Raw genomic sequence first — 243,793 nt, 5'->3', positions numbered from 1 at the left:
ATGATGAGTTTAGCCACAAAAGGGAGGAGAACTAGAGGATGATAGCCAGCCACAATAGGTATTTCAACTGAGGGCTGATTGAAGATTAGTGGATTGAGTGGGAATGATAATAGAGGGGGTTTGTGTATGTAGATGAGTTTGCATAGCAAGAAGGAGGTTGGACCCGAAGGAAGAGATTTCTGAGGGAAGATACATAAATGATAGGAGGAGGAGGGGGAGAAGAGAAAGGCCTTATCAATGAAGTATAAAACAAGGTTCTCAGTTGAGATGGGAAGAAGGTGGTGAGTAGAAAGCTATGGAAATTTTGAGGAGATGTGAAAAGAGTTGGAAAAGCTTCAGTGATGAGTGGGATAATGAGTCTCAGGGAGTTGTAAAAGAATTGCCTTGTTTCAGTGAAGCCCAATTAAGATTCTGTAACTTGACTAAATTTTTTGTTGACTTTGGTGTGAATTTATGCACTGCAGGGGCAGCTAGGTGGCACAATAGATAATAGAGCACAGGCCCTAGAATCAGGAAAACCTGAGTTCAAATTTGACCTCAGACAACTTAATACTTACTTAGCTGTGTAATCTTGGACATGTCACTTCACCTCATTGCCTTGCAAAAAAAAAATTTCTCTACAAGAGCTGGGACTTCAAGGTTTGAGAGATTAAGCCAACACTATCAAGTATTTTGCATTTATTCTAAATAATGCAATTTTAGTTTCATTAGAAAGCTATAAAACATTTGAACCAAATTAGTAACCCCTCAAGACTTTCATAATTTGAGCTATAACTCCATTAAGTTCTTAAAGGAATGATTTTCATTCTGAATGTTTAAATAATACTTGTTTAAAAGGACAATGGAAACCCACCATAAGATTGCATCTTAATCCAACTTTATACTTTGAAGTGACCCTGAAAAGCAATCTTGGTAGCAAAATTTTATGTGAGAATGTGAGGAAGGTTTCTTAACCTCATGTGTCATGTACACCTTTGATAACCTAAAGATTCCTCAGTGTGTTTTTAAATGCATAAAATACATAGGATTTCAAAAGAAACCAATTCTATTGAAATAGTTATCTACATTTTTTTTAAAAAGTTCATCCCCAACTGCAAACCTGATAAGGAAACCTGGCTTAAAGGAAAGCTCCATAACCAGAGTACCAACTAGTGTAAGTATACAGCTCATCATGGAATCTTAAGAGTGAGTCAGAAGTTTAAAACTATGGTTTCTAGACTGGAAACAAAAGCCACCCTGGAGGCATCTAGTTGTGCTCGATCTAGAGTAAGGAAGGTCTGAGTTCCAATGTGACCTCAGACATTTACTAGCAGGATGATTCTGGGCAGATCATCAGTCTCATCTGAAAATGGGGAGAGTGGCATCTCAAGATTTATTATATAAAATAGCATAGTACTTGCTTCACAAGCTTAATAAAGACTATCAGGACTACTAACCTCCAAGCCTAGGAACCTCAAAGTGATCTCTGGGAATTATGATTGATCTAACAGATTCCTCAATCTTCTAGGCAAGTCCTAAGATTACTCTTGTCCCAACCACCCAGAATACTCAGTCTGCAGTTATCCTTGTCCTATTTGGCTGTTATAGGCCCAGTGCTACAGAGGTAAATAAGATGCTAAATGGTTAGCAGTATTAGTACTGTATTTACACAACCTTGTCATTTGGGCCTGGCCTCATGACTTAGAAAGACTTAATAACAGAGAGCCTTATCAGTTGCACAAGTTTAATGCTAAGTAAAAACGGCTACCACTGTGATTTGTGTTCTCTTGTTTCACAGTTTTCAGAAAACATTTTCCTAGCACTTGCATTTTGGGGTAGGTATAGAAAAAGACTGACAGCTGTAGAAGAGGAGGTATGCAGCAGGGGTTTGAACTGCAGAATCTGGAATCTCGCAGACTCGGGTGTCATCAAAGCTGTACCAGGTCTGGTTGACTGTATTCTTGCAGAATGCCGTGTAATGACCACCATCTAGATCACCAAAGTGATTCTGAAGGAGAGAGAGGTTTAACTGGTTTGCTTTGTTTGGTTTTTCATGTGAAAATTCTAAAATACAAAGAAATCTAGGGGAAGACTTTTTTTTTCCCCAATAAGAAATTATTGTACTGTTTAGGAAACACTAAATTTTCCAAATTTTGAATCATTTATAAAGGATTAGTTGAGTGGAAGTTTAAAGGACTTGATATGGTTATTGTGTTTTTAAATCCACTGGAACAATCTACAAACTATGTCCATTGAATCTATCAAATATTAAAAGTTTTGCAAATAGGTTGACTATATTTGGAAGCATATGGTCTATAGTTAATGAAAATACTATTAGAACAATGCTTGCTAACTTTGCTCCAAAGGAGCAAATTAGGGAGAGGAGCCAGTACACAAAAGGAAGAAATCATTTACAAAGAGACATACAAACAAATATAAGTTCCTGTAGTAGAACCTGAATTCTGGGGGAATTTAGAGTAATGATGTTTTTTTTTAAGTGATAAGGTCAGGAAGTCTTATTGAGAAAGCAAGATAGAATATAGAAAACAGAACATTCCTAATGAGGGAAATGGTAAAGATGTTAAGCCAGTTGCCAATGTATAGCTATATTTATGTAGCTTAGACATAGTTAAGAAGTGGATGATTGAAATGTTATTTTGCATCACACATTTGAGAATTTGAGGGTAAAATTGTTTTTCTTGATGGCCTAACAATCATTTCAGAGATGGTTTGTCTTGACTTCTGATTGATCTTCAGTGTTAAGATCAAGCCTCTTCTTTCTTAATAAGTTAATATCATTTAAACATAAGTGCAAGTAGGAATGGGTATTTAAGCAATCTTAGCTGGATCCCTTTATAAAACTTAAGTATTTTTTGGTAATGTTAATAATTAACTCCTAAAGGGGGGGGCTGGCACAGTGGATAGAGCACCAGCCCTGGAGTCAGAAGTAAAGTACTCGAGTTGAAATCCGGCTTCAGATACTTAATAATTACCTAACTGTGTGGCCTTGGGCAAGTCACTTAACCCCATTGCCTTGCAAAAAACACTAAAATAATAATAATAATAATTAACCCTTAAAGTCTTAAGTGTGCAACATTTTCCTATATTAGAATTTCTTTAAAAACTGCAATACTTAAAACAAGAAATTGGGGCATGGGGAGGGATAAATCAATTTGTGAAGTCTTAAAGAAATTGAGCATAATGGATAATGGATTTTATTTTGATGAACAAGGAAGGCACTATATAGTTTTTCCAAACAAGAAGTTAAGCACAGCAAAATACTTGTTAAAGATAATTTTTTAAAGTAGTTTTCAGGGGGCGGCTAGGTGGCACAGTGGATAAAGCACCGGCCCTGGAGTCAGGAGTACCTGGGTTCAAATCTGGTCTCAGACACCTAATAATTACCTAGCTGTGTGGCCTTGGGCAAGCCACCTAACCCCATATGCCTTGCATAAACCTTAAAAAAAAAAGTTTTCAGGAAGATATTAGCTGAAAAGAATCTTCCTTTTCCACAAAATCTCCCATTCCATTTCAACATGTTGCTATTATCTTTGCTTTTAGGTACAGTGGCATTGGAAAAAGCCCTGGATCATCCACCACCACCCCCACACACACACACTTAGCACTTCTATCTAGGACCTTCTCCAGTCTAATTCACTGAAGTGATTCCAAGACCAAGATAGAGTGTAAATTTGAAATTGGTGTATATTCTGAAAAACCTGATTTCAGAGCATGCTAGAGGTCTACTCCAGAGGAAAATCAGTTGTTCCTAGTTTTATACTTTGTAACAAGAAATCATAAAATAGTAGTAGTTTTCTTTAAAATTCTTGTGTTACTTAGAACAATTTTACCATATTACTCACCACCACTCCACAAAGGCTGTATTTAGGATGTTTCCGAAAAAGTGGATAAATATACGGAGAAAGATCCAAGTTGTTCAGTGGATAATGGATATCTGTTCTTAATTTCCTCTTCATTCTACCCTGACAGTCAAACCTAAGAAGTGGAAGTAATGTGAGATGCACGATAAATGCTTCATTTGATGACTTCACTTTTGGATTATGTCACACATATTTTTGTTTATCACTCAAATATAGTTAGTTCATAGAAATCAGACAAATTTCTTTAAATAATTTCCCAAATTAAGTAACTTAAAAAACACAAAGGAAAAGACATTGATTTTTGCTCTGTGAAAGTCCTTAAAAAAATAGGAAGTAAAACAATTTCTATAATTTTAGTCTAATGCAGTGGAAAACAGTGCCAGTTAGGCAATCTTTTTAGGCAACCTTTGTGCCAAAGTTTATTTTACCAGAATTCAATTACTCTTCTTACTCAGGAGTCTAGAAAGAACTAGGCTCTTTTGAACATTATTGAGATTTCCATGAAAGAAAGATTTAGAGAAGTGCTCCAAAAGTGCTTATAGCGGCCAAGTGATTTGCTCATGAACACACAACCAGTTATGTCAGAGGCCAATCTTTAACTTAGGTCTTCCTTTGAATCCAGCTCTCTCTTTATATCTTGCTCAGAAGTTTTCAGGAAAAAATTTCTCTGGAGAAAACATCCTTTAGAATATTGTTAGGATGAAAGTTCCTTGAGGGCAAGGACCTAATTTGAACCCAGTACCTACTACAATGCCCTGGCACCTATTAATTGCTTAATTAGTTCTTACTGACTTGGTGTCTATTAACAGGAAGACGGGGATCCAACTTTTTCCTATCTTGTCCATTTCAGTCACTAAACAATCCCATCCCTACCAGCCCTTCCTTTGACACATTCTCCAGTCCTCTCCACTCCCCATTCCCTAGCCCACTCCCTTCTTAACTCCTCATTAATGATCGACTCTCCAAACCATTTTCTGCATTCTCCAATTCCCAACTATTTCTGGATACTTTTATTAGTCTTTTTTCTTAACATCGTGACTCCAAATAGGATAGGCAGTTAGCCACACAATTGGCTGTAGGGAAGCTAGGAGTTCAGTGGATAAGTACCCAGTCTTGGAATCAAACCAGAGTTCAAGTCTAGCTTCAGAAATTTAATAGCTATATGACCCTGATCAAGTCACTTCACCTCTGTTAGCCTCAGTTTCCTCATTTTAAAAATGAGCAATATGGTAGCTCATGGTACCTATTTCCCAGGGTTGTGGGGATTAAATGAGATAATTGAAAAAAGACACCATAGTGAGAGGAATAGTGTATTGATTAGGGAGGTATAAAATAATTGTCTTGCTGCTGTGAATATCCAGTTGAGGGTGTGATTGTGTGTGTGTGTGTTTGATTAAGGAGTTTTGGTTTCACTCCTACAAAGTGACACATTCACACCAACAAAACTAAAAAGACTATATTTAATAAAATGATTATAAAGCAGGTAGAAATAAATCAGTTTTAAAGTAAAAGTAACCAATAAGTCCCAATATAATAAAAAAGAAGAGCAAAGCCTACATAAGCATAGATATTAAGAGAAAAAATCACCAATCAGAGGAGCTTCAACATCTGAATCAACAGCAGCTGGAGAGTCCCGGGGTACAGCATTTAGAGTCCGGATTGGGAAGTCCCCAGGGCAGTGTCTCCTCTCCATGGGTGAAACTCCAATTAAGCTGGGGTCTAATTAGATCTTAATTAACGAAAACAAAGAAGACTTCTTGCCAATTTTTTTGTGGAATAAAACCACATTTTTCCAGGTTGTCCAAGGAGGGAGCCACCCCTCCCCAACCCCAAGAATTATGGTGTTTACATTTAGGAATGGCTAGTTCCTGAAGAGATAGGCAATGTTAATCAAGTATGGCCTTGAGAGTCTGTCCAGGACTAGTCAAGGACTTTCAGCAGTTCTTTTAAATATTCAAGCTGTTTTAAATATGTGCATGAGATCAATTTTGCTCATCTCCCCTCACTATACATCAGGGGTGAATTGGGGATCAGTGATTCTCTGTATACCAGAGATAATATAAGGCCTTACCATGGAAAATCTTATATCCTCTGTATTAACCATACAGTGTGTGTGTAAGGTTACAAAGGAAGAAATAACAGGATTTGTCAACTGATTGGCCTACAGGGAGGAGGTGTGAGTGATGATGCCTAAGTTGTGAGTGTAGGTGATTGGGAAAATGTCAGAAGTGGGGAAATTGGGGAGGAAAGGTTTGGGGGTGGGGGAGTACAAGAGTAAATTTTGTGCTAAGTTTAAGATACCTATGAAATAATCCAATTTAAAATATCCAAATGACAGTTGGATATGTGAGACTGGACATCAAGAGAGAAAGTACAAGTAGGTATGAAAATCACTTTTCATAGAAATAATTGATTCCAAGGAAGCTGGTGAGACCACCAAATGAAATGGGAAAAGGGGAGAAGAGGGCCCAGGACAGAACCTTCAGATATACCACATTAATAGTTATGACCTGTAGAGAAGACATAGCAGAAAACAAAGGAGAGGATAATCAGTAGAACAGTATCATTAAAAACCTAGAAGAAGGGGCAGCTAGGTGGCGTAGTGGATAAAGCACCGGTCCTGGAGTCAGGAGTACCTGGGTTCAAATCTGGCCTCAGACACCTAATAATTACCTAGCTGTGTGGCCTTGAGCAAGCCACTTAACCCCATTTGCCTTGCAAAAACCTAAAAAAAACCCAAACAAACCTAGAAGAAAATATCAAGGTCACAGATTAAGAAAGAAAAGGACTGAGAAAAAGCCATTATATGTGACAATTAAATTATTGTTGGGGTGGCTAGGTGGTGCAGTGGGATAGAGCACCAGCCCTGAGTATCTGAGTTCAAATCCAGCCTCAGACACTTAATAATTACCTAGCTGTGTGGCCTTGGGCAAGCCACTTAACCCCGTTGCCTTGCAAAAAAAAAAGAAAAGAAAAAATTAGTGGGAGAGGAGTCAAGATGACAGAGTAAAGGCAGGGATTCACCCAAGCGCTGCTCCAAACTACTACAAATACCTTTAAATAATTAGCCAAATTCTAGAGTGGCAGAACTTACAAAAAGACTGAGTGAATTCCAGTCTAAGAAAACTTGGAAGACCCACAGGAAGTGTCTGTTGAACCAAGGTAAAAGAGGAACACAGTGTTGTGCAGGCCATATGGGAGCAAACTGGCCCCAGCCATCCCACAGGGTGCCAGAGTCAGTGGCAGTAGTGGTGGTTCCCAGACCTCTCAGCCCAGGGATTGCCACAGACAACTTGGAAGTCAGTGGAAAAAGTCTGCTGCACCAGGGTGAGATTGGAGCACAGTCTAGCACAGGTCTCAGCATCACAGACCCGACCCCAGACCTCAGGAGTTACTTCCAGAGCTCTCAACCCATCAACCCTACAGGATTTGGAGGAGATTGCAGGGGTCTCTTTGCTATCGCTGAGGCAGTACTCTTGCTTTGCCCATACTCAGATCTGACTCAGAGTCTAGGGCCCCAGTCCCAGGAAAAAGAGTATAGAGCTTAATGCCATAGCAGAAGAGAGACTCTCCTCAAAAGTTCCAGGGCAGAGGACAGTGCTTGTGGTCACTCACAAACCAGAGCACAGTCCAGGAGAGTAATCATAGCCTCCCATGAGATCTTGGAGGAATAGAAAATTTTCAGGTCCCTAAGATTATCTATGAAAACAGCTGCAAAAACCTTCAAAAGCAGAGCCCCTACCTTAACAAAGAATTAAAATAAAAATCAAGGGAAATGAGCAAATGACTTTGGTCAAATGGAAATCAAAATATATACTCAGAAGAAGATAAAGTCAAAGCTTCTACATCCAAAGTCTCCAAGAAAAATATGAATTGGACTCAAGAGAGCTCATAGAGGAAAAATTTGGAAGAGAAATGAGGGTGATGCAGGAAAATCATGAAAACTGAGTCAAGTAGCTTGGTGAAGAGGAATACCAAGAAAACCTGATTAAAATAATACCTTAAAAATCAGACTGGGCCAAATGGAAAAAGGTATTTAAAGTCAATAAGGTGAAGAATGCCTTAAAAGCAGAATGCCAAATGGAAAAGGAGATACAAAATCTTACTGAAGAAAATAATTCCTTAAAATATAGAGTTGAGCCTTAAAGGGAAGCTGATGACTTTGTGAGAAATCAAGAAACAAGAAACAAAACAGAACCAAAAGAATGGGAAAACTAGAAGAAATTGTGAAATATCTCACTGGAAAAACAACTGACCTGGAAAACGGATCCAGGAGAGATAATTTTAAAATTATGCCACAATTAAAAAAAAAAAGCCTAGACATCATTTATCAAGGAAAACTACCCTGATATTCTAGAAGCAGAGAATAAAATAGAAATTGAAAGAATTCACCAATCTCCTCCTGAAAGAGATTCCAAAATGAAAACTGCCAGGAATATTATAGCCAAATTTCAAAACTCCCAAGTTAAGGAGAAAATACCACAAGCAGTCAGAAACAATCAATTCAAATCATGCCACAGTTAGGATAAATATAAGCTATTTAACAGCTTCTACATTAAGGGATCATAGGGATTGGAATATGATATTCAGGATGATAAATGAGCTTGGATTACAACCAAGAATCAACTACCCAGCAAAACTGAATGTACGCTTTCAGGGGAAAAGATTCAATGAAATAGGGAACTTTCAAACTTCCCTGATGAAACAACCAGAGTTGAACAGAAAGTTTGAACTTTAAATACAAAACTCAAGTGAAGGCAAAAAAACAGGAAAATCTTCAAGGACTTAATAATGTTAAACTGCTTATATTCGTGTATGAGAAGATGATCCTGATAAGACATATGAATTTTCTCATTTATTAGGGCAGTTAGGAGAATATGTAGATAAGGCATAGGTGGGAGTTGAATTTGAATATATATATATATATATATATATATATATATATATATATATATAGTTAATTGTAAGAGAGGAATATATTGGGAGAAAGGGAAAGAAAAGGTAGAACAGGGTAAGTTTATAAAAGAAGCAAGAAAGCTTATGCAGTGGAGTGGAACAGGGGGAACCTGAGGGGGCTGAGTGAGCCTTCTTGTTGGAATTGGCCCAGAGAAGGAATAGTACACACAATTGAGTATAGAAATCTATCATCCCCTATTAGAAAGTAGGAGAAGAAAGGGAATGGGAGTGGGAGGGGATAGGTGGGTGAGCAGGTGATGGAAGGGAAGGAAGATTGTGGGAGGGGGCAGTCAGATGCAAAACACTTTTGAGAAGGGACAGGGTGAAAGGAAAGGATAGAATAAATGGGGATGGGAGAATAGGATGGAGGGAAATCGTTAGCTGTAGTAACTGTTAGAAAAAATATTCAAACAAGTTTCTCTGATAAAGACCTCATTTCTCAAACATAGACAACTAAGTCAAAGTTTTAAAAATAAGAGACATTCAGGGCAGAGCCAAGATGGTGGCATGAAGGCAGTTCCCACAAACTCCTTCCCCCCAAAACTCCAAAAACAAACAAATTATGACTCTAGCCAAAATTTAGAGGGGCAGAACCCACAGAAAGAATGAGTTATACCTAGACTTCATTCCTCAAGAAAGAATACAGCAAAATTGCTCTGAAATCCTAGAAGCAGAGGGTAAAGTAGAATTTGAGGGAATTCACTGGTCATCTCCTGAAAGAGATTCCAAAAGAAAAATCTTCCAGGAATATTATAGCCAAATTCCAAAACTCCCAAATCAAAGAGAAAATTCTAAAAGCTGCCAGAAACAAACAATTCAACTACTGAGGCTCCATAGTCAGGATTACACAGGATCTGGCAGCATCTACATTAAGGGCTCATAGGGATTGGAGTACGATATTCCCGAAGGCAAAATTTTACAACCTAGAATCAACTACCCAGCAAAATTTGAACATCCTCTTTCAGGGGGAAAGATGAACTTTCAAAGAAACAGGATTTTCAAACTTTCCTATTGAAACAACCAGAGCTTAACAGAAAGTTTGATCTCCAAGTACAGGACTCTGGTGAACCATAGAGGGAGTAGAAGAGAGGGACTAACTATGAGGAACTTGATGATGTTGAACTGTTTGTATTCCTGCATGGGAAGAAGATATTGATAACTCATATGAACTTTCTCATTTATAAAAGCTGTTAGCAGGAGCATATATAGACAGGACATAGGAAGGAGTGGAATATAATGGTATAATATAGTAAAAAGATGGAGTCAGTGGGTGACAAAGGAAAGTACTGGGAGGAAGAGAAAGGAGAGGAAGAAGAAGCTAAGAAATTTCACATAAGAGTCAAGAAAAAGCTTTTTCAATGGAGTGGAAAGGGGGAAGGCGAGGGGGAATGAGCGAGCCTTCATTCTCATCAGAAATGACTCAAAGAGGAAATAACATACACACTTAATAGGGTGAGGAAATCTATCTTACCCTAGAGAAAAATGAGAAGAAAGGGATGGGATAAGGGGGAATGGGGGGAGGGAAGGGGGGAATAGGTAGAAGAGAGCAAAGATTGAGGGAAAGGGTACTCAGATACAACACACTTTTGGACAGGGTCAAGATGAAAGGAGAGAGAGAGAATAGAATAAATGAGAGTGGAGAAGAATACAGTGGAGGTACAGCTAGTAATAGTAACTCTCTGGTGGACTTATGGTAAAGAAAGCAACTCATCCCAGAGACAGAGCCATTGCAATCTGAACACAGACTGAAGTACATTTTTTTCTCTCTCTCTCTCACTATTCTTAAGGTTTCTCATTTTCTTGGGGATGGGGAAGGGAGTTTATGTTTACTATTATAACAAAATAATTGTAATAATAGTAATAATAAATTAAAGTTCACTTGCAAAAAAAAAAGAAACCAAAAGGGATGGGAATTCAGGGAATCCTGGAAGGATTTGCATGAATTGGTGCTAAGCAAGATGAGCAGAACCAGAAAAACACTGTACACCCTAACAGCAACATGGGGGTGATGATCAACCTTGTTGGACTTCCTCATTCCATCAGTGCAACAATCAGGGACAATTTTGGGGTATCTGTGATGGAAAATGCCATCTGGATCCAGAGAAAGAATTGTGGAGTTTGAACAAAGACCAAGGACTATTACCTTCAATTTGGGGGGGGGGAACCCTCATTAGCTTACTATGTAATTCTGCTATCTTTTATACTTTATTTTTCTCCCTTAAGGATATGATTTCTCTCTCATCACATTCAACTTAGATCAGTGTATACCATGGAAACATTATGAAGACTAACAACTACCTTTTGTGGTGGGGGAAGGAAGATTAGGAGGAAAAATTGTAAAACTCAAAATAAAAAAAAAATTTAAAAGGAGCCATTTCCCTAAATGATCAAGAGATATGAAAAGTTTTCAGACAAGGTTATTAGTGCAATCTACTTAAATCAATTTTTTTTTATTTTTGCAAGGCAATGGGGTTAAGTGACTTGCTCAAGGTCACACAGCTAGGTAATTATTTTAGTTTCTGAGTCTGGATTTGAATTCAGGTACTCCTGACTCCAGGTCCAGTGCTCTATCCACAGCACCACCTAACTGCCCCTAAATCATTTTTTTTAAATGTGCTAAACTCACTCTTGATAGTGAGAAATGCAAGTTGGAACAATTCTGAGGTACTACTTTATACCTATTGAATTGACTAATCCTCAGGAGAAAATAAATGTTAGAGGGAATTATAGGAAAATTGAGACATTGATGCATTGTTGGAGAAGTTTTAAAATGATTCTACAATTCTTTTAGAGAAATTTAGAACTATGCCCAAGGGACTATAAAATCATGCCACCAATAGGTCTAAATTCCAGAAGAGATGAAATACAGGAAAAAAAGAACCTAAATGTATAGAAATACTTATTGCAGCTCTTTTCTGGAAGGAAGAGATTGAGGGAATGCCCATCAGTTAGGGAATGACTGAACAAAATGCAGTATGTGATTAAGTTGAAATTCTATTCTGTTATGGGAAATGATGAATAGATTGCGCTCAGAAAACACATGAACAGATGCAATGGGAAATGTATCTTATACTACCAATATTGCAAGATGATCAGCAGTGCTGTGACCCAAGAAAACTCTGAAGGACTTATGATAAAAAATACTCTCCATCCCAAAGATGTTTTTTTTTCACTTTTTTTTCCCTTGAGGTTTCTTGGGGGAGGGAGGGAGAGGGTATTTTACTTTTACAACCTGACTGTTATGATAATGTTTTTCATGACTACACATTTTTAATCTATATCAAGTGACTTGCTTTCTCAATAAGGGAGAATGGAGTGGGCAGAAGGGAGAAAATTTGTTGTAACTCAAGGTTTTAGAAGTGAATGTTGTAAGTTGTTTTGGCATATAACCAAAAAAATAAGAGAAAGATTAAAAAATAGAAGAAAGATTGAAGGGGAAGTTTTTTATACATGATGAGTTGGGATAGAATAATTTGTGTATATAGTTTACCTTAATGAAGAGTCATCTCTTCTTGTGAGATGGAAATGGAGAAGATAGTAGCAGATGGCATTAAGTAATGTGAAGAGAAAGGGGAGCTTAGTGAGTGGCTTCAGTTTTTTTTCCAGGAATGAGGAAAGTCTTCTCAGTTGATAAGAGTGGGGGGTGAAGGCTTGAGGCAAGATAAATAGGTTTTGGGCAAGTCACAGTAGTGAGATATGGAGTGATATAAAGTTGTCTTGCTGTTGTGAACACACAGTTGAGATTTATGTATTTGTGGGGGACACAGCATGCATTTGGGATGTTCTCCAGCTTGATTCAATAGTATGTGAGTATAGTAGGATGATGCAAAGCTAAAATTTGGCAGGGCAAGATTTTTCAATAGGGTAGGACAAGGGTCTCATGAACAGTTAAACTGATTCCATAAAGGGTTAAATGTAGAAGGAAAGAATAGCAATCCCAGTTGATGTCTTAGGAAAGAAGTGGGGTGAAAAGAGAGAATGAAGAACTTATAACTGTAAGACAGAAATGTTGAAAGATAGATTATGGTCAGAGAAAGTAGTTTTAAAGTTCATGAATATGGAATGTGTCAGAGTCAGGGTTTGAACTCAGGTGTATCCCAATTCTAAGCCCAGCATGTAGCCACTGAAACAATATTGAAATCATTGTTCCCATTTTCCAGTGAGAAAGATTAAGTGACTAACCTGCCAGGTCTTTAAGCATTTTGTTAGAAATATGTTGCCTATTCTGTTTCCCTTTAAGTTCCCACTAGACATTTTTCCTTCTCCAATGCAGCAGAACTTTCACTTTTCTCAGCTATCTTTTAGAGATCATTGACAATAGAGCAGTCGCACTTACTTTAGAATTCTTATATGTAATTCATATGGACTAGGTAATTTAACCTCATTCAAGACAATCTAAGTCCTCTTCTTACCACCACCTCACATCTTGAGTTTCAGTTCTTTGACTAATTTTTTCTATCTTTCTCAGTCTATCATTTTCTTTGGCAGAGAAAACAGTAAAATTAAGAGTTGAATAGTTCTTTTTTTCCATTTTCTGTTACCCTTTCCCTCCAAAATAATGGTCTTTTCCCTTCTTTGATCTTTTCCTGTTAACCTACATAACTACAAATACTTCTTTTTTTGACCTTCATCAATCTTAGCTCAGTTTCTTAATAATTAAGAATCATGTCACACATTGGTATTTATCATGGGTCATCCTTGTCTATCACCTTGTCCATCCATCCTCTTTTATTGATATGAGTTGGTCACTGAATTCTCTGTACATTCCCATTGATCTCTTTAGTCAGCTGCTTCTTCCTTTTTGGAATTGTTTCAGCTTTTGACTTCAAAATTTCATTCTTGAAGACAATGCCTACAGAGGAGGGCAACTTTCCCCATGGAATTTTAAGTCATGGGATTCTACCTCTCCTTGCCCTGAATATGTGGAAGGAAATCTGCTATGTGTTTCACTCTTGACTTTTACTCAAATGCTTCTCACCATGTTTTCCCCTCAAGTTCCTGAATTTCCTTATGTTTTCCTAATATGCAATGCTATCAGCACCTGTCCTTCATATATTGTTAGTGTTTCTCTTCCCTATAAATAATGTATATCCTCTTCCAAAGCCATATTCAGCTGAATTTTGCATCATCAAGTCTCAGTGATAACTATCATGTTGGTTATAAGAGTCCTTGTTAAATACACATACTTTGCACATTCATAAACTAAACTTCTGAGACACTGGTTTTAATGCCAGCATATTTCTTCCACTTTGTCTCCCACCAATTACCAGTTGTTTCTCCTGCTAATTTTCTTCCCATGTTACTAGTGTGTCATCTAACTTTGTAAACAAGAAATTTTCTTCCTCTCCTTTTGTGTTTAAGTCCTTCTTAATAAGATTTTCAAGAGTATAGGCAAATACAGATTTAACCCATTTTCATTTATGATAGGGCAATGTGATTTAAATGATAATTCAATTATATAACAAATCTTTTATCTTAAGGTAGAACTTCTCTAGATAAATATGCTCAATTCCAAGAATCAATGAATTTGCCCCAGGACCAACTATTCAGACTAACTATGATGCTAGTTTTCTGGTCCATTCTATTTTTTGAACTCTACCTTAGATGGTCAAGAATCCATACCTCTTTAAGTGAAAAATAACTGTCTTTGGTGCTTTGGCTATGCTAGCTCTGACAGCTGCATCTTGTTTAGATTCACAGAAAGCACAATGAATTTGGTTATTCCAGGTGAGTGTATCTTGTTGAAAGAAACATCCAAGACATTCCTGTTGAGAGAAAACCATTTGATGACCGAACTGGGTAAAGTGAACCTGTCCCCTCTTCAAATGATCACTTTGGTAACAGTCAAAGAAACAGTCACAGCAATGTGACTGAAGCCCAGGACAAACTTGAGCTGAGAGTTTAAGACAAGGAGTGAGGACCCCTTGAAGCATTTACTATATATGCTACCATCAATAGGAAGCTGCTTGCAGAATTACACTGAAGAGTGTGAATTCATGCAAATATATGGAATTCTGAGCTCCTTTCCTCTGATCTTTACTAATGAAAAAGATAAGTGAATAAGGAAATCAACTTCAAATTGATAAAAATCAGTTTTGGAATTAGCTCTTCCATTATCATCCAGGTGAGTGAAAACTTATGTCTACACTAGGTAGTAAAAAAAAACAAAAAAAAACAATCCTGATTTCATTTATTTTTCTAGATACATAATTACTATGCAGAAATCAGATTGACCACAAAGCTGCTGAATGGGATTAAAAAACAATGGGGAGGGGAAGGGAAGGGGGGGAGGAGGAGGGGAAGGGAAGAGGGAGTGGGAGGGGAGTTAGGGAGAATAGCAAATGTTTTAGAATCAGGATTCAAAAGGGACAAATGTAGAGTCTTAGTACCAAGTTTCAAAAACAAATATCAGTAATACAATTACAGAACAGAGATGTGGTTATATAAGGCTTAGAGGTATTAATGCTAAATATATTTTAGAAAATTATGTAATGTGGGCCCACCCCTCCAAAAGTAGAGAAAAATAGAAAGCTTATATGATATTAGGTTTTCTTACTAGAACTTGAGCCTTTACCAAGAGTCTGACCTCATCAACCCACATTTGAAATTTTGTGTTCAAGAGCCTATTATTCTAGTTATAATCCTGTCTCTGACACTTATTGGCTGTATGAACCTGAGTGTGACACAACCACTGCCTAGCTCAGTTTTCTCTTTTTCAAATGGGGATAATGATTAACATCTACTTTTTCCAGAGTTGGTGGGAGGATACAGTGAGATAATATTTAAAAAGCACCTTGAAAACCTTAAAACATTGGATAAATGCTGGCTGTTATGATTACTGCTACTCCCCACTCCTCCTATATACTATTATTACTGTCATTATTTCACTACTACATACTATTACTGTTAGCTGCTACTTACTATTGCTATAGATCTATTATTACAGATTCAGAATCAGAGGAGAAATTCTGATGGTTTTACTTCTAAAGCATTGTTAGGTTAAGTAAATGAATTTGTTACAGTTGTCTGAACTTAGATTCTGGAAACAAGGTGATTTGCCTTTTAAAAGTCCTATAATATCTTGAAGGAAGGAGAAAAAAAAATTGAAACCAGCTATCCTGCTGAAGTGGTCAACAGTTCACCTCGCCTTATCCCTGAGTCTTGAGGGAAACCTGGCTTTGGTGGCTAGGTCCATGAGGTGAAAGCAGGAAGAAGGAAGTGGAGGAGGGAATGCTAATATAGCACCTATTATAGCAGGTCACAATCCCATTAGCAATTAATACTAGGGTGTCTCCCTGGATATTCTCTGACTTGGGAGCTGAAACTAAGCCAAAAGTGCACATTTTACCAATAATCTATTTCAGATCTGGGCATCAGCAATTTGCATTTTCAGTTCATTGACAACTAATATTGACTATGCAGTTTCTACTCATCAGAAAACAGATATGGTTGATCATCTCATTACCAAAGTGAGTACATGAATGCATATAGCCATACTTCTCTATCATAGAATGATCTATCTAGAGTGAGAACAGATCTAAAGTGGGATCTGATTTTTTTTTCATTTGGGAAATTGCAGGGCACTTCTTTTTAATCTTAATAGTATTTTATTTTTTCCAATCATATGTAAAGATAGTTTTCAACTTTCATTTCTGTAAAATTTTGAAATTCAGATTTTTCTTCCTTCTTCCATTCCTTCCTGCTCCTGAAGACAGTAAGCAATCTGTTAGAGGTCATACATTACACAATCATGTTATATACATTTCCATATCAGTCAAGTTATGAAAGAAGAATCAGAACAAAAAACTGAGAGAATAAAATACAAAGCATAAAAAATAATTTAAAAAATTGAAAATAGCATGCTTTGGTCTGAATTTAGACTCTGTAGTTCTTTCTCTGGATGTGGATAGAAATTTCTTTCTTTTTTTCTTTTGAAGGGATGGCATTTTCATTCATCTTTTTTTGTAAGCTTTTGAGTTCCAAATTTTTCTCCTACCTTCCCCTCTTTTCTTGCGAGCAAGTAATCTGATATAGGTTATACATAATATGACTGTATTAAGTATATTTCCATACTGATGATGATGATGTTTGTCCTTCATTCTTGAAGAAGACCATGACATCAGGGAGGTGATACCCTAGCAAACACATGAATTGGATCTGAGTGAGGGAGTGCTAAGTCATCAGCCTCACTTTCTCCTCCAGAGTCCTTTGGCCAGATATTAATCAGGGAATGATTAATGGAGATGGCCCTGGATGCAAGGCAAGGGTTAAGTGACTTGCCGAAGGTTAACACAGCTAGTTAAGTGTCAAGCATCTGAAACTGAATCTGAACTCCTGTCCTCCTGACTCCAAGGTCAGTGCTTCTAATCCATTGTGCCACATGTTAATCATATTGTGAAAGAAAAATTAGAACAAAAGGGAAAAATAATAAGATAGAAAAAACAGAAAGAATTAAATTTCAAAAATTGAATTATGCTTTGGTCTGGATTCAGACTCTCAAACTTCTTTCTGTAGATGTGAATGGTATTTTCCATCACAAGCCTTTTAGAATTGTCTTTGATCATTGTACTACTGAGAAGAGCTGAATCTATCATAGTTGATCATCACATGTTGTTGTTGTTAATGTGTACAATGTTTTCCTAGTTCTGTTTACTTCACTCAGCTTCAATTCATGTAATCTTTCCAGATTTTTTTGAAATCCTGCTTACATTTCATATAGAATAGTATTCCATTATATTCATATGCCGCAGCCTATTCAGCCATTCATCAATTGATAAGCATCCCCTCAGTTTACAATTCTTTGCCACTATAAAAAGAGTTAACATGTGGGTCCTTTTCTTTTTTTATGATCTCTTTGGGATACAGAAATGGCAGTATTATTACTGTATCAAAGAGTATGCAGAGTTTTGCAGTCCTTTGGACATCATTCCAAATTGCTCCCCAGAATGGTTAGATCAATTCACAACTTCACCAACAAGGCATTAGTGATGGATTTAATTTAGAAAGGCTCCATCCCAGTATTGACCAATGGTCTGACTCTGCTAATAGTATAGCATAAAGGGAAGTAAACAGATGATCTCTTGACAGCATGCCCATTCCTTGTGAAGGCATAGTCTTGAGAATTCCCTCAAGAATTTATTAGCATGGGGGAAGCTAGGTGGCACAGTGAATAGAGCATCAGCCCTGGAGTCAGGAGGACCTGAGTTCAAATCTGGCCTCAGACACAATAATTACCTAACTGTGTGATCTTGGGCAAGTCACTTAACTCCATTGCCTTACAAAAAGAAAAAAAAAGAATTTATTAGCATATGGAATAAAAGCCTTCTTAAATGGGTGTTGGGGGGGGGGGGGAAGAACGTTACCCCATTTGTGATATTACAAAATGGCTTATTGAATGCCTTGGTGATTGGAAGAAAAATGTTTTACTATTTTAATGGAAAGAATATGAATCAATAAGGTTTCTTGTAATAACACTTCATCTGCTAACACTATTCCATCCTCATGCTGTAGTAGTGTACCTTAGTCCAGGTACATGAGCACTCAAAATCCTTTGAGCAAAGCATCATGCCTTGTAATGAGGCAGAAGTGCCAACCTAGTGGTACAAATTACCTACCTGAAGGGAACATTCACATTCTGATGGGATGGGGAGGGAGAGGACAGTGAAGGCTTCATTTTTATAGGTACAGTTCTCACACTTCAAGCACATGATGTCATAATTAAGCTGCCCCTCAAAAAGCCGAGTGATGATAGAGGACTCAATGTTCACCACCTTCCTGTAGCATTTATTAATTCCGTTCTCCTGTGTTTTTTTCCGGCGGTACTATAGGAATTGCCCCAGACCCCCCCCAAAGGAAAAAAGTTAGCAATTGTCAATAAAACAAAACTTTCATAAGTAGAATGAATGGTTTGCTGTCAACATAATAGGAACCCCTCTATTTTGATTTCTGGCAGTAATCAAGTGAGATTTTTTTCTTTTAAAAGATATCCCTCATGAACTTATACATGGTTTCTGAGTCATAATTTCCTCTTTTTGAAGTCATCATCTTTAGATTAAAGAGGGGAAAGACTTTCCAATCTTAGAATAAAAGAAAGATCATAAGAGCCGAATGGTACAGTGGATAGAACAGAAGCCTGGCGTCAGGAAGATATAAATTCAAATAGGACTTCAGATCCTTATGTGTGACCTTGGGAAAATCACTTAACCTCTATCTGCCTCAGTTTCCTCAACTATAAAATAGGATCAAAAAATAAAGTTCAGAGTCTGTGTCTCTCATCCCAAAAAATGTTTATCGTGGGTTGTATGTATTTTTCTGCTAATATTCTCCTGGTTCTGCTTACTCCACTCAGCATCAGTTCATGTAAGTCTTTCCAGGTGCTGTGAACCCAGCATACTCTCAAAATTTGGGAAAAACACAAAGCATGATTCCCTGGCACACTGATCTCATATGTATCAGTTCTAAACTGATCGGCACAACAGTCATAAAAAATATGGACTGGGTTCATTTATTATTGTACATCTCATATGTGTGAACAATTATATATATAATTCATTATGTAATATCTGTATATAGTACTGACTTGGATGGTGGAAAACTTCTGAAATCTTATGTTATGGATGTTAGATTAGTAAAACTAACATACCAACATTACATTAGTAAAAAATGTGAACAACATATATTTCCTGCTGGTATCTCCATCTGCAACTAGGCTCCATCCCTATTTCTGTTGAGGGAATGGCCATTGTTTTATTTACCCAGGTTCACAGCCTTAAAGTCATTCTTAGCTGGGTCTTCCCTCTCACTGACCACATCCAATCAGTTTTATCTCCCACTGTCCTTGCTGCTCTCCACTTGTGGAGTCACCTCTCAAGCTCAGGTCCTCTTCAGACCCTACCTAAACTACTGTCAAAACTCCTCTTGGTCTCCATTCTCTCCCCAGTCCAATCTCTCCCTTTCCCCATGCTGGTGGCAAATTCATCTTATGAAAACACAGGCCTGACAGCATCTCTTCCCTGCTCAAGAAGTTTTCAATGGAACCCTTTGCTTCAAATATGCAAATTCTGGTTTGGTACTAAGGATTTTTCTGCAACAATCGTGGTATCAACATTTTTTCCAAAATGATTCCATGTCTCTCTCTCTCTCTCTCTCTCTCTCTCTCTCTCTCTCTCTCTCTCTCTCTCTCACACACACACACACACACACACACACACACACACACACACTATGTTCTAAACAAACCGGCCCATTCCTTTTCCCATGCATGACAAGCGTGACTCCCATGCCAGGAATCCTCACTCATTTTTACCTCTTGGAATTCCTGGTTCCTTTTAAGCACTGCCTCCTCCATGAGGCCTTTCTTGATCCCTCCTCTTAATGAAAACTTGCTTTCTTTACTCAGAAATTACATATTCTTAATCTACTCATCTATTTACCTGTTGTTTCTGAACAAAAAAGCTTCTTGAGGCCAATTAGTCTTTATATCCTCAGGGAATAGTACATATACGTGGTAGACATTTAATAAATGCTTATTCAGTTGAACCTTATTACTTTATTGTCTACAGTCAAGAAGCAATTTCTTTTTTTATTTTTTATTTTTTAGGCTTTGCAAGGCAATGGAGTTAAGTGGCTTACCCAAGGCCTCATAGCTAGGTAACTATTAAGTGTCTGAGACCGGATTTGAACTCAGGTACTCCTGACTCCAGGGCCAGTGCTCTATGCACTGTGCCACCTAGCCGCCCCAAGAAGTAATTTCAATGAGTGAAGAACCTTTTCCAATGCTTTATTCAAGGAACAAGTTACCCAAGCCCTTGTTTTTGAGGCATAATCAGAATGGGAATGGAGAAGTGGATTATTTCTTCCACAAACAGACCCTTGTGAACTGTCTCCACATCTCTGGCTACCCAGCCACTAAAAATTCTTTTTTGTTAGTTCCCTAGGTTGCTAACCCCTATATGCCACACAAAATCTTTTCTCTAATTATATAATTTCTAGCACAGTGCCTAATAATATAAGCAACTATGCAGGCAGTTACTTGGTATGTGGGTTAGAATTTTATATTTGTAGTCTGGACAACCTGAGCTCATAATTCTGTCTCATAAAACTTCCTAGTTATGTGATCTTGGTTAAGTCATTACCACCTCTTTCATCTTCAGTTGTCTTATCTGTAACTGGTGATAGCACGTATGTCCTAGGGTTATTTAAAAAAAAATTTTTTTTTAGTTTTTTTTTGCAAGGCAATGGGGTTAAAGTGGCTTGCCCAAGGCCACACAACTAGGTAATTATTAAGTATCTGAGGTTGGATTTGAACCCAGGTACTCCTGACTCCAAGGCAGGTGCTTTATCCACTACGCCACCTAGCCACCCCCATTTCACCACCTAGCTGCCTTTATTTTTTTAATTTTTAAAAAAAATATTTAAGGCAATGGGGTTAAGTGACTTGCCCAAGGTCACACAGCTAGACAATTATTAAGTACTTGAGGCAGGACTTAAACTCAGGTCCTCCTGACTCCAGGGCCAGCACTCTCTCCACTGTGCCACCTCGCTGCTCCTGTTCTAGGGTTATTATGTGGATCAGGATCAAAGAACATGTAAAGTGCTTAGAAAAATTTTTTTTATTTAATTAAAAGGATTTTATTAAAACTATGTCAAGGTAGCAATATGTTGACATGCTGATCACTGAAAATCAGTCATGGCTTTTATAGGAACCTTTAAGACAATTCAGATAGAACCCTCTCAGCAGAAGAGATTGGGCTCTTGTATCCTCCCCAAGGTAACAAGAATTTGATACTTTGCAGATAGGGGTACATGACAAAGAGCAGGTAATACAAAAAGCTGCAGATTTGATGACTTCTCCACCAGAGCATCCCCCAAAACTGATTGATAAGCAGGACTGGGAACAATAGGGTACTGAGTCACTATAGCTTTCAACAACTCTCCCATTTGGTGTTAACCATATTTACAGAAATGACTGAGGAACGAAACAAAATGTATGTGCTTCAGCACCATATTCAATCTCATATTGCACCTTTATTCCCCAATTTAATCTTTCCAATTTCTGCTGCTTATTGTGCCAAATCAATGCCTATAATCTAGGGGATTTAAACTCACAATAGGAAACAAGTGTCACATCATAATCCCATGTTTCCATCAATGTCATAAAATTGAATAAATTTAGATTTAATCTCATGTATTACCCAAGGAGACAAGCCTTGATAAATAGGCTCTATTTGTAAACTAAGGTATGTTACAGATTAAACCACTTGGAACAAAAGACAAAAGCAATACAATGATTATCAGTATCAAATTAATAGCTATCCCTGTGATAATCCATTCCCTATATTCAGTTATTCTTCACATTTCATCTTGAGTCCCATCTTGTTTGGTCTCTGAAAATATCTCCTGGAATCCCAGAATAGGTCTCCTCCTTAGGCAGCTCTGTAGTGATCTCTTCAATGGATTTATTTCTCTGGCTCCAAGTCCCCTACAGTGCCCCAGGTGATTCTAAGAAAATCTTTTGTAAAATGGATCTTAATGCATTTAGTACACTCTCCTAAAATAAACTTTTTCCAATAGCTAAGTCATGTGGTGAAAAACCACTTTAAACCTCATGATTCTGATCACATTAAATAGAGCCAGAAAAACATCAAATTTAGGAATCAATAATTCACTTGAAACTTTAGAAAATTCCAGATATTATATACCACTTGCCATCTCTTTTCTTAGAGAGTATCAACACAACTTTATATGCAAAATCCTAGACCAATTTCTAGAACTTAATATTATTATATTTGCAAGGCCTTTTCAGAACATGCTAGAGACCCATATATTTCGTTTGACATATAAATTATATTGTTGCCTTCTTAAAACTTCCTACTCCTGCTGATTTTCCTTTTAGGAAAAAAGAAATACTTAAAGCATCTAATCCCATACATGAACACATAGTTATTAGTACTCATGGCAAGTAAATGCTTTTTTTATCCATAGGTTCGATATTACACAAATGAATTTGCATTAAAATGCTTAATAACAATAAAAGACATGACAAGATATATAAATATAACAATCCTATGTTTTGCAAATCTTAAAGCAAACTATATAAAGGCAAGTTTTTTGACTAGCAATAATAATAATAATAACAATAATAATAGATGCATGATGATTTGATAGTAATAACATGGTTGATCCAAATTAAATTAGATGTTGTGCAAGAAGAATTTAAGGCAATGAGCAGTATGCACCTTTGTGTTCTGGATCTTTTAAAAACAATATTTCTTTGGTTCAAAAGCAATATTACTCTTCTTGTGAAGGAAAGAAGTCTTATCTTGAAGTGCATGGACTCCCTCTTTTTCAGGAAATCTGGCTCACAGGGTTTTAATGGTGAAGATATTTTATCAATTTATTTATTTTCAAATTAAATTTTTTAAACCACAAACCCACCTTTTCTCCCCACTGTTTTAAGAGTAAACATAATTGGGCGGCTAGGTGGCGCAGTGGATAGAGTACCAGCCTTGGAGTCAGGAGTACCTGGGTTCAAATCCGACCTCAGACACTTAATAATTACCTAGCCGTGTGGCCTTAGGCAAGCCACTTAACCCCATTGCCTTGAAAAATCTAAAAAAAAACAAAACAAAAGAGTAAACATAATACCCCCTCTCCCCCCACCAAATATGAAACTTCATGAGAAATAAAAGTGAAGGAAAGAGAAAAAAATGTATTTTAGTCTGTATTCTGATACCATAAGCTCTGTCTCGGGTGAATCACATTCTTTATCATAAGGTCATCACAGAAGTTACTTCCATTTTTTCCACAGTTGCTGTTGCTGATTGTAATTCCCTCCATCCATTCCTCTCCACTACCATTTATTATATTTTCTCTCTCCTTTCACTCTGTCCCTCTTCAAAAATGTGCTGTGGGGCAGCTGAATGGTGGAGTGGATAGAGCTTCGACCCTGGGACCAAGAGGCCCCAAGCCCACATCCCACCTCAGAGACCCAGCAACCACCCGGCCCTATGGTCCCGGACAGGCCACACAATCCCACTACCTTACAAAAAGTAAAAAAAAGAAAATGTGTTCTGACTATCCTCTCCTATGATCTACCCCCTCCTCTATCACCCACATCCCCCCTCCCCCAACCCCCTTTCTCTTTTTCTTCAAGATGTCTATACCCTATTGAGTGTGTATGCTGTTTCCTCTCTGAGCCATTTCCAATGAGAATGAAGGGTCACTCATTCCACCTGACCTTCTCCCCTTCCACTCCATTGCAAAAGCTATTTCTTGACTCTTTTACATTAAAATATCTTAGTCTATTCTCCTTTCCTTTTTCCCAGTGCATTTCCTTTATCACCCATTGATTTCATTTTTACAATACATTATACCTTCAAATTCAGCTCTCTCCTGGGCCTTCTACCTGCTCTATTAAATGAGAAGGTTCATATGAGTATTATCAATGTCATTTTTCCATGCAGGAGTATATGAAGTTCATCATCATCATTAAGTCCCTCATAATTTACCCTTCTCATCCACCCTCTCTATGCTTCACCTGAGTCCTGTACTTGAAGATCAAACTTTCTGTTCAGCTCTGGCTGTTTCAACATGAACATTTGAAATTCCCATTTCATTGAAAGTCCATCTTTTCCCCTGGAAAAGGATGTTCACTTTTTCTGGATAGTTGATTCTCAGTTGCATTCCAAGCTCTTTTGCCTTCTGGAATATTATATTCCAAGCCCTATGAGCTCTTAATGTGGATGCTGCTAAGTCCTGTGTGATCCTGACTGCAGTTCCATGATATTTGAATTGTTTCCTTCTGGCTGCTTGTAATATTTTTGCTTTGACTTGGGAGTTCTCGAATTTGACTATAATATTCCTGGGTTTTTTTTTGGGGGGGGGGAATCTCTTTCAGTAGATTGGTGGATTCTTTCCATTTCTATTTTGCCCTCTGCTTCTAGGATATCAAGATAATTTTCCTGTAAAAATTATTTAAAAATTAAGTCAAGGCTCTTTTCCTGGTTATGACTTTCAGGTAGCCCAATAATTTTTAAATTATCTCTTTTGGATCTGTTTTCCAGCTCAATTGTTTTTTTCAATGAGATAATTTCACATTTTCTTCTAGTTTGTCATTCTTTTTGGTGTCAAATTATTTTCTCGATTTCTCACAAAGTCAGCAGCTTCCTTTAGCTCCATTCTACATTTGAAGGATGTTTTCCTCAGGGAGCTTTCTTATCTCCTTTTCATCTGACCAATTCTGCTTTTTAAAGCTTCTCAATAATTCTTGAACTGTTTTATCCATTTGATCTAAACTGGTTTTTAATATGTTATTTCCTTCAGCATTTGTTTGAATCTCCTTGACTAAGCTGCTGACTTGGTTTTCGTATTTTTCCTGTGTCTTTCTCATTTCTTCTCCCAATTTTTCTTCTAAATCCCTTACTTCATTTTCAAAATCTTTTTGAGCTCTGTAATAGCCTGAGTCCAACTCCTATATTTCTTGGAGTCTTTAGATGCAGAAGCTTGGACTTTCTCATCTTCTGAGTGTATATTTTGGCCCTCCATGGGACTAAAGTAATTGTCTATGGTCAGGTTTCTTTTTTTTCTGTTTACTCATCTCCCCAGTCTGCTCCTGGTTTGGGGGTGCTTCCTGAGCTTAGGGTATTATTGGGGTACCCTCACAAGGACCTCAGTAAGTGAAGCTCTGACTGCTCTCCTGGTCTGTGAATGACTGCAAGCTCACCCCTCTGGGGCCTCAGACTGAGACCAGGTCTGAATATGGTCAAAGCTCCAGAGTCCTGTCCCAGAGACAGAGGACAAACCTCGGCAGTCTCCCTCCACTCCCTTACCTTCTGTGGACTGAGCGCTCAGGGAGTAGCTGCCCGGTGGCTCCTTGCTGGGTGACTCCACAGGCCTGCTTCCTTTTCCTGGGATCTGAGCCATGCTGAGGAGGGCCACTCTGGCCTGGGCTTCACACTCCTTCTGGCAGAGGTCTCCCTGCTGATCTTCCAAGTTGTGCTTGGTGCTCCCTAGGGTGGCAGGTCAGGAAACTACTTCTGCTGCCAGGAGCAGGGGTTCCCAGGCACCCTGGAACACCTGGAAGGCTGAAGCTGCTGCCCCCTCCAACCCCAGAACAGAGCCTTCCCATTATTTTTCATGTTGCCTTGGGTTGGAGAATTGCCTCACTAGAGCTTTCTGTGGGTTCTGTCACTCAAAAATTTAGTTAGAGTCATAATTTTAAGATTTTTTGAAATATTTTGGAGAGGGGTGGCTAGGTGGCACAGTGGATAGAGCACCGGCCCTGGAGTCAGGAGTACCTGGGTTCAAATCTGGTCTCAGACACTTACTAATTACCTAGCTGTGTGGCCTTGGGCAAACCACTTAACCCCATTTGACTTGCAAAAAAAACCTTAAAAAAAAACGAAATATTTTGGAGAGAGCTCCTGGGAAAGTCTATCCTCATGCTGCCATCTTGGCCCCAACCCCAATGGTGAAGATACTGAATGTATTTTTTTTTCCAAGCCTGAATTGCCTACCCTATAGACCCCTAGCACTTAAATTTTTAAATGATTTCGGATCTGAAATCATAAATCATTGTATATGAATAGCAAAATTGAGCCACATCAAATGTTTGGATGCATCCATGATACAGGAACAATAATATTTATAAGATCAAGTATCCAGTGTATCTCACATCTTTGGATGCCAGTCAACAACAGCTTCACAGATGCTTCTCATCTCATTGTTTTGCTGCTACAATCTCCCATGTAGCACTAATCCTTTGTATAATCAGAAGGAGATAGTATCAAGATCTCAGGGTATGAATGGTCAAGTGATTTAAAAAAAAATGTAAAATGTGATGACAAATCAGAAGTGCTTTGCTTGGAACACCTTATTGCTAATATAAAATGGATTTGAGAATGAAAGAGAATTATTAAGTGTGGGTTGAGATGCTGTCAGCTGCATTTCCCCTATATCTTAGAATCTAAGTTTTGCGCAGTTTCATCAGGAGTCTGATGAATAAACTTCAGAATTTAAATTACACATCTTGTGTTTTTGTTCTAATTCAGTGCAAAGCTTGTGTTGGGGGTGTTTTGTTTGCAGATTAAATGAATAGGAACGCATTTTATATTTTACTTAAAAATAATCTGATGACCAAAATATTCCAATAAGCATTTAAATAATAAATTATATGCAAGCCATTTTAGACTCAGATTGTAAGAACTATAAGGGCAATTAGAAACAATCTATTCCAGTGTTGTCATTTTATAGATGAGGAAACTGAGGGCCAAAGAGGATATCTGACCTAGTGAAAAATGTATCTGATTAAACTGGGTATATGGAGTTTTCAATGCTTAGAAAAAAAGGAAAAGAAAATCAGTTGATGCAATGCTCTCTTACAAAGAGCCTTGGTTTGTACTTTTAGTTTCAATCCAAACTCTAGTAAAGTGGGAAGAAAGACTGACTGCTCTTTAGAAGTGACAGGAGTTAATCTCTTTCCTTCCTTGGCTAAGTCAAAGCTCTTGATGGCAGAAATGATATTCCCTTTCCTCCTTTCCCTACTCCCACTTTCCAGCTCCTTTTCCTGAGGATCAGGAGGAGGAGGAGGCTGGTAGGTATCAGTGAATACTAAAATTGAAGCAACATCAAGTAGGAAAAAAGATCAACTCATTATTCCGGACTGCCTTGGGCCAAAGATGAATGAAACAAAAGAAAACAGAGATCTAAGGATTTAGACTGTAAATTCCATGAGACCAGGGGCTGTTTCATTTTTTTTTCCTGGTATCCCTATACCACCTAGTAGAGTTCTTGGTCTATATGTCTTGATCTAATACAATCTTAATTGTTGGGGGAAAATGGAAGAAACATAAGATGTAGAAGGAAGTACTTTTAGGAAGATGGTAGAGAGAGGTAATGATCCTCCCCCCACCCCCACCCCAAGCAAATACCAAAGATTTCAGTAAGAAACAAAGGAATTGGAAGAGCTGCCACAAGCACTGATGCTTATAGGTCATGGAGCCATAGAAAGAGGAGGTGGGAGAAAGGCAGTGGTAATAGCAATAGTGAGGGAATTAATGGATTCCCAAGGAAGCAAGAAAGTGCTAAATAGAAACTCAGAGAGGGGGCTTGTTTATTGCCTCTGTTTTTATCCCTAGCATTTAGAGGCTATGCTAGGCATAATCCATAGTGTCTTGCACATAATAGGCCTTTGATAAATGTTTATTAACTGACTAACTCAGACCCATGACACAGTTGCCACCTGTTCATCAATGTATTCAAACTTTTCCTATGAATATTTTTGAGGAGTGCAGAGCTGCAGGAGGAAGGTTGGAGACCAAGACATCTTATGGGGAAAGGGGGATAAGAAACTGTCACTCATCAAGAAGGTGGTCTTTAAAATTTCTTCTTGCTTCACTAAAAGGGCCTAGGATATTCCATTGTTTGTCACTATCCTGAACTAATATTCTAGATTAAAATACTTATTGGAAGCTTTGGCATGTTTGGACTAGAGGGGAAGTTAATGCTTGTAGGTTAGGGCTAAAACAATCTGGATTCTGAGATCCTTGAGGCAAGCATCTGGGTAAGGCCAAAATTAACCTTTGAGGTTGATGAGCTTGGATTCAATGTCAATACACAGAATTCTGGTTCTGGGTGAAGAGTGTTCACTATGGTTATAAAGAGGGGGAAACTTTTTTTTAAAGTCAGGTATAATAGGTCTAGTCCAATGCCCATCATCTCATAGCCTAATGACCACTTTCCACTGACCTTCTTCAAAGCCTCATGGAGTTCATTCAGGACATAAATCAAGAACTCCTGAGCATCTTGCTGTGTCCTCTTCAGAAACGTTGGGTAGATTTTTCCAATGGCTGACCGAAACACTTCTGGTGAGACACAATCTGAGTCTCCAAGCCACATGTCTGTCATGAGGTATGCAAATGCAGTGGCAGCCTCTCCTGAGTCCCTTCCAAAGGAGAAAATAATGAGATGTTGGATGATTAAAGCCATGAGAATGTATTTCAAACCCTTGGGAACAGAGCGGGGAACTCAATGGACCGCACCCCCTTTTCACCTTCCAGGGACTGACTGTCCTAGTGAAATGGGGAGAGGATGATCTCCTGTGGCAAACCCTGGGTCTGGGCAGCAGTAGCTTCTACCAAGTGTCTTGACACTTTAAAGAAGGAAGAATCTTGTTTCAATTAAAATTTATCTTTTTATTTAATTAGTTGTTTCCCAGGAAAGAGCTACCCTTTCTCCCTCCTTCTTCCACCCTTAACCCCATTGAAAAGGCAAGAAAAACAAAACCCATTAGAAAATATGTAAAATCAAACAAAAAACAAATTCCTACATTAATCATATCCTATATATATATATACATACTTATACACATATACATTTACAAATTTGCATTTATACATATATACATATTTAAACACATACATGCATAGACATAAAAGTCTATCATCTACACTGAATCCATAATTCCTTTTACAGGAGGTGGGTAGTCCTGACAGGCAGACTTACGTTTGAAGAGCAGTGATGTACTTTCCAGAAAGGAAATACTCCACCAGTGGGCTGATGCTGCAGAGACATTGCAAGATGGCATTCATGTAGCATGTGTTGCCTAAATTTCGAAGACCTGTCACACCTTGGGAGTGTTGCTGGGCCATGCTAGACTCTTTGACAGAACTGGTGTCACTATAATCTGTACATTCTGTGCTGTTTGTGTGCCACAGGGAAAGAGAGAAATTATTTTGATGGGGCAGGATGGATACAATTCAATTCAATTGCCTATTCCTTATTAAGTCCCTATTAACAGGAAGACAAAAAAATGAAATAGTTCCTGTCCTCAAGGAGCTTACATTCTACCAAAGGAATAAAACAGATAAGAAAATATAAGGTAATTTGAAGAGAGATAAAGAGGGAGTCAACTAGAGAAAGTAACAATTGTGTCAATCATGATCCTGCTGCATCTAGATACTCCTTCTGTTGACTTCTACAGTCAATCTGCTATACCTGCACACTTATTTCTATGCTGCTTAGACCAAATGAGACATAGGTCTCTGTCCAAAGATACAGTGACAAACCAGAGCAAGATTTTTGTCTTCCTTAAATCAAGAGAAAACTGATTGGACAAGAGATATAAGCCCTTCCTTGCCCAAAAAGCAAAAAAAAAAAAAAAAAAAAAAAGGTTAGCTCAGGTCTTTGAGGGGCTGAAGTCTTTGTCAGGATTGCTGGGCTGCTTTTTCTTCATGTATTGTTCCCATTTAGGAAGAGGAACAATTTTAATAGACCAAAGTTAGAAGGAAAGATCTTTTTATCTTAGAATGGAGATAGATACTCTTAACCACAGGGCTATAGAGCTCAGAAACTGTCATTTCTGATTCTCCCTTCTACACAGAGAAGGGATGTTGAGACTCTCTCCTTTACCTCTTCCCCTTTGTAGTTTAGCATCAGTGTTTGAAAGTACTCATTTTTAGACAAATACTTTTAGGAGAGGAAGGGTGAGTATAGGGGGGGAAATCCTTGGTTCTAGAGTCAGAGAACTTTGGGTTCAGATCCCACCATAGACTCTTCCTATCTGAGTAACCTTAGGCAAGTCACTTCTCTGAATCTTAGTTTTCTCTTGGGTAAAATGAAGGAGTTGAATTTGATGATTTCGGAGGTTTCCTTCTGACTCTAGATCTCTGAACATGAAATAGGTCATCAGTGTATCTTTTCTGTTTCACGACAAGGGAAACCCACTTAAACCAGATAATTTTACAAATTGCACTGAGTATGTTGTTGTTCAGTTGTATCCAACTCTTCAGGACACTGTGGACCATACTGTTCATGAAGTTTTCTTGGTAAAGCTACTGGAATGGTTTGTCATTTCCTTCTCCAGTGGATTAAAGCAAAACAGAAATTAAGTGACTTGCTCAGGGTCACACCACTAATTAAGTGTCTTGAGACCAGATTTGAACTTAGGTCTTCTTTACTCCAGGTCCAGTGTTCCATCCACTGAACCGCCTAGCTTCCCCAATGAATATCTTTCTCTCCATATACATTATCTATATTGATTTAGATATAATATTAATTACATACAATATATTGATTTTATTTCTATTTACATATAAATATATTTATTACTTTTCTCCTAAGATTTTTAGATCATCATTATTCAATGATTCAAGACAGCAAGCACACACTCCCCTGAGAAAAGTCTTTCTAAATGCAGCCTTGAGCCCCTTTGGCTTAATTCCTTATCTAGAGCACTGTAGAAGAGACAGACTCACAGAACATAATAGATTTTGAAGTCATCAGGAGGACATCTGGAAGCCATGGGGAAGGAGTGTGTTGGGTTGTTACTGATATTGAGGCTTGTCTAACCTTTTAACTTCATTTCTTTCTCTTTCACACTCTGTTGACTTTGTTTTTAAAAAATAATTTCTATTCCCCCCCCCCCAACAGGTAGCTCCAAACTGGTTTTCATCTGTACTTCAGGTATCATTCCAGCTTGGATCTTCTGTGCATCATAATCCTTTCTATTTTCCCTCAGGATTCTAACATGTTGCTATGAGATGTATCTACCCTGGTTTGTGTTCATAGTATTTTTGACAAGAAGGTATTTCAATTGTAAGCATAACTTCTTTTCCTAAATGGTCCTATTTATTTTTAAATTGCATATAATTTTGATTTTTTGCAAGCAAGTTATTTAGTCACAATACACTGATCTGAATTGTTAATTTTTAAGGGCAGGAGTTATACCAGGATAACATGGAGGAAGTGAGGGGAAACTTCTAGGATCTCAGATTCTGGAAGTAGGGTGGGATAGATTTCAAATACTTACAATTAGAAAATATTTCTTAATTGTTTAAGTAGTATTTCTTAAATGTGTCAGTAAAAAATAAAAATTCTATGAGAATGAAGTGGGGTAAAAGAGAGGAGAGAGGAAGAGAAAGAGAACAAGACCTCTAAAAATGTTCAGAGACTTGTTCTAGGCCCTATAATATTAAAGGGAAGAATTTATATACCATGTTGAGGTTGGCCTAGTTAACCTCAAGCTCTTTTCCTAGGTAAAAGATGCCATGCATAAGTCAATAGAATTGGAATAGCTGAAATAGAAGCAAAACTGAGGGAAGGCATATTGGAAGTCATGAAAAAGTAACAGAGGTAAAGAAATCATTATGGGAAGTCATTATAGAGACAGTGGAGTCATGGATGTAGTGTCAGAAAATATTGTGACCTTGGGATAATCAGTTTTCTCAATGGCAAAATATAGATAATACACCAACTACCTCCCAGGGTGGTAAACCACAAAGCCTTCTCTGAAAGTGAATTCTTATTGGTTGATGAAAAAGGATTTACAACAAAGTTGGAAATGGACTTTTTGAGGCTGAGCGAATTTGTAAAAAACTGACAAAAAACCTGAGAAAGTAGTACTGTATGAATGATTTCTTGATCTCTGGGAATGAAATCACATTGTAATGCATTTGGCATTTGAAAGATTTCTTGTTTGTAAGGACATGGAGGTTAGAGAGCATTCTAGAGAAAACTGGGACTAGATGAGGCAGTCTTTCATAGAATAGTTTTCATGCATTTTTTTACCTGCACGGAGGGGGAAGGAATATTATATCTCACCATCACTTGCTACTTTCTGGTAGAGTGTACCTAGTAGTTATGACAAAAGTATAACTATCAGGAGTCTGTGTTTCTTTGTCCATTTGCTCCTTGGTCACTCATTATGACTCCCTACACAGTTTTCCTAACAATTTGTGATGTCTACTTGGCTCTAACTCAAATCATAAAGCTTGGACTGCAAACTCCTCCTAAACCTGAATTAGCAATTTATACCTCTCTTTACTTCTCTTTCTGGTAGCATCTTTATTCCAGGGTTGTTTTGAGAATAAAATGATATATTTGAAAAGTGATTTTCAAATTTTAAAATGCTACATTAGTTATTAGTATATTAGTTTCCATTCTATTTTGCCCTCAAATAGTTTACTAGCTAGTAGTTCAATCTTATATACAAGTCAACCTTATTAGAAGCAAAAGTTCAATATCTGAGTCCTCTGTGCTCCCCACCCAAATCAGGCTTCCAATATCCAATAAAAATATTCCTATCCTATAAAAATCAAGCATTCATTGTAGGCTAAATGTAATTACATTAAAGTAAGTGGCAGAGATGCAAAGCAAAAACAGTGACCCACAGCCGAGGAGGAGGTACATGGTATTAAGAGAGGGAGAGACAAATGGAGTAACAATGAAAATAATAGAGTAATAGAGTAACAATGAAGGTTTTTGGGCAGAAAAGCGTGACACGCTCAGTCTTGAGCTTTAGGAGGATGATTTTAAGCAGTAATGTAGGAGGACTGGAATGGGGAAAAGATAGGAAGGAAGCCAGAATTCAGTTAGAAAGTTGTTGAAATAAAACAAGTTAGAAATGGTGAGGGCCTGAACTGGAGTGGTGATGATAGATGTGAGGGAGAGATACTGTGAGATAGAACTGGTTAAGATTCAGAAACAGATTGGATAAAGGATTGTAAGGAGGAAGAGGGGAAGTCAAGGATGGATCCCAAGGTTCTGAACATGAATGAGAGAGAATATTGGAGAAGAAGTAGACATAGGAAGAGAAAATAATGATTTTGATTTTGTGCATGTAGAGTTTGAGATAAATATTCTAACATTTATAAAGCCTGTTTGCAAAGCACTTTTCATCAATTATCTCATTTGCTTACAGTTCTGCGAGGAAGTGCTCTTATCCCGTTTACAGAGGAGGGAACAAACAGAGGTTAAAGTACTTGTCCAGAGACACAGGGCTAGTAATCCTAGTTCAAGATTTGAACTTGAATCTTTATGATTTCAAGTCCAGACCTCTCCCTCATAAATAACCTAGTGGTCTTAGAGAAGGTTCACTTGGCAGTTGTTAATTCAGGACTGGGGCTGGAAGATAGAATAGGTTTGGATACATAGATCTGTGAGACAACTGCATAGATGATAATTGAACTCATGGGAGCTGTTATGAGATCACCAAGACAAGGAAAGATGAGGATCTAGGGAGAGGCCCCCTAAGATTGGGGGAGGGGTGTGGTGTATGTTAAGACCTAGATGCTGAATTCAGCAAAAAAGATGGAGAAGAAGAAGAGACAGATAGGAGAATCAAGAGTGTCAGTGTTGGGGAAACCCAGGGAGAAGAGAATATTCAAGGATTAGGGTTTGTCACAGCTTTGGCAAGGTGCAGAGAGATCATGAAAGATGACCTTTTCATTTGAAAAAAAACAAGTTTCAATTGAGTGGTGAGGATAGAAGCCAGATTTTAAGGGGTTGCAATGTAAAAGAGAAGAGAAGAAACATGTTTTGTTTTTAACTAGGAGAATGGCACTGAGAGGGAAAATATAAGAGCTTAAAAGCTTATGGAGATGGCCGAGTCAAGAGAAGGTTTTCCCAGGACAGGAGTATTTATAACAGCAGGGAAGGATCGAGTAGATAAGGCAATAATAAAGATCAGAGAAAGAAGAAATAATGGAAGGGGCAAATGGCTGGATCTGGGAGGGATCAGAATAAGAAGAACCAACTCTGAGTCAGAGTCTCTGAAGTCAAAGAAATGTTGGGGAGCGACTGAAGAGTTTGAGGGCTATGGAATAGGGAAGAGGAACTCAACAAATGATGACTACTTTCTTGGTAACATTGTTTAGTTGATCCCTCCTTCCTATCTGGATGGACTAGTCCTGTATGTTGAATCTGGGCCATGACCTTGCAGTTGTGATTGTCTCCAAAGTCAACAACATTATAAGCACAGTAAAGGAAGAGGGACAGTAGAAATACCTAGGCAGGTGAGAAAAGGGCAATTTATTTTGAGCAGTTCCTAGCTGCTAACACAATTGTCAATGAATAGATGTCTGTTGTCATTCACCTTTTGGTTCTCTGGACTTTCCAGACTTGGCTACTTCAACTTCTGCTACCTTCTCACCATGAACACCCTCTGCCAATGCTGACTCCCTTTTCTGCCAATGCTGACTCCCTTTTCTCAATTGTGAGTTCTTATCAGGGTCTTTCTTTTGGGAAGGGGCTCAGCTACCTAACTTCTATTCCCCTCTTGCCTCTCTTGAGTTTCCAGTCTTGGACACCATGCCCTCACGTTATTTCTTCCCCCACTTCCCAACCCTTTTTAGCCTCCTTGTGTGTTATTCCCCCAATAGTGTGTAAATTCCTTGAGAGCAGGGACTTTTTTCTTTCTTGTATTTGGATCCCCCAAACTTAGCATAATTCCTTGCACATAGTAAATATTTAATAAATGCTTGTTGTTTTGCCTTACCTTGCTTGTGAATGAATAATAAGGTCCTTGAAGAATTGTATTTTGTATCCCAATGCTTGCCAGTGTCTACTTCATAGACATAGCATCCAGTGGCTTAATATTAGTTGAATTTAGAAGACATATTCTGCTCTTCTCTGTATGTGCACTCTTATGCCTATCTCAACCAGAGTTGCTCTAGTAGGAAAAAAAAAGCAACCAAAAAACTCCCAAATTTTCCAGGCTTATTATTCATCTCTCAGATTAATTAGTAACCATTCCATTGCTGACCTGCTGGTCTGGGCTTACTGTTGAATGCTTGAGTCATCTTGAGCACACTCTTGTTTCATCTTTCACTCCTTTGAGAGCATGTTCCAGGAAGGAGGCAATTATCACATTTCTTCATTATTTTGCCAATTGCCAATATTATTTTCTTTGAGCTGTGAGCATATAGATAGTAGCAGTAACTCAGACATGGCCCAACAATATACATCTAGTCTTTGAAGATTTCTAGTGAGAGGAAACTTCTTAGGGAAACATATTCCTCTTCTGGAAAGCAATTTTTTTTTTTTTTTTAGATTTTGCAAGGCAATGGGGTTAAGTGGCTTGCCCAAGGCCACACAGCTAGGTCATTAAGTCCCAGGTATTCCTGACTCCAAGGCTGCTGCTCTATCCACTGCGCCACCTAGCCGCTCTGAAAGCAATAATTCTTAAGATTTTCTTGACATCAAGCCAATATCTATTACTCATTGCTCCTAGTTCTTCCTCTGGAATCAATAAGAGCAAGTTAATTGTTTCACTGACAATTCTTCAAGCAGATTTTGGATGATTTATTCTGTTCCCTTCTCCCCCTCTCCCCCTTTTGGGCTCAATTTCCCTAGTCTCATTAGAATGTAACCTCTTTGAAAAGGAGGAACTGTCTTACCTTTTTATTTGTATCCACAATATTTAATTCAATATTTTGCACATAGTGCTTAATAAGTGCTTCATTCCTTCATTCAAGGTTTTCCTCTTCAGTTTCCTTTCTCTGCCAACTTTCCACCTTATCCATGTCTTTTTTAAAATGTGGTGTTGAACAGATTACCCTTGATGAGGAATGGCTAAGGCATCATCTCCCTGTTTCTCTCTGTACAGCCAAAGAGCTCATTGGCTTTTTTGGTTGTCATATTGTTGACTCACAATTGACCATGTAATCTCTTCCTTATCAATTGTAGTCAAGGTATAATTTTCCCACTTTGTATTTGCTCAATTGGCTTTTTTGAACCAAAATTTAAAATTACATATGTAAACATTTTAAATGAGTTCCTCTTAAGTTTGGTTCTCTCCTATCAAGACCTTTTTGAATTTTAACTACTATCATTTATATCAGCTGTCCCAGCTTTGTCACCCACAGAATTAATATGTATGCTATGAATCATGGTTAGATGGGTTTAACACTCTAAGGGGGGCATTCTATATTGCTTTGGGCCTGGCTCTTTGACCAATTCTGAATCTACTTATTTGCTTAGCTCACATCTCTACCCATCAATCAACAAGTATTTATTAAAAAAATTGAAAATATCAGTTACTTTAAATTCTTTAAAAATATTTGTATTCAAAATTCCCTCTTGCCCCTTTACTATCCACTGAGAAGGCAATTATGTATGTGAAATCGTGCAAAAAAAAATTTCCAAATTAGGCATATCACAAATGGAAAAGGCAAGAAAAATAATGTAAGAAAATGATACTTTGCACTCAGAGTTCATCAGTTCTTTCTCTGGAGGTGTATAGCATTTTTCATCATGAGTCTTTTGCAGTTTTCTTGATTCATTATATTGATCAGAGTAGCTAAATCTCTCACAGTTGATCATTACAATGTTACTCTTCCTATGTGCAGGCATGGTTTCCAAAAAACAGGCTCACTTCACTGTTTTGATCATGTAGGCCTCCCATGTTTTTTGGAAGCCATGCCTCTTGTCATTTCTTATAACACAATAAGAAACATCATTTCTCACCTGATGGGCATCTCCTTAATAGGTCCTTTTCCTTTGATTTCTTTGGGATACGGACCTGGAATTGTAGTGAAATTCTCGATCAAAGGGTATGTGCAGTGTATCATTCAGTGTATTCGTGTTTCAAAATTGTTGTCTAGAATGGTTGGGCCAGTTCATTAGACTACTAGCAATTTGTGAAACTTTTCCTTCATCTCCTCCAGAATTTGTCATTTGATATGTAAAGTGATACTTCCAATGGTTTTAACTTGCATTTCTCCAATCAATACTGATTTGTTTTTATAAATCTTGACTCATTTTCCCATATATTTGAAATAGAAATTTTTGACATTTAATATCTAGTGGTACCTTTTATCAAAATTAATTTCCCTTATCTTTTAATTCAAGTCTTGTTTTTGCTTTGTCTGAGACCATGATTGCTACCCCTGCCTTTTTAACTTCAATTGAAATCTAATAGATTCTGCTCCCTCTACTTATTTTAACTGTGCAGTATGTTGGATACTGGTTTTTTAAGCCATTTTACTATCTGCTTCCATTTTAGGGGGTTGAGCTCATTTTTCATATTCACAGCTATGATTACTGTGTATTTTCCTCCATCCTATGGTTTCTTTTTACCCTGCCGCTCCCTCTAGTCTTTTGCTTCTGTTGTCTCTCATTTGGCACTTCTTTTTATTTATTTCTCCCACTCCTCTTCTATCTCTCTGATTCCCTGTATGATGATAGATTTTTCTATACCCATCTGAGGGTGTTTGTGTGCATGTCTGTCAGTTACTGATCAGAAGCACTCCTTTTCTCCTTGGAAGTGCCCCAAAGATTCCCTTTCCTCCTCACAGTGTCTAGGTTTTAAAGTCCTGAAGTCCCCCAGGTCCCTGCTTGTTGCTGTGTCCCTAGGGTCCACAGGTGTGATGTTGGTATGTGTCTTCTGGGCATGTCGCACCCATGTGTCATAGACCTCTTCCAGTTTACCTGATTTGTCTTAGGCTGGACAAATATCTCACCTTGCTCTTTTGGGGGGAGAATTCTATTTCAGGGATATTAAAGTTGTTCAGAGGGGAATGTTTGGACAGTTCACCTGAGGGACTGCCTCTCTTCCATCAACTTAACCCTGTCCTCTCAAGTATTTATCAAGCAAGTTACTAAATGCCAGACACTGTGAGGCTCTAAGGATATAAACACTAAGATGAGATGATCTCTACCCTCAAGGAACTTATATTCAAAGGAACAACAATCTTTTACAAAAGGAGAATAAAAGTACTGGTCAACCATTTCCCTAAAATCTAGGTATATACTTGTAGGTACTGAAGAGTTTACTATTCCCCACAATCTTTCAAAGAGCTCCAAAGACAGCTGAGCAAATGGGAAAGTTTTTCCAGTACTGAGATGTAGCTCAAATGACCCTTTTGGTTTCCATTCAACAAGGGATTTCAAGGTGCTCTATTACCCTTTCTCCCTACTTATCTCAGGTATCTGAACCTCCTTATTTATTTTTGTTTTGTGCTTTGCAGTCCAAAGACCCTTTGATAAAGAAAACGGAAGCAAAAGTTGAACCTGCAAAAAAAGGTAAACCACCTCTTCTATCTTCCCCACTCCATCCATAAATCTTAACTACTTTTGCATTTCTTCCTTCTTAGTTTTTTTAAAACCTGCAAAACCTTTCCCCCCTCCCCCTCTGCAGCCTTTCTTGTGAACCTCAGAATTAATTACATTATTTTGATAGACCATTCCCTTCTATGCTTCTGTCTTCATTCTATATTACTTGACCTGGCCTCCTCCTCCTTCAGTCAACATAGGGGAAATAGTTACTGCATGGGCATAAACTCTAGATAGGTAGATGGATGAACACATTGTGCCTTGTTTAGGAGACAAATGAACAAATTTAACATACAAATTGGGAACTGGGGAATGGTTTTACTACAGAAACTCAGTAAGTAGAAAATATATCTTTATAATTTATTGTTTTAATAAGTTTTATTGTTGATCTGACCAGGATGATGAAACTGAGATGGGAATTTGAATGAGATTTGTAGAAGAAATCCAATTAAGTCAGGAAGTAAAAAATGGCAGTTAGGGGTTTGAACTTCAACTGTCCATACACATACTCACAGAGTGAAGTTCCTTAGGAAGAAATCTATAAATGTTTTGGATTAAATTAGACAAATAACTGCTCTCTGGAATTCTAAGCAAAAAAAAGGCAATACTTTGAATCCTTCTGTGAAAAGTAACCAGAAAGTGCCAGTCACTGGTTCATAGTGATCAACAAATAATTGCACATTAGCCTTCTGGCTGGAGCCTGAATATTCTTCTCTTCCCTACCCTAGGAAAACTCCTTCCTCACTCAAATTACAAAGTTATCAAATTTTAGAAAAGAGAATTATAGTTCAATATAGGAATACTTACTATGAATAAATGAAACATTGGAAAAGCAAATAGGAAGTCACAATGTGTTTGAGGTAAGAAAAATGTATCCTAAGTTTAAAAAAAAAAGCAAGGCTAGCTAAAGAAATGATTCTTATTACAATAATCCAATACACTTAACATCTGTAAACAAGAATAAATTTATTTAGATTCTTTTAAAGATTTAATGATACAAAATGTATACAGTATGTCTTTAAGTAATACACTTTTCATTTCTCTCTTCTCCCCATTTCCCCCCCCCCAATCAACATAAAACACCATTTAAACAGCTATTGTGTTCTTGCCTTGCTTCTGTATCTATAAGATACACTACGAATACAAATGGAGCACTATACAGCCCCTTGGTTAAAATTACAATTAGTACCTAAGAAACAAACAAACAAAAAAAAAACAACAAAAAAATACAACTGAAGCATGAAACTTCAGTCAGAAAATAGATTTTTTCTTGTTGAATATTCAACAATATTTGGGGCAGTTAGTTAAATTACATTTTTTCTTGGCATAAAGTTGCATTGCAATCTCCCGACATTACACAATGATAATTCAACTCAATTCATTTCTTAAATAGGTACCAAAATAAAAGTAGTTCAAGATGTTCCTACACAATTTTAATTACAATTAGAAGTTCATGTATACATTCTAATTTGATATACTGGTCAATGAGATCTTTGGAAAGTATGTCACTTCTGAATAATAAAGATAAAAAGCACTTCTAGTTTTTCTTACAAGGCAACTTTTGAACAGCAAGTACTTTTCCCTTCCATGTGGGTGTATCATACCAGTCTATCATGGCTTTACCTGTTACTATGGAGCAGTGACTTGATAAAACAATGAATAAAACAATTTTTACACAATTAGGGCTCTATTGACAAAAATTGGCTCTATCTTTAAACATGGAGCCTAACCCTGATTTGGGAAATGATCTCATTTAGAAAAATGCTCATTGTGATCTTCCACTTAAACTCCTCAAATCCTCTGAATCTTAACATTTTTAGGCCTCTTCCCTATTCCAAATGAGTAATAAATATCTAGTTGAGAACTCATGACTTCATTATTTAGACATCAATGAAATACTCGGAGGCTGACCTTTGCTTTTAACTTATCAGGAGGCTGGGTGTGATCACTTCATTTCTCAGTTATTGGCAGGAAACCAGCTGCCAAACACATTCTGCTTTAACAAAACATGACTTTGGTTAACGGGATATTGCACCATGTGAGAAAGAGGGAATTATCCTCTTCACCAGAACAAAGTCAAATTAAATCTTCTTCTAAAAAGAGCCCTTTTAAAAGTTATAAATACTAATTCTTCTTTACTTTTAAAATGTATTAACTGCCAGCTGTGTCCGGTAGACAAGTATTCATTAAATCACTTCTTTAATTAGGCCTTGAAAACGTTGACCCATTACATGTCAAGTGTCACCAAATTCTCCCTGGATCTACCTTTCTGCACCACACAGCTTCCTCCTTAAGGAAAAGTGACACCTTAGTAACATTTTTGTGAAGTGTAAGTAAAATCAAAGATTAGAGCATCAGACGAATGGAATTAGCTGATTCTTTGGTGGAGCTTCCAGGCTCAATACTCAAATCTGGAGAATCATCCTGAGGAAATAGATTTTTGTCAGGTGTGTAGTCATTCCTCTTCAGATCTACATTAACCCCCAAAAAACAGAAGTTGAAGATCAGTATTTTTTTTTTAACAATTTAATTATTCATCAATTTTATTTTTTGCAATGTATCTAATCAGGTACATATAAAAGTTCAAGTACCAAATTGAAACATACAATGTCTTGTTTTTTTTTTTTGCAAGGCAAATGGGGTTAAGTGGCTTGCCCAAGGCCACACAGCTAAGTAAGTATTAAGTGTTTGAGACTGGATTTGAACCTAGGTACTCCTGACTCCAGGGCTGGTGCTTTATCCACTGCACCACCTAGCCGCCCCGAAACATACAATGTCAATAAATAGTTTAAGTAATCTTTTCACTTTTGGTGAGAATAAAGTTATCTCTTTAAAATAACCACATGAAAAAAAATAACCACATAAACATATTAAACCTACTGAAATCTGTGTGTATAATAAAGCAATGCATTAATCAAAAGGCCTGATGGATTTCAATCATGACTGCTGCCTCTCATTATGTGATCTTGAGAAAGCAGATTAAGTAACTTCAGTTTTCTGATTTACAAGAAGGATATGTAACACTCTATCCCTATGAAGATCACAGGACAATGTAGGCAAATTATTATGTGAATACTTAGGGTTGATGGAGCTGTTTGCTTTTCTCCACATGTTTTATAAAGCATGTGCTCATTTTTTAAAATAAAATGTGTTTGATTATGCTGTCAGGTTTGGTGAAGCAAAGAAAAGATTAAAATTTACTACATGGAAAAGTGAAGTCAAGATGAAAGGGACTCCCATGAGCTTTCTCCCAAACCACTCCGAATAGCTTCAAATAATGACTCTAACCAAATTCTAGTGTGGCAGACCCCACAAAAAGACTGAGTGAAACAATTTTCCAACCCAAGACAACTTGGAAGATTGGCAAGAATGGTCTGCTACCCTGGGGTGAGAGGAGGAGTGCAGAGTAGCAGGCATCCTCACTAGAGCAAACCGGCCCCAGCCACACAAGAATAGGAAGCAGGGCAACTGGTCAGTGGGTAGCAGTGGTGGTTTTCAGACCTTAACAGCATGTGCAGACCTCCCCAGCAGACCAGGAGCAGACCTCAGGAGCCACTGAATCAGCAGAGACAACTACTTTTGGAGCTCTCAGTCCACAGAAAGCAAGGGGATTGGAAGGAGATTTCAGGGGTTTCTGTTTTCACTGAGGCAGGATTCTGTTGCTTTGCCGATATTCAGCTCTGGGTCCCAGTCGGAGGAAGAGGAGCAGAAGAACAACAGAGCCTATGGCCACAGTGGAACAGGGACCTTCCTCACAGCTCCAGGGCATGGGGGGAGAGCTTGTGGTCACCCACAGACCAGGAGCGCAGCCCAAGCCTCTCCTTAGATCATAGGACCTTGGAGGAATTGGAAACTAGGAGGTTCCCCAGGGTTCTCTTTGAAAACAGCTGGAAAAAAACCTTCAAATACTTGGGACAGTATGCCCTTCACCCTGGTAGCAGACCCCCCACCTTAACAAAAGTTAAAAATCAAGTCATAGGCTGAGGAAATGAGCAATTGAAAGAAGATTAACAAAGTCAAAAGCTTCTCTATTCAAAGCCGCCAAGAAAAATATAAATGGGACTCAGGAAGAACTCAAAAAGGATTTTGAAAATCAAGTTAAGAAAACAGACGAAAAATTTTGAAGAGAAATGAGAGTGATGCAGGAAAATCATGAAAACTGAGTCAAATAGCTTGGTGAAGAAGATACAAAAACCTGATTAATAACATCTTAAAAATCAGACTGGGCCAAATGGAAAAGGAGGTCCAAAAAAGGAGAAGATATAAAAGGTATATTGTGCAAAAAAGTACAATAAGGAGAAGAATGCCTTAAAAGCACAATTGGCCAAATGGAAAAGGAGATACAAAGTCACACTTAAGAAAATAATTCCTTAAAATATTAAAATTGAGCCTTAAAGGGAAGCTGATGACTTTGTGAGAAATCAAGAAACAATAAAACAAAATCAAAAGAATGAAAAACTCAAAGAAAATGTAAAATATCTCAATGGAAAAATAATTAACCTCAAAAACAGATCTAGAAAAGATAATTTAAAAACTATTGGATTACCTGAAAGCCATGACCCAAAAAAGAGCCTAGACATGATTTATCAATAAATTATTAAGGAAAATTGCCCTGAAGCAGAGGATAAAAATAGAAATTGAAAAGATTCACAAATCATCTCCTGAAAGAGATTCCAAAATGAAAACTGCCAGGAATATTATAGCCAAATTTCAGAACTCTCAAGTCAAGGAGAAAATACCACAAGCAGCCAGAAACAATCAATTTAATATCATGCCACAGTCAGGATAAATATAGGCTATTTAAGCAGCTTCTACATTAAGGGATCATGGGGTGGCTAGGTGGCGTAGTGGATAAAGCACTGGCCTTGGAGTCAGGAGTACCTGGGTTCAAATCTGGTCTCAGACACTTAATAAATACCTAGCTGTGTGGCCTTGGGCAAGCCACTTAACCCCATTTGCCTTTGCAAAATCCTAAAAAAAAACAAAAAAAACCCCAATACATTAAGGGATCACAGGGATTGGAATATGATATTCAGGATGATAAAAGAGCTTGGATTACAACCAAGAATCAATTACCCAGCAAAATTGAACATATACCATCATGGGAAAAAATGGACATTCAATGAAATAGGGGACTTTCAAACTTCCCTGATGAAACAACAGCCAGAGCTGAAGAGAAAGTATGAACTTTAAATAAAGGACTCAAGTGAAGCATATAAGGTAAACAGGAAAGGCAAATCTAAAGGGACTTAATGATGTTGAATTGTTTACATTCTTGCAGGGGAATATGGTACTGATAATTCATATGAACTTTCTCATTTATTAGGGCAATTAGAAGGAATATATATTTATATATATATATATTTATATATATATAAATATATATATATATATATATATATATATATATATATATATATATATATATATATATATATAGAGAGAGAGAGAGAGAGAGAGAGAGAGACAGGTGGGAGTTGAATTTGAAGGGATAACATATCAAAGAGATGGGTAAGACTATTGTTCTATTAGAAACCAGGAGGGATGGGAAATCAGGGAAGCCTGGAGGGATTGGCATAAACTGATGCTGAGTGAGATGAGCAGAACCAGAAAAACACTGTACACCCTAACAGCAACATGGGGGGGTGATGATGAACCTTGATAGACTCGTTCATTCCATCAGTGCAACAATCAGGGACAATTTGGGGCTGTCTGTGATGGAGAATATCATCTGTATCCTGAGAAACAACTGTGGAGTTTGAACAAAGACCACGGACTATTACCTTAAATTTAGGGAAAAAACCTGATATCTTATTGTCTGATCTTGTTATCTCTTATACTTTGTTTTTTTCCTTAAGGATATGACTTCTTTGTCATCACACTCAATTTGGATCAATGTGTACCATGGAAACAATGTAAAGACTGACAGGTTGTCTTCTGTGGGGGGTGGGGGAAGGGAAGTAAGATTAGGGGGAAAATAGTAAAACTCAAAATAAATAAAATCTTTAATTAAAAAAAGATGGGTAAGAGAAGAATGTATTAGGAGAAAGGGGAAAGTAAAATGCGATAAGTTATTTCATATAAGAGACAAGAAAAGAGAGTGGAAGGGGGGAGAAAGTGAAGGAGAGTGAGTGAATCTTACTCTCATTGGAACTGGTTCAGAGAAGGAATAATATACACACTCAACTGGGAACAGAAATCTATCTTTCTCTAGATGAAAATTAGGAGAGGAAAGGGATGAGAGAAGGTGGCAAAGGGGATGGGTAGGTTGAATGACAGAAGGGAAGGAAGATTGTGGGAGAGGTTAGTCAGATGCAAAACACTTGAGGAAATGGAGAGAGAGAATAGAATAAATGGAGTTTGGTTAAATAGGATAGAGGGGGAAATATAGAAGCAATAGTCACTGTGGGAAAAAATATTGAAACAAGTTTTTCTGGTAAAGAGAACTGAGTCAAATTTATAAAAAATAAGAGACATTCCCCAATTGATAAAATGATCAAAAATATGAATACTTTTCAGATGAGGTTATCAATGCTATGTAAATCATTTAAAAAAAATGTCCTAACTCACTACTGACAGGAAAAATCCAAGTTGAAACAATTCTGAGGTACTACTTTTGTTATTAAAGATTTTATTTTGAGTTTTACAATTTTTCTCCCAATCTTACTTCTGCCCCCATAGAAAGCCATTTGTCAGTCTTTACAATGTTTCCATGTTGCACATTGATCCAAATTGAGTGTGATGAGAGAGAAATCATATCCTTAAGGAAGAAACAAAGTATAAGAGATAAGATCAGACAATAAGATATCATGATTTTTTTTTTCTAAATTAAAGGGAATAGTCCTTGGTCTTTGTTCAAACTCCATGGTTCTTTATCTGGATACAGATGGTATTCTCCATTGCAGACAGTCCCAAATTGTCCCTGACTGTTGCACTGATGGAATGAGCAAGTCCATCAAGGTTGATCATTGTCCCCATGTTGCTGTTAGAGTGTACAGTGTTTTTCTGGTTCTGCTCATCTCGCTCAACATCAGTTCATGCAAATCCCTCCAGGCATCCCTGAATTCCCACCCCTCCTGGTTTCTAATAGAACACAGTGTTCCATGACATACATATACCACGGTTTGCTAAGCCATTCCCCAATTGAAGGACATTTACTTGATTTCCAATTCTTTGCCACCACAAACAGGGCTTCTATGATGATGTTTTTACCCTTTTTCATCATCTCTTCAGGGTATAGGCCCAGTAGTGGTATTGCTGGATCAAAGGGCATGCACATTTTTGTTGCCCTTTGGGTGTAGTTCCAAATTTCTCTCCAGAAAGGTTGGATGAGTTCACAGCTCCACAGTGTAATAGTGTCCTAGATTTCCCACAACCCTTCCAACAATGATCATTATCCTTTCTGGTCATATTGGCCAGTCTGAGAGGTGTGAGGTACTACTTTGTAACTACAGGATTGGCTAATAGGACAGAAAGAGAAAATGACAAATGTTAGAGGGTATGTAGGAAAAATGAGACAGTGATACACTGTTGGAGGAGTTGTGAAAGGGTTCAACAATTCTGTAGAGCATTTTGCAACTATGCCCAAAGAGCCATAAAACCATGCCTATCCTTTGTCCTAACAATGCTACTGCCAGGTCTATATTCCAGAAGAGATGAAAAACAGAAAGGAAAAGGACCTATATGTATAAGTGTATTTATAGTTCCTCTTTTTTTTGGTGGCAAAGAACTGGAAATTGAGGGGATGTCCATCAGTTGAGGAATAGCTGAACAAAGTGTGTTAAGTGATTAAGATGAAATGCTATTCTTAAGAAATGATGGACATACCCTTTGACCTAGCAATATCACTACTGTTTGTGGTGGCAAAGAATTGGAAATCAAGTAAATATCCTTCAATTGGGGAATGGCTTGGCAAACCATGGTATATGGATGTCATAGAACACTATTGTTCTATTAGAAACCAGGAGGGGTGGGAATTCAGGGAAGCCTGGAGGGATTTTCATGAACTGATGCTGAGCGAGATGAGCAGAACCAGAAAAACACTGTATACCCTAACAGCAACATGGGGGTGATGCTCAACCTTGAAGGACTTGCTCATTCCACCTTGAAGGACTTGCTCATTCCATCAGTGCAACAATCAGGAACAATTTTGGGCTGTCTGCAATGGAGAATACTCTGTATCCAGATAAAGAGCCATGGAGTTTGAACAAAGTTCAAGGACTATTCCCTTTAATTTAGGGGAAAAAAAACACAACCAGATATTTTATTATATATCTCTTAGACTTCTTGTCTCTTCCTTAAGGATATGATTTCTCTCTCATCACACTCAATTTGGATCAATGTGCAACATGGAAACAAAGTAAAGACTGACAAATTGCTTTCTGTGGGGGTGGGTGGGTGGGGGGAAGTAAGATTGGGGGGGAAATTGTAAAACTCAAATATTATCTTTAATTAAAAAAACAACAAAAAAAAAGAAATGATGGATGCTCATAGTAAACAACCTACATCAGCAGATGAAATGGGAAACGAATGTACTGTATAAAAAGTAATAGTGGGGCAGCTAGGTGGTGCAGTGGATAGAGCACCGGCCCTGGAGTCAGGAGTACCTGGGTTCAAATCCAGCCTCAGACACAATAATTACCTACATGTGTGGCTGTGTGGCCTTGGGCAAGCCACTTAACCCCATTGCCTTGCAAAAACTAAAAAAGTAATAGCAATGTTGTAGGATGATCAGTTGTGAATGACTTTTCTTTGGTATTTTTTTGCAAGGCAAATGGGGTTAAGTGGCTTGCCCAAGGCCACACAGCTAGGTAATTATTAAGTGTCTGAGACCGGATTTGAACCCAGGTACTCCTGACTTCAGGGCTGGTGCTTCAGCCACCCCATGTGAATGACTTTCTCAGTAATGCTGTGACTCGAGAACTCTAAAGGACAGATATGATGGTGTTTGATTGATTGAAGCATACTATATTTTTATTTCTGAGATTTGCCCTTTTTGGGCCCAGGGGTGGGGGAAGGGGAGATTATATTTGCTTTTTACAACATGACAACTGTGGTTAATGTTTCCATGACTACATTTTTTTTTTAGGTTTTTGCAAGGCAATGGGGTTAAGTGGCTTGCCCAAGGCCACACAGCTGGGTAATTATTATGTCTGAGGCTGGATTTGAACTCAGGTCCTCCTGACTCCAGGGCTGGTGCTTTAGCCACTGCGCCACCTAGCCGCCCCTCATGACTACATATTTTTAACCTATATCAAATAACTTGCTTTCTCAATGAGCAGGTATGAGATAGAAGCGAAAGAATTTGGAACTCAAGGTTTTAAAAGTGAATGCTGAAGCTTATTTTTGCATGTAACCAGGGAAAAAAAAAGAAAAAAAAAAGAAAAAATTATGTGGGTCTGGCTAGGTTAAATTATAAAGGACTTAGCTGCAATTCTGTTGTTAGACATGTTTGTTACTATTAATAAAGTTGATTAACAACTCTTATCTATACGATTCATTAGTTTACCAGTGAGCTGTGTTTAGTATCTTCCTAGAATAAATGCAATCTTGTTTATTTCAAATAATCATTGAAACATTAAACTTTATTATATGACAGCAAATTTTCTTTTTTCATAACTATACTTAGGGAGCACAAACTAAATTTATTACTACCTGACCCAAATAATAATATTTTTAGAAAAATCCTACATTCATTATCACCAAATTAAATGCTTCACAAATCATATTGAATACCAATTTAATTAACATTTATTGCTGCTTGAGAACCACAGGGCAATACAGCTTCATTAAAATCTTGAATTTTTGATGTTAACCGACTTTTAACTTATCATTCCAGATTGCATATGCTCCCTTATCATGTGCCCTATGATTCAAACTAAATTCATTTACTTGCTGTAACCTAAAGAAAACAATATTTTTCATTCCCAAGCCTTTGATCCTGGAATGCTCTCCCTCTTCATCTCTACTACCTGGATTCCTTTAGAATTCAGTTCAAATGTTCTCTAATAGATCTCTAATAGGACCCACTTGTTATAATACTCCCCCTTTTCTTCTCCTACCTAGTCTTACCTCCATTATAATATAAGATCCTTAAAGGTAGGGAAAGATTACATTTTGTTTCTGTAACTGAAGCAACTAGATAACCAGATAACCAATAAAAAGTATACTGAATTGAAAAACTGAGTGGTACAGTGACTAAAGGTCTACTTAGTTCTGACTCCAATGCTACCTTGTTTATTTCACCAAATCTCATTTCCTAATGCTTTTATTTTCAGTGAAAAAGATCCAAAAAGCTAATGTTATGACTTTCCTCAGGAAGACATGGAAAGATATAGTTGACATTCACACCAAGCAAAGTATTCTTTAGATAGGTCTTTATTGGGCATTGTTTTGGCCAAAAAAATTCGTGGTTTGGCAGGTAGGAATAAACCTAAGGCTAGTCCAAACAGGTAACATGTTTTCATAAAAAAGAAAAAATTTTACCTGGAAGCTTAAGTTTCCTACAGCAAGAATTACAGTGATGCTTTGCTCGAAAGTTCTTTATTGCATCTTCTCCTAAGTTTGCTGGCCCAAAAACCATATCAGATGACCTTTGAAATAGTTATGCAAAACAGAAGTAAAGAATTATTAACAAGGCAAGTTTAAATCCTTCTTACCTCCCAGGGCCTTGTTAAATCATCTCCATTCTGTGCTCTTGCTTAAAGATAGCACATCTAGGCTTTTGCTCATGCAGTTTCTCTTTCTTGTAGTATCTTTACCTCCTGAATTTCTATCCATTTTTAAAACCCAACTCCCATGCCTCCTTTTCCATGAGTCTTCTCTGATCCTTCACCAGCCACACATATTTATTGTCAATATTTCTGATATACTTGAGTTACTTTTTGTCACAGTTACGCGTCTGCATCATATCCCACCACTAAATCCTGAGTTCCATTAAGGAACTTGTCTGAGATGACTTAGTTAAACTTTCCCTCTCAAGTGATGAGTTTTAATTTATGCATTAAAAAGCTATTAAATCCAATATTACCTCTTTTCTCCTGCTTTTATCACAGATGGATCTGTCAGATTCTCACCCACACCTTCATATACACAAAAGAAAGATTTTTATTATAGAAGAGATTTGTCATTGACACGACAACTGTACAATTCAATGATTTTTCTTCCCTGCTCAACTATGAAAGTATCCTCTTAAGATTACTTTTTAGGATCTGACTTCCTGGTGCTGTATTCCAGAATAACAAACATAATTTCTGGCATTACTGGCAATCAAATGTCAAGGCTAACAGGTGAGAGGACTCATCTCCTTTAGCAACCATTTTTTAGGTGCAACAACAGCCAAGGGAGGAACAACCCTGCCATAAGTTTATCCATCTTAATCATTTATCATTAAAAGGAAACTCAATGTTTTCAGGTGAGTCAACAGCCATAGAAAATATATATCCTCATCTTATAATATCCTTGAATGTAGAGAGCACTAACAACTAAAAATGATTATTTTCCTCATTTTACCAACTCAGGAAGAGACTGAGGCTTAGAGTTTAAGTGACTTGCTCATGGTTCCACAACTCAGTGGGCAGATTTTGAATCCAGGTCTTTCCTCAAAAGCTAAAGCTCTCTCTCTGCTACCTTAACTCCACTTCTAAAAAAATCAGAATATAATTTTTATTTAAGATAAAAAGGAAACAAAATTAATTATAAATTCATTAATGAAAAGTGTTTGTGTTTAACAAGACCTTGAAAGAAAAATTCTGTTTAGACATAAAACACAGCTAGCTAACTAGAATAGAGTAGTAACTCCTTGGAGATGAGACAGTATAAGGAGGAAAAAAAAACTACCTGTCATGCCCAATTTTGACAATAAACCTAAAGGAGAACAAGCAACCCAGATAAGCCTACTATGAATAAGGGGCTTGCTAAAGTTATATAAACAAGATTTTATATAAACAAGATGTTACATACTAAAATTTTTCAAGTTTTTATTTGTATTCAATTGGTATGCTCACTGGCTGCAATTCTTAAGATGGTTAGTAAAAGTCTGAAAATAACATTTCCTGTTCCAATTCTATAGTTCCCTCACTCAAAGTTCAAACTGAAGAGGACATCTAAAACCAAAAAGGGGGAGAAAGAAAGCTACATGACTACTTGAGAAGGCTGAGTAACGAACAATTTTAGACTTTACAATACTTATCATTTCTTCTCGGGCAAAATTTAATTGAATTTACCTTGTAAATCAAGTACCAACAACTCCCCTCTTGTATATTCATATGTCCAGTGGCTAAAGGCTAGCATGATTTCTTCCAGAGTATTGGTTGGGATTATTTCATCACCATTATTATTATTATATTTTCTAAACTCTCCAGTCATACATTCTTCTACTGCAAACCACTGTCCAGCAGAATGGCAATAAAGCAGGAAAACCTCTAGGAACCTTAAGAAAAATATTGATGAACATTAAATTATCAAATAAGGATAATTTATTTACTCAGAATTTCCAACAGTATTTACTAATATTTTAATCAAATCTTAATTATCTTGTCTATACTTTCAAATACTGGTACACTGACATTATTACTTTGGCATATTGAAAAGAAGCAACTCTCTCTCCAGACTAGTTCAGGCTTCAGAAATGAACTGATCAAAGATTTACCTTGGAGAATATGGAATAGATTTTGGCTTCATTTGGTTAAAAGCAAAGGTGAGCTTTTGTGCTGCTCTCTGTTGCTGGATTTCCTAGGGGAGAAAAATTTTATTCAACTAAGCTAATAAAAACAGGTTCTTATATTTATCATTATACTTCAGAAAAGAAAGACTATTTTCTGTTTTTATACAGTCACTGGCACTTACTCTGAGACACAGATGCAGCACTGTGTCTTCTTTGTAAACACTTGACCATGTATTGACTACTTCAGGAAGAAAGGACTTGATGATATAAAGATGTCCTGATTTGAGGATTTCATATTCTGACCAAGTACATAGTACTTTGACAGCTCTTCGTAAACCTCCTCCCATTTCTTCTTTACTTAAAAATTCTATTTTAGCACACAGTCCTAGTTGTGACCAAGATGACATGCTATTATTCAAAATGTTGGGAGAACTTTCTTCTAATCGATATACTGTGACTGTCTCACCTGCAATATCAAGGGAAACATATGTTAACTTTAAATAAATAGCCCTATAAAGAAAAACAAGTTAATAAAATATGACAAGAAATAACATTTCAAAAATGAATTGAAAACTATCAATGGGCCTGTCCAAATATTTATTTTTGGATTTGAAACTGAATTCTTTAGGTGTGAATTAAAAAATTACAAAAAAATATTTTTAGCTGGCCACCCCACTATATATCCAGGGAATTGGATTAGAAAACTTTAATGCTTCTAGATTTAACCTCCAAAGTACTGAATTAAATATGGAAGCAAGCCACAGCATCTCTCTCAGACTCTTCCTATCCCCCCCATCAATATTATGACAATAAACTGTTGTTTTTCCTTCACTCCAGAAGAAGACCACGACATCAGGGAGATGATGCCATGACCTGCATGTGAATTAGATTTGAATAAGAGACTCAGGTCCTGGGCTAAGCCACTAGCTTCATGTTCTCCTCTGGAGTCTTCTGGGTCCAATGACCAGATATGAATCAGGATGACTCAAGATGGTCATGGATACAGGGGCAATAAGGCTTAAGTGACTTGCTCAAGATCACACAGTAAGTTTCAAGTGTCTGGGGCCAGATTTGAATTCAGGTCCTCCTGTCACCAGGGCTAGTGCTGTATCCATTTATGCCACCTAGCTGCTCCAATGGAATAACTATAAATTAAAAATGAACATACAGAAGAAATGATATTTAGTTTTACCTCTTGGAGGCACAGGAGTAAATGGAATGCTCTGTGATAACCTCATCAGGTTATTTCTTTCCACAGCTGCACAAGGACATAAAAATAAAACTTTAAATATTCATTCATTTAGTAAATCTTTATGAAGTACAAACTACATGTAAGGGACCATGCTGGCTGCTAGGAATAAAAAAGACAACATGAAAACCTGTCCTTGCCTACAAGGAACTTGGATTCCATTTGGAAGAGTGGGTATTAAATACATTTAAACAGATAGAGGCAACAAAATTTGATGAGAGAAATCACTAAAAATATTTTGGGGATCTGTTAGATGTGGCACCTGAATTGAATCCTGAAGGAACTTAAAGATTATAAAAAACTACGGTGGGATGTAAACCCGGGTTTATTGTATGAAGATGGGTTTTTGGTTAGGGAAAAGTAAATAGGTCAATTTTGCTGGAACACAGTATGTGTGTAGGGAATAATAAATAAGTCTGGAAAGACAGGATGGAGTCAGAAATGGAGGGTTTTAAATACAAGTTTGTTTTTAATACTGTAAATTTTTACCAGATTTATTACCAGAACAAAGGAATGACACATCTTCATTTTCAGTTTTTGATATTACTGACCTGAATAGTAGTAATTTATATCCAAAACTGGCTTAAAAGGAGATGCAATACCTAAAATGGCAAATAGATAAATATGACTCTACAGAATTAACTGGCGGTCAATCAATAAGCATTTATTAGGCACTTGAAGTGTGCCTGGGTGTCTACCATGTGCAAAGAACTGGGGGTACAAAGAAAGGCAAAAACAGTCCTTACCTTCCAGGAATTCAAAATTCCAAGAAGGGAGACAATATGCAAAAATCTACTTATATACAAGAAGTGGGGAGAATAGATAGGAATGTAATGTTTAAAATTTTAAAATAAATTAGATTCCTATTACACATTCAAGAAAATGGAATTACATTTTTTTTTTGGGGGGGAAACAATTAAAAAGATGTCCAAAATTATAAAATAAATGAATTAAAAAAAACTTTAAAGAAAAAATTCAATCTGATTATGTGAAGCAGTAATAAAATGGTACTGGATTGCTTCAAAGGTAATTAAAGCCTCTCTAGGATCCTGTTTAATTGCATCATGGACTATGGGAAGAATGCTGAGCATGGTGGAGAAAGGATGTAGCATTCATGTCCTCACAATTCCTCTCCTCCCAGTATTCTTATCTCTGGCATTTAATAGTTCGGGATCTAGGAAAAGCATCTATTTTTGGCTATCAGAGTTCAGCACTAGGCTGAGTTAATCAGAACTGCTGTTCTATGGGCATGGATTCAGAATAATTGTGTACCTATAATAAGATGACCATTTGAAATGTAAAAACATCAAAAAAGGAGGTTATGTCAGCATGAGGTCTGAATTTCTGACTATTTTAAAAAAAGGATTGAAGAACAGGATAATTTACTATCTAGAAGAAACATGGTCTATATCTCACATTTCCTAATTTCTGTACAATAAAGAAACTTTACTTCTTACCATTTGCTGTTTCCTCTTCTGGTGGCCTGGAGAAATGTTACATAAAGGGACAAGGCAAAAGTTGTGAAAATTGTTAATATATTCTCCCATTTAATATATTCTCATCTTATCATTTAACTTGCTTTTTTGGGGGGGGGCTTTACTATAAAATGATTATGAATAAAATTAATCATATTATTATAGGACATCCTCATTGCTAACTATATCTACTTGGTTAATAACTTGTGACTTCAGGGTCTTACCTATAAAATAAGTAATATTCTCTTCATATTTACTTTAAAGTGTTTACAAATTGTGGAGTATTCTTTGTCCACCATATGCAGTCTCATTTCACTGATTTCTTCATTTGTAATGATATTTAGAATTCAACCCCTGAAAATGGGAAAGGGATTCTTCATAGGGAATTAGTATATACTGAGCTCATTATGATTTCATACAAGACTTTGCATGTTTTAGAATTTCTCCTTAAGTGTTGGTTACTCTGTTTCATGCCATTAGATAGGCATGGAATAAATGGATATACATACAAATGGAGGCACTCTGAATGAAGGGTATGTATTCCATTAAGAAGAAAAACAATGTATTTCCATTTAGCTTCATCACCAATTTTTTTAAAATGTTCACCTGTAAGGAAAAATCTCAACCTGAAGATATTATTTTGTTAGAGAATTCTTTTGAGTCTTACATGTCATTTTTGGGTGTATCTTTGAGGTTAGTACTCTACATGCAATATATTTTAATCTCTAAATGAATGTTTTTCCTGATAGAATTTGTCAAAAACACCAACAAAAAAAACTGATTTAACAAAAGAAATCACACCTACTTTTGGTGGCTTCCTCATTGGCTAGGGTATGCATCCTATGTTCAAGAACTTTTGACTACCAGAAATAGTTGCCTTTAATGCCTGCTATTCAGTCATTTCAATCATGTGCGACCCTTTGTGATTCCATTTGGAGTTTTCTTGGGAAAGATCCTGGAGTGGTTTGACCTTTTCTTTTTCAGTTCATTTTAAAGATGATGGACTGAAGCAAACAGTATGAAGTAACTTTCCCAGGGTTACATTGCTAGTTAAGTGTCAAAGATCAGATTTGAATTTAGGAAGAGAAGTCTTTTAGACTCCAGGTCCAGTGTTCTGTCCACTGAGCCACCATACTGCCTACTAATGTTTGACCCAGTAGCTAATCTTCCAGATATTTAGAGTGATAAAAACAGCTAATGACAAAGTCATGAAATTCTAGGTCCTGTAATTCTTTCCTAGGTCACTGAGTTTCAGATTTATCAAACCTTGTTACTGAATTCCATTATTTATACTATTCCCCCTTTTTTAACCAGTGCCAAATGGTTTTGACGATTGCTGCTTTAATAATACAATTTGATATCTGGAAATACTATTCCTAATTTTTTTCTCCCATTTTTCTCATTATTTTTCTTACTATTCTAGATCTTTTGTTCCTTCAAGTGAATTTTGCTATTATTTAATCAACTCTGTAAAGTATCCTTTGATAGTTTGATTAGACAGCGTTCTTTATATTAATTGTAATTTTCATTATACTGGCATGCCTAGATATAAGCACTGAATACTGCTCTAGCTAATTGGATTATTTTAAATTTATTTAAGGAGTATTTTGTAATTTAATCTATATAAATATTTTTTGCATTTTGGTAGAATGACTCAAAATATCCATGCACTTTGTAGTTCTTCTGAATAGGATTTCCTTTTCTTTTGGATTCTGCTATTATATGAAAACATTGTTGACAAGCATATGAATAACCAGTTCTCTAAAGAATATTGCAAATTATTGAAAAAAAAATGAAAGAATGTTCCAAATCACTAGCACAAAGAGGAAGGCAAAACAAAACAAAAGTAAGGTTTGGGCAGCTAGGTGGCACAGTGGATAAAAGTGCTGGGCTTAAAGAATAAGAAAGACCCAAGTTTGTTCTGCCTTAGAAACTTACTGTGTGACTTGGGGCAAGTCACATTACCTCATAAATTGGGGATACTAATAACTTTCTTAAAAGCAATTTGGAATTAAGCATATCAAGTGACTAAAATATCCTTACCCATACTAGGTATGTACCCCAAGGAGGTTGCTGACAAAAAAGTTCCATGAATTATCTATATTGGTGTAACCATCTATATGTAAACAGGACAGTATCACTTTATGTGATAGCAAATTACTGGAATGAAAGTAGATACCCATTGACTGGGGAAAGGATAGACAAACTTATAAATGAAATGGAATGAAATTTCAAACTGCTTTTAAGAATGTTACTAATTGACAGCTTCACCAACAACACACTAGTGTGCTTGTCTTAAAGACAGATACTCAAATGACTCTTCCCATCTTTTCTTATATTTTCCGATTTACTAGGTAAATGTGAATAAATAGCATTTATATTATCCCTTGAGGTTTGCAAAATACTTTACATATTATCTTGCTTGATCCTCACAGTCCCTGAGAGGTAGACATTATTATTAACCCCATTTTATAGTTGAGGAAACTAAGGTCAACTAGTTTATGAATATCTATGCCAATAAAAGAATAAGGAAAAAACAAGAAAGAATATAGATATTCCTTAAATAATCTTCCATGAATAAACCAACATTAAGTGACATTACACACACACACACACACACACACACACACACACACAGAATATCTATCTAAAATTTAGTTTTATTCAGGAAACCTACTTACATTTGAGCATTTGGAGTTCTATCTTGTAACCAGTCCTTAAATCAAAAGAGAAAAAAAAAAATCAAAAAGTATTTTTAATAATCTCAAAAAAATACAATTGCTAGACCATTTTTAAATTTCAGGCATTATACTTTAAAAACAACAATTTGAAAACAACTATCATTTCATGCAAGTATCAACAACTAATGGGTATAACTATAGGAAGGCACTCAAAGGCATCATTTATCTGTTAAGTAAATTTTCCAGGTACCAAAACTGCTTTTTAAAAGAAGTATTATTTTAACCATTCTGTGTTGAAAGTTAAAAAAATAATACTGAATATTCCTCTGCCTTCTTAAAGAGAACATACTGATCAGAAGCTTTCCTTTACTACTCAAAATTAACATTTTTTAAAAAAAATTCATTAACATAAAGCACTGTATTATGATCTAAAAGTAGTTTTTTTTCCCTGTCTCTTCCCATCTTTCTAGGGTCAAAGGAATCAGATAATTAACATTATTAGAATGGATTATAAATTAAGAATCAACAAAATTGAGTGATGACCTAAGGTTTTTTTTTTTGATAGCATTAACTGATGGAGGTTTAATGTCTGAATTATTTTTGTTTTAACAATTATGGGTAGCTAAGAAGTCTATTTTGTTTATCAAACTCTTTGGTTCTTAGGTACATTTCAGGTGAGTGAGGCTAGGATTGCTTATGATCTCCATATTAAAGTGATATAAAGAGATTTCTTACATAAATTTGTGTTCAATTCCAATATAAAGCAAACTATCACAATCTTAATTCTAATTTCTAATTCTAAAATCAGAATTATAAATTATCTTATTCTAAGTCATAAAACTATCTTGGTTTGCTGATGGTCAGTCCCTGTAAAGTAGGGAGTATTCAAAGAAAAACAAATTCTTGCTTTTTTTGTTTTTGTTAAATAAAGCTAAATGTTCTGATTTTACTTTAAAGATCTAATGTCAGAAATTTTACCTATATTTCTTGCCTTCACTACATTTTTAATGTTCACAAATATAAAATCTTACTTAAAAGTCTTACAAAATCTTAAATAAAATGTAACTTTTCAATTGTTAAATAAAATGCACAAACCGAAAGTAAGGCTGCTTTGGAATCTACATTGTGGGGGTCTTCTGCTGATGCTCTTCTATTGCTGTTTTGTACTTAAAAGAAGAAAAAAAAGAAAAGCCTTGAAGTTAAAACAACTTGATTATTTGGAATGCTGATGTAACTTTTTTTAAAGTTTTTGCAGGGCAATGGGCTTTAGTGATTTGTCCAAGATCACACAGCTAGGTATTCTGAGTCCACATTTGAACTCAGGTCCTTCCTGATTCCAGGGCCGGTGCTCTATCCACTGTACCACCCAGCTGCTCTGTAACTTTATTTCTAAGCATGTATAGAACTTAAACTTTTTCTGAATCTTTTCTTTGCTTGAGGACCTCAAAGCCTAGCAGGAGAAAAATAAGAATTATGATAAACTTATCTACTTCATATTCATACTTATCTAACTTATCCTCTGTAGCTCTCCCAAATCTTTGCAGAAATCATCTATATAGACTTCATTTGCTTATATGGCTATACCAAAACTATTTAAATGGTTCACTTTACTATCCTTTTGCTTTTTATCAGATGGCCTTGCCTCATACTTTATCAAGAAGACCAAGGACAGGGGCAGCTAGGTAGCATAGTGGATAGAGCACTGCCTCTGGAGTCAGGAGGACCTGAGTACAAATGTGACATCGGATACTTTTAATAATTACCTAGCTGTGTGACTTTGGGCAAGTCACTTAACCCCATTGCCTTGTGCCCCACCCCAAATGAAAGAAACAAAAAAGAAAGAAGACTAAGATTTAAAGAAGACTAAGGATTTAATGTCCAATATGCCCAACTGCTTTTCTCAGAATCAGTAGCAGCACCTATTCTTTATTCTTTTCCTTCTTTATTAAGAAGGAAAAGTATGCCTTTGATTACCAAGAACAAAGCAAACTATTTACCTTGGTCTGAATGAAGAGAGATGGGTGTTTTGTGACATTCAGTTAATCCAGTGTAAGAACTCACATGTTTCAAGGAGTTGTCAGGTGGAAGATCACTCTGCAGAGAATATTCCAGTAATCTTTCATAAGCTTGTTTATTATCACTATGTTTAATCTTATAGAATTACCATGTTAGGTCAGAATCATGATTAATTCACCCTTTTATGCCATCTACTACAGAAATAATATAGGGACATAGTTTCAACGAAGATGGTGATTCATCCTAAAGACAACTTCAGTGATTAGGAACTTTTCCTCAGCATCTCATTGGATTGTAATATCCCTAAAGTTTATCTTAATCCAACTGGTACTTTTAATGAATGACTAAACTGAAACCATAATGACCACTTTTTAAAATTCATTTTTAAAAATTGATTATTCTCTTAACCAGGTTTGAAACAAGTCAAGCACCTTTCTTTCTCCTTCTAAACCTAATAACCAAATCTCATCATTACCTCTACCTAGAACAATCAGTCTTTTTTACCTCTCAGATAAAAACATTTCAAGTCAGATTCTCACTGCTCTACCTATTTCTAGTCTCACTTACAATCCACTGTGCATACCAGATGTTAGTCTTCCTAAAAATGTCTTTCATCACATTACTATTCTAATTAAAAAATAAAATCTTTAATGGCTTCCCACTAACAAAAGAATAAAGAATAGGCTCTGAGTTCAAAGTAGCCCAAACCTGCCTTTCAGCTTCCATTCTCAATACTATCCGACACAACTTATCACAATGAACTCTGTGATGGAGCAAAACTAAAAAACTATTCATTCCTAGAAAATTTAATTCTCCCTCTCCAACTCATGTTATTCTTTCAACCTACAAGATTCATTCTCTATAGCCATCTACTGAAATTCTACCTATTCACAGAAGAAAACAGAGGGAAATTCAGAAAAAAAGACAACTATGAGCAGGGCAGTGGTGGAATTGCTATGTTAAATTTAAGATATACTAAAACAAAAACATCTAAGCAATGATTAGTAATGATAAGTAATGATTCCATTTCATAAACAATCTTCTATTTTTGTTCTTCATATATACGGAAATGTTGAAGCACATCAAGTTTCTAAAGAATTTTTTTAAAAAAATTTTTTATTAAAAAAAATTCTTTTCACTTCAGTGTAAATGCCACTTCTCCCGTAAAGTCTACTTTAGCTATTCTATCTGAATGTGATGCAATCCCACCCTTTCTCTAAGTTCCTCATGCGTTTTGTATTCCTAGTGGTATTTATTGTAATTATTGGTTCCCTGTTTTATATCCTGTTAAATGTAAATTCTACATTCTATTAGATAGTAAAGTTCTGACCAAGAGAAATGTCTCACGTGTGACCTTAGACAAGCTACTAAACTTTAAAGTACCTCAGTTCTCTCACTGAAAAATGAGGATAGATTAGATAATCAGATCCTATCTAATGTTAAAATTATAAAAGTATACAACTATGTACCTTTCTAACTACTGCACAAAGTTTGCTGATGATTGTGCACTCAATGTAGCCTCTGAAGCTGAGATGCAACAAAGTATGTTTTGATTCCCTGCTGCTTCTGCCAATTTTGGTCTAACAATTAACACCAAGAAAACACAGGTGCTCCATCAGCCAGCACCACACAATCCATGAGGAACCACTGATAACAGCAAATGGAAAAGTTCTGAATTCTGTGGACAAGTTCACTTAACTTGATAGTATCCTTTCCAGGGAAGTACACAACGATAATGAGATTGACACGTGACACACACATTGCCAGAGCTAGCTCAGAATCTGGGAGGTCCAGAAAGAAAGTGTGGGAGAAGAGATATCAGACTGACTACCAAACTGAAGGTCTAGAGAGCTGTTGTGCTGACCTCATGGCTATAAGCCTGTGAAACCTAGACAGTTTACCAGCACCATGTCAGGAAACTTAATTGCTTCCATTTAAATTGTCTTAGGAAGATTTTGAAGATCACCTGGCAAGAGAAGCTATCAGTTACCGAGGTCCTTTGTCGAGCTAAACTGCGTAACATTCCAGCATTACTACAGAGAATACAACTACGATGGACAGAACATGTTGTTAGAATGCCAGACATAAGCTTGCCAAAACTATTCTATGGACAACTCAACACAGGGCAAGTGCTCACATGGGGGGGTCAGAAAAAGCTTTATCAAGATGCCATGAAGGTTTCATTTAAGAACTTTAGAACTGATTGTACAGCATGGGAGACACTGGCACAGGACTGTCCATCATGGCATGCCCTCATCACTAAGAGTGCTATGAGAAGGTTAGAATTAAAGCAGCTGAAAGAAAACATGACATCTGTAAGTCTGGAGTACCCATCCCTGGCGTTCACATGGACTATTTGTGCCTAACCTGTGGTAGAGAATTCCAAGCTCATACTGGATCTGATCAGCCACTGTCAGATATACTGTAATTTGTCTCAAACATAGTGACGTCATTTTGGCCTTCCTTTGATAAGGAAGGACAAAAACTAACCAATCAACATATACACTTTTACATGAAGATAAATAAAACTGCAAACTGCCAACTCCTAAGCAAAAAATTTAAAAAGGGGTTTTGTTTTGCCTTTTGCTAATACAATGGCTTTCTACATATAGGATTTATGTCTACAAAGAATTAAGTGGGGGGAAAAACTCATTTAACAGTCACACATACCCTCTTACATTTGCTCCTTTGCAACAGGGTGAAATACTGACCATCTAACAAAAGGGTATTATTAACAGTACTACTATCATAGTTAAGATCCTGTAAGTCTAAAATTCTTTGTGGAGTCAGTCCAAAGGTGACAGGAATCAAAAGAAAATTAAAAAAGAATTATTAGAAAAAGAGAAACTGATACAGATGCACAAGGAAGTAAATGACCCTCTCAGATTTTTAAAAATGATATGTACAAAAGACAGAAGCTAACAGAAAAAAGCAATGAGACAAAGGAAGTATGATGCTTTTGGAAGTAGGAAAAGCAAGAGATAATAGAATAAGCTTATAGTGGCAATACTAATGCTAATTAAGGTCAACAAAAATTTTCAAAACTATTCTAGGAAAAAAAATATACCTGGGATGAGAAGTGGTCAAATGGGAGAAAATTTTTGTATCACACAATTCTTGGGTGAAAGGAAGCTCAAAGAAGGAACTACAGACCGGTATAGGTGGGATAATAATAGACAACTGTACAAGCAAAACTAAATTTTTTTTGATTCCTTATTCTAAACTCAGAATATTATCAGACTACATTGAAAAGAAGTAAACAATTAACACAAATGAAACTCAAATAAGTGAAATTATATTACCTGATTATATTAAATTACTTGACTACAAGTAAATTATATTGAGTACTAACAGTCCATGTGAACACCTGGGCTGGGTACTCTAAATTTACACACGTCATGTTTCCTTTGAGCTGCTTCAATTCTGCCTTCCTCATAAATAGAAATCTTTTTTTAAAATTTAAGGCAATAGTGTTAAGTGACTTGCCCAAAGTCACACACATAGTGAGGCAATTATTAAATGTCTGAGGCCAAATTTGAATTCAGGTCCTCCTCACTCCAGTGCCAGTGCTCTATCCACTGTGCCACTTAGCTGCCCCCATAGGTAGAAATCTTGAACTATGTATAGTAAAATTCTAGAAACTGGCTTGCTTTATAAGCTATTTTCTAATAAGAACCAACAGGAAGTTGATCAAGAAAGAGGGAAAGGAATAAGCATCAATTGTGTACCTCCTATGGGACCAGGCACTCTGCTAAGTGCATTACGAATATCATCTCATTTGACCCTTATAACAACCCTGAGAGGTAGGGTTTATTATACTATTAACTCCATTTTGGTGTTCAGGAAACAGAAGCTACGTGACTTATGTAGGGTCACACAACTAGTAAGGACACGAGATAGAATTTGAACTCAGGTCTTCCTGATACCAGGCCCAACACTCTAACCACTGCATCATGAGATGCTTCTAGAATAGATCATATCACACTAGTTTCATTGTTATTGTATTACTAAAATCAGAAGACTCTTGCAAACATAAGAAGTCTGAATTTTAGCAAATTATTTGATGAAATTTCTCATGTCATCATTAGAGACAAGATGGAGAGAATCATGGATTAGATGAAAGTGCAGTTAAGGGGATTCAAAACTAGATGAACGTACTCAAAAAGTAGTTAGACATTAATGGGTTCATGTTCATTTGAAAGGAGCACTTTATTAATAGTGTTCTAGAAGTTATCTTAGGCACTTTATAATTCAATACACTCATCTTACCCCACCTTGATGTCCCAAGTTCCTTAAATGAAGGCATAGATGGGGTGTTCATCTAAAGTATTTAACCAGTTGAAAACATAAGTTGGAAAAGAGAGCTCTTGTCCTTTACAAAATTCCAAATATTCCTAAAAATATGACAAGTCCATAAGAGTTCTCTACTGAATTTTATCAAGCAACACTTAAATGTATAGTCTTCCTTTTAACATATTAACTTCTATAAGCATTCAAAGTACCAAAGGTATCATAGGACATCTCAAATTGCATTTATTGTATAACATCTTTTACTCAACATATTCAAATTTGACCTTATGATCTGCTCTCCCACCCTAGGTCGCCCTCTCTCCTCTTCCTAACTTTCCCACTACTGTTGAGGGTACCATCAACCTTCAAGTCACCTAGGCTCAAAACTAAAATATCATCAATTCTTCATGATCTCTCATTCCCATGTTTTCATTCTGTTGTCAAATCCTGTCACTTCTACCTCTGTAACATCTCATACACAAATGACCTCTTTTCTTCTCTGACACTGACATTACCCTGGTGCAGACCAACATCACCTCCCTGCCTCAAGTTTCTCCTTACTCCATTCAAATCTTCCTAAAAGCAGAGATATGACAATGACACTCCCCCATCCCCTGATCCCATTTAATAAACTCTAGTGGCTACCTATTGCTTCCAGGTTCATATATAAAAAAACCGGTTTGTCTTTTGAAGACCATCTTTCAAATGACTCATTTTCCCAGTTTCTTAGACCTTATTTACTTCCACATACTCTATTATTGAGTTATATTGGTCTCCTTAGTGTTTCTTGTACAAGACACTGCATTTCCTGACTACATATTTTCACTGGTTATATTCCATGCCTGTAATTATTTCCCTCTTTATCATCATTTCCTGGTTACCTTCATGTTCCAGATAAAAATTTCACCTACTAGAAGCCTTTTCCAATTGCTCTTAATGCTAGTGCCTTCTGTATGTTAATTATCTCCAATTTATCCTATCCTTATGTGTATATATATTTATGTTGTCCCCCATTTTAATATCAACTTTTTGAGAGCAACATCTGCTTTTTTGTCTTTTTATCCTTAATGTTTAGCACGATGTTTGATACATAGTAAACACTTAATTTAACTTTAACTTGACTTGTAAAAACCTTTACCTGATATCTAGGGATCTCTACGTCCTCTGGGATGGTCTTTTTTATATCCTTCTGTCCTTGTTCCTATTTGAAGTAAGCAAACTGTAAACTTCTTTAAATAAGTAAAGATATAAAAAAATGTAATAGATAATTACACACAAAGTCCCATGTATAACAAAGTCAATTATCAAACACTAAAGTGTAGTAATCAATTACATGACATACTAAAATGCAACCTCCCCCGGGGCGGCTAGATGGCGCAAGTGAAGAGAGTACCAGCCTTGGAGTCAGGAGTACCTGGGTTCAAATCTGACCTCAGACATTTAATAATTACCTAGCCATGTGGCCTTGGGCCACTTACCCCCATTGCCTCGAAAAATCTTAAAAAAAAAGCAACCCCCCCATGGAATTTTCTATTTATTTCATCATCATTAGACTTCTTTTACTTTCTATTATATTCAAAAAGTAATTAACAATGTTCCTTTGAGGCCTGGAGAACAAAGAAATTTTATAATTAGTCAACTTTTGATTATTAAAGGTTTATCAACATTTCTTAGAGGCAAATAACATTTATCTCTTCCTTAGTTCTCTAAGTAGAGAAAATTCTATCTGGACTTCTTTTTAAAACCAGTTTTGCTGGGTTGCTTGTCCTTTGTTCTTGAAGACCATGACATAAGGGAGGCGATAACATGAAAAGCATATGAAATGGATTTGAGTGAGGCTGGGCTAAATCGAAAATCTCACTTTCTCCTCCAGAGCCATCTGGCTTCAAGTGACCAGATACAAATCAGGACAACTAAAGATGGTCTTGGATGTGAGGCAATCAGGGTTAAGTGACGGCCAAGAATACACTGCTAGTAAGTGTTAAGTGTCCAAGGCTGGACTTGAACCAGGATGTCCTGACACCGAGGGCCAGTGCTCTATCCACTGTATGACCTAGCTGCCAGTTTTTTTTGTTTTGTTCTGTCTTTTTTAGGTTTTTGCAAGGCAAATGGGGTTAAGTGGCTTGCTCAAGGCCACATAGCTAGTGTGTCTGAGACTGGATTTGAACCCAAGTACTCCTGACTCCAGGGCCGGTGCTTTATATACTGCGCCACCTAGCTGCTTCCAGATTAATTATTTCTGCACATTAAGAACTCAAAGACCTTATTACTATTTAATTCATCTGTCCAACTTTACTTTTAAAAGTTTTTATTGAAACGACAGACAATATATTTCATTTGCCTATTTTAGTGAGAGTTCTATGGTAGCTTTTTTTCATTTACTAAAAGCATTTAGTAAACCCAAAACTTGTATAAAATTGCCCTACAGGGGGCACATGCCTCCTGCATTTCGGACAGCTCTGATCTAATCAATTTTGCTCTTCGGACTTCCACTCAAGTAAGCAAAGAGGACCCAATGTAAATTATTACTCATTACAATATTGATAGTTTTTTTAATTTTAAGTATTCCACTGAATAAATCAGCACATGTTTTCTACTGTATCCCAATTCTTGTTCCTTTCCTAGATTATTTGGAATTTCTTAAGTTTGGGAAATGTTATCCCAATGAATCTTGAAATGAGACTGAGTACAGGAAACCAATGCCTGTTTTATTAGAAATTTTAGGGAAAATGGGACCAGTTATTACATCTCCTTAGTAGTAAAAGTAATACTAATGAATAGTTGCACATTTTCTGCTAACTCTAGGGATCCTTTGGGGAAAGATAAATTGGGAAAATGAATTTTGTCAGTATGGAATTAAAAAATTGTGAAGATGACAAACATCTGAGAAGCACAATTAAATCTTCATTCATAGCTATGAACCCAAATATTTTTGAAGATCAGAATGAACATACTAGATAAAGTGAATGTAACAATTTAAGGACGTCACTGAAACAAATCCATTCCTACAAATCAGACAACAAAATAGCATAATACAAGATCAATTTCTTACTAATATACTTGTTCATGAAATTAAATTGACTGCAGTGACAAGGACAAGGATAGAGGCTGCAGGTCAAGATGACCAATTCATTTCTCCTAGCTCCCAAATACACTTACTGATCCAAAGGGTTAGTTTCAAACACTGGGGTAATTCATTACCAATCAGAAATCTTAGCTGAGATCACAACTTATTTTCATAAAATATATTTTAAATTTTACTTTGAATTAAATATTTTAAATAGTGAAAGTTAATGACACAAAATGTACAAGTTTTACCTACCAGAATATTTATGGTCAATATTTCTTTCATCTTGCATGATGCCTCTTTAAATCTTTGTAATTCCATGCTATCTCTATGACCTTTAGTAAAAATCAAATGCAAAATATTTTAAATTATTTTCTTATGGGTTTGTAAATGCTGTCACTACTCTGTACTAAAGAGGTTTTAAAGTTGTTTTTTGAGTAATAATGAGAAATTTCCAATATTAGCAAGTAACTGAATAGATAAGTATCTAGTCAGGGTGAATATCAGAATTTTAAGTTGTTAAAACTGAACAATGAAACAGGTACAACTTTGCAATAAATGAGCAAAAATTTAGAAAAGGATTTGATAATGGGAGGAAAAAAGGGGTAGTGATAGAAATGATAAAGAAAAAGGAAAAGAGCAATAAAGTATTTTAAAAAATAATAACACAAGAAAGCTTGAAAAGAGGCATTTGACAGTACTGAAACCAACATGGTCAAATGGATATATACTTAAAAGAAATAGTGCAAACTGTAAGTCAGTTTCATATACAATAATTTGAACATGAGATGTGCATATTTTTTAATTAAACTTTTACAGAGTATCATACCATAATATAATTTTTTAAAAATTCAACTCACCTACAAATGCTCCAAATTCTATAGTATCTCCTTCGGCAGATTTAGAGCCAGTATGCTCTTTATTCATTTGATTTGTGCAACTTGGCTGAGATGGAGTACTAACGAAAATTTTATTTGGTGGAGATGAGGAATGTGGTATACTATTAGATGAGCTACCTAATTTCTGATTTTTATTAATGACTTTTGAGGCCTCTGCACTAGTTATTCTATGTCGAAGTTCTGGAGGAAAAATAGCACTTGGAAATAAGGCACCATCAGAGGAAACATTCTCTGTAAAGTTGAATCCTTCCCTCTTAGATATCAGTTCCTCCCTTCGGGGTATTAGAGCTAAGTCCTGACCTATTATTTTACATTGGGCATCTCTTTCATCTCGTATAAAAATGTTACAAAGAAAAGGATTATTATTTTCAAGACCTCCTTGAGGAAGAGAAGAACTAATAGTATTTCCAACACACTGTTTTTTCCATAAAGAAGATCTTACAGGACCATCATCAATAAGATTTTGAGCCAAATGTTTAGAAATGCTTAATTCACGTGTGATTTCATTATGAACTTTGCTGGCTTCAGAAGCTTTCTGGGCAGTGAGTGTTTTTAATGTATCAACTGTAAGTGCAGAGAGATCCTGTAAATGACCTATCTGAGAATCTAAAGAGTGTAACGAACGCTTGATGTAGTTTACTCGATCTCCAACTTCTTTGATCTGAATGCACATCTGTTCAACCCTGGAAAAACAGAAAAAAATTTTAAACATTAAAAAAAAAATTTTATAAATTATTTTCAATATCCACAAATGGTAATGGTCAATATGATCAAGTTAAAGGCAACAAAATAATGCCTAGGGGGAGACTATGTGATAACAGACATGGTTCTTCACACAATGTACACTATATAATCTTAGTAAACATAAAAATATATTATCTATGATGGAAGGCGTTGTACTAAGTGCTGGGGGATGAAGAAAAGGCAAAAATATGGTTTTTGCCCTCAAGGAGTTAATGCTTTAAAGGGGAAAAATAATATGCAAAAACTATATACAAAATAAATAGAACATAAGATTTTCTGAGGAATTGTTGCTTATACTATAAATTTTATTTTCAAGATGGGTATGTAAAAGAATTGCTTTCTGCTTCAGCTTTGTTGTATAGATTCACTGATATTTCTGGAAATTTTTGGTCAGGAATAGCTCAATTTACCTATGTTATACTTGGGAGTGAGCCTGGATTATAGCTCTGGCTGCATCCCAATGAATGGGAGAATCTTCTAAATATGGGTGATAGCTAGTGAGAGGGCTTGACATTGGGAGACTGAATGTTGTACACAAAGCAAAAGCAAGATGACCAGCATCACTGGAGTGTAAAATACAAGGACAAGAGTAAGGTTTAATAATACTAGAAAGATTAGGGAAGGCTTTAAAATCCAAACAGAAGAGTTTATTTAGACTGAGAAGGCCAGAGAGACACTGGAGTTGAGCTCAGATCTGCTCCTCGGAGGATTGCTTTGGCAACTGAGTGGGCAGAGGTGAAGCAGAGAGAATAAGTAGCAGTCTTTAGCAAGTAGCAACTATCCAGACATGAAATGATAAGGTCTACAATAACTGGCAGCTAGGGCAATGGAGAGAAAGGGAGCTGAAAGGAAGACTGTATTATCAAGAAGGTTGATTTCCTAAAGCATAGGTCTGACCCTGCTATCCTGCTACTTGATTAGCTCTGGTGGATCCCTTTTGTCTTCAAGATAAAATACTATGTTTGGTATTTAAGATCTTCAGAAACTGAGCATTCCCACCTTTCTAGACTTCCTACACTTCACTTTCTTCTATGTTCTTCAGGATACGGTTATAATTATAGCCTTTCATATGAAAATCGCTAGTTTCTGTGCTTTTGTAGTACCTGCCCCCATGTCTAAAACTCTCTCTTTCCTAATGATCCCAGACTTCTACCAAGAATCAGTTTTCAAATATCACTTTCTACAAGAGACCTTTCACGATCCCCAAAGATGAGAAAACCATCCCCCATTAATTCTTTATATGCATCTATTCTTTATGTACCTATATTTTCATGTTTTCTCTCCCTTAGAATGTAAAGTCCTTGAAGTCAAGAACTACTATTGCTTTTCTTTGTATTTTGAGTACTAAGAACATGGGTGTTTAGCATATTGCAAGCATTTAACAAATGCATGTTGATTAGTGTTAATCTTATCAAAAGAACAATCAAGAAATTAAATATATCACCTTTCCCACTTAAAAAAAAACCTGTAAAATTGAACTTTTTGTACATGACTGCAAACATTAAGCATAGCACGACTACTACCTGGCAAACATAATGAACATCTCAACAGATGACAAAGGAAGTAGAAAGAAAGAAAAATGATCTTCTAAAAAGAGTAGTTTTGAATTCCCACCAAAAAAAAATAATTAAAATAAACTAGGTTTGGGTTCTTTTGTTTTTGCAATTTTGCTAGAAACACCTAGTAAGTAATTTTCTCTACCAATACAAATGTGTAACCATTTCTACAATTTATCTTAGACTTGCCTAGGGTTATACAGTCAGTATATGGAGGGAAGACTAGTTTCCAGATTTTCCTGACTCAGAGTTGAGTTCTTTATCTATCACAATGCCACCAACCATAAGTTCTTAAAAAAAAAAATGCAAAGAGCCATGTTCCCAGCATATTTAGAAATATTCTATGTAAAACAGGTATGATTTTAAAAACAACTAAATTTAACCGAAGAGCCTCTTAACCTTTCAAAAGTGACACGAATTCTCTCTTCACTTCCAGAATGGAATTTATCATCCTTTTCATTAAAATACATCTCAACACATTGTTCTTCAAAATCATGCAGTTTCTTTTGATCTTCTTCTGTTAAGAAAAGTTCTAAGAAACAACAAAACAACAAATGAAAAGCTATCAAAATTACCTGTGGATAATAAACAAACAAATGGTTAGACTATTAAGAGTAGTAAATCAATCCATTAAGACTACAATGTTTCAAAAATTGTTTACTAGGTTACTTTGGAATGCTATTAGATTACATGGAGGTGAAATGAGAGCTAGTACAGTCTAAATTCTCAAAATTTAAGCTAATTTAATCTGTGTGTGTGTGTGTGTGTGTCTATATACATATATATATAGTACAAAACTACGTTTAATACATTTATGTAATTATATATAATTTTACATATATTGAGTTGTCTATAAAAATACTTTATATTTAAGCCTGACTCATCCAACTCTATTTTAAATGCCCCATTCATATACTATAACACAGGGATTTATATTTTATCTTGAAGACATCTGGCTGACTATTGCTAGTCTTACCTTTAAGTGAATAAACTAAAATTGAACATAACAATAAAAATAATAATGAAGAAGCCTTAGTTTGGTACAAGTAAAATCACTGGGTCAATGATATATAAAAAAAAGGAAAAATACTTAACAATTACAACAATATAAAGTTTACTAAGTACTACTTATATGTCTTATGAGATATGACTGTGTTTAGGCTAATAATACATCAAAATATTAATTTAATGTTATATCATAAAAAATCACAAAATTTCTAAGCTGTAACATAATAAAATATGAAATGAAAAGCTTTTTCCTTAAGAATCTTCCTTCTTACTTGGTCCATTTGAAGTTTTGTCTTTTTTCCTTGTTTTACATATACAACAACACATGGAGGCCACATGGCTAAGGATGATAAGTGGTGGAGGCAGAACTGGCTTTTCATGATAAGCCATAATGAAATGATAACGCTGGTACTTCCATACAGTATTTGAAATTGCTTTTACTTGAAAATATACATTGCTATAGGACACAAAGGAATAAAAACAAACTTTAGTTGACCAAATTCTTTTAAAAAAATGTTAACACTAATTAAGAAAAGCTATATTATCATAGAGTCCTAAGCTAAGGCCATAAATCTCAAAGAAAGTACTTGCTAATAGATACATACACTAATAAATGATGCAATTTACAAATTAATTGGTGTTAAATTTATTTGCATTTTTACAGATATTAATAACTTAGAGTTGAATCTTCATATATCTTGAAATTTATCACAGATCTTTTCCTTTAAAATAATTAAAAGGTTTGTGGGGGCAGCTAAATGATGCAATGGATAGAGAACTGGCCTGGAGTCAGGAGGACCTGAGTTCAAATCCAGGCCTCAGACACTTAATAATTACCTAGTTGTGTGGCCTTCGGGGCAAGTCACTTAATAACCCCACTGCCTTACAAAAATAAAATACATTTTTAAAAGAGTAAACAGAAGTATACATTATTACTCTGCTAAGTGTGACATCTTGAACTTGAAATCAGACACTAGTGGTCATATGACAAATTTATGTAAAAGGTCAGTAAGAAAATTCAAGTTTTCTGATTTCTAGTCCAGATCTATTGCTACCAACTACTCATAATGGTAACTGTAGACAGTGCAATTTTTTTTTTAGGCTTTTTGCAAGGCAAATGGGGTTAAGTGGCTTGCCCAAGGCCACACAGCTAGGTAATTATTAAGTGTCTGAGGCTGGATTTGAACTCAGGTCCTCCTGACTCCAGGGCTGGTGCTTTATCCACAGTGCCACCTGGCCGCCCTAGACAGTGCAATCTACTGAAAAAGAGTACTAGATTTTGGAGGCAAGAGACCTAAGGTTTAAATCCTCATTGTGTCATTATTCACTACCTATTTCATCTTGGCCAAGTCACTTAGCTTCCCTTGGCTTCAGTCATTAGATGACCTCTAAATTCCCTTTGAATTTCAAATCAATGGTCATTCATCCCCCCTACAGGATAGAAATTCATGTGGTGTTTTTCCAAAGGAATTCTCTGTGTGTAGCTAGAACCAGTTAGTATAGCTCATTAATAGATAGAGACAAGAAGGTTAGTAAGAACTAATCCTAGGAGTTGAGTAACTCAAGGCAAAACTCATTATGGGACAACTCTGACCACAACAGAACTTTCTATCATTTTCTTTCATGTGAAATTTTTGATAAACAAACTAGAGAAGGAAATGGCAAAACATGTCCAAAAGCTTTGCCAAGAAAATCCCAAATAGGGTCATGAAGAGTTAGACACAACTAAAATCAAAGTACCAGAGTATAATCTATAAACAGAGTCAATTTTTTAGTGTGAGAATACATAAATTTACATATAAGATTTTATCATTCTATTTAATTCTGTAAGCATAATTATACAATACTAGAGTGATAAAGGATTCTAGAATTAGTCTTATTTTACTCTCATTCTACTGATGAAAGTGAAGTTCTGAGAGAAAATGATATGCACATGTTTACAGTAACATAGCCAAGACAAGAAACAGGTTCTTGATATTCTTCCAGTCTCTATCTCTAATCCATTATCCAAAAAACCTTTCTAAAAAGAAGTCTTTCTAAAAAGGCATAGTTCTGATCACGATGCCCCTCTGTTCAAGAAGCTAGAGAGGTACCCTATTGCTTTGATGATGAAATACAATTGCTGCCCAGCACTGAAGGTTCAGATACACTGGCCATTTGCAGATTCTGCAGAGATAGCAGCCATTCCATCTTCTTATTTCAGATTGTTGAATAAGTTGTCACTTCTTTTCTGTCATGTTCTTCCTCTTAGAAGAGCTAGATTTGTTCCAGGCTATGCTCAGGAACCTCCTATGAAAGGTCTTACCATATTTATCTACTCCCCATCAACCCCCAACTAAATTCCCCAGTTGTGAAACCTCCTACACATAAAAATTACTTGGCATGTACTTATTTGTGTACATATATTGTAATTCTACTCTCAATACTCAGAAGAATGTTAGGAAAGTCACTGATGGCCAGAATTCATTCATTTTTATCCTTATATAAATATAGAATCTGGTATAGCTCATGCATTCAAAAAATATTGCTCTAATGAACTGCTTTGTTAGTCCTCCAGTCCTCCTCCAATTATTTCAAATCTTGTTACTTGAACTGCTTAATACTTATGTTCCCTTTTCTAATTAACTGAGGGATCTTTTTGTTTGTTAGGATCTCGAAGAAATAAAACTAAGTTGAAAAAAATTAAGATTAAGTCATTTATATAAATGAGTGGGAGTGACCAATTTAAAGGGTAGTTTAGAAATGGCAGGATTACTTATATTTTAAAAAGCTTGGGAAAGAGTGACTAAATATATTACTTAAGCTTAATGAAGAATAGTACAGTTCTATAAATTTAATTTAAATAAAAATACCTTTCTAATTAATCATTTCAAAATAAGGTACTTACTTGAAAAATGCAATAAGAAGATTAACCATAATTATGTACTGTACAAAGAGGTAGACTGCTTGAAGAAATGGGGTCAACCATGTTCCAGGACCACAGAGACTTCTTACATTTCCTTCTGTATTATTTGCACAAACTGTGAAGAAAAAAGTTATTCTTATACATATGTAATATTCAGCAGTTTACAAAGATTTGTTGAAAACAATTCTGATTTTTTTTTTTTTTTTTAGGTTTTTGCAAGGCAAATGGGGTTAAGTGGCTTGCCCAGAGCCACACAGCTAGGTAATTATTAAGTGTTTGAGACTGGATTTGAACCCAGGTACTCCTGACTCCAGGGCCGGTGCTTTATCCACTGTGCCACCTAGCCGCCCCTAATTCTGAATATCTTTAAAGGAGCTATATTTAATAAAGCTCTTTATCTTTTAGATTTGTATGAGTCTAAAAGAAAGGGATATTAGATGAGCTTGCAACCTTAAATGTTCTTTCCCTGAGACTTTATATACAGAATGTGGAAGAGGGGTAGAAGTAGGGAGGAAAAGCATTTTTATGTGTATATGCATGAATGAGGACATGAATATAATGTTTTTAATCTTCCTTGTGCATAACATGTATTGATATTATTCTCCCATTTCAGGGCAGGGATGAGTTTCCTCCCAATATATAGGTTAAATCCTGTGAATCAATCAATCAACAAAAACTTATTAAGTGCCACTGAACGAGGGACTATGAGAGACACCGAAGATACAAATACAAAGAATGAAAATTACTTGCTTACATTTTGATGGGGGTAGACACAGCATAAATAGAGACAACATAAATACAAAGTGAACAAGTACAAATATACACAAAGTAGTTACATACAAGGTAATTTGGAGGGAAGGCACCAACATTTTGGGAGATCAGGAAAGGTTTCATTCAGAAGACAGTGCATGAACTATGTCCTAAGGGAAAAAGAGGAATCTATGAGGCAAAGGTAACAGGGAATATAATTTCAGATATGGGGGTTGGTCAGTGTAAAGGCAAGGAGATGGGAGATGTAATATTATGAGTAAGGATCAGGGAGAAAGTCAGTTTGGCAGGATTACAGAATGTGGAGGCTGGAAAAATGGGGCCAGGTTGTGATAGGCTTCAAAAAAAAGCGCTAAACTGAGGAGTTTATGTTTGATCAGAGGCAATAGAAAGTGGGTGGTGACATGATGAGGTAGGTACATGAGGAAAATTACTTTGGTTGCAGTATGTAAGACAGAATAAAGCTGTGACAGACTAGAGGTGGGGGTAAAGGTATAATAATCTAGGTGAAAGAACAGAGGCTGAACTCAGGTGAGAAACGTCAGATGCAAAATTTATGGTGGAGGAAGAATGAGTAAGGTTTGGCAAATGACTAGATATGTGTGATGGGGGAGAGGGAAGAGTCTAGGATAAGGTCAAAGTTTCAAATCTAGGAGAGTGAGAGAATGGTGGTGCCTTTGACAGAAATACAGTTGTTTGAAAGAGTGAAGACTTTGGGAGACAGACTGAATTCAGTTGTAGATATGTTCAATTTGAGGATGTCTATGAGATATCTAATTCGAAATGTTTAGGAGGCAATTGGAAATAAGGGACTGAAGTCTAGAGAAGAGACTAAATCAGTATATAAAAGGAGTCATTTAACATAGATTGTTAAAACTATGGGAGCTGATAAAGGTATACAGAGGCAGTCCATGAGAAACCTCCTGGCAAAGATCTAGAGTTACATGGGAAAAAAGAAGCAAGTATATAGCAACTATTGGCTTAAGTTCCTTGGTGTTTGATGCTATAACACCAGTGAATGTAGAACCAGAAGAAGATAGCTCCAATTTCTCCTAAAGAGGCTATAAGGAAAAACCCCCAAATTTCCTACAAAATAGGGACAGATATAAATAACTAGATATTAGGATTTAATATTTATTTTTATGTATGAGTGACTGTGTCATTATTAAGAAATGAATAGTCTTAGTTTTTTTTTTATTTTTCTAGGCAATGGAGTCAAGTGATTTGCCCAAGATTACACAGCTAAGTGATTATTAAGTGTCTGAAGCTGGATTTGAACTCGGATCCTCCTGACTCCAGGCTGGTGCTCTATCCACTGTACCACCTAAGCTGCCCCCTAGTCTTAGAATTCTGATAAAAAATATATAATCCCTTATAATTCTTCTATCCCATTTTGTTCCTTTAATCAATCAATCAATCCAATCAATATTTATTAAACACCTACTATATGGCAGGTACTGGAGATACAAAAAACAAAACTAAAGATAGTCCCTGGCCTCAATGAGCTTAATAGGGGAGACATGCAAACAAAAATATACAGATCTCTAAAACTATCACACATTGGAAGAGAGTGATAAATAAAAAATGAATAAAGATCATGTAAACCAAGAATGGAGAGGCCATTGAGAAAGTAGTTTCAATTTAATACATTGAGATTGGCTAGGAGGTAGTCAAAGTGGATAATCTGTATATGAATGCAATTAGCTCAATCACCTTTGAATCACCTTTCAAGAGTAAAGAAGCAAAAAAAGAGAAAGGAACCATACATTAAATTTGAGCATGCTGAGGGAAAAAATTATTCTGGGGTTTTATTTCAGCTTATTAAAAATTAGATACATTAATACCACAGTCAAGGAACACCCATACCAGAGATAATCTGATGTTACATTGTGGCATAGTAGTGATCTGGTGTCTTGAAGTTTAATGCCAATGAAACAAAAGTTATAACTAACAACTAAAACTGACTCTTTCTCTGAGTGCCCGAACTCTTTAAAATTTCCAGAAGTAAGGAATCTTTTAAAAAGAAGTTGCAAATGATACCTAAAGTTTTTGATTTCTTGATGACTCATAAACATTATCATAGTAACTAATTTGTTAGGTTATTTTGGGGGTAAATTGTTAGCTGCCATGTATGTTTCTGCCCGATTGTCATTTATATTTTTGGTTTTTGCTCATTTCAGTGTAGGTTAGGACCTGATGCCTAGTATGTTAGAATTGTATGTTAATTAAATAGGCTGTAAATAAGGGATACAAGTCCTCACCTACATATAAAATTCATAGAATTGTAGTTCTGTGCCATGTTGAGTCATCTAAATTTATTTCTTGGTTCACAATCATGAATTCTCTAGAGCTGAGACAGCCAGATGTCTAATTTTTAGACAAATATGATTCCACAAAAATACCCCTTGAACCCATGAGTTGATAAGTTTAAAAAATTCTATATTAATATTAGGTAGCACATAAATGAATTTTAAAACATAAAATCTTACCATCAATTTCATATGCATAAACTTCACCAAAAATCATCCAGTATGGATTAAAAACCACATCTTTAGCAAGCCTCCAAGATGGTGGTTCATGAGGATAAAGTATTGCCTGTCTGGGAACACCAAAACTGAGCAGTACAAGTGCCATAATTACAACGATGTAAAACATGTTGGCCACCTGTTAAAAAATGGTAATAGTAAAAAAGTTTTCAAGGCCTTTTTTTACATTATAAGAGGCTGAAACTTTAGTTATATTTACATATACAGAGATAATTAACAAAATTAGTTACAATGGAAAAATGGCATGGTGGTATCATGGCAAAAATGGTATGATCAGTAAGTATTAAAGAAATTCTCAAGAAAACAATATGATCAGAGGTTTCACAAAATAAAGGGTAGCTTTCGGATAGGAGTAAAGAGAAGGATTTCAGGAGGGCTGTCATAGTCCAAGTACATTTTTTTTAAAGGTTTTTGCAAGGCAAATGGGGTTAAATGGCTTGCCCAAGGCCACACAGCTAGGTAATTATTAAGTGTCTGAGACCGGATTTGAACCCAGGTACTCCTGACTCTAAGGCCGGTGCTCTATCCACTACGCCACCTAGCCGCCCCCCAAGTACATTTTTTAAAGATTACAGAGAATATTTAGTAGACCAATTTGTTTGAATATAATGTAGAATAGGTGAAGGCAGACCATGGAAGGTCTTAAATCAAAGGATAAGTATTTATTTTTCTTAAGTGATGATAACCTACGAAAGGCATTTGATCAAAGGAGTGACATTTTATTTATAAAAACATAACATGATTATTGTTTGCTTTTTAACTCATGGTAAATCAAAACTCCTCAATCCATTTTTGGCCAGCCCTCTATATTAAAAGTTCTTCTTTTTGTAATGTAGAAATTTATTTCCTTGTAATTCTCACTCACTAGTTTAGCTATCTAGGGTCAAACAAAATAAACCTAATCATCTTTTCACATAACTCCTCTAATATTTGGAGTAGAGGGGGAAGCTAGGTGGTGCAGTGGATAGAGCACTGGCCCTGGAGTCAGGAAGACCTGAATTTAAATCCAGCCCCAGACATTTAATAACTACCTAGCTGTGTGACCTTGGGCAAGTCACTTAACTGCCTTATAAATTTTTTTTAAATTAAAAAAATATTTGGAGTAGAAGATGGTTTTTGTACTTTGGGATCTTCTTCAAACTTTCTTTTTAATGGCCCCAGGCTCATATTAAGTGATGTCAAGCCCTCTCTCATCTTGGTTGCCCTTTTTCAAACTGGTCAAATATACTAAAGTGACTCATAATGCAAGAACACAAAGGCTATGCATATTTTATTCACTTTCTTAGCATAATTTGATATTCCTGAATGACCAAATCAGTTTAAAACTATATAGAAAGCAGATTATTATTCCAATGGTCTTCTTACAACTCTGTCAATATTGACTATTCATAATTACTGACAATTTGTTGGGTGTGAGAACCTTCAATTGTTTTGATTTAGATTTGTACTATTAGTATCAATGAATAATCTTTGAAATGGTTGTTAATGTCTGTATATCTTTTTAATGTCTGTATATCTTTTAAGAGCCATACCTTCTTTGTTCACTTATTTAATGGCATATGGTTGTAAGTTTAATGTATATTTATTATCCTGCACATCAAATCTTTATCTGCAATATGCTTTTTCCCCCAATTACTTTTCTTATTTTGACTGTATTGGTTTTACTAGCACAAAATCTTTTCAACACAATGTAATAAAAATTAACTATTTTATGCTTTGTGCTTATCTCTACACTGACTTATTATATATGTATATATATATATATATGAAATTGTGAATGCTACCTGATTTGATTTTTTTTCTTTTTCTGATTTCTCATTTTTAGAGTAATTTTTAAAATATTCAGGTCAAGAATTCATAAGATTATTGTGGTATATGACCTATCATTTTGGTATAAATCATTTTGTACCCTAAATTTAGCCATTTTCAAATTAGGTTATTGAGTTCAAGTGCTTCCATACTGAAATGTTGAAGTATGAAGAATACAAGAAGGCATGGGAAGATTTATAACTGATATAAATGAAAAAAGTAAAGAATGAAAACCAAAATATAGACAATAACTACAAGAAAATAAATGGAAAGAACAATAATAAAACTAGCTGAATGCTCTGTAAATATACTTGGTCTTGAAGAGTAGATAGCAGAAGTAGGGTACAAATATATACTTGATTGATGCTTTGGTTAGTTTTGCTTAATTGCTTTTTTCTCCATTTTTCTCCTTTATTATTGTAAAGGGTTGCTCTCTGGGTAGGGCAGGGAGGGCAGGAAATGAAGATGATGAAAACTAAATGACATCTATAATAAAATTTTAAAAATATAATTCTGAAAAACAGGATATTCTTTGCTAGGTTCTAGCACCCATTCTCCACAAATTTCTCCACAACATTTCAGATTACTCAAGGCAATTTCCAAAAGATCACAACTGTGTGAGCTTGGAGAGTTGAATTTATTTAAGAAATCTAGGTTCGGGGGGGTGGTGGTGGGGTGGCTAGGTGGCACAGTGGATAGAGCACCGACCTTGGAGTCAGAAGTACCTGAGTTCAAATCCGGCCTCAGACACTTAATAAATTACCTAGCTGTGTGGCCCTGGGCAAGCCACTTAATCCCATTTTGCCTTGCAAAAAATTAAACTAAAAAAAATAAAAATCTAGGTTCTCTCTTACTATCTTTCCTTATATATGTTGGGTTTCAATTTCCCTTCCACTTTTCCAATTTCCTTTTCACTGACAAAAAAAAAAAAGAAAGCAAAATAAACTCTTTCACTGTCTTCTGATAAAGTTACACAATCTCCACTTGAACAAGGATGAAAACATCCCTGACTCTTAAGTTTTTTTTTTAGTTTTTTTATGCAAGGCAATGGGTTAAGTGGCTTGCCCAAGGCCACAACAGCTAGGTAATTATTAAGTGTCTGAGGCCGGATTTGAACTCAGGTACTCCTGACTCCAAGGTAGGTGCTGTATCCACTGCACCACCTAGATGCCCCGACTCTTAAGTTTTAAATTTAATTAGAAAGAGAAAATTTAGAAAGGCAGGATAAAAAGCTAAATTAAATTAATATGAAAGCACATATATGTAAAAAGGCACAGTTATATGTTATTGGTCTCAAGAAAATTTGTTCCCTGGGGGTGGGGGTGGGGTGGGGTTATTTATCGATTATAAAATTGGAGAATTGCTGTTAGGCCTTTCTTATGGTTCTTACAATCAGTATTCCCTATCCTGGCTAGATCTGTACTTTTGTATAGTCTCTTTCTTAGTTCTGTCTGAAATTCCCTTCTTCCTCACTGGTGCCTTTAAAGAATCCCTTGTTTCTTTGAAAGTTCAGTTCAAATAGGATTAAGTGAATTGTCCAGGGTCATATAATGTCTGAGACCAGATCTGAATTCAAGAAAAAATAAGTATTTCTGACTTTAGGCTTAGTGTTGATTTTCAATCTATCCTTTTGAGTTTTTTTTTTGCTTCCTAAGGCAAATAAGACATTAAAGAGAAATATTTTCAGTTTTATTAAGAAAAAAATTTATGGACATATGCATATTAATGATATTTCAATTTATATAAACTTACCATTTTGCCAATCATCATTACATAAGGTCCTGCCTGTTGATTTACAGCTAAAAAGTCCAGCAACCGGACATACCAAAAGATAATATTAAGACAGTAAATCAGTCTTCCAGCAACAAATATTTTATCATTTCCAAATGTCCATTTTGCTCCAAATCTTAGTCCGAATCCAATGAAAAAAGTTACAATGGCGATTGTATCACTGATGTTGAAGTAGTCACTGAACCACACCTTAATTTTCTGGCTTATTTTCCCAGCTTCAGACATAAAAATCTGTATTTAAAAAAAAAATCAAGTTAAACATTAAATTCCCCCACAATAGGCTTATCTTATTTAATAAAATAAACCAATCCAATGTTATATAAATATGTATTAATACTGAGAATAAAAAAAATCATTATCACAGAAACAATTCAACCCTTGAAGAGTTTTCATTCTTTTGGGGGTGGGTGGGGGGAAATCAGCTGTGAGAGATATTAGGAAGGTAGAACCAATATAGCTTGGCCACTGATTAGAAAGGGGGTCAGACTGAGAGAGACAAGGACAAAAAGCAGTATGACTAGTTATCAACAATCATATTTAAAATACTCCAAATCACTAATAATTAGAAAAATGCAAATTAAAGCAACTCTGCAGTTCCATTTTACATCTAACAGATTTGACAAGGATGACAAAAAAAAGGGAAAAGACGAATGTTTAATGTTTGAAGAGAGGGACATTAACACATTAATGGAGTTGTGAATTAGATTAGACACTGGAAAGCAATTTAGGACTATGATCATAGGTAACCAAATCAGTGATACCACTACTAGGCTTATATCCCATAGAGAGCAAAGAAAGAGGGGGGAAAACTCCAAAGTAAATAAATACTTTTAGTAATTTTTTTTGTCAGGTCAAGAATAAGAAACTTAAGATTGGTATGAACTTCAGTGAGCAAAAGCAGAAAATTATGTATATTAACATTGATATTATTTCCCAAATTCTAATCTACTCTACTTCTAATCTCAATTTGCTTCCACAATCCTTTCCCTTTATTCTTATGCATATGCTGCTGAATGGATCTAAACACTGAGAGGGCTCACTACAAAGTAATTACATAATTACAACTGGGGCCTTACTGTACCCCCATTCTCCACAGAATAACTTTTCAATCTCCTCAAAAGGATATTCCAGGGGTGACTAGGTGGCGCAGTAGATAGAGTAGCAGCCCTGGAGTCAGGAGTACCTGAATTCAAATCCAGCCTCAAACACTTAATAATTACCTAAATGTGTGGCCTTGGACAAGTCACTTAATCCCATTGTCTTGCAAAAAAAACAAACCCTAAATTATAAAAGGATATTCCTAGGTGTATCATGATACAAATAAGAATTTTTTCTTCTTTCAATGATAATTTCATTCTTCAAAAAACCCAAGGAATGAATGTGGGAAATAGCTATTCAGGACTTACTACTTGCCCCAAAAAAAAAAAAAAGGAAGATGTTATTAAATCAAAATGATGGGAACCATGAGATTAAAAAAAGACAAAAGTCAATCATATTTTGCTATGATCAGTAATTTTGAGGGTGAAGATTTAATCATGTTTATTTTTTATTTTAGTGTTCTGATTTTCAACCTATCCTTTTGAGTTTTTCAATTTATTAAGCTTTACAAAGAATCAGATTTTAGTTAAGGTGACCTATGATCTATTCATATTTTGTCTTCCAATTTATTTCGGTTTAATTTTGGGTTTATTTTTATTTTCTAATTGTTGAATTGTATATTTAATTCATACATTTTTTTCTATTATCTTTTGTTTGTTTGTTTTTGCAAGGCAATGGGGTTAACTGACTTGTCCAAGGACACACAATCAAGTAAATATTAAGTGTCTGAGGCCACATTTGAACTCAGGTCCTCCTTATTCTAGGGCCAGTGCTCTAACTACTGTGCCACCTAGCTACCCCCCCATTATCTTAATGCATGTTCTCAGAGATATGATTTCCCCTGAGGATTGCTTTAATTACATTTCAGAAATTTTGGCATATAGCTTCATTATTATCCTGTGAATAATTTTTTTTATAAATTGTTCTTAATTACACTCAAATTTAAAGATGTTAATTATGTTCCCTGTTACTACTTTGTTCCATTTCATATTGTAAGGATGCTTACCATTTGTTTTATTTAGAATTTCTTTGTGTCTATTTTTATAAAGGTACCATGTGGCTGAAAAATGTGTATTCTTTAATATTCTCATTTAAAAGATATTCTTTCAGGTTTAAATTATCCAATGTTTTGCTGACACGTAGAAATCTTTGTTTTTGTTTCTCTTTCTACTTGATTCTGTCAAGTTCAGAAATAGGAACATGATAGTTTTCTTTAAGTGTTTTATTATTTTATATATTTTTTACAATCAACTTTTCCTTTACAGGTTCAGATGCAATGCCAGTCAGTGAATATAAATTTAGTACTATACTGATTCATTACCTAAAGAATAATTGCTTCATAATATATTTTCCCTTTCCTGACAATGTGGATTTTTGCTTTACATTAATATCATTACTTAACTCTTATATTTATGTCATAAGACACTTTATTCCTGCTTCTATTTTCATTTTGTAAAGTTTTAAAAAAATTTTAGACTGTTTCTTCTTGTAGATTTCTTATCCAAATGTTATTTTGTTTTTTAGCGTTGTCTAATTCATTTGCATTTAAAAGTGAAGACTTAGGTTTGTTTCAATTTAATTTTTTCTATTATTTTTGTTCAGAAAATAGATTTTAATTGAGATAAAGAATAAATGCTGCAGAATGGAATGAAACGTTAGAAGGGAAATTAACTCAGGAAGAAGGAAAATCTCCAACAAATGAATTCTAAAGGCACAAATAAAACCAGGAACAATGGGGAAAAAGGGTTGTTGTCAAAAGCAACCAATGTTGGTGGATTTACAGGGAACTTGTCAACTTAGATGAGTTCAACAGTCAATAAACTACCATGTGCATGGCAATATGCTTAGTTTGGGAACACAAACATGAAAAAAGACAGTCCCTGCCCTCAAGGAGCATATAATCTAATAGAGGAAGAAAACACATAAAATGAAGTTGAAAAACATGGCGGAGAAGGGAAGGTATTGTAGAGAAGTCAGAGAAGCACCACAGTAGTGCTGAGAAATGAGATGTTTGAGCTTAGTTCCCTCCTTAAACAGTTAAGTTTTGGAGTTTATTATTTCACATCCACTAAGAGGGGGTCATAAGTTGTGATGAGGTAAAGTATATGTATGTTTGATGGGATCTTGCAGGATGAAGTCTTCCCAATATAATGAAATTTCTGAGACCTGGTGAAGACATCAGAGAAGTCCCGGAGTAGAGACAGTTTCCTGAACTCCAGACATTTTCAATGGCTGTCTCTAAGGCTTTGAATTCTTTCTCTTTTGGCTTATTTCAGACTCTGGCTCAAAATCCCATTTTCTATAAAAAACTTTTCTCAACTTCTCTTAATGCCAGCATCTCCTCCTGTTGATTATCTGTAATATATCTTATATGCATCTTGTTTGTACTTATTTGTTTATATACTCTCTCTCCCATTAGAATATGAGCTCCTTAATTTGGAATTATGCCCAAAGAGCAATAAAACTGTGCATACCTTCTGATCCAGCAATATCACTTACTGAGTCTATATCCTGAAGCTCTTTTTGTAATGGCAAAGAAGTGGAGATTGGGGGATGCCCTTCAATTGGGGAATGGTTGAACAAATTGTGGTATGTATATGTGATGGAATACCACTGTTTTCAAAGAAATCATGAGGAAGGGGATTTCAGAAAAGCCTGGAAAGATGCATGAAATGATGCTGAGTAAAATGGGCAGAACTAGAAGACCATTATTCACACTAACATGACAAGAGACGATAATCAACTATGTTGGACTTGCTTATTTCAGCAGCACAATAATCAAAGACAATTATAAAAAACTTATGATGGAAAATATCAACCATATTCAGAGAAGGAACTGTGAATTTCAAGTGAAGACTAAAGTTTATTATCTTTAAATTTTAAAAGTTGTCTTATGGGGCAGCTAGGTAGTGCAGACCTGAATCTCTCAGGAAGACCTGATTTCAAATCTGGTCTCAGAAAATTAATTAATTACCTAGCTGTATGACCTCAGGCAAGTTACTTAACACCACTGCCTTACAAAAACAACAACAACAAAAATTAAGTTGTCTTATGTATTATATCATTTTTTTCTAATGTTTTCTTTCTTCTTTTTGGATCTGATTTTTCTCTCACAACATGTTCAATTTAGCATGGTTATAAATATAGAGCTTAAATATTAGATTGCTTTCTGTTGGGGGAGGGAAAAAATTATAAAACTCAAAATTTTGCAAAAAATAGATTGGTTAAAAACTTGTTGATGCATGTAGTTGGAAAAACAAATAAATAAAATATTTAAATTTTAAAAAAATTTTTAAAATGAATATGAACTTCTTGAAAGTAGATTGTCAGGGCAGCTAGGAGGTGCAGTGGATAGAGCACCGGCCCTGGATTCAGGAGTACCTGAGTTCAAATCCAGCCTCAGACACTTAATAATCACCTAGCTGTGTGGCCTTGGGCAAGCCACTTAACCGGATTGCCTTACAAAAAACCCCCCAAAACAAAACAAGACTCATTGTTTTTAAAAAAGAAAAATCACTATCATGTCTGTCATGACCCTTTCCTCTTCAAGAACTCTTCCCCTTCCCCCTTTTTAATAAAAACAAATTAACACAATAAATCAACACACTGACTCTATGGTAAACATCTTATTAAAAATATCAAGTTCTACTATTTAGTCCTAAGGTCCTATTTAGGCTCAGACTTCTTTCAATGGTAGTTTCTTTACATTATTATGTACAATTATTTTTGCTTTGGATTACTTCATATAAATCCTGCTCAATTCTTTTGAATTCTTCATATTTGTTACTTCTTATAATAACATAATAGTCTATTTACAGAACACAATTTATTTAGTCATTCAATGACTACTCACTCTCCTTAGTACCCAAAATAAAATGACTATAAATGGCTTCAATTAGTTTTTGTTATTTCTAGTATGCTGATAACTATCAATTTGCCCTGTTTTAACTATTATACATAAAACAGAAAGAATCAAAATGTAATTTAAGTTTCATTTTCATTAATATTTATTAGATTTGAGTACTCCAGAATCAAATTCATTTCTATTTCATTTTTAGGCTTTCTGGTTGCTAACTTTCTATTTGTGAGCTTTTAACTTTTACTGTTCAAAGTGTGTGTGGGGGGGGTAAAAGTGAAGGAATTTTAAAGAAATTTTTTTCACAATCCACAGCCATCTTGCCATAATTGGTAAAGTATTTCTTAATTTACCAATTTCTATGAACTTCTGATACATAATTTAAAAGAACAGCAAAAACATTGTAAACTACGAGGCATCAAAGAGGTATTGGTAGCCAACATAATGGACAGTCCATGACTTGAGTGTAAGCAAGAATTTAGGATACAAAGACAGAGCAGTGAAAAAAAGGATCCCTAACATTTAGTAAGTCAAATACTATTACTGAACTCCCATGAATTTAAGTCCAAACCAGAGACATACAACAATATAGCACAGTATTATGAAAAGAATGTTCTGGTATGTTTATAGTGTTTGTTCATTTAATACATGAATGGCAATGTACAGAAGACCTTTGGTAAAATAATATCTCAAGGTTACTTTAAGACCATTTCTTAAATTTATTAAGTCCATGTTTTCACATTAAACTTCAAAAAATCCCAGGGGTCAGTCCCAGTCTCTTAGATAAAAATATTAACTCCTGTTAAGTATTTAAGCACTTCCTAATCTGGCTCCATATACCTTTCCAGAACTATTGTACATTACTGTCCTTTACTCATTTCAAGTCTCAGCACAAGTGTTAAATATATTTAACAGCACAGCTGTTAAATATAAATAAAATTTTAATCTCATGAGTTGCAACTTTTAAGAAGTTGTTTCCCATGACTGGAATGTACTTTCTCCTCATATCCAGTTCGTAAATGTCCTAATTCCTTCAAGACACACCTATACAGTGTCTATCTTAATCCCCCCCCACCCCCCGCCCCGAATTGCCAATAACTCCCTTCCTCACTAAGGAAATAATTTTATAATTTTTTTTAACTTTTTTTATATTTATATTGATTACTTCTAAGAGAAAAACAAGGTCCTTCCACTATGTTAATTTGTCTCACCTCTTCCAAAAATCATCTTCTTTGGGAAAGCCTTCCAAAATTAATCTCTTCCAGACAGTGTTTTAACTTTTGCCTTTGTATCCCTAGCACTCAGTTTCTGGGATATAGAAAATCTTGTTGTCTGCTAATTAGTTTGTAAACACTGACCCAGACATTAAATGAAAAATTAAATTAGAAAGATCGTAACATAGACTAATACATTTAAAGTTTATTTTCATTTTTGTTTATCTAGAAAAATAATTTTTGCATATCTGAGAAAATAGTAAATAAAGAAATGGTGTGATCTATTTGGTGGTTGCCCAAATTCAACTCTTCTGTAATTCTGAAATAGAAAAATTTCTCTCAATTGTGACAGCTTATCCAAATCTGGAGGAAATCTTAATTACATAGTTAGTTATTCAGTCAGAATTTGGTCATGTTTTCTGGTTACCCAGTGCCTAAACAATAAGTTATATGGCTAACATGACAATTTCTTTATTAGAAGTGCCATAAATAAAAGAGCAAATCTGTAAGAAAAAAAGATGCGACAAACATACCTCACGAATTTTTTCAATCGCATAGGTGAAAATGTAAGCAATAACAATCCATTCTTGAACTGAAGGTAGCTGTTCCATTTTTACAAGAACCACAAATGTATAAAGCATCAGAAACCCTAAGTACGCCAACTAAAAAAAAAAAGGCAATGAAAAATTTAAGCACCTAAGAATGTTTATTTAATATGGAGTTTTCAAAGCATGTTTTGGTGGTCAGCACTGACTGTTATTTTTATCCTGTTACTTCCTGAGACAGGAAGACCCGAGTTCAAATGTGGCCTTTGACACTTAACATTTTGTGTGACCCTGAGAAATTGCCTCAACTCCCAGAGTTACAAGAATAAAATGAAATATGGTGTCTTAAGCATTTTCCAAGCCTCAGAGTACCAAATAAGTAGTAGTTGGTATTATTACTGATTTATCTTACCGATGGATTATTAGCTATTACTGACATTGCTAATCAAACTATTACCAATTCCATTATTCATGGCATTCATAAACCATTTTTTCCATTAAACTAATCTCTCAGCTCTTAAAAAAAATTCATCTTTAGGAAAAACTTCCAAGATTAATCTTACCAACCTTTATTGCTGTATTTCACCCTGATTCAGATTATATAATATTAATACTTCTTTATATACTGCTATACAAATGATTCCTTTTCATTACATCACATTTTAAATACTTTCGAGGATAAATACAAGCAATTTTGTAATTACAACAGACTACAGCTGTATGCACAAATTGTTTTTAAAACTATTTCTCATATATATTAGGTTTAAACAAAGAAAAACAAAATTTAAACCCCATTTAAACCCCAAACCACCCCAAAGACACTCACTGTGTTAAACCAAAATTTCACAATTGGAGCATGGTAAAAAGCATAAAATTTTCGAGTGATTGGAAGCTTTTTTGGTTTTATTTGTATGTCAATTTCAGTCTTTCCTTCATTATTTTCCAAAACTCTTATTTCTTTGAAAATTTCCTAAAATAAAAAAAAACTGATTAGTTAGATATTCATATTAAGCTTAAAATTTTGCTTCTTTTTGCCAAGCACTGTTTCCTTACCAAAGGAATTTCTTCTGTAATATTTTGGAAGTTGTTTTCACTGTCTTCCATGGTCATCTGATGAGCATCTTGAGACTGTGGGATATGGGACATTTCTGCCTTGGTTTTATATTCCAACATTAATATGGCAGGTGGGACTAAGATGCTTAAGATCACCTAGAAAAATTACAAAACTTTTAACATGCTTTATAAAAATCAGTTTTAAGACCAGTAAAAGATATAGTATAATTTTTAATGAAGTAATACTAATAGGTTTATTTGATTTTTCCTTGTACAGACTAATTTCAATGGAGTTAGAAGACTCTGGTGAACCGATCCTTCAACTAATGCAGTTTAGTAACTGCTTAGGGACTTAATATTAGAAAGTAACAGGGGCACATAGAGAGGTTAAGTGGTTTAACTCACGAATACACAGGTGGAATGTGTGAGAAGGTAAGACAAACCAAGATCTTTGTACTTTTAAAAATGCTCAATTACTTACCATATTATCAAGTAATATGTAAAAAAAAAAAAAAGGGAAAAAGTTGGGGAAAAATTAGTTTCTGTTACTTATGTATGAAGTTTGAAGAGGTTGAATTTTGTTATAGAGCAAACCACAAAATGCCAAGTTTTTTTTTTTGGTTTTGTTTTTCAAATGTTATCTATTTATTATAAAAACAAGAAAAGTATTTTGCAAAATAAGAATACAGCCCCAATTATTTTCTAGGCTATTTCATCAAATATTAATCTACAAAAAGACATATTTAGCCTTAAATTCATATATTTCCTAATCAGTTTTAAATTAAGAAATATTTCAACAATATTCAAAGCAAAATAAAACATAACTTCTATTAACAGCTTCTTTTCCTAATTTTAATCTGAATCTCTTTTTAACTGTTCCATAGCATGGCCTATTGCTTACTCAGCATGTGCCTCTATAAAGAAATGTAAACAATGAAAGTTTACTTCTACAGAAAATTTCATCCAATGCTTCAAAACTGAAGCTTGAAAAAATTTACACAAACTTTGCTGTTAATTTTGATCACTATTTTAGTAACTGATTAGTAACCATTACACATTTACCTTCATGTGCCTATAATTAAGGGCTACTTGCCTGTTTTCTGCCTTGTATATTTCTGTACCTTATTCGGAAAAAATATAATACAGGATCAAAAGAAAAATTTAAGGTACTGCCTTCTTATATAAGGTAAGAAACAACAAAAATAGTTACCAAAATTCTTAACCTTAAAATAACTATAACAAAACCAAAAAACTCACTATATAGACCACAAAAAATTTAAGAAGGATCCAGGACTGAATATGAAATCCTCTGTCTTAATAGCTGCTATGATTTGTTGCTCTATCACACTTCCAACTACTTATCACCCTAGGGTTCCCTGTTATCTACTGTGACTTTAGTATCTAACACAAAAGGAACATGACACGATCTGACACAAAAGGTTACAGTACTTTCAGTATCCTTGGATCTTTATATTCTTTTAAAAAATCAAAACAGCTATCTTATTCAGCTTGATATATCAAATGATAAAGTGTTATGAAATATACCTTGTACCATGAATTTTTTCTCATGTTCAGTCTTCCCATCCACATATCAGATAAAAGCATTTGTGTACAAGTATGAGCAACAAATGGTCGAAGTCTTGAAGATACCGCTAACTTAAGGCAGGTTGAATTACTCCAGTTTTTTAGTTCATAAGTGAGTAATTTCATGGCCATTGTTTCATCTTGTCTGAAGGACTGTTCTAGTAGCTCTACCGCCAGCTGACCAAAATCACTATTTAAGGACAAAAGTAGATACAAATTATTGATTTCCATTCATAGAATTTCCCTTTTATAATATCCCTACACCATTACTCTCCTCTATGTCTATGTCAATTACTAGTCTAACATCAGGCTTTCTACTTCCTACTAATATAATATATATTAAAATTATTCAAATGCATAAAAATTAAAAAATGGTTCCAAACAAATGAGAAAAGAATTATTTCATTGAAATATAGAATGTATCCTTTTGGTATTTTCATAAATTCTGAAATGGAGGTTTCCTTGTTTATCTTCCTGAGAAATAAATCTGTGGGCCTCTGGAAAGGAAGAAAAGTCAGGACAATTCTAGCCAATGTGAATTGTCTCTATAGAATCTTGAAGTGGGAATGGAATCACTGATAAGAATACACATGCAAATAAAGACAACTCCTGCTGCCATTACAGTGAATGAAGTAGCTATTTAATGCTTATAAGATCCTATAAAAGAAAGTTCAGGATTTCCAATGGCTATGGTATCATTTTATAAGTAAACAAGGGTTTGTAGTTCTAGAAGGTGTGTCTACTATAAACCCTCAATATCTCTTTCCTTTGCATGCCCAGTATTATCCTATTTCTGTCTTTAATAATCTAATACATAGAATACTACATAAGCTTCCTAACTGGTTATCACATCTCTGGTCTCTCCACATTCCAATTCATTCTGTATACAATGTAAAAACCACTGTTTATTTTCATTCCAGAGTAAAATTTTCAGTTACTTTCCACATCCTAACAGATTAATTCCAAAAGATTACTCAGAACTTGGAAAAAAAAAGCAGATACTGTAGAGAGGTAGGTTTTTATTGAAATATGAGGAAAACTTTCTAAAAGTTGTGTGAAAATAGAATAGGCTGCCTTCAAAGGTATTTATTGAGACATCTCTCACCAGAAGTATTCAAATTCTGGATGATCATTGGTCAAAGGGAGAAGAAATTCCTGATTGAGACAGATGGTGGATAAGGGATTTCACAAGTCCCTTCCAGCATTGATTCTATGAGGCTATAACATGCTAATTGTAATTAGAATACCCTAACACATCTTTCTATTCTATATTTTGTGGGTGGAATGATTATTACACCCCCTTCTTCTGGGTCTAATTAGAAAATACAGGTCCTTTAAGATCCAGAACAATTTTATATTATCTATTCCTTATTTATTGCCAAAATTTCAAGTTAACTCTCCCAAGCTTAAATTTCTATAATTATTATTGTAGACATGGTTTATTTAACAAGTAATTTACTACTTTGTATCAAATCTATCATACTGTCTTGAACTGTTAACTTACATACACAGACACGCGTGCACATGCATACACACACACATTTTATCTCTACTAACTTGGTTGTAAATAACTTAAAAGTTCAAAACTTTTATCTTTTGCACTCCCCAATCACCTAATATCCAAAATAAATGTTCATTAATTTTATATAAACTTAAAACAAGAATCTCCTTTACAGATGCTTAGGTAAAAGAGAACATTAAAAAAAAAACTCAAGTGATGTCCTTTCTTAACTTGTAAAATAAAAGTAAATTATATGATAGAATTACAATAGCCCTTATGGTTATCTTACTTTTTTGCTAAATAGAAATATACAGCAAAATGCAATTTACTTTGAGTACTGCTTCAGTTCTTCTGATGTGTCATCAACCAGGTCACTTTGTTTTGCTTCATATGCCATGGAACGATACATCTTACAGGCTACTAATGCTTTAGCCATAGATTCTTCACCATGCTGCCAGAAAAAAAGGGCCATAACTTGCCTCTTCATAAGGCAAGCCCAAATTAAGAGTTCATTTAGTGGATAAGGAAATCGCCTAGTTTCAGGATCATCAATATCAACAATTTCATCTTTGGTTCTTTTCTTCTTTCCTTCTTCCACAGCAGTATCGATCTTTAGAAAGTTAAAAATAAGTAAAAAAAGTAACGTGGCACTTATAATTTAAGTGAAATTTTACAAAATCAAATCCACCTGTTTGCAATTTAATATGATACACCATTACATATAATTTAGCCTAAGTTCAGCAAACTATAAACAGAGAATACGAGAGCTTCTCAAGACTTTTCTTTGGAGTCAATATTCTATTAAAATTGTCTGGTTCTACTTTCAAACACTTTAATGAAAAAGGTAAATTATATCACAAAAAAAGTGACAAATAAATCTCTCCAAATAACAAAGATTCCAAGTTGAAGACTCATATCCACACTTTTTCATGTAATTATCAAGCAGGACAAACTGAAGCATAACAGAAGAATTCAGATAGTCCCTTAAGATGTATTATAATAAAAAATGACCTGCACATTATTTATTGATTAAAATCTGAAATAAAGTCACATAAGGTTTACCCAAATATCATGAAGAATAACAAAGGTGAAATTTTGTATACATATATATTGTAATCCATAATATAGTTTTGTCTTATCAAACACTGCCATCATTATCTGAATATTTTGGGGAAAAAAGAAAGAGAATAAACATTTATTAAGAGCCTAATAGGTGCTGTGTTTTACAAATGGTTTCATTTGATCTTCACAGCAACCCAAGGAATTGGAATTATTATTAACCTCATACAGTTGAGGAAACTGAAGCATTCAGAGATTAAACAGGTCACTCAACAGTGTCTGAGGCCAAAGTTGAACTCAGGACCTTCTGATCCAAGCCCAGAGGTCTGTCTATGTAAAATAACGATGGTTTAATATTTCTAACCATATCTATGAAATTTTGTGCATATAAATCAACTTTTGAAGTCTTACCACATGTTTTAAAAATACTTACAAACAGTATATAAAAGTACATACAAAATATGTCTGCATATTTCTTTTTTCCATGAAGAACTAAAAAGACCTACTTTGTGTTGATGTCAAAGTCATATGAGAAAACATTCTAAATGTTCAATGTGAAAGAAAAGTTTAAAATATATTACTTTGTAACATTAAAAAATGTCATCTAGCTTTACTATAATTAAATAAATTAATATGGAACAAGTCCAAAAAGGATGTTACTGAAACAAAATTACCTTTGGTCTATAAGGCTGTGCAGTCTTGATGAAATGATTGTGTCGCATTTTTTCCCTTTTGTCTTCTCTATTACCAAAAGACTCATGACTTTTTCGCAATTGAGGAGTGCTGCTAGAAGTATTTCGTCCAGACCGCTAAAAAATAGAAGTTTGTTAGTTTTCATGTAAAGGATTTGCAAAAAAATACATAAATCATGCATATTTAAAGTCTACATGATCAAGTTAAGTTACCCTTGATTTGAACAAGATTATTTTATAATCCAAATGGTTTTTTTTACAAGGCCTAATGTAATTTTTCTTCTAAGTTTACAATTCTATGCATTCACTATTTGTAAAAGAGAATCCACATACCCGATTATTTCCACCAAGGCTGTTGTATATTAATCGGAAACGTTTTCTAGTATAAGTGCATCTATATGTTCCTCCCATGAGGTATTCAATGACAAGTCCTATATCAATCAGAGTTATCTTATATCCTGGAGGAAGGTTCCCCTAGGAAAAAAAGCATCATCCTTAAAGTTGTAGTATGAAACTCTCTCTTTAATTTGATATGCATATATGAACAATCTACAAATTAAGTTTCTATGTACAAATGGTTTTTTACATCTTGTATGAGTGGGTTCAACCAGGTAATGAAAAATGAGCCTTAGATTTATTATATTCATTTCTAGGTACTGAGTGGTTAAGCAAGGAAAAGGAAAAGATATTACTGATTCAGAGATGTTCCCTTCCAGAAGGGAGTGTGTGGGACCTGAGATCTAGATCTTAAGGGTGGCCTAAAGTACTTACTATAAAATATAGTTTTCCATAAGAATATTGTAAATAGTGTTTAAAGTCTGAGTCTAGTAATAATTTTTATATAGAACTTTTAAAGATTACAAAGCTCTTTATATCCTCATAACAACCAGTCAGGGAAGAAAATACTATGCCATTTGTTCATGAAGCTCAGAAAGATTAAATGATTAGCACATAGCTTTTAAGAATTAGAAGGCTTTCTAACACCATTATCATATAATGTTGACCTGACCCTATGAAACTATAATATTTGTAATTCTTGTTGTTCACTCGCTTCAGTTGTGTCTAACCCTACATGATGCCATTCGGTATTTTCTTGACAAGTATAATATTAGAGTAGTTTGCCATTTCCTTCTCCAGTTCATTTTTACAGATGAAGAAATTGAGGCAAACAGGATTAAGTGATTTGCCCAGGGTCACACTAAGTGTCTGAAGTAAAATTTGAACTCAGATCTTTCTACTCTAAGCCCAATGATCTATCTACTGCATTGCCTGACTATCCTTTTAAAATTTTAGTAATACAAAATAGAATATTTTTTTACATTTTCAATTAGACAGATTTTTAGGTGCTAGTATGAAAATCTAATTCCCATTTTTCTATAAGTAAATGCAACCTAAGATCTCAACAATTAACTTATAAACATTTTCTTTTTTTGTTTTGGCAAGGCAATGGGATTAAATGACTTGTCCAAGGTTACACAGCTAGGCAATTATTAAGTGTCTGAGACCAGATTTCAACTCAGGTACTCCTGACTCCAGGGCCAGTGCTCCATTCACTGCACCACCTAGCTGCCCCTTCAAATGAACATTTTTGGATTCAAAATGATTCTGAATTTAAACTGTTTAATTTTATGGTGGGAGGTGAGGAGAACCTCAATTATACCTATGTAATATTCATCATTGTTGTTAATATAAATCTTGATTGGTGGAGTTTCCTATTACAGAGCAAATAATAAATTAGATAGACATGCAGGCCTGTGTCTATATACTCAAACAGCATTAATTTTAAAATCTTTTCCTGGAATAGGTTTTATTTCTTTCATATAGTTTATATTTATGATCTAATTTTGGCTTTCTGCCATTACCCATTCTTCCAGATGATCTTTCCATCTCTCTTAATAATTTATTTCATGAGATCTATATTTTTCAAGTTTTGTAGTTTAATATTTCATGTCTTTTTTGAGGATAATCTCATTGCAAAAGTCCACAAAAATCACATCAGAGACATTTCTATTTTATTATTGTCTGTTTGCCTAAAATTCAAACTTATTGATAATTGATAACTTCTTCATTTAAAGCATGCTTGTTTAGCTCCCAAGAGAGCTCGTAATAATAAACTAATTCATTCTATGTATTAACAAATGCAAAAAAATAAATTTTAATATAGAAAATGAGCTCTCCAACAATGTCCATTATGACAGGAGAATACTGGGAAATGACTAACTGGTGGGGGTTGAGAGGACAATGACAGAGTTAACAAAAATTTAAAGCAAGCAACTTGCTCCCACCCCCAACTCCCTTCAAAATTTTGTACTTCTTACATATACAACTTTAATTTATATACTTTAGAAAATGTTCAGTCAACCTTTCTATCCCTCTGAGTCCATACTATATATGAAGAAAAACGTACATGGCAAAAAATAAAAAATAAAAAAAAATTGGGCCTATTATCACATCAAACATATAAAGTATAGCTGCATCAACTCACATGTTTGGTGTCAGAATCAACTGTTTCTTCCTACATTGCAAATGAGAGGGGAAAACTCCTGGACCCAAAGCTTGCCATCTTTTCCTCTCATGCTAATCAATTAAATGTTTCCTTCTGAAAGAATCTTGTTAAGTGGTGCCAGTTTAAAAAAATAGAATTGATAAACAAGAATTAGAATATAATCCAAATCTTTCCTACTAGATTCCCATGTGTGATAAAAGTCATATAAGGCACTGAAATGAGGAACCTAGAAACTAGACAGTGAAAGATTGAAAGGGAATAGATAAAAACTAAATACTTCCAAATTAAGAATTTACTGGGTTAATGTTTTAAATAAAATAATTTGAGTCCATATAGACACAGCCTTCTAAACAAATAGATGACTAATTTCAAGAGGCAGCATAGAATTGCACAAACTGCAAGTTTTAAGTTTGAGTTACCAATATATCCTGATGATCATAATAACAACTTTATAAGGATAATATTACAAGATCAGAAAAGCTCAATGGATTTTTGATAAGGATTAAATAATGAACAAAGTATTTTTGAAGAGTGAAGTGTCATATAAATGTATAAATAAAAGTATATTTTTGAATTATTCTGATATAAGTCAACATAAAAATCCTTTATTGTTTCTGAGGAAGGATGGATAGAGGTATAGACAAATAACATTGTGACAAACAAGCTTCTTTCAGGAGTCACTGGGCATTAAAGTAATAACATAAGTTAATACACTTTGCATTTTATAATTTTTAAAAACAAACTTTCATTAGCACAACCAAATTTAGGGAGAAAGAGTTCCTTTGTTTTCATGACTCTTTGATGGCATATTTACATTTATGTTTATGATCAGGGAATTCATTGATGTGATAATGCAGATCACCAACTGATCTACTATATGAAGTCTTAGAAATTTGTCAAGACTCAAAAACTTGGCCAGGATCACACAGTCAATATAGGTCAGAGGCTGGAGCTGAATTCAGTTCTTCTTGATTCCAAGGTAAACTATTTATCCACTATGCTACTATCTATCTTGAGGAATATTAGAGGAAATTAAAAAAAAATATTTTGCCACTCTAGGTATCAATTATCTATTAAGTTCTGTAAAAGAAAATTTAGGGCTTATTCTATTTTCAAAGAAAATGAAAACATACCTGCTTGACATCTCGAACAAGGTGAAATAGCATTGGATTAGTTGGGCCTTGTTTCTTTATGGAAAATGAGAAAAAAATTATAAATATTAAAATGACTAGAAAATTATCAATGAAGCTTACGAAGAATTCAAAAACAAAGATTTATTTACAAAAAGATTTTGAACCATTCATCATTCATATAAGGATTTCCTTGTAGAGTACCAGAGTTTTAAGGAATTCAAGGTGGACAGAACAACAGTAATGGTCCAGGTGACTGAGTAACAAAATCAATTTAATCAGTCGTAAGAGGGAGTTATCATGCAAGTATAATACATTTTCTTGATTTCTCATCTACTATTACTCTTGCTACCCCAAAACCTTTTATTTGTTTATATTTCATATACATCAATGTACCTGTGTACTTTCCTAGCTAGACTTTAATCTCACAAATAAGATTTTTTTCTTGTATTCTCTAACTCATTGTTTATTATATAGCACACACTTAATAAATATTTGTAATCTGAGAAATTATAGTATTTTTACAAAATTAGGATTGTTTCCTGAGATAAAAATATTTCAATTACCTAATACCCTTTGTTTCTCAACACCACAGTGAAAGCTCATGAAGTAGGAGTTTATTATATTCTAGAAAACAAATTTATTTATTTTATTTATATTTAAGGCAATAGGGTTAAGTGACTTGCCTGAGGTCACACAGCTAGACAATTATTAAGTGTCTGAGGCTGGATTTGAACTCAGGTACTCCTGACTCCAGGGCCAGTACTCTAGCCACTGTGCCACCTAACTAACCCCCAAAAAGGAATTTATTTTTAAAAATAGAAAGTTATGTATACAGAAGTACTCCAAAGTTCTATGTATAGAGAATTCATCATGTAAGAACTTCTGAAAAAATCTACCTCTTTTTTTTCTTTCCATTAATGAGGTTCAAATCAAATGTAGTTCTCTCCCTTTTCTAAACTCTTCTTGAGAATCTGTAGCTTAATGCCTGTATTGCTAGTAATCTGTGACATCCTTTCATAAAGCCCTAGTAATGGGGTGGCTAGGTGAAGCAGTGGATAAAGCACTGGCCCTGGAGTCAGGAGTACCTGGGTTCAAATCAGGTCTCAGACACTTAATAATTACCTAGCCTTGTGGCCTTGGGCAAACTACTTAATCCCATTTGCCTTGCAAAAACCTAAAAAAACAAAACAAAACATAATGCCATAGTAACCCTGATACTGTTTTTTCCCAGTGAAAACATCTAAGATTATCAAGATTTTAAAAAATTAATTCAGAGAAATTCACTTAAAGAAATCAACTCTCTATCTCCAATTTTAACTTTTCTCAGCAGTAAACTGAAGTATTTGGACTACAGTACCATTAAATCCCATAGGGTTCCTTTTTAGTTCAAAATTTATGAGTCCTCAAGGATAAGGATTGCTTTATTTTATCATTTTGTTTCTTTTAGTGTTTACTTAGTGTGCATTGAATAGTGGGTGCTTAAATAAATGATTACTGGCTCTTTAATTACCAATTAATTATAAGCTCCTAGAGGTAAGGAGATTTAAATGATACTTCTCTGTATTATTCTACAGTAGTTAGCATATCACAATTAATAAATACATGCTTGCAAACAGTCAAAACTGGTTGTGGATCAAATGAAGATATTTTGGAATTTTTTATCAATGGTTCAATGAGAATGGAAGTAGGTTTCAATATACAAACACTTCCTTTATAGACTGCCTCAGAAGTATTAAGACAATGGACAATACAAAGTACTGGTAACAAGCAAGGACTTAAAAACTCCAAATAGGGAGGGAACAAAGGAAGAATATTTGAAAAACACAATAGCCTATTGAAGTAAGCACTGGAATATCATTAAGTAGCTATCTGTGCTTCTGTTTCCTGATCTGCAAAATGGGTAGATAAGAATAAATAAGTTAAGTTCCTTTTTCTAGATAAATACTTTGATGAATCTGTTTCTAAATAGATTTACATAAAACAAAATGTAAAAAAATAAAACTAAGAAGTAAAAATGATTTAGAGATTTAAATTATATTCAAAGCTAAGTAAATTTATTTTAAATAATAAAAATAATGGATTGTATTCCACAAGTGGGAAAAAGTAATGCTTTACAATTTTACAAAGATGGGAAAGGCTTCATGGAAGGAAAAAATTTTATTTTAGTAAAAATTTTGATACCTTTTTTATTTTTTTAAATCATTATTATAAGGCATTTTCAGATAGAGACCCCATTCATGAGTATTCTCTTCTTTTGAAAAACAACTCCTCACCAGCTCATCAAAATTAGCTGATAAATTAACATTCCCTTGATAATCTATGCAAAATCACCAAGAAAGTAAATATGCTTTCTCAAGTATTCTCTAACTCCAACAGTATCCATTCCAATTATATAGTATTTGGCCGTGTGTGTGTGTGTGTGTGTGTGTGTGTGTGTGTGTGTGTGTGTTATTAGTGAATAACAGATTTCAAAAGCTTAACATGTAGTGAAAAGCAGGAAGTTTGGTAAACTGGATGGGGAAAATTCATATATCAGCAATGGAATTAATGGATAAAAAGAGTACCACTATACTAATTCACTAATCATTTCAATATAGGTCTCCTTTACATGCTTAAACATTATCAAAGACCCCAAAGAGCTATTTATAGCTGTGATATATTGTTTGGTTGAAATAGAGTCTCGTTTAATCTAAGTAGACTTTCCCAAAGGCTTCCCCTCCCTTCCACAGCATGGCTTCGGTGCCTAAAACTGAGGATTCCTGTTGAGGCTAAATCAGAGCTGCTGCCACTGCTTAAGCCCCTGACTCCCTATGGGAGATGAATTTGTGGAATGAAAAATATCTATGTACAAAGAAAATCAGGCCTCACACAGACATGTACTTGGAAAAGAATGTATTAATATGCTAATAATGTTTTGGTATTAGTGCAAACAGTTTTAACATGATGGAGCTCCTGGAAGGGTTCTGGGAAGCATGTAACACACTTTGAATACTACTGGCATAGAGGAATGCATGAGACAACAGAGAAATGGAAATTGAGATGTCTCCAAATGAACTCATTATCCATTCTAGTGACTCCTTTGGAAGTCTTTGCCTTTAAGATAAAAAAAAACCCAAAAAACAAAAACCCGTAACTTATCCTCTTCTCACCTATCCTTATCAGTTCTACTCTTCTTACAGGTTATATATTCTCCCACATAGTCTTTGATTCAGTGACACTGGTCTACCTACTATTTTACAAACAGAACATTACATCTCTGGCTATATTCTCTAGTTGTTGGCTGTGAATGAAATGCTCTCCTTCCTCATCTCTTCTTCTGCCTCTGGTTCATTTTTAAGTCTAAGCTAAAATACTACCTTGTCAGGAAACTTTGCCAAATCCCTTTTAATTCTAAGGTCTTCCCTCTATTAATCATTTCACATTTATCTGATGTAAAGCTTGTTTATACATATCTGCATAGTGCTTATCTCCTTGCTAGACTTCCCAGTTCCTTGAGGGCAGAGATTGTTAACCTTTCTTTATATCTTCTATGCCTACAGCAGAGCTGGTTACTTAAATGTTTTTTGATAAAGATGGAAGACATAACATTGATAGTATTATGAGCAACTTGATCGAACTTTTTGAAATACTTACTGTGTTATAAAGTTCTTCTAGCCTAGGAATTGTGAGGAATTTATGCATGCTTACTCCATTTTCAATAAGAAGTTTTACAAATGCGACTCTATCCATTACAAGTGCATCTAACATGGCTTGTTCCAAAGATCCAACCTAAAAAGGAACCAATATAAATAACATATTTAAGCAATGTTAATTAATTGAGACTTTTTACATATAGTTGTGAAAATATAACCACAACTGACTCTACTCTTGAATATTTACAACTAGTTCTTCCTGAATAATGATGGATAAGGAAACATTCAGATTTCTGAATGAATAGGGTGGAGGGAAAGAAAGGAATTCTTTGAAACAATGTAAGACTTATTTTTTAAAAACAAGTAAATAGAATCTGAATGACTCTGATATAAATATAAGGCAAAATGTAGAGAGCTTGCTTAATATTTATTGGTTTGGGTTTTTTTTTAGGTTTTTGCAAGGCAAATGGGGTTAAGTGGCTTGCCCAAGGCCACACAGCTAGGTAATTATTAAGTGTCTGAGACCAGATTTGAACTCAGGTACTCCTGACTCCAGGGCCCGTGCTTTATCCACTGCCACCTAGCCGCCCCTGTGCTTAATATTTATGGAACTTGCAAACTACATTCACTCACTTACTTACATTTAAAATTTTTTTAAAAAACTGGCTATCATCTTTAACAAGTCCAAAATGGCTAGAATATTGATAAAGAGAATTAATGATATCAAGAAGTTATAAATATTATAATCTAGAATAAATAAATATTTATCATTTGAATAGAACCCATAGAAGCTGACTCTCCCAACTACATTTTACAATTGCTAGTATTCTGCAGTAAGAAAAGAATAAAGATCTAAAACTGAAAGACCCTCTCAGAATAAGTGGAATGCTTATACTTCCTACGAATGAACAAGAGCTGGGAAGGGAAGGACAAAGTCAAAATCATTCACTGTATCAAAGACTAATAGGAAGTCAACATAAAAACAATTATGATTATGTACACACACATTCTGTAAAGAATAAATGAAAGCTAATCAGAAAAGGGAAGGTAGTGATAATGAGGAAGATCAGACAAAGACTTTCACAGACCATGAGGTTTTAGCTGGGACTTGAAGGAAGGCAAGAAGCAGAGCTGAGCACTGCAGATTGAGGGAACAGTCTGTGAAAGTGCCAAGAGTCCAGAGATGGAGCATTTTATATGAGGAATAAAAAGGCAAGAGTCACTGAAAGATGGGAAGAGGCCAGGATAGAAAAGACTTTGAGTGCCAAACAGAAGATTTTCAATCTGACCTTTGACATTACTAAGTGTGATAGATTGTCATAGTCAGATCTCCAATTCAGGAAAATTAATGGAATAGCTGAGTGGACTGGAATAGAGAAACTTATGACAGGATCAATAACCAACAGGCCACTACAATAGTCCAGATGTGAGGGAATAAAGGCCTGTACTAAAAGTGTCAAAGAAAAGAAGGAACATGTATAAGAGATGTTATAGAAAAGGTAACAATCAAAGAACATCAAAAATCAAAGACTGGGTGGCTAGGTGACACAGTTGGAGGCGGCTAGGTGGCACAGTGGATAGTGCACCTGCCTTGGAGTCAGGAGGGCCTGGGTTCAAATCCGACCTCAGACACTTAATAATTACCTTGAAAAAAATCTAAAAAAAAAGACAATACAAAAGATTGAGGAATCGAGGATAACTGTCAGGTTAAAAGCTTAGGTAACAAAAAAAGACAATAATTAGTGGAAAAGGCTTAGTGTTTAATTCTGGAGAAACTGAGTTTAGAATATTTATGAAACATGTAGCTCGGTTTTATATATATATATATATATATATGAAAATAGGCAGCTGGAGAAAGAAACTAGAGGTTACCGAGGTTACCCGAGTGCAAATTTGACTTCAGACACTTAATAATTACCTAGTTGAGTGATCTTGGGCAGGTCACTTAATCCCATTGCCTTAAATAAACAAAAGTTTAAAAAAAATAACATTTGGGGAAGCTAAGTGATGCAGTGGATAGAGCACTAGCCCTGGCTTCAGGAGAAACTAGAGGTTAAGCAGATTGAAGAATCATCAGTCCAGAAACAACTGAAAAGGTTGGAATTGAATTGGTCACCAAGTGACAACATATTAGAGAAGAGGGCCTAGGATTGAACCCAATGGAGTACTCACAGAAAATGGGTGTGACCTGAACAAAAATCCAATCAAGCAGAGACTAAGGAGTCATGATAGGTAAGGTAGAGGCAAACCTGGTTAAACTTAGAAAAGGTTTATCAAAGAAACTTGAAGGAAGAAAATATCAAAAAGAGAGACATCAGTGAAGCTAGGTGTTGCAGGGGCATAGCAACAGTCCTAGAATCAGAAGGACTCAGAAATTTCATACTTACCAGTGGTGTGACTCATTAACTCTACTGCCTCACCCCACCCCAAAAAGAGAAAGAATCATCAATAGTGTCAATGACTGAAGAGAGGTCAAGAAGGACAAAGATTTAGAAAATAGGAGAAACAAGTCTTGACCCAAAAAAGCACCTAGACATTATAATTCAAAAAATCTCAACAGAAAACTCTCCAGACCTCTTAGAACCATAAGACAAAGTAATAATAATATTTTGTCCTTCATTTTCAAAGAAGACCATGACATCAGGGAGGTGATGCCATTACAAGCACATGAATTGAATTTGAGTGAGGGGTGCTCACTTTCTCCTCTAGAGTCATCTGGGTCCAGTGACCAGATATGACTCAGGATGACTGGAGATGGCTCAGGATGTGAGGCAATCAGGCTTAAAGTGACTTGTCCAACATCACAGCTAGTAAGGATCAAGTGTCTGAGGCCAGATTTGAACTCCCATCCTCCTGAGTCCAAGACTCTATCCACTGCACCACCTAGCTGCAGAAGGCAAAGCAGAAATTGAAAAATCTACCACCCACATCTGAAACAAATTCCAAAATGAAAACTCAGGAACATTATAGAAAAAAATCTAGAGAGTTTCTAAGATATATGCAATCAAAAAGAACTCAAGTATTAAAGAGCCCCAATTACACCCAAGTTTACAGCCACTACTATAAGGAAAAAGTGCTTGAAATACACACACACACACACACACACAAACTTTTTAAGCCAAGAATAAAATTGAGTATTATCTTATGGGGGAGAAAAAGATCTCTAATAAAATTGAGGACTTTCAAATATTCCTAATGGAAAGACCATTAGAAACACTCAAGTTCAAAGACAGGAATGAACAGAAACAAAATGATAAGACAGGAATGAAGATAGAGGACTAGAAAAGGATAAATTGCTTACCTTCTATTAAGCCCACTAGGTGGTATGTTGGATAAGTACAGAAGACATGAGTTTAAAACCACCCTTAAGACACTTCAAGCTTCCCAGCTTTATAAGTATAAGCAAGTGAAAGATATTTAATCTCTGCTCTTCTAGTTTTCCCATCTATTGATAAAATGGGGATAATAACAGCATCTACCTCACATGATTTTTGTGAGGATCAGATGAGATGACAACTGTAAAACATTCAGTACATAGTACTTAGCATAGAGAAGACCCTTGATAAAAGCTTGTTTCCATTTCCCACTTTCCCTATTACAGGGAGACGATATATATATATATATATATATATATATATATATATATATATATATATATATATATATTTCCTCTGAAGCCTATTATCATGGTTCATAGAAAGAGTTGAGTTAGACAGAAGACCTGGAAATAGTTCTATGATTATGTCTTGGCGATCTTAAAAATAAGATTAGAAAAGAGAATGGAAGAATACACTGGGGAGGGGAAAGGAAAGTTACACATTTTACACATTTTGTTTTTTACACACTAGAGTATACAAACAGAATTAGGTACAAAATTACATCTCACAAGAAAGAGAAGAAGAAGATAAGGGAAAAGGAAGAATCAGTGAAGATAGATAAAAGAAGGGTAAGTTCTAAGTAAAACTGTACCTAAAAAAAAAATCTTTCTTTTTGGGGTAGCAAAGAAAATGCAATGGAATAGCACTGCCTTGTAAGAAATGAAGAGATACTCTCAGAGAGACCTGGGAAGACTTTTAAGAATTGATTTAGAACAGAGTAAAAAGAACCAGGACAACAACTGCAGTTGTCTTGGCAATGACAGATCAATATGGCCCACTGGCTGGAGGTTCCCTGACCCAGTCTTAGATGGACTATGATTGTCTTAGTTCTTTTCAATCTCAAATCCAAAATACCAGACTGATATGTCCTGGAATAACAATATCTGATTAAGTTAGCAATTAAAGAAATGTTTAAACCAATAAAATTACAGGTCTTCTGAAGTCTTCCATTGCCAAATTTACTACAAAGATAAATATATGGAAAAATTAATAAGTTTTTTTAAGTCTTTTTTTTTAAATTTTTACAGGGCAGTGGGGTTAAGTGACTTGCCCAAGATCACTCAACTGGGCAATTATTATGTGTCTGAGACCGAATTTGAACTCAGGTCCTCCTGACTCCAGGGCAGGTGCTCTATCCACTGCACCACCTAGCTGCCCATAAAATGTCTTCTCTTATGTAGATCCTCACTACGTAAGAGACCTATTTAAAGTTAAAATCAACTAGCAGTGTTCTTTGAAACCTAAGACAAAGACTAAAGAATAATAAAGACCAAACTTCCTTTCCAGAATTAATTTCTCCATTGTTTTTACCATTATTGCACTTTAAATGGAAGTAAGTTTAAGGGGGAAAAAACTTTTAAAAGAAGAGCATGCTTTCACGGTTGCTACTTATTAGATAACTCAAATACTGATGAATGCTGCATTGCTATCAATGAGACAACAAATATGCCTTGTGCCATCAGACATAAAACAAGATGCACTTATTAAGAGCCTACTATAATATGCAAAGCACCATATGTGTATGGATGAAAAATAACACTTATCCTTGCGGAATTTACAATTCAGTAAAAGTAGGGTTAACAAAATACATTTTTAAAAATGTAGGTAGAAAGTGATAAGGGCATTGGAAATGTTTTAATAATTAGAATACAAATAGGAAGAGATTACTTTCAGTGAAAGGAAATCTAATTGGATCTGGAGATCAAGAAAATTAATCAAAAAGTTAACCTGGATTTATGTCACAGATTGAGTGCATTATGCAATTAATTAGGTCATTATAAAAACTTCCAAATTTCATTCAGAATAAATATTATTTACATACCAGCCATTGTTGTCCATAAACAAATACATGATTTTTGGCAATATCAACTCTATCCCATGCCAGTGTAAGAACAAGTTGGTCAAAAGCAGATGCATTAGTGCCTGAATCAAATAAGGGGATATGTATCAACATGTAAAATTCACAAAATCACTGCCTTTTAAAACATGAATATTTACAATGACTATTTCCCCTAAAAGAGAAGTTACATCTGTTCATCAAAAACTTTCCTACCCTGCCCTAAATGTGTGTGAGAAAGACAAAGTTAGAAATAGCTAACTCAACTCAATTTGACAAACATTAAACAAACATCTATGCAATAACTTTTTTAAAGGAAGCAAAGAATACTGTCAACTTGGGAATTATAAGGAAATGACACCCAAATTGCTCCTTGAGAAAATTGTGTTGTGGGTATATGTGTGTATACTTGTAAATCAAAGGGAGTAATATGGAGTAAGTTTTGAAATGGTTTCAAAATGCCAGGCTGAGAAATTTTTTTTGCCTAACAGAAAGAAGAAGAAACTATGGCTATAGTTTAGGAACATTAATTGACAATTCGGCACAAAATGCATTGATGAGAAGAAAGACTGGATGCTGGGAGACCAAAAAGAATGCTGAAATAGGACAAAAGAGGCCTGAAGAAAACATACAATAGAAAGGTCATGTAAGTAAAGAGAAGAGAACAGATGTAAGACTTGACAACTGACTGGGTATAAGAATTTTAGAGAAGAAAGTGTAGGAAGATTCCTGGCTAACAACTTGAGTGCCTAGAAGAACGATGATGTCCTCAAAGGAAATAGATGAGTCTGAATGAAAGAACAGTTTGGGGGAGAGATATTATATTGTCAGATACCCATATTGGACAGATAGTGATGCCCAGGCTAATGGACTCAGAAAAAAAAATTTAGGTAGGGCGAGGCTTCTATTCTGGATTACCTTTCTCTGTTAGATGATGAGATTCTCAAAGGCAAGGGCTATGATGCCTTTCTTTGTATTCTCATTGCTTAGCACAAGTGCCTAGCAGTTAGCAGGTACTTAATGTTTATTTACTCTAATTCTGGATAGCAAGAAAAGAAATTTTTCAGCATTGAATAAAAGAAAAGAAAGTCAACTATATCCATGGCCAGGAGGCAAGATGATGGAGAAAATGAGACAGCTATCTATGGGAAGGCCTAACTGAGTTGATGAATGCTAAGTGATTTCTTCAGCCTCTTCTTACTCAAGTAAGAGTCACTACTGCTTTCTTAAATGACATAGAACCACAAAATGACAGCTTAAATGAGACAAACACAGCTGTTAGTAACACAATGTCCTAAATTCCCTGATGTCTAGGGCCCCTGAATGACCAAATTTGTTCAGTCAATAAACCACGTGCCAGGCACTATTCTCAAAAAGAGGCAAAAAAAAGAAACTTTGCCTTCAAGGAGGTCAAATCTAATGAAGGAGACAACAAACAAATTCTAAACAGACAAACACAAAATAATTAAAACAGGGAAGAGAGCCAGCAGGCAGAGATGAGAATGGAGAGTATTCAAAATGCAAGAGACAGCCAGAGAAAATGCCTGAAGCCAAAAGAATGGCCTATTCCTAGAATAGATAGGATGCCAGTATCTCTGGATAGAAGAGCAATGGCAGGAAGCTATGACTGAGGATGGCCTGATGTGGGGTAGGGAGAGACAAAAGCTCCAGGAACGAGGTGATGAGATTTGTGCCAGGGTGGGAGCAAAGTCAGAAGAGAGGAAGCATATTTGAGAAATGTTGCAAAGCTGAAACCAACAGGTCCTGGCAGCAAACTGGATAGGATAGATAGAGAGCAGTTAAGAATGATACCTAGTAAGTCTGAAGAACAAGGAAGATGGTGGTGTTCTTGCCAGATAGCAAGAAGGAGGGGTTAGAGGAAAAGATAGTTGAGTTTTGGACTTGCTTTGCTTAAGATATCTGACAGGCAATTTGGAGATGTAATTATGGGGGTCAGTAGAAAGGGTAGGACAGGAAAGGCAAATCTGATAATCATCAGCATAGAGATGGTAATTCTAATCTTTGGTGATAAGATCACCAAATCAAGTAAAGAGCAACAAGAGAAGAGGAGGAAAGAGAAGATCCTTGAGGAACCTCTAAAAGCAGGGAAAGCTATGAAGAAGACAACTGATGGTGGGAGAATTGAAAGAGTGGTTTCCCAAAAATCTAAAGAGTATCACGAAGACAAGGGTATCAAAGACTACAGAGAAGCTGAGAAAAATGACTGAGACTAAACCACTGAATCTGGCAATTAAGAGATCACTGGTATCTTTAAAGAGAACAGAATATGATCAGAAGATGGCCTGTGAAGGATTAGGAGAGTAAAAAAGGAAAGAAAGTAGAGGCAACTCTTACAGATGTCCTTTTACAGTTTAGTCACAAAGTGAAGAAAAGATATAGGGTGAATTTTCAGCAATGAAAAGATTACATGAGTGTTTTTTTGGATAGGGGAGAGGTAGGCATGTTTCTAAGCAGTAAGATATGAGTCAGTACACAAGGAAAGATTGAAAATAAATGAAAGAACAGGAATGAAAGAGGGGGCAATTTACTGAAGGAAACAGGATGGAAAGGAATCACTTAAGTAGACAAAAAGGTAATCTTAGATTAGTCTTCCTAGGTGACCTCTTCATTTGAGATCAGAGTGGAGGACATAATGGCAGAAGGTATGTGAGTGATATAAAATTTGAAAGAGGGAGTCCTCAGTCTGCCAAACAGACTGATGGGTCCCTGTCTACTTGCAGACTGCTGGAATTCTGAGAGTGCTGATCTTCATTTTTAAAAACTCCAGTCATAAATGCTATCTACATAGCTAAGCCAAAAACACATCGATTATTTCTATATGAAGAGAGAGGGGTTGGGGTACGGTGTTACATGATGAGTCAGAGCAATAGCAATGATATAACAGGAATTAGCCAGACAGCAGTGCTACTACTTATTGCACCAACTCCTAAAGCTCAATTCTCTTTATTTATGAAAGTATCAATTCACCAGAGAAAAAAGTGTTGAATTTAACTATTTCTGAGTGATGTAACTCATCATCTGGAATGTGGAATTATTCTGTTTAGGTGAATGCTCATAGCTATCATTTTAAAGAGACTTTCAAATAGTCTTCTAGAGCAAAAAAATCTTTGCAAAAGATTTAGTTAGAAAAGAAACCATCAATCTCACACAATAATCAATTTACATATAATTATAATGACTGAGCTTGGTCCCAATTCCTGTATTCTTTTGCAGAGATGGACAAAGCTATTAACATGAAATATGGCATAAGCTGTCAATGTTTGGTTGGAAATTTAACTTTTTTAATTAAAATTATGTTACAAAGTATGATTCATTAGGGAATGACAGACTGAAGATGGAGGTGGGCAGTTACATTTTAAGATAAAGATGATATAAAAACAAGATACAATATTTTTCAAAAGTAAATGTTACATGGTTCTGAAAATTTAGATATCTTTTAAACAAAGTGAAGATCTTACCTTTTAACAGTGCTGTAAGTATTGCAACATCTATGTCTTGATGTTCATCTGATCCAATGTGGAAAACAGTTATCTGGCATTAAAAAAAAAGTAATACACACATTTATGTTCACACTTTCACCTTTAATGTACCAAGAAATGCTATTTTAAAAAAGAAGAAATAAAATTTATTTACAGTATTTCAGTATCACATAGAGAAAAGGCAAAGATACATTATTTCTCAAACATACAATTTTGGTAAATTTTCAAGGGAGTTTATCTAATCTCACTGACATGAAGGCAAATGACCATTTAATGTACTATATATCTCAAAATTGATATGACTCTGAACTGAATTTAAGCTATTAAGTTAGCACCTGTGAAAAAAATTCATATTAATATTCCCAAGAATGCTCAGGATTAAATATTATTAGAATCTATATTAGGTAAGACTTAAATCTTAATAAAACCATAAACAAAACTTCCCATTTGATATTTACATCAATCAATAAGCCAATTTATTATGTGACACCCACTGTGCTTATAAGCATGCCTTATAAAGACAAAAATAAAAGTTTTGATCTGGAGGGCACCAAATTGACAATTCCAGACATCTTAATGGCTCTTAAAAAAAACGAAAACTTGTTACAACTCAATATTTACTAAAAGAATTATTTTTCAATAGAATAAGGTGTGGGATGAACTATCCCTTAAAAATGTAAATGAAAAGCAGACTGGATTAAAAACCAGAATCCTACAAGAAACACATTTGATGCAGAGAGATACATAAAGTAAAAGGTTGGAGCAAAATATATTTTGCTTCAGCTGAAGTGAAAAAAGGGGGTAGCAATCCTTAGACAAAGCAGCTTCTAAAATAGATATCATTAAAAGAGATAAGGAAGGAAACTATATCCTCCTAAATGGTACCATAGACAATAAAGTAATTTCAATACTAAATATGTTTGCAATCAATGATATAGCATCCAAATTCTTAGATGAGAAATTGAAAGAGTTAAAGGAAGATATAGAAAGCAAAAGTCTACTAGTGAGAGACCTCAACCTCCCATTCTCAGATTTAGATTAATCTAACCATAAAATAAACAAGAGGGAAGTTAAGGAGGTAAACAGACTGTTAGAAAACTTAGACATGGAAGACTTATGGAGGAATGGGGATAGAAAGGAATACACTTTCTTTTCTGCAGTACATGGCACACAAAATTTGACCATGTACTAGGGCATAAAAACCTAATAATTGCAGAAATAGTGAATACATCTTTCTCAGATCATAATGCAATAAAAAAAATCACATGCAATATTGGGCGAGAGAGATATAGACTCAAAACTAAGTGGAAAATAAATAACCTCATGTTAAAGAATGAGTGGATAAAACAACAAATTACAGAAAGAATTAATTATTTCCATCCTAGATAATGACAATTATGAAACAACATACCAAAACTTATGGGATACACTCAAGGTGGCTCTCAGGGGACATATTATATCTTTAAATGCTTATATGAATAAATTAGAGAAAGAGGAAATCAATGAACTAAATATGCAACTAAAAAAATTAGAGAAAAGAACAAATTAAAAATTCCCAATTAAATACCAAATTAGAAATTCTAAAAATTAAAGGAGAAATTAATAAAATTGAAAGAAAAAACTATTGAATTAATAAATAAAACCAAGTTAGTTTTATGAAAAACACCAATAAAATTGGTAAACTTCTGGTTAATTTTATTAAAAAAAGAAGAAAACCAAATTGCTGGTATCGTAAACGAAACAGGTGAACTTACCACCAATGAGGAAATTAAAGTAATAATTCAAAATTATCTTGCCCAACTCTATACCAATAAATTTGACAATCTAAATGAAATGGATGAATATTTTACAAAAATATAAGTTTCCTAGCTTAAATGAAGGGGAGATCAAATACCTACACAATCCTATCTCAGAAAAAGAAATTCAATAAGCCATCATTGAACTCCCTAAGAAAAAAATCTTCAGGGCCTGATGGATTCACAAGTGAATTCTACTAAACATTTATGAAACAATTGGTTCCAATTCTATATAAACTCTTTGGAAAAATAGGGGAAGATGGAAGTCTGCCTAACTCTTTCTATGAAACCAATATGGTGCTGATACCTAAACCAGGAAGAGTTAAAACAGAAAGAAAATTATACTTATCCCCTGATGAATACAGATGCAAAAATCTTAAATAAAATCTTAGAGAAATAAGGAGATTTATGCCAGGAATGCAAGGGGTAGTTCAATATTAGGAAGACTGTTAGTATAATCAATTTTATCAACAAAAAGCCTATCAGAAATTATATGATCATATCAATAGATGTTGAAAAAGCGTCTGACAAAATACAGCACCAATTCCTGCTAAAAACACTAGAGAATGTAGGAATAAATGAACTGTTCCTTAAAATAATTAGCAGTATCTATCTGAAACCATTAACAAGCATTATATTCAGTGGGGAGAGGCTAGAGGCATTCCCAATAAGATCAGGGGTGAAACAAGGATGCCCATTATCACCACTACTATTCAATATTGTATTAGAAATGTTAGTTTCAGCAATTAGAGAAGAAAAAGAAATTGAAAGAATTAGAATTGGAAAGGAAGAGAAAAAACACTCACTCTTTGCAGGTGACATGATGGTCTACCTAGAAAATCCCAAGAAATCATCCAAAAAAACTACTGGAAACAATTGGCAATTTTATCAAAGTTGCAGGTTATAAAATAAACCCTCAAAAATCCTCAACTTTTCTATATATGTCAAGCAAGATACAGCAGGAAGAGCTAGAAAGAGAAATCCCAGTCAAAGTAACCTCAGATAATATAAAATACCTGGAAGTCTATTTGCCAAGGCAGACTCAGAAACTTTTTGAAAACAATTATGAAACACTTCTCACACAAATTAAATCAGATTTAAATAACTGGGCAAATATCAACTGCTCATGGATAGGTAGAGCTAATATAATAATGACAATTCTACCAAATCTAAACTACCTGTTTAGTGTCCTACCAATCAAAATTCCCAACAATTACTTTAAGGAGTTAGAAAAAGTTGTAAGTAAATTCATATGGGGAAATAAAAAGTCAAAAATTTCCAGGGATTTAATGAAAAAAAGTGCAAAAGAAGGGGGATTAGCCCTACCAGATCTAAAATTATATTATAGCATCAGTCATCAAAACTATCTGGTATTGGCTAAGACATACAGTGGTGAACCAGTGGAATAGACTAGGAGTAATAACAGGAAATGATTAGAGTAATCTGCTGTTTGATAAACCCAAAGAGTCCAGCTATTAGGATAAAAACTCTCTCTCTTTGATAAAAATTGCTGGGAAAATTGTAAGTTAGGATGGAAGAAACTTAGATTAGACCAACACCTCACACCCTTTACCAAGATAAGATCCAAATGGACACAGGATTTAGACATAAAAAAAACAATACTATAAGCAAATTAGAAGATCAAGGACTAGTTTATCTGTCAGATCTATGGAAAGGGGAGCAGTTTATGACTTAAGGAAGAGATGGAGAACATCACTAAAAACAAACTAGATGATTTTGATTACATTAAATTAAAAAGCTTTTGCACAGACAAAACCACTGTAACCAAGATCAAAAGAAATGTAGTAAACTGGGAAACAATCTTTACAACTAGATGTTTCAGACAAAGAATTCATTTCTAAAATATACAGAGAACTGAGTCATATTTAAAAAAAGCCATTCCCCAATAGACAAATGGTCAAAGGATATACAAAGGCAATTTACAGATGAGATCAAAGCAATCTATAGTCATATGAAAAAATTGCTCTAAATCATTACTTATTAGAGAAAGCTTCTCTGAGGTACCACTTCACACCTCTCAGACTGACCAATATGACCAGAAAGGTTAATGATCATTGTTGGAAGGGTTGTGGGAAACCTGGGACACTATTACATTGTTGTTGGAGCTGTGAAGGCATCCAACCTTTCTGGAGAGAAATTTGGATCTATACCCAAAGGGCAACAAAAATGTGCATACCCTTTGATCGAGCTATACCACTACCGGGTCTATAAAACATCACTTGTAGAGAAATATTCATAGCAGCCCTGTTTGTGGTGGCAAAGAATTAGAAATCAAGTAAATGTCCTTCAACTGGGGAATGGCTTAGCAAAGTGTGGTATATGTATGTGATGGAACACTATTTTTCCATTAGAAACCAGGAGGGATGGGAATTCAGGGAAATCTGGAGGGATTTGCATGAACTGATGTTGAGTGAGATGAGCAGAACCAGAAAAACACTGTACATCCTAACAGCAACATGGGGGCAATGATCAACTTTGATGGACTCACTCAGTATTCCATCAGTGCAACAATCAGGGACAATTTGGGGCTGTCTGCAATGGAGAACACAATCTGTATCCAAAGAAAGAACTGTGGGAGTTTGAACAAAGACCAAGGACTATTACTTTAAATTTAGAAAAAAAAAAAAAACCACAACAAAACCCTGATGTCTTATTGTCTGATCTTGCTATCTCTTATATTTTATGTTTGTTCCTTAAGGATAGGATTTCTCTCTCATCACATTCAATTTGGATCAATGTATACCATGGAAATAATGTAAAGCCTTGGGTTAGACCAACACCTCACACCCTCACACATATCAAGATAAGATCAAAATGGATACAGGATCAAGGAGTATTATACCTGTTAGATCTATGGAAAGGGAAGCAGTTTATGATCAAGGAAGAGATGGAAATCATTAAAAACAAACAAAATTTTGAGTACATTAAATTAAAAAGCTTTTGCACAGACAAAACCACTGTAACCAAGAGCAAAAGAAACGTAGTAAATTGGGTAACAATTTTAGGTTTTTTTGCAAGGCAAATGGGGTTAAGTGGCTTGCTAGGCAAAGCTAGGCAATTATTAAGTGTCTGAGGCCAGATTTGAACAAGTACTGCTGATTCCAGGGCCAGTGCTCTATCCACTGCACCAACTAGGCGCCAACAATTTTTACAACTGGTATTTCTGACAAAGGGCTCATTTCTAAAATATGCAGAGAATTGAGTCAATTTTTTTTTTAAAAAGAAAGCCATTGCCCAACTGACAAATGGTCATAGGATATGTAAAGGCAATTTACAGATGAGGAAATCAAAGCAATCCATAGCCACAGGAAAAACTGCTCTAAATCACTAATTATTAGAGAAATACAAATTAAAGTACCTCACACCTCACAGACTGGCCAAAATTACCAAAAAGAACAATGATCAATGTTGGAAGGGATGTAAGAAATCTGGGACACTATTATATTGTTAGTGGAGCTATGAACTCATCCAACCTTGCTGGAAAGAAATTTGGAACTACACCCAAAGGGCAACAAAAATGTGCATCCCCTTTGATCCAGCAATAGCACCGCAGGGTCTATACACTGAAAGAGATTATGAAAAAGGGTAAAAACATCACTTGTACAAAAATATTCATGCAGCCCTGCTTGTGATGGCAAAGAATTGGAAATTGAGTGAATGTCCATCAATGGAGAATGGCTTAATAAACTGTGTTATATGAATGTGATGGAACACTATTGTTCTATTAGAAACCAGGAGGGACAGGATTTCAGGGAATCCTGGAGGGATTTGCATGAACTGATGCTGAGTGAGATGAGCAGAACCAGAAAAACACTGTACACCCTAACAGCAACATGGGAGTGATGTTCAACCTTGAAGGACTTGATCATTCCATCAGTGCAATAATCGGGAACAATTTTGGGTTGTCTGCAAAGGAGAGTGCTATCTGTATCCAGATAAGGAGATGTGGAGTTTGAACAAAGTTCAAGGACTATTCCCTTTAATTTAGAAAAAAACAGATATCTTATTGCCTGATCTTGTTACCTCTTAGACTTCTTGTCTCTTTTTTAAGAATATGATTTCTCTCTCATCACATCCAATTTGGATCAAGGTACAACATGGAAACCAAGTAAAGACTGACAGATCGCTTTCCGTGGGGAGATGGGGGGAGGGAAGTAAGATTGAGGGGAAAACTGTAAAACTCAAATAATATCTTTAATAAAAATAAATTTAAAAAATACAAAAAAAGAAAGAATTGTGGAGTTTTAACAAAGACTAATACCTTTAATTTAAAAAAAGTTATTTAATCATGCAATTTTGATATATCTCATACTTTATGTTTCTTCCTTAAGGATATGATTTCCTCTATCATCACATTCAAGTTAGATCAATGTATACCATGGAAATAATGTAAAGACTGCCTTCTGTGGGGGGAGGGAAGCAAGATTAGGGGGAAAAATTGTAAATTTTAAAATCTTTACCAAAAAAAAGAGTAAGGCATAAGTGGTGTGGATTTTTTTAAATAGAAAAAAAGTTCCAAGATCAGAGATTTAGAAATGAGAGAAATCTAAGAGATTATCCAATCCAATTCCATCACATTGAGATGAGCAAAATGAGATTCAGGGTTATTAGCTTTCCTTCAGTCAGAAAGATGAACCTAGCTGTGTGGCCTTGGGCAAGCCACTTAACCCCATTTGCCTTGCAAAAAACAAAACAAAACAAAACACAACAAAAATATGAATAACTAATACCTTGAAGATAAAATAGTCAGACCATTTCTCAGTAAATAATTGTATGAACAGGCAATTTTCAGAGTAAGAAATATAGTCATCAATGAAATATGGAATTGTTAAAAAAATTAACAGTATTTAGAGAAATAAAATTTGAAGCAACTCTGAGGTTACACAACATACTTATCAGATTGACAAAGATCATAAAAAAATAAAATGACAACTGGAAGGGTTCACAGAAGAGCTGTGATTTGTTACAAACATTTTGGAAAGAAGTGCTCCAAAAGTCAATATTCTGCCCATTTATACAGCATTAGGACTTCTAGGTCTAGGGACAGCTAGGTAGGTGGTGCAGTGGATAGAGCATGGGACTTGAAGTCAGGAGTTCAAATCTGCTCTCGGGCACTTAGTTATGTGACCTTGGGCAAATCACTTAGCCCCTATTGCCTTATATAAAATTTTTTAAAAAATTCTAGGTCTAGACTTAATTAAAAGGTCAAAGAGGAAAAAAAGCCCATGTACACAAAAATGACTACAGTTCCAGCAAAAAAAAAAAAACCAAAACAACTAGAAATGCAGAGTATGGCTTTCTACTGGGGAATGGCTAAACAAATTATGAGATACAAATTTAATGTAATTCTACTGCATCATAAGAAATGATAAAATAGGCAGTTTCAGAGGAAACTAAACGATCTCCATGAAATGATAATGAGTGAAGTGAGGTAAAATGGGAGGACAATTTATACAATGACAACATTTTAAAAATAAACACCTTTGAAAAACTTTAAAACTTTGATCAATACAATAAAACCATGATTCTAAAAGACCAAAGATGAAGCACAATAACAACCTCCTCTGAAATAAGTGACAGTCTTAATATGCAGAATGAAAAATATATTTTTGACATAGTCAATGTAGGAACTTGTTTTGTTATGGAATTTTTATTTTTATTATTTATTAGGGGGTGGAAGAGAAAGGAAATAAATGAAGGGTAATTAGAAAAATAATGAAATTTAAATTTTGGGGGGGAATTAGATTTTGTTTGATCACAAGAATAGTTTGTTATTATTGCTGTTTTAAAAATGAATTAAGTCAGGGCAGCTGGGTGACATAGTGGATAGAGCAACAACCCTGGAGTCAGGAGGACTTGAGTTCAAATACTGCCTCAGACACTTAATAATTACCTAGCTGTGTGACCTTGGGCAAATTACTAAACCCCATTGCCTTGTAAAAAACAAATGAACAAAAATTGCTTCTTAACTATTTTCCTGATTTTCCAGGATTAGATCCTTATGGGCAAAAATAATTAACACTGAGTGTCCTAGTCATCCTAATAGATTACAAGGAGAAATTACCCTGAAAGAGTTTATAATATGTTTGGAAACAAATAAGCATGTGAAAAGGAATGTGTTTCTATAAAATCTGTTTGCTGCTTAGCATACACTTAGCTATTAAAAATAACACTAAAAATGTTATAAATAACTATAAAATTGTTTTTGATATTTTAAAATAAATTTTAATCCTTTGTATCCTAATAATAGAATAAGGACATCTATTTCTTCAAAGTAATCTTTCATTCCTCTGTAAGGCTTTCTTATATTCTTATCTACATGAGTTTTTTTTAGGTTTGGTTGGTTTTTTTTTTTTTGCAAGGCAAACAGGGTTAAGTGGCTTGCCCAAGGCCACACAGCTAGGTAATTAAGTGTCTGAGGCCAAATTTGAACTCAGGTACTCCTGACTCCAGGGAAGGTGCTCTATCCACTGCTCCACCTAGCAGTCCCTATATGAGTTTTTAAAAATTATCCTTTTATGTAGGTTCAACTCATTAAATCACAATCCTCTTCATAATGTATCCTGAAAGACTAACGACATTATTTTATTTCTGATATATTTATTTAGTCCAGATTTGTGATTTGATTTGTACAGGGAACTCTTTGACTAGGAAATTCTCTACATCAATGAAGTTATCAAAAAGTTTTGCAATTAAAGTATTACAAGTTTTAGAGGTTGAGTAGCTTGATAACAGGTTATGCAATTAATGGGTGTTAAAGGAGGAACTTTGAACCCAGGTCTTTCTGACTCACATATCTTATCTTTGAATAAATTCAGTGGCCAACCTATCTCTGTTATTCAATAAATATTTCAAGATTACTGTTGACAAGGCAGGGAGGAACTTGGCTTGATATTGAATACCATCTTGGCAGTTATTATTGTGGCAAAATAAAGAAATCAAAATAAAGCCCCCCCCAAATAAAGACTTTAGGGACATGAAAGCAATAAATGAAGGACTAGACATTTTCTTTAATTTTTGCAACTTTAGAAACTTCCATGGTCAAAGACACCTACAATATAAAAGTCTTAAAATAAGACAAAACAAAATAAAATCAAAACCCAGGATGACACTCACTGATCCTGAACTCACTCGACACCGGCCCCCCATCTCCCAGACTAGCAGACCCAAGGATGTAATACAAGGTTACATCAAAATTCATCCTATCACCAAGGTCCCCCCTCTTCCCTCCAGCCCCTCAGTGCTCCAGACTAAAAATTATATTGGGCTTTGCCACTTCGCTGGCTGACAGAAACAAAAGACTGCCGGGGCTACAACCTGGATACAAACCTCTAAACTGCCAGTGTAGGGAAAGGAGGCGCTGCTGGTGCCAGGGAAAAACTGGCTCTGACCTCTTGATGGTAGGACATAGAAATAAGGGGAGATCACCAGGACAGAATGAAGTGCATGTGGAGCACTATGCAAAACTTCACCAAGACTGAGGAAAATAGCACAGTATCTATCCAGCTGGGGACTGTTTTGTTACCCAAGAGTCACTTGAAACCCTGGTGGTGAACCATGAATTGCTCACAGTGTAGGAAGAAAATAAGAGGCTTTGAGATTCAAACCCAAGAAAACCAAAATGAATCGGGAGGAGGTTAAGAATAAGGAAAATTGGTGGAGTAAAGGGAAGGATGGAGACAAAGTTTCAAAGTTTTTTGGAAGAACTCTTAAAGACCTTGAACATAAACTGACAAGTCAACAGGAAAAATAATAACAAAAGGAAATATGGTATTCAGATATAGACCAAAAAAAAAAATGATCCTACACTTGATGAGACAAAGTAACCTGTGAAATCTGAAAATACTGAACCACAACAAGTGGCTTAGAGTAGTTTAAAAGAAATGAAAATAAGAGCAAAATATATGTCCTGCACAGGAAAAATAATGAGCAGTGGGGCAGCCAGGTGGCGTAGTGGATAGAGCACTGGCCTTGGAGTCAGGAGTACCTGGGTTCAAATCCGGTCTCAGACACTTACTAATTACCTAGCCATATGGCCTTGGGCAAGTCACTTAACCCCACTGCCCTGTAAAAAACTTTAAAAAAATACTCACTATACAAGCAAAGCATGGATTTCAAAGATAAGGTGGTACAGAGAGAGTCTAAGAATTATGAAAGAACAAAATAGGACCAAAAACCCTTAACACTATAATAAAGCATATCATGAGAACTGCCCAGAACTTTTAAACTTTTAAATATGAAGTTCCAAGTGAAAGAAGTCAAAAAGAAAAAAAAATAATAACTCAAGACACAAGTAGTTGAATTTAACAATTCAATTCTGAAACAAATTTTGCAAACCATCAAGAAAAATATCTTCAAATACAAAGGAAAGAATATTGTAATAATACAAGATTATTGTGCACAACTAGAAAAAGAAGAGAATGGAATGTGTTCTGAAAGACACTGGAGCTCAGGATGCAGCTCAAGTAGACCTATCCTGCATCTCTGAACTTAACCATTCAGGGAATAAAAGGGGGATATTCAATTTTAAAAGAAGAATTTCAAACATTTTAGAAAGAAAACTAGAACTGAAGATATTACTTGCTTCTTAAACACCCCAAACAACAGAAATACAGGTGTGATTAAATGTAGACAGCAACAGAGCATTGGAGAAAAAATAGTCTTCCTTCTAAATGAATACATGGAGGGGCGGCTAGGTGGCACAGTGGATAGAGCACCGACCCTGGAGTCAGGAGTACCTGAGTTCAAATTCTGCCTCAGACACTTAATAACTACCTAGGTGTGTGGCCTTGGGCAAGCCACTTAACCCCACTGCCTTGCCAATAAATAAATAGATAGATAGATAGATGACAGATAGATAAATAAATAAATAGGTGTATGGAGACAAGGGGTGAAGGCAGAAATCTGGCAAAGGTAGGAGTGACGAAGCAGAGAGGAGACATTATCAACAGAATCTAGTAACATCTTTTCTACAGGTGAATGCTTCTTTTGTGGAATTACATTATAACGTAAGAGGATACATGAAAGTGGGGAGAAGGAAGCAGGGGCATAATTTAAAATATAAATGCATTAAACAATTCAATAAAACAAAAAAGAGTGAAAGATTGGATAAGAAAAGCCTACATCTCTTGCTTAAAGGAAACTCATTTAAAAGCAAAGACAGGCACAAAATAATAAACGGGAAAAGAAAACTTTACAACGTATCAAATAAATCCAAAAAACCAAGCCTTGCCAGCAAGCTATCAAACAAAGCAAAATCAAGTACTCAAAAAATAAAAAGGGATAACAAGTAAGTTATAGTATGTTGAAAGGAATCAAAAAAATAAATCAGTATCAGTAATAAATACTCCAAATTCCTTAGCATCACAAATCATAATGGAAATATTTGAGTTTCAGGAAGATATAGAATATTAATACAAAAGTGAATGAAGATTTCAATATTCATTAATCAGTTGTGAATAAATTTAACACAAAGGTAAACAAAAGGGAAAATACAAACTGAACAAATTACTGGAGAAATAAGAACTAAGAGTCTGGTGGTATTTTCTAAAGAGGACAACAAATTATATATATATATGTGTGTGTGTGTGTGTGTGTGTGTGTGTGTGTGTGTATATACACACACACACACACACACACACACACATATATATATATATATATATATATATATATATATATATATCCCAAAACTCATGTAATTTTTACAAAAATTAGCTGTGTGCTAGAGCAGAGAGGTATGGGAAACAAATGTAAAAAGACTGAAAAAACTAAATCCTTTATAGAAAACAGATTCAGAGACAAGAAGCAAAAGATACAGACTGGAGAGAATACTTAATGAAATCTTATATAATAAATGAATCAAAGGACAAATTATAGAAACAACAATTATGTAAAAGAAAACAATGATGAAACAACATATTAAATTTCTGGGACGTAGCTACAACAGTCCTCAGGGAGAAATTCATATCCTTACGATCATACATTGATGATGTTTGTCCTTTGTTCTTGAGGAAGAACATGACATCAGGGAGGTGAGGATATGGTAACATATGAACTGGATTTGAGTGAGGGGGTGCTGTGCTAAATCACCAGCCTCACTTTCTCCTCCAGACTCATCTGGGTCCAGTGGTCAGATATGAATATGGACCACAGTTGATGGCCTGGATGTGAAACAATCAGGGTTAAATGACTTGCCAAGGTCACACAGCTAGTAAATGTCTGAGGCAGGATTTGAACTTGCATCCTCCTGACTCCAAGGCCAGTGCTCTATCCATTGTGCCACCTAGCTGCCCAATTATACATTAACAAAATTGAAAAAGAGAAGATAAATGAACTGGATATACATTTAAAAAAAAAAAAAGAAAATCAGCAAGAAAAACAAACCTATAAATAATCCTAAAAACTAGAGGAGACACATTAACTGGAAAGAAAAAGCCAGAAATGAAAAAACTAAAAGCTGGTCCTTTGAAAGAATAAAAAAATTGATAACTCCTTGAATATATCAAGAGATAAAATTTTAAAATAGGAAATCAGCAAATGAAATCACAGCAAAACCAGAAAAAAATAACATATTTAACAGTTATTTATGTGTTAATACCTTCCAAAATACAAAATATCAATACTATTAGAAGATCAGATAGAGATTATATAGCTGGAAAGGAAGTACCAAAGCAAAGATTTCCTGCATCTGATCGATTCAAAGGAAAATTCTATCAAAAAGAACAGTTAGTACCCATGATTCACAAATTATTCTCAAAAACTAAGAAAGAAGACATGCTACCAGAATCTTTTTTATGACAAATATAGTCCTTATAAATAAGAGAGATAACACAGAAGGAAAACTTTAAACTAATAACATTAATGAACAATGACTATAAAATTTTGAACAAAATCGTAACATGTTCATTTAAGAAATTATCAATAATGACCAAGTGGGATTTATATCAGAGATGCAAGGATACTTCAACATTAGGAAATTAACATAATTATACTGAAAACTGAAACATCAAAAATCATATATGAGCATCTCAAAAGCCTCTGACAAACTGAAAAAGTGACTTTTATGCAAACACCCAACAAAGCATAGGCACATAAGAACTTCTTAAAATATCAAAAAAAGTAACTAAAATGAAAAGATGTCATATACGATGATTAGAATCTTTTCTAATAAATACAAGAGTGAAGCAAGGATACTCTCCCCAATATTATATGATAATTTTGGAAATGCTAACATTAGCAATTAGACAAGAGAAAAGGACTAAAAGAATATGTAGGGTCAGCTAGGTGGCGCAGTGGATAAAGCACTGGCCCTGGAGTCAGGAGTACCTGGGTTCAAATCTGGTCTCAGACACTTAATAACTTAACTCCATTTGCCTTGCAAAAACCTTAAAAAAAAAAAAGAATATGTAAAGAGGCAAATAGGCAAAGAGGAGAGAAAACTATCACTATATATTGATGGTGTGATAATTTACTTGGAAAATCCCAGCAAATTATAAAAGATATTCAGACAAAGAATAGCTTAAGCAAAACTGCAGGCCCCAAAATAAATCCTCAATAATCAAGAGCATTAAATATATAATAATTAAAAAACAAGAAGAAATAATAGAAAGGGAAAGCTCATTCCAAATAACCACAATATGCATAAAAACTCCCAAAGCAAATAAAAGCCTATATCATAAATCGCTAATTAATCAAAACCATCTGGTACTGGTTAAAGAATAGAGAGACAGGTAAATGGCACAAGACTAGAGAAGGGAAATTTAGCAGCAGATCTCAATAACCTGGTTTTTAATTAAGTGAAAAACATAAAGGGTTACACAGGGGAAAATTTCCTATTTGGAAAAAAAAAACTATAGGGAAAACTGGAAAGTAGTTGGGCAAAAATTATGCTTAGACAACATCATATAACCTATGCCACAATACATTTTAAATGATACATGACCTTATTATTAAAGATTGTACTAGGAAAAAAAATCAGAAGGGAAATACAGTATCTCTCACAACTATGGATTATACATATTCTTAACAAGGCAATTACAAATGGTAAAATAGATAACTGATTACCTGAAATAGAAAATTTTCACACAAACAACATTAATGTATTTAGGTTAAGAACAAAAGTGATCAAACAGGAAAAAAAATCTTTGTTACTAAATTTCTATTATAAAATTTTTGGTAATCAAGATACATAAACAATTATTAAACATCTAAGTGACTAATAATCATTCTCCAATAGATAAAGTATCAAAGGATATGAACAGTTCTCAAAAGAATTGCAACATTTTCACAATCACATGAAAAAAATACCCCAACTAATAAATGAAAGCAAAAAACCTGAGTTTTCATGTCATACCCTGCAAATTGGCAAAAAATGACAAGAAATAGTAATATTGGAGAGCTTATGAGAAGATAGGCACACTAATACATCATTGCTGGAAGTGTGAAGTGGTACAACCATTTTGGAAAGCAATTTGAAAATATACAAATTAAGACACTAATTAAAATAACCAAATCTTCTGAGTCAGAGACTAAGTTCTTGTACTTTTAACCCAAGAAAGTCATTGACCAAAAAAAAAAGTCCCAATTTATTCCAAAATATTCATAGCAGCACTTATTGGAAGAGCTTAGCACTGGAAACAAAGTATGTATCTATTAAGCAGCTACAGAAATTGGATTATATGAATGTAATGATATATTATCATGTTGGAAGAAATGAAGTATGATGAATACAGAAAAGCATGGAAAAGATCTTTAAAAACTGATGCACAGTAATTAGAGCAAAGAAAAATTACAGTAATTAAAATAATGTACATATAAAGAATGACATACCAAAAAATCAAAGTAAATGAAAAAAATTATTAAAATCAAGTATCACTCAAATGGAGAGATATGAGAAGACACCCTCGAGCCAATTCCTTCATAAAGGTGGGAGGTCATAGGTATTACATATTGCATATATTTTCAGACTTTCAATAAAATGATCAGTTTTGCTGAATTCTTTTTCCTCTAAAAATATTATTTGTCATATGATTTGGCTCTTGGGGAGAAGGTCTTAAGAGGAAGATACATTGGATACTAATGTTCTGTAAAAAACAGAAAATATCAATAAATATTTTTTAAAATATATACATATATAAAGAAAATCTATTACTTTGGCAATAATTATCTAATGACACAATCTTAACTTAGTCACTACCAATAGTGCACATGAAAAAAAAGGTATTATTACTAGTTATACTGAAACTGACCCATAAAATCATCTTTCAATTCAATATTTATTAAATCTCTACTACATTATAGAAACTTTGTAAATATTGAAGATTTAGCTATATCATAAAAACAGGCTCTTTCTCAAGCTTATAATTTAGTCTGGGGTAGGGAGGAAATGAGAGAAACATTCAAACAAATAACCATGCTCTAAGAAAAGGATGAAATACAAGAGAGAAATTTAGCTGAAGTATGATGAAAAAATTGAGAAAACATGGATCACCTTCACCCGAAGAAAACAGGATATGATTCAAAAAGAAAGTCGAACCTTGATGGAATATAAAGTTTTCAAAAACTGTGAGTTTGGGGCTGAGCAAGTAAAATCTTCATTACTATTGGTAGAGATGAAAGTGTAATCAAAGTCACAGAAGATAAGGAGGAAGTAAAATAAAATGGATGAAAAGCCATCAAATTTGACTGAAACATAGAGTATGTAGAGAGAAGTAAGGGAGAAGGCAAGACAGTTTAGCCAGATTTAATAAAAAGTGAAGCAATGTGGGTCTGATTTAAAATCTGAGTCAAAGTTTCTACCCGATTACTTTTTTTACATAAAGTACATTTAAATCTTATAACATTTAATTTCACACCTTTTACTTTCTTAAGAGCTTTGTACATTTAATAGAGAATGATAAGGACTATAGTTTATACCCACCTACTCAGAACCCACTGAGATTATCAGGTTGCTTGTTACCTTTTCTTGATATAGAGCCATTAACAATAATTCACATTTTCACAATCTCTTATGGGAATTTAACTTCCATAAAACATAATAGCATGCCAGAAAGCACAACCTCTTACTGGGCATAAATATATGATAATAAAGTTAAAAGATTCAAGATCTAATTCATATAGAAATCACTCAATTGTTGTTGCTGTTGTTCATTCAGTTCAGTCATGTCCAACTCTGTGACTCCATTTGAAGTTTTCTTGGCAAAGATATAGGAGTCGTTTGCGATTTCCTTCTCCAGTTCCTTTTACAGAAGAGAAAACTGAAGCAAACAGGGCTAAGTGACTTGCCCAGGGTCCCAGAGCTAGTAAGTGGCCAAGGCTAGATTTAAACTTAGGAATAGTTTTCCTGACTTCAGGTGCCCCTTCTGCTTTACCACCCAGGTGCTCAGAAATCACTTAATCTCACTGAAGAAAAGACGTGCCACCATTTATGGTATAAATTCATTTGTGTAAGAAGGTTGATTGAAGAATATATTGTAAAAGGACATGTAGTCAGGGAAGGCAGAGAAGTAAAGTATTCCTTGACATCACAAAAAGGAAAAAAATGATAAAATAAAATAAATGTTAATACTTGCTCACTAATCTGTTATATGTGTAAATTTCTGATTCCAGTTCTTTTCAAAGTCAAAAAACAGCTGAATTTGTGTATTTTAGCCTCAAATAAAGGGAAAGAAGCAAGGCAATGGTGAGCTATGCTTCACCTCAGATTGCACAATCCCTCACAAACTGAGTTGTGTATGTCTCTTGCTGTTTCTCTGTATGTCACCAGTGTAGTGTTTGTAGACTCTTAATATATATGCTCATTTTCCATAAACTAGAAGATGCATTTCACTTATGTGTATAAGATATTTATTATTACTGCTCTTGATCTGAACTACTCTATAAACCATGGGGTGAGGAAGTCAGTACACCTGCCTCACTTAAAGGGGACCGCATGTACTTCCTCTATTAAGCACATACAGTACAAATCCTGATTCTGATGATGTTCATGCCTCTCTAGTCATGGACCCCAATAAACATCACTATTGTAATATGATCTTATAAAACAACAAAGAAGTTGAGGAAAAAGAAGGTCCTGCAAGGATTCACCTGAAGTCAGGAGTATTTATAGGTGTAACCATTATGAAGATAAAAGATCTGCATAATCATTATTGCATAATGATCTATTCTCATTACACTATCCATGTGACTCACTGTGTGAGCCTTTTCAACTGACTAAAGGACACCTTGAACTGGATGACCCATAGAGACCTTAACTCAATTTTGTGGGAAGAACCATTATCATTTCAGTCACTTAGATTTCATAACCCAAGTGTCATTTTCAACTCCTTACTCTCTCTCTCATTTCCTCTATCTTAGCACTTACTAAGGCTTGTCAGTTCTATCTTTGTAGCATATCTCTCTCCCTTTCTGTCTTCTCTCTCTCTCTCTCTCTCTCTCTCTCCCTCCCTCCCTCCCTCCCCCCTGTCTCTCTCCTCCCTGCCCCCACTCCTTTCCTGAAACATGTCAAATTGATTTTACTTAAAGCATAGCTCTAACCATGTCCACTCTCTACTCAGTTATCTAGTGGCTCCCCACCACCTCCAGGAACAAATGTAAAATCTTCTATTTTTGGCATCCAAAGTCCTTCATGACCTGGCCTCTATCTATTCTTCTTACACATTACTCACTCCTATCTATTCTTCGGTACTGTGAAACTGGTATCACTGCTCTTCACACAGCACAACTCATCTCCCAATCCCAGCTATTTTGATAACAGACGACCTCTAATGCCTGGAATTTTCTTGAATTTCCTCTCTTATGCCTGTTTTTCCTAGTTTCCTTCAAATTCAGCTATAATTCCTCCTTCTACAAGAAGCAGGTCTCTCTACTTCAATTTACTATACATTTTTTCTTGTCCTTCATATTGTCTTCTCAATTAGTCTGTGAGTTCCTTGAAAGCAAAGATTGTTTTTGGCTTACTTTGTATCATCATCATCATTACTATTTAGCATAATGCCTGACACATAGTAGGTATTTAATAAATGTTTGTTGAATGATCAAGATTTCAACTAATTTCAACATACATTCAGTGAAAGATACAAATGAAAGTCCTTTCCTTCAAGAAGCTTGCACTGTGCTGGAAGGATCTACGGTGATTTGAAAAAGATGGCCTAGTCCAGATGAAAAATGTACTTTGATCAGATTATGACATGCTTCAGGACAGGTAGCTCACTGGGTTTAGTTTATCTCTCTATCTATAATTTAGACAAATGGATAGATAGTTTGTATGGGTGTTACACCGTCAAAAGTTGCACTTTGTGGTGACAGTTTGTGAAGCAGTGAGAAGAAAAGGTGGGGACCCAAACTTGGGACTTAACTGGCATAGGAGTCTCTTGGTAATGAAACTGCATCTATCAACATAGATTGCTCTGCCACTTATACTCTTAAAGAATTGTCTGAGGAGAACCGGGCAGCAGGCAAGGAGCCAGACCAGGGGAAAATCACTTTCTCACTTGCCTTTCTATTCCGGCAAAGACAAGGGCTATGACATCATCTGAGAGCGTGCGGAATGGCTTAATCCATTCCGAGAGCCACAATGAAGGTGGCAGGGATGGCGATGTCTCCCAATTTCCCTACGTGGAGTTCACTGGCGGAGATAGTGTCACCTGCCCAACCTGTCAGGGCACAGAAAGGATTCCCTGGGGCCAGGAGAATCAGCCTGTGGCATTGATTCCATATAGTGATCAGAGACTAAGGCCAAGAAGAACAAAGCTCTATGTGATGGCCTCAGTCTCTGTGTGTTTCCTCCGTTCCGGGCTGGCAGTTTTTTTCCTGTTTCCTCGATCCGCTGACATGAAATACATTGGGGTGAAGTTGGCCTATGTCAGTTATGATGACACAAAGCGTGTGGTCCACATAAACATCACAAATACCCTAAATATAACAAACAACAACTATTATTCTGTGGAAGTTGCAAACATCACAGCCCAAGTTCAGTTTTCAAAAACTGTTATTGGAAAGGCATGATTAAATACTATTACCAATATTGGGCAATTGGATATGAAACAGATTGATTACGCCGTCCCTACCATGATAGCAGATAAAATGAGTTATATGTTTGATTTCTGCAAGCTGGACACCATCAAGGTCCACAACATCGTAGTCATGATGCAAGTGACTGTGATGACCTCCTACTTTGGGCATTCTGAGCAGACCTCCTAAGAGTGGTATCAGTATGTCGACTGAGGAAGAAACACCACCTACCACGTGGGCTGGTCAGAGTATCTGAATGTGCTGCAGCCGCCCCATCAGGTGCTGCAAGGATGTGGCTCCATAGCCCCCAGCACTCACTTGCCAAGACCCACTGTGTCCCTGTCGTGGGCAGACCACGAGTTCACGATCCTGTCTTAGGGGTATAGTTAAAACTATGTAGCCGTGCTCATGCTGAAACTTTCCCTCTATTGTAGTGGTGTATTTATAACAACAGTTGACTTTAACATAGTGCTCTAGGATTTACCAGATGCTTTACATAGATATTATTTATGTCCTCCCAACAACTCTATGGGAAATATTGATAATGTGGGAAAGAGAAAACAAGCCCTGCTCTTGTATGTGCTTCAGTCACATATCATGGGAAGACCTTAGAAAAATCCTTGCTTCTCCATCTCAAGGGCATTTGGGATCTGTTGTATAATAAAAAACTGTCACAGGGTAAGGCTGCATTAAGGAATCTTAACATAATTAAACAATTGGAATCAGAAAAAAAAAAGAATTGTCTGAGGTACTAAACTTTAAGTGATTTACCCAGTATTAGTCAGTTTTGGGTCAGAAATAAAATTTAAACCCAGATCTTCTACTCTGAAGACAGATATCTATCTATCCCTCAGGTCAAATAGTAGTGAATCATAGAATAATACCTTGACTTAAAGAAGAACCAAATTACAAATAACATTCAAGATGGCTTTTTCCATAGGAAATGGTGAGACATCTAGGAAATATATTACCAATAAATGTACTTACTATATGACAACAAAGAAGTAGTCAACCAGAATGTATACTGGTACTCCCAAGTTAGTAAAAATCAATCAATTAAATAAGAAAAGAATGCTTCTAGGGAATTAGATAGAATTTCCACAGAGAATTTAACAAAAGATATACAAAAGACAGAAAAGGGAGGAGGGATTAGGATCAACAGAGAATGTGGTAACATGGATGAAATCACTGATCCAACTAAATATCTAAATATTACAATCAGAAGTTAGAGCTCTTATTTCATACGTGAGTTTTAATGGAAATAAAAAGCTTTCTCTAATGAAATCCACTTACAAGTTCTTTCTTTTTCATGCATTCCATCAAGGTTTGAAATAAGTGAACAGCCTCACTCTGGCCAAAATTAAATGTCTTTTTGATGGTTGAAATGATGTCAGGTTCTGCTGCATCAGGAAGATTTCTAAAACAAAGATGGCCAAAGATTTCAGTAACTACTAAATTCTCATTCTATATAGCCATGTACTAATTAAGGTGGCACATAGCCAGAATTCATGCAAGACACATTTTCAGATGCTATACTAATATCTTATTTTACAGGCTCGTTGAATTTTTGTCTACAGGGGGTTTGGGGAAAGAATCCCACACTTCAAGGTATAAGTAATAATTAAGTTGAGTGACTTTACTAAGTTTTAAACATTTTTAACAGACACAAGTTGAGTAGACAAGTTGGTTCTTATTATGCCAATTTCTTATGTCAAATGAACAACATAAAAGTTGATACAGTTTCTCTTTTTAAAAAAACTCTCCATAAATCCTTAAACTAATGCTACCTCCCCTCACCATTCAAAGCTTTTCTTACCCGCCTTCCTCTGTTTGTTTATGAACATGAGCCAGTATGTCTGCAGCTCGACCTGTACCTTCGCAAACCACTACAGGGACAGGTGGACTTTCTTGAAGATATTCCAAAACAGTAAGGATAACATTGGGTCCACCTTCAAAAATGAGAGCCACCACAGGAACACCCTGACCAATTCCTTTTTTAAAAAATTAAGAAAAAAACAAAATTCAGTTATCAAATAGAAGCATAATTCAACTCATTCTTTCACTTAAAAGCAGTGCAAATAGGATACATTTTCTCTTATTCTATATATTTGATTTATACACATTTAAATATATATCCTGATATTCACATATATAAAATGGATGAATGAATAAATTACTTTCTACTGATATCCATAATATTTTCAAGTATATTCTAAGTAAAGTAGATCAAATTGCTATGTAATTTGGCCTGCTATCATTTGATATTGCAAAGAATGATCTCTGTAAATTACAAACTGACTTACTAGCATGAATTCGTTGTTGATTGATTGTTTTCTCCAGTTCTCGTCTCAATCTCACTTCTGCACCATACTTTCCAACAGTACCATCATCCACCAATATGAAATGGGAATGGAGATTATTCAAAACATTCAATTTACTCAAAGGGTTCAATAAAGTTTGATAAGGGGCAACCACCTAAAGATGATACATAACACAGAAGAATTAGAGGATCAAAAATTTAATTTAAACCTTCTTTTTCTCTGCTCTCCTTGAAAATAAATTAATATAAATATAGCATATTTTTTTTGTCCTTCATTTTTTGAAGACCATGACATCATGGAAATGATGTCATGACAAGTATGTGAATTGGATTTGAGTGATAGGGTGCTGTGCTAAAATCACCAGCCTCATTTTCTCCTCTAGAGCCATCTGGTTCCAGTGGCTAGATATGAATCAGGATGACTGGAGACAGTCCTGGATGCAGGGCAATCAGGGTTAACTGCCATCTAAAGACACACAGTTAATAAGTGGCAAGTGTCTGAGGCAGAATTTGAACTCCTGTCCTCCTGAATCAAAATTCAGTGCTCTATCCACTACCACCTAGCTGCCCCTAAATAAAGCATATTATGAAACAAAAGATATAGGATAAATAACCAGAACATGAAAAAAAAAGTTCAAAAACAAAAACAACTTCAAAAGAAATATTAGTGATAGCATGAAAGTGAAGTTGAATTAATTCAACTTCACTTTCATGCTATCACTACTTTCATATTTATTCTCAGTTCAATCTCAATAGCAACTATGACGAGTTGTTTATAAGTATTTATACTGTTAGACATTTCAGGAAGAGAAAAGTCCCCAAAAGTTTAAATAATAGCACTGAAAGGAAAAAATGTAGTCTACAGCATATAGCCATGATCTATAATTGCAGATATCTCAATTCATTTTAATTGTCAGTTTAACTTAACAGTCCAAATCATTTAATGTTGCATTGATCTACTTCATGACTAATGCTCCAAAATTTTTTCTCTCCCTTCAAACCCCTATTGTCTGTTAACACAGCAGACACTGCAGCATCAGTTTTCATTTAGAAAGATGTGACTTGCCCAGGATTAGGAGAGCTAAAAACCTTCTGAGAAAAGATTTGAATTCTGATCTACCTCACTCCATATCCAATATTCTATCTACTAGGTCATCTAGTTGCCTAGTAAATAATAAATTCAACATGTTACCTTTTAAAAACCAATTCAATATTAATGATGAACTTAAACAATGTTACTTTGCAGTGACTTAAAACATGACTTTCAAAATTATCCTGCTTATATGTATTTCCTTATTAACTTAACTTGCCTCTTGTTTATTTTATGGTTAGATTAATCTAAATCTGAAGAGTGGGAGGTTGAGGTATCTCACTAGTAGAGTTTTGCTGTCTATCTTCTTTAACTCTTTCAACTTCTCCTCTAAGAATTTGGATGCTCTACCATCGGTTGAAAACATATTTAGTACTGAAATTACTTTATTGTCTATGGTACCATTTAGGAGGATATAGTTTCCTTCCTTATCTCTTTTAATGATATCTATTTTAGCAGCTGCTTTGTCTGAGATAAAGATTGCTACCCCTTCACTTTTGATCCAATCTTTTACCTTTACTCTATATGTATCTCTATGCTTCAAATGTGTTTCTTGTAAACAGCATATTGTAGGATTCTAGTTTTTTAATCTACTCTGCTATTCCCTTACATTTTAAGGGAGAGTTCATCCCATTCACATTCAAAGTTATAATTAACAACACTTTGTAGCCCTCCATGTTATATCTTCCCTCTGTCTGTAAATAGATTGTTCCTTAGAATAATAAGTAGTATCTGTCTGAAACCATAAAAGAGCATTATATTCAACGGGGATAGACTAGAGGCATTCCCAACAAGACCAGGGGTGAAACAGGGATGCCCATTATGACCATTACTATTCAATATTGTATTAAAAATGTTAGCTTCAGCAATAAGAGAAGATAAAGAAATTGAAGGAATTAGAATTGGAAAGGAAGAGACAAAACTCTCACTCTTTGCAGATGACATGATATGGTATGCCTAAAGAATCCCAAAAAATCATCTAAAAAAACTATTAGAAATAATTAGGAACTTTAACAAAGTCATAGGATATAAAATAAACCCTCATAAATCCTCAACATATCTATATATGACTAGTAAGATACAGCAGAAAGACCTAGAAAGAGAAATCCCATTCAAAGTAACCTCAGGCAATATAAAATATCTGGGAGACTACCTGCCAAGGCAGATTCAGAATCTTTTTGAAAACAATTATAAAACACTTCTCACATGAATAAAATCAGATTTAAATAACTGAGCAAACATCAACTGTTCATGAATAGGTCGAGCTAATATAACAAAAATGACAACTCTACCAAAATTAAATTACTTGTGTAGTGCCCTACCAATCAAAATTCCAAAAAATTATTTTAATGAGTTAGAAAAATTGTAAGTAAATTCATGTAGAGAAATAAAGTCAAGAATTTCCAGGGATTCAATGAAAAAACGTGCAAAAGAAGGGGGCTTAACCTTACCAGATCTAAAATTATATTATAAAACATCAGTCATCAAAACTGTCTGGTATTGGCTAAGGTAGAACGGTGGATCAGTGGAATAGACTAGGTGCGATAGCAAGAAATGATTATAGGAATCTGCTGCTTGATAACCCAAAGAGTCCAGCTATTGGGATAAAAACTCTCTCTTTGATAAAAACTGTTGGGAAAATCGGAAGTTAGTAAGGAAGAAACTTGGATTAGACCAACACCTCACAACCTATACCAAGATAAGATCAAAATGGATACAGTATTTGGAAATAAAATACAATATTATAAGCAAACTAGAAGATCAAGGAGTAGTATACCTGTGAGATCTATGGAAAGGGAAGCAGTTTATGACCAAGGAAGAGATGGAGAACATCATTAAAAACAAACTAGATAATTTTGATTACATTAAATTAAAAAGCTTTTTGCATAGACAAAAACCACTGAAACCAAGATCAAAAGTGTTGTAGTACATTGGGAAACAATTTTTACAATTAATATTTCTGACAATGGACTCATTTCTAAAATATACAGAGAACTGAGTCAAATTTTCAAAAAAAAAAAAAAAAAAAACCAAGCCATTCCCCAACTAACAAATGGTTAAAGGATATGCAAAGGCAATTTACCAAAGAGGAAATCAAAGCAATCCATAGTCATGAAAAATTGTTCTAAATCACTACTTATTAGAGAAATGCAAATTAAAGCATCTTTGAGGTACCGCCTCACATCTCTCAGACTGGTCAAAATAACCATAAAGGACAATAATCAATGTTGGAAGGGATGTGGGAAATCTGGGACATTAATTCAGTGATGGTGGAGTGATAAACTCATCCAACCTTTCTGGAGGGCAATTTGGAATTACATCCAAAGGACAAGAAAAATGTGTATAACCTTTGGGTCTATGGGGTCTATACCCTGAAGAGATTATGAAAAAGAGTAAAAGTTTCACTTGTACAAAATATATCCATAGCAACCCTCTTTGTGGTGGCAAAGAACTGGAAATTGACTGAATGTCCTTCATTTGAGGAATGGCTTAACAAACTGTAGAATATGTATGTGATGGAACACTACTGTTCTATTAGAAACCAGGAGAGATGGGAATTCAGGGAAGCCTGGAAGGATTTGAATGAACTGATGCTGAGCATGATGAGCAGAACCAGAAAACCACTGTACACCCTAATGGCAACATAGGAGTGATGATCAATCTTGATGGACTTGCTCATTCCATCAGGGACAACTTTGGGCTATCTGCGATGGAGAATGCCATCTGTAACCAGAGAAAGAATTGTGAAGTTTGAACAAAGACCAAAGACTAGAGGTGGGGGAAACCCATTATCTTATTATGTAATTTTGTTATCTCTTACACTTTATTTTTCTTCCTTAAGGATACGATTTCTCTTTCTCATCACATTCAATTTAGATGGACACAATGTAAAGACTAACAGATTGCCTTCTTTGGGGGATGGAGGAGGGAAGCAAGAATAGGGGAAAATTGTAAAACTCAAAATAAAATCTTTCTTAAAAAAAAAAAAAGGCTAGGAGCAGCTAGGTGGCGCAGTGGATAGAGCACTGGCCTTGGAGTCAGGAGTACCTGGGTTCAAATCTGACCTCAGACACTTATTAATTACCTAGCCATGTGGCCTTGGGCAAGTCATTTAACCCCACTGCCTTGAACAATCTTAAAAAAAAAAAAGACTACATTAGATTGTATTTCCCTGAAGGTTGAGTACCATTTTCTTTCTTCCCTTTTTTGGGGGTTAGGGGTATCCCTAGCATGTAGTAGGTCCTTAATAAATGTTTATTAACTACTGAGTTCTTGTTTGATTAAGGTTTTAAAGTTTATTAATACCAAAATAGTCACAAGAGTCTTATTAATGCACATCAACAGAGTTTTTTCCCCCCACACCATTACTGATGGATAAATTATGATTACAAATCTGTAAAAAACAAATAATGAAATTCATTCTTACATCTCTTCCAACAAGATCATTCCTGTTTTCAATTACTCCCCATGGTGCTATTCCAATAGTGCAAATTTTTCGAGATGATCTAGAAGCATGTTCTTTGAGGGCATCACCAACATGTTTTGCCACACCTATGCATATAAAGTTTATTTTAAAAAGATTATTATATTATTTGTCTTCTATATGTTCAAAATTCCATAGGTCTTTCTTTAAAAATATATGAATATTTTGTATGAATGTATATATTTACACGTAAATGTGACATTACAATTGTAACATACTTTTCTTCACTACAAAACCTAAGTAACTATTTTAAGTATCATTAACTGTACTTTTAAAATGAAAACAAAACAAAAAAAAAACCCAGAGGCTTAGAAAAGTTGTGACTTGCCCACCACAAAATGCAGACAACAAACCCACATGTATCATTTTTCTTTCTAATAGTAGCCTAGTACACAAAAAGCAAGTAAAACCAATTCCTGAATACCCCAGAGACCTAGTTCTTAATAAACAGGTTTCTAGTATAATGTTATGGAGTTTTCCCACACTTTTCAGATTGTTTCAAGTAATTTATAGAATAATTCACTTTAATATCTTGATGTTACCCTTCTTTATCTGTTGATTTGTTAAAGGAAAGAGCCATATCATTCTATAATCTTACTTTATCTATGCAAAGGTTTCAACTCTGTATGTTTTCAATTTATTTACTTTAGATAATTTTCCATAATAAAGGGGAAAGAGACATCAATAGAATTTGTTTGAATAAAGGGGTAATGAAAAATGTTTTTAATCCAAAAATAATTTCCATTTACTTATATTAGGTTACATTCATAGCAAATTTACTTTCTCATTTTTATGTTACTTGGGATACTAAAATAACTATGTTTTCCTTGCCCATTTAATGTGTTTGATTGGTGAAAGCTTGGGAATGGAATAACATTAAGGAAATTCAACCAAGAATGAAAAATTTGTTAGAATTCTTAAGCTGACCGTATTGTGTTATAGCCCATATGGAAGCCTGAACATTTAGAATTCAGTATATTAGTTAGAAATCTGACTTCAAAGAAACTGATATCTATTTGATATCACCTAGATATCTTGCTGACACCTCAAACTCATCATCTTCCCCTCCAAAGGGGAAATCACTCTGGCTTTAAACCTTAGTCATCCAGGCTCATCTTCTACTCCTTCATCAACCTTCACCCATATATTCAATCAGAATCCAATTTGGGTTGATTCTTTAAAAAAGAAAAAAGGTATATCAATTTATAAATGGACTGATTTACAAATTAGGTCCATAAACATACATAATTTAACCAGAATTGTGTCTAGTGGAAAGTCGTTGGCCTGGATTCTAATCGCAGTTTAATTATAACTCTGGGTAAGAAAATTAAGCCCCTTAACTTCTTCATCTACAAAATGAAGAAAATTTCCCTACTCATCTCATAAAATTGCTATGAGTCCATAATGTAATAATGACTAGAAAAAGTTTCGAAAAGGCTGAAGGGTGTTACATAAAAGTTACTTGAAATTAAGCTTTGTTACTTTCTTGAGTCAAAGTTATTTGAATACCAATAGCAATATTCCACCAATTCATCTGTAACTAGAAATATTATTTTCACATTTTCTCCTATCATCTCAGAAAAAGAAATGGATTACCATTTTTAATATCAGGATCTAAATATGTCATTTAAAGGCATATTTATATGTCATATAAATATTTTTTATGCCATATAAATTTATATATGCCACATAATTATTTATATGCCAACTATAGTTGTAAATGAACAAAAATGTTATTTTAACTTTCATTTTCAGTACTAAAATAGTTTAAAAATCTAATTAAAAGCATGAATTCCAGTAAACTATTTGAAGTTGAAGATTAGACATACAAAAAGCACAGCTTTTACAACATGCTGAGTTTCTGGTGGTGTTTGTAAGCTTACTTTTCAGACACACAGTATATAATATAAAACAATGCATTAAAAACTTAAAAGTTTTATGAAATCCAACACAAACCTGTATTTACTCCTCCAGTTAGAATCCAGGCTCCGGTTGTTACTGCAGCTTTAATAAGACCTTTACCAAGCAATTGCTTGATTCGTGGATGAAGTTCAAATTTTTGCATCCCACCATGTACAGAAATAACAAGTTTAGGCAATTCCATTTGCCATTCTTTAAGCATAAGCTGGAGAATGATTTCAGGTTTGGTGTCATATGACAGTCTCACATACTAAAGTATAAAAAAAAAACAATTGATGTTTAAGTTTGTATAATACCTCATTACACAATTTAAAAGGAGGTTTTCTAAAGTAGAAATCACAGGCTTTACAATCTAAAATATTCACATAACACCACTAGAACATGTTGATAAATGATCAAAATTTCAAATTTATAGATGTAAAAAGATAATTACACAATTATCTTATTTTTCTTTCTTTCTTTTTTTTTTAAGGTTTTTGCAAGGCAAATGGGGTTAAGTGGCTTGCCCAAGGCCACACAGCTAGGTAATTATTAAGTGTCTGAGACCGGATTTGAACCCAGGTACTCCTGACTCCAGGGCTGGTGCTTTATCCACTACACCACCTAGCCGCCCTACAATTATCTTATTTTTAAAATAATTACTGAAAATATTTTTAGACTATCATTGTATCTTTTAATCTTTCTGATTTGTAGTAGTCTACAAGTCATATTGGGGAAAGGGGAATATGAAGAACTGATATGGTATAGTCAAACAATGGCACCTCTGATTCCTTGAAAGACATTTTATCAATATATATAAAGCAAGATATAAAATGAGGGGACATCTCACACCAAAAAACTGTTGCAAAATAGTTCTAAAATTAGTTTAACATAAATTCAAAACCTATTTACAACTGAATTCACTGTTAACAAAATATTCCTAAACAGCAGAATGTCTAAGGCCAAACATCACTCAATTGAAGTAAGCATAATGAAAAAAATGCTTTATTACTAAAGTTGTTTAAAAAGCATTCAGGAGGACACAGATGTAGTCTAAGTAAACTTAGGAAATGGCCAATGTGAAGCCTATGTTTTATTGTATATTATATTCTGATGCTAAATACCATATATTACTCTGTACCAAACAGTGCTTTGCATATTGGAAACAGTAAACAAACAATTATTCAATTAGTTAAATCATCACACTGCTATGACTAAATAAGATTTCCCTAGCCTGGGTATTCCATCCTTTAACTATTTCATTTAATTATTAAAACAGTGGGAGAAAAAATATAAGCTACATACCTTAGCTCTATAGGAATGAGAACCCCCTTGAAAATTAATGACACCATAAGAATCAGTGGGGCTCTGTTCTGTATGTTTTTCCACTGACCACTCCTCTATCTCTTGATTTAGATGTTCACCCAATTTCACATCTGAGTACTTCATAGCAAGACTTGCAGTAAAACAAGCATGTTGCCTGACCAAGCGACCACAATAACACCTAAGAAAAAAGAAAACATTTTATTAAGCAGTACTAAAGGAAATTTAATTTAACATGTTCCCTTGTATTTCACAGAGATGCTGGGTATTCACAAACTAACAAGGCAATAAAGAACGTGAAGTTTAGTCTTTTCATCTCAAAACACTTTTAAAGAAAAACTGCCACTATATTTTCAAGATACTGTATCTTTTCATTTCATTTATTTATTTTCACATTACTTCAATAAGTCTTTTTGTAAAAGTAAAAAATCCCTCCTTCCCCCACAAAGATAGAGAAATCTTATGAAAAATAAAGTGTGGGGGGGTGCTTCAGTCTGTATTCAGACACCATCAGCTCTGTCTGAGATGGATCACATTATCGTAAGTCCATCAGAGAAGCTCTTCAATATTTTTTCCCCCACAGATGCTATTGTTATTTTATTTACCCCCCATTCTATTCCTTCCCATCCTCATTTATTCTATTTTCTCTCCTTTCACCTTGTCCCTCATCAAAAGTGTTGCAACTGACTACCCTCTCCCATCACCCACAGCCCCCCATCCCTTCCCATCCTGTCCCATTCCCCCTTCTCCCATCCCTTTCTTCTCCTTTTTTTCCTTTAGAGTAAGATAGATTTCTATACCCTTTTGAGTGTATGTATTATTTCCCCTTTAAGCCACTACAGATGAGAATGAAGGCTCACTCATTCCTCATGTTCCCCTCTTCCACTCCATTTCAAAAGCTTTTTCTTGCCTCTTTTACATAGAATATCTGAGTCCATTCTACCTTTCCTTTCTCCTCCCAGTACATTCCTTTCTCACCCTCAATTCCATAAGATACTCTTATATTTTAAATAACTGATAAATGTTCCTAATTATCTTAAAAGACACCATTCTGGGGGGGAGAATGTCACTCAGAAATCAATATATAAAAATAGCAGACCAAGTCCTGTCACTACACATGTGACATTACAGCCAAAGGAAACTAATACTTGAATCCGGCTATCCACTCCAGGCATTTGTACAACTTGTATGTCATGCTTGGGACACAATCCATCCTTGTATCTAAATTCTTACCTGCAAGTCATCAGTGAAATTTTCCCAAATTTGAGTGCTTTATTTTTCTACAAATCATACTGCATTTATTTCAAGTTCCCATTAGGAGAAGAAAGAATGTTTTTCTTTCCTATTTTCTAAGAGTTTTATATATAATGTCAAAACAAGAAAGAACCTTGGATGACAGATCATCTAGAAAAATTAAATGCCTTACAGATATGTTAAAATATATAGAAAAACTGACTTGAAAGTCAATATCCATATATTTTTGTGCTAATCTCAGACAAATAAAGATAACAAAGGTTAGAAAATATAAACTTTTAAGAAACTGGAAGACAGTAATACACTTTGTAAAACATTTTTATAAGGTTTTTTAGTTATGAAAATGTCAATTCTGAGTTTGTCAAATTTTAATCCTAAAAAGTACCTGAATCTCCATTTTTTCATGGTGCTCACCTTCTCAAATGCCTCTGAAATAATAGTCATAATATTCATCTAGAATAAAGCCTAACTTACCTGACAAGCTGTTGACAAATCTGACATCCTGGAAGACATCTGTAAAACAAATTAATTCACTTCATTTTAAACAAGAATTAAAATTATTTTTGTATAATTCCATAAAATGTCAAGAGAAAAGATATGCTTCAGTTATACTAATAACAGGTGTCAGCTGATCTGCAAAACTGAGCTCTTAATTAAAAACTGAATATAAATCTTATTCTATTTTTAAAATTTAATTTTTTGGTGGTTACATTTTAAGTTCTGAACTATTTCTTTCCCTCCTTCCCTACACCCAGCATTAGGAAAAGACACCATTTCTTTCATTCTCTCTTCCCCCACACAATGTGTGTGTGTGTGTGTGTGTGTGTGTGTAAAACCATACTATGCATATTTCTATTTTTCTGTTCTTTCTCTAGCAGTAAATAGGATCTTCCTTCATAGGTCTTTTAGAGTTGTTTTGAATATTTCTAATACTAAAAAAGTCATTCTCAGTTATTCTTAAAGCAATATTGATATTACTTCATAGTTCTTGTGGTTTTGCTCATTTCACTCCATTATTTTTGCAAGTTTTTCTATATATTATTAAACTCAATCAGCTCATCATTTCTTATAGCACAGCAGTAATCCTTCGCAATCACATACTATAACTTGTTTAATCATTCCCCCGCTAATTGGCATTACTCGATTTCCCATTCTTTGCCATCATAAAGAGAGTTGCTTTAACTATTTTAGAACATACAGGTTCTTCAGAAAAACACTGTACAGAAAAACACTAACAGCAACATTGGGGTAATGATCAACCTTGATAGACTTTTGCATTGAATCAGTGCAACAATCAGGGAAAATTTGGGGCTGTCTGTGATGGAGAATACCATCTGTATCTAGAGAAACAACTGTGGAGTCTGAACAAGACCAAGGACTATTACACCTTTAATTTAGAAGGAAAAAAACTTCTATCTTATTGTCTGATCTTCCTATCTATTATACTTTGTTTCTTCCTTAGGGATATGATTTCTCTCTCATAACATCAGTTTGGATCAATGTATACCATGGAAACAATGTAAAGACTGGCAAATTGCCTTCTGTGGGGGGTTGAAGTAAGATTAGGGGAAAAAATTGTAAAACTCAAAATAAATAAAATCTCAAAAAAAAAAAAGAACATACAGGTTCTTTTCCTTTTTCCCTAATCACCTTGGGAAACAGATCTATTGCTGGGTCAAAGGGTATATGCAGTTTTATAACTCTTTGGGCATCATTCCAAATTGCTCTCCAAAATAGTCGGATCAGTTTACAATTCTATCAACAGTGTAGTAATGTCCCATTTTCCCCCTTCAACATTAGTCATTTTTTTTATGTTCTATCATTTTAGCCACTATGATAGGTGGGAGACATTTCAAAATTATTTTAATTTGCATTTCTCTAATCAATAAAAGATTTAAAGCATTTTAAATACAATTATTTATAGATTTAATTTTTTCCCAAACTACCTCTTCATATTTATCATATTTATCTTTTAAATTTGACAAAGTTCTCTATATATTTGAGTTGTGAGACTGTTATCCAAGAAACTATTTTTATAATTTTCCCCTAATCATCAGCTACTCTTCTACATTGTATTTATTTATACAAAGCCTTTTAAATTTAATGTAAATAAAATTATCCACCAAACATTTCACAATACTCTATCTGGTATATTCATAAATTCTCCCATCTGTGAGTCTTAAAGTAAGATGTCCATAGAACGTTCTTCTAATTTCCTTATGATATTCTCCCTTTATATCTAGGTTATATAACTGTTTTGACCATATCTTGTTAAATGGTGTAAGAGAATGTTCTATACCCAATTTCTGCCAGACTTTTTTTAAATTCCTAATTTTTTTTTTTTACCAAATAGTGAATTCTTTTTATTTTTGGTTTTTGCAGGGCAATGGAGTTAAGTGACTTGCCCAAGGTCACACAGCTAGGTAATTATTAAGTGTCTTGAGGATGGATTTGAACTCAGGTATTCCTGACTCCAGGATCAGTGCTCTATCCACTATGATACCTAGCCATCCCCAAATAGTGAATTCTTATCTTGAAAAGTTTAAATTTTTATATCTTTCAAATATGGTTACTATAATAGTTCGCTTATATGCATTGTATATCTACTGTTCCAGTGATCCATCTCTTTCTTATCCAGGACAAGACAATTACTGTTTTATAATATAGCTTTTAAATTTTTTTCATTTATTTAAGGCAATGGGTTAACTGATTTCCCCTAGGTCACACAGCTGGGCAGTTATTAAGTGTCTGAAGTTGGATTTGAAGTCAGGTACTCCTGACTCCAGGGCTAGTGCTCTATCCACTGCACCACCTAGTTGTCCCTAGTTTTGATACCTACTAGGCCTCTTTCCTTGACAAATTTTTTAGTAATTCCTTTGATATACTTGCTCTTTTGTTCTTCCAAATTACTTTTATTATTTTCTTTAAGCTCTATAGATAATTTTTTGGTAATTTAATTGGAATAGCACTGAATAAGTAAGCTAATTTAGGTAGAATTGATGTTTTTACTATATTGGCTCTGCTTAGCAATGGAAAATTATTATTTCCAAATTACTTAAATGTCCTTTTTTGCATCAAAAGCACTTTATAATTCATGCTTATATAGTTCCAGCATTTATTGGAACAGGTATATACCCAAGTATTTTATGCTGGGGTATCTCTTCTTGCAGGATTCTGTTGGTAATATATAGAAATGCTGATGATTTGTATGGGTTTATTTTACATCCTGTGACAATGCTAAAATTATTGATCCAACTAGCTTTTTAGTTGAATCTTTAGTATTTTTCCAAGTGTATCATCATATTTTATTACTCTGATTCCTTCAATTTCTTTTTTTCTCTTATTACTATTGCTACCATTTTAATACAATACTGAATAACACTGGTGATAATGGGGAATCTTTGGTTTTGTTCCTGATCTTATTTACTGGGAAGGCTTCTAACTTATTCCCACTTCAAATAACACTTTGCTGATTGTTTTAGGTAGATGTTTTTTATAATTTTAATGAAAAATCAATTTATATCTGTGTTGTATTTTGTCAAAAGATTTTTCAATATCTACTGATATCAATCATATGATTTGTTAATGACATAATCAATTATGTTAATAGTTTTCCTCGTTAAACCATGCCATCTTATTCTATGTTTGATCAACTTAAGAGACTTGGGATTTATTTATTTATTTATTTATTTTTGGGTTTTGCAAGGCAATGGGGTTAAGTGGCTTGCCCAAGACCACACGACTAGGTAATTATTAAGTGTCTGAGGCCGGATTTGAACTCAGGTACTCCTGACTCTAAGGCCAGTGCCACCTAGCCGCCCCTGAGACTTGGCTTTTCAAAGTAAATTAAATCCTTTTCTTAAGTAATTGTGTTCTATAACTATGGATAGAATTATAATGTATCAGTTAAAAATCTACACAGCTTAAGATTTCTTTAACAACTGTTTGTTTCTGACAGCTTTGCCTTTCTTGAAGTGAAAAGTAAACCAAATATTCAGATTTCAAAGAAAATCTGCTGTCTACTACACCATAAAAAAGAACACTCATGCAGATTAAATTAATTTGTCCAACTGGGCTGGAAGAAGAGACCATAGTAAAGCCCTAGACAAGACTAACCAAAGAAGTAAATTGGGGATTCACTGAAGTTAGGAGTTTTATGTGACTATATACAAAAAATAACATTTATGTGCATTTTAAAAAGGATTATTTGTATCTCTGCTTATAGGACATAACTAATGGGGTCCCATTATCTAAGAAATAAGTCAAATACACAAGGAGTTGAGTAGTCATCTCTCTTTCACAGAAATAAAATTTTCTTATTCCAATGTCATAAAGCAGAGGTGTCAAATTTATGAGAGGCCAGAAACAAAATATAACTCAGAAATTTTTAAAATAAATAAAAAAGATAATAAATATAGTTAATTTGATGTTTTTAAGTCAATATGAGGTCTACAGGGATTTCTTTCTATTTGAGTTTGATGTCACTGCATTAGAGAATTAGAACATTGTTACTTTTATAGAAAAGGACAACTCTGCTTCAAAGTCTTTTACCATCTTCTCAAAAACTATTAAAATTTCATGGTCTTCATTCCCCACTCTTCAACTCATGGCACGATATTTTCAGTAGCTTTTCAAATTTTACCTCCTCTGAATTTTCCCAACAAATGGAAAATATTTTTTCTTCAATTACTATTAATTCTTCATTCTCTTATTACTGAAATGTATAACTGCAACTAAAAACTTCTAATGAAGATCAGAAAGTCAAGACAAGAGAAGAGAAAGTAGTTTAGTGAACTATACCACAAAATTCCTCTAAACAGACTTAGAAAATCCACCAGACTGAAAAGTTCATGAAAAGATTGTAGAAAATGATGGGATGGAGTGGGGTGGATGGTCTAGATAGGAACCCCCAGCATAAAGGACTGAGGTACCAGATCCAAACTAGAACACTTCAAGGACTTGAGAGGTGCCTATTGACATCTTGGTCATTTACAACTCAGACCCAGGTTACCCATTCAAATGTGGCAACTGAAGTAGGGAGTAACTTTAGGTTCAAAGCTAAAGAAGATCAAGTTTATAAGAAAATAGGAATAGTAAGATCCTCAAATAGAACAACACTAAGATAGGCCAACCTATGCCTCCCAACAACAACAGAAACAATCTCATCATTATGGGATATTTATTATCTTACTACAGGGACAGAGATGCTCAAGATGCAAATTCAAAAGAAGAGAATGACTCCTAAACATCTATAAGCAAAGCCTCAAAAAGGCCTCACAGCTTTTGCACAAATTCAACTAGAATTTCTAGAATTCTAAACAAACAAGCAACAAATCAAGAATTTTAAATGTTTTTTAATAAGTGAAATCAGAGTGTAGGTGAAAATTGGAAAAGAAATGAGAGCTATGAAACAAAGAACTGCAAAGGAAATTAACAACTTGGACCAACAGATACTAAACCTTGCCCCCAAACAGGCTTCCGATAATTCTTATGGATCAAAATAGAAACCATGACTCAATGAAACGTCTCAAAAGGCTGAAAAAAAAAAGAGAGAAGAAAAGTAAGGTATCTTATAGCAAAAACCCCCAGCTAACTGGGAAAGCAGATTGAGGGGAAAAAATTTAAACCATTATATTACCTGAAAACAATGATCAGAAAAAGGGTCTAAACAATGTATTCCAAGAAATCTTAAAAATGAGGAGATCTCTTAGAACCAGAGACGGTGGAAAAAGAAAGAATCCACTAGTTATTTCCCAACACAATTCCTAAATAAAAGCTCACAAGAATACAATTCAGAGTTTCCAAATTAAAAAACAAAACAAAACATAAAACACACACACACACACACACACACACACACACACACACACCCCTACACAACGGCTAAAAGAAAAACTCAAATGCTGATGCACAATAGTCATGAGTGAATTACTCATAAAGATTTAAAGTAAATAATAATTACCCTGCAAAGCTGAATATAATTTTACAGGGCAAAAAAGAAAAAAAACAAACTTGAATGAAATAGAGGACTTTTAGGCATTCCTGATGGAAAGATCTGAGCTAAATAGAAAAAATAGAAAAAAACAGGAGTGAAAAGAAATAAAAAGGTAAACAAGGGATGAATAAAGGACTAAACAAGGATAAACTACTGTTGTTCTATTATGGGGAGATGATAGAGTCCTATCAATAATCAGGATGGTCAAAGAGAGAGTTTAGATAGTGGTTATTTTGTTTTACTAATCATAGAAAAAAATGGAAAGAGAAGGAAAGAGGAATACTCCGGGCACATGAAAGGAAAATGAAGTAGACTTCCATATTAATAAGTAAGAGAAAGTAGAAGTAGCTGATAGCTGAATTTTATTCTCAGTGGTCAAGGGAAAGAAGAACACACACACACACTCAATATATATTGCACTCAAAAGAAAAGCAGAAAGGAAAAGAGAGAAAGGAGCAGGAAGCTTTAGAGGGAGGAAGGATTGAGAGAGATTAATTCTAAGCAAAACAAACTAAATACAAATGTATAAACAGATTAATAGTTTTTTCTTTTTTTAGAAGGGAAAAGTCATTTTTCAATGAGATAAGGGAGGTAAACATTTTATAGCAGAATTTTATGCTCACAGAGATTAAGTACAGGAAGAAATTATTATTTCATTATCCAACATTTCCTTCCTTAGAGATGTTCAATTCAAAGTATTAATTATGTGGAGACATAGTAGATGAAAATAAGCTAGAGCATCAGAAATTTGCTTAAATATTTTTAGAAATTTATTGGAGAAAATTATAGCTTGCTTACCTGTGAGGGTCCTTTGAACTTGGTATAATATAAACACATTCCCTCTTGGTCAAAGTATTTTCTATCCAGGATTTCTGGGACTAAAAAAAAAGAAGAGAAGCTTTATGAAATTATTACAATAAACAATATTCTCTAAATTATGCCTTTAAAAGTGCTGTCCATATTAGGACTTTTGATGATAAAGAGAAATATAGGGCATTAACTTGAAGAGAGGGGTTAAGAGTTACAGAAGATAGAAGGAACCATTTGATAAGGAGAGATTGAAATTTCAATCTACAGCAGAAGATGGAAGGGGATAGGAACAAGGGCATAAGCAGAGGAGCTGATTCTGACAAGGAAAAGGGCCACTTCATCAGAGGCTAGAATAAAGGAGGAAAGAACAGGAATGGATGACCAGGAACTTTGAGATTTTTTTTAAAGAGTATAAAAGAGTTAATGAGCAAGAAAGGAATGTTATCGGGAGAAAGGGAAAGGAGGGCTATGGAAGGAAATGGGCTATGATATTTCATGTAAAAGAGGCAAGAAAAAACTTTTGCAGTGGAGTAGAAGAGGGGAAATGAGTGAGCCTTCATTCTCATCAGAAGTTTCTCAGAAAGGAAATAACAGAAACACTCAACAGATTATAGAAATCTATCTTACCCTAGAGGAAAAAAGGAGAGAAAAGGGATGGGAGAAAAAGGACAGGAAAAGGGGGGTGATGGTATAGATAATAGAACAGAAGTAAGATCATGAGAGGGGGTAGTCAGTTACAACACACTTTTGAGGAAGGACAGGGTGAAAGGAGAGAGAGAGAGAATAGAATAAATGAGGGTGGGAAGGAACAGAAAAGAAGGAAATACAGGTAGCATTAGCAACTGTGGGGAAAAAATACAAGCAATTTCTCTGATGGATTTTTGATAAAAAATAAATTAAAAAGAATAGAAGGAGTTCTTTTTTTAAAAATAGTACTAAAAAGGTGTTGACCTTAGATGAGAGCATATGGGAGTATAAGAGGATTGAAGAGATAAAAGAAGTTTTGGAATATCTCTAATGGAAGGGTAATAGGTAATTAATTACATTAGAGAAAAATTACTTTCTTCCTATTGTGAGGCTAAAACAAACCCAAAAGTTATGTGTATGACTTTCTTCAGCTTCATTTCCAAGCATGTTAAAAAGTAGATGAGGATGAGGAGAAGGGAGTTAATACAGGGCGAAGGTCTGAAATGAGTTGAGAAATGATAGGACAAGGGGACAAGACTAATAAAGGACAATATGGAGTTAACTTATTTATTAATTATGGTATCAGGAATGGAAAGAAAAGAAAGTCATGGGAAGGTAATGATTTGGAAAAGTACTGAAGGGTTGTCTGAGTTTTCTTAAATAGAAGTATCTTTTTTTGGATTTAAGAAAACAAAGAACCATGGAGACATAGAATAAGAACAGAGCTTAATATTCACAAACCAGTATCAGCAATTCCTCTTTATAATGTGAGAGATGCCAACCTATGAACAAAAAAAAAAGTTGTAGAAGGCCTAGAAAAGGAAAACCAAAGTGATCAAAGAAACTGTGGCAGAAGAAGAGGAAGGGACATTTCTGTATGAGGACAAAATAAAATACTGAGATTTTTCAGTTTAGAAATATCAAATCAGTCTAACAATAAGTATTTCTGAAGCACCTATTTGCTAGGTAGATGATGGAATACAAAGAAACACAAAGAGACAGGTTCTGCCCCCAAGAGCTTTGATACTATCAAGGGAGACAATATCTATTATTACCAAACAAATGTCTATTTTCTTCTGTCTCCTTTGCTAGATCTTCATCCATCAAAAATCCTACCACCCTGGATATTCCACAGAGCTCTGTATAGTCTATTGAGCTCTCCTCTCCCTCATCAATTTCCATGGGTTCCATTATTCAAAACGATGCAGAAAATTATCAAATCATTCCTTTAGCCATAACCTCTTTCCTAGCCTCAAGTCTGACATTTACAACAGCTTAGTAGACATCTAGAACTTGATGTCCCATTGACATGTTAAATTTAATATGTTCAAAACTGAACTCAATATCTTTGTCCCATCCCAAAGAGTATCCATCACCATCCACCCTCCTGGTTACCCAGGAATGACCTTCAACTCTTCACTTTCATCATTAGCCCCTTCATATCCAATCTAATGCCAAGGGTGGTTGATTTTAGAGTTCTCATATGTGATCCCTTCTCTCTTGGGACACTGTCACCACCCTGATGCAGACCTTTCATCATTACATGTCTAAACTATTCTAACAATCTGCTGGCTGGTGACCCTATAAGTTTCTTCCCACCACAAATCTATCCTCCATATTAATGTGATCTTCCTATACTGTGCAAGACTAACTATATCATTCTCCCTTACTCAATATACTTCAGTGACTCCCTATCACTCCACAGAATTAAATATAAAATTCTGTTTGGCATTCAAAACTCTACATTACCTATCCCTAACACCTTTTCAGTCTTCTGATGCTTTAGAATTCTATTCCACCTATGTACTCATATAATACAATGACAGTGACTTTTGTTGCTTGTTACGGCATCACCTCCTTGATGTTGTGGTCTTCTTTGAAATGAAGGACAAAAACATTAGCACAGTGCCTGGTATATTATAGGTGTTTAATAAATGTTTACTAACTGAATAAACACTTAAAGTAAGTAGTTCATCTGCTTAACTCCAGGTATTTTTATTGTCTTGTCTTAACTAAAATGTTCTCTCTCTTCCTTCACCAATTAGTTTCCCTAACTTCCTCTGTGACGCTGATATTCAGTCATTCCAGGTGTGCCTAATCCTTCATGACCCATTTTTGGTAGTTGGAATTTTTTGTTTTTTTGAAAAGATATTAGAATGGTTTGTCATTTCCTTCTTCAGCTCAATTTACAGGTGAGGAAACTGAGGTAAACAGGGTTAAGTGTCTTGCCCAGGGTCACACAGCTAATAATGTCTGTGGCTAGATCTGAACATAGGATTGCCATTCTTTACATCCCCTCAGTACTTAGTACAGTGTAGGGCAGCTAAGTGGTACAGTGAATAGAGCACTGGCCTTGGAGTCAGGAGGATGGGAGTTCCAATCCAGCCTCAGACATTTGCCACTTATTAACTGTGTGACCTTGGGCAAATCACTTAACCCTGATTGACTCACATTCAGGGTCATCTTCAGTCGTCCTGATTCATACCTGGCCACTGAGGCTGGTGACTTGGCACAACATTCCCTCACTCAAAATCAATTCATGTGCTTGATATGGTATCACCTCCTGATGCTGTGATCTTCTTTGAAATGAAGGACAAAATATTAGCACAGTGCCTGGTATATAACAGGCACTTAGTAAATATTTACTAACTGAATGACAAATGTATAAACACTTAAAGTAATTAAAAACTATTTTTTGGGGGGGGTGAGGCACAAGTAGCTGAGTTTAGCAAAGGGTTTTATAGAAGGTGGCACTTGAGCTGAGTTTTGAGGAAATCAGGTATCCTAATAGGCACAAGTGAGGATAAAGTGCACTCTAGGCATGGGGGGGGGGGGGGGGGGGGGACGACAGCCTGAGTATTACAGGCATGTGAACTGGAGACAAAGTACTATGTATTTCTCAATACGGCTTTCGTGCACAAGGTGGGAATGGGAATTACTGTATTCAAAGGCTAAAAAATTAAGAGGCAGGGAAAGGTTATAAATGCCAGAGTTCTTTGTATTTAATTCTAGCAATATCATTTTGACAGTTGTATGGAGAATGGATTGGAATAAAGAAACCTGAGGCAGGAAGATCAGCTGGGAAACTATTGTCCACAGTCTGGAGCAAAGATAAGGCCTTACTTAATAATGATGGTGGTCATGTGAAGGAAAAGAAGGGGATAGACATGAGATGTTGTGAGGCAGAAGAGACAAATCTCTGAGGTGTCAGTATCAGTAAGGTTAGTTAGAAATGTCCTCGAGGGAATTAGAAAAGGATACTTTGGATGTGGGAGTGGGGAGACAAGATAAGTGTTCTGCTTTAGACTCCACTTCAAAATGTCCAATAGGTAGGTGGTGATGTAGATCAAGATAAAAGCAGAAAGAAATGCAACTGTCCAGAAAAGAATAAAAGATAATAGCTGACATTCTTATGTCTTTGCAGTCTTCAAACCACTTTCCTCACAACAATCTCTGAAAAGCCAAAAATTTATTACCCCATGAAGTTATTTGGTCGGAACTCTATCTTGTCTTCAAAAATCACCCCAGTTCCAAACTTCTATAATTCATGCAGAACGAGGTACGAATGTCCCATTCATGGACCATTTGGTCTGGTGCAGTCACAGCAAGAGCAACCAGAACTTGAAATAAATCTAGAAGCTTTTGGGGGGGTGGGGTGAATTTATTAAATTATATCAAATATAGCAGAAAAATGATGTTCTAAAAAAGCAGAAAAAAAGGCTCCCCATCCCTGATATTGAAAGTGCCACCACTCATCTGGTGTCTCAAGTTCATAACCTCAATTTTTTTTGACTCCACAATTTCCCTCAACCCACCTATCTAAGCATTTTCCAAATTTTGCCATTTCACAACCTCTTCACTCTCACTTGCATCAAAACCTCTCTCTCTCCTCAGACAACTGCCATCTTAATTAAGTCCTCATCACCTCTTGCTTATTATTAGGCAATGACCTCAGTCTTTCTGCCTCAAGTCTCTCCATACTTAAGACCTTCTTTCATACAGCTGTTCAGATAATTTTCCTTAAAATCAAACCCTGGTAGTATACATTTTCTCAATGAACTCTAGTGGTTCCCCCATTTCCTCTACATTAAAATGTAAACTCACATTATATATTATTGCACATTCTTGCTTCTAAAATTCACTCAAATTAGCTTTCTCTCTGTTCTTCAATCAACCAAAATTTACTGAGTGACTATTAATTGCCAGAGATTATATAGTTGATTATGCACGAGGAATACAAAAAGGGAAAAGGTGGGGGGCAAATCAAATGGGGATGGCTATGTGATCAGGTAGAAAGGGTCAGATACGACAGTCCTTATGGAGGTAAGGTTACAGCCTTATGAACCTGGAAGTCGGAAAGGATAGTGGTACCTAAAGGAGAAAGGTTATTGTTTATGATTTAAAAAATTTTTCTTCATCACTTTTTCTCATCCCTTCCCCCAGAACAGCCATTATTTAACATATCATTTACAAATTGAAAAATAAAAAACACATATCCTTCTTAAAGCCATAAAAGTAACACTGCTACTAAATAGAGTTCATATCATATTTTCAGATTCTGTCTTCTTCTGCCTGTAGTATTGAAGTTCTTAATAATTTATGTCGTTAATATTCTCCAGTGCCTTCAAATGCATTTTTTTGATGTAATATGAAAGGGGAAACAAAAATCAATAAATCAAAAGGACCCAAACAATGAATAGGAATTTGAAAATAATTTTCTTACTTTGACAATTTAAAATGAGAAAAAGATTTAACTTTTCAACATCAAACACTTTTTCATAGGTTATAACTGGTGGCACTATGACTTGCAATAAAAAAGGTGAAGAAAGGCAAGTATGAAAAGGTCAGATTAATGATTTCACTTATTGAAAGTTGTTGGTCTTGAGCAAGCCACTTAACCCCATTGCCTTGCAAAAACCTAAAAAAAAAAAAAAAAGGGTAGGGGCAGCAAGGTGGCATACAGGCCCTGGAGTCAGGAGTACCTGAGTTCAAATTTGGCTTCAGACACTTAATAATTACCTAGCTGTGTGGCCTTGGGCAAGCCACTTAACCCCATTTGCCTTGCAAAAAAAAAATAGTTGTTCATTTATTACTTAATGAGATTCATTGGGGGTGGATGGCATGAAGTGAGAAGATAAAGAGATTTGTTTGGAATTTTTGCCTTTAAGCTATTGCTCAGAAACTTAAGAGGCAGGGTTAATAGTCAAGTGAGAATTTATCACAGTTCCATCTCATGGCATATCATATGACAAGGTAATAGTAGACCAAGATCAGATAATTGGAATTAAACATGTAACTTATTTAAATGACTCACTAAAATAGTGACAATATTGTATTGGACAGGGTAACAGTGAACAAATTATTCTTAAGAGAAGGTAAAACACTTAAGATTGAATTTTGAACTTTTAAGTATTAAAATTTTAAAAAGAAAAATAGTTTATTATAGACCAAGTTAAATAGGGAACAACAATTAGAAGAGTAATAGTTTATAAGTATATTTAAAAAATTATACCTTATCTTAAAGAACTCTCTGCCCTGTTGAGGTTCCTTAATGTTAGAGCTTTGAAGAATGTTTAAATTAGGAAATCTTAACTTAGGGTCCAGGTACCCTCAAGGTATCTTTAGACAGATTTTAGGAGATCTGTAAAATCTTTTAAATTTTCTTGATAAACAAAACCAATGCAACCAAGATTAGAAGGAATGCATAAAGCTAGGAAACAAATTTTCATAGCTTAAGTTTCTGAAAAAGGACTTGTAAATTAAGAGAGAACTGAGTTGAATTTTTAAGAATACAAATCATTTCCTCAACTGATAAATGATCAAAGAATATGTACAGGCAGTTTTTAGATGAAAAAATTAAAGCTACCTATATGCATATGAAAAATCATTATTGATTAGAGAAATGTAAATTAAAACAATTCATACCTATCAGATTGGTGAAAATAACAGAAAAGGAAAATAATCAATGTTGGAGAGGATGTGGGAAAACTGATCTAACCACTCTGGAGAACAAATTGGAACTTTGCCCAAAAGGCTATAAAACTGCATACCATTTGAACCAGCAAAATCACTACTAGGTCTAGATCCCAAAGAGATAATAAAAAAAGACCCACATGTACAAAAATATTTACAACTGCTCTTTTAGAGTGACAGAGAATTGGAAATTGAGGGGATGCCCATCAATTAGGGAATGGCAAAACAAATTATGATATATGAATGTGATTTAATATTATTGTTCTGTAGGAAATCATGGGAGGCCAGACTTAAAGGGTCATATACACACACTAACAAGAAAAAAAATCAAGAACCTCTGGTCAAGTTAAAAAAAAATTTTCCTTTGCTATCATTCACCACTCCATATATCCCTATTCATCTCAGCTCTTGCTTGCCAAAATCTTATGCCACTTTGAAAGTCTCTGGAAGCCTCATATTGTTAAGAAACTGCCCTTCCTATTAGCATCACTTTCTCTCATAATCCTTCCATTTTTTTTTACATAAATAGAAATCTGATTTCCTATATATGGACTCTAAATCCCTGCCCATTCTTTCTCTATTCTTTCCACCCACACATATGAAATTCTCCATCTTGACTTCAGCATTTGCTTCCATCTTCTTCTTCACCCTGCCCTCATGCTAAAGGACCCTGAGGTCAAAGGATATGAATAGGGATTTTTCAGACAAAGAAATCAAAGCTATCTATAGTTGTATGGAAAAAAAAAATACTCCAAATCATCAGTGATTAGAGAGATACCAATTAAAACAACTCTGAGGAAGCACCTCACATCTATCAGATTGGTTAATACGATGGAAAAGGAAAATGATAAGTATTGGCAGGGATGCAGAAAAACTGAGACACTAATACTCTGCTGGTAAAGTTGTCAATTGATAAAACCATTCTGTAGAATAATCTGGAATTATACCCAAAGGACTATAAAATTGTATATATCTTTTGACCCAGCAATATCACTAATAGGTCTATATTCCAAAGACATTTAAAAAACAGGGAAAGGGACTTCTTTATTCAAAAATATTTATAGTAATTCTTTTTGTGATGGCAAAGAATTGGAAATTGAGGGGATGCCCATCACCTGGGGATTGACTGAATGGAATTATGGTTTATGACAGTAAAAGACTACCACTGTTTTCTATAAGCTATGATGAGCAGACAGATTTCAGAAAAACTTGGAAAGACCTCTATGAATGATACAGAGGGAAAGGGACCTGGAGAACATTGAACCCAGTAACAGGAATCAAGTACAATGATCAACTATGAATGACTTAACTATTCTGAGAAATACAAAAATCCAAAATAATTCCAAAGCTATTCTGAAAAATACCAAGATCAAAAACAATCCAAAACAATGAAAAATGGTAACCACCTCTAGAGGAAAGAACTGATGAAGTATGAACACAGATTAAAGCATGCTATTTTCCACTTTTCTTTTTTTTTGATATTTTTTTTTACAACCTAATATAAAAATATGTGCATGACTGCATATATATAACCTATATCAAATTGCTTACCTTCTCAGGAAGAGGAGAGGAGATGGAAAGGAGAGAATTTGGAACTCAAAAAAAATTTAAGATGTTAATAAGTTGGGGGTGGCTAGGTGGTGTAGTGGATAAAGCACCGGCCTTGGAGTCACTGGGTTCAAATCCAGCCTCAGACACTTAATAATTACCTAGTTATGTGGGCTTGGGCAAGCCACTTAACCCTATTTGCCTTACAAAAAAAAAAAAAAAAAAAAGATGTTAAAAAGTTGTGTATGCATTTGGAAAGAAAAAAACAAGAAATGTAAAGATTCGCCTCCAAAAAGTATCTCCCATGCTAAATACATACAACAGCCCATAAAAGACAATATAAATTTATTTAGTCATTTAATCATGTTTATTGCTATAGACAAAGTAATCAAATGGAAATACCCATCAAAAATGTTTCCAAATTATTGAGAAGATTCCTTATAGTTGATGGGATCTCTTCCTTCGAGTTGCCTGTTTGTGCTTTATGAATATTGCAGAACTTCCTAAATGAGAACTACAATCACTCAAGAATTGGCCTAATATTCCACAAAAAAAAAAAAGCAAGAGGCTAAAGAATGCCTATTTATAGACTGACAGTTGGATGGAGTCCCATTGAGCCAATTCATAAATATAAATATTTTGAATGGCATACATGGAAATAAGCTGGGTCCAGAAATGAACAAAATGAGAAAAAAAATTGTGAATTTGATTTGGAAAATTTTGCAAAATTAGCTTGGAAACAAAAACCCTTCTACCTTAAAAAAAATTATCATTTCTGTTGAAGGTCCATGGTTATGAATAGAAATGCCAATTTGTAGGTATTATCAAAAGATATCCTATATGATACATTTGTACTGGTGAAATACTATGACCCTCAGAATAAGGTTTCAAGAATACTGGTAAATCCCCTATAAAGAATTTATGAGAGGTCATGAACAGGAATTATATATCCATTTCACCAACACCCCCTTTCAAAAAGCTTCAATGAGGCGGTTAGGTGGCACAGTGGATAGAACACTGGCCTTGGAGTCAGGAGTACCTGGGTTCAAATCCGGTCTCAGACACTTACTAATTACCTAGCCGTATGGCCTTGGGCAAGCCACTTAACCCCACTGCCTTGCAAAAACTAAAAAACAAAACAAAACAAAAAAAAACTTCAATGGCTACTAATCACTCCTAGAATCAAATATAAAACCCTCTTTTCCAAACCCTTTATAATCTGGCCCCTTTACAGTTTTTCACCTTACTCACATTCAAATCCTGTCAGATCCAATGATATTGGCCTCTATGGTATTCCTCAAATAAGACATTTCTATCTCCCAAATCAGGACATTTTCAATGTTTTTCCCCCCATGGTTGGAATTCTTTACTTCCTAATTTTCCTGACTTCCTTCAAGTATCAACTAAAACCTCACTTTCCACAAGTCTTTCTTGATCTAGTTTCTTCCCTTTATTGATTATTTCCTGTTAAACCTGTATATATCTTGTGTCTAGAGACAGAGAACCTGCGTTTCAATTCTACCCCAGCTCTTTAATCTATTAATAAACATATACTAATGTGGGGAAGCTAGGTGGTACAATGAATCGAGCACTGGGGTCTAGAGTCAGTAAGACCAGAGTTCAAATATAGTCTCAGATTCTATATGACACCACATAACCCTGTTTTTCTCAGTTTCCTCCTCTGTAAAATGATCTGGAGAAGGAAATATATTATTTCAGGATCTTTATCAAGCAAATCCTGAATGGGGTTATGAAGAGCCAGTCATAACAAATGACTCAACAACAACAATAACAACAATATCTTGTAAGTAGTTTTATTATCATGACTTCTGGTCAGATTTCCTCTCTATTAGACTGTGAAATTCTTGGAAAGTTAGAAGTTTCTCTTGCTTTTCTTTATATCCACAATGCTAAGTTCAGTGCACTTAATATATACCTATAGACCTGACTTGACTTGAATGAAGTCAGACTGTTTCAGCTACATTCATATTCCACCTCTTCTCAAAACATGCTTGTGATAGCCTGTTTTGCAATTCCTATATTTTCTGCTTACTTAGCAAGGTTCTCTACACCAACTGTAATCATGTGATTAGGACCAATGGGAATTAAGGATTTGAGGAGCCCAAAAAGAAACCATATGTGTGATAAGATAATAATACAGTTAACTGTGAAATGACCAGACCATTCATATTAGTGACTAAAAAGCTAGGTAAGAGAAAGGGCCAGGGGGAACAAAGAATATAAAATTAATGAGTTGATGATGAACTATAAATGTTGAAGAGAAATGAGAAAAGTTGTCAAAGAGTAAAGGTATGGTTGATAGAAGAAAATGCCACATCATGTTGGAAGGGATCATTTATGACCAAGTTGAAAAAGAAAGCATTAGTGATGCAAATAACTTTCTACCACACACTCTATTTCTGAGAGCATTTATTGCCAAACTTATAAAAAAATTAGTTATTCAAATTCCATCCTAATACACATGCACATATATATATGTATATATATATGCACAAACCTAATATTAAGATTACTGTAGAAAAGGAGTAAATCATTTGCATAAATTATAAAATACTTTTAAAAATACCTTGGTAACAGAAAACAAAGATGGTTCATAAGTTCTTTAAGACAAATTTGTCTTTGACTTTCTCTGTTAAAATGTATATGGTAAATACAATCAGGGGTGAAGCAAGGATGTCCTTTATCACTGTTGCTATTACTCAATAACTAGAAATGCCAGTTATACCCAAGAGACCGGCTATGGACAATGCTATCCCCATTCAGAGGAAGAAAAAATAAAACAAAACAAAAAACCTTTTAGAATCTGAATGAACCTTCCATTCACTTTGTTTTTCTTTTTTTTTCTAAATTTATTTAAAGCAATTGGGTTAAGTAACTTTGCCCAAGATCACACAGCGAGGCAATTATTAAGTGTCTAAGGTCACATTTGAACTCAGGTCCTTCTGACTCAGGGCCAGTGCTCTATCCACTGAGCCACCTAGCTGCCCCTACATTCACTTTTTTAACAATTTCTCTTATATATTTCTTTCCTATCTATTGATTTTCTTCCCCCCCCTTAATCCTAATTCCTCATACTGAAAATGACCAATCTATTAAACATGCTAAACACAAATGTACTATATTCACCTGACTGTTATTGAGGGGACGGGGGGTGGGAAGGGAGGGTAGAAGGAGATTATGTAACTTAAAAACATGCATATGCATGTGGATGAATGTTGAAAAATTTTCATAACATGGAATTGGAAAAATAAAATAAAATAACTTAAAAAATAAATGCCAGTTATAGCAATGAGAAAAATAAACTAAATAAATTAGAATAGTCAATGAGAAAATAAAACAATCACTCTTTGCAGATAGTATGATGGTGTATGTAGAGAATTAACCAAAAAAGTCATTGAAATATTAAACAAAAGTTGCAAAATAAATCCACATAAATCATTAACATTTTGATATATTACCAACAAAGTACAGCACCAAGAGATATACAAAGGGAAATTCCATTTAAAATAACTGTAGACGATATAAAATATGTTGAAATCTACCTGAAAAGACAACTTAGAGACTATATGAACACAATTACAAAACATTTTTCTCACAAATAAAGTCATATCTAAACAAGTAGAAAAATATTAATGGCTCATGGGTAGGTCAAGCCAATATAATCAAAACAACAATTTTATCTAAATCAATCTATTTATTCAGTATCAAACCAATCAAACTATAAAAAATATCTTTAGAGATAGAAAAAATAGTAACAATCTGGAAGAAAAAAGTCAAGGGATAACAAGGGAATCAATGAAAAAAATGTAAAGGAAGGTAGTCTAGCCATCAAATTCTTTTATAAAGCAATATTATAAAGCAATAATTATCCAAAATTATTTGGTACTGGCTATGAGTTTTCCTGACTTCAGGCCTGGCTGGCACTGTCTCCATTTTCCATTTTTTCCCCCACTTCTATTTCCCATCTCATGGACCTGTCCAGTTTTCTAGTATAAGAATCAGAATTGTGATACAACCAGTATCTCCCAGTTGTGTAGCAGCAAAAGCCTAGATATGGAGTCAGAGAACCTGAGTTTCAATTCTACCTCAGCTCTTTAATCAATAATGTGTGGGGCACCAAGCTAGTTGCTGGAGATAGAAAGCCAAATCAAATTATCTTTATTTTCAGGCATCTTACATTTCTATTAAAAACAAAACATGCATAAGCATATTTTAAAACATATTATTAAATACATGAAAAAAAACTGTGGTGAAAGGCACTAGCAGCTGGGAGGGAATTAGGAAAGGCTTCACGTATGATGGAATATGAGCTAAATTTGGAAGAAAATAAAGAATTCTAAGGTATGCAAAGAGTGCATTCCATGCATGGACATATAACAGTGAAAAAGTCATGGAGTCAGGAGATGGAGGCAGGACTGTAGAGTGCAAAAAAAGGGAAATGTTATAAAAAGGTTGAAAAGGCAGGTTGGAGCCAGGTATGAAGGGACTTAAAAAGTCAACTGAATTAATTTTTGATCTTAGAGGCAATAGGGAGTCGGTGGGTTTTACTGAATAGAAAAATTATATTAGACCCTGTGCTTTATGAAAATTGCTTTAGAAGCCAGCTATGTAGATGAATGGTAGTTTTTAATTTGCATGAAGAGATTAGTCTAGATGACCTCTGAAGTTCCCTTCCAATTCTAATACATGATCCATTGATGATCCATTGAGACAATGCCAGTATATTATAGAATACTAACACCTTCATGCCTCTAATATAGAAGGGTAAAAGAGACTAGATTCAGTTAGACCCAATATCTTCATTCTCTTCCAGTACAGATCAAAGTAGTATCTTGTTCTACCTTCATATCTCAGATCTTCTCAGCAAAGGAACTTTTACATAGCTGAAATATCCTTTCCAGAACTGAGTAATTTGTGACTTTGGATTAATTTGCTATTTTGTCTTTACTTGAATTTATGAAGTTACAAAAGAAACTTGAGATGTGCAAAAAAGGAATCAAATTCACGGAGAGAGAACTGAACAAAAATTAAGCAACTCATACTAGATCTCATTGTAGTTATCAGTACATAGAAAGTTAGACAATAGTGTTTCAATATGTGTACAAACTTAACATTTCATGTTGTAAATTGTGCTTTAAATGTACCTTATAAGGTACCTTTGAATCAGTCCTTTAGTAAATTCACTTCCTAATTCAGCCAAAACTTTCATCACACTGTTCCTACAAATGGTACTATCATCTGTTCGGTCATTCAGTTAACTAATCTCAATGATCTTCAATGCTCATAATCATTTTTATTTCCAGTTACTCAATCTTAATAATATTAACTCCATAACATCTTTCTGCATTCACCACTCCTTTCCACCTCACAAGTCTATCAAGCTAGTTCAAGACATAACCCTTCACAAACACTTTTTTAATAGTCCCCTTATTGATCTCCAAGCTTCTAGTATCTCCTTTCTTCAATTCATTCTCTACACCACTGGTAAAATAATCTTTTCTAGAATCTTCAATGGTTCATTATTTTCTCTAAGGAAAAAATATAAACTTTTCAGCTTGGCATTTAAAACCCTTTACAACAACAAAGAAAAATCAACTGGGGCAAAATAATAATAGCTAGCATTTTAAAGTTCACAGAGCCCTTTATAAACAACACCCTGTGAGTCTGGTGTTAATGTTGTTTTACAGATAAGGAAATTGAAGCTGAAAGGTTAAATAATATGTAGAAGATCACTAGCTACTAAGTATCTGAAGCAAGATTAAAATGTAGGTCTTTCTACCAATGTACCACTTATCAAGTAAAAACAAAAAATATCAACCAAGTCCAATAGGATATGCAATATTTCATTAATCCATTGTCTCCTACATTTGGAAAGAAAGGATGGGAACATTCTTATTTTTTAGTCATAATTACAAAGTATTCAGTTTTGAATATTTTCCCTTTCCATTTATATTGTTACAGACATTATGCAGTTTTCCTTCTGTTTACTTCACTCTATATCAATTTATATAACTCTCAAGACTGCTGCTATTGATATTTTGGTGTTTTGGGACCTTCCAATATTTCACTTCCTTGGATATATATGCTTCTAGTTCTATGAGTAAGGACATTTGAGTCACCTTTTTTTCCCCACAATTCAAAACTTTTCCAGACTAGCTAGACCATCTCACAGTTCCACCAACAGTGCGCTTATTACCTTTCTATAATCCTTCCAAAACTGACTATTCCATCTTTTTTTTGTCAATTTTCAATATATGAAGTGAAATAGCTCAGAGATATTTTAATTCCACTGCTATTATTATCGGTGATTTGAGGCAATCTTTATATGATACTAATATTTTCAACCCTTTTGAAAATTACTCCTATCCATGAGGCTCAATATCTCATTATATCCCTCAGAAGGGTCATATTAAAAAATTACTGAGACCTAGAAACAAAAGATAATAATCAAAATTTAAAAACAAATAAAGTTCTTCAAGACTTGTTTCATGCTTTAAATCTTCCCAGACTAGTATTTTCCTTTACCAAAATTATCTTGTAACTCTTTTGCACTTGTGTTCATGCTGCATCCCTCAAAAGACAATTTTTAATATTCTTGGCAGGATTTAGGGGATGCTTATTTTTTACTTTCTTCTATCTTCAAAAACTAGCACAATGCTTGGTAGTAGTAGATGAACACTTGCTTATCTGATTGATTCACTAATTCTGTATTTCAATTTAACTCATATCCCATTCATGAAATGCTTTCTTTTACTATCTCCTTTCAAAATCCTTCTGAATCCAGCTTCCTATAAAGTTGGGCTCAATTGCCACAGATTCCCTTAGCACTAGCTTAGTGGCTATAGTTGTCCTCCAACTATCCTGTATTTATATCTGTTAAAAACAAATAAAAGTAAATTCCTTGAGGAATGGGTCAATTTTTCATTTCTGCCTTGGTATCCTCAACAGGATCAACTATGTGATTTTTAATGCTCTGAATAACTTATTTCCCCCTCTCCCTCCAGTCTTCTTATACTTTATTCCCTCCTATATACGTCTGCTATAGAGTGACACTGGCCTCCTTGAAGAGATAGTGATAACGGTGATTCAGCATTGGGGTGGGAAAGTAAGACCCAAGTTCACATTTGGTCTCAGAAACTTACTATTTGTGTGACTATGAGCAAGTCTCTGAACTCTTCAATTTCCTCAACTCTAAAATGGAGATAGAAAATAATAGCACCTACCTCACAGTGTTGTTGTGAGGCTCAAATAAGGCAATATTTGTAAGAATAAGCAATTAATTAATAGCAACTAATAAAAACAAGCTTAATCCCCTCTCCCTCTCCTTTCTTGTTCATATATGACACAATTATCTCCTTACTCTGGACCTTCTCACTGTCTATCCTTTCAGTCAGAAATTCTCTCCTTCCTGACCAATGTCTCCTAACATTCTTCAAATCCCAGCTAAAACCCCCACCTTCTAAGAGAGCCTTTCCTGATTTCCCCTTAATCTTAGTGTCATTCCTCTGTTGTTTATTTCCAATGCATTCTGTATTTGTATAAAACCACTTGCTTGTTGTCTTCTCCATTTTTCTGGCCTTGAGGGAAGGAACTGTCTTTTTTTACTCAATGTTTATTGACTAACAGACCAAACTTACACATAAGTCTTCCTCATAGTGTGACATTCAAATATTGTCTGAATTTAAATAAATTTAATGTTTTATAAATAATGATTTTTGTGTTTTTCTCAAGACACACTTAAAAAACTGACCAATAAAACATGGTCTCAAGTTACTAATTATCTGAACCTAATTATTAAACATGTCAACTTTAGGGAAGTTCATTATTGAGCAGAATCTCTGATAAACCAATATCTTAAATAGGAAGCAAAGCAACAAAAATATAGTATGGGGCTTAGTTTGGAAGGGATATCATTGGACAGCTAGCCCAAATGCCTCAAAATTTGTAACTGACTTGTGCATTGGAGTTCTTTAATTAAACATTTTACATGTAAGCTTTTTTGGACCTGAATTGTTTCTCTATTACTATACTATGAAGTTCATGTTCCAAGTACAGCTTATTTTAATGTAACTATGATAAATACTACCTCCACAAAAGCAAAAGCACAAAAGCACAAAAGCTTTTGAAGAGCTGGCTTCAGATAGGCAAAGGAAGACCTCCATACCTTGCTGCAATATACAAGTGAAAAAAGAAAATTTGGGATTGAGTTGAGACTTTCTTCACAACAGAAACAAACAGAATTCTCAAAATTAAAGTATATCAGAATCGGCAAATAAAAGACACAAGGCACAAAGTTAAGGTGATACAAGGAATCAAAAATTAAAAAAAAAAACAGAAGAAACAATTACACCAAGAATTAAGAAATAAGGAAATCAGAGAAAATTTCCAAAGTTAACACAGAAACCGAAGCTCAGGCATAATTAATAGAAAGAAACTCATGGGAAACTAACAAGCTTCTCTGTAAAATTGAAAAATAAGAGGGTCAGATAAGATACAATTATAGGAATAAATGTTTCACCATACACTTCATGAATTGTTTACAAAGAACCTTAACAAGTATCTTCTCAAAAACACAATGCATATAACAATACCTTCTATTTAAAAACAATAACATCAATGAAAAAAATCAATACAGGCCAATTATGTGTTAAATCACAGCTTGAATTGATCTTTTAAATTCTATAAGGATATTCAGGAAAGCACCATATGGTCTGAAACCCCCCCAAAAAAGTGCCAAAAAAAGTCTAAGAAGTATAAAGAAGAACATTGATTTGATAATTATTCAACAAGCTGCCTAAAATCACTCTTATCCCCAACTTATCCCCAAATATTTGGATCAATACCCATGGTGTATATATATATATATATATATATATATATATATTGCAAATATATAAAATAGCCTTAAGTATGTTAAGAATGCGGGATTACTTTAAATTGTTGAAAATTGTTTTCTATTTTTAAAGAATCATAGGAGGTGGATTCAAGACATCAGAGTTAAAAGGTAAGGACTCGCCAATCTCTCCCCCAAACCCCTCCACATACATACCTTTAAATAATGGCTCTAAACAAATTCTAGAGCAACAGAACTCACAAAAACATGGAGTAAAACAATTTTTCAGTCCAAGACAAGTTGGAAGGTTGGTAGGAAGGTCTGTTGTACCAGGAGCAGAGGCCAACACAGGGCAGTGAAGCCTCACTCCAGCAAACCAGGAGTAGGCTAATCTGTGGTAATAGTGGTGATGATTTCCAGACCTCTCAGTCCAGGGAGGACAAAGACAACTTGGGGAGAGTGGAGCACAGTCCAGTGTTGGTAGCCCCAGCCCCAGCAAACCAGGAGCTGACCTGAGAAGCCACTCAATCAGAAGGGGCAGCAGCTGCTTCCAGAGATCTCAGCCCACAAAAGTCAGGGGATTGAACAATGAGTCAAAAGGAGATTACAAGAGTCTCTATGCTAGCACTAATACAGGACTCTTGCTTTGCCTACACTCAGATCTGGGTTGCAATAGCACAGCAGAGGTTTGGAGAATTTGGAATCAAGTGGAGAGTGACACTCCTCACAGATGCAAAGAAAAAAGTACTTGTTGCTCACACACCCGAACACAGGCCAGGAGAGAAGTAAACATCTTTCCTTAAATCATACCACCTTGGAAGAACTGAAACTCCACAGGTCTCCAGCAGTATCTTTGAAGAGAGCTGTACAAAAGGCCCAGAAATGTGAGATAGTGTGCTCTCCACCTTGGAAGCAGAGTATTATTTTAACAAAATCAAGTAATAGGCTAGGAAAATGAGCAAACAGAAAAAAATTATGATCACAGAGTAAACTATGGGGACAAGGAAGATAAAAACACATCCACTCAAAGAAAATAAAGTCTAAACTCCTACATCCAAAAGATCTAAGAAAAATATGAATTGATCTCAGGACATGGAAGGGCTCAAAATGAGATTTTGAAAATCAAGTAAGAGAGGTAGAGGAAAAACTGGTGTGTGGGATAAAAATCCACTTAAAAATATATATAGAGACTGCTCTGAACAAAAAAAGAAAGTTTATTTTGGCTTTTCTCAGGAAAAGTCTCACAAAGGTAGTGAAGATCAAGGAGCTACCCTGAAGTGACAGTCAAGCCTAGCGTGATTCCCCCCCTCCCTAGCCCTCTCCTCTTCCAACCTGACTGGTTAAGGTTTTCAGAGTTACAATCTTTACGTGAAAATTCTACCCAATAATAAAGAGAAGAATAAAATGTTTTCATAGAATGTTACTTCACCATCCGGATGGTGAGGTTATCAGAAGATTTCAAATAATCTTTTGCTGTCTAGCTAAATGAATGAATTAATATCTGCGTATGCAAGGTCTCCTTAGTACTTATCATCAAATAAAATGTTCTCTCAGTCTATCAAATAGGTGGCTAACTAAGAATGCAAGGTCTCTTCTCTTGAAGTATTCCACTATTTCCCTCCCTAACAGAATCAGGAGGGTGTCTGACTGGGAATGCAAGGCTCTTCCTCTTTCTTCTAAGAATAGCCTAAGAGTAAGTCTGTCTTTGTTTTAATGATTTTTAACCCTGAGAGGACTTCACTAGGAATACTAACTTTTTTTTAGGTTTTTTTTTTTTTGGCAAGGCAATGGGGTTAAGTGGCTTGCCCAAGGCCACACAGCTAGGTAATTATTAAGTGCCTGAGGCCATATTTGAACTCAGGTACTCCTGACTCCAGAGCCGGTGCTCTACCCACTGCCTCACCAAGCATATTCTTAAGAGTAAACATAATACCCCTCCCCTCAAAAAATTATAGACCTGCATGAGCAATAAAGTAAAGGAAAGAGAAAAAATTAAAAATGATGATGATGATGATGATGATGATAGGTGCAGCCTAGTGGTGCAGTAGACGGAGCACCGGCCCAAGATACATAACAATCACCCAGCTGTGTGATCCTGGGCAAACCACTCCAAACCCATTGCCCTGCAAAAACCAAAAAATAAAATAAAATAATAACAATAATAATGATAGTAGGGGCGGCCAGGCAGCGCAGTGGACAGAGCCCTGGGCCTGGAGCCAGGAACACCCAGATCCAAATCTGGCCTCAGACAGCCAACAATCACCCAGCTGTGTGGCCCCAGGCAAGCTACTCAGCCCCATTTGCCCTGCAACACCCTCCAAAAACAGTAATAATGATGATGATGATAATAATAATAATAATAAAAAATAATAATAATAATAAAAAATGTTCTTCAGTTAGTGTTCCTACACCTCCAGCTCTGTTGAGGGTAGATCACATTCTTTAGGATAAGTCTATCACAAAAGCTACTTCCATATTTTTCCACCATTGCCATTGCTGATTGCAACTCCTTCCATTCGTACTTCCCTAATACCTTTTCTCTCTCCTTTCATTCTGTCCCTCTTCTTAAATGTGCTATAGGGAAGCTGAATAAGACAGCAGACAGACCCCTGGCCCTGGGACCAAGAGGCCCTGTGGTCCCAGACAGGCCATCTAATCTCAGCCCCTTGCAAGAAGTAAAAACATACATGTGTTATATTTGACCACTCTCCCCGCATGGCCCACCCTCTCCTCCATCACTCACATCCCCCCCCCTTCCCCCATCCCCCCCTCCTTCTTACTCTAAATGTCTATACCCCATTGAGTATATATGCTGTTTCGTCTCCTAGCCACCTCTGATGACAGCGAAGGTTCCCTCATTCCCCCCTGCCTTCCCCCCTTCCATATCATTGCAATACCTCATTGCAATAAAAACAATCTTATCTTAGCCTATTCCACCCTTCCTTTTTCTCTCATTACATTTCCCTTTTAGCCATTGACTCCATTTTTACACTATATTATATCTTCCAATTCAGCTCTCTCCTGTGCTTCCATCTATAAAAGCTCCTTCTACCTGCTCTATTAAATGAGAAGGTTCACATGAGTATTATCAGTATCATTATTCTATGCAGGAATACATGTAGTTCATCATCATCAAGTCCCTCATATTTTACCCTTCTCTTCCACTCTCTCTGCTTCACTTGAGTCCTGTATTTAAAGGTCAAACTTTCTGTTCAGCTCTGGCCATTTTAACAGGAATATTTGAAATTCCCCTGTTTCATTGAAAGTCCATCTTTTTCCCTGGAAAAGGATGTTCAGTTTTGCTGGGTAGTTCATTCTCAGTTGCATTAGAGCTCTTTTGCCTTCCGGAACATTATATGCCAAGCCCTATGAGCTCCCAATGTAGTTGCTGCTAAGTCCTTTGTGATCCTGACTGCAGCTCTACAATATCTGAATTGTGTCCTTCTGGCTATTTGTAATATTTTCTCTTTGACTTGGGAGTTCTGGAACTTGGCTATAATATTCCTAGAGGTTGGTTTTTTGGGATCTCTTTCTTGGGGGGATCGGTGGATTCTCTCCATTTCTATTTTGCCCTCTGCTTCTAGAATATCAGGGCAATTTTCCTGTAGTAATCCTTTGAAAATGTCAAGGCTCTTTTCCTGATCATGACTTTCAGGTATCCAAATAATTTTTAAATTATCTTTCCTGAATCTGTTTTCCATATCAGTTATTTTTTCAGTGAGATGTTTCACATTTTCTTCTAATTTTTCATTCTTTTGGTTTTGAAGTACTGTGTCATGATTTCTCATAAAATGAGCAGCTTCCCTCAGTTCCATTCTACATTTGAAGGATTTGTTTTCCTCTAAGAACTTTCTTATCTCTTTTTCCATCTGGCCAGTTTTGCTTTTTAAAGCATTCTTCTCCTCAATAACTTTTTGAACTGTTTTATCCATTTCACCTATGCTGGTTTTTAACAAGCTATTTTCTTCATATTTTTTTGGATCTACTTTGACTAAGCTGCTAATTTCTTTTTCATGTTTTTTCCTGAATCTCTCTCATTTCTTTTCCCAATTTTTCTTCTATCTCCCTCACTTGGTTTTCAAAATATTTTTTGAGCTCTGTCATAGCCTGAGCCCAATTTCTGTTTTACCTGGAGTCTTTAGATGCAGGAGGTTATACTTCCTCATCTTCAGACTGAGTATTTTGATCCTTCTTGGGGTCATAGACCAAGTATTTCTCAATGGTGTTCCTCTTTTTTCTCTGCTTACTCATTTCTCCAGCCTGTGCCTGGTTTGGGGGTACTTCCTTAGCTTTTGAATATTATTGGGGCACCCCCCCCCCCCAGGGATCCTGTGTGAAGTTCTGTCTTCCCTTCTGGTCTGTGAATGACCACCACAAGTGCACCCTCTGCCATGGTGCTGAGGTGGTGGTGGTGGGTCTGCTGTTCTATGGGGCAAACTAGACTGCAATCAGGATCTGAATGTGGTCAGAGCCCCAGAGTCCTGTTCCAGGGACAGAGGACAGACCTCCCCTCTACCTAGGCTAAGCACTCAAGCCTAATGGTTCCTGTTTACTGGCTCTGCCTGCTTCTGGTTCCTGGATCTGGGCGGCCACATTTGCTGAGTGCCCTGAGGGCTGGGCTTCACTCAATGACTCTGGCAGAGGTCCCCCACTGATCTTCCGGTTGTGCGGGTGCTCCCTGGGGTGTAGGTCAGGAAACTGCCCTGGCTGCTGTGAACTGTGGCTCTCAGAGCCCTGAGGCCACCTCTGGTTGGCTGAAGTTCCTTCACTTTGTGGCCACCCTTCTAACCCCGTGGAGCAGATTTCTACTATTTTCCAAGTTATCTTGGGCTGGAGAACTGCCTCACTGGATCCCTCTGTGGGTTCTGTTTCTCTAAAATTTAGTTAAAGTCCTTATTTTGTAAGTTTGGAAATATCAGAGAGAGAACTTCTGTCGCCATCTTGGCTCCAGCCCAAAAGGTTTCTTAACCAAACTATAGGTGATTCTTCTGATATACTCAAGTGACTTACATTCCCTTCTCAAAGTAGAACTTGAAACTGCTACTGCACAGAAGTGTATCCTGAGATTATATAGCCTTCTTTATTCTTCTCACCTAAATACCCTTTCCCTAACACAAAAGAAAAGAAAAGAATCTTAATTCGTCTCAAAACATATAACTAACAGCAGAGGTTAAAACCACATGCTGGCCTATTTAGCTATTAAACTCCACTTGACCTAAAATTTCTATATCAGATTGACTTTAAGCAATTCACTATAAAGATCTAGGACATCAAAAGAAAATTCCTCCATAGATCTAATTTTGAGTGTCAGTTTCCAGGCAGAAATCATGTGGATAGTCAAATGCCTTAAGTCAAATTTTAGATTTCTCCAGTGAGATATTATTCAAATGTCACATGTGGGGAAGTCAAGGTAAAAGGGTCCAACCTCAGGTTGCACTGAAAAGTCACCCCTTCTGTTTTTTCTCCCAATACACCTGTCACCTGTGTAGTGTCCAAACCTCCTTCGGGCTTCCAGTCTTCAAGAGAGCATTGACTCAACAGCACTTCCTTTGCTGATCATACCTGATGTCAGACACAAAACAAAAGCCAATTAAAAGTCCCATGATCTAAAATACTAATTCCATCTAATTACATCTCCAACTGAATCCATTTCACAAGGACTAATACTAATTCTAATCTGGATTAGGGCATCACAATCAATCAGTCCCCTTCCCTAAACATATATCACCTATATCTACTCTGAGTGTCCCTGTGATCAGAATAGAATACATTAAATAAAGTGACTTTCTAAAACATTCAAAAAGCAGTCAAGTTCACCTAGCATCTGGAGTATTCCTAGACGTACAAAAAAAAAAACTTTACAAATATGTTTCATAATTTAACTAGAAGGTCTATCCTCCTGGTGGCACTAACTTCTAATCTGCAGACACAGATCCCTTTGTCTTAAAGATGGTATATTAGAGGCATCTTGGCTAGCCTGCTGTATTACAATAAATAAACACTTCCTTTGGCTGGGAGATTATTCTAAGAATTCTCATATAACAATTAGCCAGAGATTGTCATAAAAAAAAATCACAAATTATTATTATCATTATTTTCTTTCCCGTGTAGCTTAGGTGTTTTTACTTAAAAGCAAACAACCACAATTTTGAGATTATAAATAACTATATATTAGACTATTAACTTTAATTTAGAAAAAAAAAACCCTGATATCTTATTATCTGATCTTGCTATCTCTTATACTTTATGTTTCTTCCTTAAGGATAGGATTTCTCTCTCATCACATTCAATTTGGATCAATGTATACCATGGAAACAATGTAAAGACTAGCAAACTGGCTTCTGTGGGGGGGGAGCAAGATTAGGAGAAAAATTGTAAAACTCAAAATAAATAAAATCTTTAAAAAATAAAAAAGAAATACAAATTATTATTTTTCAGAATTCATTCAAAGCATTAGAATATTTCAAGATTTAACAAGACAGTAATAAGTGTAACACATTAAGAACTAGATTTCACAAAACAATCTTTCCATTATTACATTTATACCTGGACCTACAGTTCTAGAGCAAGGTCTAACACATTTAAAAATTTCAGGGAACACAGAGGGTCATGACCTTTGATAACTTTCCTCATTATCCCTTCAAAGCAATCAATCATTAATTCCAGGTTTGACCACATTAGGATAAAATAGTTTATATTTCCAAAAGTAAATCACATGTTTGATAACACTCTTCAACAACTTATTCACTGATAAGTCATCTAATTAGGATTACATAATTTTGAATTTCCCAATCATTTTCCAAAGTCCCTCACATTTATACAACATTACTGGAAAGGGTATCTTGCAGTTACGCTATCCTTCTGAATCTGCATTTAACATGGGAGAAAAAATCTGCAATTTTTACTTCTTTAAAATTTAAACATTAAATCCTTAACCTGAATGAAACAAAGTTTTCATGGTGACATCTCATTCTCTTAAAGCAAAACAGGTTTTCTTAAAGTTAACCTTACAATTAAGTATCTTTTACACACAAACCTCTTCTGAATTTGTGCTTTATAAGCTTATACATCTCTTCTTCCATATATATACTTCTAGTTTCAAAACAAAGATTCTCTGTGAATTTTAGTCTTATACATATGATAATTTCAAAAGCTCAGTGTAGACTCTTTTACCCATGCTAGTTATATTTACATATATAATAAGTTACATTGATAACAATTTTAAATTCTCAAAAAAAAAGTTGTTTAGGGTGGCTAGGTGGCACAGTGGATAGAGCACCGGCCCTGGAGTCAAGAGTCCATGAGTTCAAATCTGGCCTCAGACACTTAATAATTACTGAGCTGTGTGGCCTTGGACACAAGCCACTTAACCCCATTTGCCTTACAAAAAAACCTAAAAAAAAAAAAAAAGTTGTTTAAATCTCTTCTTATACAAAGTTTACTAATTTTTCACCACATAATTTCAATTTCATGTATTTTCCCTTTACTCCCTAGAATTTTGCAACACAGAAAAATTCTAAGACCAGTGATTGCTAAAAATCCCTTTTTTATGATTACAAGATTTTCATTATACTTCTCTTAAATTCCAAAAGTCATATTCAAAATAACCTTAAATCATTTTCTTTTTCAAAGCCAAAAAAAGTTTGCGAATTCTTTTTATCTTTATCAGTGCAATTCTAACTTCTCAATGCTCTAACTTTAGAGTTTTCTATCCTTACTGACCAACAATTTCTTAATATTAGAACATTTTATGTTCTGTGAATTGGAGATTCCCCTCAATTTGAGATATTAAAGTAATATGTATTAATTCTGTACCTTTACTATTTATCATTACTCACTCAGCCCAGATTTTTTCCAGATATGTGAACTATACCTCAAACATATTTTGAATTGGTGTTTCCCGATTCTCCTTGTTTAGTAATTCTAAAGCTTGATTAAGATAACTCACAGTCTATCCTGCCAATAGTTTTGACACCAAGACCATTCTGTCACTATCCATTACAACATTTTTCATTAATTCTTTTTTCTTCCTATGACTCTGGAGGAGCCATAAAACATTAAAATAAAAAAACCAAACCCCTTAATTGAATTTGAAATCACCTCCCAAGCCCCCCCAAAATCCCCAAAATCAATCCTTTTACTTATACAATCTCAAACCTGCTTAAATCTTCTGTCTATATGCTTTAACCAATTTCCATACCTAGCAAATGGTTCAAAAACTCCAATTGTCTCTATGCCTTGATTCTCCTCCCAGTACTTTCAGAACCTCTTACTCAGATGATACAATTTACATTTCCCTTAATATTCTGTTCCACTATTCTTTTTCATTAACTCTTTTTTGAATGTAGTTAATACTGTTCTGAACTGGCTATATAAACCACAGACATGATTCTACTTTCCAGAAAACATTTTCCATTCAAAGGATTTAATATTTAACACTTCATGATTTTAACTGGTAAAACTTTTGAGAAGGCAAACAGCTACTTAAAAAAAAAACTCACAGACTAATTGTAATATTACTATTACCTGCTCCCTTTTTCAAACTGAATAAACCACATAACTTTTCTCATAAGGAGACAGATCCAAAATCTTTCTTGGGGGCTCTCCTCTTCTGCAATTTTTACTTCTTTAAAATTTAAACATTATATCCTTAACCTGAATGAAACATAAAGTTTTCATGGTGACATCTCATTCTCTTAAAGCAAAACAGGTTTTTATTCTTTTATTTTATTTCTTCTAAGGTCCCCCCCACTCCATTCCATTACTCTCTGTAATAACTAACATTGCCAGAATTTATACTAATAAACTCCTAAAACTATAATGCTACCATATCATTCTGGTAAAAGATTAACTATTTAGTTCCCCTTTCCTGGCATTTCTGTGTAACCAATTATATACTTTAGAAATAACCTGACTCTCTTGACTTTCTGGGATTTACTTTCCCAAAACCTTCTTCAAATTTCAAATAAAATAGCATTTATTTCTGTGATTTATTTAACATATTTGGTAATTTTCATTGTCTAACTTCAAAATAAGGTTCCTTTTAACACTCATTTTACTAAGTCTTCAAGAAACAATTCTCTATTGTTAATTAGTCCCTTTTTAATAAATTCCTTTTTGCTCCCATTTCTCTCCCAAGGTCAAGAGATAACAAACTAAAAAAAAAAAACAGATAAGTGCCCTGGAGAAAAGAAGTAGGGAGGGGGAAGAAGGAGAGGAGGAAAAAGTATTCTAGCAACACAGGGAAAAAGCGGGGAGGAGAAACAGTCAACAGCATTTTATAATTCTCTGCACTTTTCCTTTTTTACTTTGGCTTTCTTCCCATTATTAAGTCTAGACCGTAAAACTCTCAGCCAGCACTTCTGGACCTTTCTGTCTTGTCTTACTGACTCTAACCACTTGGACTTGTAAATTGCTTGGGAGTATTTCCACCCTTGACTTTTCCTCTGTCCCAAATGAATCCAATCTGCAGATTTGAATTCTTTTTTTGGATGTGAGGAGGGTAGGGTCACCTAGGACCACCTACCTAAGGTTCATGTACACAAACTTATGGACCCTTGGCGTGGTCCCTGGGTCTTCTCCTGTGCCATCTCCTTGTAGTTCTGCCTCCGGAAGTCCTGTGGATTTCAATTTTTGCTCAAGCTAAGTCTCTCTTTGGGTTCTTTCCTTTACTCCTCAAGGGATCTACCTGGGCACTAAATTACAAACTGCTGAAAAACATCCCTGCTTGTGCCTATGCCCAAGAGAGTCTTAAAGAGGGGGTTAATGAACCATAAACTGTGTGGGATAAAAATCCACTTAAAAAATATGGATTCCTCTGAGTAAAAAAAGTTTATTTTGGCTTTTCTTGAGAAAAGGGCACACTCCAAGTATCACAAAGGTAGTGAAGATCAAGGAGCTGCCCTGAGGTGACAATCAAGCAAGATTATATGGCCTAGCATGATTCCCCCTCCCTAGCAGCCCTCTCTCTTGCAACCTGAATGGTTAAGGTTTTCAGAGTTCTAATCTTTACATGAAAAATCTACCCAGTAACAAAGAGAAGAATAAAAATGTTTTCATAGAATATTACCTCACCGTATCAGAAGATTTCTAATAACTTTTTGCTATCTAAATGAATTAATGTCTTGAGTATGCAAGGTCTCCTTAGTACTCATCATCAAATAAGATGTTCTCTCAGTCTATCAAATAGGTGGCTAACTAAGAATGCAAGGTCTCTTCTCTTGAAGTATTCCACTATTTCCCTCCCTAACAGAATCAGGGGGGTGTCTGACTGGAAATGCAAGGCCTCTCTCCCTCTTTCTTCTAAGAATAGTCTAAGAGTAATAGTCTTATCTTTGTTTTAATGATTTTTAACCCTGAGAGGACTTCACTAGGAATATTAATTCTTAAGAGGGAATATTCTACTCACTGGGAAAAGAATTGAGAATGATGCAAGAAAATAATGAAAAACCAATCAGCAGATTGATAAAGGAATCACACTCCCACAACAAAAAATGCTTTAGAAAATAACACCTTAAAAATGAGAGGTCAAAAAAAAAGTCAGAATTAGTCAAATGGAAAAAGAGGTACAAAAATTCACTGAAAGAAAAAGCTCATTCAAAAGTAGGATTGATCAAATGGAAAAGCTCATTGAAGAAAATAATTCCTTAAAAATTAGATTGGGCAAATGAAGTTAATGACTTAAGAAACAATAAAACAAAATCAAAAGAATGAAAAATAGAAAACAATGTGAAATATCTCAATGGAAAAACAACTGACCTGGAAAATATATCTAGGAGAGAATTTAAAAATTATTGGACTGAGAGTAATGATCAAAAAAGGAGCCTTAACATCATTTTTCAAGAAATTATCAAGAAAAATTGCCCTTCTATTCTTGAAGCAGAGGATAAAATAGAAATGAAAAGAATCCACCAATCACCTCCTAAAAGAGATCTCAAAATGAAAATGCTAAGGAACATTATAGTCAAATTCCAGAGTTTCCAGGTGAAGGAAAAAATATCTTGAGTAGACAAAAAGAAACAATTTGTGGAGTCACAGTCAGGATAACACAAAATTTAGCAACTTTAGAATCAAAGAGCTTGGAATATGATATTCAGAAGGCAAGAGTTTAGACTACAACCAAGAATCAACTACTCAGCATACTCTTTCAGTGGAAAAGATGGATATTCAATGAAATAGAGTATTTTCAAACACACCTAATGAAAAGATCAAAGTTAAACAGAAAATCTAATCTTCAAACACAAGACTCAAGAAAAACATAAAAAGGTAAACAAGAAAGGAAAATGTTGAACTGTTTTTATTCCTACATGGGAAGATGTTAATAGTAACTCCATGAGAAGTTTCTCATTTGGGGGGCAGTTTTGGAGCATATGCAAATTAAGAGAGAATAGGTGTGAGTTGAATATAAAGAGATGATTAAAAAAAATCAAAGTAAGGGGTGAGAGGAATGTATTAGGAGAAAGGGAAAGGGAGAAGTAGAACTGGGGTAAATCATCTCACAATAAAGAGGCAAGAAAAAGTGAAGGAAAGAAGAGATGAGAGGAAGAGAGGAATTTTTTACTCTCATCAGAATTATCTCAAAGAGAAAATTACATATTCACTCAATTGAATATAGAAATCTATCCTTACCCTATAGGAAATTAAGAAGTTAAAGGGAGGGGTGGTGATGGAAGGGAGGGTACTGAGAAAAGGGGTAATTAGAAGCAAGACATTTTTGAGGAGGGACAGGGTAAAAGCAGAGAGAGAACAGAATAAGTGGGGGGGAGAATGAAGTAAATACAATTGGCAATAGTATCTGTGAAAAAAATTTTGAAGTTCTCTAATAAAGACCAATTCTGGATCATATAGAGAACTGAGTCAAATTGTAATAATAAAAGCCATTCCCCAATTGATGAATGACCAAAGGATATGAACAATTTATCAGATGAGGTTATCAAAGCTATCTATAAACATAAAAATGATTTAACTCACTACTGACTGGAGAAATACTAACAATTTTGAGGTACTATCTTATACATATCAGACAAGTGTGGAGGGGATGAAGGGAAAATGACACATTAATTCACTGTTGTGGAGTAGTCTACCACTCTGTAGTACAATTTGGAACTATACCCAAAGGGCTATAAAATCATGCTTATCCTGTGATCTAGAGATAACACTGGTAGGTCTATATTTCAAAAGAGATGAAAAACAAAAAGGAAAAGGACCTATTATGTACAAGGATATTTGTGGGATCTCTTTTCTGGTGGCAAGAAATTGGAAATTAAAGGTATGCTCATCAGCTAGGAATAGCTAAACAAATTGTGGTATGTGATTATGGTGGAATGCTATTCTGCTACAAGAAATGAGAAGTATGCTCTCAGAAAAATTTGGAAAGAAAAGGACTGTGGTACAGAGAAACAGCAATAGGATGATGTAGGATGTAGGATGATCAGCTGTCAATGACTTTTCTCAGAATACAATGACCCAAGATCTGAAGGACTTATAATGAAGAATGCTATCCCATCCCAAAAGAAACAACTGATAGCTTTAAGAATATAGATTAAAGTATATACATTTTTAAACTTTTTTTTCTTGGTTTCTTTTGGGGGGATGGATCTATGTTTTCTTTCACAACATGACTTTATGGAAATGTGTTGTAAGACTACATATTTATAACCTATATAAACTTGCTTTCTCAATGGGAGGGTAGAGAAAGGGGGAAAGAGAGAATTTGGAAGTCAGTTTTAAAAATGAATGATAAAAATTATTTTTACACTTAACTGAGGAAAAATAAAATACTACCAAAAAAACCAACAACAAAAGACCAATAGGACCACAGAGTTAGAACTGTAGGGGATTTTAAAATATTTATAAGATACAAGGAACAACAACTTTAAAAATACAGACTAAGTAGTGCGGGGGTCCAGCCTCCGCGGGGTCCTTGGAAAGAGGGATAGAGTCGGGGAAATGAGTTGAGTCAACAAGTGGGTAAAGGCAGAAGCAAGTTGACTGTCAGCTGCTTAGATTTATTTTTATAGTCTTAGAATCATATGAAACAAGCAAACTAAAATCATTTCCTTGGTTACAAAAGTATACAATTTTCATCATTAATCACATAGTTCATATGGTTACAAGTTTGATCATGTAGTGGTTACAAGTGTGATTATCAATCATGTAATTAATTTTCTTGTCCCTGCTCAGACCGTGATGACCTCAACCTGCCTGTTGCCTAGTTTGTTGCTGCATAGTAAAGTTATTGATTAAACAGAACTTTCCTTAGAATAATCTCTGATATAATTTGTTTAATGGAATGCTTCGATGTTTTTGTACCGCATATGTAACGTTTTCAACATGCTCCCTTGACAACCTACAGTGAGGGTAGCTATGTTTGTCCACCTGTCCATTGACTCCTTCAATAACTAATTTTCCTTTCAGCCCTTGTTGGTAGACACTACGGTTTCTATGACTTTTTATTCTTTGCCAATAAACTAAGGCTGTTAAGAGTTCACATACTGGTTACCTATACTAACTATTCTCTCACCATCTTTATCATATATTCCTGTGTATGATATGGGGGGCAAAACTGTTAATTTCCCTGGAATTCTATCTGACCCATCTTATATCTGGTTTCCCTGTATATATTCTGACATCTCCCTGGAACTCCCAGTGCTGTGTCTTCCAAAGATTTCATAATGCTGAAGCCTTTTGTATGTCTCAGGGAGAGGCAGTCCTGTTAAATTTGGACAGAGTTCACAATCTGTTTTATTCAAGGAATTTCTCTGAAATCCTTCCTTTATAGTCATTCTACTATTAGGATGAGTAAGTTTTGCAATCAATAATAGACCTATAAATATGGGTATACATGGAATCCCTATATATATTGAAGAAGGAAATGTTGTTCCATCAGGCAGTGTGACTGCCCTGAGTCTTCTTGCCGCAACTGTGTCAAACAGCTTAGAGACCCTGGCTCCCAACAAAGTAGGAAATAAAAAAATCAAATTATATGGGAACTGAATGAGGTACATATCATCCCAGTCCTCCCTTGTGCTGCTGATGTTTTCAATGACTCTTGAAAAGAGGAAAACATATATTCTAATACTTTAATCATAAAAAAGCTGTTACTTTATTCAGCTGTGCAATAGTCCATAAAGTATTAAAAATAAAAAAAAAATATCAGGACAACTTTTCTGGCTCCATTTTTATTCGAATTCCATTGAACAAGAAAAGAATTTTTTAAATTATTAATAAGTCACAGCCATCAGAAATTATAGATGGGTTATGCTTAAAAAGCTTACATTCCTAGATGAGGCAGCTAGGTAGTATATAGTGAATAGTGTTGGATTTGGAAGTTAGAAAACTAAAAATCTGAATCTTTTCCAGTAAATTGCTAGCTGCAATGATCCTTTAGAAAAGACATTTAAGGGGTGGCTAGGTGGCGTAGTGGATAAAGCACCGGCCTTGGAGTCAGGAGAACTTGGGTTCAAATCCTGTCTCAGACACTTAGTAATTACCTAGCTGTGTGGCCTTGGGCAAGCCACTTAACTCCATTTGCCTTGCAAAATCTAAAAAAAAAAAAAAGACATTTAAAAGTCTTCATCTGTAACACAGGGATAATAGGTCCCCACCTCTTAATTTTTGAGGATCAAACAACTTTGCAAACCTTAAGATATTATAAGTTAATTCCTCTCTATAGAAATAGAAATCATAAAATCTGTGAGTTGCAAAAATTAACCATTTGTCGCATACTTAAGAGAAAATCTGATGTTTAGATTCACATACAAGTCTCTCATAAAGTGAGAGACAACAAATGCTGTTTCAAATAAGGATCTTGAAATATTCTTGAGAAATGAAGAAATAAACTATACTCTAATGGCACCAGCGCATACAAAACTGCTGTCCACAATTATCTAAATATAACATTAACTATGCTCTTAATAAAGATGTTGTCATTTCAGATACTCACAATCTCTAATCTACATGGAATGAAAAGTTTGTAAAAACATAAGACAACAAAAAGAAATCAAAATCACGTGGCATTAGAATAAAGTGCATCAGCCTGTCTGCTTCTAGAGCTGATCTACAACAGGAGCTGACATGAACAAGTTTCAATGTGTCAACAGAAGATGATTTTATAATCTACTATTTTTATTCAGTTGCAAAAAGTAGTCATTTTATCCTCCTGTGCAAAGGCTTTCAAACTAATTAACATAAAAGAAGAGCAATTACAGCGACCTATCTTCAAACCATTTCTAGCAGAACTTCACTAAAAGAGAGATTAGAACGACAAAGTAGTGCTAACAATAATAATAAAGGAAAATGAGGATAAAATGAGCCAAGATAAATAAGGACACTAAAGCAATCACTTCCACTCCCCCCAAGTTCCTTCTGAATTCAAGATCTAAAAAGTTTTGAGACTGTATATAAGTACAATACGCAATTTTTATTATTTTGCCAATAATATGCTGCTCGTATATGCAATGGCTAAGTAAAATTTACAGTAAATTTTTTTATCTACAATAACACAAAATTTTGCATCACACACCTAGTGAAAATTCACCATACCCTTTAAAATTGCTCTAAACATATAACCTGCCAGAATTCACCTAAAGTACTAAAGAATTCTATTCTAAGAAAACAATAATATTTATCGACTAAATCAAAAGTTTTATTAGTTAAGCATATGAAAAGCCCCCTAGAAGATGCTAAGAAACACTGGTCCCTGATTCCCTCTTTTTTTTTTTTAAGGCTTTTGCAAGGCAAATAGGGTTAAGTGGTTTGCCCAAGGCCACACAGCTAGGTAATTATTAAGTGTCTGAGACCTGATTTGAACCCAGGTACTCCTGACTCCAAGGCCGGTGCTTTATGCACTACGCCACCTAGCCGCCCCCTGATTCCCTCTTAAAAAGAGTCTAGGAGGTGGAGCCAAGATGGCAACAAGAGCAGATGTGTCGTAGGCACTCTCTCATAAATCTTGGAAACTAAGGACTTTAACTAAATTTTCGAGAGACAGAACCAGTGAAGCAGTTCTCCTACTCAAGGTAACCTGGAAAAGAGCAGAAAGGTGTAAAAATGGAGTCAATAAGAAAAAAAGGGAAATGTAATGGGAGAAAGAAAAAAGGAGAGGGGGAATAGGTCAAGATATTTCATAAAGTAAGATTTTTCTTTATTATAATGAGCTATTGCAATAATATGGAAGGGGGGAAGGAAAGGGGGAATGAGGGAATCTTTCCTCTCATCAGAGGTGGCTAGGAGAGGAAACAGCATATATATACTCAATGGGATATAGGCATCTGGAGTAAGAAGGGGGGACAGGGAGGATGTGAGTGATGGAGGAGAGGATGGACCATTGGGGGGAGACTGGTCAGATATAACACATTTTCTTTTTTACTTCTTGCAAGGGGCTGGGATTGGATGGCCTGTCTGGGACCATAGGGCTGGGTGGATGCTGGGCCTCTTGGCCCCAGAGCCAGGGATTTGTCTGCTGGGACACTCAGCTACCCTACAGCAGAGTCAGAGTGAAAGGAGAGAGAAAATATAGTACATGGTAGTGGAAAAATAAGAAAGGAGGGAGTTGTGATCAGCAATGGCAAAGGTGGAAAAATATGGAAGTAACTTTTGTTATGGACTTATCATAAAGAATGTGATCTACCCTCAACAGAGCTGGAGGTGTTGGACCACAGATTGAAATACATTTTATTATTATTATTATTATTATTATTATTATTATTATTATTATTATTGTTATTTGGGGGGGTACAGGGCAAATGGGGTTGGGTGGCCTGCCTGGGGCTGCATAACAGGGTGATCATTGGGTGTCTAAGGCCGGATTGGGACCCAGGTGCTCCTGGCTCAATGGCCAATGCTCTGTCTGCCACCTAGCCACCCCTACTATTATTACTATTTTATTTTATTTTGGGTCTTTTTTTTCCTTTTTTTTGGTTTTTTTCAGGGCAGTGGGGTTGGGGTGGCTTGCATGTCACATAGCTGGGTGATTGTTGGGTGTATGGGGCCGTATATGGGCTCAGGTGCTCCTGGCTCCAGGCCTGGTGCTCTGTCCATTGTGCCACCTGGCCATACCTGCAATTATCACTATTATTTTTTTTAATTTTAATTTTTTCTCTCCCCTTTATTTTATCACTCAAGTGAGTCTATATTGGGGGGGCAGGGGGTATTTTGTTTACTCTTAAACAAGAATATTTTATTAATGTATAAAATGTATTTTTAAATAAAATGTGCATACCCTTTCATCCAGCATACCACTTCTCGGTCTATACCCTGAAGAGATGATGAAAAAGGGTAAAAACATCACTTGTACAAAAATATTCGTAGCATCCCTGTTTGTGGTAGCAAAGAATTGGAAATCAAGTAAATGTCCTTCAATTGGGGAATGGCTTAGCAAACTGTGGCATATGTATGGAACACTACTGTTCTATTAGACACCAGGAGGGATGGGAATTCAGGGAAGCCTGGAGGGATTTGCATGAACTGATACTGAGTGAGATGAGCAGAACCAGAAAAACACTGTACATCCTAACAGCAACATGGGGGCAATGATCAACTTTGATGGACTCACTCGGTATTCCATCAGTGCAACAATCAGGGACAATTTGGGGCTGTCTGCAATGGAGAATACAATCTGTATCCAGAGAAAGAACTGTAGAGTTTGAACAAAGACCAAGGACTATTACCTTAAATTTAGGAAAAAAAAACAAAACAAAACACTGATATCTTATTGTCTGATCTTGCTATCTCTTATACTTTAATGTTTCTTCCTTAAGGATATCATTTCTCTCTCATCACACTCAAATTTGGATCAATGTTTACCATGGAAACAATGTAAAGACTGACAAACTGCCTTCTGTGGGGGTGGGGGATGGGGGAGGGAAGTAAGATTAGGGAAAAAATTGTAAAACTCAAAATAAATAAAATCTTTAATAAAAAAAAGTGATCAGCATTAAAAAAGAGTCTAGGTAACCCCATTTGCCTTGCAAAAAAAAAACTAAAAAAGTCTAGGTGAGGAAATAAAATATATATACACAGGAAACATTAAATGATGAAAACTAATATATGATTAAGTACCCAAATGAAAGGTACAAGCAATTACTGTTAGAGAATTTCAAAAGAAAGGTAAGGTCATAGACTTTACCATATCTTTTGCTTTTAATTAACAAGCATATATGTATATATAGGAAATTTTCAAAAAGTTTATCATAAATTCTATGCATTTTACATATGGTGAATGCACCAACCCTCGAAAACTCGGAAAATTTTGAATAGACAATCAAATAAGCTTCATTAAAGAAAGATGGACTAGAGCTGGACCTGTAAATGTAGATGGGTAAGGCTGTTCTATGAAGGAAGGGAAAAGGAAAGGGAACTGAGATATCAATGGGAAATGCTAAGAATCAACAATGAAAGAAGAAGAAATCTAGCTGGTTTAGAGGAACATTTATGTTTTGGGGAAAACACTGACAGTCAGAACGAGAAAATAAGTAAAATGAGATTGGTGATGCAAGTTTTAGTTTTCCCCCCTGGCCATCATTATCCCTAATCTGGCTTAAACTCTCCTCACTCAATAAACCAGTTCAACATGACAATATGCTATACTCTTAAATGCCTTGCTTTAGTTAGCATCTCATGCCTTACACCAATTTGCAATCCTGGATTATCTTCAACATGAGACTCCTTTGATCATGTGTCACTAAATGAAACTTGAGGAAGTTGTACAACTTTCCTCATTAAGTCTACCATAAATTTATCCATTCTTAACAAAGCAATTCTTTTATCCCTTTCTTGTTCATTCTCTAGTCTACACCATCTATGACTTTCTAGACTCTCAAATCCATGAATCAAGCCCCAATTTCTCTTTTGAATTATAACTTCATATTTCCAAGTGCCTATTTAGTAGACATCTCATATTTAACATATACAACAAAATTCATTTCATCCTTCATTCTTCTACTCTACCCCACTTTCCCTCTTATAGAGGATCCTATTTCTATTTAAGGACACCATCATTCTTCCAGACACTTGGATTTGAAACTATGTTTCATTCTCTACATCTCACTCATACTCATTTCATACTATATCCAATCAGTTAAATCAACCTCAACAATAACTCTCCCTTATGTTCCCATCTCTCCACATATATTTCTACCTCATCATTAGTCTCCCTATCCCATTCCAATATATCTTGCACACACCTGCCAAAGAAGTTTTGCAGGGAAAGTCTGACCATATCATCTCCATCTCTATCCCAAACAATAAACTCCAACAGTTCCAAATTACTTCAATTACAAATATAAACTCTACATGGCATTTAAAGCTCTTCACAGTCTGGTCCCAACTTTCAAATCTTAGACACTTTCAAATCTTCTTTCACACTTACACACTATACATGCTCTACAGTCTATCCATACTGGCCTACTTGCTGTTTCTAACCACATCCATCTCAATGTCTTAGGACAGCAATGGTTGTCCCTCATGCTTTAAATTCTCTCTTATAATACCTGTCTTCTGGAATTCTTGGTTATCTTCAAAATTCAGTTCAATTTCTACTCTCAATTTCTACAACAGTTTTTCCCAATTCCCCCTCTAATACCACTACTGTCTACTCCTCCTAACTTATCTTAAATGTGATTTGTATCTATCTGTCTTGTACATAACTATGGATGTATGTTTAAGTTATCACAACCCATCAGATGTAGACCCCTGAGAAAAATAACTAGCTTTTCTTTTTGTATTTCCACTTTTTAGCATGGTGATTGATTGAAACATTATAAGCTCTTGTAAATGCTTATAAATGTTAGAACTTTATAGGAAGCAGGGAATCAATGGAATTCTTTTAAAGGGGATGAAAGGAGAGAGGAAAGAGTCAACTATAACCAAGTGTGAAGTGTCTATATCTATGTGTGTGTCTGTCTCCCTTCTCTCAGAAGCTTTTACTCTCACTCTTCTTCTAGCTCTGTTTGAAACTCTATCATATCTTACCTTTTCTTCTTTTTAAAAAATAGAAGGTATATAACTCTGGTTTCACTTACTGTGAGGAAGGGAAACAATAATAGGGGAGTAGGTATTTTGATCCAGAAAGTTATATGGAAAGGGGATGGACTTGACATCTCATCCAGGAACAAAAGCACAACAGAATAATCTTGGGGGGTGGAGGAGAGGAGAGAAAATGTGCAGGTTAGGGAAATGGTCAGAGAGGCAGGAATGAAATGAATCGTGGTTGAGGTTTTCCTAAAATAGTTTTCCTGGGGGTGGCTAGGTGGTGCAGTGGATAGAACACTGGCCCTGGAGTCGGGAGTCCCTGAGTTCAAATCCGGCCTCAGAAACATAATAATTACCTAGCTGTGTGGCCTTGGGCAAGCCACTTAACCCCATTTGCCTTAAAAAAAAAATAGTTTTCCTAGAGAGGTAGCTACTATTAAATACCTAATTTAATCAACAAGCATCTAGTGAGGGCCTACTAAGTAACACAGCATAAAGAAAATAACTTCCTGCACTCAAGGAGCTTACAGGATTAATTAACAGTTTAAGTCAAATGTTTTCTTTCAAAAGTTTATATAGCCAATGAATAATTTTCTAAATATAAAAAAGAAAAATCTTTTATTTAGGCAACAGTTAAAATAACAAATCTAAGGTAACACTTGATTACACTATCAGACTTTCCAGAGCTATAAAAATTCTACTTGCTAAATGTTTACACATAATACATTCTTTAAGCACTCATTAAAAATTACTGCTAAGGTTTCTTTGATGCTAACAGAAATTTCTCCTTTGTATTTAACATAGCTGTTTCCTTTCTTAAAAATTTTATTTATGTATTTGTTTTGTGGCATTTAAGTTTCATGTTGTCTCCCTTCTATTAGAGAAGGTCAATGTTGATACAGATACTGATGTGGAAGCATACAATACATACTTCCATGTTAGTTCTTTCTCTGAAGGTGAATAGCACTTTCCTTTATAAGTCCTTCACAGTTGATTTGAATGATCATATTGCTCAAGAGTAGCTCAGTCATTCACAGGCAATCTTCAAACAATATTGCTGTTACCATGCACAATGTTTTCTAGTTTCTGTTCATTTCACACAAGTCTTTCCATTTTTTCTAACAAAAAACAAACAAAACCAACCTAATTCTTACAGCAGAGTAGTAATCAATTTATTCAGTCATTCCCAAATTAGTCATTCCCGCAATTTACAATTCTTTGCCATCACTAAGTGAGAGCTGCTATAAATATTTTATAACATATAAGTTATTTGCCTTTTCCCTTAGGACAGATATAGTCAAAGAGTACATATAGTTTTATAACACTTTGGGCATAATTCCACATTGTTCTCTAAAATTATTGGATCAACTCACAATTCCACCAACAATTTTATTGGTGTCCCAATTTTCCCCTTCTATCATTTTAGACAATCTGATGGGGGTGAAAATAGGTTTTATTTTGCATTTTTCTAATCTATAATGATTTAGAGCATTTTTTAAATGGCTATATATAATTTGATTCCTATGAACTGTCTGTTCATAGCTTTTGACCATATATCAATGGGGGAATAACCCATATTCTTAAAGATTAGATTCAATTCTCTATATATTTTAGATATGAGGACTTTACCCAAGAAATTCTCTATAATTTTCCCCCAACTTTCTGCTTTCCTTCTAATCTTGCTTATAATGGTTTTATTTGTACAAATTTTTTTACCTTATGAAATCAAATTATCTCTTTTATATCCCCAATACTCTCTAACTCTTGTTATTCATTAAGTTTTCTCTTATCTATATATGATAAGTCTGTATTCTGTACTCTCTAAGTTTTTTATTCATTTTTGATCCTATCTTAATAAACTGTTTAAGATAGTTGTCTATTCCTAGCTTCTGCCAAACTACTTCCCAGTTTTCTCAGGAATATTTACCAAGGGAGTTCTTATTCCAAAAGCTTAGAACTGTACATTTATAAAACATGAGGTTATTGTGTATTGTATATCTGGGGAGAAATTGGAGCTGGAGATGTAAATTTGACAGGCATGTATAATAAGACAGTAATTGATGATGCTGATGATGATGTCTGGCCTTCTTTCTCAAAGAAGAACATGACATCAGGGAGATGATGTCATGACATATGCATGAAACTGGATTGTATTAGGGGTTGCTGGGTTAAGTCACCAGTCTCACTTTCTCCTCTGGAGTCATCTGGGTCCAGGGGTCAGATATGAATCAGGATAACTGGAGATGGCCCTGGATGTGAGGCAATCAGGATTGAGTGACTTATTCAAGATCATCACACAGCTACCATGTGTCAAGAGTCTGAGGCTGGATTTGAACCCAGGTTTTCTTGACTTCAGAGTCAGTGCTCTATTCATTGTATCACCTAGCTGTATTCACAAACCCTTCATACAGGTGACCCAGGTCACAGGGTCATCTCCTCATAAGAAGCAGCAGTGGGATTTGGCAGCCCCCGAGTGTCTGGGCAGCCTTTTAAGGATCGCACTGCTCAAGAGGCTAGAAAATGTGTCCTAAAATTTTTCTGCTTATCCAACCCTAGGTCTGATTACCATGGCAGGTGAGAATCTTAACCTGGCAGTAGAAATATAAAAAGATACACAAAAATTTCTTCAAAGAAGATTGCACTCATCATTGATGTGCACACTCATAGACAACACAAAGACAAGCAGCTCTTGTTGCAAGAGAACTCAACAGATTATCATATCCAAATAGTAGCAGACCTGAATGAAACAAGGCTGACAAATGAAGACCAGATGACTGAAGTCAAAGCTGAATACATAACTTTTTTTGGAGTGGTCACAGTGAAAGGGAAAGCTGTAAATCTTCTTTCAAAAGGAGTGAATGATAGGCTCATGACTATGTGATTGTCACTTGCCATCGTCATCAGTGCCTGTGCTCCCATCATGACAAACCCTGATGAGGTCAAAGAAAAATTTTATGAAGACCTGAAGACCCTTATCATCAATGTACCAAAAGAGGACAAGCTTATAATTCCGACTCTAATACTAGAGTAGGCTCAGACTACCAAATATGGCAGGGATTCCTCAAGAGAAATGGAGTTGGAAATGGCAGCAACAATGGTCACCTACTTCTGAAAGACTCCTACATCTCCTACATCTCATGACCATGTCATCCCAAACACTGTCTTCCATTTACCTAAACACAATAAAACTTCCTGGAGGCAAACATTCCTCAAAATAAACATTGGCAAATAATAGACTAGGTGACTGGAAGAAGAGGCAGACAGGATGTGAGAGCAACAAAGCAATGTATTGACAAGAGTGCTGGATTGATCACAGACTCATCCACTTCAAGCTAAATATTCACCTTCAACCAAAGCAGTGGCCCCAAGGCAAAATGTCAACCAGAAGAATTCATGTCAAGAGATTAAAATGTTTCTTAAATGAGAACAGTTTGCGGTTTACTTGGAGGAAAAGTTTATCCAATAGTACAGTTGGCAACAGTGAACAGAAAAGGAGTGGGCAGCTTTCAAATTACTGGTGCACAGCATTGCATTTGAGCATCTGGTTCAGAACACTCATTAACATCAAGACTGGCGTGCTTGTCCAAGTTCTAGAAGTGAACAATGCTCTCATAATTTCCAGGTCACCAATGAAATAAAATATGTACTTGCACCCATACTTTTTTTTAATCATGGTGTTTTCAGTCATGTTATCAAACACCTTCACTGAAGATGAACCTGGCTTCAAGGTCAGTTAACAACACTGATGGTGAAATTTTTAACTTGATATCTAGATCCTGTATCCCTTTTGATCTTATCTTGATATAGGGTGTGAAGTGTTGGTCTAATCCAAGTTTCTGCCATGCTAACTTCCAATTTTCCCAAGTTTTTATCAGAGAGTTTTTATCCCAATAGATGGACTCTTTGGGCTTATCAAACAGCAGATTACTATAATCAATTCCCGCTATTGCACCTAGTCTATTCCACTGATCCACCACTCAATTTCTTAGCCATTATCAGTTTTGATGACTAATGCTTTATAATATAATTTTAGAGCTGGTAGGGCTAAAGCCACCTTCTTTTATACTTTTTTTCATTAAATCCCTGGAGATTCTCGACTTTTTATTTCTACATATGCATTTACTTAAAATTTTTTCTAACTCATTAAAGTAATTTTTTGGAATTTTGATTAAATTTTTTAACTTGAAAAGGCTACAAGACCAAACTGAAGTGGAGGGAGTGATCTTCTGTTTGCAGATTGTGTACTTGAAGCAGCTTCTGAAACTGAGATGCAACAAAGTATGGATTGATTCTTTGCTGCTTGTGTTTATTTTGACCTAATAATTAACACCAAGAAAACACAGGTGGTGCTCCATAAGCCAGCATCACACCATCCATAAACAAAACCCTTCATCTAGAGGAATAAGTCTTCAGAATGTTAAGTAGATTCTGCTAATTGGGAGATTTGGAGAGAGCAAGGTTGCATGGATATGGGTTCCTAAAGTAATTTCCTGCACAAGTGGGGGAAATATGACATCAGAAACCCAAGAAAGTATCAAATTGGGAAGTAAAAAAAATTTGAATATGGGATAGTAGAAAAGTTAGAACTTTTTTATTACTAGAGAACTAAAAAAAAAGTCTTCAATAAAGACTATAGATCATTTTAACTTAAAAAATTCAAATTAAATCATGAATAAAGTGACTACTCTCTACTCTGATATAGAGTGCTTTAAGGCACATATTTCAACTCTAATTGTGCTATATTTAACAGACAGAAAAAAAACCAGAAAAACTAGGTTCAGAAAAGTGAAACTACAGAGAACTTGATCACTACAGAATCTGAACAAGGAAGTTACTATATGCCTCTTAACAACACAATCAAAATCATACACTTAGAAACACTATAGGCTTGGTTAATTTACATGCATTAAAAACCTGTAAGGAACTAACAATTTCAGAAGTTTCTTTGTATGAGAGATCTACTTTAAAGAAAGTGGGAAAAACCAAGAAGATAAAGTTTACTGTTTTATACTTTGCCAAATAATTTACATTTATTCAACTTAATCTAGTTCTGGCATAAATTTCCAGTTTTTCAATACTAATTTCCAATGTTTCATATAAACCAAAATTTAAATCTATCAATCCAAAAATAAACTTAGTAATCAATTTTCTCCTAAATTAAAAGAACTACATCATTAACTCAATAAGCAAATTAGAGAATATTCAATCAGTATGAACCGCAATTCACACTAACAAAAAACTTAAACACCAGTGGCAGCTAGGTGGCCCAGTGGATAGAGCACCAGCCCTGGAGTCAGGAGGATCTGAGTTCAAATCCAGCCTCAGACATTTAATAATTACCTAGCTATGTGACCTCGGGCAAGTCATTTAACCCCACTGCCTTGCAAAAAAACCAAAAACAAAAAACTCTTAAATAAATGCTAACACTTTGAAAGGAGGGGAATGGGGAATAAATAGACAAGTCAGTCCCTATGGTGATGACAAATTAGAATGATTTAATGTTAGAAAGTTACAAATTTTATTTTTTAAGAAAAGTTTTCAGTTTGAATTCTTACTTGGCTCCATATCAACACAGAGGTTTTTATACTGAATCCTTGTTAAGCTTCATATTAATGAAGACTGTGTACTTGAAGTAGCTTCTGAAGCTGAGATGCAACAAAGTATGAATTGACTCTTTGCTGCTTGTGCTCATTCTGGCCTAATAATTAACACCAAGAAAACCCAATTATTAATTGGTCCACATCTAAGGATATAAAGAATCACAAAGGATATCATATGAAGTGACATCTTCAAAATATTAAATGTCATTTTATTACTATAGTACATAAGTTTGCATACATTCTAATTTTTATATAGCTTGCTTTCTAAAGGATAGAAACTCATAGGGAAAGGAGGAGAAAAGGGAATATTTTACATAGTGCCTGCTACCACTAAATGCTTTTGCCAATATCATCTTATTTGATCTTTATAATAATCATGCAAGATAGGTGCTGTTACTATCCTCATTTTATAACTGAGGAAACTAGGGCAAAGAGAGATCAGATGACTTAGCCAGGGTCACACAGCAAGTCTGTCTGAATGAATTCAAACTCAGGTCTTCCTGAATCCAGTTCTAGTGCACTGCACTACCTATACTGTATTATATTATACATTTCCTACCAGGCTGCAAGCCTCTGGAATTCTCTAATCTATCATAGGAACCTATTTAACCTGGAAGATTAATTCAGATCTGGAACTCACACCTCAGGAATATCCTCCGCTTCTGACTGGAGGATAGAGGGCAACTCCCAGAACCTTCACTTAAGGAAGGCCCATCACCTCTTCATTTCCTACCAGTCTGTACTCCTCTGGATTTCTCCATTATACCTTTAACCTTGTACATTCTGCACTCATTCCTTTTCAGCTTCTTTTTTATACCATCTTCCCCAAGGGAATATAAATTCCTTAAGGAATTGTCTTTCATTTGCCTGTATTTGTATTCTCAGTCCTTAGAACAGCGCCTTAAAACATTGTAAATGATTAATAAATTATTTGTTAACTGACTACCAGAGCATCAACCACAAAACCTTGTTATTTCTCTACATCTCTCATTTCTTCCCTTCTTACCAATCATACTGCAACCAATACTAAGTGGGAAAAAGAACAGTGCTAAGATACAAAGAAAGGCAAAAAAGTTTCAGTATTCAAGAAGCTAGCGTTAATGACTGAGTCTACATATAAATATTAGATACATAAAAAGTAATCCAATGTAGAGTTAGTAGCAAAGATAATCAGAGTTTTATATTTGATCCTGGATAATAGGGAATCAAGCTCAAAAAACAAGATAACCTGATCAGATCCAACTTTTTTTTTTTAAAGTTTTTGCAAGGCAATGGGGTTAAGTGGCTTGCCCAAGGTGCTCTATCCACTGTGTCACCTAGCTGCCCCCTGATAAAACTTTTTGAAAAAAAAAAACCCACCTTGGCAGCTAAAAGAGAATGGACTAGAATAAGGGAAGATTTAACAGAGAATCAGTTAAAATGCTATTTATTACACTAGGCTAAGTAGAAGGTGCTGAGGAAATAAACTAGGGTTGTGGTTGAATGAGTTGAGAAAAGAAAACATTTAAGAGATGTGAACATAGAAATGACAAGTTGTGCAATTCAAGTCAGAATGGAGAGTTGAGGGTCATACTCTTGTACATTCCCTCATCATCTCTCCTGTGGACTATTCCAAAAGGTTAAGTGGTCTCTTCAACTTATCTCCTCATTTCAATTCATCCTCCAGAGCTGCCAAAAGGATTTTTCTGGAGCAAAGGTATAACAATGTAATCTCCCTACCCTATTAAATATACTCCAAAGACTCCATCCTACACACTAGGGTCAAATATTAACTCCTTTGTTAATATATAGATGTAAGGTATGAAGTGAATTCCTAGAGTATTGAGCAAAGATCTATTTCTATACATGAAAATGTGTTAATTTCTATACAATCAGGGCACTGAAAAAAAATCTTTTTAATAATTGGTTTTCCTTCTTACCTGGAATGTTCTCCCTCTTCCCCTCTGTCTCTGACTTCCTTCAAAACTCAGCTCAAACATCACTGTTCGCATGAGGCCTTATCCAATTCTACAAAACTGGTAGTGCATTTCCTTTCAATATTACCTTTCCAAAGATTGTGTGTCAGCTTAATAATACTAAGCATTTCTATAATGCCTATTATGTATCCAGCATTGTACAAAGTGCTTTTTGAAAATACTATCTTCACAAGGGAGAAGGTTGATGGTGGAACAGTTCTGAAATACAACTTCATAAAATCACCTGTAGGTGAATCTTTGTTTTTAGTAGTGGGAAGGTGATGGGAAGGGAAGACTAAATTAAAGAACAGAAGAAATGTGTCTGGGCCTAACATCAAATGCTGCAGAAACTTAAAACAGAGATAATGACAGATTTACCTTAATATCTCTCACAGAGTTGATAGAATTTAACTTTGTAAATCTTAAACCACCATGTAAATGTGCATTTGAATTATGAATCAGAAAAAGGGCATTATAATTAGTGATTAAGTTGATTACTGGCCTAGAGAAAACTGTTTTAGAACAGTAATTTTGACAGAAGCCAGAATGCAAAATACTGAAGACAAAGTAGTGGTAGGGAACTAGAGTTCCCAAGAATGTACTATTCTTTTTGGAAGTTGGGTGAGATAGACAGACTGAATGGAGTAACAGAATCAAAGCATCCTTTTTGAGAATAAGGCAAAGTTGAGTATGTTTACAGGCTAAGAGAATTACTTGAGTAGAAAGGAGAGGAAAAATGACTGACAAAATAAGAGTATCAGAATAGAGTAAATGAATTTGAAGTTATGGTGGGCAAAGTTAGCTTTAGTAAGAAGGGAGCAAACATTCCTCTGAAAATTGTGGAGAGCAGAGAATGGAGGAGAAAATGGTTTTCAATTTCAAATTACAAATGTTTACAAGATCCATCAGCTAAAAGGACTCTCTCCCCCTCCTTAGAAATCAATGTGATATCTTGTATTATATTTATATTACATTCATGTATATACCTTATCTTTGACTTCAAAAGACTAAGAAATCTAAGGATAAGATTTACTTTTTTATTCCTCACTAGGTTTATCACTGTTTTAAAAAATGTTGAAAAAAAAACAGAATAGAGTTCAGAAACAATATCATATTAAAAAAACAGTATTAGTGAAATTCCACAAAGTTTAAGGACTTTAAAACCCCAACATCTTATTTTACTTAACTATATTTTTTGTTATAAACTAATAAGGTTCAGTGTGGTGAGAGGTTAATATCAGGAAATAAATGATGGGGAAAAGGCAATAATAAAATTTTTTTTAAAGTATTGGTTTATTCCATCCCAAAATGAATAAAATGGCAACCTACACACACACACACACACACACACACACACACACACACACACACACAAACACATAGAAACAATCATTATATAGAATGCACTAATATGAGAGTCCTACTACTCTCAAATCAAGATGTATTAATATACATCCGAAAGAAGGCTTGTCAGGTCTCAGATATCACTGTAAATAATATGCAAAATAAGCCATAAAAATTCCATTATGATTCAAAATGAGACAAATATCATAGTGATCTTAATATGGACTACCCCCAAAATGAGTAATTATCTCAAACCTCACCTTACTAACTGGAAAAATAAGCTTTTCATGAAGTGGCCAAGAACCATTCTCTCACTAGATGAGTCAAAAGAGATGATAATAAGAGTTTAAAAAGTTTAAAAAACTCTTAAGCCTTCACCTCCCCACCTCATAAATTGGCAAAGACGACAAAAAATGGAATAGGGTATACTAATGTTGGTGTAACTATCCAACTTTCTGGGAAGCAATTTGGAATTATACTATATGCCAAGGAATCTAAAGAACGATCCCAAAATACTGCATACTTTTTTGGGTAGTAATAAACTGGAAGGAAAAGCTAATGCCCATCTAGAAGGTAATGTCTAAACAAACTGTAGTATGTGAATTAAATGGAGTATATTACTATGCCACTAAGAAACAAATAGTAAAAATACAGGTAAGCATGGGAAGATTTATATAAATGACAAGTGAAGTAAGCAGAACCAAGAAACAATATACACCAAAATAATGTAAATGAAAAGAATAAAAAGAACATTCACCAAGGGAGCCAAGATGGCAACAAGAAGGGATGGAGTCATAGGAGCTCTCTGATAAAATTCATCAGCTAAGGACTCTTAAATTTTCGAGAGACAGAACCCACAAAGGGACCCAGTGAGGCAATTCTCCTACTCAAGGTAACCGAGAAAAGAGCAGAAAGGCTCTGCTCCCCAGGGTCGGAGGGGTGGCCCGCCAGAGGGGTGTACCACCAGAGCCAAAGAACCTCAGCCTCCCGGAGGCAGCCCCAGGGCCCTGAGAGTCTCAGCTCACAGCAGCGGGGAAGTCTCCTGAGTCTCACCCTGAGGAGCACCAGGCACAAAGTGGGGGAACAGCAGGGGACCTCTGCCAGAGCCAGCAAGTGGAGCCCAGCCCTCAGGGCACACAGCAAGCAGCATAGTCTTTCCCCAGCCCTGATCCAGGAAACAGAAGCAGGCAGAGCTGGTAAGCAGGAGCCCCCAGGGCATGAGCCCATTGAGCTGAGGGAGGGGAGTGAAGAGAGAGAGACTGCAGAGCTCTGTCCTCTGCCCCTGGAACAGGACTCTGGGGCTCTGACCACATTCAGATCCTGATCCAAGTCTAGGCCCTCCCCTTAGAACAGCAGCCCCCCCACCTCAGCCCCACAGCAGAGGGGGGCGCATATGGTCATTCACAGACCAGGAGGGAGGACAGAGCCTCACACACTTTGAGACACTTGTGGGAGTGTACCAAAAGCTCAGGAAGCACCCCAAAACAGGCCCAGGCTGGGAAAATGAGCAAGCAGAGAAACAAAAAGAAGACTATTGAGAAATATTTTGCAAATGAGCCCAAGAAGGACCAAAATACTCAGTCTGAAGATGAGGAAGCACAAGCTCCTGCATCTAAAGACTCCAAGATAAAACAGAAATTGGGCTCAGGCTATGATAGAGCTCAAAAAAGACTGAAAATCAAATGAGGGAGTTGGAAGAAAAACTGGGAAAAGAAAGGAGAGTGATGCAGGAAAAACATGAAAATGAAGTCAGCAGCTTAGTCAAGGAAATCCAAAAAAATGCTGAAGAAAATAGCATGCTAAAAACCAGCTTAGGTCAAATGGATAAAACAGTTCAAAAAGTTATTGAGGAGAAGAATGCTTTAAAAAGCAAAATTGGCCAGATGGAAAAAGAGATAAGAAAACTCTCTGAGGAGAACAAATCCTTCAGACAAAGAATAGAATTCAGGGAGATTGATGAATTTACTAGAAATCAGGAATCAATACTTCAAAACCAAAAAAATGAAAAATTAGAAGAAAATATGAAATATCTCATTGAAAAAACAACTGATATGGAAAACAGACTTAGGAAAGATAATTTAAAAATTATTGGAATACCTGAAAGTCATGATCAGGAAAAGAGCCTTGACATCATTTTCAAAGAATTACTACAGGAAAATTGCCCTGATATTCTAGAAGCAGAGGGCAAAATAGAAATGGAGAGAATCCACCGATCCCCCAGAGAAAGAGACCCCAAAAAACCAACCCCTAGGAATATTATAGCCAAGTTCCAGAACTCCCAAGTCAAAGAGAAAATATTACAAGCAGCCAGAAGGACACAGTTCAAATATCGTGGAGCTGCAGTCAGGATCACACAGGACTTAGGAGCAGCTACACTGGAAGCTCGTAGGGCTTGGAATACAATATACTGGAAGGCAAGAGAGCTTAGAATGCAGCCAAGAATGAACTACCCAGCAAGGCTGAATGTCCTCTTCCAGGGGAAAAAGATGGACTTTCAATGAACCAGGGGAATTTCAAAGGTTCCTTTTGGAATGGCCAGAGCTGAACAGAAGGTTTGATCTTCAGATACAGGACTCAGGTGAAGCATGGAGATTGGAGGAGAGGGGGGAAATATGAGGGACTTAATGAGGATGAACTGCATGTATTCCTGCATAGAAAAATGACACTGATAATACTCATATGAACCTTCTCAGTTAATAGAGCAGGTAGAAAGAGCTTTTATAGTTGAAGCACAGGAGAAAGCTGAATTTGAAGATAAAATATGGTGTAAAAATGGAGTCAATAGAAAAAAAGGGAAATGGAATGGGAGAAAGAAAAAGGAGAGGGGGAATAGTCCAAGATATTTCACATAAGATTTTTTTTTATTACAATGAGCTATTGCAATGATATGGAAGAGGGGAGGCAAGGGGGAATGAGGGAAACTTTGCTCTCATCAGAGATGGCTAGGAGAGGAAACAGCAAATATACTCAATGGGGTATAGACATCTGGAGTAAGAAGGAGGGGGGAGCAGGGGGAAGGGGTGGGATGTGAATAAAGGAGGAGAGGATGGACCATGGGGGGAGAGTGGCCAGATATAACACATTTTCTTTCTTACTTCTTGCAAGGGGCTGGGAATGGAAGGCCTGTACAGGACCACAGGGCCAGGTGGATTCTGGGCCTAAGGGGTGGTATGGGGGCTCAGGGCTTCTTGGCCCCAGGACCAGGGATCTGTCTGCTGTGCCACTCAGCAACCCTACAGCACAGTCATAGTGAAAGGAGAGAGAAAATATAGTACATGGTAGTGGAGAAATAAGAAAGGAGGGAGTTGTGATCAGCAATGGCAAAGGTGGAACAATATGGAAGTAACTTTTGTGATGGACTTATCATATAGAATGAGATCCACCCATGACAGAGTTGTTGGTGTTGGAACAAAGACTCAAGCACATTTTTTGTTATGATTATTTGGGGGAGGGTACAGGGCAAGTAGGGCTGGATGGCCTGCCTGGGGCCACATAGCAGGGTGTCTGGGGCCGGATTTGGACCCAGGTGCTCCTGGCTCAAGGGCCAATGTTCTGTCTGCCACCCAGCCACCCCTGCTATTATTACTATTTTATTTCATTTTGGGTCTTTTTTCTTTCTTTCTTTTTTTTTGGTTTTTGCAGGGCAGTGGGGATCAGGTGGCTTGCATGTCACACAGCTGGGTGATTGTTGGGTTTACGAGGCTGGATATGGACTCGGGTGCTCGTGGCTCCAGGGCTGGTGCTTCGTCCATTGCGCCACCTGGCCATACCTACAATTATTACTATTATTATTTTTTATTTTAATTTTTTCTCTCCCCTTTACTTTTTTTTCGCCCAAACAAGTCTATCTATATTCATGGGGGAGGAGGGGTATTTTGTTTACTTGTAAACAAGAATATTTTATTAATGTAAAAAAACATTTGTACAAAATGAGAATAAAAAATAATTTAAAAGGAAAAAAAAAGAACATTTATACTGTGTAATCATAATGTCAAAACTTGGTCCAGGAGAACAGTTGAGAAAACAAATCTTCCTCCCTTCACTGCAGAGATGGGGGACTACAGATGTGTAATACTGCATATAATATTAGATGTGTTAGATGTTTTAATTTACTTATTGAACTGATATTTTTTTCCTTTTTTTTTTTTTGTTAATCTTTGTTTCCAAGGAAAATTAACTGGGTAAATACTGGGGAAGGATATATTTTCAAAAATAAATGTAATGTAAATTAAATTTCATCAAACATTATTAAGATCCTCTTTACATTTCAACTTTTCTTCAAAGCAATTCTGAGCAGTGAAAGCTATCACACCATATCAAAGATGTGAAAACAAGTTCAAAGAATAACTAGAATATGGTTTTTTTTGTTTTTAGGGGGGTTTTTTTGCAAGGCAAATGGGGTTAAGTGGCTTGCCCAAGGCCACACAGCTAGGTAATTATTAAGTGTCTGAGACCAGATTTGAACCCAGGTCCTCCTGACTCCAAGGTCGGTGCTTTATCCACTACTCTACCTAGCTGCCCCGAATAGCCAGAATATGAACTGAGTGAAATCTTCTACACGGAGAAATTTGATTTTATATGTACTTCAATGGATCCATGATCTTACTGATATGGACACTATTTCTATCAGTAAAATCTTTTCAGAGGTTTGTGTTAAAAATTAATTATGCATAATTGTTGCCCATAATACTGACTTAATGAAGGAAATTATTTCCTCCTAAAAGATAAAATAAATGTTTTAATCAAACAGTTTGAGAACTAGGAAAGGAACAAAGTCTTAGAGGCAACAGGAACTAGATTTGGAATCCAACACAATATAAGCTCCTTGGAGCCAGAGTTGTGTTTCATGGTTTCTCTAGCTTGAAGCATGGTATAGTGCTTAGTAAAATGTTCACTGAATTGAGTAGAAGGCTTGACTTCAAATCTCAGTTCTGCTCTTTAATGACTGCCACTTGTTAGACCTACATGACCAATGGCAAATCACTTTGTCTTTCTGGACCTGTTTCCTCACCTGTAAAATGAAGATACTGGCTACATTACCATTCATGTCAAATTTTCTGACAGCATGATGTAAACAAAAAACAGCAGAAAAAGAAATTGTTAAACCTCTTATCAAGTTAAAGGGAACTCAGTTAAAAGTGGAGAAGTTTAGAATAGTAAACAAATATAGGAAGCAGGGTCTTTTACAATTCAAGAGGTTAAGAGAGAGGAGTTATTCTCACGTGCCCTTTTAGGTCCTGCTCTCAAATTTCCAGTTGCCTGAGTTTTATTTAATGATCTATTCAGAGCATCCTGACATGAAACCCAGGGCTAAAATATACTATCTTTGGAGAAAATAATGCTCAGGAATGCCCTCCCACAACCTTTCCTAACAAAGGGATTCCAGAGGAGATGAATCGATTGGCGACAACAGTATCTCTAGGGACAGAGATGCAGGAGCATCTAACAGTGCAGTCACAGGAACAGAAGCACCTGCCCAACTCCTCCTCCTCCTTAATGTGATCAGTAAAGTGCAACTGCTTCTGCTATTATTGGAGAAACCAGGCAGGTTTGTCATTTTTAAATTCAAGTAACTTGCTTTTTTGTAAGTGCGAAAATATTGAAATATGTACTTTATTTTTTAAAATGTTCTTTTTTTTCAATTATATGCAAAGATAGTTTTCACCATTCAATTTTTTGTAAACTTTTGAATTCCACATTTTTCTACCTCTCCTTTCTCCCCCTCCCCATATCAGTAAGTAATCTGATATAGGTTATACATAGAGAATCAACATTTTTCCATATTAATCATGCTGTGAAAGGATCAGAACTAAAGGGGAAAATTTATGAGAGAAAAAAGAAAAAACTTTAAAAAGTGAAAATAATATGTTTGGGTCTGCATTCAGATTCCATAGGGTTTTGTTTTTTTCCTTTTGTAGATGTCCTTGATTGCTGTATTGCTGAGAGGAGCAGAGCCCATTATAGTTGATCATCTCACAATATTGTTGTCAGTGTGTACAATGTTCTCCTGGTTCTGTTCATTTTATTCAGTATCAGTTCAAACAAGACTTTCCAAATTTTTTGAGGTCTGCCCATTCATGATTTCTCAAAGAACAATAGTATTCAATCACATCCATGTATCATAAATTCCCCAGTTGCTGAGCATCCCCTCATTTTCCAATTCATTGCCACAACACAAAGAGCTGCCAGAAATATTTTCGTACATATGGGTCTTTCCCTCCTTTTTTTATGAAACTTTTGGAACACGGACCTACTAGTGGTATTGCTAGATCAGAGTGTATGATCAGTTTTATTGCTCTTTGGGTATAGTTCCAAATTGTTCTAAAGAATGGTTGGATCAGTTCATAACTCCACCAACAATTAGATTGTTCCAGTTTTCCCACATCCTCTCCAACATTGGATAAATGACAAAAAAGGAAAATGATCAATCTGATAGGTGTAAGGTAGTATTTCAGAGTAGTTTTACTCTGAATTTTTCTAATTAGTAATGATTTAGAGCATTTTTCTTAAGAGATTATAAATAACTTTAATTTCTTCATCTGAAAACTGCCTGTTCATAACTTGTATTCTTAAAAATTTGGCTCAGTTCTCTATTTATTTTAGAAACACTAGCTGTGAAAATTGTTTCCCAGCTTTCTACATTCCTTCTAATCTTGGCTGCATTGGTTTTATTTGTGCAAAAGCTTTTTTAATTTTATGTAGTCAATGCAATTTTGCATTTCATAATATTCTCTATCTCTATAGATCCGACAGATAAACTATTCCTAGCTCTCTTAATTGGTTTATGGTATCACCTTTTATGTCTACATCCTGTTCCCATTTCAACTTTATCTTGGGATAGGGTACAAGATATTGGTCTATGTCTAATTTTTGCCATACAAATTTCCAGTTATTTGTCAAAAAGTGAGTTCTTATCCCACAAGTTGGAATCTTGGGTTTATCAAACAGAAGATTACTATAGTCATTTACTACTGTTTCTTTTGTATCTAATCTATTTCACTGATCCACCACTATTAGCCAGTACCAGGCAGTTTAGATGACTGGACTTTAGAAAAGAGTTCATTCAAGTAACTTATAAGACACAATATGGGATGTGGGATGGGGTAGGGGAATAGGGCATTCTTTTTTTTTTCCTCCAAAAACAATATGAACACAAAAATCAGATAACATGCTACAAATAAATTTCCTTTTATCTTAAATTAAAAATTTTAAATGTTTTACTAAATTATAAAACAACCTTAAAAGAACTTACTGACACAAAAGTTATCAGGTCAACCACCACTCTGGAGGGGGACTAATATTAAGTCTTAAAACAAGTGTTAAAAATCACAAAATTTACAATGAGGAATCCCTGAGATGATAAAGTAAATCAGAAATAAGTTAAGAATTCATTTACAAACTAAAGTAATATAATCATACTTCATTCATCAGGTACCATTAAATGAATTTATAGGATTAAGCACACATTTTGGGTTTTTTTTTTTGTTTTTAGGTTTTTTTTTTGTAAGGCAAATGGGGTTAAGTGGCTTGCCCAAGGCCACAGAGCTAGGTAATTATTAAGTGTCTGAGACCGGATTTGAACCCAGGTACTCCTGACTCCAGGGCCGGTGCTTTATCCACTGTGCCACCTAGCCGCCCCAAGCACATATTTTTTTAAAAAGAATTTTTGTGAACCTCTAAAAAACATAACATACAATCATACTTACATGAACAGAATATAATTTAAATTTCTCTAAAGATAACAACAAATCATAATCCTTATAGTATGGTGCCCTAAACTATGAAATTTGTAGGATTCTTCATTCTAATACTCTACTAAATATTACCTGAATATTAGGCTGTTCTAGTTGGTTTTCCTCTTATCTCTTTAATCTACACTTATCAAAAGTGCAGTCAAAAGGTTCTCTTCTCTTGACATTGCTTCCCATCCCATTAATCTGATGATGTCTGATTTCCAGGAGAAACCAAACAAATCAGTATTATTAAAATGAAAAAAAATTTAGTTTTACAGACGAACTAATTCAACAGGTACTGCTGGCCTGAGGTTGGCTATACTTTAAAAGTAGAATAAGAATTTTAGATCTGGAAAGGATTGTGGACATTATCTAGCCCAGAGGTGTCAAACAACACTCCTGAAAGATGTCTGCATCGGGTCCAAAATAAAACTGTTAAATATTTAACAAATACATAAAAATAATAAAACATAGATAACATTTCATCTTATAAACTAAGTTAATATGTGGTCTGCAGGCATCCCTAAGTACAGATTAGTGACTCCCATTTCTATTTTAGTTTGACACCCCTGATCTAGCCAATCATTATAGTGATTCAGTGAAAAGATTACTGACAACATCATCATAAAACCAGAGTTTAAATTTCCTCTCCAATACCTCCTCCCTTGGGTGACCTTGGATAAATCACTTAATCTCTCTTTTGACAAAAGAGACTAGACTAAAAGGCCACAACATTTTTCTTGGGTAAAACTATGAACTTTTGACAATTTAATTGGAAAACACAAAGGGGAACAAATATTTATTAAGTATCTACTTTGTGCCAGGCTATGTTAGTGTTATTACTGCTGAAGAAACTAAGTGAGACAAAGATTAAATGATCAGATAGTTAAGTATATAAGGCTGCATTTGAATCTGGGTTTACCTGACTCCAGACCTAGAGATCCCCTAGAGCCACCTTGATCTGGAAATACCCTCTCCAGAATTAGTTGCTCTCAATGATCAAATGAGGTAATCAAGTGTTTAGCACATAGTAGGAACTTAATTCCCTCAAAAGTATTAATTCAAGTTAATCTGATGACAATGAGGGGAAAATAAAAGCTCAATTGCTCTTTCCCATTCAAAATTTTATTATGACTTTTTTAAGTTTCCAAGTATATGTATTTTCTTTTGCTGCAACAGTATTCTTTTCAAGACCCCTCTATAACCATAAAATTGCTGAGGGCCCCAACTGCTGTGGGTTACAGCTATCCTAATTTATTATAGATTAGAAATTGAAACTGATAGCTTATTAATTCATTTAAAAGATAAATCAGTAAATTGTGCCAAGCACTATACCAGAAGCAAAAGATAGTCCCTGCCTCCAGGGAACTTGCAGTGTAATAAAGGAGCAAATATTCACACAAATATATGCAAAGCAAACATATACATGATAAATAGGGAATAATTAACAGAGAGAAAGAACTAGAATTAAGAGATTGGGAAAGGCTTTTTTAGTAGGTTCTTAAAACAAGGGGGGGTCAGTAATTGGAGCAACAGAGGGAGTTTCAGGTATGAGAACAGCTTAAGAGAATTATAAACATTACAGAAATATTTAAATGAGAAATAACTATCCCCCCCTCAAAAAAAAACCTTAGTGAGAAGAGAAATAACTGTTTTCCAAAAAAACCCAAAAAAAATCTTAATGAGAAGAGTGGTACTGTTTTACATACTTTTGCACATCTCTTTAATTGCCTGGCTTGCTAGAAGACAGTTAAGATTCTTCTATCTGTTTCTCCATTCAATCTAAAACAGTTGTTCTGATTGAAGTATAGAAGAAAATCTAGTCTCAAAAAAGCTATGTAATTGGAAAAGGGTAGACTGTTTGAATAAGTAAATGACATCTTAGTCTTACTACTAAAAAGTTTTGATAATATGAACTTCCTGAAAAGGTACTGGGGGTGGTCCCCCAACACACATTTTTTTTGAGCTCTGTAACAATCCTGGGGTAGACAGGACTAATATTACTACCATACTTGATCTACTAAGGAGGAAACTAAAGTTTCTAAAAGGGTAAGGTAATTTGTTTACAAGTTTATAGGAGGCTAAGAAAATCCAAGTCTCTTTAAAACTGTTTGACTTGGTCTTAGGAACAATATTAAAGTATCTGCATATTTATTTTTATAAATAGTCAACAGTAACAATCATAAAAAATTTTGTGACTTGAAAAGTTCATAGTTGAGCAAGGTAAAGAACCAAGGCTTATTAATTTTCATGTCAATAGAGTATATTGATACCTACTACCATAAATCAATATCTATATTTAAATAAGTCCCAAAATCTCTTGAGAATTAAGAGAACTGAACAAAACAATTCAAAAATAAATTCAATTATTATTCTATGGAGGAATAAAACGATTTTTAAAACCATGTTAAATATTTCAAACCATTTTGAACTCATATTTCAAAACCAATGAATGAGGGGATTCAAAATTTTCTCCACATTAAACATCCAAAGGTCAAGTCACTGTAAATGATACAAGCAAAAATTCTAACAGGTTCTGTCCATGACTAATTCTTCTCATTTTTTGTCTAAGCGAAAACAATACCAAGGGAGCAAACTTAAAGTGGTGACTTTAGGGGATTAATGAGAAAAAAAGATTAAGAAATACTATATTAATTTCTGTCAGTAGGAAAAATTCCATCCCCTAACTGGAAGTTTACAATTTCAAGTTCTTATATGAATATACTGCTGTACCAATATGGAATACATATGCACATTCTTCCGGTAATCAAGTATTTAGAATACAGAATACTTATGGATATTTTCTGAATTTAGGTTAAAACTTTGTCAACTTAAACTTTCTTATCATTAACCTTTGACTGATGAAATAAAATATTAACATTAACTTAAAAATTATATTACATGTATTCCAGCTGGCTAAGTGGGAGGGGGAATAATGCCAGAATTTTAATGTAATTTTATTAACAAACATATCCTAAGAGACACTTGCAGGTACTCCTGCAATAGTAGAAAAAAATGGATAAAAATCAAATTTTAAAAATCATATCTAATTATAATCTAATCTACATTTTTAAAGTAGTTCTGAAATTTTCTTTAGTTTTGATTCTCAAAGTAAAAACTATTGCCCTTAAAGACAATACATTTTAACCTCAAAAAGTTTTTTTTAAAACAGGAACTAGGTTTTCTAATATATATTCAAGAAACATTTAGGTAACCTGAACTGTAAGGAAGTTCCCAGAAAAAAACTGAAGAAAATTGTTCTCAAGAAGAGAACAGTCTAAAAGATAAAAAAAAAAAAATGCCCTTTTTCATTTCTCAATTCCGTTGGGTGCTATTTCCAAGGAAGAAAAATAGTAAATGTGTTAAAAAGTGATTATTAAGATGAGACTATATTAAGTTTCATGAAGAAAAGTAAATGCACAGATTATTGAGGGTGGGAGATATCTAAGACAAAGAAGTTTCTAGGAGATGAATGAAAAGGGCAGAAGAAGTAAAAGAAATTTTTGGAGCTGACTGGGTGAGGGATAAACTCCCATTGATTTTGCAATCTAGTATGAACTTGTTATGACCAGAGGGGAAAAATTTATGGAGGCAGGCTGGAAATGAGTCTTTTTTTTTTAATAAGTTTTGCAGTAAAATGCAAAGTCTACTGACAGAAAAGATGCTTTTTTTTTCTTCCTTTAAAGGAAGATGAATGGAAGTCTGAATCGGCTAAATTGTCACTTCGGGGTTTTAAATCAACAGTAAAATTAAATTTTAAATAATTAAAATTCTTCCTTCAAAAAGTCTCTCTGCACCCCAAAGAACATGGAAGGTTCCATCAAACAAAGCTAAGACTATTTTGTAGAGATCAAGCCAGTCTTCCAAGGTGATGACAACTTCACAATGTAACATTTAGCCTCTTTAGTGAACCTTATTCATGTATTTGATGCAATTAAAATTAGAAAGAAAAACGGACTCACACCGAGTTCCAAATTAAAGTTAACTGGAACGACCGAGTATCTCTGACTGGTGTATAACCAATTCCACGGTTTTGTATGTTCCTCTCTTAACAAGATTTTACTGTACTTTAAAACAACAGTTCAAGTCCAGGAGTGCGACTGCCACTACTAGCTACAAAAATAAACTACGATATTCAGGGTAAACATAATAAAAAATATTTGCAAGATGTGCCCACTACCACTAGAATACACGGGTCCGGGGTCATTCGCAAACAAATCCTTCACACCTGCTGCCAGGCAAAAAAAAAAAAAAAAACTCCTGTGGGATGACTGCAATGCACCTCTTTCTCCCTCCTCCGTTCAGTTCCCTCTCTCCACACTTTGTGTTTAGAATGCAACTCGCCCTCTAGGGCAGCGGATAAGGCTTCATCCTGGCACCGCTCATCATCACCTTGTGGTCCTTTCTGCAGTAACCTCATCGAATGACTTTAGTCGTGCAAAAAGAGAGAGAGAGAGAGAGAGAGAGAGAGAGAGAGAGAGAGAGAGAGCGCTACCATTTCAGGGTAAAAACCGTGGTAAGCGTCGGAAACTCGGCGCTAGCTGGGAGGGAAGCCTGGCGGCGCGGGCCCCTTTTTGTCCCCCTCCTCTGTCTGTCTGTCTGTCTGTCTCTCCCTCCCTCCCTCCCTCTCCCCGCCTCCCGGCACCTTCCCCCGAGGCCGCGGCTGCAAGCTTGGCCGCCACATCTGCCCGCAGCTGGCGCGGGGGCAGCGGGGTAGGCCGGCGGCGGCGGCGGCTGGCGCGCCGGGGTCTGCGCCCGGGAGGTCCGCGCGTTCGCGCCTCCCCCGCCGCCTGCCAGCCGGCCGGTCCCCGGCGCCCCCTCCACAGCCCCGGCCGGGCCTGTGCGGGTCCCGTACCATTCTCCTCACGGGGCGGACTCCGGAAGGGCAGCGGCTCCACCTCCTCCTCCTCCGCGGCCTGCAGCCATCTATCGGGAAGCGTCTCCGAAGGCGGCAGCAAAGGCCGCCCGACGGGAACAGCCCGGGGACGCCTCCTCAGGACCGACTCAGCTCCGGCGCTAGAAGCAGCAGCAGCAGCAGAAGCCGAGTCTTTCATAATTGTGCGACCAACTCCTGCGGGTGACTGGCCACAGGGACGCGCCCGCGCCCGCGCCCGCCTCCGCCGCTTGACGGAGCCGGAGACACACCACGTGAGCGACGCGTCATGCGCGCCGCCGCCGGGGCGCCGGTCACGTGACCCGGCGCCCACGGCCCCGGCCCGCGCCTCGCTCCCCCCCCCCCCCCTCCGCCTTCCGGAGTCGGGCTTTTCGCACTTGGCTTTTTGGTTTGGGTCCGGCCCCATCTCGCCTTCGTCGCGGTCTCCTCAGGGGCGCGCTGACCGCGGGGGGCTGCGCCACGGCGGGAGCCCGAGCACTGGGGACCCGCGTGCCTTCCCGCCCAGGCCCTCCTCGAAGGCCTCCGTCTGGAAGCAGGAGCCACGTGAGCAGGCTCCGAGGGCCTGCAGCCCCCCGAGACAGTGGTGGGCCAGGACCCCCTTCCCCTTCATGGCGTCCGGAGCCCCCCTCGCTCCTCGTTTTTCTCCCCTGGCTGCACTAGTGGCGGAATTCTCATTTTCCCCCCATCCCTTGGGAAGTTCACTGTTGGATTAAACGTCATCTCCCTTTTGGAGCCCCTCGGTATTGATTCCCCCCCTCCTCCCCTGGCATGGGTTATCCCATGATCCTGAAGGTGGAGCCACAAAAATCCAAAATTTCCACTTAAGGCGGGAGTTCAACTGGGAATATATTATTTCTCACCTTCACTGCAGGCTTTTAGGACTTGCCTGACTTTTCCACCATACCCCGGGAAATTCATTGTTGGGTTATACATCATCACCCTGAAATGGCCCATTAGCCTCCGTACTCCACCCTTCACCAGTCTCTCTCTCCATTTGATGAGAGGGTGGAGCCATGAACTTCAAAACCCCCATAGAGATGATGTGTCATCACCCTACTAGATTGTAAACTCCAAGAAGGTTATAGCTCACCCAGTTCTCTGGGCACAGTAGGTGCTGAATAAATATTTATTTAATGATCTCCTCACTTTTCCTCCGGCTCCACCGACTCCTGTCTTCCTAAATGATCTTCCTTGTTCACATCTCCATTCTCAAAAGCTTCAGTAGCTTCTCCTTCATGAAGTGTAAAATTGAAATAACCCAGCCTGAAATTAAAGGTCTTTCACAATCAACTTCTAACCTAACTTCGACTCATTTCTCATTATTCACCTGACCATTCTGCTCTAGTCAAAATAATTTATTCTGTAAAAATGCCATGCTATGCTCTATTTCCATACTGTTGGTTGTAGACCAAAGGTTTAAATTTTTCTTTTGCATGTGTCCTATCTCTCCAAATTAAACTCTTTGAAAGCAGACTGCCTCTTTATCAAACAAGCAACTAATATAGAAAATGTTTATTGACAGTTGACAATTGAATTCTGGACCAGAAACTATGCAGAAATCTCAAAATGCCTTTCCTCTCCCTCATCCCACACATCCAATGAGTTGCCAGATCTTCACCTCTCTTCCCACACAGTATTTTGCCTATCTTTCCAGTCTTCTTTCACCTCACTCCAGGGACACCTGTCTCCTTGCTGTTCCATGAAAAATAAACAGCTCTCTCAAATCTAGGCACTTTTTCTGGTTGTATACAGCTGGAGATTGAAATGTTCTCCTAACTAAAGGCCTAACTAAAATCCCACCTTCTAGAGAAAGCCTTTCCTAACCTCTCCTAATTCTAGTACATTCTCACAATTAATTAGTTTCATTTGACATTTCACTCTTTCCCTGAATGTGAGTTGTCTCCTCTATGAACTCTTTTAAGACCAGGGACTGTTTTTCTTTTTTTACACCCAGCACTAAACACAGTGCTTTGCACACACTAAGCTCTTAATAAGCTTTTCATTTAGTCACAATCTGTGATCCTGTCAAACTACCCTCCTTTCACTTCCTTACACAGGATGCATTTATCTCCCAGTTTCTGTGACTTTTTCACATTCCTGCATACACTTTCTCCTTACCTGTCTCAGAGTTCCTCTCCTTAAAGAAACTGATGAAACACTCTTCTTCAGGAAAGCCTTTTTTAATCATTTTAACAATTAGAGCTCTTCCTCCAAAATAACTTTGTACCAAACTACTTTGTACTAAAAACAACCTTGTACTAAACTATACTTTCATATTCAATTTATGCCAAATGGATCTTTAGAGATTCTTTTCTACCCAATTAGAACATGGTCTCTTTTCTCAAGGGCTTGTTTCTTTCTCTGTGTCACCAATGCCAAGCATATAATGGGCATTTAATACTTGTTTCTTGCTTGCTTGCTGGATTCCTTTCCCTTGTTTAACAGCCCACAGTAAACACATTCCTGCTTCTTACTATCCCTGCCCCCAACCTTTTGTTTTGGTAATGTTTAAACTCTGACTGGCATTTACTCAATAAATCTGAATATTTAGTTTTTTAAGGAGAAAATAGATAGGAAGAAAGGGATTGTCCTAACGCTAAAAGCCTTGCCATAATAAATGAATTCAGTTTTATTTTATTGATCCATAAAATAACATACCCTCTTCAAATATCCAATATTCCAAATAACATAAATTTTTTTTTTATTTGAAGCTGATGGTCAAGAGATCCTTTCTTGACAATGTATTTGTTGATCCAAGATTTAATTTCAAATGATATATATATACATATATCAAATGATATACATCTACATAAATTATGTACATACACACACACACACAGTGCTTGCAAGCGGTTTTAAAAAGTATATTGAAACACAGGGTTTCATTATTCAATAAGTACTTACAGTCTGTAATAGCCTCCTTCATCTCAATAGACTTTGAAAAGAAAATCTAGATTCCTAGTTCTGCAGTAGTTGAGTAGTTGTATTGAAAGACTGTCTCAGATCTACCACCGAGAAAAAAAAAAAAACAGCCCTATGATAGCCTCAGGCAATCACTCTCCACAGTAAACAGATGCACCTATCAATCAGCTCCGGCCCTCAAATCCTGTCTGGACTAAAGCCAGTCTTCACAAACTAAGGAATCATATAAAGCAAGATACTCTCATTCTTAGCACTTTTTCTCAGTTTTCAGAAGAATGGGAGTTTACATGGAAAGTCCAGGAAAGGCAAACAAAAAACACTCTGTATAGTGGGACAAAACAATCTTAAAATTGTTCTTGAAAGAGCAAAAGTCATTCATTTATTTATTTAAATATTTAATGGAGTGCCTACTATGCCAGGCATTGTGAAAGATACAAAGAGATATAAGAAATTGCCCTGGAGGAGTTTATAATCTTTCAGGAGAGATGAAGCAGATCCACTATCTGATCTTGCTTTCTAATTTTGTCACCCAAGAGTTGTGCCACAGGAATTCCTTGGAGGGAGAGATCCATGTTGTTTGAGGTGACTAATTAAGTCTTCATAGAAGATGTGGAATTTCTTAGTCCCTAACTTAGATTTGGGTAGATAAAACAGGATGGAGAGGAGTAGATCATTTTAACCAGATTCTAAATTCATTTGAGGAAGGAAAGGGAAATAAATGAAATTAAGCACATAGGCTGACAACAGATTTGAACACCAGGCTAAAATGTTTAGATGTTTAGATTTTATGTCCAGATCCAGTTTGCTCTGGATCACTGTTCTATAGACATGCAGATTACAACTCTCATGTGGATTCCAACATATCCTGAAAGGTTTGGGAATATTTCTTCTCTACTGCCATTGACTAAAGTTCCCATCAGCCATGCTCCCCCTATTGTTAAATACCTGGAATGGGCACCCCAATTTCATTTAACCATTTATCAATAATTAGTTTTTATAAAAGGACATTTACTTCAAAGATACAGCAAGAAAACTAGTATAAACATGCCTCCAAAACTTTAGGGATATACTCTTCCCTAATTTGCTTCCTTCTTTGAGGAGAATAGGTTCACTCAGCACACTAACATAAATTTGGTCCCTATTTGTTCATAACCAGATGCCAAAAGACTTCTAGATGAATCCTTATCTCAGTGATTCCGGTTTTTTCTCAAAGCTCCTTTTTTGGAGATTACAAAAACCCAGGTGCTGGGACAACAGGATACTGTTCTCCTCACCTAAAATGACAGGACAACACTTAGGCAAAGAACTCAGACACCTATTCATAGGATCATGTGGGGCCTCTCTACTTTGCTATCTCTTACCTAATGCTGCTAACAAAGAAGTCCAAAAGATAATTCAAAAGCAATGTGAAATTTGAGTTAGAGGGGTGCTCTGCTGTCACCAGTCTCACTTTCTCCTCCAGAGCCGTCTATGTCCAGTGGCCAGATATGAATCAGGACAACTGGAGATAGCCCTGGATAGCATTAAGAGGCTTACCCAAAATCACACAGCTAGTGTCTGAGGCTACATTTGAATTTAAGTTCTCCCTACTTTAGGACAAAATGCTCTACCCATTGTACTATGTAGCTCCCCATAGCTAAAGGGAAAAATGACTAATCGAGACTAAACTGAAGTTGACTTAAGTCCTCTTGAAGAGTTCCATGGCTCTGATTTACAGTCAATCCAAAAAATGCTTCTGCTAATCATGTGGTTAGCACACTGGAACCAAAACATATCTATTTCATGTAATGAGTACTTCTCAAGAAGCCAGATCCTCAGCATGTGGGGAGGCACCATCAAAATCATTCAGTGTACTGGGTCCATACTCTGAAGAAATGATGAAAAAGGGTAAAAAACATCACTTGTACAAAAATATTCATAGCAGCCCTGTTTGTGGTGGCAAAGAATTGGAAATTGAATGAATGTCCTTCAACTGGGGAATGGCTTAAACTGTGGTATTTGTCATGGAACACTATTGTTCTGTTAGAAACCAGGAGGGATGGGAATTCAGGGAAGCCTGGAGGGATTTGCATGAACTGATGCTGTGTGAGATCAACAGAACCAGAAAAACACTGTACACCCTAACAGCAACATGGGGGGCAATGATCAACCTTGATGGACTTGCTCATTCCATCAGTCCAACAATCAGGGACAATTTTGGGCTAGAAACAACTGTGGAGTTTGAACAAAGACCAAGGACAATATATTATCTTAAATTTTGGGGAAAAAAACTATCTTATTGTCTGATCTTGCTATCTCTCTTCTTTTTTTAGGTTTTTGCAAGACAAATGGGGTTAAGTGGCTTGCCCAAGGCCACACAGCTAGGTAATTATTAAGTGTCTGAGACCTGATTTGAACCCAGGGACTCCTGACTCCAAGGCCAGTGCTTAATCCACTACAACACCTAGCCTGACAATCTTCTTTTTAAGGATTCCATTTCATGTCATTCTTTAAACTTAATATTTCTAGAACTAAAATTCTAAAGTATTTCCCTTTCAAGGATTTCCTCCTAATTTCTCTGTTTATTTACAGTGGTATTTACCATTTAGTGCAAAAGACTCACAACCTTGCAATTATTTTTGATTCTACTCCTTTCTTTACTTCTGATATATATATATATATATATATGTATGTATATATATATTCATACAGAATTTCATTGATTTTTCTCTTTAAAAAAATTGTTAAAAATTGCTAACTTATGTTTTATTTCTGAATATAATTCCCTTTCCCTGTCTCATGCTGCACCCTGTGAGCCATCCCTTGTAACAAAGAATTTTTAAAGGAAAGAAAAAAAGTTGATCAAAATCAATCAATTAATAGACATGGATTAATCCTCTACTATGTGCCAGATAGTAAGCTAAGTATTAAGGATACTAAAAGAGACAAAAGACAATCCCTGTCTTCAAGGAACTTAACACTCTAATGGGACAGACAACATTCAAAAACCAGATAGATAGATAGATAGATAGATGAGTGCAGATATATAGATGTCTATACACACACATATGTACATACAAAAAATAAGCTATGAACAGAATATATAGGAAATAACAGAGGGAAGGCAATGGAATTGAGATGAATTGGGGAAGGCTTCAGTAAAAGATTGGATTTTAGTTGGTCCTAAAAGGAAGTCAGGGAAGCTAATTGGAAGTTTGAAGGATCATATTCCAGGTGTGGGGAGCAGCCAAAGGAAATGCCTGGAGCCTAGAGATACAATGTCTTATTTATGGAACAGTCAGGAGGTCATTGTCACTGGATAGAAGATATATATGAGGAGTGAAGTATAAGGGACTGGAAAAGCATGAGCACATTAGGTTACTAAATACCAAACAGCATTTTGTACATGATCCTGGATGCAATAGGGAACCACTGGAGTTTATTGGATTGAGGGAGGGGCAAGAAAGAAGGGGAGGGAGACATGGTTGGACCTGAACTTTAGGAAAATCATTCCAGTGGCTTAATAAAGGTTGAATTGCAGTAGGTAAAGACTTGAAACAAATAGACCCACCAGTAGACTGACAGTAGTCCAAGCATAAGGTGATGAACCATTTTTTTCCAACAGAATTCTTAGGCACCAGTTAAGAAGTTCAGATCCTTCTTCTCTTATTGGAATCAAATCAACCTCCTTCCCCCCCACCCTCCTTAGTCCAGATTTCTTTTGTTAAAATCTCAAAGATATCCTGAATCTATTACTCTGGCTACATTAACACAGAGTGTGAAAATTTAAGGTTAAAGATGTGTAAAGTTCCTTTTAATACAAGAGGAAATGCCTTTCAAGGATGGACTATCTGAATATAGAAAGCAGAAATTCAGCTTTTGGAGTAATCCCATTTTACAGCACCTAGCCAAACTCTGAGCTGTATTTCAGGCTGCTCTTTGATTTAACTCATTTCTTGAATTTATTCTGTAGATTCTCTAGCCAACATTTGATTTCTCAGACTTGAGACTTTATCTGCATTTTTTTTTTTGGTTTTTAGCAAGGCAGTGGGGTTGAGTGACTTGCCCAAGGCCACACAGCTAGGTAATTAATTATTAAGTGTCTGAAGCCAGGTTTGAACTCAGGTGCTCCTGACTCCAGGGCTGATGGTCTATCCACTGCATCACCTAGCTGCCACCTAACTGCCACCTAGCTGCCCCCTCATCTGCATTTTTTGTTCTAGACTCTATTTTATACATCCACCTCATTGCCTGACTATCTGACTTCAAGAGTATTTAATTTCCTACTTTTTGTTGTAAAGTAGTTTTCCAGTACGGTAGTTACATCAGAAACAGTAGTTACAACCTGTCCTATTATCTTTATTCTGGCAAGGCTATTTCTTGCCCCTAGGCTTAGTATTGCTTCTGTCCCAAATAATTGTCTAATTGGCAGCAAAACAACTCAGTGATCCAGCTGGTTCAGAATACTGCCACTCCTCAGGCCCTTATTGCTGTAAACCTAGATTTAAATGGTCTTCAAGTGTCCTGGTATTTCCTCATTGTTCAATTCACTTCAACAAGAACTTATTATAAGCATCTACTTTATCCCACATGCTGTGCGTGTAACTGGAGTTTTAAAAAAAGACAAAATGAAACAGTTGCTGCTTTCAAGGACTCTACATTTTCCTCTAGGAGGATAGGTTAGGGGAGGGGGAACTTATACACAGAGAAGTAAATAAATTACATGAACAAAAAATATATCTATACAAAAAAAAGTCAATCCTATATGTTTCTACTAGATTAATCTTTTTAACCCAAGATTTTCATCATTTGAGCTTCTTAATCTTGTTATTTCCAAAATCCAAGTCTGATATCTTGTGGTATAGAGATGAGTTCTCAGAGGTTATATAGATAGAATACAAGTACTGGCAGATCATAATTAACTGAAAAGATATTGTGTGTAGGCCCAGAAAAGGAATGTACATCATCTAAGCACCAGACTAAGTGGAGAGGCTTATCACCAAAAGTCTGGCTACTAAGTGATAATTTCTTTTGGCAACAGCAACTTTAGAAGTTTTTTTTACTAAGTAGCAGAGAGGTTTATCAAAGAAGAGAATTCTGAAAATGCTGATGATATAACAAATCTCTGAAGTCATAAAGTTAGTACAGATGAATTAACTCTATTTCAACTCACCCCAATTCATCACACCTCTTTCCAACTCCACTATACATGTTGTTTTCTAGCTCTAGAAGATAGGATTCTTGAAAACAAAGATTGATTTGCTGGTTTATATTTATATTCTCTGACCTCAGCATTGTGCCTTTAAGATAGTAAGTATTTAATGCATGCTTTATCTTCTACTTATTTCCCTTTTGGATTAGTTCTGGAGTTTTTACATTTTCAATCTTTTATCCATCAACTAATTAAATTATTTAAAGGAAATGTTTAATTAGTGCTTTATCTATTTCTCTTTTGGATCAATTGTCAAGTCCATACTTTTGCAGTCTGTCCACTGATCCCACCTGTCTTATCAAATTTTCTCTCATTATTTACTAACTTCATGGAAGAATCAAGGTGGCAGAGTAAAGGCAGGAACTTGCCTGACTTCTTCCCCAAACCACTCCTAATACCTTTAAATAATGCTTCTAAGCAAATTCTAGAATAGTAGATCCCACAAAAAGACTGAGTGAAATTATTTTCCAGCCTAAGACTATTTACCACACCTGAGAGAACTGGTCCCCACAATCCAGGAAGAGACAGTGAATGATTGAATCAGATGCAGTGGTTTCCAGATATCTCAGCCCAGAAATTGCCAAGAACTACTTGGAAGGTCAACAGGAAAAGTCTCCTGGAGTGACAGAAAGCCCAAAAGATCAGAGCGAAACCTCTTCTAGAAGATCTGTCACAGGGGAGCATGGATGAGCCTAGGACAGAGAACAGAACTAGCACTCAGGTAGCAGGGTGAGGCAAAGGATGGGGAGACCTAACCTGAGATCCTTTACTATGATAGCAGAGGCTTTGGAATTAGGACTTGGCTATACAGTGGGTGGCTCCAGCTTGCTGGGACATCTCTATATTGCCTTTACAACAGAACTGGATGGCCCAACCCTGACAGTGAGCCTTTGGTGTTCCTAGCAAGGATGAAGGCCTGGTGAGCAGCAAAAACAGCCTGGCAACAACCCTGGGTGTTCCTACCTTTCCCAACAGACCAGGGTAATTAACTTCCCCAGTGTTGATAGTCTATCCAAAGAGAGAGTCCCTGGCACTTCGAGCCTAACAGCCTAGCTCAGTGACTGGGCTGCCTGTGGGAGATAGCTCCAAGTGTTTCTACTGTAGGGAGAAAGTGGCTGACATCCCCAGCATAGATGACCCAGAGATAGAGAGAGCCTCAGGTGTCCATTTCCAGTCAGTACACTGAGCAACCCCTTAGAGTTCCTAACATCTAAAGCCCAGGCCAGTTAGCAAGCCTTTAGGATTCTTAACACCTGAAGGTCTGAAAACAAGCCCTTACCCCAACACAAGATCCTTGGGATAGGTAACAAATTCAAAGTGAATAAGAAAGGACAGAGAAAAGCAGAGGTCATGGAGTTAATGATGGGTTAAACATAAGCTCAGAAAATGAGAGCAGAAGGGATGCTACATGAGAAGCTATGGAGGAGAATATGAATTGTTCTCCAACCCAGGAAGACTTCTTAGAAGAGCTCAGAAAGGGTTTTAAAAATCAAATGGAGGGGTGGCTAAATGGCGTAGTGGATAAAACACCGGCCTTGGAGTCAGGAGTACCTGGGTTCAAATCTGGTCTCAGACACTTAATAATTACCTAGCTGTGTGGCCTTGAGCAAGCCACTTAACCCCATTTGCCTTGCAAAAAAAAAAAAAAACAAACCTAAAAAAATAAAGTACAGAAGATAAACAAGAAAAAAAAAATCACTTGGAAAAATTAGGAGGGAAAATGCAAGAGAAAATGAATATCTTGCAACAAAAAGTGACAGAAGAAAACAAATCCTTTGAAAATACAATTGGAAAAAGATAATAACTTTTAAAAATAAAATTGACCAAATGGAAAAGGAAATGTAAAAGCTAAATGAAGAAAATACCTCCTCGAGAAATAGGATAGGCCTCATGAAAACTAATGATTTCATGAAAAACCAAGCATCTGTTAGCCAAAATAAAAAAAAAATTAAAGAAAACAAGAAAATGTAAACCAACTGACCTAGAAAACAGATCCAGGGGAGATAATTTAAGAATAATTGGACTACCTGGAAGTTAGGATCAAAAAAAGAGCCTGTATACCATTCTTCAGGAAATCATCAAGAAAAACTATCCTAACAACCTGGAACTAAAGGGGAAAATAGTCATTGAAAGAATCTGCTGATCACCTCCCCGAAGGAATTCCAAAATGAAAATGCCAAAGAATGTCATAGCCAAACTCCAGAATTATCTGATCAAGGAGAAAAATCCTGTAAGTGGCCAGAAAAAAGCAATTTTGACTGTATCAGCGTTAAAGGCTTGATATTCCAGAGGGCAAGGGAACTTGGATTAATACTAAGAATCAACTACCCAGCAGGATTGAAATACTCTTTCCGGGGAAAAGATGGACATTTAATAAAATAGGTAACTTCCAAGCTTTCCTGATGAAAAGACCAGTGCTGAACAGAAAATTTGATTTTCAAACAGGAGACTTAAGAGATACAGGAAAAGATAAACAGGAAAAGAAAAAGACTATTATTCAATAATATTAAACTGGTTACATCCTTACCTGGGAGGAAGATTCTCATAATTCTTGAAAATTGTAACTGTTTAGAAGGAGTATACTTAGGCTGAAGATATGGACGTAAGTTGATTCTGACAGAATGATTTAAAAAAAATTAAGACATTAAAAAAAGGTGGGGAGTGCAATGAGATAGAAGGGGAAGGCAGAATGGAGTAAATTATAACACATGAGGAGGCAAAAAAGACCTATTACAGCAGAGGGAAAGAAAGAAGGGAGTGAGAACTACTTGAATCTTATCAGATTTGGCTTAAAGAGGGAATAACAAATACATTCAGTTGGGTTTAGAAATTTATCTTATCCCTCAAGTATTAGGAGGGGGAGGGGGGGGGGAGGGAAAGGGGACTAATAGAAGGTAGGAATGGAAGAAGGAGAAAAGGAAAGTGGGAAGAAAAAGGAGAGTGACTGATAGAAGGGAGGACAAATTGAGGGAGCAAAACACTGGTGAGGAGGGATAAGGTGAAGGGAGGGGAAAAAAGTAAATAGGGAGGGGAGATAGCAGAGGTTAATAAAGAGTTAGCAATTATAGTATATATATATTATATATATATAATATATATAGTATATATGAATGGGATGAATTCTCCAATAAAATGCAAATGGATTAAAAACTAGAATCCTACAGTATGTTGCTCATAAGAAACACATTTGAGTAGAGTAAAGGTAAAAGAATTGGAGCAGAATATATTATGCTTCAGCTGAAGTAAAAAAAAAGCAGTAGTAATCCTTATCTCAGACAAAGCAATTGCAAAAATAGATCTCATTAAAAAAGAAAGAAGTAAACTACATTCTCCTAAAAGATGAGTGAAGTAATTTAAAATCTAAACATGTATGCACCAAGCAGTATAGCATTCAAATTCTTACAGAAGTAAATGAGTTACAGGAAGACATAGATTGCTATACTGGTAGGGGACCTCAATCTTCCTCTCCCAGAATTAAATAAATCTAACCATGAAATTAAAAAAAAATGAAGTTAAAGAGATAAATAGAATATTAGAAAAGTTAGATATGATAGACCACTGGAGAAAACTGAATGAAGAAAGAAAAAAATATACCTTTTATGTGATATATGGTACCTACACAAAAATTGACCATATATTAGAGCATAAAAATCTAATAAACAAATGCATTCTTTTCAGATTATAAATCAAATCATGTGCAATAAAGGGTCATGGAGAAATAGAACTAAAATTCATTGAAAACTAAATAACTTAATTTTAAAGAATGAGTGGATCAACCAATCATAAAAAAGAGCTTGTGGAATATAGCTAAAGCATTTATAAGGGGAAATATTATATCTCTAAATTCATGCATGAATAAAACAGAGAAAGAGGAGAGCAGTGAATTGGATATGCAACTAAAAAAGCTAGAGAAAGAACAAATTAAATGTCCCCGATTAATATGAAAATATTAATTCTAAAAATTTGAAGATGAAATGAATGTAATGAAAGTAAGAAAACTATTGAACTAATAAATAAAACTAAGAGTTGGTTTTAAGAAAAAAACATAACCTAGATAAATCTTTGATTTATTTGATTTTATGAAAAGAAAGAAGAAAATCAAATTACCATTATCAAAAATGAAAAAGGCAAATTTAACCACCAATGAGGAGAAAATTAAAGTAATAATTCAGAGTTATTTTTGTCCAACTACACAAATACATTTGACAATCTAAGTGAAATGGATGAACATAAACTGCCCAGGTTAAAAAAGGAGGAAATTTAATATTTAAATAATTCCATCTCAGAAAATGATATTGAACAAACCATCAATTAACTCCCTAAGAAAAAATCTCAAGGAACAATTAGTTTCAATTCTCTACAAAATATTTGAAAAAATAGGTGAAGAAGGAGTTCTGCAAAATTCCTTCTATAACACCAATATGGTACAGATTACCTAAACCAGAAAGAATCAAAACAGATGATCAACCTTAATGGACTTGCTCATTCCATCAGTGCAACAATCAGGCACAATTTTGGGATATCTGCAGTGGAGAATACCATCTGTATCCAGAGAAAAGAATTGTGAATTTTGAACAAAGACCAAAGACTATTATCTTTAATTTTAAAAAAATTATCTTATTATGCAATTTTACTATCTTTTATACTTAATTTTTTTCTTTAAGGATATGATTTCTCTCTCATCACATTCAAATTAGATCAATGTATACCATGGAAACAATGTAAAGACTAATAATGCCTTCTGTGGGGGGTGGGGGGGAAGTGAAATTAGGGGAAAAAATTGTAAAATTCAAAATTAATTAATTAATTTTTAAAAATACCATCCAAATCCAGAGAAAGAACTGTGGAATTTAAATGCAGACAATCAAAAGCTGTCTTATGTATTTTTTTTTATTTTATTATATTTTAGGTTGTCTTATGTATTGTCTTTTTTTTCCCTCTCTAATGTTTTTTAATTCTATTTGAATTTGATTCTTCTTTTACAATCTGATTAATTTGAATCTAGGTTTAGCATAGTTATACATGTAGAGCATATAATAGATTGTTTTCTGTCAGGAGAGGGGGAAAAAAGATAAAACTCAAAATCTTGCAAAAATAGTGAAAACTACTGTTACATGTAATTGAAAAAACAATTAAAATATTTAAATTGAAAAATCATTGAACTACTTGAAAGTTATGATCAAAAAAGAATCTAGACATCATTTTTCAATAAATTATCAAGGAAAACTGCCCTCATATTCTAGGAGCAGAGGGTAAAATAGAAATTGAAAGAATTCACCTATCACCTCCTGAAAGATCCCAAAATGAAAACTGCCAGGAATATTAAAATTAAATTTCAGAGTGCCCAGGTCAAGGAGAAAATATTGCAAGTAGTCAGAAAGAAACAATCCAATCCAATTATCATGGAGCCACAGTTGGGACAATACAAGAATTAGCAACTTTTATATCAAGGGATCATAGGACTTGGAATATGATATTTCAGAAGGCAAAAGAGATTGGATTACAATCAAGAATCAATACAATCCAGCAAAACCGAGCATACTATTTCAGGGGAAAAGATGGACATTCAATGAAACAGGAAACTTTCAGACTTTCCTGATGAAAAGACCTGAAACTGAATAGAAAATTTGATCTTCAAATATGAGTCTCAAGTGTAGCATTAAAAAGGTAAATAGGAAAGGCAAATCATAAGGGATTTAATGATGTTGAACTGCTTATATTCCTGCATGGAAGAGGATATTGATAACTCATATGAATTTTATCATTTATTAGGACAGTTATAAGGAGCATATATAAATAAGTTATAAGCAGCATATATAAACAAGGCACAGGTGGGAGTTGAATATGAAAGGGTAATATATTTAAAAAGATGTAGGGGTGGCTAGGTGCTGCAATGGATAAAGTGGAGTCAGGAGTACCTGGGTTCAAATCCAGTCTCAGACACTTAATAATTACCTAACTGTGTGGCCTTGGGCAAGCCACTTAACCCCATTTGCCTTGCAAAAAAAAAAAAGATGTCAAGCAATGAGAGAGGAATGTACTGGGAGAAAGGGAAAGGGGGAGGGAGAATGGGATAAGTTATTTCACATAAAAGAGGTAACAAGGGACCAGTTAGGTGATACAGTAGATAGAACACCTATCCTGGAGTCAGGAGGAACTGAGTTCAAATCTGTTCTCAAACACTTAGTACTACTTAACTGTGTGACCTTAGGCAAGTTACTTAACCCCATTGCCTTGCAAAAGTAAGGATATTCTCAGTAAAACCTGGAAAGACTCACATGAGCAGACACAATAGGAATTGTACTATATTCAAAGTAACAGCAATATTGTGGGATGATCAGCTGTAAATGACTTACCTTTTCTTGGCAATGCTAAGACAACTCTGAAGAATCTATGATAAAGAATCTCTCCATATGAAGCGTGCTTTTTTTGTACTTTATTTTTCTTGGGGCTTCTTTTTTTGGGGGGGTGTTATGTCTACTTATGTCTACTTTCATAACTTTCATAACAAGGCTATTATGGAAATGTTTTGTATGCTACTCATTTTTAACCTATATCAAATAGTTTGCTTTCTCAATGTGGGTGGGGGTGGGCTGGGAATCAGGAAGAGAATTTGCATCTCAAAGTTTTAAAAATAAATGCTAAAACTTGTTGGGGTTTTTTATGTATCCAGGAAAAATAAAAAAAGTACTAACTTCTAACTTCTCTTTTCTGGCAAAGACAACTCACTGATGGGAGCAGTGTTTAATCTTTCTTGTGAAGTTTCCTCCAGAATATAAGTGGCCCAAGCTGAATATCATCCTATACCTAAACTTGAGAGTTATCTTGATTATTGTCTCACCCAGTTCTTGGACGCACCTCAACTTCCCCTCAAATGGGATGTGTTAGACAGGGACAGCTCTAAGTCCCCTTTCAGCTGTAATGAATTTCAGAAAAAAGAGACCTTTGCTTCAACTTCCAAATGAATTTGGTCCTAAATTGTTTTAATGGGGAATGAAGTAAAGGAAATATTGTACAGAAAACTGTTTGCTCTCTACACTGACTATGTAGCTTATATTTAACATTACTCAAGGCAATATAAGCTCTAACCCCATCCCACTGTTCAAGTTATTGAGATGTGATCAATGATCTTTAAAGCACCTGGCCCCTCACTGGAAAGGACAAGCCACTATTAACAAAACAATGAATTTTTGTCCTAGTCTGAAAAGATTAAGTCTTTGAGCTACTGCCCATCATCAACATATCCCTCAGTACCTTATCTCTGGTCTCTGAACTACCAGCCTTTCAAGGGCAGCTAGGAGGTACTGTGGATAGATTATAGGTCTTGGAATCAGGAAGACAGGGAGTTCAAATCCAACCTCAAATACTTGATGCTTGTTAGCTGTGTGACCTTGGGCAAGTCACTTAACTTTGCTTCACATCCAAGGCCATCTCCAGTCATCCTGATTCATATCTGGCCACTGGACCCAGATGGCTCTGGAGGGGAAAGTGAGACTGATGACTTAGTACAACTCCCCCATACTCAAATTCAATTCACTTGCTTGCCATAGAACCACCTCCCTGATGTCAAGGTCACATTTAAAAATGAAGGACAAACATTATTACTAGTCCTCCCACTACAGTTACATTTCCTTACTTTTCCTTACATTTTCCAAATACTCCTGAATATCTCACCCTTTACTCAGTTGAGTTGCTTGTTATCCAGTAAAGCTAGCCCAGTCCTGTGGAGTGTGATCCTCCAGGGAACTTCTCATGCTCCTAAACCATTCTTTACTGCTCATACTCTCATGGAGGTTTATGTCATTGATATTGCTGATGCTAAGCCCTTTAGAGGATCAGTGACTTCCAACTTCCTTTACTCTTTTTTTCCCTACACACACACACACACACACACACACACACACACACACACACACACACACACACACACACACACTTATATTCATACTACAATGATATTTAAATAAACCTTTTTGACCTTTAAGGAGAAAAGATAATCCACTTAAATGTCCCCTCCTCTCTGTTTTCATAGTATCATAGAATTTTTTTTTCACAATATCTCACAATTTGGAGATATCTCAGAGGCCATCTAGTCCAAGCTAGCCTTAAACCAAATGCTTACTGAGTGTTCTTTCAGCATCTCCAGTGAGTGTTTTACTTTACACCCAGTAAACTCAAAAAATTATAAAATATGGAAATAATCAGTTTGGAAATATTGCTGAAATACTCATGCTCTATTGGTTAGGTTGTGAATTTGTTCAATAATTTTTGAAGACAACTTTAAATTAAACTAAAAAAGTAACTAACTTATCCATGTTCCTTGACCCAACAATCCCACTGATAGTCAAACAACCCAAAGACATTGAAGGCGACTGAGAGTATGTTCTTATATATGTTATATAGTCAAAGCACAAATTTATGGTAGCAAAGACCTAGAAAGAAGGTAAATATCCTTCAAATGGGAAATGACAAAATAAATTCCAATATCAATTACAATGAAATGGAATATTATTGCTCTTTTAGAATAATAAACATAAAGAATTCAGAAAGCATGAAAAAATTATATGAATTAAAATAGACTGAAGAAAGCAGAGAACTAGGGAAAATAATATACTCAATGACTACAACAAAATAAATAGCAAAATAAACAAACCGACTTAAATGCTATGAAGCTATAATAATTAAACTTATCCGTGAATAAAACATAGATTTCTGCATAAGATGGTGATGTGAAATGTTGTAAAGAGGTCAGTTGTCTCTCCTACCCCTTGCTTCAGCAATAATTAAGAATTGAAATTAGGACTGAAATAAAAGTTTGTAGGTAAAAAATTAAAAGAATATTTCACCTAGAACAAAAATTGGAAAATCTTATCTAAGTATTAAAGTCTCTGGAAAAAAAAAAGAGTATAAACATGACTCCATGATACAAAAATAAATAACAGTACCAACAAAAAAATATTAAACATATAGAAGAAAATAGATCTATTATCAAAAATAACTGATCTGGGAAACAGGTTGGGGGAACTCCCTGAAGAAAATATATAAAAAATTCCACAAAACGTTGCTGACAGACAACAGTAATAGAGCATGGAAATCATTTTCTTTGACAACTATAATCTAGACACTATGGGCCGGCACAGCTTAAAGCAACCTCCTTTACCTATAAAAGTAACCTTCTTTTCATCACCTGACCTCCTCCACAAGGATCATACTTCTCCAGGGATATTTTTTCCTAGCCTCTGGACAATCTACAATATTTGAATTAATTCTAAGTCTAGTTATTCACAAAGTAATCAACTACCATGCTCTCTTGTGATGGTCTAGCATGACATCCCAGAAAATCTTTAAACAGCAACTTGTTTTTCTGGTTCCAAATCTAGTGTTTCTTTTTGGACCTCTCAAATTTCTGTTTTCAAATATTTCAACTAAACCCATTTACACAACTGGAATGAAGGACTTATCTGGGGATGCATGAATATACTTATATGTTATTACTAACAGATCAATTTGCTTCTCTGAAGGGTTTTTAAAACTTTTTTTTATTTTAATGATTCATTGTTAGGTGTCTTTTCCTCAGGAAAGTGGTCTTTCTTTTTTTTTTTAAATTGTTTTTTGAATTTTACAATTTTTCCCCTAATCTCACTCCACTCCCCCCCCCCCCCCCAAGGCAGTCTGATAGTCTGTAGGAAAGTGATCTTTCATTGAGGTAAAACACCATTTCAGTTTTACAATACTAACATTTAAAAATATATAGTAATAATGTATAAATTCCACCGAGTAAAGAAAGGAAGTTAAATAACCATAACTATATCACACTGTTAGCTAATTGAATTTAACATCCTACTAAAAGCCCTAGGTTTTATAAGTGATTTGCATTTAAAGTAGATCTCCCCAATCCTTTGCTTGCACAAGTGATTTTTTTTATAAGGTTTTTGCAAGGCAATGGGGTTAAGTGGCTTGCACAAGGCCACACAGCTAGGTAATTATTAAGTGTCTGAGACCAGATTTGAACCCAAGTACTCCTGACTCCAAGGCTGGTGCTCTATCCACTGAACCACCTAGCCACCCCTACAATTGATTTTTTAGTCAAAATGCATAGCTTTACAGTTATCTACTTATATCAAAGTGGTTTCTTTATTGTGAAACTTATCTTTACAGCGTCCCTATAGTGTTAGGAGGAGGCATCCCCCTTTTTTCCAGCTGAAAGGAAGCAATAGATATCACTTGTTCATAATGTAGACAATCCCTGACTTATAACAGCTTAATTTACACATATCTTTTAAATTCATTGTTTCAAATTGTAACCAAACACTTTTACTGGTCCACTAATGTAGGCCTACAACCTTTTCCCTGAGAGTCACAATAAAAAGAAACTTGGAACTTTAAGAGAATCTTTGGGTTCATATTAAAGAAAAACCTATGGACTCAAGGAATGGTTGAAAAAATTGTGACATGTGACCATAATAAAATAATAATTTTCAATAAGAAATGACAGCTATGAGAAATTCAAAGAAATATAAAAATAATAATATATGTGTGATCTTATAGAGAGGAAAATAAGCAAAAACAAGATAACTGATCATAATAATATGTAAATGAACAAATCACTAAATAAAAAAATTGAATTCTGAATAACCAAAAAACAATAAAGAATAGATAAGTATAAACATACCTCATGGAAGATAATTGAGGGACTACTTGAATAGAATATTGTACACACAATTAAATAGTCTCTGTATAAACAGTTTTTTCTTAATTATTTTTCACTGTCACAAGGAAGTGTTCAGGCTGGAGGGGGAGGATGGAAAATGACTGTGCTGTATAGATAGAATGCCTCAATAGAGCATATTTTTTAAAGCAGAAAAAAAAAGAGGAGAGAAAGAGAAGAAGCTATGACTGATTTTCTAATTGGTAACTATCTCCTCCACATTTATTTTGGCTTGCCTCATATTCACTCTGTCACCTAGAAAATATTCTCCTTCACAGGGTCTGAATTTGTATTCATTTCACTTTTTAGAAATTTTAAAATTTTAGCAATTAGATTCATTTGAATTAGATTACTTTCTCTTTAAAAAATGCCAGTACCTCTGGGTGGAATAAGGAGCTAGCAGTCATTTAGATATTATGATGAATTTTTTCAATTAGATCTCTTTCCTCCTTCTACTTAGATAAGAATAGGTGGGGGCAGCTAGGTGGTGGCTCAGTGGATAGAGGCCTTGGAGTCTGGAGTACCTGGATTCAAATCTGACCTCAGACACTTAATAATTACCTAGCTGTGTGGCCTTGGGCAAGCCACTTAACCCTATTTGCCTTGCAAAAACCTAAAAAAAAAAAGATAAGAATAGGTGAGTTAGATTGATTATATCACTTGAAGGGATAGGGTAAATATTCCTGAGGAAATTCTTTACTGACAAAAGGTTCATGGTTCCTTCAGGGTTAAACTACTTCATTAGGTCTTAGCTTTGCTACTGGCTCCCTTAAATACAAAGAGTTTCTTGAAACTAAGGTGACCATCAATTGGAGAATGGTTAAACAAATTATAATATATGAATATAATGAAATATTCTTGTGCTGCTTCATCATCAGATCAGATCAGAAATGATGAAAGTTATGAAGATATCAGGACAACCTAGGAAGGCATATGAACTGATTCAGAATGAAGTGAACAGAACAAATAGAAAAATGTATATTATAAAAACAACATTGCAAAGACAGATAATTTTGAAAGCCTAGGAACTTGGATCAAAGCAATGGCCAATCACAGCTCCAGAAGACTCCTGATGAAACATGCTACCCCCCTTTTAATGAAAAGTGATAGATCTGGTGTACAATTTGAAACATATATTTTGGACATAAATTTGTTTTGTTTCATTATGCTTGTTTTTCTGCCTTTCTTAATATATTGGGACAGGGATGAAAGGGAATTATGATGAATTTTTTTAAATTAAAAAATAAATTTTTTGTATAAATAAATAATATGAAGCGTACTCAGGAATAGCACCAAGGAAGATGTAAAGTATTACACGTGAGTAAAAAAAAATAAAATTTATAAGTACAAGATAGAGAGGCATGGTTAGAAGTAGTTCTGATAAAGATCTGGGAGTGGATAGCAAATTAATATCTGCCAGTAGGTAATATAAAAGTCAAAAGAATCTGCTCTACATTAACAGGGACATGACTTCAAAGAACAGGTGACAGTCCTGAACTCAGAGACATGCTGGAGTCAGCTCTAGCTAGCTTATAAAACTGGCTTATTAAACATTAAAGGGTGAGCATTTATACCTTAGAAATCAACAATCTACAAATCAAGGTTTGACTTATTGCTTTATTGAGTGCAGACTTTTAAAAAATGTTAACAAAGCAAATTAAACTTAAAATGTATATGCATGAATTTTTTTTCCCCTGGAGAGCCCAGTTATATATTTACCTGCACACCCCTGTACTGCTTTATCAATATTGCTTGGACTCAATAGGAGTGTAGAAGAAGTCTCAAGGAATAGGACTTATTCATATGGGAGGTGTAGTGAATGTAGGCTGATAATATAACTGCCATTAACAAAACACTTTAAGATCTGTAAAGTCCTTTATGACTATTATCTCATTAGATACTTAAAATATCCATGCTTTGAACCTACCTAGTCAGAACTTATCTGGAGAATTGTGTTCAGTTCTGGGTACCATAGTTTAAGAAAGAAAGAAAGACACAGGTCTGGAAATGTTCCCCAAAAAGTGAGAACATTGAGAGCATGTCATAGAAGGATCAATTTAAAGGAATTGGACATGTCTGTTCTACATAAGAGAAGATTGGAGTGGGAAATGATGATGGTAATAGAATTATAGCTATCTCCAAGTATTTAAAGGGCTATCATGAGGAGGGATTAGATTTGTTCTAATTGGTTCCAAGGCCAGAACTGGGAACGATATGCTGAAGTTACTAAGAGATAGTTTTTGTGTTTTTTTTTTTGCTTTATTGTTCTTGTTTTACTTATTTATTTTGTCTGTTTTCTTTTACATTATGACTAATATGGAAATATGATTTGCATGACTTTATCTGTATGATTGATGTTTTATTATTATTATTTATATCTTGGGGATATTTTATATCCCCAAGAAGGGGAAGATGTGAGGAAGGGAATTTGAAAATCAAAATTTTTAAAAATGAGTGTTAACTTTTTTTGTTAACATGCAATTTGGGAAATATTAAGCAGAATAAAATATATTATTAAAAGTGACAAAGTTACACTCAATATGAGGGGAAAATTTCCTAGCAATTAGATTTATTCAAAAGTGAATTATGGTGACAGTAGATTGCCTTCATTGGAGGTCTTCAAGCAGAAGCTAGCTGACCACTTGTCAGGTCGGGGTTACTGTTTGTAACTAGAGTAACTAGAGTCAGACTAGAGGGCTGCTGAAATCCTTTCCAGCTCTCAAATTCATCAATTCTGCTTAATAAATCTAAACTTATCTCGGTAGTAAGCAATTAAACCCAAAAAGAAGAGAGCTTTTCCCTCAAAAGTTATATAACTCTCCTAAGATTAAACAGGACCTTTATTCCTCAGGTAATAGTCTGGATCCCTTTCATTGTTCCTCCAACATTAATCAGTTTATTTCACTATTAAAAAATCTTTAGTAGCTCCCCATTGCTTATAATGCAAATTACAAATCCCTGATCCTGACATTCAGGATTACACATAATCTTTCTTCAAATTATTTTTCCAAGGTGTATGTACTCTCCTTTTGAACAAATTGGAGCCCTGTGTCCTCATTGTTTTTCTTGCTTTCTCTATACCTTTTCTCATACCTAACCTCATAACTAGTATATATATATATCCCCCCAACTCTACCTGTTGAAGTTCCTTTCTTCTTGAAAGACCAAATTCAGATGTTCCCTCCTCCATGAATCTTTTTTGAAATTCCTCAAGTGAAAGCGATTTTTTTCTACTTCGATTTCTCATAGTATTCTATTTTACACTTATCTCCCATATATCATTTGTAAGAACTGTATATATTTCTAATGTGTTATTCAACTTTAAATTTCTTGAGAGCAAAGGTCTATGTTGTTTACATCTTTGATTTCCAATGCCTACCCCAGTGCCTTGCACATAGACAGGAGTTATTTAATTCAGATCAAAAATAGCTAATCAGGTGGGAAGTGAGGGGTGGCAGCAGATGGGAGAGTCTAATGGGGGGCAGAGAGAAAAGGCAGTGTCTCAGATGAAAGTCTGACTCAGGGTGCAGTTGTACCAGGAGAAAAGAATCTGGTCCTTATCCTTTTAAGTATCGGAGGAGAAGGTAAGTCCAGATGAAAAATACTACAAAAGAAGGTTTGCCGTTAGGGCTGTTGAATTCATATAGCTGTTTGGATTGATAAAGGAGGCCACAAGGTGAAGCATGGGAACAGCAATTGCCTGACAGAACTGCTTCTAGTCTCCCCTCACCCATTTAGGAAACTGCATCTAGTTGGCACATAGGAAAAGATAAAATGAATGGAAATTAAATTCTGCTATGGTGTATAGAACTATATTCCCTTTTCCTTAGCAGTTCTTGCAATTTGGCATCACTAATGATAAATATCAATTAATCCAATAGCATTTATTGGGGGCAGCTAGGTGGTACAGTGGATAGAGCACTGGCCCTGGAGTCAGGAGTACCTGAGTTCAAATCTGGCCTCAGACACATAATAATTATCTAGCTGTGTGGCCTTGGGCAAGCCACTTAACCTTATTGCTTTGCAAAAAAAAAAAAAGCATTTATTGAGTGTCTCCTATGTGTCCACAGATACAAAGGATAAAATAATCCCAACTCAAAAGAGACATTACATTTTAATGGAGGAGAAATATGTGTATATAAAATATATACATACTTAGTGTATATATCTGTAATATCATATTTGGAATATTGATATCTCTTTTCCTCAATTCTATATTTTATATTTTAAATTCTATATTTTATTATATATTAAATTCTATATTTTATTATATTTTAAATTTAATTCCATATTATAGAATACATATTTTAAATATGTATAGAATAGTTTTACCATTGTGTCTAATGGTAGCCATCTCTAAGGCAGGGAGAAAAGGGAAGAAAAAAGGGGGAAAAAGAAATTTACATGATAAGTGTGTAATGGTGTATAGTAGATTTGAAGTTTTGTATATAATCATGCTTTTTTAAAATTATACTGTGCTATGAAAATTTTTGTTTTATTCCATAAATTAAAAACAAAACAAATTTTAAAAATAAAAAATTTTTATATCTTAGATCTCCTTATAATACTTAACTTTTTCCTCTTTTGCTCCAACTTCTCAGGAAGGAGTGAGCTTTACCTTGGATAAAGGCAGTCTTTCTATTTGAGTTCTTGACTTCTTCATCTCCTGTAGGAGTTATCTCTCTGATCCTTCCTCTAACTATTAACCTCCATTCATTGCTGCCTGCAAATAGACTCCCCCCCATCCTTAAAATATCAATTATAAACAAACAAAACATCTTCACTTGATATTAGGGAGCAGTGAAAACTGAGATCATTGTTCGTATCTAGTGTTCCCAAGGACTCTCTCCTAGGTCCTGCCTTTTCTTCTCTCTATTTACTCTTTTTCAAGTGAACTCATTCATCCCAATGAGTCCAAATACTATCTCTCTGCAAGCAAATCTTCATATCCAATCTTTTACTTACTTCTAATTCTTTACTGCCCAGTGCCTCTGGACATCTCTAACTGAAAGTCCCATAAACATCTCCAATTCAACAACTCAATGCATCCAAAATGGAATTCATCATTCTGAATAAATCCATAGATGGTTTAAGGCATTTTATACTTACCATCCACAAGGATCACCATGACTATTAGAAAGGGAAAGAAAATCAGCTCCCCCCCTCCCCCCCATATTGGTTTAATCAAAAGCTCTGGAACTCTTTTTCCTTGACCACAATGTTCTTTTAGGTATCATGTCTTCTATTAGAATATAAACTCTTGGAGGTCATAGACTATATAACTTTCTATTTATCCCTGGCATTTGGAACTTAGGTGGTGCTTAATAAATGCTTTTTCATTCATTTATTCATATATCCTTTATTTTTTTTAATTTAGAGCTAATTATCTATTTAAATTCTATTTTTTTCTAATGTCTTTATAATACAATTCTTTAAGGTGGGTTCTTAGATGTGTCACCTCAGAAAGACACTTCTTAGAGTTCTAGTATTGAGAGACAGCTCAACTGAACTCACAGGGACTAAGGGCATTCACCTCTCCCTGCACCATCCAGTCATGTGGTATGGGCCAAGCTCTGTCTTGGGGAAGAGTGGCCTTAATTATAAGGATTATGTTCCAAATTCTCTACTCCAGTATGCAAGCAGAAAATTACTTCAGAGAGGCCTGTACTGCTCTAGACAATTAATAGGTAGGTCTCTCCAAAAGACAACAGAAGAAAATATATGAATCAATTTGTAACAAGAAATTTGTCCTTACACAGAAAAAATGTTAAATGCTAAATGGAAATTGCATTAACAGAATTACCAAGATTCAGTAATAACTAATACAATCTAAAGGGAGTTGAAAATTTAAGCTTCTTCAGATATAAAACAGGTTCTGGTACTGCTAATTAAATTAGAAGCAGCACAATCAAAAAAGGTAATTTTGTTATTATTTTATTAAATTTAATATATACTCTTTAAAAAAGCCAAATTGTATATGAAAAGTTCATGTTTCATATGCAATCTTTTTTTCATATATTAAATTCTCATATTTGTTGAAGGCAATGGATAGAGAGAATGAAAGGCAGGAAGTCCTAGGTTCTAGTTTTGCCTCAAACACATACTAGCTGTCATTAGCTAAATTACTAGGATAAGTCAATTAACTTTTTGTGGTTTTAGACTAGGGGTTCTCTACCTTTTTTTTCTTTCTCTTTTTCTTTCTGGTCATAGATTCCTTTAGCAGTCTGGTGAAGCCTTTGGACCTCTTCTCAGAATAAGTTTTTTAAAAATTCATAATTGAAGGAAATGATAGATTTCAGTTTGAGGTTGGTAAAAATAAAGTTTGTCTAAGTTCACAGACCTGAAATCTATGTGATAGATGGATCCCATTTTAGAATTTACATTTTAGATAATCACTAAGACAATATATTTTCTGATATGGAATTTTTTTCTCAACCAGATAAATCTAAGATCTAGTCCCTATACCATATTCATTATGTTCAATGTGAACATTCTGTTTCTTTCTTAATGACCCATTCCTACTGTCCATTTTATCAGATCATTATGTCTCTGGAGTCTCATGCAACATCTGGTTTCTGAATACATCTCCCAATACAGTCATATGGTCTTCTGGAAAACAATTTTTTCAGACATTTTGGAATGGACCAGTTCTCAAAGCAGCTTCTCCTAGCAGATTTACTTATCTGCTTCATGTCATTAGAGATTCCTCAATGTTTCTGTTAAAATCTTTTGCAAAACTGATATCAAAGCAATTTAATACAATTGCATTTTCATTTTGCTTTACCAATAGATGTTGCATAGCAAAAACTAGCTCGAATTTTATGACTCTAGTTTTATTAACTCATACTTCACTTGAAACTTTGGAGAATTTAAATTTTTATTAACTACAACTATCCTGTGATGTAAATTAATTATACATTGGTATATTTAGAAAGTTCAGGGTCAACTAGAAGGCACAGTGAATAGACCACTGGCCGTGAAGTAAGAAGGACCTTGGTTCAAATTTGACTTCAGACACTTGATACTTACTAGCTGTGTGACCTTGGGCAAGTAACTTAACTCCATTGCCCCACCCAAAAAAAAGGAAAAGAAAAAGAAAAGAGAAAGAAAGAAAGAAAGAAAATTCAAACAACAGCTGAGAAATCAGAACCTAACTAGCCTTCTTAAACTGCCTGATTTGTGCAGAGTATGCAATATACAATTGCATATATTGTTATTCTTTTCATATCATGACTTTCTTCAATGTGCTTTTGTTACATCCCAGGTTATAATAAGAAATTAAATGGGAAATTAAATGGGGGAGCTTTGCAGAATTCATAGATGACATGTGAAGATCAGTAGATAACACAAAGTGTGTTACCAAATCTTTAAACCAAATTTTATAATAAGGTAGTATAAATACCTCATAAAAGAAAAATTAAAAAAATCATATTTCTCTAGTTGCAAAGGGAGGGCCAAAAAACTTTATGTGGATTTTCCAACTCATGGGAGTGCTTTGTCCCTAGTCCCTGACATGTGGAATGGATAACTTAATAAAATTTTAAACTTAAATTTAAAGACTTGTTTATTAGACCATACAAAGGGCTTTGTATTCCATTAGAACTATTTACATTTATATATATAATCATCTTATCTTGATGTTTTCCCCAATTTCACTCCAGCTATTCATTCCCCCTTAGAGGATGAGATGCTTAGGATCTAATCCTATATATAGTAACGTATAGGTAACAACAGTCTTGGTAGACAAATGACTTCTAAGCCTAAGTTTAATGACTGCACAAATGAATATATCTGAGAGTTGCTTATTTTACTTTAATTGCAACCTAAGACCTGGAATGGGATGTCTAAATAGACCAGGAAATTAAATCCAAATTGTATCAATGAATTGTCTAGAGTAAAATATGTCAGTTATTAACCATATCCAAATGAAATAGAAATTACATCCACAGAGAACACTGCTCTTCAGCACTCTAAACATGAGGGCACATTTAAGGTAACTCTAGTATAATTTGTTTGGATTTCAGAGCACGCCCTATAAAGAAGTTTTTTGCAAGGATTTAACCTTACATCTGAAGATATAAATGTCAACAGGCAAATGACAAACCCAAGTACTTTTTAATATTGGCTGCTTAGGACATGGGAAGGAATATAACTTCAGATTGAATAACTTAAATCTTATATACTTGCATCATATTATAGTAATTTAGATGTCCCTGTGCTAGTCTATTAGATAAGGATTTAATATTTGTTCATATCTTCTAGTGACTACCTGCCATGATTATTGAAATTTGTCATAAAAGGAAAAAGAGGGTCATAGCTATAGTAAAGGTAAGGGCTCCAAATAGCTTTCTGTTAATTTCAGACAAGAGTTCATAATAGGCAAGCTATTGTGTTGACAGAATGTCACAGCCAGGCTCAGAATTAGACAGATTGGAAATTTTCTTTTCAACAGGCAAACTGAGAAAATCTAGTTAGGGGAGTCCTACCATGCCAAAAGTTGCTCTCCAAATTCCTCCCTGAGACAATATTAATTACAATTCCTTAATATTTCATCTAAAATAGCGAGTTTCAGGAATCATAGTTAGGACTGAATTCAGTTTTATTATTCTCATGTTGTTGACCTCTTAAGTCCATAGGAATAGAGTCTGTTAAGGTTAAGATGATGCAAGATGTAACTTCAATATATATATATATGTATATATATATATATATATATATATACAATTCCAGTTATAATGTCATAATTTTTATAATAATAAATCATCCTCAAAACTATTAATTTCCTATAAACTTGGTCAAGGAGTATTAGTAATATAAGAGAGTTTCTGGAGCTTCACATAATATGGGAAAGTCCTTGCAGTCATAGAACAGTTAGTGCAGGAACAGGTGTAGGGACCAAAAAACTGAATGGAAACATCTGGGCCCTTCCCCCTTTTTTCTCTGTTCTTAAAATGAGAGGATTACTTAAATCTAAAAGGCCAAGTATAGTGTCACAAAATACTTTTAAAGTTCATATGATAGTTCTCTAGAAGAGCATTGGGTTCTGTAGGTCCAGAGTCTTTGCTACTAAGTTAAGTTGTGAATTTAAGCACAAGTAAATGAATTTAGGTGGAAATTTCTTTCTTTTTAGTATTTTTTGTTTGTTTGGGTTTTTTTTTGCAAGGCAATAGGGTTAATTGGCTTGTCCAAGGCCACAGAGCTAGGTAATTATTAAGTGTCTAAGGTTGGATTTGAACCCAGGTACTCTTGACTCCAGGGCCAGTGCTTTATACACTGCACCACCTAGCCACACCCATTATTATAATGTTAATGAAATAAAATACACTTGCTAAAAGCAGTTTTTAGATAATTCTTATCCACTGAATTTAGTCTAACAGTATCTAGATAACAATTGAAGCCATTTTTTTCCTAACAGTGTTGGTGTTCCCATGCAATTAATTTTATATCCACAGTACTAGAAAAATAAAAGGCTCTCCCTGTTAATTTTCATAACTGTTGTTATGATCAGGTTAGCTCAAAGTATACTAGGATAAATGTTATAAGCCATTGCTGTTAAAATTTCTACAATTCTAAATTGAGGACTGGAAGCATAGTAGGGCTTTTTGGCCAAGACAAAAAGTTCTAAGGAGTTTGGTCTGATAATGTCCCTCCTTCCTCAGGCCAAAATCCTTGAGAATTTTCAAAGAACAAGAGATAGTTAATATAATGATTCACAATTTGCATGATATAAGGAAACACTTTAAAGTATAAAATAATCTCTAAAATGGAATGAAGTATGAAATTTCAAAAACCAACATTTATATATTGCTTGATGTGTACTATGGGCAATGACCACTGCTAAGTACTCTACAAATAAGAGTTTCTTACAGATGACCCTGAACTTCACTATTGAACTTCATTTGTAATTAACTAAGCAGTTAAGGTTTAGAGACTGTTAGGGCAGTATTGTATAATGGGTGTAGATTTGAATTTAATATCTCTTTTTTCTCAACTAAAATTAAATTATCATACTTTAAATTGTTAGAAGTAAGATCTTAGGACTCTGCTTTTCACAAATGAGGGCATTTTAAGGGATCCTTGCTGTTCCAGATTCATAGACAATTATCACCATTATGTATTACACTTGTAAATAAATTGTTTTAAAGCATATTTCCTACAATCTTTGAACAATTTAATCCCTAATCCAAGAAAGCAAAAACAAAGTTTCCTTTTCTCACAGTATTACTAATACTACAAATTATCAATTATATGTTAGGCTCTTCACAATCATTTTATCATTTAGTTTTCCCAACAACCCTGGAGATACTGCTTTTGTTCACTTTACAGATTAGCAAAACTTGAGATAAAACAATATTCAGATCACATAGTTATTAAACATCTTAAGAATGGAATTCAGCAGTTTAGTTGTTATAGGTAAATTAATGAAAAGGTCAGCTGAATTTGAGAAAGAAATGCTAAGTAAACCATTGGTTTTCACCAGGTTTCCTTGGCCCATGCATTTTCCCCAACATTTTGGAGTTTTTTTTACATTTTTTATTTTAATTTCATTTTCCCAATTGCATATAAAGATTGTTTTCAACACTGATCTGTTTGCAAATTTATGAGTAATTGGAAAAATAAAATAAAATAAAATAATTTTGTTTACTCTCTAATTACTACCTAAGACTAAGTATCAGTCTTATATTAAGTTCTCATCTACCACAGTTATCCCTACTTAGTTCACATTCTGATTTAGTTTCAAGACATATTTTGACCAGATCAAATCTGGGTTCGGGACATATTTTTTGCCCCAATCATTTTATAACTACTAACGGCAACATTAAAAAAATCTTGAAAATTTCTGAAAGAGCTTCAAGATTGAGAATTCTTTGTTATCAATTAATTTCCAGTTTTCCATAATTTCTCTTTACTTTCAAATCACCCAGAAAGAGTCCCCACCCTCTTATTTGCCCTGAGAGTAAGTTTTGCCCTGAGAGTATGTGAAGAGTAGAGACCATATTAGACAGTTTTGAGTTCCCTTCCTTCATTTTATTTGAACAAAATGAAAAAAAAAATTCTCTTTAAACCTTTATTATTTCCTGGATATTATTTTCTTTTATCTTCTCAATTTCTAAGGACTCTATATTTCAATAATATCCTGAACTTTTTACCCTCTCTGTCTCTATCTTTTCCTCTTCTCTGTCTCTCCCTATCAATTAAAGGATATACTCTAAGATATAGTCCCCTCAAAACTAAATTCCGCCTTATCACAAAAAGTTGTCAGTCAAAAATCAATGGCCTTCTTAGTTCTTATTTCCCAAATTGTATGATTCATTTCAATTCAAGTTTTCTCTGTGTAGGAGATGGATGAAAACACCTTCTCTCCCACTTTTCCTGAAAGGAGAGAGGCCTAAACTAAAAAATTGCAGTGTTTTAATGCTCCTACCTCCAACATGTGAAGAAGTTTGTGGGACAAAACCCTCCAAAAATCCATTAAAATGTTTTTAGTAATTACAAGTATTTAAATCATAACATTTCAAGGCAGGAAGACTTCTAGCTTTAGGTAACAGCTTACAAAAACAAAGTCTACTCAAACAACAATTAAAGTGTGCTATGTTGTTTATAAAAGTCAACTCAAAGCATTTTTCTCTTCTTTTTTCTTTTCTTCTGTTTACTTTCTTCATTGGTCAGGATCTGGAGTGTTAATATTCTATAATTTCCAAATCAAGAGAATTGCATTTTAAAATTCTTAATATTTTTATATCGTTTATACTGTGGTAACATACATTTTAGATTATTAATTGCTATCATTCTAAATTAATTGCCTTCAAGATCAATATAGAGAAACCTTGAGCAAAGTATTCCTTAAAGAAAAAAATAATTTTTGCAGTTTATAATCATATTTCTCTGATGTTAGATATTAGGTGGGCAACTGTAAAGATAGAGTATCAGGGGGGCAGCTAGGTGGCACAGTGGATAGAACACTGGCCTTGGAGTCAGGAGTACCTGAGTTCAAGTTCGACCTCAGACACTTAATAATTACCTAGCTGTGTGGCCTTGGGCAAGCCACTTAACCCTATTGCCTTGCAAAAAAAAAAACAACAAAAAAAAAGATAGAGTATCATCAGGGAAGCAGGAAAAGGTAACCCCAAGTTTGCATAGGATACTTTGTCCCAACAGGTGCACAGGGGATTTGTCACAAAAGGGGGACTCATGAAAACAATGCTAGGAAATAGTTTAGGAAGATGCTGGACTTCCCTGAAATTCCAATAACATTTAAAAACCCAATCAAGGAATATTTGGAATCGGGTATACTTATTAGTACTGATTTGAAGTCTTCATTATCTAGTGAATGTGTCCCCAATCTTAAAGGAATTGTGGGGTTTATTATTTTGGGAAGAGGAATGCAGATAACTGGGACCTCAGATTCTGGGAAAATCAAAAGATCCTCTTGGAGATCCACAGATACTCTCTCTGGCTTCCCCTTCATGCACTATTCTTCCTTTAGGAACCTCTCCAGTTCAGCTTTCCTTCTTAGGATCTCTTCTTTTGTCCCTTTTCACTTTATGGCAGCATGACCCTTCCTTCCACAGTAAAAATATTCATATGAATTGTGAGGTTTTGTGTTTCCCCTTAACACTACTTGTGTGAGAGTCTCTGAAAAAACCTGTAAGAAAATGAAAATGGGGGTGGCTAGGTGGTGTAGTGGATAAAGCACTGGCCCTGGAGTCAGGAGTACCTGGGTTCAAATCCCATCTCAGACACTTAATAATTACCTAGCTGTGTGGCCTTGGGCAAGCCACTTAACCCCGTTTGCCTTGCAAAAACCTAAAAAAAAAATGAAAATGGTTTGAATGGAAACTTCCTGCACTGTAGTAATGACACTTTTTTCTTTTTTTCTTTTTCCTGTTAGGTCTCTCTCCTATTTTTCCTTTCCTCTTTATCTTACTTCACTTATTCATACACATAAAAAGAAAAATCTCTTTTATGCCAATAGTGAGATTGAAATCAATTACTTTTTATTTTAGTTATTCCCCAAATTGATTAGAGGAAGACAAGGTTCCCTCAATTTCCCAGACTTTGAAGAACACTGATGGAAGTACATGGTACTACTCTCCAGCTAAAAAATACAAAGTTTTCTCAGTTCTTCAGAATTTGTAGGGCACCAAAAATGGTGTGAACCCTCAATTCGGGAATCTTCTTTGTACAAAATTCCTTTACGGGGTTTATAGATTATCTTCTTAATCCTTTTTTTGGGAAGATCTTTTTTGAAATGAACAGAATTCTCTTCAAAGAATGGTTCACAGGGATTAAAGAATATTCTACTTGAGTTATTTGATCAATTATCTCCAAATGTATAAGCAAAGTTGCAGTTCTTTAACACAAAATTATCCCCCAAAAGATTCTTACCTCTTTGCCTGGAGAAGATCATGAGTTTTCATAGCAATAATTCCCTAGCAGAAAACTCTGCCTTTGTGGAAAATATTTGAGTCCAAAGAATGGAGGGATTTTGCTTAAGGGATCTCTGTAACACTTGGCCTTCTCCCTGAAATTCTGAATGACGCCCCCCCCCCAAAAAAAAGAGCTATGGCATGTAAAATCACAACAAACTGAGGTAAGATTTCCAAGCTAGATAATTGTTTATTAAAATAAAATGGTTTATACTGTCCTGCCTCAGATCAGTGTCCCAAAAGGGATTGAAAAGGTCATATTAATTGAGATCCCCAAAAGGAGGGCAGAGTTCTCGTAATAGAAAAGCCTTATGATTAGCTATATCTGGGGAAAGTGGGTTGGTCTTTGGGTGTGGATAATTAAGCCTGTTTCTGACAATTGTTTTTCACTTGAATTTCAGTGATGTTCAACTGTTCATAACCTCACTTAGGGGTTTTCTTGGCAAAGATTCTGGAGTTATTTGCCATTTCCTTCTCCAGCTCATTTTATAGATGAGGAAATTGAGGCAAACAGGGTTAAGTGATTTGCCCAGGGTCACACAGCTAGTAAGAGTATAAGATTTGAATTCAGGTCTTCTTGATTCCAGCCCCAGAGCTCTATGCACTATGCCATCTAACTACCCATATTCAAGATAAAGAAGGGGAAAAAAATAAAAGAATAAAAAAAACTGTTGAAGGTTTTAGATAGGCTGGATATTGCTAATGTGAAGTCAGTTATTAAAAAGGATCAGTTTTGCTAAACATTTGTTAAAAATAATCTATCCCAGGGTGGCTAGGTGGTGCAGTAGATAGAGCACTGGCCCTGGAGTTCAAATCCGACCTCAGACATTTAATAATTACCTAGCTGTGTGGCCTTGGGCAAGTCACTTAATCCCATTGCCTTGCAAAAAAACCAAAAAAAAGTAATCTATCCCTAGAGGTGGCTAGGTGGCACAGTAGATAGAGCACTGGCCTTGGAATTAGGAGTACCTGAGTTCCAATCTATCCTCAGACACTTAATAATTACCTAGCTGTGTGGCCTTCAGCAAGCCACTTAACCCTATTGCCTTGCAAAAACCTAAAAAAAAAAAATAGTCTATCCCACAGCATTTTTGTTGCTGTTAGGGAAATGTCACAAAGTATTTCAAATTTCTTTCATAGGAGAAAAATATTCACTATTTGGTGAATATCCAAAGACTTGCTGTGACCTGAAGACATTTCTGATGTCTGTTTTTTTTTTTAACTAAAGATTTGTTCAAAACAAACTATATTGTCATTACAAAGCCCCACTACAATTTTATCTATGGAGATTTAGAGGGGAGGTATAGCAATAGTAACCCAAACAAGTGTACATGTTGGTGTGCTTTGGAGAGTATAGGAATGAAAAATAGGACCAAGCTTTCAACTACACAATTAAATGCCTCCCAATGTTGGTGTATGTCCATCCAAAGAACTGTATTAAATTCAAATGCCAGCTGAGATGAACTGGAAGCAATTTTTTTTTTTTGCCCCAGGAAAGTGATGGTTACCAGAAGTCTGTTGCATCTTTTAGTTAAGGATTCAGTGAATGAGATACATTATCCTATTTATAGGCTGAAGTTTTTTAATCTTAAGGGGGCTGACACTGAAATGTCTTAAGAATGATGAATAATGGGGTGGCTAGGTGGCGCAGTGGATAAAGCACTGGCCCTGGAGTCAGGAGTACCTGGGTTCAAATTTGACCTCAGACAATAATTACCTAGCTGTGTGGCCTTGGGCAAGCCACTTAACCCCATTTGCCTTGCAAAAACCTAAAAAAACAAAAAAAGAATGATGAATAAAATGCAATTACAGATATAGATCAATACTTCATTGATCTATACCCTAACAAGTTCCAAATTGTATGTTGTCCATCAAAGATGAATCTTTGCTCTGGTGAACTACAAGTTCAACATACAGATAGGCCAGGAAGAAGTAATTTGGATATAAATGCCTTATACCTCATGCATTAGAGACAAAGGGGGAGGAGGAATTATGTGACTCAAAAGGGTAAGGTCTCTGACCTGTACAGGAAATTGTGGGGGAGAATTTGGAATTTTCTCCAGAAACCAAACCTCAGTGGAAAACTACATTGCCCTCAGCCACTTCTCCAAACCCAGGCTGAATAAGGATGACTGGCAATGAGATCAGTGGCAGAATGAGACTATATGGATTACATTGTTGTCCAAAAGAAAGGGATATGATCTCTAGAGAATTAGGTCTGCTTAGCTTATGGAAAACCAAACTAAATAATAGACGATTGAACTTATTAACACAGTATTAAATTGAATAGGATGTAAACACTTTGAAGCAGGCCTTTTAAAAAATTCAATTTAATTATTAATCACCTACTATGTGTAATGCTATGTGATGGAGGAGAATATGGAAATGAAATAGTCCTTACTCTCAGGAAGTTTTTATCCTACTAGGGTTCGTCTACCTGGGAGAGAATTCCACTGGGAAAGAGTTTTGCATCTGGCAAAACTCCAGGATAGACCAGGTTCAAGTCTGAGCTCTGCTACTTATGTAATCTTAGACAAGTCATTTTCTTGCCTTGATTTCCTTATCTATAAAGGGAGGTTGAACTTAATAACTTCTGAGAGTCCTTCTAGTTCTAAATTTGTGAAAATATGAAATTAGTGACTATAGAATGCAAATAAGATAAACACAATATCTTCATGATTGAGCAAAGGAGAGCCATATAGAAATGGAGGAATCAGGAAAGGTCTTTGATAGGTGACATTTGAATTGAATATTGAAGGGAGTTGGAGATTCTAAGAGGTGTGAGTGAGGAAGAAGAGTATTTTTCAATATTCAGTCTGTGTTTTTATATCCCTAATGATTAGCTCAGAGTCTTGAACACAGTAAACATTAAAATATTGATTGATTGAATAGTAACACATCTAATCAAAGTATAGGAAGAAAATTAGTGCCATGCAAAACTTTCTAGCTGTTGATTAGGATGATTTTGGACAGCTTCAAGATAAAAAAAGTTAGATATGATGCAGAACAGATTTTTTTGACCCATAAATGGAAGCAAGATATGAATCAGATTTATCCAAAAGAAAGTACTACTGCCTCAAGCTGAGCATTGTTATTAGCAGACTTTTTGAGCTGATAACATATAGATAACTTGTACAGAGACTTGCTAGGGAAAGACCATCTTTGGTAAAGACTAAAAAAAGACTTAAGCAACATTCTAAAAGTGATTAACCACTTTATACAATATTCATTACCCCAAACCATCTGGTCTCCAAAATGGTCAAATTACTGTGGGTGAATTATTTCTCTGAGTGTGGTTTCTCTATCAAAATGAACTCTGATTAGGATTGGCATTTTCAGTCAACAAGTCAATGAGCATTTATTTATATACCAGACACTGCTATGTTCTGAGTATATGAAGAAAGGCAAAAACATGATCCCTGACCTCAAAGAGTTCATCTTTTAATCAGAAAGACAACATGCAAACAACTGGCTATAAAGAAGATACTTAAAAAAGTAGTTTTGAGGTCATTTTAAAGGGAAGGTACTAGAATTAAGTCTTTTTCAAGAAGGTAGAATATGAGCTGAGACCAGGAAACCAGGAGACTGAGATGAGGAGGGAGAGTGTTCTAGAAATGGGAGACAGTCAATTTATAAAGGCAAAGGAGTTGGGAGACAGAATATCATGTGCTAGGACTATACACTATACCAAAGAGCATGTGGAGGGAAGTGAGATTTAAGAAGACTTGGAGTATAATAGGAAGGGGTCAGGTTGTAAAGGATTTCAAAAGCCAAACAGAATTTTACATGTTATTTTGGAGGCAATAAAGAGTTACTGAGTTTAATAAATAGGGGATAAGACCTGTGCTTTCAGATTACTTGGGTAGCTGATTGAACTCCATGGAGTTTGGAGGATGGACCAGAATGGAGAAAGACTTGAGGAAAGAATACTACCCAGAAGCTTGGGATGGACATGTCAGAGGAGAGAAGGGGACAAAAAGAAAGATACTGTAAAGGTAAAATCAATAGATCTTGGCAATAGATTTCTTTGTGGGGGTGGATGAGTGAGCAAGAGAGTGAGGAATTGAGGTTGATGCCAGAATAGTGAGATAAGGTGACTATCAGGATAGTGATGCTCTCTATAGTAATGGAGAAGTTTGGAAAAGAGGAGTTTTTTTGTTTTTGATTTTTTTTTGTTTTTAGTTTTTTGCAAGGCAATGGGGTTAAGTGGCTTGCCCAAGGCCACACAGCTAGGTAATTATTAAGTGTCTGAGACCAGATTTGAACTCAGGGATTCCTGACTCCAGGGCCGGTGCTCTATCCACTACGCCACCTAGCCTCCCCTAAGAGGAGGTTTTTTTGAGGGGAAGTGAGGAAATGCATTCAATTTGGGACTTGTTTAGTTTAGAATATCTATATGACATCAAGTTTGAGATCCCCAAAAGGCATAAAAATGTGAGACTACTGGTCAGGAGAGAGACTTGGGTAGAATAAAGGGATCTGAGAATCATCTACATGATAAATCTACATGATGATAATTGAATTCATGGAAGATGATGAAATCACTAATTAAATAGTATAGAAAGAAAAGAGAAGAGAGCCTAGGGCAGAGTCCTATGTGATACCCACAATTAGTGGGAGTGAACTGGATGAAGATCCAGCAAAGGAGCCTGAGAAGGAGCAGTCTGTTAAGCAGGAGAATTAGGGGAAAAAATGTCATAAAAATCTAAAGGGAAGAAATTATTAAAGAAAAGATGATTGACAATGACAAAGATTGCAGAGAGGTCAAGAAGAATGAAGTTGAAAAAAGGTCATAGATTTGCTAATTAAGAGATTATTAGGGGCAGCTAGGTGGCACAGTGGATAGAGCACTGGCCCTGGAGTCAGGAGTCCCTGAGTTCAAATCCAACCTGACACCTAGCTGTGTGGCCTTGGGCAAGTCACTTAACCCCATTTGCCTTGCAAAAAAAAAAACTAAAAAAAAAAGAGATTATTAGTAACTTTTAGTGAGAGTGGTTTCAGTTGAATGATGAGCCAGACTGCAGAGTTTAAACAAGAATAAGAGGAGAGGAAACAGGGGCACTGACTAAATAGTTCCTTCAAGGAACTTAGCAGTGATACAAGGATAAGATATAGAATAATAGCCAGTGAGCATGGTTGCATCAAGTGAGAGTTAAAGAATGAGAGAGATATGGGTGTGTGTGTGAGTGTGTGTGTGTGTGTGTGTGTAGGCAGAAGGGAAGTATACAGTATATAATATACAGAGAGATTGAAGACTGGTGGGTGAGAGTTGGAGTCATGGTCAGGGTTACAATATACTGAGGAGTGATGGAATGGAATCACTTGTACATATAGAGGCATTTACCTTAGAAAGGAGAGAGAGGCCATTTCAGCTAACAGAGCTGGAGGAAGAGGAGCCATGGGAAGTTGGCAGAGAGATGAAAAGGTAAGAAAGACATGATGAATAAGCTAGTAAATCAATTAGAGAAGTGTAAAAGAATTGTCTTGCTATGTTTTCAGGACAAGTTACTTGACAAGGCAGGAGTGAAGAAATGTTTAATTCTGCCTTGCCATCTTTCCAAAAAGACTCTCAGTCAGTACACTAAAATTACATTTTAATGGCTTTGTAACTATTCTGGAACGCTCAAGTCAGAAAGCAGTTTTGGTGAAGTCAGATTTGGACATTTCTGTCCCATGCTTATGATAAAAGATAGAAAATAGTCCTGTTATTTCATAGTCAATGCCCATATGAAGAAATTTCTTATACCAATGTAGTTCAGTAGCTTCTCTGCAACTTATAGTTTTAGAGAGGTGCTTAGAGCTCCTAGAGCTCTGAGGTGGTTAAATGAATTGCACAGGGTCACACAACTGGTTCTTTATTGGCTATGCCCTATCACCTCTCATATGTTTTTGGTTCCAAAGGGAATAATGCCAGATGATTGCCTTCTGTTTGTTGATATTTGGGAATCTCAGCTGCACATTGACCTATACTTTGGAATACTGGAAGATGAGAACTTCAGAGACCAATTACTAAAGATGTCACAATATGAAATGAATGAGAGAAGACCTTTCATCTGGTTAAGGTTTTAGCAAAGAAAAACAGTAAGGGAAAATAAACAATTCTACAATGCTTAAGTCCACTATCAGAAATTCCAACTGAGAGGCTGGGCCCTGTTATGCAAACCCAGTATTCCTAGGAAGCACAAGAATGGACCAATGAATGGAAAGCTACATCATATCAGTTCATTAAAATACCAAACTACCAGTCTATTAAACAGCAGTGGAAAAGAGAGGGCCCTACAAGGAAAGAATATCACAATCACTTGCCAACCACAACAAGTGATGGCTTGTCAAGTGAATAGGAATGTAAGGATACAGAAAAGTTAAAAGAACTGAGTCCCTAAAAGGGCCCCAACAACAAACTGCAGCTACTATCTTCTTTTTTATTTTATTGAAATTTTATTTTATTTTTCTAATTGCATGTAATGGCAGTTTTTCAACATTCATCCATTTGCAAATTTATGAGTTCCACATTTTTCTACCACCCTCTTTTTCATCCTTCATCCCCATGATGGTGAACAGTCTAATAAAAGTTGTACATGTATAATCATGTTTAAAATGTTCCCATATTAGTCATGTTGTGAAAGAGGAATTAGAACTAAGGGGAAAGCTAAAAGAGCGTGAGAAAGGAAGGAAAAACATAAAAGAAATTTTTTAAAAAGTGAACATAGCATGCATTTAGACTCCATGTTTTTTTCCCCTCTGGATGTGGATGGCATTTTCCATAGCAGGACTCTCAGGGTAAGATTACTATCTTCTGAGAAAACTCAACATGGAGATGGCTTTAGCTAAGATTCTGATGAAGGCAAGAAAATTTTGGTTTACTACTAGAGATTATGGAGTGCCATTAGGGCTGCCTTAAGAACTGTAGGAAGCCCCTGCTCTGCTAAAGAAAAGAAGTGAAATCCAGAGGTAGCCATCTTTTTGGAACTCTCTGGGAAATAATAAAATACAGGGTAGAACATACCTTTCTAGGGGTAGCAGATAGCCTTATATCCCTCAGATTTCTGTAGGGCAAGAATTTAGACCACTGGCTGATGTGGCCCAAAGCAGTTTCAACCAGGTGGCACAGTTTTAAAGCGCTAAATCTAGAGTCAGGAAAACTTGAGTTTGAATCCTTCCTTGAACTAGGGTGTGAACCTGGGAAAGTTACTGAACATTTGCCTGCCACAGTTTCTTTAACTATAAAATGACGTAAATAATAGAAGCTACCTCCCAGGGTTGTTGTGAGGATAAAAT

General features: G+C 35.4%; 2 protein-coding genes and 1 pseudogene across 9 annotated transcripts; 1 reads left to right on the top strand and 2 right to left on the bottom strand.

Annotated features, from left to right (window-relative positions):
- Window positions 1–1,706: 1,706 nt before the first annotated feature.
- Window positions 1,707–36,201, bottom strand: USP50 (ubiquitin specific peptidase 50). 7 transcript variants are annotated; one of them, XM_074234693.1, is made up of 8 exons: window positions 35,990–36,201; window positions 35,089–35,504; window positions 29,319–29,508; window positions 28,563–28,758; window positions 18,431–18,637; window positions 14,439–14,581; window positions 3,843–3,975; window positions 1,707–1,987 (listed from the first exon to the last, which is right to left on the bottom strand). In XM_074234693.1, the coding sequence occupies exons 3-8, from the start codon at window positions 29,462–29,464 to the stop codon at window positions 1,796–1,798; spliced, it is 1,017 nt and encodes a 338-aa protein (XP_074090794.1). In that variant the 5' UTR covers window positions 29,465–29,508; window positions 35,089–35,504; window positions 35,990–36,201; the 3' UTR covers window positions 1,707–1,795. The 7 variants fall into 7 exon arrangements, with proteins under 7 accessions (XP_074090794.1, XP_074090793.1, XP_074090791.1 ...); XM_074234692.1 differs by having other exon boundaries at window positions 29,319–29,513; window positions 35,990–36,200; XM_074234690.1 differs by lacking the exons at window positions 35,089–35,504; window positions 35,990–36,201 and adding an exon at window positions 31,070–31,294 and having other exon boundaries at window positions 29,319–29,513.
- Window positions 36,202–39,590: 3,389 nt separating this feature from the next.
- On the bottom strand, window positions 39,591–204,308 carry TRPM7 (transient receptor potential cation channel subfamily M member 7). 2 transcript variants are annotated; one of them, XM_074234686.1, is made up of 40 exons: window positions 204,226–204,308; window positions 145,694–145,773; window positions 139,375–139,413; window positions 137,629–137,827; window positions 136,381–136,594; window positions 134,368–134,492; window positions 129,834–130,005; window positions 129,347–129,521; window positions 128,824–128,947; window positions 108,680–108,752; window positions 105,186–105,286; window positions 99,988–100,122; window positions 96,355–96,408; window positions 93,049–93,189; window positions 92,698–92,832; window positions 91,294–91,574; window positions 89,425–89,653; window positions 87,880–88,035; window positions 87,653–87,796; window positions 86,815–86,943; window positions 80,075–80,344; window positions 76,457–76,631; window positions 73,182–73,314; window positions 70,567–70,751; window positions 69,686–69,818; window positions 66,948–67,669; window positions 66,343–66,422; window positions 64,159–64,221; window positions 58,712–58,808; window positions 57,810–57,880; window positions 56,715–56,749; window positions 54,016–54,041; window positions 53,110–53,160; window positions 52,502–52,567; window positions 51,492–51,775; window positions 51,295–51,377; window positions 50,870–51,075; window positions 49,675–49,726; window positions 49,131–49,237; window positions 39,591–41,116 (listed from the first exon to the last, which is right to left on the bottom strand). In XM_074234686.1, the coding sequence occupies exons 1-40, from the start codon at window positions 204,226–204,228 to the stop codon at window positions 40,992–40,994; spliced, it is 5,673 nt and encodes a 1,890-aa protein (XP_074090787.1). In that variant the 5' UTR covers window positions 204,229–204,308; the 3' UTR covers window positions 39,591–40,991. The 2 variants fall into 2 exon arrangements, with proteins under 2 accessions (XP_074090787.1, XP_074090788.1); XM_074234687.1 differs by lacking the exons at window positions 39,591–41,116; window positions 49,131–49,237; window positions 49,675–49,726; ... (7 more) ...; window positions 57,810–57,880; window positions 58,712–58,808 and having other exon boundaries at window positions 64,159–64,239.
- On the top strand, window positions 117,623–127,908 carry LOC141520476 (transmembrane protein 106B pseudogene; annotated as a pseudogene).
- Window positions 204,309–243,793: the final 39,485 nt, after the last annotated feature.

The sequence above is a fragment of the Macrotis lagotis genome, chromosome 4 (genome assembly GCF_037893015.1).
Source record: "Macrotis lagotis isolate mMagLag1 chromosome 4, bilby.v1.9.chrom.fasta, whole genome shotgun sequence".
NCBI classification, from domain to species: domain Eukaryota; kingdom Metazoa; phylum Chordata; class Mammalia; order Peramelemorphia; family Peramelidae; genus Macrotis; species Macrotis lagotis.
This window is presented reverse-complemented; position numbering and strand designations above follow the sequence as displayed.

What these genes read in the sequence shown, in the direction of transcription:
- TRPM7 (XM_074234686.1), bottom strand. An exon ending in CTTCTTATTGCATTTTTCAA is followed by an intron (nt 70,752 to 73,181) that starts GTAAGTACCTTA and finishes TGTGTCCTATAG; the next exon opens with CAATGTATATTTTCAAGTAA. An exon ending in TCTATTCCATATTCTCCAAG is followed by an intron (nt 51,076 to 51,294) that starts GTAAATCTTTGA and finishes ATTTTTCTTAAG; the next exon opens with GTTCCTAGAGGTTTTCCTGC.
- USP50 (XM_074234690.1), bottom strand. Translation starts at nt 31,116, where the DNA reads ATGGCTTCCAGATGTCCTCCTGATGACTTCAAAATCTATTATGTTCT. An exon ending in TTCAAAATCTATTATGTTCT is followed by an intron (nt 29,514 to 31,069) that starts GTGAGTCTGTCT and finishes GCACACAAACAG; the next exon opens with CACAGAATGTACAGATTATA. An exon ending in TACATCACTGCTCTTCAAAC is followed by an intron (nt 28,759 to 29,318) that starts GTAAGTCTGCCT and finishes CTCCTTTGGAAG; the next exon opens with GGACTCAGGAGAGGCTGCCA.